General features: G+C 40.7%; 17 protein-coding genes across 40 annotated transcripts; 10 read left to right on the plus strand and 7 right to left on the minus strand.

The window, feature by feature from the left end:
• Positions 1-20,845: 20,845 nt before the first annotated feature.
• LOC146365953 (uncharacterized) lies at positions 20,846-23,668 on the plus strand. 2 transcript variants are annotated; one of them, XM_084915018.1, is made up of 3 exons: positions 20,846-21,892; positions 22,065-22,120; positions 22,491-23,668. In XM_084915018.1, exons 1-3 carry the CDS (start codon positions 21,383-21,385, stop codon positions 22,591-22,593), a joined length of 669 nt encoding a protein of 222 aa, XP_084771144.1. In that variant the 5' UTR covers positions 20,846-21,382; the 3' UTR covers positions 22,594-23,668. The 2 variants fall into 2 exon arrangements, with proteins under 2 accessions (XP_084771144.1, XP_084771143.1); XM_084915017.1 differs by having other exon boundaries at positions 20,857-21,892; positions 22,053-22,120.
• On the minus strand, positions 23,551-32,008 carry LOC146365954 (kelch domain-containing protein 1). 7 transcript variants are annotated; one of them, XM_084915013.1, is made up of 15 exons: positions 31,888-32,008; positions 31,457-31,573; positions 30,925-30,995; positions 30,570-30,687; positions 30,049-30,161; positions 29,305-29,392; positions 29,104-29,187; positions 27,366-27,446; positions 27,217-27,275; positions 26,992-27,101; positions 26,814-26,886; positions 26,628-26,712; positions 24,434-24,486; positions 24,152-24,344; positions 23,722-23,835 (listed from the first exon to the last, which is right to left on the minus strand). In XM_084915013.1, the coding sequence occupies exons 2-15, from the start codon at positions 31,562-31,564 to the stop codon at positions 23,827-23,829; spliced, it is 1,245 nt and encodes a 414-aa protein (XP_084771139.1). In that variant the 5' UTR covers positions 31,565-31,573; positions 31,888-32,008; the 3' UTR covers positions 23,722-23,826. The 7 variants fall into 7 exon arrangements, with proteins under 7 accessions (XP_084771140.1, XP_084771139.1, XP_084771138.1 ...); XM_084915014.1 differs by lacking the exon at positions 24,152-24,344 and having other exon boundaries at positions 23,551-23,835; XM_084915012.1 differs by having other exon boundaries at positions 23,789-24,344; positions 31,457-31,570.
• A 1,496-nt stretch (positions 32,009-33,504) lies between these two features.
• On the plus strand, positions 33,505-40,493 carry pole2 (polymerase (DNA directed), epsilon 2). Its single transcript, XM_084914710.1, has 19 exons — positions 33,505-33,622; positions 33,934-34,034; positions 34,124-34,199; positions 34,468-34,545; positions 34,700-34,793; positions 34,888-34,962; positions 35,088-35,171; positions 35,330-35,386; positions 35,472-35,520; positions 35,616-35,688; positions 36,237-36,409; positions 37,649-37,738; positions 39,064-39,118; positions 39,207-39,266; positions 39,357-39,434; positions 39,584-39,692; positions 39,869-40,045; positions 40,144-40,211; positions 40,332-40,493. Exons 1-19 carry the CDS (start codon positions 33,552-33,554, stop codon positions 40,348-40,350), a joined length of 1,587 nt encoding a protein of 528 aa, XP_084770836.1. The 5' UTR covers positions 33,505-33,551; the 3' UTR covers positions 40,351-40,493.
• Positions 40,494-42,462: 1,969 nt separating this feature from the next.
• On the plus strand, positions 42,463-49,730 carry klhdc2 (kelch domain containing 2). Its single transcript, XM_084914715.1, has 14 exons — positions 42,463-42,583; positions 43,196-43,477; positions 43,572-43,651; positions 43,751-43,868; positions 44,010-44,122; positions 45,268-45,352; positions 45,545-45,628; positions 45,831-45,911; positions 46,060-46,118; positions 47,976-48,085; positions 48,175-48,247; positions 48,341-48,428; positions 48,515-48,567; positions 48,646-49,730. The coding sequence occupies exons 2-14, from the start codon at positions 43,214-43,216 to the stop codon at positions 48,767-48,769; spliced, it is 1,332 nt and encodes a 443-aa protein (XP_084770841.1). The 5' UTR covers positions 42,463-42,583; positions 43,196-43,213; the 3' UTR covers positions 48,770-49,730.
• nemf (nuclear export mediator factor) lies at positions 49,554-59,418 on the minus strand. Its single transcript, XM_084914700.1, has 32 exons — positions 59,225-59,418; positions 59,045-59,113; positions 58,065-58,167; positions 57,633-57,758; positions 57,367-57,515; positions 57,181-57,248; positions 57,003-57,092; positions 56,839-56,912; positions 56,697-56,767; positions 56,528-56,603; positions 56,293-56,433; positions 55,969-56,177; positions 55,702-55,875; positions 55,560-55,623; positions 54,572-54,660; positions 54,383-54,486; positions 54,240-54,302; positions 54,015-54,127; positions 53,043-53,100; positions 52,898-52,956; positions 52,692-52,812; positions 52,357-52,609; positions 52,224-52,266; positions 52,086-52,135; positions 51,832-51,979; positions 51,578-51,655; positions 51,211-51,429; positions 50,941-50,976; positions 50,706-50,812; positions 50,586-50,629; positions 50,421-50,500; positions 49,554-50,004 (listed from the first exon to the last, which is right to left on the minus strand). Exons 1-32 carry the CDS (start codon positions 59,281-59,283, stop codon positions 49,927-49,929), a joined length of 3,216 nt encoding a protein of 1,071 aa, XP_084770826.1. The 5' UTR covers positions 59,284-59,418; the 3' UTR covers positions 49,554-49,926.
• Positions 59,419-59,456: 38 nt separating this feature from the next.
• mok (MOK protein kinase) lies at positions 59,457-65,061 on the plus strand. Of its 3 annotated transcripts, none has more exons than XM_084914711.1 (12): positions 59,457-59,799; positions 61,591-61,705; positions 62,041-62,130; positions 62,205-62,275; positions 62,364-62,442; positions 62,527-62,575; positions 62,673-62,851; positions 63,081-63,182; positions 63,587-63,760; positions 63,909-64,068; positions 64,141-64,338; positions 64,573-65,061. In XM_084914711.1, exons 1-12 carry the CDS (start codon positions 59,616-59,618, stop codon positions 64,648-64,650), a joined length of 1,479 nt encoding a protein of 492 aa, XP_084770837.1. In that variant the 5' UTR covers positions 59,457-59,615; the 3' UTR covers positions 64,651-65,061. The 3 variants fall into 3 exon arrangements, with proteins under 3 accessions (XP_084770837.1, XP_084770839.1, XP_084770838.1); XM_084914713.1 differs by lacking the exon at positions 59,457-59,799 and adding an exon at positions 59,994-60,082; XM_084914712.1 differs by lacking the exon at positions 59,457-59,799 and adding an exon at positions 60,111-60,210.
• A 1,232-nt stretch (positions 65,062-66,293) lies between these two features.
• Positions 66,294-73,202, minus strand: wdr20a (WD repeat domain 20a). Its single transcript, XM_084914709.1, has 4 exons — positions 72,894-73,202; positions 70,775-70,957; positions 68,994-70,337; positions 66,294-67,419 (listed from the first exon to the last, which is right to left on the minus strand). The coding sequence occupies exons 1-4, from the start codon at positions 73,155-73,157 to the stop codon at positions 67,366-67,368; spliced, it is 1,845 nt and encodes a 614-aa protein (XP_084770835.1). The 5' UTR covers positions 73,158-73,202; the 3' UTR covers positions 66,294-67,365.
• Positions 73,203-73,804: 602 nt separating this feature from the next.
• On the plus strand, positions 73,805-76,085 carry LOC146365960 (uncharacterized). Of its 4 annotated transcripts, none has more exons than XM_084914002.1 (5): positions 73,805-74,047; positions 74,237-74,306; positions 74,407-74,478; positions 74,687-74,779; positions 74,869-76,085. In XM_084914002.1, the coding sequence occupies exons 2-5, from the start codon at positions 74,280-74,282 to the stop codon at positions 75,508-75,510; spliced, it is 834 nt and encodes a 277-aa protein (XP_084770128.1). In that variant the 5' UTR covers positions 73,805-74,047; positions 74,237-74,279; the 3' UTR covers positions 75,511-76,085. The 4 variants fall into 4 exon arrangements, with proteins under 4 accessions (XP_084770128.1, XP_084770126.1, XP_084770127.1 ...); XM_084914000.1 differs by having other exon boundaries at positions 74,251-74,306; positions 74,869-76,084; XM_084914001.1 differs by having other exon boundaries at positions 73,806-74,047; positions 74,404-74,478; positions 74,869-76,083.
• A 582-nt stretch (positions 76,086-76,667) lies between these two features.
• On the minus strand, positions 76,668-103,041 carry dync1h1 (dynein, cytoplasmic 1, heavy chain 1). Of its 2 annotated transcripts, none has more exons than XM_084913996.1 (78): positions 102,666-103,041; positions 101,455-101,542; positions 101,180-101,353; positions 100,806-101,061; positions 100,470-100,656; positions 100,088-100,359; positions 99,740-99,967; positions 98,987-99,640; positions 98,435-98,857; positions 98,147-98,326; positions 97,857-98,006; positions 97,578-97,724; positions 97,276-97,416; positions 96,932-97,108; positions 96,655-96,765; positions 96,437-96,556; positions 96,107-96,346; positions 95,803-95,958; positions 95,530-95,643; positions 95,314-95,424; positions 95,010-95,219; positions 94,759-94,905; positions 94,314-94,480; positions 93,957-94,130; positions 93,453-93,807; positions 93,157-93,351; positions 92,768-93,050; positions 92,578-92,678; positions 92,302-92,461; positions 91,829-92,069; positions 91,566-91,749; positions 91,232-91,444; positions 90,884-91,122; positions 90,632-90,788; positions 90,314-90,538; positions 89,995-90,225; positions 89,738-89,878; positions 89,410-89,643; positions 89,060-89,266; positions 88,834-88,955; positions 88,564-88,729; positions 88,303-88,466; positions 88,062-88,191; positions 87,799-87,932; positions 87,573-87,687; positions 87,332-87,493; positions 86,956-87,170; positions 86,656-86,860; positions 86,356-86,529; positions 86,127-86,246; positions 85,883-86,003; positions 85,097-85,292; positions 84,643-84,760; positions 84,340-84,555; positions 84,019-84,231; positions 83,733-83,860; positions 83,491-83,644; positions 83,162-83,308; positions 82,883-83,033; positions 82,519-82,772; positions 82,250-82,384; positions 82,064-82,158; positions 81,795-81,969; positions 81,634-81,709; positions 81,358-81,518; positions 81,154-81,265; positions 80,985-81,045; positions 80,777-80,900; positions 80,563-80,676; positions 80,299-80,469; positions 79,932-80,149; positions 79,745-79,848; positions 78,553-78,761; positions 78,135-78,288; positions 77,901-78,043; positions 77,609-77,777; positions 77,205-77,329; positions 76,668-77,106 (listed from the first exon to the last, which is right to left on the minus strand). In XM_084913996.1, the coding sequence occupies exons 1-78, from the start codon at positions 102,913-102,915 to the stop codon at positions 76,978-76,980; spliced, it is 13,923 nt and encodes a 4,640-aa protein (XP_084770122.1). In that variant the 5' UTR covers positions 102,916-103,041; the 3' UTR covers positions 76,668-76,977. The 2 variants fall into 2 exon arrangements, with proteins under 2 accessions (XP_084770122.1, XP_084770121.1); XM_084913995.1 differs by lacking the exon at positions 85,097-85,292 and adding an exon at positions 85,469-85,664 and having other exon boundaries at positions 102,666-103,040.
• Positions 103,042-103,776: 735 nt separating this feature from the next.
• tmem30b (transmembrane protein 30B) lies at positions 103,777-109,610 on the minus strand. The gene is made up of 8 exons (XM_084913997.1): positions 109,518-109,610; positions 108,931-109,129; positions 107,986-108,093; positions 107,755-107,862; positions 107,506-107,596; positions 107,284-107,421; positions 106,962-107,171; positions 103,777-106,347 (listed from the first exon to the last, which is right to left on the minus strand). The coding sequence occupies exons 2-8, from the start codon at positions 109,117-109,119 to the stop codon at positions 106,169-106,171; spliced, it is 1,023 nt and encodes a 340-aa protein (XP_084770123.1). The 5' UTR covers positions 109,120-109,129; positions 109,518-109,610; the 3' UTR covers positions 103,777-106,168.
• A 689-nt stretch (positions 109,611-110,299) lies between these two features.
• Positions 110,300-123,933, plus strand: kdm1a (lysine (K)-specific demethylase 1a). 7 transcript variants are annotated; one of them, XM_084914701.1, is made up of 22 exons: positions 110,307-110,385; positions 111,057-111,108; positions 111,683-111,967; positions 112,295-112,463; positions 112,631-112,764; positions 112,842-112,920; positions 113,015-113,107; positions 113,227-113,333; positions 113,475-113,556; positions 113,870-113,964; positions 115,546-115,563; positions 116,405-116,547; positions 116,629-116,719; positions 116,811-116,945; positions 118,404-118,477; positions 119,417-119,528; positions 119,712-119,844; positions 119,948-120,135; positions 121,122-121,236; positions 121,414-121,541; positions 121,953-122,099; positions 122,420-123,933. In XM_084914701.1, exons 2-22 carry the CDS (start codon positions 111,064-111,066, stop codon positions 122,618-122,620), a joined length of 2,574 nt encoding a protein of 857 aa, XP_084770827.1. In that variant the 5' UTR covers positions 110,307-110,385; positions 111,057-111,063; the 3' UTR covers positions 122,621-123,933. The 7 variants fall into 7 exon arrangements, with proteins under 7 accessions (XP_084770834.1, XP_084770827.1, XP_084770829.1 ...); XM_084914703.1 differs by having other exon boundaries at positions 112,298-112,463; XM_084914705.1 differs by having other exon boundaries at positions 110,312-110,385; positions 111,057-111,093.
• Positions 123,934-126,902: 2,969 nt separating this feature from the next.
• Positions 126,903-178,291, minus strand: luzp1 (leucine zipper protein 1). Of its 4 annotated transcripts, XM_084914697.1 has the most exons (8): positions 177,906-178,291; positions 159,145-159,201; positions 142,351-142,705; positions 140,007-142,233; positions 138,667-139,253; positions 138,455-138,574; positions 133,217-133,488; positions 126,903-132,646 (listed from the first exon to the last, which is right to left on the minus strand). In XM_084914697.1, exons 3-7 carry the CDS (start codon positions 142,480-142,482, stop codon positions 133,252-133,254), a joined length of 3,303 nt encoding a protein of 1,100 aa, XP_084770823.1. In that variant the 5' UTR covers positions 142,483-142,705; positions 159,145-159,201; positions 177,906-178,291; the 3' UTR covers positions 126,903-132,646; positions 133,217-133,251. The 4 variants fall into 4 exon arrangements, with proteins under 4 accessions (XP_084770823.1, XP_084770822.1, XP_084770824.1 ...); XM_084914696.1 differs by lacking the exon at positions 159,145-159,201; XM_084914698.1 differs by lacking the exons at positions 159,145-159,201; positions 177,906-178,291 and adding an exon at positions 177,695-177,894.
• A 15,016-nt stretch (positions 178,292-193,307) lies between these two features.
• On the plus strand, positions 193,308-195,485 carry LOC146365965 (platelet-activating factor receptor-like). Its single transcript, XM_084915266.1, has one exon. The coding sequence runs from the start codon at positions 193,308-193,310 to the stop codon at positions 194,520-194,522; it is 1,215 nt and encodes a 404-aa protein (XP_084771392.1). The 3' UTR covers positions 194,523-195,485.
• An 8,003-nt stretch (positions 195,486-203,488) lies between these two features.
• LOC146365966 (platelet-activating factor receptor-like) lies at positions 203,489-204,811 on the plus strand. Its single transcript, XM_084913880.1, has one exon. It carries the CDS (start codon positions 203,497-203,499, stop codon positions 204,601-204,603), a length of 1,107 nt encoding a protein of 368 aa, XP_084770006.1. The 5' UTR covers positions 203,489-203,496; the 3' UTR covers positions 204,604-204,811.
• A 7,560-nt stretch (positions 204,812-212,371) lies between these two features.
• LOC146365967 (platelet-activating factor receptor-like) lies at positions 212,372-215,980 on the plus strand. Its single transcript, XM_084913909.1, has one exon. It carries the CDS (start codon positions 213,898-213,900, stop codon positions 215,122-215,124), a length of 1,227 nt encoding a protein of 408 aa, XP_084770035.1. The 5' UTR covers positions 212,372-213,897; the 3' UTR covers positions 215,125-215,980.
• Positions 215,981-221,866: 5,886 nt separating this feature from the next.
• LOC146365968 (platelet-activating factor receptor-like) lies at positions 221,867-226,304 on the plus strand. The gene is made up of 2 exons (XM_084915418.1): positions 221,867-222,009; positions 223,919-226,304. Exon 2 carries the CDS (start codon positions 223,925-223,927, stop codon positions 225,047-225,049), a length of 1,125 nt encoding a protein of 374 aa, XP_084771544.1. The 5' UTR covers positions 221,867-222,009; positions 223,919-223,924; the 3' UTR covers positions 225,050-226,304.
• LOC146365969 (uncharacterized) lies at positions 226,127-261,321 on the minus strand. 2 transcript variants are annotated; one of them, XM_084915420.1, is made up of 6 exons: positions 261,205-261,321; positions 228,283-228,330; positions 227,050-227,322; positions 226,471-226,611; positions 226,334-226,361; positions 226,127-226,241 (listed from the first exon to the last, which is right to left on the minus strand). In XM_084915420.1, exons 1-6 carry the CDS (start codon positions 261,209-261,211, stop codon positions 226,127-226,129), a joined length of 612 nt encoding a protein of 203 aa, XP_084771546.1. In that variant the 5' UTR covers positions 261,212-261,321. The 2 variants fall into 2 exon arrangements, with proteins under 2 accessions (XP_084771546.1, XP_084771545.1); XM_084915419.1 differs by lacking the exon at positions 261,205-261,321 and adding an exon at positions 228,435-230,663.
• Between the last annotated feature and the right edge of the window lie 23,813 nt (positions 261,322-285,134).

Here is a 285,134-nt window from a genome sequence, read left to right on the forward strand (position 1 = left end):
ACATAAAAAATGAGAGGTTTCTCTAAATGATGCAAGCTTTCCACCAAATGATGGAAAGAGACATGCAGTAGTTCCCTGGCAAATCCATTAATTGCATGTAGTATGAACTACATAGTAGTTTTTCATAACATAAGGTTAAATACAAATACAAAATCATCACATAGTTATGATTACTTATTGTCAAACTGAATATTAATGAAACACTTCTTCTACTAAATATTACATTGTGGAATAATAACTCTCTCAAACTGACCATGTTTATGCATTTTATCTCCATTATTGCATCATCTTCCCAATATTATTATAATACTGCATGGAGTATTTTATTCTGTATATTATACTGACTATGTTAGAACACGTTTTTTTGTTATAAAAGGGTGTGACTTACTTAATTGCAATCATTTATGAGAGATTTCACCTCCTATATTCCCAGTAATTGATAACTTTTATCCTCTGGTTACAGTGAATGTCGGTTTAAATTTGTATCCATCGAACAGTGAGGTATTTCAGTGAGGCCTAATGTGCTGGAACTAAAGATTTAATTAATTACAGCTTCTTTGATTTTATTTATGCACAGTGGCAGATGGCATCCCTAGTCAAAGAGCAAAGCGGGCTTTATTGAGACATGTTATAGGCAGACGTAGGAGCAGCGAAAAGGCAAAAGCCCATAATTTAGACCAAATGCTGGGTTTATGTAAGCCTTCAACTTTTTTGCTGGCTTCCTCACGACACTCTACTTTTTTTTTCCTTTGGTCAGTATCACAATGGCACCAAGGAAATATTTTATACATTCAGCTCATTATTCACTATGTCTAATTAATGCTACACTAGAAATAAGGAAAGTGCAATTTAGCATCTCTTGCTTGTCCCTGCAGGGGAATCCATTTAGGTGCAATGTAAAATCCTCTTTGATGTAGAAATCTATTTTCATTGGTATCCAGAACGGTTGATGCACAGCACAACAGCAAACTTTCTATTTTATATCCCGGAAGGAATTTATTTTGCCGCAACCCCTGTAGCTATTTATACTTTAATTTCAAGTTCATAATATTTTTCTGAGGTTTAATTGAGTGTATTCGCCTCCGTTCTGTCCTGCATTCACTGCCTCTTGTACTTGTCATCCATGTTGAAGGAATAAAGACTGGAGGAACGTTACAAGCATACTGAGCTATAAGTTGCTGAAAATCAAACTTTCAATATTAATCTGTTTTTTTAATTAATCTGTTTGATGAACAATGAAGCTATTATTACAAGTAGCTTCCTCTTCTTGTTCTTCCTTATTTTTTAACCTTCCTAGTCATTCAGTTAAATTTACCCAAATTCTTTTCCCCCAGTTTTAGACATTTTTTTTACCCTCCTTTTCCCGCTTTTTGGTTTAAAAAACACACTTTTTCATTCAGACGAAAAATTGTGCTAAACAGCTTTGGTACTACTCTGTAGTTTTTGCTATTTTAAATGGAATATACTTATTTATTATCGTTTTATAGGTTTCCACATAGGGTCCATAGATGTATACCAGTCACTTATTAAACAATTAGTAAACATTAATAAGCATTATTTATTTATTTTTTTCTTTCCATTGCTAGTACAGTTTTCATCAAACAACACATGAAGTGGTTTTTTAAAGTGCCCCCTGTCATTGTCTATGTCGTTGTAGATTAAGAGTTACAATAGTTGTCTTCTGGAAATAAAGCTGAATAAAGTGTAAAGTAAGTAAGAATGTCCAAATAATTAAGCACTTTTACCTCAAAGTAGCACTTGATTAAATGTATTCAGTTGCTCTGACACTTCATTGTTGCAAGCGTGAAGGACGACTGACAGACTTCAGTGTCCGCCTTTGTCTTGATGAGTTTGATCAAAAAATAATAGTAATAACAGAAAAAAATGAGGCTCCCCACTGAAAGATGAGGGTACGTAAAAAGGCTTCTTGTTACTGCATGAACTGAGTTTTGCCCTACAGCATGCTGCGGTGGTTTAATATTTAATTTTGTTCTCCAACTCCAACAGCAAACCTTGGCTAACTAAACCTGTAAATAACCCCCAAATATACCATATTTATCAATGTAACGTCAATTGAAGACAGACTTTTAAAACAGCGTCTCATACGAGAAGTACGTCTGGCAAGGTCGACAGCTGTTTCACTTTCAAATTACAAATAGTGGGTCTGTTTGAGTTTTCTTTTTTCTCTGTTTCTTGGCCCTCGGCCATTCGGTAAAAGGTCCAGATGACCTGGATCAGCTGAGCTGAGCAGAAAGCATAGAATCGCTGTGGATCTCATCTGGTCTTCGATGTGGACACATGAAGGACCTCAGCTGGATCTGAGTTTGCCACAGCATGCAATCACAGTAGAGCCAAATATGCTAATTAGTTACATAAAGAGTTGCTTTCCCAAAGTAGGTATCAACCATTATATAAAGCACTGTTAACCCTTTTTAAATGATTGCTGGATCACTGTGACGGCTAATAGCCCGCGCATTTTCTGTGGTTGTGTATGAAGCAGAAGACACAGGGAAATGTGTGTCTGTCTATATGCAAATTTGGTCGCATGTAAATGGTGTTTGTGTGTGTTAGTCTTTGAGACTGTGTATATACATCAGAGTGAATTAGCATGTCTTAGGCTTTACAGTCGCCTATAAAATAGAGCTGATTTATTGTCAGAATAAATATGTTACATCTGCATTTTCTTGTATAAACTGTCATTTTAAAAAGCTGAGAATCCTATTAAATCTCTCGCGCCGTTCTTTATGTTAATCTTTGCTCCATACTGCAGGTCCTGCCCTAAATTCCTGACAGGCACTATTCCCAGTAATTAGGCTGACGCCAGCTCCCGGTAATGCTCCAGCTTCGAGATTCCCTGTGACAGAACTGCGAGAAAGTGTCAGGTATAAATTATATTTACAATAAACTCAGCCAGTGGACCGTATTCCTAAAGCAAGCCAGACCTTCAAATGACATCATTTAGTCTTTTCTGTCACACAGGCTAGCATTAGCAAGGAAACGGATTTTTTATTAGGTGGTTTTTGGCCCACATATCTCGACTTGAGCTTGAGCTGGACATTTATCGAATTATACTGCCTGTACCTCTACCTCATTTTGCTTTATGTATTATACGGACACTTCCATTCTTGTCTTTTGATCGTGCATCTCTTTTTGTTTAAATTAATGCATCATTGGTACTTTGCAAAGTGAACAAAAGGAAAGTCCTTTTGTAGGAATCTATCATTATTTTTGGACTGATAAACACTATACAAGTGAAACAATAACCTTCCTGATTCGTGTTGCCTCTGGTTGAATTCAGCATTGTCACAAAAAGTAAAAAGAAATTGTGTTATGTGGACTGAGGCCAGAGAGAGCGGTTGTCTTTCAAAACATTTGTCATCCGAAGTAATCAAGTAGAGGCAGCTACATTCATTAACTCGCCTCAGTTCATGCCCATTTGTCTGCAGACTTCAAGCTCCATTATTGTTATGGGGTAGCTCTGTGACATTTTGCTACTGCTCTGAATATTCATAATGCTCAGAGTGCGCCGTGAATGATCAGCAGTCCTGACATGCCGAATGTACAAACACTATAGTGACTGTGCTCAGAATTTGTGAATGAATTCCAGTGAATGAATGAATCATATGGGATCTGCTCTTAGAAGCTGTTTACAGTGATGACTACTTCCCTTAAGTCATGTTTTGTTCTGTTTTTTTAGGGGACAGTTTACCCCCAAATTACATCTGCATACAGTACTGTCTAAGTCTTGAGCCATCCCTTGTTTCTTTATATTTTCCTTCCTGACTTTGTTCTTTAGAGTTGTCTTTAGCAATAGTTCTCCAGGTCTTTCAAAGTCTTGCTTTATTCTGCCTTTTCACTTACCATTTTCTCTGACCATTTTCAGAGGTTTGTATTGTGTTAGTTTGCTTGTTTTTTTGTTTTGTTTTTTTGTTTGCTTCAAAGTTACTTAACACTGAGCTATAAATTATTAAATTATTAAAATAGATGAACCAGTGTTGTGTCTACACATAAGAGACAACTTAGCAAAGGACCAACTTCAAATTGTATCTTCAGGCACCTCTGAAATAGACAACTGGAAGGAGATGGATGGATGGATGGATCTACAATGTTACTGGCCTTGCAGATCAGTTTATTGTTATTGTTTATGTTCCCATGGGTGGTCTAGTACCATCTCTGTGTTTTGTCTTCTGTGCATCTCGTCTGTCTACAAGTCTGTGTTTAGTAACTTCCTGTTTTATTTTCGTAGTCTTTGTCCTGTGTGCGCCATATTTAATTTTGCTTCCTTTGTCTTGTCTGCCTTGGTTATTATCAGCTGTGATCCCGCCTGTTTCCATCCTCTCTTTATTAAGAGAGTATTTACTCCCTGCATCACCCTGTTTATTGTCACGACAGGTGTTCTCTACTAGTGAGGGGTGGGGGGGTTTCAGGGGGGATTTGCTCTATTCCGCTTCACAGTCCTGGGTTCAGCATTTGTGTCTGCAACCTGCCTGTTACACAGCACTGCATAACACATATCTGGATAGAAAAACACACAGTGGAAGACGCAGTCATGAATTGGCCCCCAAAGCCTGGACCTCAATATTATTGAAGCACAGTGAGATCATCTTGACAGAGGATGAAACAAATGGCAGCCAAGATCTAAAGAAAAGGTTTTAATGTCCTTCAAGAAGCCTGAAGAACTATTCCTGAAGATTGTTTAAAGAACTACAAGAAAACTAAAAAGGGAGCTCAGGCTGTGTTGAAGAAAAAAGTGATCATAAGACTTTCAAGCTTGTTAGAAGTCTACAAATTCTGTTTTTGCCTTATTTACCATATGTCCATGTATGTTCGCACATGTTTCAACAAATCATCGCACCTATTTCCCGTTTTTTTGGTGTACTGGAAAAGAAATGGAGGGTGGTTTTAAGACTTTGGCACAGTACTGTATTTTTCTCTGACTCCTTCTGCTATTTATGCACCTATATGGTTTTGTTGTGAGTTTCCCAGTTTTTTGAGATATTGGCTGTAGAAATGTCGGCCTCCCTCTTGAATTTAATGGAACTAAATGGACTTGTGGTGCTCCAAGCACCGAAAACAAAAAAAAAAGAAAAACATTTTAAAAGCTTAGCAGCAATCACTCTCTCCAGAAATAATGACCCAGTTACTCAAAGAAAAGAATTCACAAACTTTGTTGTGAGTAGTTTCATTCAGGGGTTATATTTCTCCCAAACGACATCTGCCAACTGCAGAAGGAAACCTGCGTCTACCTGTGATGAGAACTTGTTACACTGCCACAGGATATAAACATTAATGGCATCCCCCTCAGCTGAAGTCTAATGTTAGCTAGCTAGCTGCACATTTCTTTGGGTTAGCCGGTGTAGCTCATTAGAAGGACCGATAACGCAATACTTTAGATAAGTGTGAAATTGTACTTTTAAGCGCTTGGAAAAATAATCATATTATCAAATTTTATTTTATTTTGCCTTCATTGATTTATTTGTCTTGAACAGCATCCCACTGCGTAGTTTAGGGATTTAACAGGAGATGTAAACTTAAAGCTAAAACCTGGCTTGTGAGCGTTTTTTGCCATGAGTAAAATGAAAAGATTACATCTTTACATCATAGAATCATGACCTTAATGTCAGCTTATTTAATTAAAAAAAAAAAAACATACTTTAATGCCAACGCTAATTTTATCCACACATGTTCAAATGCATGACTTTTTGGTGCAATCAGGGCATAAAGCTGTAGCTCCCATTTTCCAAAAACAAAAGTAGAGAGGAGGTGCTTGTCAGTCCAGACGTCTCTCAGCGGAGGACTTGCTAAACACAGCAGAAATTCAGAGGTGGGTGGGATGCTGGTAAACAACAAGTCTCCTTCTCCTCTTGTAGTGAAGATGAAAGTAAGTGTCTCTGTCAAAATAAGGGAAGACAGTCTTACGATTTTCTTAGTAATGATAACTGCAGGCAAGATGTAAAAGATTAATGAGTAGATCCTGTCAGGAGCGAATCAGTCAAGTAAAGCTCATCACAGGCACAATCAGTCTCTTGCCTTCTTTCTTTCCTGCTTTTTTAAAAAACATGCTAACTTGTCTTTCTTTCAGTCTGTCATTGATAGACTCAACACTGAAGGTGAACTGTGTGGCTAATATAAAGAAGCTACTTTTTGCTGCTCCTTTATTTACAAGGGGTCACCACAGCAGATAGCTTTGCATGTTTGATTTGGCGGATTTTTTTACACAGGATCCCCTTCCTGATGCAACCTCAAAGAGGTTTGGTGTCTCCTCCCGAGACCAAACCAGGGAACCTTTATTTGTGATGTAAATATGTAAACCACTACACCATGGATACCATGCAAAATATAGCCAAGGTTTCATTATGTAACCTTACATGCAATCGGAGTGATTGGTGTTATCCTGCAAAGTGACAGACAGTGAAAGGTCAAGCACAAAAAGTCCTAGACAGCATGTGGTAGTAAAAAGCTGCCATGACCTTCAGAATTCTGGGAAGAGGAGCGCAGCGTTATGATGTGGAGGTAATTGAAACATGGGGCCATGATTAGTGGAAGTATTTATTCCTGGCTTCATGGCAGTGAAAGGTCGCCAAAAAAGCCAGGGTTATTCATTTAGATCTTAGGCCTTGCAAGGCTACAATGTAACGTCTAATCTGTATCACAGGTGGAAAAGACTGCAAAAAGTGAAAGATTTTAAGATTTAGATTTTAGAAATTAAAGATATAGTTGAATTAAAGTGTTAAACATCCCTTAATTTGTCCGGGAAATTGTTTTTGACCTTATATGGAACTAAAGTTTATATGATCAATAGTTCACAGCTTGCTTCTTATCAAGAGATAGTCAAATGCCTGAATTGCCTGGGCTCCTAATGTTTTTTAATGTATTCACTTCTCCGGAGGCATAGCCTTAAGTCAGGGTTAAGTAATGTTATTCTACAGTGAGTCTATTTTTTTAGCTGGAATAAAAAACTTTTCTCACGTCTGAGAAGGGCAAACATAAAACCATGAAAAACTAAATTATTTAAACTTTTTGTAATTTTTTTTATTTTTTACATATTAATGTTGTGTTTTCTTATACATTTATTTATTTTAATTATGTTTAATGTTGGAGTTTTTTGTTTTGTTTGCTTTTTTCCCATGAAGAATAGAAATTTGTGCAAACAGCTAGCCCCTTTTTGCACATGCTAGCAAAGTACATATACAAAAAAAAGAAGAAATTGTGGAGGTATGTAATAACGACAGGAGAGGTCTCAGTGTCTCACTCCAACTTTATTCACTGACTCTCAGAACCTCACATAAAGTAAGCGCCAAAATCTCCACCCCAGCACTTCCCTTCAACTTGGGTGTGAGTGGAGCCACCTGGTGGTCCGCCACAAAATGTATATTTTTTTGGTATGATACTGAAAAAGCAGTAGATACAGCTAAATTATTCATTTTTTTAGCCTAAAAATACAACAAAAAATGATTTTCTTTTATGTCCAACAAGAGAAATCTATGTACAAATCAAAGATGAGCTGAACTACAACAGAAGGCTGTTGCTTGCTCTATTGCTGCTGACACCGGGGTAATTGCCCTGCTCCACTGCTGAAATGTCATGGCTGCTTTTATCCCAGGTGGGCTATTCCATCAACCAATAAATGCCAATGCCCCTCTCTCAGCACCAAAGCACCATAACATACTCTGACACAACAAATCAGTGAATGACACACACCTCAAAGGAGATGTAATTACTCATCAAGCACTTAGCACTTAAAAAAAGCTCTAATTTACTGACTGCTAATATGGGGACTAAGTTGAATGTGACTGGTCTTTCAGTGGGATTGACAGTTTACCAGCGTTAATGTTGTCATCTAATGGTTAATATTTTAGAATAGAAACATATTTATGGAAATATTCTAACAAGATGCTTTACGTAGTACTGTAGATTTCTACATGTTTCAACAAATAGCTGCAGAATAAAGAGCGGTAATCTAGGAGTCACGTTACTGTAAAGCATCACGATTTCCTCCCATGCAGACAAACTGTCTCCACAGCCGGTCATTTCGCTTTAATTTCAGCCAGCAATTACCACAGACCTTATCTCATTTATATGGTAATAACACCTTTTGATGTGAGCTCTGGCAGCACAGATCAGAGCTAAGCAGGGCTGGCCTTTTGCGGCTGGGGCTCGTTCACTTCATTCCCCGAGCTGGCTGCACTGACCGGCAAAGAGGGGTCAGTGTCTGAGGGGGCTCAAGCAGAAGCTCCGGCCTTCGTGGATCGGAAATTTAATTTAGTGTGACATATTGTTGGTTGCACTTAAAGAGGTAACATGTCGTCCTTTGTTTTGAGACGTGAGCACAAGGGGTAGTTTGACCTTCAGCTGTGTTTATTAGCAGCAGAGGTGTTGCTGTTCATTATGCCGTCATGTGAATGGCATTAGCAAAACATGCTAGTTGCAATGCCAGCCAACTAATTAGTCCTCTCCTAAAATGTTGTTCTTCTTTAATTCTCAATTTAAACTGTGTGTCAAGCCACACGTTTGTGCATTTACATTATAAATTTTGTCTACATATACTTTAATGGTTTTGTTTTGGAAAACACATTGGGTTGAGTCTTGTTGGTCTTATATAAATAAACATACATCTACAGTCTAAACCCAGGTCACTCACATTCCCTTTTAGTGGGTGAACAATCTAACTGTCATGGTCCCAGTGAGTGTTGGCTTTTTCCACAGCGCCAGTGATTTCCACCTCTGGGCGGAGTCACCGCATCATCACTGACAGGCTGCACCTGGAAGTAATTTGGCTGCCGGATTTTAAGACCAGCGCTCACAATCATTCTTCGCCAGATTGTCTGCTAACCTCAGTTAGTTTAGGCCATCATCGCTCATGTTTAAGAGTCCTTTGTGTAGTTTAAGTTACACTATTGCTCGTTCACTAATTGTAAATAAAGTGTTGCTTTCACCCATTCTCCATGCTTCCGTGTGCTGTCTGCATTTGAGTCCATATTCCTGGTGGCCATTGGGCCGTAACACTAATGCTTGGTGAATTCTGCTTCACAGCAAGAGGTGACATCAAAAACTGGGTTTGCTAGTCGATTATCCTTGTGATAACTTTTCTGACACCTCCTACTTAAAGCTAGGTTAGCCCTGAGAGGTCAAACATACTGCAACTTAAGAAAACACCAATGACTCAAAAATGCTGCAAAAGCACACAAAGGTTGAATAAAACACAAAGTAGAAAAAAAAAAATTTGGGGGGGAACAATAACGTAACAGAACAGCTGGGACACCCTTAAAAGAAACCGATGATTCATCGGTGTTGTGAGGGCGAAAAAGATGCAGGAACTGTGTGTTTCAATCACATCATTAATGTTAGCTTGTTACTGTTAACCTGTCACTTCTGCAGTTGTTCCATCACATTATTGTGTCACCAAAAACACTTCTGTTCTGTGAATTGTTGTGTTTTTGTTTGTTTTTAGTTTAGTTTTTTTTTTTTTTTTCCATTCTGTTTTATTGAACTTCTGTTGTGTTTTTCTATTTGCTAGCGTCTTCTTACATTACAGTAGGTTTGACCTCTCAGGGAAAAACCCCAAAAGTCAGAAGGCTCATGAGGCCCTGCTTTATAAAGCTGGTATAAAAGGTAACATTTGGTTATGTGAATCTAATCAACACCATCATCTTAACATTTGGTTGTCTGGTACCTTTGATGTAACCTAATACTGACTGTGAATACCACATTCCTAGCTCATTTTCATAAAACCTTTGACTAACACAAAATTAATATCCTTCAGTTTGGTTCTAAGAAGGCATTTTACAAAAGCATAATTCAGCAACATTATGTAGATATAATATCTAAATTAAAATCTCTAAAATAAATCAGGACACTATGTGTATGATTTAAATTTACATTTATAAAACTTTACTTGGTGAACATCCCTTATCTTTGAAAATTATCTTTCATATAAACTCTATGAAACAGTAACCCTGATGAGGATCACACTGTGCCATCCCCACAGTCCAAGGTCATAGTTTTCCTAGCTTCCTGCTATCCCTTTTATCACTATTTCTATTTTTATTTTCAATAATATTGTCATTTATCTTCATTTATTTATTTTCTGTTCTTTTGATTATTAAGAAGTAGTAATAGTAGCTGTGGTGGTGGTATTATTACTAATGATATTATTAGTAATAACAACAATAATAATATGTTGTTGAATAATGTATAATCTATAATATCTATATACTTACATAATAACGTTGTGTGTGTGTGTGTGTGTGTGTGTGTGTGTGTGTGTGTGTGTGTGTGTGTGTGTGTGTGTGTGTGTGTGTTTTGGCAAATAGTGGAAAAGACTTCGTTTTTGCCCAGAATAGATTAGCAGACACTTGGCAGGATAGACCACTTCACCACATTCAAGATGTGATTTGAATATTAACCTGAAGCGTGATATCCGTGTCACACTGTGAGAGCTGCTGGTAACGGGAGGTCAGCCAGAGGTTAAAAGAAAGTGTGAGCCATGCCATGAAATATGGGATGTGAGAGTAATGACGTTTCCAAATGTCTCCAAAAACTAAACATAGTTTGTGGAAAGTCTGAAGTTAAAGGAGCGCATTAAATGGAGAAAATCTAAATTATGTCCCCAACTGCTGTTTTTGTAACAACAGACCTTTTTTTTCCCCTTTCCTGGCCTGAAGTGGCTGCCAGGTGCTCTGGTACAAACTGGCTGCACTGGGTTTGAGCTTTTTCCTTCAGTGAATCTGACCCGCCTTGTACACAGCAGTATGAGGACAATAATGAGAAGCACAGTATTGATTTTCTATGAAAACACTACACTACTTTGTTGCATTTGCTTAACCTTGGCTTCCCTGAACTCAGAGCTGCCCAATTCAATTTTACTCTGTTGGATTCTCATGTCTTTCTCTCGCTCGCTCTCTCTAGGGAAAATTTCATTAACTCTTTTTTTTTTCCAGTGGTTGGCATCTGCGGTCCTGCCCGCAGTTTAGTTAGGGGCAAAAAAGAAAACACGGCTAAAGTCAACATCGTTTTTCCAAACGGCACTCTGTCAGTACTCAGAGGGATGTGAGAAGGTTAAATTTACATGTGCGGTTCTGACAACTTCCAAAATATGACTTTTTACGTGACAGATCTGCACTGTCACTTCTCAAACACTCATGAATCCAGAGCTCGCGGAGAGCAGCCTCCCGCTCGCAGATGAGCGTCGACAGCCTGTGTTTCACGCTGCGTTTTAAGCTCATTTGGGCTCAACAGTCTTGGCAGGTCAAAGCAGAGCTGTAAGCACCATCAGACTTGTCACTGAGCAGAGCTTTTGGGATGTTGGTGGTCTGTTTAACAGGCGTAACATTTATCCTCTGTCAGCCTGGCAGGTGGTTGAACCAACACTGTGCCTCTGGATGGAGCTCAAAGTTAAGTCCTGCAACCTATTTGCCTTTTGTCACCATGAGCGCTATTGTTATATCAACTATGATGGATACGTTTAGGAATCTTCAGTGTTCCACGGATATGACACGTTCAATAAAATTGAATTCTACATTCTAGCTGAAAAAAAAAAGGCTGTCAGAAGAGAGCGGTGAATGCAGGAGTTTCTTCCTTATAGTCCAGACTACAGAGCTGCAAGTGTTCAGCCCCCTGCCCAGTGTGTAAACTCCTGATGTAAACTAGGTCGGTGCAGAGAGAGAGCGCGAGCGAGAGAGATGCTGCTGGGAGCGTTGAATAATTCAGCCAAGTCCACTGAGCTCTGATAACACGAGCAGAACAACAGCAGTATATGGGCTCTGTGCAGCCGGAGAAGTGAATCGCTTCATATGGACAATGCAATGCACCCTGTGTGCAGTCAGTTAGCTTCACTTGTGTTTTCAAATCAAAAAAATGTGCATGCAAAGGCTCAAAGTGAGCAAAATAAAGACAATACTTGATTAGAGTGGTATTAAAATCCTTCCTCCTAATTTTTAAACGAGCAAAGGGCAAAAAAAAAAGCTTAAATGTCCTCCTCGTCTACACCCCAGCGTAAGGCTTTGATCAGCATAACCTGCCATATGTCAGAGTATGTTTACTGCACTCCTATTATATGCAGAGGTTGTTAACTTTTACAACCTCTTTTGAATGATGGGGGAAGTGCACACGTCTTCACAAAAAACTGTTGAGGAAATCTCCTTTTTTTTTCTTCATTGCTGACTTTCTGCCGTGTCTGCCAGATCCAAGTGAATTAGATGTGGATGCAGACGTGCTCATAAATCTTACAAACACTGAGGTAACGTGTTTCAGACTTGCTTACCAGGTGTAATTTGTCAAGAATGGGTAACTCTATTCTACACAGAGCGTGCGCCCTTCCACCTCAGTGGCATGCTACAGCCGATAGGGCTCAATGTTCAGTGTGGCATCTCTACATCAGGCCATGGTAGAGATGTCATCGAGACCAAGACAAGACAGTCCAGGCTTTTCTTCTGTATTTTCAGCTGTGATAAGTTGTTGTTGGTTTTTTTTGTTTGTTTGTTTGTTTGTTTGGGGTGGTTTTTTGTATTTTAACAATTCGGTTTTGCAGATAATATTTACTTGAGTAGCATTTTGCAGATTTCTGTATGTTAAAATGTGGTATTGCAACACGTGCAAGACAGTCTATGATAACTTCCTGCGCTGCTGCCCTCCAAAGGACTGCAAATACCAAGATTCAAATAAAAAGCTGATAATATGCGTAACTGTGTGTGAATTGTCACGTATTCTTTGCAGAATGAGCCAATCAGGGAGTCAGTTAGGAGGTAAATCATCCCTATTATCTTCACAAAACACTAACTGTAGGGAAAACATCTTCAGGGCTTAGGGATGCTGCAGTGACAGTAAGGTCTTATCACTGACTTTAACTGCATGCTAATTAAGGGAAACTTTCAGCCAACAATGCTGCTCTAATCTTAAGTAGATTCCCTTCAAGGAGTCTGATCTGTAAGCACAACACAGCTGAGGGAGCAGAGAAGACTGTCACTCTGATAAACAAGGAATTACCTCGACATATCTGCACGCTGCTACCTGATGGTGACGATTTACTGTATGTGTGATGATGTCAGAAAACAATGCAGAGAAATTACTTTCTCTTTTACTTTCTTTGCAGAGAAATGACCATAAGGTAAAATGATGAGGTTCTAGCTTGAATCACAGATCAGATTTGCCAAGTTTATCTTTCTTCTTCTCCTCCTCCTTCTTCTTCTTCTTCTTTTTTATTTTTGTATCTTACATCTCTGCTCCTGTGTTTTTTGTACTTTGAGAAAGGCTGAAATGGCAATACACATACACAATTCACCGTCCAGTTTGTGTTTTGGAAAGTTCAATGTCAGTATTACTAGCTGAAAAAATTACTAACTGTCTGGATTGCTTTGTTCAGATGTGATTAATGCCTGAAGTGGCCTAGGCACACAACACAGCTGCAGGACCATGGTTCAGCTGATGCTAAACTCTGACAGGTGGAGGAAGTTTCACAAGGTTTAGGCATAATAAAAAATGCTTTACTTGTTTAATCAAGAGGGGGGGGGGGACTTCTTCATTAGTTGTAGACGTAGATGAAACTAAGAGAAAAAGAAGCTGAATGAGAAAATTTGCTTTTTGGGGGCTTTAAAATCAAAGATTGTAATTTTTCATTTTCTTCTTCCTTTAATTTGTGAAACTTTTCTTAGATGTTCAAATTTAATTGAATTCCTCTCTCAATATCTGTGAGAGTAGTATTAGTTTTTAATACGCTTTATTGGAATAATACCTTTAAGGACTATAAAATTAAACAGCACAAGGCTGTTTATGCAGCGTAGTGTTGCAATAGATGAATCACAGTTTGAAGAAATTCGCTGCAGATGGGTGAAAGTTTCTTTGCAGGTGGCCCTTGCAGGGATATCTGAAGTGTGCATGATAATGGAGCTGAGTTACCTCCGCCGCCTCCACACCCCCACCGCTACTCTCTCTGTGGCTCTCTGCTCAACACACTCCCACACACTACCTCCCGCTCCCTTTATACTCAAGTCTGAATCTTTTCTCCTCGCTCGTCCTCTCTGTCACATCGGCTCTGGACTGTCACAGAAACGGCTTGTGATCCAAACCCTTCTCCTGTTCTCTTCACTTACATAAATGCCACATACTGTTGGAACCCTGAACCATATTTTTAGACTGGCATAGACAGGGCCGATAATGATGCCAGCCATCAACAGTCCTATTATGTAACATGGACAGGGAGAGGCGGTTGCACATGCGTGACACTTTTTTTTCCCCCAAAACCACACTATATTTTTTCTATATCTGGCAGGTTTGTTTGAGGACAGGTACAAGCCTTCACATGCACAGTAAACACTGAGCTGTGTGTTTGTGTACTGCGTCCACACTACAGTGCTAAAAGCGATCTTTCAGCAACCCACCGGATACTATGTTGTCTGGCAACTCTGCAGCAAAGCCCAACATGGATGTTACTTTAGTGTTCAGCCACCTGTGAATGTTTTTTTTATGCCAGATCCATTAAAAACCAAGAGTTTGTTTCATAAAAACTTTCAAAAGGCAAGACGATCTGTCAAATATACAATGCACATACATTTTAAAGGATTTAGGGATCCAGGAAGGTCTGTGAAGAAGGCCTGTGGGCTTTTCCTAAGGCATGAAAGATGTGACATACGTAGCTGTCTGGGTTTTATCAATTAAAGGGTACTTTCAGGACCATGGACAGCATCAAATTGGTGTTGCTTCCTCTACTGGGCATTCTGTACATTTTCTGTACCTTCAAAAAGTTCTTGGAAGTGAAATACCTGGGGATGGAATCAGATCAACTTTCACATTCTCTCTGTTGTTTTGTCAGAGAGTAAAAGAGAAAAGGCAGGAAATCACTGACAGAAACGTTTCAGGGTCCTGTTCAGCAGGGTGGAAACAGTATCACAGCAATAGAGGCGCTTTCTGTATTGAAAAGGTAGTTACATTTACCATTTAAAGAATTATTTAAAGCATTGATGAAGCAGGCAAATGCTGATGAAACACACAGGAGATAAGCAAAATATGAAGCAAAACTGAAATGTTTAAGAATCTGTATTATCCCGGCGTCATTATTCCACTGTTATCTGTAGTTCACTGAAAGCTGGATGAATTAAGTACCAGTTCAATGAATAGAACTATTTGGGAAAATAAAACTTAAATAAAAGTCTACATGATCAAGGACCTTCAAGACTTTATTTCTCCACAGCTATGTGGAGAAATGTGTAGTAACACATTTGGAGTAACCAAAGGCTGATTTGATTTTGTCAACCTATAAATAATAACTCCAGCATTTATAATTACATGTATAAATATTACATTAATATTACAAGACAGTATAAAACATGCCCATGGCTTTGCTCAGGACCAAGTACTCGATCTGTGCAACAAAACGCCGCACATAACTCTGTATGAAATAGAATCATAGCAAGAAAAGGTAAATGGACTGGCACTTGTGTACTTGTGCTTTTCTTTCAACTGGAGCCTTCCAGTTGGAGTGCTTTTAGCTAATATTCTGACACTTTTGCCCTAATGAATGCATCAGGGGCAACTTTAGGTGTCCAAGGATACTTCAACATGCAGACTGGAGGAGTTCGGGATCAAACCTCTGACTTTCCGATTAGTAGGGGTGGGTGTGGCTCAGTGGTTGCATCAGTGGTTCCCCATCTGCTCATACACATGCATACCTCAAATTGCTCCAAACTGCTCTTCAGCAAGTTATGAATGTGTGAGAATGTTAGTTGGTTTATACCATTTTTATCATTCATAGCTTAGCATATTAGCATAGCATATCACTAAAATGTCTTGATGCATGTTCAAAAATCCATTTAGGTCCAGATGAACAGAATCAACTTTTTGGGATTCCCTAAAATCACTGTAGTCTTTATGCCCATCTGGGAAGAAGCCCCAGGATATATCCAAAACCCACTTGAGAGATTATATTTCTTATCTGGTCTGGTCTGGGAACACCTCACCCAGCAAGAAGTAGAAAGTTTGGCTCACGAGAAATTTGTCTGGAATATCTTGATTAGTTTGCTGTCACTGCAACATGACCTTGGATAAGTGGAAGAGGATGGATGCTGTAGTCTTTCCATGAAAGATGTCTGCAGTTAAGTTATTAGCAGTCCATAAAAGATTGCAAAGATTTTTTTAAGGATTTACCTCCTAATTCCCACCATTATGGCCTTGATTTTTTACAGCATGCTAGAACATGACGACAGTGAGGCAGTGGTGAGGTGTGTGGTATGAGTTACAGGTGGGCATACGGTTACATTAGGGATCATCTCTGAGCTCAGGGATGAATTTCCATGGAAATTTCCACGCAGATGAAATTGCGAATCTGTAGTGAGAGTAATGAGCAGGTGGAAGAGAACCTGGAGAGGTGGAGGTATGCTCTGGAGAGAAGAAGAATGAAAGTCAGTAGGAGCAAGACAGAATACATGTGTGAATAATAGAAAGAAAGGTGTAACAGTGAAGCTGCAAGGAGTAGATGTAGTGAAGTTAGATGAGTTTAAATACCTGGGATCAACCATATAAAGCAACAGTCAGTGCACAAGAGAGGTGAGGAAAAGAGTGCAGGCAAAGTAGAGCAGGTGGAGACAAGTGTCAGGGGTGATTTGTGACAGAAGGATAGTAGCAAGAGTGAAAGGGAAGATTTATAAGATGCTGATAAGACCTGCTATGATGTATTCTTTGGAGATGGTGTCACTAACAAAACGACGGGAGGTCGAGTTGAAGATGCTAAGATCTTCACCGGGAGTGACCAGAATGGACAAGATTAGAAACGAGTACATCAGAGTGAAGTCTGGCTGAGATGAATAAATAGTGGATACAAAGGAAGTTGACACAGAGAATGTTCATGGATGTAGTGAAGGAGGACATAGAGAGGGTTGGTGTGACAGAAGAGGACGATAGGGTAAGATGAAGGCAGACGACCCACTGTGGGGAGTCCTAAAAGGAACAGTGGAAAGAAGAAGACTGTTTTCAGCATACATTCAAATGCACAAAGACGTGCAATGGGACCATTAAAAACAAGAGTGGGTGTTCAGGGTAACACATTCTTTCCACAAAATAGGCAATCTTTTGTAGAAAGTAGAAATTTGGAAAAGACAGGGAAAAAAGCATTAAACAAAGGATACACTTTTAAAACCCATACTCTAGGGGGAAAAGGTTAGCACTAGCCTGGGAGCAAAAGAGTGAGTAAAAGGAGGGAACCGTAATATAAACATGAACAAGAGGCACATTTAAAAGGGAATTAACAGCAATAAATACAAGATCCAATAAACAGAATGTAGGTCAAGCAGAAGTTAATCAAACAAAACTGAAATGAACAGAGGTTTCAGCGTGACACTTCAGGATGCTGACAAACAAACCAAGTTTAATGCAGGGATTGATTGCCGTGTGTTTCTCTCCAAATGAAGCTTCTTACCGAGCAGGTAATTAGGAAGTGAGCAGATGCTAGTATTGAGCGCTCCGAGCGCCTGAGAGAGAGGCTGTAATTGTTTTCTGTTGATTACATGGCCTTTTGACAGAAAAATGGGTCACTGCAGCAGTGACCACTGGCTTGCCTGAGAAGACCTTCCAGGACACAGTTATAACAGTTAATAGTGGGGAAGTGAGAGGATCTCCAAAGCTGATTTCACATCCACATGTAAAGCAGCATTTATGCAACTTATATACTTTTTCATATTTATTAAATTCATGCTTTTTGCTGTTATTTGCTCTCATATGACCAATAGTTTGGTATTTATAATAATCTGACAGGTTACTTGTGTCACGGTTACACTCACATACTTTCACTTTAAACTATAGAGTTCTTTTTTTGTCCTTTCCTTTCTTTTTTGTCTATTTCCTTGTGTCGGCTTCAGTATTTCAGTGGTAAAATTTTGCTTTTTTGTTTAAAATAGTGTTAAATGCATTGTTTTTCTTAAATAACTATACTATTACTAAAGGTATAATTTTGTGAAATCCCATAGAAGGAGCTCTAAGCTTTTCTTTTTGTTCTTTTTAAAAAGAAAAAATGCATTTAGCTCATGAAGAGTAACAACTTGTCCTGTGCATGGATCGGCATGGAAGACACCCTAATTTGCTTTTGTTGAATACTAGCTCCATCTGCTGGTTACAGTTTCATCACTTCTAGGTATCAGCAGGCAGTCCTCCCTTACAGCGACCTGCCAGACTCTTATGTTAAGGAGAATTCGTTAACTTTAAAGGTTTGCAGGCTTGTCTGTGACGTACTTTTACCGCCATCACAAAAGCAAACGCTTTAATTTATGCTTGGTAATGTAGCAGATTAAGAGCTCAAAGATAAACACAGATGCTCCTTGTTCTTTTACTGCACTTCAACTCCTCTTGGTTGCACTGACTGTTGCCCTGACAACCTTATGTCACCCTGTGAAAGTTACAATATCCCTCTGTCTCAGCTCCGCTCATCTGCTCAGCTGATTACGTCTACAGTATGTGACCCTGAACGCCCCTTTTATCTGACTGTTAAGGATCCAACTTGGCTTCCTTTCCCTGTAGAAAATCTGTAATCTATCCATGACTTCAGAGGCATTATATGGCCTTGGATTCATTTCCTGCAGACTTACTCTAATCTAGGGAACTACTACATCCCTAACCTTAACCTTAAGGCATGCCGTCACCTTTAAATTTAAGGATTTATGTTATAGCGACTTGTTTATGTTCATGAAAGGAAGCCATGTGCCCAGAATGTAACAATGTAAACAAAATGAGGTCCCCACAACATGAGTAAGACCTGCTCACCACACACATACACACACATTTTCTTGTCTATCTTTGTGAGAACATTCAGCGGTGTGATATATTTTCTAGCCCCTTAACCAAGTCTTAGGCATCCAACTAAGAAGTGTGTTTGGTTCACTTGTTTAGGCTATACTTTAAACCTATTAAATTTACTTCTAAAACAGTAAAAGCATAACAGTGCCTCTCAGTATTTTGCTTATGTTGGAAATGTTGGCATAAGATCACATATACACATGTGGATTTTTCTGTCACTGAAGGAAGTCTGGATCTGATTATTGTGAGGCAAAAAGAGGATTTTTTTTTTATATCATGATGATGAATCAATTTATATGACGTGGTCTTGCCAAAGACGGGTGTGGTCTTTTGTGAGGCTGTAGGGAAATATTTATATAGTCATATTTTTTCTATTAAAGAAAAGGGTCTGATTCAATGTGGTCCCCATTAAGAGATCATTTAGGCTATGAAAAAATAAGAAGGAATAAATTGCTTTACAATGTTGTGGTGTGTAGATCCTGTTGACCCTGTCCTATTAATGCTTGTCTACTGAGGAAAGAGGTCCAGGCAGTTTTACTGGAATGCCTATCAGCGGGCAGCTGGCTTGTTAAATACTCTCCAGAGATTTGGTTTTGGGTTTGTTTGTTTTTTTACAAACATATGGCAGTTTCTTTCCTTTTTTACTCAAACACAACAACAATGCTTTTATTTGTTGTCCTCCAAATGGAGCAGCTGAGTCATAATAATTAACATTTTTCACATATGCTGTTCTGTTGTTGGGAGGGAACAAAGGATGTTTGTATCCACAGCACTGCAAAAACAACTTACATGTCTGCTGATTCAGAGTTTGCATAGGATATGATGTACAAAGCTAAACCAAATCCAAGGTCAGCGTTTCATAAATGCTTTTCCCAGTCTTTCAAACTTCATCCATACTGGAGGAATATTCTTGAATCTGGAAGAAGTAAGAAAAACCACAGTTATGTAGCGAGCTGGGCCGTGGCTTCTATTTTGTGGCAGATCCTCCCCCTCGTCTGGAAGCTGTTGAATTTTTCTCCAGATGTGGCGGCCCGATCTCTTTAATGATACACCAGAGTGCAGTGCAGGCGGAGAGTTAACAGAAGTAGAGGTTGAAAATAACATAAACGAGACTGCTTGAGAAGCAGGGCTGGAAAGTAAGCTTGTTGTATAAGTTTTATGTTTGACTACTGTCGAAAAACAAGACTTATTTTCATTTAAGGAGATTTAATTTACATTTGGGAGAAGGAGGCAACATCTGCAGTATACATGCAATTTATTGCACAATCGGGAAGATGTCTCAGTTTTCCAGCTTAGCTCTGAATCTCCATTCTTTTCCCTAAAAGGCAATCTCTGAGATTATCCAATCTTTGGACAGCATCACTGAAATGGAGAGAGTCAGTAGTAGGAGGTTTTCATACTAAATGTGATCAGGATGCCACACAGGCTCTTCCGTCATGATGAGATGTAGCTAACTGCAGCTGAGAGTGTATGGAAGAAGAGCTATTTTTATATTTCAGTATCATTTTACTTTTAAAAGTTTGCAGGTTAAGTAAGATTTGCCGACATGCTGCGTGTGTTCTCTAATAATCAGTCACCAAGACAGGAATTTCCTCAATGAGACATTTGAGACCTGCAGGACGACTTGCTTTTTTTCTACTCTCACATTGCCAATTTCCTAAACGACAGGTGTCTTTGACTTGGTCAGCCTCCAGAGAGAACAGGTTGCACAGCTGTCTGGCACACACTTGCATGTGCACACACACACACACACAAGTAAGAAAAGAGAGAGAGAAAATGAGGCACTTAATGAAAGATGGCAAACAAGTTTTTTTTTTTTCTTTTACTTTGGTGCACTCTGGGTTTTTGTTGGACGGCTTTGGCACTGAGGTGCTCCTGTCATGTCTTTTGTATGCGCAAGTGGACCAAACAAAAGCTTATTGAGGAATCTCTGGGAAGCCTGAGCTGTTGGAAAGGAATGCCCTCTCTCATGGTCCAGCACTTTAATCTTAATCATTCACTGGAGGAGGGGGGCTCCTGCATCAGGGTGACAGGAATTCACTCACTGTTGGCCCCAATAAAATCTATTAGGTGAAGAAGGAAAATAGGCTGGTCATGTTTCTGATACAGACAAATTGGACTAATTGTTCCTGTTAGCCTTTCAAAATGACTCCCTATCATTAAAGGGCACACGTAAATATTTACGTATATTTCCCTTTTTTGGGGATTGGTTGCTTAAATCCATGAGAATACACAGGCAGATGTTATTTTTTTCAGCAGTAGACACAATGGAGGATGTGTGTTTCCCCCTATAAGAAGGCGGAGTTTTCTCCCTGGGGTCCTGAGCCAAACTTGGTTATGTAAGGGATACACAGTTTCTCATCTTGATTTGGAGTTACTCGAAAGTTTACTGCCGTTTATTTTAACAACCTGTCTGAAGAAACATTTTAAAGAAAAGCTTAGTTTTTTGCCAAAGAACTGCCTTCCTATCGTAAAACTAATTGAAGACTGACCTTAACCACTGCCAAGGACCACGCTTTTGTTGGTTAATATTCAACTGCAAAAGTGCTTGGCGTGCCTCAGGAGCAATTTGGAAATGAGACTACACTAGCAGCCCAGACACACGGACATGGGCTCGGGTACAAGCCGAGGAAAAAGAGTCGCACCTGCTTGTGTCAGCGAGGTAAACGTGACCAAAACGGGGACCGATGTCGCTTCACCTCAAAAGGACAGCCGTCCGTTCAAGCCTCTTAAAATTCACTCCGTTTTGCGCAATGTGCGTAACCGTGCGCAACCTGACTGCCACAGCGAAGGGCAGGATTCGGACTTTTCTGGGAATGAAGAGGATATTGATGGAGAACTGGACACAGTTATGGCAGATTACACAGAAAGAAAGAGCACTTCGGTAAAGAAGACCCCTCCGAAGAAGACGTTCATCAGATCCAAAACATACGGACTGTGTCATTTCAGCCAGGAGGACGCTGAAGACGACTTCAGCTCTGCTCCGAGGCTCCGAGCGTCAGGACGAGACCAAGAGCCACGTGTCGCACACAGTGTGTCAAGAGATGTAAACAAGAAGGGCAACTCTGCCTTCGCACACGTTAAAAAGCACACATCTGGGTGTCCCACCGAGCACAATGTAAGGACTTTTAAGTTTCTACTTTTAAGTACTTTTGCCAGACTGTAATCCAGTTTATTAGAGCAAGAGAACAAAAGTATGCTTTTAAAGTACCAGTAACCGCGAGTTATTATTGAATGAAACACATAATATCCATCCTTCCCTCTCTGATTTATGTCAGTCCTCCTCACAGGGCTGTTTGACAACAGAGGCTTTGTCGGAAGACGTTCCCACATCAGAACAACAACCGTAAGTAGGCAACTTAAATAAATTATTAATTCCTGAGCTCAGTGGAGGAAAAATGCGCAGAGCCAGATCAAATTCACCTTAAAGGGATCGAAATACCAAATCCATTATTGTCAGAGCGTATCAGATACGCCAGATGTTTGCAAGCCGGGGAGAAACAGACAAGTGTCTATTGTTGAAGAATGCCAAAAAGAAAAACATTCATATTTCCAACTTTATTCCAACTTTCTCACAGCGCCATTTTTGTTTTGTTAGTTTTGTTTTGTTTGGGCCTCTACACGCTGAGCGTTGGGTTAAACTGTTTAAATATGTGTCACATACATTTTCTGTTTGTAATCTTCACCTTGCTGATGTGGGTCTCTACATTTCCCAGGACATTTGGTAGCTGCCATGGCTCTTCTCTCACCACGCCAGTCATCCTGTACGATGGATCAGAAGAGGAGCTGATGGATACCATTGAAAGAGAGTTTAGTTGACCCTCCGAGCTAAGAAAGCTCTTTTAGCAAGCTCTCATGACAGGAAACCGTTTGTATTCAAAGAAAGGGAACCAGGGTTTATTCTGACAAATTTCCTGCTAGCAGGAAAGGCTGCACAATCTGTATTTATGCAGGGTTGCCAGGAAAAAAAATAATGAGCACAGTCTGTGTTGAACTTAAAACAGCATCACTCCCAGTCTGTGCATTTAGCCAAGTCTTATTTAACAAGATGAAGCAGTAATTGCAGAGTTAAAACACCAGCTTGAATATGTGCCAGGAAGCTCTCCTCACACTCACAAGGGTTGGGTTTCTGAAGCAGGTAGGGTGTTACTGTCCAGCTCGACTCCTACTGAGCACTCATTTGCTACCTATTACTAACATGATTTAACATGTCTGTTTAATGAGACAACACAGACCCTTTCTGCCAGTCAGCAGGAGAGGTACATGCTTGTGATCTTTTAGCAGTACTTGTTTCCACCAGTGGTTTTGTGTGAGCATAAAGTGTTCAGGGCTTTAGTTTCTCATGTAGCAAACCCTGCCAAGGTATGAGCAGAGAATGTTTACCTAACATTTCCTTCCTGACCACAGCTCCTGCACTTTCTCCGCCCTGCGAGAATGTGGCTACAGAGACTTTTAGTTGGGCAAAGTCTCTGTTTCTGCTGACACAATTCAGCCATTGAAACACTTCAAAATAAAAGCCTGCTGCCACTTAGTGGCAGAATGCAGAAGTTGTGTGCATGAATACAAACGTGAAATTTTATCAAACTTTTTAGAGGAAATTTCCAATATGAAAATTTGGAAGCAGAGTTTTACATTTTTTGTGTGTGATTGAAATAAAAAAGCAAAAAATGTCGAGTTGTTGGTCATGTGACTACTCTGGGAGAAAACGTGTCTGTAGCTGCTCTGTTCTGCTGACTGAGAGTTATCTGCGTATTGTAATAATCTGCATCAGGCAAATCAAAGTGTCAATCTGTCATTTATTCAGCGCAGTCATTGCAGGGACTGTAGGCAGACTGTACAAAAGAAAATATTAATTTGTAAAACAATAAAGGAGAAATATAGCACTTTAAACATAGCATGGCATTCAAGGTCTTTTTTTAGCTAGTCATTTGCTTCTTTGAAGGCCTGTAGAAAGAGATCCTTCTCTGCAAGAGCTTCAGTAGCTTGCGAGGCAGGAGAGGAAGTTGATTTCGGAGCACCTCGTTGTTTCTCACATTCTTTGCAATGTAATCCTCACAAATCCTGTCAGGAGGAGGAAAAAAAAGCCTGTCAATTCTCATTTCTATTTTGGGAGACGAATGCATATTTAAAGTAACGTGCCCTACAAAGCAGCAGATACTTAGGACAGCAGATATTTTTACTTGTCTCTAACAGAGCTGCTGCAGGACAAACTTGTTTGTAGCAATAAAGTGAGAATAACGGTAGGTCAGGCAAGGCTGATGGTGCCTGTGAAAACCCCACCTCCATCCCACTTTACATGCTATTCATTTTGCATCGGACTTAATAAGTGCTGCAATGCTCTGTGCCGTACAAGGGATCTTGCTTTTACTTTTCTTGCCTTAGTTTTTTCATGCAAGTTCCCAAAATTGGGCCATGCTCCCCCTTCTTCTTCAGTTGCTGCATGTCCCCCTTCACTACATCCATCAAACATATGGGTCAAACTCAAATTACTGCAGATGGAAACAAACATCTTTTGACCTCGGTGGTCCTTCCTGAAGTCATTTATTTCACTTTTCTTCAAGTCAGAATATCTGCAGTGCAAAATTGTTAGTATTTACTTTTTTTGTAAATAAAATGACATCTTGCTGGTAAAGGTATCACATAGAAAGTTTTTTTTTACCTAAACAGGGGATACGGTTGCGTCTGAAAGACAAGTGCATCATTGCAGTGACCCTGAAAAGAAATGCACAAGGTTTACATAGGTTCACATCCATAGACATATTTGTAGTCTTCATTTATTCGCAAAACTATGTTCATTAGATCAGTTCCTTTAGCAAACATTCTCCATAGGTTTTTTAATGCTTCATTGTCAGGTGTAGACTGCTCTGTAGAGAGAAAGAGACCTGATGCCTTACAAAGCAAGATTAAGGGCTTAGACAGTTAACTTCATGGTTAACGCTGAGTTTTCAGTGTTAGAAAGGCAGTTCGCTTCATGTTAGGGTACACTGCCATGGTAACTTGTACTTCAGACCTAAGGGGATTACTACAAATCAGGATTAATGGGTTAATTTGCTAAGTCTTGAAATGGGCTGACTTTTTTAGTAATCTATGTTGAAAACACCCAGACAGGAACATGTTCGGTTTGAAATCATCATAAAGTTCCAATTTTTTCCCTATTCTATTAATTCAGTTTGCTTCAGTTTTATTTATATAAAGTACTTAGTGTACTAGAAACAATCCCACAACACTCTATGAGCAAGTATGTGGCGACAGTCAGAAAGAAAAACTCCCTTTTAAGAAGAAGAAATCTCAGACAGAAACCAGGCGTACGGAGGGGTGACCCTTCCACCATGACCAGTAGAGGGAGAGGGGAAATTTAGAAGGGAGCCAATATAGGGCAGCTCATAAGGGAGAAATATGGTCTCTCTTTCAAGTCCCTGTCAGTACACTCTCTGCACCACTTTGGATCAATTGGCTTTTCAGGGAGCTTTTGGGGCGACCTGATAATAATGAATGAAAATACAGGAGCCTCAAAGTAATAAAGCATTAAATGAAATGTAAATTCTGGTGATTCTGAAATTTTACAAATATTTTATACTCGATTTTAATCAGTTGCTAACACTCATTTACACATCTGGAATTGCAGCTACTAGAACACAGATCAGAAACTGTTCAGGCTTTTTATAACCAGGAACACTTATTCAATCAATAAAACCTGCTTCACTTTGATCTGCAGACAAACTAACGTGATTTTCATTTGTCCTTTATTTGGCTATGGGACATTAACCCTTAATATGTCCAGTTTAAAGATTCCAAGCTCTAATGTGCAACTATCACCAAGAAAGCACTTCGAAATGTTTAATTCAGCATTAATTTCTTGTCTTACTTGCAGTGTTGTATTGTATTGTGCTGTTATGTATTTTTTAAGTTCTTTATAGTTTTTTATCACCATTATATCGTCATCATTTGTCTCTGATTGGAGTAGGTACACTCACAGGGATCATTTTGTGCAGAAGAAAGGTCATGTGATGCGTGAGACACCCCATTTTATGTGAAAGCACACGGTGCCTGAGGCAGAAACTGCTTCTCAACAGAGAAGGTGGATAACCACCTTGGTGATAACCATTACCTCTGATATAGCTGTGTTGAACTTGCTTCCTCATATAGCACTCTGACCTGCTCTGCAGGTTATGTTTCAGTTAAGAGATAAACAGTACAAAAATACCACCTGATCACAAATCAATTCTCTGGAAAACAGTGTCACCATTCCTGGAAGAGCCCATGTAAAGGCAGATCTATAGTTTAAAAAGACTGTTTAAAGTCTATGTTTTTTTGTTATAAGCATTAATAAAAAAACATAGATCGTCAAAAACAAGCTCTAATTTGCATTGGCTGCAGCCATTCAAACCCACTTACACAGTGCTGCTTCGGCTGCATTTGTGTCACCTTTAGCCGATATTATATGTTCAGATTTTTCATATTTTCCTAATATGAAGAAAAAGTTTGCCCTTTCTTTCTGAAATATGCAACTGTGCTACCAGCAGACTTGTCCATGTCTATGATTGTTGTCTTTCATGTCATAGCTTGGAAGCGCTGGGTTGACTTAGTTAATTACCACCTTTGTTTGTGTCAGTGGAAGTGAAGCCAGATAAGCAAACGATAACTGTGCACGTTGAACTTGCTTCGAAGTACAAGCCCCTGCAGTATAGAGTAAACCCTGTTTAAATTTTACATAACATACATGTAAACAAAAACATAGTTTTCATGTTGCACCTGTGTCATGATTTCCAAAGACGTGGAAAATTAAACTAACTTCACCTTTGTTTTTTCTTCACCTTCGACACCTTCTACATGCGTCTCCCTCTGATACTTACAGTGTCGACAAGCAAGATGTAGTCACAACTTCCACCAAACACAATCATATCAGCATCTTTGCCTGGATTAGCTGTGTGCCACAACCTTAAACAGGAGAAGGTACCACTTAAAATCTGATCACAGTTTACAGCAATGCTTTATAATGTTTGTTCAGAGTAATAAATATTACATTCATAAGTTGTTACCTTGGCTTATTCTTAAACGGATGCTCTAACTCTTTCCACTTCTTTGTTTCGACATCAAGCAACCACCCATCACCTAATCGAGCAAGGTTTGTTTTACTAAGAAGAAAACAACTAGAGGACATAAAAGGACCAAAGTAGCAAAGGAAATAAACTTGAACAAGAGGATACATTTTCTTACTCATTGGTTTGCAGTCAACACTGAGACCTCCAAACAGGAACAATGTGTTGTCTGATACTGCTGTGAGTGTGTGCCATGATCTCCCCACCGGAGTTGGGGACAACGGGATTCTGGAAAACCGATTTGGCATGATACACACAGTTAACTTAAAAACTCACTGTGAGCTCAGGTTCTGCATACACCACGTGACAAGGTACAGTATAGCAATGACACGTGGCTACATACATTTCTGACCATGTCCATGATTCAAGGTTTAAGCAATGGATGTCATTTGTCCTGGTTTCCTGCGTTTAAAAAACAGCACAAGTAACTTTCTCTGATCAACACAACATGCATCCATAAACACTACATTGAAAACCAACTGGGACTCTTACCATAACTCTACCTCCACAAATGTATCCTCTGCAACCGAGCGCAGCACTGCCATGGGCTGCCCTTGGAGCAGGAGCTCGGCCCTGCAAGCAAAAACAGTGTATAGTACTGTGCAAAAGTCTCAAGCTACCCCAACATTTCTTTATTTTTTTGCTTCCAGGGACCCAGATGTTCTTGGAATTGTTTTTAAAGTTCTTGATGAGGAGTTCTCCAGACTTTCTGAAAGTCAAAGTTATATTTTCTGTACAACATTGAGTGTCTAAGAGCATTTCAACCAATGGTGCTTTCAAAATAGATAGCATTATGAACACAGAAATGTACCACCAGATTTTGTTTCATTTACTTATTTTTTAGCCATTCAGTGATAGACTTTCTAATGTAATCATTGTCCCTGCTGCATAACCCAAGTATGCTTGAGCTTCGGTGCACAAAACTGATGATCTGACATTTTCTACTCAATCTGCGCTCCATTAATTTCGGTAAGTCATCCCAGTCCCCAGACCATCACACTACCACCACCATTTTTGACTGTTGGTATGTTCTTTATTGAAATGCTGTGGTACTTTTATGCCAGATGTAAAGGAATTCAAACCTTCCAAAAAGTTAAACTTTTGTCTCATCAGTCCACAGAATATTTTACCAAACATCTTTGAGCTCATCAAGTTTCTCCTTGGAGGTCTCCCATGAATGCTGTTTTTGCCCAGTTTCTTTCTTATTGCTGAATCATGAACTCCTAACTGAGGCTAGTGAGGCTGGCCTCTCTCTAGATCTCTAGATGTTTTTGTGGCTTCTGTTCTAACCTCCTGGATGAGTCATCAATGAGCTCCTAGAGTAACTTTGGTCAGCCGCCCACTTCTGGGAAGGTTCACCACTGTTCCAAGTTTTCTCAGTTTGTGTATAATGGCTCTCATCGTGGGTCACTGCATTCCCAAAGCCTTATAAATGGCTTTTCAACCCTTTCTAGACTGACATATGTCAATAATTTGATTTTTCAGTTGTTTCTGTAGCTTTTTGAGATCTTTTAGCCTACTTCACTTTGTTAGACAGACTCTATTTCAGTGATTTCTTGAGCCAACAGGTCTAAAGGTAATCAGTCTTGGGGTTGGATAGTGAAATTGAACTCAGATTGTGGTTTATCACAGTTAATTCCTTTTTAAAAAGGGGAAAATTCTGTTTTTCAGGTAGGTTTGGATAGCTTTTTTCCCTTAATAAATGAAATCATAATTTAAAAACTGCCGTTTGCGTTTACATTGGTTATCTTTGTCTGAAATTCCAATTTGTTTGATGATCTGTAATGACGATCATGTAATATGAAAGTAAATCAAATATGCAAAAAAAATCAGCAAAAGGGCAAACCCTTTTTCACACTGTACATGGTAGCATTTCTTACAGATTGCACTGGATAAGAACAACACACATAGGTGATGATGAAATATTGCATCAGCTATTTCTGTTCAGCTGTGTAAGCATGCCCTGCAGGAGCTGCAGTCAAAGATGTTCCACATTTCTTATACACTGTCTCATCAAAGTGTTGTATAAAGATTGCATGTGCTCGATTTTGGAACATTTTGAGAGCAACAGTCAAACAAGCCTAGCCTTAGGTCTTAATAATAATCTTTTATTTATATTTCCACTTGTGAAGTTACTAATTAAAGTTTTATAGCATCAGGGGAAAAATCCCACACATGAAATTCCTGACTTCAGTCAGTACCAGCATGAATTAATCTCAAACTGACTCACGTGGGTTCGCGGTTCACTCCAGCTGGACTGCATGGGGTCAAATATGTGAACTTCATTGTTCCATCCCCAAAAGACATCTCCCACCTGGCAATAACAAAAGAAGCTAAGCAGGTGTAAAGAAGCTAACTTTTCTAACAAAAACCTTTAAAAAAATCTCACAGAGACAGCTAAAAGACTTGTAGTGAGTAACAAAAAAACTACCCATGAAGTTTCATCCACAATAAAGCTTCCACTCCTCCGGTCGAGATCACTCAGTAGTTTGTGACCATAACCACCAAAGTAGGCAAGCCTGGAAAAATATCACACAAAAAGATAATTCCCAATTAACATAAAATTATACATCCAATCAAGAACAGACGTCACGCTGAATAGTTTTCAAAACTCAACACAGGTTGTGTTTTTGTTCGGATGATGACTTTAAGATAAAGAATGCTAAAAAGATGTTGAAAGCCTGACAAAACCTGGATTTAACGTCAAATCCAAAAACAGTAAAACCAAGATTACAAGATTAATTTATAAGCTTATAATTATCGAGGGATAAAAAGAGAGTAACCGCAAAACATTGGATATAAAGTTAAAGACAAAAAATGCTGATTGTGTGGACATCCAAATCTGCTCGGAAATTGGTGCAGGAAACCAAAGACACATGGATAGCCTCTTCACTTCATGTATCAAAGTAAGATCAAACACCCAGCATTCAATTAAAAAAATGAAAAAGACATGGAAACCTAATTTATCTATTTATCTGTCCATTTTCTTTCACTTTTCCAAACCAGCGTCATGAGGAGAAAATTCAGTATCTAGTCCTCAAAATTTCTTTAGTACCAGTTTTTGACAAGTAATCTTAAAAATAGATTTTAGTTTACAACTACTGATTGCCTGTAGTGATTTATGTGGTAACAAAATGCTGAAAATTAAACTTGATTAAAATTTCACTGTGCTCACCGTCCGTTATAAACCCAGCAGGACAATTTGTCTCGGGGAGAGGGGGCTGAGCCAAACTCATGCATTATCCTCTTCCATGTATATTTCCCATCTTCCAGGTTGACGCCGTACATCTGTAGAATGAGAAACACTGATCAAATTTTCATTCCTTTATCTCTTTGCTGCATTTATTTATCAACATTTAACATTTTCTTTCAGCGTCTTTCCGGTCTTTCCACCTTAAGTTCAGGCCCATAGATACTTCTGTTTCGCACAACATTAAAAGGTTTATGTGGAGTTTTTGACCACAAGAGGCACTACAGAGTAATCTTTAAATGATCAAGACTTCCAGCTACTGATCATGGACACAACAAACATAAAATGTACATTATTTTTAAAACACTATCTCTGCAAATGTTACATAAGGAAAGAAAGCATCGGGAGCGCTTGCTAAACCTTAAGCATTCACACAATGTAAACATAACTATGTTTACAAAAAAACACATGTCATTAACAGTCACTTCCTCAGATATCAGTCAAACCTGATTGGTCTGTCCATTGTCATCACAACCTCCAAATATGTACATGTGTCCATTCATGTAGCAGCTGCAGGTCCCAGACATGGGGGGAGGAACGTCCCCATCCATGTGAAACACCTTCCTTCAGAAAAATGGAAAAAGAAAAGAAAAATGCAGAAAAACTGCTTATATTCACTCACAACTCAGAAGTCAAACAGCCCCAGGAGAGTGCTTGTAAGTCCAAACATAGCTGAAATGTCATATGACTCCAACACAATTTCCACGAGTTGAAAAACAGAGTAAAAGTCAGGGCTTAACAGGCATTGGTATTTTTTGTTTTGCAAACAGAAGCAAGCAGGAATTTGTTCAGTCTTCTTACCAAATACCTGCGTCTAATTCATACACCCAGATTTCATCATTAGGTAAGAAGACTTCTTCCTCAGCAACAGACTGGAAAGAACAAAATAATTAAATAAATTAAGCACTTTAGCATAACGTCTCATTTCATTTTTATATTTTCATCTGTCTCCAGAGAAGTCTCAGGTGTTTGAGTCAGAAATGAAAAACAAAACGAAATTAAATGAAACTAAAAAAAAATATTTTATATTAATAGATGTTTCATCACTACTGATTTATTAACATATAAGAAGCATTATAATACAGGTGCAGGCGTTGGAGTTAGGTCATGTGGTTTGGGAAATAAAAGCAAAAAAAAAGAAGCAGGAACCTGTTACATATAATAATGCACAGCAGTCCTCATTTATTTATGAATGTATTTTTATTTTATTAGGTATAAATTGGCATATACAGTTAATGCCACCATTTAAATATCACGTGTTTAATACAGTACTGGAGAAATTTCCCTTCTCTTCCTTGTCATTTGTGTCTTTTATGTTTCAGTGTTTTCTCACCATATAGCCTCCCCACACATACAGGAGATTGTCATGCAACACAGCAGTATGTCCGCTTCGTTCCCGGGCGACCAGCTCCGAGCAGTGCCTCTCAAAGGCGGAATCCATAACTGACTGCTATTTAAACACAGAGACGTAAAGGCATGCACTTGAACCTAAAAATCACACAAAAAAGGAAAAAATTCGTCTAAATATCTCACCTATGCTCAACTATATGTATTTACGAGAACAAAGGCAACAGCTAACTGTGAGCAGAAAATCGAACCATCCTACTGTCTTCGGTTTATGCTAAATATTATTTGGGTATGCGAAAAGAAAAAAATGGTAGTCTACTAATTCAACCGACAAAAGCTCGGAACAGGTTAATACATAACCACAGTACAAAACACTGAAAACTAACGTTTAAATAACCATACTTAGTGCATACTCACGGGACGCAGCGCGCTGTTAGCTGTCGGATATTATTTCTTCATGTTTTTAAACCTACATATTTTGGACAAGAAAGCCTCGGTGCCAAATACTGTAAACACAGCTACAAAATAAAATACTACTTCCGGTGAACCTCTTCCAGCATAAAATTTCTATTTGTTTTTTTTTATCTCACAGTTTCAACGTTATAACACAATAATTAAGACTATCTCAAATGTTTGATGTACCACATTACCTAACTCGGAATTTTGACGTTATTGAGTCAAAATTTCGAGATATTAAGCCAAGAATTTTACTCTCGGACAGCATTTTGTCTTGTTATTTATTTATTTATTTATTTTTGTATAGATTTTTGTTTGGTTTTGTTTGTTTCAGAAAGCTTCCATAGGGTAAAGTTTGCTGTTGTATAATTATATTTAAATATTAAGCTCCCTTTTACATAATCTTATGCTGGATCTCCAAATGGGAGACTGGAATTGGTGAAAATCACTTGAGAAATAATCCCAAAAAATATAGATATATTATATATAGAAGTTATAATTGTTAAAGGGAAATTAGTGCATAATTACAGGGACCCTGAAAAAAAGCAAGCGAAAACGTGTGGAGGTTTTCAGGACTCTTGGACAAAGCCATAAATCTCCCACTATTCACAGGAAAGTGCAAAGTGTATGCCAGCTTTGATTTAAACACACATCTGTCAGTCAGGAACATCCCAAAAAAAGAAGACCCAGAAAGGCACAGTTGTTCAGCTTGTACAACATGGACAGTTTCTCTGTCCATCCATTCATAAGCACTAATAACCAGTACTTATGACTAATTACACTATATATTCAGTAATATATTCAAAATGATTTTTTTATAAACTTGAATTAAGGCCAAACAAACAAATATTTTCAAAAATCAATTTCGAAATCAAAAAATACCATGAGACAAATCTACAGTTTTGGAGCAGAATTGTTTGTGTCATCGATACAGTTAATTTGTGGCAATAAACAATTACTAACGTATGGTTTACTATGGTAGCTTACTGACAAATAATGAAACTACTATGTTTTATATAATTATCACAGTCTATAAATGGCAGTAAAATATAAGGTGACACGTGATAGAGTAATTGTATTCTGTTTTGTCAAATCACTATTAACATGCTAAGAAATATACAATATAAACAATGTAACACCTTTTGCGCTTCGTTTTGATAACTTCTGTTATTATTGCTATTATTTTTGTTCTTCTTAAATAATTTATCCTTAAAAAGCTAGGTGACGTTTTATGCATCTTTAGCCTGTATTAAAAAACACAATAATGGAAATTAGAATACACTTATAATATGGAAGCCCGTTTCCGCCACTAAATAAAAACAAAAAAGCTAGTATCCATAACTCGAAATTTCGAGAAAATAACTCGAAATTTTGAGTTATGGATCCTTTTTTTTTATTTAGTGGCGGAAACGGGCTTCCATAGGAAACGGGCTACCATACACTTAAAAGAGAAACTCACAGTCAAAAAAAACATAATTTTGTGAAAATGATTCGGCAGATTTGTTTTCAAGTTCGCTTTTTTTTAATGAAATAGAGGCGGCCCCTAAGACGGAAGTGACGACACTTGCGGAAGTTTGCGGAAGTTGACATTTAGCGCCAAAGCTTGAGTCGGAGCAGAAATAATCATGGATGTTGCACGCAGAATAAAGACGAAAGTGTCTTCTGGCTTCAAGATGAGAGGACTTATACTGCGCCCGTATGTATTCTTGTGTAGATAAAAATGTTTTTTTTCTGCTTTGAAAACTTTCGAAAAAACAACGACGTCTTTTGTTTCATCTTGAAGTTACGAACAGGCAGCTCGCTGTGCAAGCCTTCTGTATTTTGCCTTATTAAATACAGAAAAAATGTTTTTAAAAACGAACAAAGAAAGCTTTTTACACTTTTGTTAGACTTCATTTTTATTGGATGTGCACATATAATTAGATGTAGTTGGACCGTGTTTAGTCATGTAGTTGTTATCTTTGTTTATTTATTTGTTGATTGGCTTCTTCTTGTTCTGCGCTCCAGTGAGGCCAGCAGGTACCTTGTAGAGGTGCTGGAGTCCGTCAGTCATTCTGAACTTGATGATGTTATTGAAAGGGTCTTGGATGCAGTGGAAAAACAGCCATGTGAGTGCAGTACAGCTTGTTGTGTGCTCCTATGTTTGTGCTCCCATGTGAGTTTTTTCAGACTGTGACTGTACTGTTTTATCGCGCAGTGTCCTCCAGCATGATCGAGCTGTCCGTGGTGGAAAGTGCCGTGCAGGATTGCACTCAAACTTGTGACGAAACAATGTAAGTTTAAAAAAAAAAAATAGCATTGTTCTAATATTTTTGGAAGGACTCGGGGTGTCCTTTGTACATCGACTGAAATGAAATATCCACTGGACTCATTACTCATGTAGAAGCTGACACAGCATGCTTAATTAATTGATCATAAAGCATTTTAATATAATGAATGCCGGTAAAAACTAAATGCTGGGACAGAAGTCATTCAGTTGCAGGTTCTTTGTAGAGTAAGGTTGGGATTAACTTGTTTACTTATATGAGGCGTCCCTTCCAGAGATAATGTTTTCAACATAATTGGAGCCTTTGATGTGCCCAGATACATTTACAGTGTGGAGAGGAAGAAATTTGTACCGTGAGTAAAACAACTGTTTGGTTGTTTTTTTCTCTTTTGTTTTAAAGTTAATGTAAATTATTGTTTAAATTAAAATGTTTCTGCTGTTTTGCAGACCGCAGTGTGTTTGGCAAAGATTGTAAAGCTTTTATTTTGACTTTTGACTTCCATCCAGCATCAGTATGACCAGTCATCCAGCCCCCAGTCTGTGTGGCCTGGCCAGAGAAAAAGCTGAACTCTTCAGGGAGCGCTATACAATCCTTCAGCAAGTCAGTAAAATCTGTCTCGTGATTCCAGGCTGACCTGCTGTCTTTGCTGCCATTTTTAATATGTATAGTGTGCATGTTGTATTCATTTCTGCAGCGAACACATCGCCATGAACTCTTCACCCCGCCAGCGATAGGAGCTGCTGTTGAAGAGGGTCAAAACAAATTTCAGGTATCACATCTAAGCTACTGTAATGGACACTGTGTTAAACGTGTATTACCTCATGTCAGCTATTTTAAAAAATAAAATAAAATAAATTTTAACTAACCATTTTTAGCATTATTTGTGTTTCCTAGCTGAAGACGGTTGAAGCATTGCTTGGTAGCACAGCTAAACTGGGAGAGGTGATTGTACTTGGTATGATCACACAACTGAAAGAGGTTAGTGATCCAGATAAATATAAGAGATTATGTTTTGTTTTGGTTTCCATTTCACTGAATGCGATGAAAATTGTGACTTTCTGTTCAGTTTGAGGATTTTGTTGTTGTTGTTGTTGTTTAATCTGGTTCATTTAACATTTGAAAACCATTCTTTTCAGGGTAAATTTTACCTGGAGGACCCAAGTGGAACAATACAGCTGGACTTGTCCAAAGCAATATCCTTTGATGTTAATAAAAGTCCTTCATATTATGCAAAATCACATGGAATATAAAAGATAAATTCCTTAGCTCCGCTCTCACCAGTTTCATAATGGCCTCTACACAGAATCCTGCTTTGTACTGGCAGAAGGTAAGATAATTACTCTAGTAAAAATGGCAAAATGTGGATTTTATACACACATCCAAGCCTATTTGTGAATTTGCAACTCACGGTTTGTCTTCTAGGTTGGTACGAGGACTCTGTGTTCCACGTCAATGGTTTTGGTTTCCCACCAACAGAGCCTTCATCAGCCACAAGGTCAGAGGAAGAGTAGTTGTACTGCAAAATATACATTTTGACATTACATTCTAGTATAAAGTATGAGTTTCTGTGTGTGTGAGATCATGTTCAGACTAAAAGTTAAGGAGCTTCCAGTGAAGTGAAGTCAGTTTAACTTGTCTTCCTTGTTAATTAGTGAAAATGCCACTGAATTAATATGAAGGCAAATATTCTTTAGGTCAGAGATCATCGTCATTATAAGCTACACAGACATGCCAAGATCACACTTCTCAACAGCAGACTATAAAGACTGAATACAGTCACAGTATGTTACAGGAGTGCTTAGTTCCCCAGCCTTATTGTAGTCAGAATGCAGGACTTAAAAATGTTTTTTTAGGAAACTTTTAAAGTGTATAATTTTAATTCAGTTACCATTAGAGGATTATTAAGAAACAGCATCTTATGAGAACACGATGAGCAATTGTGGATTTGGGCTTGATAACTATCCTTGATAACTACGGCTCTATTATATGAGGTCCCCAGAAAATGATTCTGATTCCTTGGTGTAATTGTTATATTATTTCCAGAGCATACTACGGAAACATTAACTTTTTTGGAGGTCCATCTGCCACTTCAGTGAAAACGTCCGCAAAGTTGAAGCAGCTGGAAGAGGAGAATGAAGACGCCATGTTTGTTATCGTCTCCGATGTCTGGCTGGACAGTGTGGAAGTGATGGAAAAGCTCAACATCATGTTCTCAGGTCTAGAATTAGAATAGAATTCAACTTTATTGTCATTGCACATGCACAGGTACAGGGCAACGAAATGCAGTTTGCATCCATCCAGAAGTGCTTTAGTGATATAGATATATTACAATATATATTAGCAATAATATAGATATGTAAGTATATTACAGAAATGGGTCTATTATGGTATGTTATAATGTACACGGTATGAAGTATGTTGTGAATATTCTATAACTATAAGTATGTACAGGCTGTAGTGAGTATAAGCTATGTACAGGCTATGAACAGGATATAAATATGAAATAAAAAACTATACAGAAATCTGAGATATACAGTTATACAGAAATGTGAACTATGCAAGTTATAAACAGTTGTAGGGTTAAAAATTATCGTATGTACAGAATGATTATTTACACAGAACTATACAGTAGTGCAGTTAAGATAAGTGAGATATGTGGATAATTTCTACAGAGGCTATATAAAGTGCTAGTGGTTGTGAGTGGTGGTTCAGTCCGTGTTATTATTGTGTGTTTGAGGGTACAGTTGTCCATTGTGTGTGTGTGTAGGTGGTTGTGGGTGTGTGTATGTCCAGTCCATGAGTTTAGTGTGGGTCAGATGTCAGGAGGCAGAGTTCAGGAGTCTGACAGCTGTGGGGAAGAAGCTGTTCCGGTATCTGGTGGTCTTAGTCCGGAGGCTCCTGTAGCGCCTCCCAGAGGGCAGGAGGGTGAAGAGTCCATGTGATGGGTGACTGGGGTCTTTGATGATTTTCCCAGCCCTTTTCAGACACCGCTTCCTGTAGATGTCCTTTATGGCAGGAAGTGGTGCTCCGGCGATGCGCTGGGCAGTTTTCACGACCCTCTGCAACGCCTTCCGGTCCGAGGCAGAGCAGTTCCCGTACCATACTGTTATACAGTTGGTCAGGATGCTCTCGATGGTGCAGCGATAGAAGTTCACCAGGATGTCTGAGGACAGGTGGTTCTTCCTCAGAGTCCTCAAGAAGAAGAGGCGCTGGTGAGCCTTCTTGACCAGCTTGGAGCAGTTGGTCGTCCAGATGAGATCCTCGGAGATGTGGACTCCCAGGAACTTGAAGCTGCTCACACGCTCCACAGCCGTCCCCTTAATGTGGATGGGTGGATGTGGGTCAGCATTCCTCCTGTAGTCCACGATGAGCTGTCTTGACAGTGAACTTTACAAGTCAACAGTACACTTTTGCGTGACGCCAGTAACATTTTTGATGTCATTTCTAAATTGCAGGATATGCCGCCATGCCCCCCACCTGCTTCATTTTCTGTGGAAACTTCTCTTCTGCCCCGTATGGGAAGACACAGCTCAAATCACTCAAAGGTAAAGTCTCATAACACACTGAACATCTTGAAATCTCTGCTTGTGAGTTTTGACAGATGCTCTAAAATTTTATTGACATAGTTTTTTGTGTAAACACTGTACGGATCAATTGACTGACCATGATATGGAGCTCACGCTGAACGTAAGCACAGAGATTTCCTGTCACGTATGTCCTGTGACAATTCCAGGAATGTTTATTTAAACAAGACAGCTGTGAAACGACGTGTCCTCTGCTGTCCGCTATTATTTTGGTGGCTGAATCCTGGTGTGTGTCCTCAAAAAATTCCTCCGTGGAATGAAAACATTAGTGCCCCTGACATACTGCATACTCTGACCATCTCATACTTCAGTGCACGTTATTTATGGAGCAAATATGGCTGCTGTGCAAGTCATTAACTGTTATAGGAAACAGAGAGTGAATGAAGAGCCACAAGCCAGTGTTATTTGTTTAAAAAGATAAGAAGAATAACAAGCTGCTGGAAACACTCCTCAGAGATTCTGGTCCATATTGACATGATAATATCACACACTTGCTGTAGATTTGTTGGCTGGACATCTCCCATTCAACCACATCCCAAAGGTGCTCTATTGAATTGAGGCCTGGTGACTGTGGAGGTCATGTGACTACAGTAAACTCACTTTCATAGTCGTATCTTGTTGGAAGCAGTCATCAGAATATGGATACCCTGTGGACATGATCAGCAATGATATTCAGGTAGGCTGTGGCATTTAAAGTTGATGCCACAGCAGAAATCGAGACTCAACAGACCAGGCAACATTTTTCAAATCTTCTGTTATACAATTGTAATGAGCCGGTTCCATTGTAGCCTCAGTTCACCGTTTTTAGGTGACAGGAGTAGCAATTAGAGAGATCTTCTGCTGCTGTAGCCCGTCTGCTTTAAGGTTTGACATGTTGTGCATTCAGAGATGCTCTTAAGGATACAAGGTTGTAACAAGTGGTTATTTGAGTTACTGTTGACTGCCCATCAGGAAACAAGCCAGTTTTGTCCAGAGTTGGTTGAGTGGGATCAGCAGTTTCTGACCAGCTTTTTTGCCACCAACAATCACATCTGCTTAAATCACCTTTCTTCCTTATTCTGTTGTATGGTTTAAGTCTTAAATGCTTCCACATGCATAAACGCATTCAGTTGCTACCATGTGATTGGCTGATTAGATGGATATTTTGAATAGCTATACATATATAATCGGTCAATGCTAAAATCTGTAGAACATCTGAACAATTTAATAAAGGGACAAAGACAAAGGTTTTCAGAGGTTTTACTCATTTTTTTTTATTATTATTAATTTTGTTTATTGTTTTTTAGAGTCACTGAAAGCCCTTGCTGATGCTATATGCTCATACCCCAGCATTCATAGCAGGTAAGCTCTAATAGATTTTTCACTCTGTTCTGCTATTGTTTTGTTTTCTACTTACTCATGTTTCAGTGTGTTCATCTTAAACCCGCAGTAGTCGCTTTGTGTTTGTTCCCGGTCCTGAAGACCTTGGTCCAGGCACCATCCTGCCACGGTAAACCTTAATAGACACTTAGATTTAAACTTTATTCTGTGAGATTTTGATTCAAGTGGTTTGAACAAATGTGGGTAAACTATGTTTCAGACCTCCCCTGGCAGACCACATCACAGAGGAGTTCAGACAGAGAGTGCCATTTTCCGTGTTCACAACTAATCCATGCAGGTGAAACAAACATGTGGCTCTTATTTGACGCACAAGTATTTGCTAGTGTGTTTCATTAAGCTTGCAGTACAGGTTTTACATGTGATTTTGAATAGTTTTAGTTAAAACCATGCAGACACATAATGTAATGATGCATATTTCTCTGACAGGATTCAGTACTGCAGCCAGGAGATTATCATTATCAGAGAGGACCTGGTCAACAAGATGTGTAGGAATTGTGTCCGATTGCCCAATAACAATCTTGACATTCCAAACCATGTGAGTTTCAACTTTTCTTAACAAACCTGTTCATACAGGAAGAATCATCACTTCAGCATTCATCATGTTGTCAGAGGTTTATAAGCCTTTGTTAATCATTTTTTGCTAATATTCTTAAAGCAAAAAGTAGCTTTTAGTAGTGATAGTAGTATTTATCTTTTTCTTTCTCTTCTCAGTTTGTTAGGACAATCCTATCCCAGGGTCACTTGACTCCACTGCCTCTGTATGTCAGTCCTGTATTCTGGGCCTATGACTTTTCCCTGCGAGTCTACCCGGTACCTGACGTCATTGTCTTCGCAGACAAATACGACCCCTTCAGCATCACTAACACAGACTGCCTCTGTGTCAACCCGGTATGAATGAAAGACAGATTCTTTGTCAGAAAATCGTAGAGGATGCGTTCTTCTAATATAAGTAAGCAATATCTTTTTTAACCTGTTTACTTTGTCAGGGTTCCTTCCCAAAAAGTGGATTCAGTTTCAAGGTGTACTATCCATCCAACAGGACAGTTGAGGACAGGTGGGGTGTAGTCTTAAAGTTTTTCCCCTCTCTTTGTTTTTGGTGTTTTTAACAGTGACAATGGTGGTTTTAATGGTGATTGTGCTCAAACTAAACAGTTTTCTTATTTCTTCTTCACAGCAAACTTCAAGGGCTGTGAAGAAAATCCCAGATTTACAATTTGACTGTACATTACTTTTGTATGATATCAGATGTTGAAAATTGACTGGTAATCAAATAATTTTATGGTCTTTGAGTCTTTGTTCTATGAGGAATAATAAAGTTTTTATGCTTTGTACTGAACTTTCTGACCTTTTTGTGTCTATGCATTGAATTGCAACCTAAACCATCCTGAGTAGTCAGTAGCATTAAGTTAATAACATTATCAACTCCTATCTGTTTTACCCTCTATAGTCACTATATCGTAGCTTTGTGAAATATGTTTTTCTAAAATTGTTGCAAAAGGACTGACACATTTTTATATGTGCAACCAATTTTACTAACCCTAATACCAAAGAGTGGCTCTTGTGATAGATGCATCCTGTCCCTAATACAGGCCAGTGTTGCCAACTTAGCGACTTTGTCGCTATATTTAGCGAGTTTTCAGACCCCCTTAGCGACTTTTTTTCTAAAAAGCGACTAGCGACAAATCTGGCGACTTTTTCTGCTATTATTGGAGAATTATTTATGACGACTTTTTGACGTGAAAACGCGTATCGCTCTTACTCTCAACAAGCAGCGGTGCTGCGGTGGGCACCTCACACGTGCCAAAGCGCTCCCAGGCGGAGGCAGTGTTGCCAACTCCTCAGTAACGAAAATCGCTATTGGTTCTCCTAAAAGTCGCTAGAAGTCGCTAAATGACGTCATCGCCTAATTTGCATAATTGGTCATGCTAATCTAATTGTAACCTATGTTGTTGGAGAGAGAAATAACATCGTGGAAGAGGCATAAAGTGAGTAAACAACGTCCTAGATGCATTTAGAGTTTATTTAGAACTACAAATTAAATTTCTTTTAGCAATTATTGTTTTTTTAATGTCACAATTCCAACCCTGCTCCTTTATCCGGGCTTGGACCGGCAAAAGTGACCCGAAATAGGCACTCTGGTGGAGTTACTTTGTGTGTGTGTGTGTTTATAAGTAGTTTTAAACCTTGTGATCCACAAAACAGCATAAGAGTAAAAGAGTAAAAGAAGAACTGACTGCGTTACAGCACCCGCTGGTTGTTGAGAGTAAAAGTGATACGCGGTTTCACGTCTTTTTTTAGCGACTTTTTTTTTTTTAGAAAAAAAGTCGTTAAGCGGTCTGAAAACTGCTAAATATAGCGACAAAGTCGCTAAGTTGGCAACACTGGGCGGAGGATAGTCCTCCCCCAGCTGCTATCAGGGCAGGAGACGTTCACACCTGTGCGTCCAAAAGGCAAATGAATCGCGCATGAGCGAAGCCGCTGCTCCCGCACTGACTGTAATGCAGTCAATTCTTCTTTTACTGTTATGCTGTTTTGTGGATCACAAGGTTTAAAACTACTTATAAACACTCTCACACACAAAGTAACTCCACCAGAGTGCCAATTTCGGGTCACTTTTGCCGGTCCAGGCCCGGATAAAGGAGCGGGGTTGGAATTGTGACATTAAAAAACAATAATTGCTAAAAGAAATTTAATTTGTAGTTCTAAATAAATTCTAACTGCATTTAGGACGTTTTTTACTCACTTTATGTCTCTTCCACGATGTTATTTCTCTCTCCAACAACGTAGGTTACAATTATATTAGCATGACCAATTATGCAAATTAGGCGATGACGTCATTTGGCGACTTCTAGCTACTTTTAGGAGAACCAATAGCGATTTTCCTTACTGAGGAGTTGGCAACACTGATACAGGCATATATGTTGTTGGATTCAGCACAGTCAGAGCTTTGAGTTCTGCTGTAGCCTCTCCCATTCAGCTTGGCAATTTTGTTTTATAATTTTATCTTTATATGACATCCATTTCATATGAAACTTTAACGAAACGAAAAGCGTTGTTGCGCTTTGTTCTGCGTTTGGGAGTCTTAAATTTTGGGGGTACTTTTCCACCCTACTATTAATGAAAACAATTAAATGTGGAGCGTTTTATTTTGAAAAGAAAAACGTCTCTCCATTTACCTGTTTCTTATATGAGAGTTGTCCTGTAGCAGTAGTGACTTCTTCGTAGTAGTAGTAATTATAACAATAATAATATAAATAATAAAACCTTTATACAACGTGGGACGGCCTAGCCCGTTAATTCCGACCTTATAAAGATGGTGGATTTAAAAAGTGTCATTTCCGGTCGTGCCCCCCAGAAGATTGTGATGACCTTACATAAATGGCGCATTGCTACTGAAATTTGCAAGGAACCCTAGTATCTGATAAGGTAAAGCGATGACAGGACTGGCTAGATTTTGTGTAGGGCATTTGCATTCTGGTTAGTTTAGACATAAACGAGGTAGATATATCTGAGCGGTATTTAGCGCCCAGTTTTCGATGTGTTTTTCTTCTGCAGAGGGAAATAACTGTTTGGTGCTTGCTAGCACGAATTACAGCAAAGCAATTAAGAGAATTTTAGACAAATATATGAATTAACAGCATTACGTTAAGCTGTTATTCACTAGAAGTCTTCCATGTAATATTAGAGATATGCTTAAATGCCAGCGTTGGGCTAGTAGCCTAAATAGTTAAGGTAGAAAAGTAGGTCAGCATTTGTCGTGCTACTTGCTAACATGATACAATCCGCTGCCATGGTAAATGATGATGTGACTTTGGCCTAGAAACAAGCAAATCTCTACTTGACACAGAGAGAGCATGTTCTATTTTTATGGCTAATTTTACTCACCTCCACTGTTTTAAATGTGGGTCATTTCCTTGATTGTTTATGTTTTTGCTTGTTTTAAAGATTATTTTTGGCCCGGGATTAATGCGTTAATAGAATAATCCTATTGGCAATAACCTAGTCGATTTCTCAGTACCTTACTTCTTGCTTTGATAGGAAACAAAAGAGGCTGGCATGGCAGAGGGAAGGGCAGAGATGGAAGAAGACAGGGGAGATCTGCCCAACGGAGAGGATGACAACGACTCGGATAGAGATGAAGATAACAGATTAGTTGGTTGGATATTACATGAAGATATGGATGAAGACGAGGAAGATGAGGAAGTGGACGATGAGCAGTTATTAGACGCTGAAGCAGTTGAGCAGGACGCCCCAGCTGAGCGCAGTGGTCATATAGCAGTGGTTGACAGAAACATCATGTATGTGTGGGGTGGATACAAGGTATGCTCCTAAACTGCATTGCCATTATGTTTCTGTATCTTTCTGCCGTCTCCATAATTGTCTAAATTTCACTGTGTTCATCCTCCTGAACAAGAATGCTGAAAACCATGGATTCTTCGACTTGTATCTGCCACGAAACGAGATCTGGACCTACAACATGGAGTCAGGAGTCTGGTGAGGGCATCTGGCTTGCAAGCCAATCATACCTCTACTTTGTAATTGTGTACAAAAATAAATATAAACATATATATATTTATTTTTTCCTATTTACAGGACAAAGCATATAGCTGGAGGTAGCCTCCACACATCGATGTCAGGCAGCTGTGGGGTGTGTGTTGATGGAGTTCTCTACCTTTTCGGGGGGCATCACGCCCGGGGAAACACAAACAAGGTAGGGTGTGACTAGGGTTAGACTAAATTTCCTATCTGCTTCTGGTGTTTTCTAAATAGGTGCTTGCATCACATTACCTTAAAAACATATCAGCCAGCTGTGCGAGCGGACAGTCTTTACAAAACGTCTTTGCTCGTATAGATTTACCGCCTGCCCTTGAGAACTCCCAGCCTTGTGTGGGAGGAAATGAGGGATCTTAAAGGACTTCCGCCATCATCCAAGGACAAGCTGGGATGCTGGGTTCAGAAAAACCGGTAACAGGATAAGGGTTTTTGTTTGTATGTTTGTTTTGGAGGGTTTTTTTTGTTTTTTTGTTTTTATGTAGTTACTCATTGTGCTTGAGAAAATAAGGCTCAGTTTCACCAATCCTTCATTTCTTTTGACAAACATGTTTTTAGATCAACTGTGAAATGTTTTTTTTTTCCTATAAAAAGAGTAAAAACAATAGATTGATCTTGCGTTTACTTGAAAGTAAAATGGCATTAATTTTGACACAATGATGGTCGTTGTTTTAGAAGTTTTATTACTGTATAGTTTACATACTCTAATTGTAGAAATGAATGTTGTGGTAATTTTTGGCTTTTAATAATTTCTTTTTCCAGGATGGAATGATTGTACGGCAGACATCGTTAATGACTGAGTGCACAAGTTTGAATTTATTTTGGATTTCCTCTAATCCAAACAGGGTCAAATACATACATACACCCCCACTTAAAATTTGATAAACTCTCCCTTGACTAGATGCTGTTTCTAGTCATCAATACTTGCTTCATTGTGGACGGTGACACTAGCGCTCCAGCAGTTTCCAGTTCATGGCAGGCTTGAGCCTTGGCGGTTCCTGGGTTGTTCGTAAACATCCTAACCAATTTCCTCTTATCTGAAGGTGACAGTTTGGTTCTTCCTCTAGACACTGGACAAAGTGGTGACACATCTGAATGTGTGTGAATCTAAAATTTTCCTTCTTATATCTTCTTGATGTCCTTGAAGTTTCACATTGTTCTGAGTATTGGTCAATCCAATGACTGCTGTCAGGAAAATCCTTTTCAATGCTGCACATAGAAACTACCCGTTGTAGTCAATCACAATCACTAATGAGGCCTTTGCCTTCAGAGCCACTTATTAAAAGATTTAAGTGAGTTTATATAAATGTTTGAGCTTGTATGTATACTTTTGACACTGTGTGGATTAGAGATTTGTTTGTGTTTTAAGTCATTAAAGACACATGTACAATCCTTCCACGCTGGAAAAACAGTCCAAAGAAATCATTAAAAGTCCAGAGTTCATGCTCATGGTGAATCTGTGGTCATTTCTGATCACAACACAATGAGAAATTCATAAGAGAGATCATTTCTGTAAGATTTTAAATATGTATGTAAGTAATTTGTCTGAATGATTGCAGAATTATCTACTTTGGGGGCTATGGCTACGCTGCACAGGGCGCTCATCGAGGGACTTTTGAATATGATGAATCGTCTTCTCTTGTGGTCTGTAAAAACAAAAATCTTATGACAAATGATGCATTTAAACAAAACTATTATAAAATTATGTCTTGAAATCCATTAGATGCTGTTTTTGCTAATTAAATGTACTTTTAATAGCTGGAGCTTCTTGAATAATTATGGCTTAATATCTAAATGTATCCCTCTGCCTCGTCCTCTTTGTTTTCACCGTTACAGTGGGACAGCCCTGGGCGAGGCTGGAACAACCACATCCATATCCTGGATCTGGAGACGTCAACGTGGAGTCAGCCAATTACCACGGTAAAAACACTTCCTTACAACTTCAGCACATTCGATTTTATGCATACACACAAATGCGTGTATCACATTGCCCTGCAGTAAAACTTGGAAACATCCTCTGTAATCAAACAGCCTCTCCCTTTTTCTTCTAATTAAAAAAAACCCGAGATCTTAGTGATCTTTAAACCGTATTTTCAATTTGTCTTGGTTTGGCCTGATGCAGGGGGACACCCCTTCACCCAGAGCAGCTCATGCCTGCGCAACAGTTGGCAACAGAGGCTATGTGTTTGGTGGCCGATACAAGGTAAGCATGGGCAAAAAGTGAGATTTCAAATCAAAGCATCACTTTTCTTCTTTTTTTCCACTCCTCAATTATGCGCATAAGTGTGTGCGCTCATTTAAAGATAAAGATGTTTTCAAAATAAACAAATGTACTTCTGTTTTGTTCACAGAACTACAGATTAAATGACCTGTACTATCTTGACCTGGACACGTGGGAGTGGCATGAAATGTAAGTGCTTCTTAATGTGCTGTGGTATGTAATCCACACTATAAAGGTTTTTATTAATCAGATCATACATATTATACGGATTATAGCAAGGTTTTGAATAGAATTTATTTATTTATTTATTTTTTTAATATCACGTTTCTAGTTGCAAGACTATCTGATCGTGTGCACCGAGTTATTCAATTCAATTCAATTTTATTTATATAGCGCCAAATCACAACAAAAGTCGCCTCAAGGTGCTTCATAGATACAGAGAAAAACCCAACAATCATATGACCCCCTATGAGCAAGCACTTTGGCGACAGTGGGAAGGAAAAACTCCCTTTTAACAGGAAGAAACCTCCGGCAGAACCAGGCTCAGGGAGGGGCGGGGCCATCTGCTGCGACCGGTTGGGGTGAGAGAAGGAAGACAGGATAAAAGACATGCTGTGGAAGAGAGACAGAGGTTAATAACAGATATGATTCAATGCAGAGAGGTCTATTAATACATAGTGAGTGAGAAAGGTGACTGGAAAGGAAAAACTCAATGCATCATGGGAATCCCCCGGCAGCCTACGTCTATTGCAGCATAACTAAGGGAGGATTCAGGGTCACCTGGTCCAGCCCTAACTATATGCTTTAGCAAAAAGGAAAGTTTTAAGCCTAATCTTAAAAGTAGAGATAGTGTCTGTCTCCCGAATCCAAACTGGAAGCTGGTTCCACAGAAGAGGGGCCTGAAAACTGAAGGCTCTGCCTCCCATTCTACTTTTAAATACTCTAGGAACAACAAGTAGGCCTGCAGAGCGAGAGCGAAGTGCTCTAATAGGGTGATATGGTACTACAAGGTCATTAAGATAAGATGGGGCCTGATTATTTAAGACCTTGTATGTGAGGAGCAGGATTTTGAATTCAATTCTGGACTTAACAGGAAGCCAATGAAGGGAAGCCAAAACAGGAGAAATATGCTCTCTCTTTCTAGTCCCTGTCAGTACTCTTGCTGCAGCATTTTGGATTAGCTGAAGGCTTTTCAGTGAGTTTTTTGGACATCCTGATAATAATGAATTACAGTAGTCCAGCCTGGAAGTAATAAATGCATGAACTAGTTTTTCAGCGTCACTCTGAGACAGGATATTTCTAATTTTAGAGATGTTGCGCAAATGGAAGAAAGCAGTCTTACATATTTGTTTAATATGTGCGTTGAAGGACATGTCCTGGTCAAAAATGACTCCAAGGTTCCTCACAGCGTTACTGGAGGCCAAGGTAATGCCATCCAGAGTATGAATCTGGTTAGATACCATATTTCTAAGATTTTCAGGGCCGAGTACAATAACCTCAGTTTTATCTGAATTAAGAAGCAGAAAGTTAGCGGCCATCCAGGTCTTTATGTCTTTAAGACATTCCTGCAGTTTAACTAATTGGTGTGTGTTATCTGGCTTCATGGACAGATAGAGCTGGGTGTCATCTGCATAGCAGTGAAAATGTATGCTATGTCTTCTAATGATGCTGCCTAAGGGAAGCATGTATAATGTAAACAGAATTGGTCCTAGCACTGAACCCTGTGGAACTCCATAATTAACCTCAGTGTGTGAAGAGGACTCTCCATTTACATGCACAAATTGGAGTCTATTAGATAGATATGATACAAACCACTGCAGTGCAGTACCTGTAATACTTACAGCATGTTCTAATCGCTCTAATAGGATATTATGGTCAACAGTATCGAACGCTGCACTGAGGTCTAGCAGGACAAGCACAGAGATGAGTCCACTGTCAGAGGCCATAAGAAGATCATTTGTAACCTTCACTAAAGCTGTTTCTGTGCTGTTATCCACCTTTGCTCTGCACGGTTATTCCCCTGTGACCCACTCTGCCTTGCTCTAGGAGCGTTCCCCAGCAGGGTCCAGTGGGCCGTTCCTGGCACTCCTTCACTCCTGTGTCACCAGACCACATCTTCCTATTTGGAGGTTTCACCACAGACAGGGAGACGTTGAGTGAGTCAGACACTCGACCTCAAGGAGCAAATAATCAGAGGTCCTAAAATAATACCTGATCTCAAAGAGATTATTTTTCTGTCTTTTAGGTGATGCTTGGCTGTACAGCGTGAGCAAAAATGAATGGAAGCCTTTCAAACACAGTCACACAGAGAGCCCCAGGTGACCATCTCACGTTACTGTGAACAGCTGGCAGTGCGCTGGCAGTTTTTCCTGAGCTAAAATGTGGACAATGTTTGACTTTGTGATTTTTAGGCTGTGGCACACAGCGTGCGCTGGTCCAGATGGCGAAGTGTTTGCGTTCGGAGGGTGTGCCAACAACCTGCTGTCACACCACAGAGCTGTAAGATGGTCATCATATCTCAATTTAACCTGCAGTTAATGCAAATTTTCACTTGGTGAATTTGATTTTTTTCCTCCACTTCACAGGCACACAGCAATGACCTGCTGGTTTTCAACGTTCAGCCCAAATCATTAGTTCGGTGAGTGCATACAGATTTGAAATCTATTTCAATTTATTTTGCCATCACGTCATGTTCATCTAACTCTCCAATTTCCAGGTTCTGCATGGAGACCATCCTTCAGCACAGGGAGCGTTTGTCTAGCTACTGGGACTGTTTGCCTAAACACCTCCTGCACAGCCTCAAACAGAGAATGGCACGTGTCAACACACTGGGCTCTTAGTTTAAGAGGACAATATGTATGCGTGGAAGGGATACATGCTTTCTGAAAGCAGGTAGTCCTTTTCATGTCAGTGGATACTTTCATACATAAAAACCTCTCCAGGGAATGCTGAACGGCTTCGGATTTGTTAGAAATGCGTCCCGCCTGACGCACGATGGTTCACAGGCCATCCTCAAAACCGTTAATCACCTTATAGATGTTGCCGGAACAACCATCATTGTTGAGTGGTGGTGATGCGATAGCACAGAGGAGAAACCTCTCACTACTTTTGGGATTAGCTTTTTTTTTTTCTCTAAACGTTCTTTGCCCATCTTAATTTTGATGAGTCGTTTCGACAGTAGTGATGAAAAGCTTAAATGACGGCGTCGTTTTCTGTCCAGATTAGATGTGTCTTATGACGACAAACGTGAACTAAAAACAATACTTAAATTCATTAAGACAGTGATTCCGTATCAAACAACAAATTAAAAATAAGTTTGCTGTAATTATTACTATAATTTTTGAGAATATCTTGAATACAGTGTTTATTGATGTTGAATGATTTTCCTAAGTTCTCACAGACCTAAAACTTGTGCTTTATGCTACACATGACTATCTACTTTAAGGCACAGAAATGCTAACTTTAAGTTTTTATGTGTATATATGATTATTTATATAAGTGTGTGTGTGTGTGTGTGTGTGTGTGTGTGTGTGTGTGTGATTCTGTACTTTCAAAGAGGCTTTTAAAGCCTGAAATTGGAGAAAATAAATTGTTGAAAGTGGCTACTGTAGCATACGAACTTAATTTAATCAATAACTCACTGCAAGTTTATTGGGGCTGTGGCTTTGTTTGGAATTGCCTGGTTTGCACAAAATTCCCTTGATTGATTTAGTTTTTTTCTTTTTAAGTGTGGGATTAAAAAGGCATATTATTACTGCAATGCATAATTTGTACTCAGAAAATAAACACATGACATATTCAGCTTTGTTACATGTTGTGGTTCACCAAATACAATCTCAAGAATTCTGAAAAAATGGCACACCACTGACAAATAACCACCCATGTCTGAAATATAGGTGAAGTCAGCAGAGTCTCAGTGAACCGGACTGAGGTGCAGTTCTGTGCTGAAGAAATGCTGTAAATTTCAAAAGTCTCTCCGGCTCGTGTCTTCTATCCTTCATTTTTTCTTGGCAGCCAGCAGGTTTGGAGCAGACACCTTGACTTTTCCCGGCATGTTTCTGGATAGGTCAGAATCCTGCGGCAGAGCGTCGTGAGAAAAGGGACAGTTTGAATTGTAACACAAGGAAAAACCGTGCTTCCATGCCATAACAGTTTCAAACAGTTATCGATAAGATTATTCTATTTTTACAGTTTGTTGGGTGGAAAATGTGAAGTAAAAAAAAAAAACCCCTGAAACATCTGTTTGACCCTAAATGTAATCCAATAAAGATTCAGCAGCAGGTGAGATGACACTGTGCTGAAGTTCATTCATTTTAATCTCATGAAATGGCTACAAGTGAGGCGACTTTATTAAAATGCTTCTTATTTTGTGTAGCATTCCTTGATAAATGACTGGATTGTAGTTATTTTCTAATGGATACTAACTATATAAATTTAGCAACACAAATTAACAGAAAGCACTCTTTTTAAAGGCAAGAAGGTTTTTTGTACCTTGACGCTGCGGAACAGGTCTTTTTCTCTCGGTGACACCTCTTTGGCTTTCATGAAGCTGAACACTGCAGTGCGTGCAGCTGGTAGGAGCACGAACAAGAATTTACCATCAGCTTGAAAGAAACTATCTTTACAGTAATGTCAGTCAAAAGCTTTCTGAATTACCTTTGCCTTTTTTCTGAGAACCTGGTGTCAGTTTCACTTTGTGTCTGCAGAAGACAAACAAGCAGTTAGGCTTTGGTCTCTTCAATTTGACTAATACAAGGAAAAGCTGATAACACTCACTTGTAGTTGGAAAGAGCAGTGTACGGAGCGCAGACTGGCACTGCAAACAGCAACACATCCTCCGGATGCGGCTGGCCTGTTAGAGAGGTGAGCAGATTCTCTGCTTCCTAAAGTAACAGACAAAAAAAATCCTTTAAAATAAAGCTATTCTTTTTAGTAGTATTTTTAAAGGGCATACAGATTTCTTTTTTTAGGATTAATAATCCATATTTAAATATTTATACTGCAAACTTACCTCTGCTCCAGGATTGTCCTGGTCCACCTCATCTTCCTGAAAGAGAAGAAAGCATTGTTGAACCTTTCCAGCTACCAGTCTGTGGCCATGAGTCACCAATCAGCCACAGATAGGTTTGTTCTAAATACAGTATTGTGTAAAAGTCTTGAGCTACTCTTAATTTCTTTATATGTTTCTTCTAAGGAGGCAGACTTTGATTATTTTTTTATGCAGATAACTTTGTAAACATAATAAGATATTATACATACACATACTGAATCCTTTCATTACCTTATCCTCCTGTTCTGCAGCACCTCCCTCTTCTCCGGGCTGCCTCTTCTCTTCCTCCTCCTCCCCTCCACCCTGCTCTGCTTTCTTCCCAGCAGTCTCCACATTACGAGCTTTCTGATGTTGTTTCTGAGCGGCCGGTTTCCTGACGGGCTCCTCTTTCCCCTTCCCTTTCTTTCCTTTCTTCCCTTTATCTTTCTCCTCCTTCGTGGAACCAGCTGACTAAGGAAGCAAAGCAGCTGAAATGTTATTTACTGCAACACCATCGAGAACCACGTGCGCTGCAAGTACTAGTGCCAGCTGCATGTACTAGTGCCAGCTGCATGTACTAGTGCCAGCTGCATGTAAGGGTTTTTCTATTCATTCTCACCCCAAGCAGCTGCATCATCAGCTCTCTGTCCTCTTCATCCTGATCTTTATACTTTTCTTTGATCTTCTTCAGTTTGTTCTGTAATGACAAGAGTGTGGCTGGTACCTTTAGCCCATTTTTTAAACTAAATGTAATCTTATAATCTTCTCATTTAGTAAAACTTCAGCTCTCAATTAAAAAAAAATACTAAAAGGTTTTAAAACCTCTGATGCTTGCACAGCACAAAAAATGCTGACTTCATCCGTCCGTCTCACCTTTTGACCTCTCTTTAACGGCTGCTGAGAGGGTCCACTGCCACTTTTGGACCCCTGATCTCCCACCGGTCCACCGGATGACTTGTCAGGCTTCTCCTCAGTCTCACATCCCTCCTGTTTCTGCTGCTGCTTCTTCTTCTTCTCTTCTCTAAGGGAGGAGGCAAAAACACAGCGACTGGTCACCTTTCTCTGCTCATGCTGTCATCAACCGCTTGTAATATAAAACTGGATTTTCATTTGGATTATACGCTCACCTTCTCTGCTTGGCAGTCATGTGTTTTTTCCCCTGTAAATCTACGTCATCCTGAAAGTTAATGAGTAAAAAAATTGCTATTTATTGTACTTTAAATGAGATGGAAAAAACTTAAATGTAGAAAGATGGTAATACTTGCCTGAGCAGTTGTTTCTTTTTTGAAGCCGGCATTCTGGGAGCTCCTAGAAATAAGGAGAAATGTTATTGAAGTACTTTTAATTCTGCAAATATACATCTGTTTGGCTTTTCTTTTGCTTGGTTAGTGGTACTACCTGCTGGGTTGTAAATGAGAGAGGGTGATGGTCGTATCTGGAAAGCTGAATTCTTCACTCTCTTCATTCTCTTTTTCCATACCACTGTCACTCCGCTCTGACACCTTCTCTCCTGTATCTGCTGCAGAGTCTACTTCTCCACTCGCGCCATCATCCTCCTCCTCTGTGTCGTCCTCCTTTTTCACCTCCACCTCCTTGGTCTCTCCATCGTCTGCTCTTTCTTCACCCTGATCTTCATTACTGCTGTCATCCCCTAGAAAGGCAGCAGAAATGGCTCAACAAATGCATATAGATAGATATAGACAGAAATTACATCATTGATGGCTTCTTCCTACCTATGAGCTCCTCTCCCTCATCTAATAGCTCGGCAGTTCTGGATGTGGCCTCCTCCATGTCTTCCTCTACGGTTCTCACCTTCCTCTCCCCTTGGTGCCGAAACACACTCTGATCATCCACCTGTAAAAAGCAGAAGAGACATTAGTTAATTCTTTAAAAATGATAAAGGCTTGAAAATACACTCACAGCTAGTGATGGTACTCACCTTGAAGAGGAACCCAAAGCCCATAATTAAGTAAGAAGGTGGCAGAAAATTTTTCTTTCCTAAGGGAAAAAAAATTACAAAAATGAGTCCCATCTGATCTCTTTGTAGTCGGTCTTTCGTGCATTCGAATTCTGCTGTTTGATACCTCTGATCATGAAACTTCCAGTTGTCAAGTACTCGCCAGTGGGAGCGGTTTTAGACACCTGGGGGAGAAAAAACACATAATACCACTTATCAATAATAATAAACAATTATACTATAAAAAACACCACATGCCTGTAAGTTCAAAGGTCCCAGAGAGTGTTTAGACTTTAGTATGGAGCAATTTTGTGAGTGTATCCCTGATTTAATTACTGCAGTCTTTGGCTGCTAACAGGATGGCTGCTTTAAAATTAACATATCTGTGAGTAGCTTCTTATTTCTTAAACAGCCATGTCCAAAGACATATCAAAATATATCAAAAGACGTAATTATTGGCCTGCTTCAAGCAAAGGAAACAAGTAAGGAAACTACAGAAACTACAATAACCTGGAGAGATAGTGGTTAACCATCTCTTAGGAAGAGGGATTGTAATCAGTGATCGCATATCAAATCAGAAAAATACAACAGAAGAGCTCACAGCTTTGATTCATAGTGAAAGTAAGAACATTTCCATGCGGACAATGCAAAGACACCTCGAGACTAAAGAATTAAATTAGGAAAACCACTTATCAGTGTGGCTAATAGGGAAAGGAGTCTTCAGAGTGCTAGGGAACATAAAGATTGGACTCTGGAGCAATGAGGAAAAGGTCATGTGGTCTGATAAGGCCTGTCCTGAAGTGATGGGTGCGTCAGGGTAAGAAGCAAGTCGGATGAGGTGATGCACTCATCGTGCCCAGTGCCTACCACAGAAGCTTGTGGGAAAATGTTATGATCTGAGGCTGTTTCAGTTGGTCAGGTCTAGATTCACCAATGAGGCCAGCTGACTATCTAAATGCACTGAATCACCAGGTTTTTCCTTCTCTGATAGCGCCTGTATATTCCAAAATGATAACGTCATGATTCGTTGGGATGAATCGTATCACTCTCCTCAATGATAATACATACATAAAAAACATGAAGAGTTTTCTAGACTCACCTGATGATGATGAACCCACCAAGCACTGGTGACAATCTTGGCATCCCAAGCAGCACTGTAGCACACAGCCATGGTGCCAGCTTCTGTCAGAGTACGGGGAGGGATGGGATTCCCTGGGGCAAGACGATGAGCAAGTGGAGGGTGTAAGGAGAAACTAGTTTAACTCAGAGAAACCTAAACTAGTTTAGTGGGGGAAATGCATTGAAAGCTGCATTTTAAGTTTACCTGAGGGGTTTTTGATGACACAACTAGTTGCTCCATGGAGGTCAGCATGAACATAGATGTCACCTGAGAAAGTATAGAACAAGTGATAAACCAGATTTTGACGGTATTTATTTTCCAAGAGAAGTGTGTAGAAGCTTCCTTACCAGCCCGGAGGTACCGTTTAACGATCATCTCGTTCTGCTGCTGGTCCCTTCCTGCGATGACGAGATAGTTCTCGGAGCTGATGAACCACAAGAACTTTTCAAACCTGCCAAACGGGAACAGACAGTTAAAGCAGACTCAACAGATCAAGCACATTATAAAGTTTCCACACATACGCATCCATGTCTTACCAGTAGACTTTCCTGGCCTTCTGAATGGTGGTCACTGTCTGGACTTCTTTCAGGGTCTGCTGTGTTTTTTTCTCAGCTGATTTCATGGCCTTTGACATTAAGTTAGAAAAATTATCAGTAAAATCTAAATTTAAGTATAAGAGTATAAAGTACGTTACTCTGATATTTCTCATTAACAGATGTAGCCTCAAGGCATTTTATTGTAGCGTAAAGACCCAGCAGTAGTAGAAAGAAACTCATACAATCAGTTGACCCCTTGTGAGCAAGCACTGTTCACAGTGGGAAGGAAAAACTCCCTTTTAACAGGAAGAAACTGCCAACATAACCAGGTACAGGGAGGAGCAGCCATCTGTCGTGACTGGTTGGGGGTATGGGGGAAAAAGAAAAAGAGCAAACAGAAAAAGGACAAGAGAGAAACTGTGAGAGAGAGCCCCAGAGTTTAGTGATAACTTATGATTAAATACAGCAGTGGTGTACAAACACGTGGGAAGCAAAAAGAGATGAGTGAAGAAGAGCTGAAGGTGACAGCTAGTCGGCTTGAGTACATTCATTTCTCCACTGCAATTAGTTCCAGGTCATATGCCAGTCAATGGTAGCATTTTATTTAGTGGTGGTTGCTTCAGTCGCCCCATCTCAGAAGAGATAAAAATGTATCTCACGCCTACCTCCCATCACCAGTGGTATCATGCGCTTTGTACAGTCAGTGGTCGCTTCCAGTGTGGACAAAGCTTAGTTGATGGTTCAGGGTAACCTGATCCAGCCCTAACTATAAGCTTTACTAAAACAGGAAAGTTTTAAGTCTAATCTTAAAAATAGAGAAAGTGTCTCGGTTCCCCCGCATAAAAAAAACTGGGAGTTTGTTCCACAGGAGAGTTTTTTAATGCATAAGAAAACAACGTTCCTTAGAAGAACAGATCCGGATCTTGCTTCCTGCTGATCGTACAATCACATTATGGCATATGGAAAAATGAAAAGACAGTTTTCTTACTTTATCTGCTGCTTCAATGGTTTTCTGTTCCTTTTTTTCAGCGCTGCGTTTGGAGTCGTAGTACCTAAAAAAACACAATAATAAAGTCTATCAACTTTCCCCACATAATGCATTATTGTGTACACATCACACATCAACCTACTTTTTGGCATTGGCATAAGCAGACAGCCCAAGATCCACATCCACCAACATGGGTTTGTTCCTCTGCAGCTTCTTGTTCTGTCCTTTGTCTTTATTTTTGTTTTTCTTCCCTTTCGTTTCCACAATTTCTTTCTTTTCTTCCTCTTCCTGATCCTCCTCAGAAATATACGGATTCCTGGATGTGACACAACACAATGCCGCGTATATCAATCTGACTTCACATAAAAATTACGACATTTAAGTTCATTGCTTTTTGGGGTGATCTCACTTTAAAAGCATGGTGATGTGGTTGGTCTGCAGCTTGAGCTCTTTGATGGCACAGGCCACGGGGTCTCCAGCAGCTTGTGCTTCTTTGACAAGAACACCGATCTCAGTCCAGTCCACCTGATTGGCCAGTGCGCTGCGCACCACCTGCAGCGCCCTCTCCACCACAGGCAGGTTCATCTCCACTAGTTCACCCTTTATTCTGTCCACCTCCTACAGCACACAAAACGAGATTTCAGCAAAGTCACGATCAGCTGAGTGGTTATTGTCCTCAACATCTCCTTGTGCGTACAAGCAAGAATTATTATGTAAAGCCTTTGCTGCTAACCTGTGCTTGGTGCAGGGCCTCCAACCTCTGCTCATGGTCCTTCTTAACATTTTCCAGCTTTTTCAGAGCCTGTTTCTCCTGCTGCAAGGCCTTCAAGTCAATTTTTTGACTCTCCATCTTGGAAAAAAACTCATCTACCGCCTGTGTCAGATTATTGTGGTGGATTAGTCTTTATTTTTCTTGAAAAAATAACTTAATTATTATCCCCCAGGTATGTAGCTGCGCTAACATGTACCTTGTCAAAGGTATCAAACTCCAAATAGGGGCTTTTTGCATGCTGGGCAAAAAGGAATGGATGGAATTCATCGTATCTGCAAGTAGACATCATACACATGAGCTAAACAATCCCTCACTTCACAACCAGATGAAAAAAGGTACTCCTTGATGTAAAAACAGAGTCATACGTGAGCAGCTCTTCACTGGGTTTGCCAGGAGTTAAACTTGGTTTCTTCTCAGTCTTTTGAATGATGTAACCCTTGTTAAAATAAAGAAGAGTTAGTGAATTCAATCAGACTACTACAGAATCTTAATCTAAAAACTGCTTACTTTGCCACTGAAGTTCTCAGTTTTTTCCAGGTAAGTTTCTGCAATGTGAAGAGCCTCCAGGATTTTAGGAGCAACTGAAGAAAAAAGCAGGGAGACCAAATTTAGTTGGAGATTTATAGAAAAATATAAGAGAAATAAAATAGTTTCTAACTGCCCTACTATACCTTGGGCAGAATCAACCTGACTGTCAATTTTGATAGAGCCCGACAGTCCTGCTTCTATCAAACTGTGCTCTATCAGAGTGGCTCCGTATGCTGTGGATGCGTTAGGAAAGGAAAAAAAGATTCAGTCTTTCTACATGTTGAAACAAAAGATTAAACTCGTGTTTGCCTGGATACTTACGAAGGTGAGGATTCAGGACCCTTTTCACTTGCTCCCCATTTGGTGCTTTGCTAAGGATTTCAGTCAGCCTAAATAAAAAAAACAACAATAAATCACTGATATAAGGTTCTGAGTTTTGTTTTGTTTTTTTTAACTGAATTTTGAACCATGTTCAGTTTATCCAGAAACTAGTAAAGAGGTCCTTGCCGCTCCAAACTGATGAGAGGTTCAGGGGGTCTGGCGCTTTCCACAGGGTAGCGCTCTCTCACAGCAATCTTAACGTCTTCTGCCTCTGCTGTCCGAAACCTCAGCAAATTCAGGATGGTGTACTCATGATCTGCAAGGATGATGTTACCCTGAAAATGGACATGAACACCCCGACAAATAGGCATAAACAGATATGCAGTTGCACATAAGTAACATGTTTTGAATATGAACATGAAATGTAAAAAGCATCTGAAATGTTTTCTGACCCTGTCATATAGTTCGATAATCAAGTGGTAGGCAGCTTCATCTGAGCCAAACTGGATGTCGACAATACGGTCAATCCCAAGCTGCTTAATCTGGGTCAGTCGGCGTGTCTTCAGGTGTTTTCGACACTGAAAAAAACCTCTTTAACATCAGTTTCATCACAACAAGTGATCCAAAAACAAACAAACACAAATGTAGTATGTAAATAAATCACAACAACCACAAGTCATTGTAATGACATTTACATTTACTGTACAGATCCATCTATTAGGGACAGGCAAATCAATACAGTCACTGAATTTGTGCAAGTAAGGATACTAATTAAATTATTTATCCACAGTGAAGCCAAAGGGACAATAAATTCATTACATCACAATAAATATCCTAAAATATCAACACAATTATATTATTTTATGTTTTTTAAATAGTCTTACTTTCATCGCAAACCCTGAAGGCATCATGTTCTTGGGCCATTCAAAGTCTGTGGAATGAATACGAGTCCCAGACTCGATCAGGAGAACAGCTTTGCTGTCAGGCCTGTCGATGCAACACTCTGTTATTCTCACTGATTCAAAGTGCTGGAAACAATTCAGTAAATTTACTGTTTAATTTTAAAGTACTTTACTTGAGTACTTCCATTTCCTGCTCTGGTAGGAAGGAAAATATCAGTATTGTGCAAAAGTATTGAGCCATCCCTAATTTCTATATACTTTTCCAAGTATATCAGACTTTACTGACTGACCTAAGGCTCTTTCAAAGTTTTCCTTGGAGACTGGTTGCCTTGTTATTTATTTTCAGTTCAGTCCTTGTACCTGACCATTTTCACAAGAATGTTGGTTTTTGTTGTTGTTTTTTTAGGCACTTGACACTGACCTAACAGGCCAACACATAACTCAAAGGATAAATGAGTGATATGTCTAAAATCAATTTTAAATTGTATTTTTAACTCTGTTACTAGCAACCTGCCACAAAAGCACACATCTGTTCCCATTTCTGTAGCTGAAGCTATGCAAAATACAGACATCACAGTTTGACGGGCATAAAATTGTGTTTTTCCACTAACAAGGTGATTACTAAGGAACTATTAGTCAAAAGAACAAAAGAAGAATTGACAAGTCTAAAAAAAAAAAACTATCTACAGCAGATGAACAGCAACTGACTGGGACACACTTGAAACATATTTCCGAAGACGATGCACAGTCGTAGATTAGAATACTGAAGTTTACAAATATATCTTATGATTCACTGAAATGTGGCAACTTGTGTATGAATGCATCAATTGTCATTAGCATAAATGAAATGCAAAACCTAACAATGTCATTCTGCTGCATAACTAGTTTTGTGATATTTCTGTTGTATTTACTAGCTTTATTCATTATAAAAGAGAAAAACTTTCAGAGGACAGTTTTCTTACTTTTGCAAACGGATGAGATACGTCTTGTTGTCGATGTCATACACATTATAGACTCTCATGCCAATGTAGCTGCGGAAGAAAGAGGTAAAACTTCATGAATAACTAAAAGTGTGTGAATATGCAGTGGACAGCCAGTCAGACGAGAGTTAATTTTAGCTTAGCTTAACAACAAGCACCTACTTGGCATTGATCTCGGCAATAACGGCCCTGATATCCACAGTAGTAAATCGTGTTTTCATCGTGATTTTAATTCAGGGTACAGCAACAACAAAAAAGAACTGTTCAAAGTGATAGGGAAAATATTCACATTTCTACAGCAAAATCGGCAAAGAAAACATGCAGGTAATTCCTGAACATGCGCACATATGGCAGTTTTACGGAAACTGGTAAGGCACAAAAATGATCAGGTCCACGCCTTTTGCGCACAGTGGTCGTGAGTGAATAGGACTCTTATCTGGTAACGTTATTCTTGTTATATGAATGTAAGTGAAGCGGCTGCTTTGCTCCAACGGGACCTGTTTCTGTATGCTTTTAAGCTAATGGTCTAGATTTTACCAATAAATGTGCACCAATGATGCACTACTCAAACTGGCTCATTGACGTGAAAAACAGGGCAAGCCTTCGAAATGAGTACAAATCACCACCTAACACCGACTGGATTAAGAGGGGGAATATTGCGGACATGCAGAACAACAACCTGCATCTTACCGAAAAAGCATCCGAACTAGCAGCTGCCATTCATCTCTTGAAAAAAGGTAAGAAATCGATTTGCAGCTATATATCTGGGCCTGCTGCGAATAATTCAGCTCGAGTGGCACTTTTCATACGTGACAGGCCATATTTTGTTGTTTCTTTTAATTCAAACCATGTTCGGACTGATGTGAGAGAAGCAGCTAGAGTTTCCAGTTTCCTCCTTCAGGTCAAAGTGGAGGGCGAAGGCGTGCTCCGTTACCAGGGCGACGGTCAGCTAACAGGACTCACGCTAACGGCGCTAGGCTAGCACCCTCAATGCGACTTCAATGTCCTTTTGACGCAACAGTACGCTAAAAAAAAAATATATATATATATATATATTTTTTAAACTTATGAGCGAAATGAAGCATCCACATATGCATGTTGTGGATAGTCGACGCATAAGTGGTGTCTAAAACTCAAAGGAATGCATCGTAAGTAACTAGTTAGGAGCTGAGCGGAGTGATGACAGGTCTGTCTGGGTTACACATCGATTACGTTTCTTTACAAATGTCTTTTATGTGTTTGCTAACTATGAGCTGGTTTAACTGTAACTGACTAAGTAAATGTTATTGTTAGTTATATGTTTTTTCCCCATACATTAAATCAGCATTATACCGATAATTGGTAACGTTAGAGTGGTGCGAGCGTCCTACACGCCCGCCCGTATTTGCCATTTCTATTGCCAGACATATACAGCGAGACAGAGTGAGAGACTATAAACAGTAGTCAGTAATTAAAAGAAAAAAATAAAATAGACAGCCTATATATTAAAAAATACTTTTCTTATTAATTTAGGATAGTTAAGGCATTAAAAATCAGCTTTCTTAGCAAGAAAGGGCATTAAAAAATGATGTTATCTGGTTTGAATTTAGCTATATAGATTGTCAAAGCTGCAGTCACACAAAAGTAAATCTCCTTTATAGACGACACGAAGTGATTTTGCTCTTGTGGGTTCTTTCGTGTATTTATTATGTGTGTGAATTAGAAAAAGACAGATACAAAAGGCGAGACTTCTACTTTTGACATTTCCATACTACAGACGTTACAGCTTTTGTTATATAAAATGAGTTGGTACAAAAGATGAGGATGCAAGGAGTAGAGGTAGTGATGGTAGATGAGTTGGGGTCAAGCGTCCAAAGCAAGGAGCAGTGACCAAGAGGTGACCAAGAGAGTTCAGGCAGGGTGGAGTGGGTGGAGAGAAGTGATAGAAGGAGTAAAATAGTTATTACCAGTTAGTTAAAATCATTAACCCTGGAGAAACCATGGGGTCAAATTTGACCCCATGGTTTCCCTAGAAAACCAATGGGGTCGGCTCTGACCCCATTGGTTCTCCAGGGTTAAAATTAAAGCTACATTTGTAAGTAACAAATTCTGAAAGGCCCTAGTTTCTATATGGGTAATAGGTGACCTCTGCATTCTTTGACTGTACACTGACTATCTTTGGGTTTTTGACTGTTGGATGTATAAAAAAATGATTTTATGCCAACTTACATGTTTGATAAATTAATAGTCTTCATTGTTTTCTCACAGTTTGAAGACAAAATGTCTTCAATTGGATGTTGAGTGCTATAAATTAGAGAATGACAGCTCCCTGTCTCCCACCAAAATTATCATGGGCTTTATTGTCCAATGGGGCGTGTTCTAGTTTTTACTGTCTGTGGAGCACGGGATTCCCCTCTAGATTAGGCAGACTTGTTTTTTTCCTGTGCAATTACACACACAATTTAAATTATTCATAATATTAATATGAGAAATAATGTATTCTTGTTTTTTGAAAACCTTTTATATGTCTTTTTTATGAATTGTTGCAGGCTACAAAATAATAAAGAAAATTGGGGAAGGCACATTTTCAGAGGTCCTGAAAACTCAGAGCTTAAAAGATGGGAAGTTTTATGCATGTAAAGCCATGAAGCAGACAATAAACAGGTATGTACTCTGGAACTAGCTGTCAGTTAGTAATGTGCAGTTCCCCCATACTCTGCTTTGTAAGGGCAATTGATACATAAGTCAGCAGTTGAGTATTCTGTTCACAATAATGCACCAATTATGGCCATTAAATCTGGTAAGCCTGGTGTAGCTCACCGAATTAAGAAAGCAACCCATATATGTAGGGGTATCGCCCCAAGGCCATTTACTGAGTGTCTTCCTCTGCACTCCCTCCCAGAGTTCCTGTATTATCACAATAAAAGCTTAAAAAAAAAGGAAAAAAAAGTACATCCTCTGTCATATTAGATGTACTAATGGTTTACTCTGTTGTTAAGTCTGGAGCAGGCCAACAATCTGCGGGAAGTCCAGGCAATGAAGAGACTGAGCCCTCATGCAAATATTGTCCAGCTACATGAACTGATTTTGTAAGTGTTGCCTGTCACGTAGTTAAACCTCTGTATGATATGGTACGTCATGTTAATTTAACAAAATGTTTCAGTGACAAGGAAACTGGAAGGGTATCTTTGATATGTGAGCTGATGGAAATGAATATCTATGAGTATATACAAGGTAAGTTTAAATCGGGCAGGGAGTCACTTTAACTTTTAGGCTCACTTTGTAGCTGTTTAAGGATCAAAACTGTTTTTATTCCTTGCAGGAAGAAAAACACCTCTGCCCGAACATACAGTAAAGCACTACATGTACCAGCTCTGCAAGTCGCTTGAACACATGCACAGGTAAAAAGGAAACACTCAAGTTCACATGAAATGATTAAATAAAGGCATTATTTGGGTATCCTGAGGCTGTGTTCTCTTTTATAGCTGTGGGATCTTTCACAGAGATGTAAAACCAGAAAACATTCTTATAAAGGTGAGATGCATCATTGGAGTAATCAGGCTTACAAGAATGTAATAGTTGCACTTTTATTTTCAGTGTCATTTTTAACATTTATTTGTGCAACTCGCAGCAAAACATTTTGAAGCTTGGCGATTTTGGCTCGTGTCGGAGCGTGTACTCGAAGCCCCCACACACAGAGTACATCTCCACACGCTGGTACAGAGCCCCAGAGTGCCTGCTCACTGATGGGTATTACAGCCTCAAGATGGACATTTGGAGCGCCGGTTGTGTCTTCTTTGAAATCATGAGGTATCCTGTGCAGCACAGAATTTCACCTGTAATACTTGAAGTTTGGCTAGAGGGCATCGCATTTCAGTTAAACTTCATTCCTTGTACAACAGCATTGCCTTTGCCCTTCTTTGCATTCTCAGCTTTCTGTGTAATTCGACCTCCTGTCTTCCCACCCCCAGCATAAACAAATGTGAAATGAAACCTGTGTGAATGGCTTTGCTGTGTCAATAATACCTGTGCGTTTCAGCTTGAATCCTCTCTTCCCTGGAACCAACGAGTTGGACCAGATTGCCAAGATTCATGATATTTTGGGAACACCAGATCAAAGTCTGCTCCAAAAGTTCAAGCAGTAGGTGATCATTATGTTTATTACAGTTCATTATGGTAATTACATGTGACCGAAAGCGGCACAAATAAATTGTGAATACAGGTCCTTCCATTAATGCTTGAACTGTATAAATATTTTAGATTCAGCTTATTTTTTTTTTACAACTTTAAGAAATGTAATGAAGTACTCCAAGTACACTAGGGTGGGATCTAGGGCTGAAAATACATTTAAACTCTGTTACAAACTTCATCCAAATTACACACACAAATTTATACCCACTCCAATTATCAAAAAATTCTGCATGGCTTCATTAAATATGCTAAGGTTATTACACAAAACAAAATCAGCTAATCAGACTTTACTTTTTTGTACAGAAGTTTAATGTGCTCAGCTATGCTTGTCCCGGTGTTGTAATGTCTGTGCAGGTCTAGAGCGATGCATTTCAACTTCCCTCCAAAAAAAGGCACTGGCATCTCACGGTTAATCCCCAGATGCCCAGCTCCAGCTCTGTCTCTCCTCTATCAAATGCTTGCCTATGATCCCGATGAACGAATCACTGCTGAAACAGCCCTAAGGCACACATACTTTAGGGAAATAAGGTAAAGTGCTTAATTGTATTTATGTATCTTAACTGATAACTAATATTTTCCAGAAGTTAAATTATAGCCTTCCTTAGTGTCAAAGTCACAGTTTGAGTGTATTGCTTAAGGGCTTTAAATAAATATGCTCTTGTGTTTCTTTTCCTAGGATGGCAGATAAGAAGGCCGAGAGTCTTCACAGAGTTTCTGGGACTATGGATGTAATCGGAAGTTGTGTGACACAAAACTCAGTTGACCATATCTGTCGACCAGCTCGAGTTGGGAAACAACTGAGAGGGAGACACACAAGACAAACACCTTTAATGAGTGTAAGCTCAAGCTCTAAAAGTTGGCTCCAATAAAATCCACCAAATTACATCTGATACTTTCTCTATTTCCAGCACAACATGAAGCATGTAGCAGACACCCTCATCCGACGGAACATCCCTCATTATCCAGCAGAGCTGCCCAAGCTCAACGTGGTTGTACCGGGACCGCAGATCTCCTTCCCAGTCTCCACTATGCCCGCATTTACCGTCACTCACAGAGGCACACTGCCAACTATCACATCCAAAAAGTGCCAGTCACAGTTGGCCAAGGTAAACACCAGTATGACACAGACACCAGGATTTTCACATTTTTGAATTCTTCATTATACCTTCTGGGAATAACATCTACCAAGAGCATTACACAAATGCAGTAAAATAAAAAACAAAAGGCATTAATGGTCACTAGAAAAAAATGTGAAGAATCAAATTAATACCACTAACCAAGTGCCCCGATGATGCTTTTTGATATGGCCTTTCATTTGGCTGCATCTACTCTCTTCACAGCCCCGGGATGACTCACACCATGCAGCTTTCAAGACCTACTATATGCCACCTCTGGATAGAAAACATGGAGGCTGCTGAGAGCCAAAAAACAGGAAGTATTACATTAAGAAGAAAAAAAAAAAAAAAAAAAGCCTTTTAATACTGGCTAGACCTGTACTGAAATGGATAACTTGAGAAGACACGTCTGTAAAACATCACAACTGTGCTTGAGACGCGAGTCACAGAAGACCATAAAACCTGTTATCTCAACACTTATAACTGCTACCGCAAACTGACAACTGAAATTCATAAACGGCATATTCTTTAATGCCGCGGATTAAGAGCATGGAGGTTTAGTTTTACTCTTAAAAATTGAACACACTGTACAGTGGGAACTTCTTGTAAAGCAATACGACACCTGCAAAAAGCAGCCACACCACTTGGGCTTGAGTTTTATTATTGTACAACTTTGAATCAAATGATTAAGCCAATTTTAACATCCCCCCCCCCCCCCAAAAAAAAGGAAATGTACACACGTCTTCAATTTGCTACCCTGCTCTGACCTCCCAGCTATTTTTACAAAAAACACTTTTAGAAGTTTAAAACATTACTTGAATGAGACTGAGACTGCCTCTATATAATTATAGTTTGACTTCACTGTAACACTCTGGAAGTTTCAACAGCTGGGTTTTTTTTTTTTTTAAAGACAAAGGGACATTTCAAACAAATCTCCACTAACTTTGTTGACTCATTTTCCCAGAAGCTGACATAAATATTTTTGAGGAAAACCTGAGATCAGGGAATCCCCCTCCAGTAAGATAGGAGAGGTCCAGTTGGAGAGTACACTACCTTACCTGGAAATCTTCACATTCCACACAGTAGCTTTGATTAATCTGCTGGGATTCAAAGTTGTAAAAAGTAATAAATGTGAAAACATTCAGAGGTGGCGTTAATTTTTTTTTTTTAGATTTCTAGAGATGTGATGGAAGTCCTTGAAATAAACAATTTTTTTTTTAAAAAGCCCACTCTTCCTGTACAAATGTCAAGAACAAGAACTTGAAACAGTCCTCAGCATCAGTGTGGTGGTTGGAAACAGATTTTGCACAGTTATGCTTAAAAACTGACTGCAGATTAGGTTTAAAAAGGATATTTGAATGTTTGTTGGATGCAAAAATGTAGCTTGGCCAGTACCTCCATACCCCTTCGCTCGAGGGACTGTTGCTTTTCATTTCTCTCAGAGCTGTGAGCTCTTTAAATCAGACTGTGACTCAGTCTGCACATCATTGTGAAACATTACTGGAGTAAAAAGAAAAACTCATCAAGCACCATTTGTATAATGTTGTATTAACCTCTGCTCAAAGCTGGCATATTATCGACAAACTCCTGATGTGCTGACAGAATAAACTGATTAGAAAGTGGGTAATTTAAGCTCCATCAGCTTTCCATCTAATGCAGGGGTCACTTATGGCATTATTATCAGTGCATTAAAAATGCATAACTGTCAAACGGAAAAGCCTCCTCCTTTGTTGTGTTTGTCTGTTTTTCGTCTTTCATTAGTTAAAATTTCAATCTGGAGAAAAATAATAAAATAAATTAAAAACAGCAGTTCTGAAGTTGAGCAGCATTAAGATTCAAGTATCTGCCAGACTTTCACTGGAAATTCCACACAACAGACATTACAGCTTTTTGTTATACCAAATGAATTAGGCGTGAGTGCAGGAATGAATGAAAACGGCAAACAGTGTATTCAAGATTATTTTAATATTATTAATATGTATACTTTAGGCTTTAGAAATATAACTATCAATGACAAAACTTCCACTGGAGTAATGGTAGTTTGCTTAGGCCCCCATCAAATCAATTAATTACAATATACACATTATGATACAGAGCAGATTTAAATCTGAAATAATATTAAAATAAATGCTCAATAGATAAAGGTTTTAATTGTATTTTTTTTTATCATTTTCTTGACCTACTGTTAGCCATCTGTGAGTTCTGAGCACACCCAAAAAATGTAAAGCCATATTCTTCTATAAACTAATTTAAGTGCAAACCTTTTTTTTTTCTTTAAAAAGACTATGATTGCAGCATCCAGCTATATAGATTCAGAATTCAAGACTGAGGATGGTAAAGCCAAGTGGAACCAGGCAATCCTCAACTCTCTTTTTTTGTTCCATTAGAGAAGTTATAAAAAAAAAAAAAAAACAACGACAAAGTAGCTAACAAAAATCAGTGCAAAGTCATCAACGGGGAGATTCTATTCAAGAAAAGAGAAGTGGTGGGTGAATGTGGATGGATGTGAAAATTTCAGATGCTTACGCACTTGGTCATAAAAGGATAGTTCTTCTAAAGTTCATATTTTAGTCAGTAACCCTGAGTTGGGTTAAATGACAACATTAAAATAAAAAAAAGAGATGATTATGAAAATTAAATGAACCATCCCTTTAGTCTCAAGCCACAGTTATCTGGTTTGCATCGAACAAAGCCAAGCATTAATTCCAGAAAAGCCTAATGAGATTTGACACGCGCGCACACGCACAAACAAACAAAAAAAGATTTAAAAAAAGAATTCTAAAATGTATTAAAACTCGAGAACAAAAAGCACAATAGTCCACAATTGCACCACACCTTTTCCTGTTCCATTCCTTCTCTAGGTCGAGTGAGTGATAAAACAAAAAACAACAGAAAAGCCATTAACAAAACTGGGAGAGGGAGGGGTAGAAAAGAAAAGGAAAACTTGCAATGCTTGCAGGGTGAAGAGCAGCATCAGACTCTGGGTTGCAGGGTTCTTTAGCAGCAGAAATATTGTGGCTATACTACTGTTCCACTGGGAGAGCTGGCTTGGTTTTGGGATGACAATAAACCCTGAAAAAAGGAAAACAAGGAGATTTGCATTGGGAAAGTCCACATACTGAAGCAAAGAAAGGGAAAAAAAAAAATCAAACAACAAACAGCTCATTAGAAAATGCGTCCCATCTTTCCATATTCCAACCGATGCAAGAAATGAAGAGCCTGTGCACAGCGGTTTAAATAAATGCTTGGTGTAATAACATCCGCGATCAAGGCACTTCACTTTATAACTAGCCTTATGACCCTCCTGATGGGACCTTTATGAACATTTGACATTTTATTACATTTCTAATGCACCTGGATCCTTAACACAGCACACTTCTCTGTAGCCATGGGTTTTGTATTAAAAAAATAACTTTTCCACAGCCTCAGGATTAAAGCATTTTTTAACCATACGTCTTTTCAATACAAAGTAGACTTTTAGTTATGCTGCATATTCCAGACTATATGTGCAATTCTGGATATGCAAGTGTGCACATATTTTGCTTTAAGCGTGTGAGGAAGTGCAGAGAGCCTGGGCAAATACAGAGCCATTAGCATAAAGGGTGAAATATGAGCAGGGTTGGGATTCAATAGCAGTTTATCAAATCCACACAGTTTCAGTTTAGGTCTGCGATCAGCTGGCCTAAACTGGTCACAGCTTTAATGAAGACTAACAATAATTAAGCCAACCTGTTCACAACCTGCATCTCAAACCTGAAAATAAGATCTAATGTTGATAACTGATATCACAGCTCAAACATACCGACACCACAAAATTCACTTGCTCAAAATGTTAATTTGATAGATAATTGTCTTCGGGGCAACAAAAATCAACATAAATAGTGGTTGTAGAGTGATGTCTTCATCACAAAAAAGTCAGTGGACTGAAGAAAGCACATTAACCAAGAGACAGCTTAAATGGAGCCTTTACAGAATTAACAATGTAAGTGTCACTAATGGCAGAAAATTAAGTCATTTTAACTGGAGAAATCAACAGTCAGCACTAGCTATAACTGAGAAGCTGCTTATATCACCTGCATGATTTGATCATTGCTTTGCTAATGGGAAATAAAAACTCTAAGAGATAAAAACAAAAAAAACAAAAACAAGTGTGCACGAGATTTGAGAGTGTCTGAGCTTGATGAAATTTGACCATCTTGTTGAACGGGAAATGCATCTGACGACAAGAACCCAACCATAACCCTCTGAATGTGACCACATATGCAAATGACTTGTTGGCTATGCATTGCGAGATCATTATGGTGAACCAATGAATACATCTTATGTCTTCCTTCATCTGACAGGTCCACAGAAAATTCTATCTTATTGGATTATATAACCACAAACTGTATTGTCATAGCATAGGATGTTTTTTTTTCTCCCTCTGAAACTTGGGCATTGGAAAGCAGGTGTACATTAAACCAAGTCTTATAACTTATGTTTATTACTTCAGTGGCAATTTGACTATAAAAGCTATAAATCGTATTCCAAATATCCACAGTTTAACGTATGTGTTCAAAATAAGTTTAGTTTCTTAACTGCTTTATCGACTCATAAGCGCCATCATTTCAAATTTCCTCCCATTTCCTACATTAAAAAGAACTTACCACTTTGCCTGGCCTCGCCCATGTGCAAATAAATCCCTCCTGACAAGCAGTCACTAAACAGTCCTCTAAAAATATGAGTACAGTCAGTCTCTCGTGTGCTATTTTTTTACAGATGAGGGGCTCGAGGAGGGGCACGTCCTCCATGCGCGGGCACAGCAGAGTGCCCAGAGTCTTGGCAGGGTCTGTTTTGGTTTTTGTCAGCAGGTTGAGCTTGTCGCTACTCTTGCTGCTGATGTGACCCATGCTGTGGTTGCGTTTGTGGTCCTTCTCGTGGTGGCGCTCCTTCCGATCATGGAGTGACAGTGTAGCAAACTTACTCACACCTGTAGCGATGGCGCTGTCCATAATACCACTACTGATTCCACCGCCACTGCTGGCTTTGTTGGTATTGTTTGCCGTCGTTGTTGTGGTGCCAGCAGAATGGGGAAGGCTGTTGGAACGTGGTAAAGTAGTAGCGATGGAGTTAATGCCAGGAGTATTGGCACCACTGTTGTTTCCATTAGTAGTGTTACTAGAGGTGTTAGTGATTATTGTAGCAACTGCAGGAGGGCTGGTAGCATTCATCACATTAGTATGCGTCCGTGTCCGTGAGAGGGGAAGATGCGGGAAAAGGATGTCCTCAGTGAGGTCCCATAGGCACAGCTGAGTGTCCTGCCCCACTGAGCCAAACCGGTATGTAACACTAACAGGCCGGCTGTCTGTGGAGTTACGCTTAGAAAGTCGAGACTGTGTACTGTTGGCCCGGTCTCGTCCAAAGTGGATCATCTGATCCTGGAAGTCCTCATCGCTGCCACTGAACTCCATCGGGTCGCTCTCCTCCACACTTGTGGTGTAATGGTCAAAAGCCACCACACTCACCCACGACTTGTGGCCGTGACCTCGAGCAATGACCCTGCAGTCCAAGAACGACCACACAGTCACTAGATCGTCCTCTCCACCCGCAACTATATATTTTCCATCAGGGCTCCAGCACACGCACAACAAACCACCAAAATAGCTCTTCATGGTGCCGTGAAGCTCAACAGCATCAAAGTTGAACACCCGTAGGAAGCCGTCTTGGCTTACACAGGCGAGGAACTTCCCATCTGGAGAGAAGGCAAACTCATTCAGAGCTCCCTCTCCTACAGTCCATTTAAGGAGAGGGTTCCTCGTGGATTTACTCTTGCAAGTGTGCACAGAGTAATTCTCTCCCTGTTTGAGTAGCTGGTAGTGTGGCGCTGTGGTGCCGCAGGTATGCTCCACATTGTACAGGTACATATTCCCACTGGCATGAGACACTAGAAACAGACTCTCTGAGCCTGGCACCCATTTCACACATGTTACTCTGGACTTGTCTATTAATCTCTGTCAGGAGAAAAATTAGGTTGAGGTTTGAGAGGCAGGAGAGAGCAGAAGAGAAGGGGAAGACAAAAAATAATAATTTTAATACAGTAAAATTGACGTTGGTATGCTCAACAAGCTTTAAGTTTTTAATACAACAAGCTTTGGGCCATTTGGTAATGTCAAGTAAAAATTACTAATAATTTTTTTTTTTCATTAAGATGCATTAAATACATAAGAATATCAATGCATTCAACACACAAAAATCTTATCAGTTGTAAATTAATTGTGGAGTAGAAGATAATCAATTTCTGTGGGATTGGATGACATGCAAGCACCATATTGTCACTTCCTGGTTCCTAAATAAAAAAAATATGTACGGTGACGGTAAGGTGCAAACTTAAACAGTACTACAAAAATAGTACATAGATGTTATTCCAACCTGTGTCCTTTAGACTTACCTCCTCATTGAAGAGCTTGCTTGTCTCCTTCTTGATAGGGTCAATGAGCTGTACCTGTCCTGCTGAGAAACCCACCAGCAAGGACACGCTCTCTGCTGTAGCTGTGAGGTGGTTGAAGTCATGACACGTGGGCTGCGTTCCCTTGTAAATGCGCTTGTCTATGGGCTTGCTCAAGTCAGCGGCCTGAAAACAGAGACCGAGATTGCAAGGGGGGAATGAATGCATACAGATTGCAGCAACCTTCAAATATCTAAAATGCCCAACTACTCTACTGCATGGCAAAGTCTATACTTAGTCACACTACCAGTAATAAACCATAGCAGCTGAGAGTGCCGTGTTTTATATCAAACTGAAAAAAGCCAATCAGCTCTGCCTTTAAGACTGAGCCAGTGTGTTTTAAATCAAGCATCTTGAACCAAGCGTATAAGACAAGTGACTGGAAGCAAAATACTAAACATTGAAAAACACACAGAAGAGCATAAAGAGCATGAAGAGCAAGGGCATGCCTTTTCTCTATAGAGAAACTGATCAAAAAGCAGTTGTTTTAGCCATTTTAAGGAAACAGCATTATACTACTGTGAAGAAGCTGCAGTACATACATTGTAGACAGTTAATATAACACAACAGTTAAATTTGTTAATGATTAACAGTTTGAACAACTGGTAGAACGGAAAATTCTTTTTCAGGGTAAGGTGATGACTCAGGGGTTCCTCCATTTCCATGACATGCGCCTTTGACTGTTTTTGTCTTGCCTCAAAGAGCAAACGTGTCAATGGAGGTCTTGATCAAGAGTCCACTACAAAGTACAAAATCACAAGACAAAGGCTGAAAGAAAACTTTATCATGTTACAATACAACTAAACATACCTGCTGTATTACACATTGGCTTGAGGGCTGACATGCAGATTTTTTCCAAAAACCAGTACGTGCCAACCGTGATGGCTACTGTACAACTCTAGCTACTGTACATTTCTAGTTTGTTTGTGTTTTTTGTTTTCAAAAAGTATGTCTGCTACAATATATCAGAATACATTTCTTACTTACCAATCCTTCCAAAATATATGATTTGAAGTAATTGTAATTGCCTGTGTAGTAACCTGGCATTTAACATTTTCTAACTATGTTAACTTGCACATATTAAAAACCCTGAGGTCACACGAGTTTTTTTCCTTTTCCCAATTGCTTCAAACAGCTCAAATACATGGCAGACCTTCAACCAGGATACAACTATTTCCCTCTGAAAAAAATGGCTACACATGACATGTTTGTGTGTAAATATGGAAAATGCTTTTATACGCAGGTTCAATTGAACAAAGAGCTCATTCAATCTGTGATGTCAAATCGGGTATCCGTTAATAACCACATTAAGGTGCGACAACATATTTTTTATCAACAGTAACGTGGACAGTTAATTTTGATACTGAATGACAGCGGAGACCTGTATTCATATTAATTGCTATGTGGTTTCCACATTATGCTCAACTATGGGGTAGCAGATCACAATAACAGTATGTGCCCATTGATTGTTATTAAATACCAAAAATATACCAAATCAGCTCAGTTTGATTAGCTCAGCCTCTCAAGAAGAATTCTTAAGCCAAAATCAGAGTGCCATTACGGCAGCAGTTAGCCACATGAATCCGCATCACCGTGATTGTCGATATCTGTCAGTCAAAAGGTCTTCTACAGGTGTCAAGGGTGGCAACGTAAATCTGTCAATGCTGACACTGACAGTTTTATTACAAACCAAGCCCGTTATAAACGCCATTTAAGCTCTGTCAACTTGAACCGTTACAGTAGGTCAACTTCACCAACATGATATTTGCAAAACTACAAAAACCCGCCATCAAGTGTAAAGAGAGTGACGGATAGGAGACGGGAGTTTTAGCCCCTGGCCTCGGGGTAGCTACTGGCTTGCTAACGTTAGCCAGTTACGCTGGCTAGCTAACTAATAGGCTAGCTTTGAGCTAAGTAGCTAGCTGCCAGCTAATTTCAAAGTCAAGCACCTGTCAGAGTGACTTGACACGCCTAAACTCCTGCAACACCTCACACAGCAGTGTGGCATTTTAACTTGCAGCATAGCGAATTTCCTCAGGCATAAGCCACATTAGCATGCTACCTTTCTAACGCCTTTGTAGATGTAGAAGTAGAGCTCACGGCCCACATTGAAACAGATCCTGTCGCCGTTGCCTGACTGGTCGTTGACGTTCACGAAAGAGACCTTGACGGGGTTGGAGCCTTGTGAATTGAAAGGCACCCTATTAGGACGGCTGTATTCGGAGTGAGTGAGAAGTTTGTAGACGCCTTCCCGAGTGGTGAACTGAGTTTTAATTTCGTTCATCTCCTTCCCTCCTCCCTCCGCCGCCATCTTTGAAATTAACATTCATCCCTTTCCCCCAGGCCGGATCTTACGCACGGATGTGAGCGGCCGTTCCGACTCTCCCGTTCCCCCCAACGGCTCACGGTGGAACTGGTGGAAGGGATGCGACTGGTTTCAACAAGTTGTGACAGCTTTATCTAAGACCTTGCATTATCAACTTAACACAGAAGTTTGATTCAGCCACAGATTTTAATTTTGATTTTAATTTTCGCCCGTCAGTGAACATTTACATATCTCGAAATTTCAAATACTCAGGAATAAGTTTATTTATTTATGTTATTTATTTATTTTTGTTGTTTTTAGTTTTTTTCAGAGACGGAAACAAGCTCCCATAAATTAGGCTTGATTGTATTTAAAAAAATATATAAATAAATAAATAAATACATTTTGAAAAATAAAAAATACAAGTTTTAGATATTTGCACTGCTTATATATAAATATATAGTAAGTTACTACTCGATCAACCACACGTTTAAGCTTACGATCAAGTTGCTGTTTTTGTTTTCTTAAAGTACAGTTTACAATATATATTTCATACAAAAAATATATATGTTTACATTTTAGTTAGAATAAGCTTTAAAACTTAAAAAAACGCAGGACCGGTACACGTTTTATTTTGAAAAAGCAACTACCGGACGTATTATTTTGTCACAATCTTGAAATTAGCCAAGTCTGTGGTGTTTAAAACTTGTGACAGTGCAGTTGTGTAGACTGCTCACCTGACTGTGGCCACACTTGGCTGTTTCTTATTCAAGGCACCTGCTCTTTAATTAAGGTGCCAGCATTCCTGACCATCTTATCTCGATATATTTGCGTTGTTTCCAAAGAAAATTTCTTTCAGGCGACAAATGTCATGGCACACAGAAGAAGAAGAAGACAACGTCCACTTCCAGGTATTAGTGATTACTATTTAATTTTTTTTCCTCCTTGGACGTGGTATTTTCCTGGTTAATTCATTTTCATTTGTGGTGTCAACGTAACATGTGCACAATCTTTTCCAAAAAATAAAATAAATAAATCACCCGTATATGTTATTGGCTGTCTTTTGATTTAATCATTATTGCAATGTAACCTACATATAGTTTTCTACATTCAGACAGCACTGATAGACAAGCACCCAGCAGTATGGACCAGCTTACTTTAAATTACATGGTAAGAATACTTACCCAGTGCCCATCTGCAGGTGCTCTGCATTGTTCTTAGACCACTTGCATACTGTTGGACTAGTATGACCTTTGTTTTTTGTTAGGAGATGTGCAACATGGAGTCCAGCACAGATTCTGACTCTGAAATCAGTCCAAGATGGTCCGACACCAGTACCATGGTACTGCTTGAATTCATCAATTGGGCAATACATGCACACAGACACTGACATAATAAGCAAATTTGGAAGTATATAGTATAAGCATTTTTCAAATAGTATGGGAAAAACAGTTTCAGTGATCATTTAACATATAAAGCCAGACATGCACCGATCTTTGTAAAAATAACTGCCAACTTATTGATGTTGAACCTCTGGTGGTTGTGTTTAGGGATGTGTGAGCAGTGCACCAGAGAGTGGTGCCTCAAGGAGGGCGTTGCCATTAATGCTTAAGCCTGCAGAAAGGCATGGCTGTTATTCTTTGGTATGCACTCTCCTCTCATTCATCCTTTTGTGTTGAAAATGCACATTGCTGATCATGAATTAAAATGTGTGCGCTTGTTATGATTGTAGGATTTGGACCCGTACGATGGGAGCTCTGAGGATTCTGACGAGTCAAATGTCAATGTCTCCAGCAGGCAATCGAGGCAGCAGGCAAAAGGTGGTGGAAAAGGAGGATGTCGAGTCTCGGGCCGAAGCAGGCGATATATCTGTAATCACTCTGCTTCTGTTGCCCTCAGAGAAGGGACGAAAAATGACAAGAGAGACTGTCTGAGAGAACAGCCGAATCTTCTGGATGTCCAGATGAAATGTGGAAGTGACTCTGACCGGTTGGTCTGCGAACTGGACACTCTTCCCTCTAACAGTGACAGGGATGCTTGTAAAAATCTTCCAGAAGAAAGGGTAACTGATTCAATAACACACAGACAAACCTCTGATATGGAATTGCAGCTTGATGATTCAGGCTTGCGTATTACAAGATCCTCCACACTTCACCCACCTAAACCTCAAAGCTCAGTGGAGGGGAGTTCATCTCACATGCTGGGTTGCTCCTCTGAGAGATCTCCCTGCTTGTGTAACCTTGGATCTCTGTACAAGAGAAAGCTGAGTCTCCCAGGAACAGACATGATTGAGTTGGGACACAGGAAGAAGCAGTGTGTCTTCAACATGGACGATGAACAAGAAGGAAACGATTCTGGATCTGAACCATGTTAGAGTTCTTTAACAGTTGAGATTTAAGGTGGACTGAAATACTGTAAATAGTTATTTGGAAATGTACTCTGTTTATTCATGAATAGTTAACTTTGAGCACCTCCTGATCGTTAAGATGGCATTTGGTTACCACTTGCTTAAAATTTAGTCACAGGTGACTCATCAAAACCTAATTTTTGTTCAAATGAGCTGCTCAAATCCAAATGAATGAATAAAAATATTTAAGTCTCCAGTGGTTCATGGAGGTTCATGTGTTAATTTTCCCCATATGTCTGCAGACTGCAGGTTTATTTTGTGCAGCCTATTCAGAAACTGGAAAGTCCTTTTGGAAATGAGTGTCTGCAGTTAGGTCAGTAAGCATTTGAACAATGTAATGTGACCTCAAACAGTTAATATGTGATTTTAAGTGCAAACCTTTAGCTTTACTTAAAGGGTTTTAGCAAAACATGGCCTTTTGGTGTTGTGCTGGTCTGTGCATTCCTTCCTTTTAACCAGATGGTTCTGTTGATTTGGCCACTCCTTAGGTTTTTGAGTAACAGGGAAACTAGGCTCACCTGGCCTTGTCAGTCTATTGTCTTCTACTTTTGACCTTCTAAAAGTGAGTGAGTGTATAAAAATGGTTTTGCCAAACAGATTTTATGCATATTGTCATGAAACTCTATGGCTCATTCGCTGCTGTGAGTATATTTGGGAATATACTTACCCCTCCAACCAGCAGGTGGCAGTAATGGACAATTATATAGTTTTGCCTGGCAGCTCAGTGAAGGTTTCATTACATTACATTAACATTTTGGATCATTAAAAAAAAAAGTAGCTAAAAGGAGAACTGTTACAGAGGGCAAAAAATAAGTTTACATTTGTTATTTCTTGGTGAACTTTGCTTTTGTGTCATGTTCACAGTCCAGATGTCTTTATATAATTTGGAAAAAATCATTCAGGAAAAGACTGTCTAAAGTTACAATGCTGATATTGCATTTGGGACAATCCATATCAGCTTCACAAGAAAGAACATTATGTCACTGATGTTTCCTTTGGCATGTGTGTGATTCACTTAAACATTTCCTTTAGAATACTTCCCAGTCTGAACAGGCTCCTAAGAAGAAAAGAGCTCCATAGCAACAACCATGTACGACATTAATTAAAACACAAAGACCAAGCAGTTCATTCCAATGAGCTTTATTCCATCTAAATACAACAACGTGCTGGTTCTTCCATTAAAACATCTTTTTTTCCAACTTTTCTTTCCACATTTCATTTTCTTTTCATTAACCATCAGACAACGTCTCCTCAACCTTCCAAAACACTTTCTAAGAACTGTTACACGTTCACTGCAGTTCCACAAACATCTCTAACCAGGTTTCATATTGGAATGCAACAGACTACAACTACTATTATGGGGTAATGAATGTAAGTGATTAAATGTGGTTTGATTATAATCAAGACTTGGAGTGAGGAAACATCTCGTTTCAATTACTCTGTGCACAGGATGGCAACTCCACGCTCGTAGAAGCTGTGAGGATCTTCCTTGGTGGCGATGTCGAAGTCGACGGTGAAGATTAGGTCAGACCGGGTGAAGTTCAGGTACACGGGTAGAGTGACCTGCAGCGAAAGGAAAACACAAAAGGTGAAAAGGACAACTCCATAGCTATATTTCAAAATCTAGCTTTTTAGATCCCAATGTTTTGGGTTTTTTTTACCATGTGTCTCTTCTCAGCATTACTCTGCTTGATCCAGCGGAGCTGAGTGAGAGGCAGCTCAGTGGAGATGGAGGTGGACAGAGACAGCTTGTTGTTGGCACAAGTAGCTCCTTGAAGCTTAAGACCTGAGGGTGCAGCAAGCAAGATTGGAATGAGAAAAAGAAATTAATGTCTTTACAACTCACTACATTAGACCACAAATACAGTTAGTAGCATGTTTTAGAGTCCTGCGAACACTTTTTTAGGTTAATTTCAGTCCATATTAAACAAACAAACAAAAAAACATGTTAAATTCATATGGATATGATTTAATTACAACGCTGTCTGTTCTGTCTAACATTGTTATCTGATTTGTGCAGTGCTTTTGCCGCCAACTAGATCAGATGATATGTGTTAAGTCTAACCTTTGATGCCGAAGCTGCAGGCATCCAGTGAGGCGCCCTGAGCAGTGGTGACGTTAACCTCGAGACAGAGCTCTTCCAGGGACCAGCTGTTTGCCTGTGCCACATACTGGCGGGTGGCGGTAATGTAAGCCTCTGGCACAAACAGGCTGCCCAAGCACACATGGATGTTCTGGAAATGATGAGAGGAAGAGACGAAGTAGAAATAAAAAGAAAATGAAAACACATTTTGTTTTCATTTTTAACCAAACTATTTAAGAACCAAAGCTTGTTTGAATGTGTGCACAAACAGTACCTTCAGTTCCTTTGCACCCCCGCTGGCAGCTGCCTGGGAGATCTGCTGCAGCTGTTTGATACGCTCACTGAAGTCTGACACCCACTGGATTACGGTCATGGAGACGGGGACTGTGTACCGACACCAGCTGCGAGGGAGGATTCCTGGACAGACAGGTGTATACCACAGGTATATAAAGTAGTCAAACAAATAAACAAATTCATTAAAGTACATCAAAAAGTCTGAGTGAAGAACCTTTTACAAGGTCACTGATGAGTGTTCGCAGGTAGTTGGTCTGCTTCTTCTTGCCCTCGCACACTTGCACCACGTCGGACAGATCCTGACGGACCTCCTGAAGCATCTTACCTCCCATTTTCACTTCACGCTCAAAGAACCTGAACAGGGGGTCCTGGTATTTGGACAGAGATAATATTAATGCCAAAACAAAACCATAAAATAGAAGCCAGACAGATGTGTTTTGGTGAAACTGAAAAAAGAAAAATGTTCATTTACTGAAAATCAAACTTTTTAAAATCAGTTATACCCGATTACCTCACATTTCAGGCACAAAGATTTAAAATCACCCAATGGTGAAACAATTCCTTGGTTATAAATGAAAGAAGGATATTGTCAGCACAAGCCTGCTTGCCAGCCCTCTATTCTCTGTCATTACCTTGATGTTCTCCACTGTGCGTTTGAGAGGATTAACCGTTTGCGGCATGAGCTGCAGCCAGTTGCAGGCGGTGGTGTGGAGGGTCCTCATCCAAGCTGGCTGGGTGTCAGATGTGGATGAAGTGCGCTCCTTCTTCTCAGTCTCGTAGGCAAGGTCATCCTCATCCTCCAACATCTGCATTTTCAGCATCTTACCCATCATGTCAGTGCCTGCGCAGCCCGGCAGAGGGAGTGATTGGGCAAGGGGAGAGGTGGAAGACAAGGCCATGGTGGGATGTAGGAAGGGGAGAAGAAATTAATCACAGAAAAGAAACAAACACCTTACCTCAAGGATAGGTTAATAAAGGGTTTGTTTTATCAAAAATAAAAAAATAAAAATAGGACTACACTGGGTCAGACAAAATACACAAGGCTTCAGGCAATAATTCCAACACATGTAACTTTAAACAAAATTGCCAAGTGGATAATGATCCACATTTCTGAATGACTGGATCTGTAAAAGAAATAAGCACAACCCCAAAAAATAAATAAAAAATAAAAGGGGGCGGGTTTTAAGGGAGAAAATTTGGGGTGGAATGGGGATGAAGGAAGGGGAGACTGGACCATGTGCTCAAGGGATGGATGCTTTGGCAGCCATGACTGTGGAGGTCAGAGAGGAGGAGTGAAAGGATGGGAAGCAGGCATGGTAGGATGTTTGAAGTCCTAATCAGCAGGTGGGACAAGATAACATCTAAGCAAAGCAACATGATGGCTGTGAAATACAGCTGCTGAAGGGTGAGGAGACCCACACCCATCCTTTGGGAAGAAAACCTTTTAAAGTAAAATGGCTATGACTACAGCTACGCTGCACATTATAGCTATGCTACAGAAGGCTGCTTCTGAAAACTAACTGGTAAAGAGTGGAGAGAACTGATGGAAGGATGAGAGATGAGGAAAAGGAATGTTTTTAACATGTTTTTTGACACCCGGCACACAGTGTTCTGTCCAAAGAAGACGCAAAAAACAACAAAATCTAAAATTTCGACCTCTCACTGCACGGCGACAGCCTGCCAAAGTACGAGTTATGACACTAGAACAGAGAGAGAGTTGGTTAATGAGCTACCCAGTGAGAATATTCAATCTCAACTTGTTAAGTATAAATGGAACACAGATGAAAAACAAGCTGTCGTTCAGTAACAGCAACAGCAGCATACCCTGAGTGGTAAGCAGGACCTTCTCTGCATTGCTCGGTAATCCGAGCCAAGATGGCGTCTGAGTGTCAGGAAGCATCTCCACCCAGTGCATGAACTCCTCACGTCTGTAACAAATCAAAATGATCAGACGCTTAACAGAGAATGTTTATCAGAGAACAACAAAAGCTAAAACTTATCAGATACTGACCGAATGCCATCAGGCATCTTGATGTCCTTGTGTCCGTCAACTTTGAGAGCCAGTTTGAACTCGCTGTCAAAGCTTCCCTTGGTGAAGATGCGGTCCAGGAAGGTGTTGAGCAGCCGCTGGTCAAACTCATTGTCGATCCGACCTCCATAGATTGACTGGGCCATCAAGGTTTTCAGAGCTGCCCAGGGGATCTTGTCTGGAGCGATGTTCTGACGACCCTGTGTGTGCATGAGTGTAACGATTGGAGTGGAGCAAGGTCATATTATTTAAAACTGACCATTATCTAATAGATTTAGGCAACAGCTACAAGGAGGAAAGGATTAGTCATACAAAAACTAGAAAACATTTAAAGTGTTAATTCTCCAACCTTAGCAGTGTCATCCAGCCAGGTGTCAACCGTGTCACAAGCAGAACGGAGGTCAGACTCTCCAAACTCGTATTTCTTGGACCAGCCCAGTGGTGCGTAACGCAGGCGCTCCTGGATGACCGCATGGAACCAAGCAAGCAGGAAGTAGAGACGCGCACGTTCGTTGGGGGCCTGTGTGGATATGGGAAAACATGATTTACATGGAGAATGTTTGGACAGCACTGATCGTTTATTCTTCACATTTGTGTGTGTCCATTATGTTACTTTGCACATGCGAGCCACTGGGATGCTGCTGAAAGTTCTCAGCATGTTAGCCTTGACGCCGGGAGGAGGCTCAAACACAAAGATACGGCCAGCACGAAGCAGATTCACTGGCACCTGGTGGTAAAACACAGCGGCATGAAAAACAGGAACTAGTGAAATTGACAATGAATTAATCCAAGTCTAAATGACAAATCTAATGAATGATGTGATATACCTTGGGGTTGATCTCCATTGTGAGGAACAGCCTGAAGCTGGCATGAGGCTGCATAGAGTGAAGCTTTTTCTCCAGCTGCATCAGCCACCCAGGGGCCAGATGGACGTTCTCCAGCATCACCCACCTGCAGGACAAGGAACAGTCAGGATATCAGTACAAGAAAACAAACTGTACAGTCTCACAAACACAAAGAAACCACATTAGTCACCTGCCAGACTTGACAGCAGTATTGATGTCTCTGTCAGCCTTATTGAAACCTTCAGCAGAACCTGTGGAAAACATCGGTAAGCAGTTATTTACAATATCCTCAAAATTTCTCATTAAGCACTTGATCTACATTACTGGTAAATCAAAAGTTACGTTTATTTCCTTCTTACCGATAGAAATTGAGGTGATTTGTTTGTTCTGCTCAGCAGCCAGATCTCTGACAAGCCCACTGGCATCATAACCTGGCACAGAACACATCAGTACTGGAGTGCTGGGCTTCACCTACAGACACAAAAAAAATAAGAATTATCAGCAAAATGTGCAAGAGTGACAATAGGAAGGTCGTTGATCTGAAATAAATAAGTGATCATTACCTCACTGTCGATGATATTAGCTAGATCAAGAGGCTGCTCAATGATGCTCATGAATGTGTCTCCCAACACCTTTGATACAAAAATGTGTGACATGGCCAGGAGACGGTCGGGACGGAAGGCCTGAATCAGCAGGAGCTGGTGCAGAGCTTGGCCAATGGTAGCTGAACATATAATGGACAGTTCAGGCAGATATGATTTATACAAATATATACACTGGAGTTTGTTTTTTGTTTTTTTTGCTTGGCCTTAATGTTTGTACACAATGTATATACTCACTGGACTGCTTCTCCTCTGACCACAGGTATGGAACAGCCAGCTCTGGAGTGTTGCTCTCAATCCACATGAAGAATTGCTGAAGTAACAAGCAAAACAAATGATTACTAATAGAGTTTCTAAGAGTCAAACTACAAACTACCCATCGGCCTACCATTACTCACCTCGTCAGCCTCGACTTTTTCAACCAAGTCTTTGAAAGCTGGCAGGCGGCTGAGTCGAACCATGGCCTCACTCTGCTCAGCGGTCAGACCCTTCACCTTGGGAAGTGGTGTGCCTGTCAGTACGATCTCCTTACCACGTAAGAAGTGCTGGAACTCTGGATCATATGGCAGCTCACTGGAAAAAAGGAGAAAATAAATAAGTAACGGTGCTTCATGCAGTATGCCATGACTGCTTGTGCTCCATTAGTATAACTCAGGTGTTCGCTTACCTGGTCATGCCCTTTATGCTGATCTTAGCCAGCAGCATGGCAAATGTAATGTGGTCCTGGTGCAGCATACCTCTGGCAACCCTGTTGAACGCCACCTAATGCCACACAAATCACATATAAAGCTCATGACTGTTACATTCACCCCCCCCAAAAACAACCCTTATTCATAGGAGTTATGTTATAAACCTGGAAAAGATCCTTGGTGATGACAGCAAGCCTCTGTGAATGATCACTAATGTTCTTGAGGTTGGCGTTCTCATACAGCACTGTGTGATACGTGTCCAAGAAGAAGTGAAGAGAGTACTGGTAGAGGAAGTGCATCTGAAGGGAGAACATTTGCTTAGTTTAATTCTGAGTTCCTATCTCTGTGTGCATTGATGTTACAGCAATTTTGAGAAAAGAAGACAATACTACCAACAGTACTAGTTTAAAGAGCAAATGAGATGTGCCCAGACCTGGTTCAGAGCCTCCATAGTGAAGTAGATGCTGCTGCAGGCAGAGGACAGAGACAGGTACTGCTGTGACACGGCCTCCACCTCAGCCATGATGATATCAGTCTCCTCCACCTTCCTAGTCACCTCAGCTGCCTCCTTCTTCAGATTCTCCAGTGTGGTGATGATGGTGTCATCGTCAAGGATGCGACCCTTAACCTCATTGAGGGCCTGCAGCAGAGATTTCTCCAGCTGGCGAAGACGCAGCTGGAACTCGCCTGAAAGACAGTCATAATATAAGAGTTGAGTCATTAAAATTTCACCAATCCCTTTTCCCACCACCTGTGTCTTATCATTTTATCAAAGAATCTCAATGTTTCTGTCTCACCCTGCAGTTTAAGGAGGTCTGAGCGTTTCTCATCCACGTCAGGTCTCTCAGCCTTTAGGACCTCGTTGAGACACTGGCTCTGAAGGCTGCTGCGTGTCACAGTGAAGTTGACAAAGGTAACACGAGAGCACAAGTCTGGTGGGAACTCAACCTGCAGACACAAGAGACCATAACAATGTAGATAAACTCTTTTGTACAACTGTTTTGTTTTGTATTTTTTAAACAAAGCAAATAACAATGTTAGTTGATCAATACTGATACAATAAACAGTGCCCTTACCGTTGGGTCTCGGGTGGAGAGGAAGATGACAAACGAAGGTGAAAGATCAATGTCCTGGTCTCCAAGGGTGATGAGAACACGCCCTCCAGTCCTGCGGACCTCTCTGTTCAGCACTGGGTTTAGGATGGGGTCGTAGCTTTCTACGTCCTTTGGAAATAAATATTTCAAATTTAATCTCCCTTGAGATTAAAATCTATTTTCCAAGTTGTTTTTTTTATTTCCCCCCCAACTCTAAACAAACTAGTCCTTTGATTATGGCAGCTTTAAGAAAATTATCAAGCAGCAAGCACACAGGGAAAACACTGGCAGTTGGAGAAGGTAGCTCTTACCTGAACCAGCAGTGGGTTTCCAAAACGCAGAGCACTCTCCAAGTTCTTCCTAAAGGCATCATCCAGGAAGCTGGTTCTTGTGATCTTGCGATCTTTGTACTCATTCATGATGAACTCTGTGGCTTGGCCTGATGGATCGATTATTAGTGGGTACCTAATAAGAGATAAAGAAAGATCAAAGATGTTTAGAAGTAAGTTCAACTAAACACACAGCCTAAAGGAGATAGGTGAGGTTTGCGGACCTGTTGAACCGTTTGAGCATGATGGCATTTTCAGTACAGAGGTCATCAGCTGGGAGAGAGTTTGCTTGCCAGCGGAGCCTCTCATCTGCATTGGACAGGTACTCAGTTCTAGCAATATCTGTGCGGAACTGCGGGAGAAAATCAAGTCAGTGAGCACCTTGAAATTTGATCTATTGACAGCACTTTTGCTGGTGACTATGGTTTATATTAGTAATCACAATGAGGCTGACATTTGGAGACGTGTTGATCAAAAATGACTGGACATGTGGACTGGAGTAGGAAATACCTGAATGTTGGCCTGCTGCAGGTGATGAGACCATGTAGTGAACAGGTTCTGCCTCATCTGTTGTTCAAAGTAGCCGGCATATGTGATGAATGCTGCAGAAAGCAGACAGTCGCCTGCGATGGTGGACATCTGGTTCTTGAACGTCTCACTGGTCTTCTCCCAGCGGTCTCTCTCTGCTGACAGACTCTTCAGCAGGGCTGTGCTGCGGTTCACCTGGGAGTAAAGAACATAATAAATTAGATTTTTTTTCCTCCAAAAAACTTCAGTTTAGTCCTGAACAGATGATCTGAACAGAACCAGGCATGTTTTATGGACAATTACCTTTGCCTCGACTGCTGCCAGATCAGCCTTGATGGCCTGGGCCTCAGAGATGAGGACAGCGTATTCCTCCTTGTACCGAGCAATGCTGGCCTCCAAGTCTCTGATCATCTGCTCCACCTCTTCTGCCTTCGTCTTATTGTCCGTGGCATCATCCTCAAGCTTCTGCAGCTCATTACGCAGAGGCTCCACTCGCTTCAGCATGTCAGCATAATTAAGCTAGAGGAGTGGTAGAAGTGTACATTAGACGAAAACCCTCATTACCCAGTTATAGTCCTTATTTTCATATTGTTCAGGCTTCTCTACCTGAGCAATCGCCCATTTCACCATGGGTCCACAGGCCAATGATGCCCTATTCACTTGGTCATAGTTGTAGCTTGGGTTGGAGAGATAGTTCTTCTTCATCTTCTCACGGATGGAGTCGCTGGAAATAGTTGAAATAGTCCAAGGAGTTACAATACAGCAGCACTCTGTGCAGTCAATAATCAATGAGAAAATCAAACTTGTGGAACAGTGTGGAGGATTATTTTGAATTGTGTTTGGAGTTGGGGATGGGAACAATTTCTACCAATTTCTGGCTGCAAGAAATCACAAGCACAGTAGTTTTTACCATCAGCTTATTCTTAGATTTAAAAACAGCCGATTACACTTTGTTCCAGTAAATTAACACTGATTGCTAATCACAGGTGCCACTTGTACTGATTAAATGGCATTTGTGCTTCCATTAGAAAACAAAAACAAAACACACTGACACATATACCTCATTTCCTCAGAGGAAAAGTTGACTATGCTGCTGATGAAATTATCCCTGATAATAACTTGTCTGATTTTTTTCCAGTCATTGGTCTCCTCGCCCAGCATAAGGCAGATAGACTCCAGGGCCAGTTTGACTGCAGCTGGGGGGTTGGTCATAGCCCGTACTTCTACTAGGTGCTGCCGCTTAATAGAACTCACGGCTAGTTAAGTGAAAGGAGGAATGTGTTTGCAAGATACAAATAGTAGTGTTTGGGAGGAAGAATTTGGAAAGAGGTTCAGGGGGGCAAAGACAGAAAAACATGAAGGAGGGGGAGAGAGGGAGACAGAAGGGGAAATTTTTAGTAAACAATTATAAACAAAGATTCTCTCATGTCACCTGATCTCTTCAGCAGAGAAGTTAACAATGGTGGGGATGAAGTTCTCCCTCATGATGATGGAACGGATCTGCTTCCAGTCCGTTGTGCTCTCTCCCAGGAGCAAACAAATAGACTCCAGAGCAAGCTTCACTGCTGCGGGTGGATTGGCCATGGAACGCACCTCCACCAGGTGCTGCTTCTTAATGGACTTAACAGCTATCAACATCAGGTGAGCAAGGATGAGGTTTTATGATGAGGGAAGGGGGCATGATGATGGGAGGATGTAAGCAGAAGATGTTAACAAAGTCTACATAACAATCCAAGTGCTGCTGTACTGGCTCTGCTGGTTTTATGACATCAAATGACTGAAAGAATAATCTTAAATTAATTTTTTTTAAAGACACTGATGAATAAATGAACAAGAATCACTGTACCATTCTGAGCCTCAATAACAGCTGGCTCCACTTGGTCCAAATCCTGTTTGACACTCAGCTGTTTGTCCTTAATCACCTCCTGCTGCTTGTACACAGCTTCCTGAATCTCCTGGCTCATCACCTTGAATCACAATGACAGAGTAAATAAATTAAAATCTTAAACACTTAAACACGTAATTGCAGGCCTAAGCAACAATGTCTAAAGCCTTTAAAAACTAGTCATTTCAAAGTTCAGCCTTCCTACCTTTTTCTTCTCGGCCTCCTGCTGGTCTTTCACCATCTTCTTCAGCTTGTCATTGGCAGCAGCATTCTTTGCCTCCAACTCCTGGCTCTTAATTCTCAGGTCACGACGAAGTTCCTCCACCTGTGAAAGGAGACAAACACAAGCACTTCTAACAAGCTGACAAAATTTTCATTGGGGAAACTAATCTGATGGCTTTTTAAGATTTCATGAAACGAAAAGGCTACTTCACCTGATCGACAGTCTCCTTGATCTTGCGGAGACCAACGTTGAGGTGCATCTGCTGCTCCTCCAACTCGCTGCGTTTCTCATTGAACAGGTTGGCATACTGATTGATGAAGTCAAGGTAGTGACGAGGAGTAATGGCCATTGTGTGACCGCCACGCTTGGCCAGACGGTTGTTTGCCTGAAACAAGTTAAAAGTATTATTTATGTACGTCTCAGAAAATTTTACAATCATTTGTATCTAAGAACATTTGCAACTGCTGTTGAAATAACAATAAAGTAGCTCATTTGCTGGAAACAGCTCTACCTGATGAAGAGTCTGATGTACAAACACACAGCCATTGACGATAGCTTCTCGGTGAGATGGTGGCTGGGGCAGTTTGTCGTAGACGATGGGCATGTAGTCTGGCACTTTGTAGTTGGGCTTCTCCAGATCCATCTTGCTGGTGAACTCCTTACCCACCTGATATAGGGCCTCTGTGGACCAGTCTCCAAACCAGTTCAACACACACCTGACGCAGAGGAATGTTTTCAGTGAACACGGAAACTCAGTGCAGTTTTCTTTTTCCTCACATTTATTACAATCATCCACTCTAAGTGTCTGTACCTGTTGAACAGGGCAGGAGATGTGGCAGCTCTGTCCTTCAGGCCCTCTGATGACGGGTTCATGGTGAAAACCACGTGAAGGTTTCTGATAACCTGGCTGGTGAACCACTTGTACAGCTCCTCATGTGTGTCAAGCATCAGACCCTCTTTCTGGGCTCCTTCCTTACACTGAGTCATCAAGGTGGCATACTCATCTCCCTCAAACAGCCCAGGAACCTATTAAAAAAGAAGAAGAAGAAAAAAAGAAGGGTAACATTAACACAATAAAAGCCAGAAAACAATGGACATACATTAACCTCAGAAAACTAGGGGCGGTGTTGTCTTTTTTACACTCAAATGACGAAAGCACCACAAATAGGAAACTAGCTGCAAGTTACCTCTCCATTGGCCAGAAGTGTGTTCATTCTCTCAAGGAAACCAGAATCCAGCACATTGGACTCATCCATGATGAAGGCGATCTTCTCGTTCTTACAACCTGAGCGACGCAGCACAGTACGCAGGTCTTCATCAAAGTCCTCCCCGGTGTATTTCCTGTGTACCTGAAAACACAAAAACACGCTCAACAATCCATGTAAAAGGCAGGGAAATGTTCTATGACTACAAATCACTTGTATCTACCTTAATCTGGTAGACGCTCAATCCGTTCATCCAGGCTACAAAGCGGGACAGCGTGGTCTTTCCTGCTCCACTCACACCAATTAACAGTAGATGTCCCTGAGGCTGACGGAAGATTCTAACAAAGGATAAAGATTTTAAAAATGTAATCCAAAATTAATATTTATTTTTGTCATTTTTTATAATTAAAGTAACACTGAGATGACAACGCTCAGAAGCCTTTACTTACCGGTCAATTCTGAGGACGTGGTCCAGAACCTCATTAAAGAGCACCAGAGGAACATCCAGCTCCTCCTCATAGAAGACCTTCAGACGGGCCTTCACGTAGTCTCTCAGTTCCTCCTGTTCCACTGGGATGTAATCCTACATACACAAAAACACAAACTCAGTAAAATTCTTACTAGAGCCATAAATGATGAAGTCAATTCTTACAACTCTTTAGTAATTTAACAGCAGCAGGATCAGAGTTTGGCCATCATGTCTCTAATGTACCTTGGAGAGCCAGTTACTGTAGAGGATAGGCCTGTTGAGAGCCTTCTCCTTATCAATGTTGGGGAAGTGTTTGAGAGCGACCGTGTCAATGTTTTCATCTGTCCACCTTCTCTCTTCATCACCTACAAGCCTGAATGACACAATCAGATATGATCACATTTTAAACGTTACTATCAAAAATGTTACACTTTATAGCTGATGCGGAGCAAGCACAATTAGCCTCACATCAGGGAGCACCCACCTATCCTGGAAGAGACGAAGGGCTTCGTGGGCCCAGATGCGGATGAGCCCTTCTACAGGAAGAGTCTCAAGTGGCCGCAGGGCCTCGAAGATACCCCTTACCCAGCGGGTCATCTCTCTGGGAGAGTAGATGTAGTGGGGTTGTGTGTCCTGGGTGAAGCGCTCCTGAAGTGGAAAAAAGAACAATATTCAATATTTTTATTTATATGAAAAAAAGTCTCCAATAAAACATGCATATTAAGAGAAATGTAATCATCTTTACCTGAGACATGGTGTAGAACTCAACCATAGCGGCTGTAAGAGGTTCAGCGTAGGTTCGTAGAGAGGGGATAAGGCGCAGCATGGCACGGTTAAAGGTTCCATAAATCTGGGTAAGGGAGGCTGGGCCTGGATAGTCCACATACACCACAGGGACGTGACGCAGGAACCTAGAAAGATTATGTGGTAATATGACCACTGTTAGAGCCTGCCTTTTGCATTAAACATTAATTATACTACAGTTCTAATCAGATGTTCAGTCTAAGTGCTGTACCTGTGTGTGAGAGGCTTTCTGCCAGGGTCAGTGGGAGGATTACAGGCTCCAACAAATTGAATCCTCTCCAGTTTGACCCAAGTCTGGTCTGAGGTGCGGTAGAAGCCTCCATGTTCCACCATCTGCACAGACATAGGATCCCAATTTGATGCAGCAATGACTTAAATAAAGTGCTTAGACATACTTAAAAATACTAAGGGCTTAACACAGAATCATTTTGTCATACCTGTCTGATGAAAGAGATAACTCTCTGTGTGCCGTACTTGTCCATGTCTGGCAGATTGATCTCGTCGCAGAACAACACCAGCCACTTCCCCAGCTGGACAGGGGCGAGGACCACACCATTTGGAGTCCGCCGGTACTCGCAGTAGTGGTCAAACGTCTTCAGCAGCAGTTCTGGGGTGGTGGCACTGGAGAAGTTCAAACCAACAACCTGGTAGAAAGCAGCAGTAGACATTTTGGCTATTAGAGGGGAACAGCTTAGTAACAACAATAATGCCAATATTTGATTAGAACTGATTGTGAATATTTCAAAGATCAGGCAATTAATGTGAAAATGATTTCATAGCCCAGTACCTCCATATCAGGCAAAGCCCTGAGGGCACTGAACAGGGTCATGGTCTTTCCAGAGCCAGGTGGTCCACACAGCACCAGTGGTTTGTGCTCGGCCAGCCATGTGTAAAGCAAAGCTTCATGGCGAACAGTGTCCAGGGTAGGAACAACAACATCTGGGGATGCCACCTTGTGGGTTTCCACTTCAATCTGGGGCACTTTGCCCTGCCAGGATTGCCACTCCCCTGAGATGCACACCTAAACACAAATAAAAACATAATGATTCATCTTTAAAAAAGTGGATATAGGGAATTAATAGCAGCAGCAACTCTTTGACAAAGAAAGGATGTACCTCATAATCAATGATGGGAACATTGGGTGCAGTAGGAAGTGGCACAGTGGTGATGCGACGGATATACTCCCCAAGCTCTGCCCTCATCTTCAACCTTCCATCACCAGAGAAGGACCAGAGCACAGCGTAGATCAAATACCTCTGCAAAGAAATTCCATGAAAACAATTAGTTTTAGGAAAGCACAGTAATCATGTTGATGCAACACCTCAGCATTTATACTTCTTTCATTACAGAGCAAGAAAAAGGAGAACATTACCTGCATGTACTTCTCCAGCTGATCAATGGGCATGGGGAAGTCAGGGTGGTTGTTGTTGTACAGAGCCACATTACGGCAGGCCTGGTGCAACATTGAGAACAATGAGCCCAAACATCGCATGCGGGTGAAATCCATGATGTGTTCCATCTTCGAGGCATGCTCCAAGGCCTTGATCACGAGGCCAGTGGAGGTAAAGTACGACTGAAGGACCGATGCAGCATCTCGCTGGATCTAGTTTAAAGCAGAAAGTGGGGACAGCATTAGAGTGTTTTTTATTTGTTTGTTTTTAAATACAGCATGTGTTCTTCTCTAGATTTACCTGCAGCATTGGTGAAGCAGCCTCGTCCTCATCCTCTGTGCCTTTCCTCTTCCGCTGAGCTTCATCCTCTCCCTCGTCCAATGGGATGCTGCGAATGCGAGCCAGGAAGTTGTTGAAGATCATGTCAGTGCTGAGAACATCCTCACTGAACCAGACCATACCACACCGGGACACAGTGGCTAGGGTGGCATACTTCAGATCCTGCACTTCAAACATCACACGCACCTGGACAGAAAAAGAATAATTTGGGTTGAATACTTAATGAAGTCTCCAGGAAAAGAGAAAAAGAAATTTGTGTATAAACTGCCATGCTCTTACATTTGGTGGCAAGCTGAGACGCTCTCCATTGGGCAGGGTGAGCAGCTTGTTGTCATCCAGAACAGAGTTCAGATTTTCAACCCACTCTGGGTCAACGTCGCCATCAAAGATGATCCACTGACGCTTCTGTAGTTCACCTCGGACATTGTCAATGATCCTGAAATTGAAAGAAATCGTTCATTTAAAGATTAAAAAGAAATTAATTACAACAATGTGGAAGATGTGTAATTACTAAATTATTACAGAACTCACTTCCTGAGGATGTGTGTGAACAAGCCATCAGTCCATTCACGAGTGTTGGGGTCCAGGGTTCCGTACAGGTGGTCTTTGCTGATGGCCTTGGGATCGATAATGTGGGCCACGCCCTCCACACCCTCCAACCTTTCCAAGGCCTTGAGCAGCACCCTCCATGCCATGGTCTTCCCACTTCCTGAAGGTCCCACCATCATCAAACCGTGGTTGATCTGTGTGATCTGGTACAGCTGGAGCACCTGGAAAAGGTTGAACGACAAGTTAAATGTCAGTATATGTGAATCTTATAACAGGAAAATGTTTAAAGCCCATTGAACTAAAGTATATCAGTTCCATTCAGCTTCATACCTTCTCTACCCACATGCTGCCTACATCGTCCCCATCTCCATAAGTGAGGTACATCTCTCTGCAGACCTTCTTCAGCTCCTCCCTCAGAGCAGTCATCTCTCCCCTATGGTACTGAACTCCAGGGAAGACGTCCGACAGCAGGCTGAACAGCAGAGGGATGTCTTCTGCCACCAGCTTGGGAACCATGGTCTCACACACACTCTGGATCAGGATCTAAAAAAATTACAGACAGACTGAGTAAAACAACTCATTTTCTAAAATAAGTTTGTTATACTTGCAAAAACTCTGCCCTGAATAAACATGACCTCCATGTCCAAGAGTCTACTTTACATACCTCCTGTTCTGGAAGGTTCTCTGCAATGTCATTCTCATCAACATCCTCTCCACGCTCAAGCTTCTCTCTCTTGATTTTCTGGATTCGCTCCCGCTTGACATTGCCAGCACTGATCAGCACACTCTTGAGTGCTCGGAGACCGAAGTCGTAATGGCTCTGGGAGGAGAGCTGCTCGTCACACAGTCTTTAAAGAAGCAAAAGATTAAGTTGTCATACCTCTGACTTAAAGTCCTGTCAAAGTTACTAACTAAAACAATACATACTTGAAGAAGGGCACAATCTTTTTGGCAAGGGTCTCAGCTGTTCGGAAACCTTGAGAGTAGAGCATGACCTGTGCAATGAGCTGGCGGTCAGGCTTGGTCATGGCCAAGCTACGGAAAAGCTTCTTCAGATTGTCAGGCAGGTTGGAACGGCCAGCATAGCCAGGGTTCATGGTGATGAAGATGGCCATGTCTGGGCTCACCTTGACCTGCTTGTTCAGGAGCTCTGTAGTGACAGGTACGCCTAGGAAAGTGACCAAAAGGAAAAAGAAGGAAAAAAGACTTACTTATAATACACTCCCCTGGAAAAACCTAATCACTGGTGATGAATATAGTGGCATATTCTGGTGATATTTTTCCTCAGCAGCATGAAGTGTTGAAGAATATTTGTTTTGCTGCGTTTTATTCTCACAAATGTCTAAGTCTGGATATTTCTCATTAAAAGGACAGCCATCTTTCACAAATATTATGCATACTTCTGTCTCTGTTGGGGTTGCTGTGCTCCCTCAAGGCGACCTGGATGTACTGGACCTGCTGGGAGACGGCCGACAGCATTCTCTCTTCCAGACGGTTGAACTCATCGAAGCAGCCCCAGGCTCCTACCTGGCACAGACCCACAAAGATACGGCCCATTGCCTGAAGGAGAAAACGAAAAATGATCACTGAATTAATAAGCAATAACAGAGCACAGTGTTTAATCTCTGATGGTATGTTGGTGTCCTGTCATAAAATTGCTAAAATGATAAATTTACCTGGAAGTCAAAAGTCTCGTCACAGTTGAAGACCAGGACAAAGCGTCCAAGCTGGTGACCGAGGGCTTTCACTGATTCAGTCTTCCCAGTGCCAGCAGGACCTAGATAAAGGACAAATTCAGTCAAGGTTGGGGGGTTGTTTCCCTCTTTGCCATGTTGTAAAACAAAAAGTTAAATAGTAGTTCCATACCAAATGGAGATCCACCAAGGCGAGCCTCCAGGGCCTGGGTCATGGTGAGATAGCAACGGTCAGTCAGTGGGGTCTGAACAAGCTTGTCCTGGACACCCAGGTACTCAAAGCCATAGTTGAACTTGGCATTAGCCATCTGAATGGACAGCTGCTGCAGGACATCTGTCTGCTTGGGATCAAAGTAGAAGCGCATCTGGCTGAGCCACTCAAAGGACTTGGGGTTGTCGATCTTGTTCTTGATCAGAGTCCTGGTCACATCACGCTGGTGCACCAGCTCTGTGATCTAAGAATGGAGAGTGAAATGGATTTTAGACTATTTTTATCCAACAACAATTTTTCACAAATATCTAAAAAAAAAAAAAAAAAAAAAAAAAAATGTCCAAACTCACCAGGTGCTCCAGTTTCCTCCTGCGGATTGGAGGCTGCTCCATCAGCACAGTGTCAGCCAACACGTTGAGTGTGGCTTCCACATTCGACAGAACTCCCTGCAGTGGCGTCATGTCCCCACCACCAGAGATGGTGGTCAAGGCAGACTCTATGTTCTCAGACCAGGCAATCTGGGCGGACAGGACCACCAGCTGGGCCTATGAAACGAGAATAAAGATAAGGCGACATTAACACAGTTCCAGATTTCAAGAGTGTTTCGAAATTAAAACAGTATGGAATTAATTATTTAAATCCCAACCTGGTAGCGATCAATCCAGTTGATGTATTGGCTCAGGTCAATGGCTGTGCCCTTGTTAAAAGTAGTGACCTCTGTGACAGACTCTGCCAGCAGTTTGGCCAAGGTCACCCTCATCTCCTTCTCCACCAGTGTCAGCCACTCATTTATCTTCGGGTGCTCTGTGATGGAGACTGGTGTCTTGTAGATAATCTCTTCACCCTCACGTGATGAGATTCCCAGCACCTCAGTGTTGTCCTCATTGAGGAGGATGCTGGAGACACCAGCAAACATCTTTTTGAAGTGCTTCTGGAGTTTGGCCACGTTCTTGCTGTTGCCAATTATCTCAAGCAGGTCCTCGTCTCCCACAAAGTAGAACCTGCCAACAACAAGAAAGTAATTGATCAAATCATTGTATTAATAAATGCATTCAAAATATCCGATACACTCTTTCACTTTTAAAATGCATTTGAAGAGAAGTTACACATTCCTCCTTCTGTTTGCTCAGCTTTAGTATGCCCTTCATACCTGGGGAATGAGGATCTTTCTCTCTCCAGGTATTCGCCAAGGGCTTTCTGGATTTTTCCAAGAAGATCAGCCAGTCGCTCCAGGGACCTCTGCACTCCCTGTATGTTCAGGACATCCATCACCAGAGGAGACTTTGTCACCTTCTTCATCAGTGCCAAGAACTCAGTGCTGATACTGGAAAAAGAGAGAGACAGATTACACAAGAAGTTAGTATAAAATATTTTTATGGAAGGAAATGGAGACTAAACATGAGTGTGCCAAATAAATCAGGTTATGATTCTTAAAGCTTACTTATATATTTTTTTTTTAATATTTTTAAAATGCTGACACGATTTGGCAGCATTTAGAAAGACTTACCTCTGGAATCTCTGAGTTTCTACAGGCAGAAGATGTTTGATGTCAGCACTGCCTGTAAAGATACCTTCCAGATAGACCCAGCGACGCTGCACATCAATCCAGACATCAAACAGAGCCATGATTCGATTCAGCTTGTCTTCCCAGCTCAGGGCATCTTCTTCAAACACCTGGGAGAAAACAGAAAGAAAAACATGGTACTGATGTATGCCATCCTGACTGGCTGAAATATAAAGGTGTGGAGGTATGTAATAACGACAGGAGAGGTCTCAGTGTCTCACTCCAACTTAACTGACTCTCAGAACCTCACATATAGTAAGCGCCAAAATCTCCACCCCAGCACTTCCCTTCAACTTGGGTGTGAGTGGAGCCACCTGGTGGTCCGCCACAAAGGAAAAAAAAAAGCTCAACTGCCACCTTAATAAACTAAACGTATAGTTCTGTTTACCTTGTAGTAAGGAGACAACTTCATGGCGGACACACTGTTGATATGTTCTTTGACCTTGTTGAAGAGGTCATCCCAACCTCTAATCAGACGGCACTTGTTCTGGTAGTTCACCAGGTCGAGCTCGTACGAGTTCCACACTTCACGGATCTGAAAACCAAAAGAAGCATAAGTACAATTATAGCATAACAAACCACAGAGCTATTTCTAATGATGTAGGCTATAACTGCCCATCTCTTGCAAATCTTCTTTACCTGTTTCAGGAACTCCTCCAAAGCCATTTCTCCCTGGGCTACCAGAAGAACATCCTTCACCACCATCTCATTCTTCTGCAAATCCACATCCCAAATCTGTCCAAGAGTCAGCTCTGACAGGACCCAGTTCACATGTAAGCGCTTCATCAGCTGCTTCCAGTGACGGTCCTTCAGAGCCTCTGATTTAAGCTCAATCACCAACATGTTGACCTGGAGGGAAAAGGAAACCACAGGAAATGTAAAATGCAAATTTGTCGTGTAAGTTAGAACTTTTGATTAGTTTGAGTGAAACTAGTTTACTGACCTTCAAGTAACCTTTAAGCATCCTCTGTACGTACTCGTATGAAGCATACTGCCTCAGCCTTGCTTGGAAGTTCTTCAGCTGGTTCAGAAGTGCATCAAGACTCTGACGGAGCTACATGTACAAATAAATCAACTAATGTTATATTCTGTGAAGAATTTAAGGAGCATACAGAATGGCACAGGGATTTAATCTAAATGTTTGCGCTGCTTTTGGTACCTTGCGTGGTTGTACAGAAACCCATGGCTGCTCTTTCATTTGGTCAATCTGCTCCCAGATCTTCGACAGTTCAGACCACACCTCTTTCAGGTCATGCAGCTCCTCCAGCGCCACCTACAGGTCACCACAAAGACAGAAATGGTTCAAAATGTTCAGTTAATGGTTTAATTTTTAGTTTATGGATAATGAAATACAGCCAGAAAACAGAATGAATGAATTTTACATTTATCATTTTGTAATTTAACCATTTATGTAAATGTGCACTGGCATTACCTGCACTCTCTCCTCACTGCCACTGAGCAGACCAGTATCAGTAAGCTCCAGGGCCTCTTTGGCACGGGCACACTTCTCCCTTTCAACCTTCAGACGACCAAAGTTGCCTTCATAGATGGTCAGAGACTGAAGGGCCTCTTCAGGACGCAGGTTACCCTAAGGGAACAGATCAGACATTAAAAAATATATATATTTCTTTCTAACTAAGGTATTATTAAGTTATGCATCTAAAAATATTAACCACATCTAGCATTAAATGTGCTATAAATAGAAAACTAAATTTATTAAGATAAATATTTCTTACAGCAACTGGTTTGGTCTTCTCCCAGTCATTAAGCAAGTCAGTGGTGCGGTTTTCCACAGCTTTGTCCTCTTGGACAATCTTCATCTGCAGGTTGGCCACCTGCTGCTGGATAGCGGTGTCCTTGCGCTTCATTATGTCACTGAACGCACCCCATTCGCCTTCAATGTTGTCAATGTAGAGCCAAGAAGGAGGGAACTGAAATCTCTGCTTCTCCAGCAAACGCTGTCCGTTACGGAATAACTACGGGTAAAAAGGAGGGAGATTGTGATTAGAAAATGATTTTAATTTAACCGATTTTAAAAACAAAAAAACATAGTTTGGAGTACTTACATCCACATTTTTCTCAAACTGTTTGATCTTTCGCTTCAGAGTCTGGACATATGTTATGAAGTTGACAGCATCTGAAGTACTAGCCGTGTCCACAGAATGTTGTTCGAGATCTTGACGGGACTGATGAGGAACAGCAAAGCATGAGTCATCTGTCCTGAATAACTATTACCCTGTGTGTAAGTCATCCATCCAACTATGTTGGTAAAACCACACGTTACCTTGGAGATCTGAGCATGGAAGTCCTGCATGTTCTGTCCCAGCATCTGACCAAATTTGCTGAGAACCTCCTTGTGCCAGGAGTCATACTTCAAGTTCACCTTAGACTGGACCTGTTATCAGATAGAAATATGAAAATTGAATGTATAGCCAACACATGGGGGTTCTGGATTGTCAAAAATACAACTGCACAAAACAAATAAGGGAAGTTTTAATGTGGAAATGTATTTCTCCTCCTCCTACTTGAACACAACACCACGACCCATCAGTCATTACTACCTTGCCATAGTCGATGACCACTGGTCCAAACTCTTTTCGAGTCTCAGCATTGTCAAAGGTTCCCCTAGCTTTGCGGATCTGGACCAGCAGGGCTTGCCACTTTGTGAGGTCTTCACCAAGGCGGTTGTAAATGTTTTCAGCTTGCATGTCCCACAAGCACTGGTACTGCAGCCAAACCTGAACAGCAGTAACAAAAATAAAGCATATAAACAGTGAAATAACCACAAATGTATATCCTGTATGTCCGAAGAGTCATAAAAGCTAAAGACAAACAATAAAAAATAAATAATCAATAGCTATCAATTTGTAAGGTAATGTTTTATTTTAAAATAGGTGCCCCTTACCTTAACATACTGCTCCACCTCATTGACAATGTCTTCCACAGCATTGTAGGCCTCCTCTAAGGCCGCAGGTCCATCAGGCATCCGTGTGAGGGCATTACGGTAGAACTTTTCCTCCTCTGAAAGCTCGTAGTGAACACCCACCTAACAAGGAGGGACAGAGTGGCTTAAATAAAAACAGTACAAAGTACAATAGGCCAAACCATCAAATATCATTCCTGCCTAGTAGTGAGTGGTTTTACACTACATGATCACCTACACCAGATATTCACCAGTGCAAACAACAACTGTTTTAAGATGGCTACCTGGTATCTCTGACTCTGGATCCTGGGCAGAGAAAGTATAACCATCTTCCAAGCAAACATCTCCTGGTAGAGCTTGTAGCGACAGTCTTCAATTGGTGGGTTCAAGTAGATCACCTGGTTAGTGATCCTCAGCTCATGGACCACATTCTAAGAATAAAGAAATAATAATAAAACAGCAAGCTGTGCTTAGATTTTCATGGTTTTCCAAGATGTTAAAAGAAGTGTATCAACATTTGAAAAGCGTGACAAAGCAACACAGTACCACTTCACAACTCTCACCTTGATTTTGGGCTCCCCTCCTGGTTTGTGGCTGACTTGTGGAGCCTCTGTGTCCATGTCCACATCAGCTTTGTCTTCTACCTGGCCACGGAGGACCTGAGTCCAAGCCTTAAGCCCAGCCTGAAGACGCACTCCCAGGATACGCTCAATCTAAAAGAACATCCATTTTAATAACATAGCAACAAGCACCCTATAAAACAAAACAAAGGTTCAACTATACACCAAAACATTCCAAGTATTTCTATTACTTTATATTAGTTACAGAACAATATGTAACTTTCATTACAGACCTCAATGTCAAGCTTGTTGACCCAGATGGGCAAATTGGAATAAGAATGGAGGTTAAGGTCATCCACGGCTTTCTGCACACGGTTCAGGATGTCGGAGAAGGTCTTGTGGTCAAACATGCAGGTCTCCAGAGAACGAACCTCCAAGTCAATCTTCTCTTCAATCAGTAAGAGGTCGTCCACCTGAAAAACAATAGGACAAAATTGTTTGATACAACTTGTCATTTAAAAGTTAAATGACATTTTGGAGTCTGTGTTCATGCATATCTGTAACATCTACTTCACACAGACCTTCTCCTGGAAGTTGAAGACCGTCTCAGCTAGTCTCTGAACATAGGGATCCAGCTTGTAAGACTCCCAGACGAGAGTAATGCCCTCAGTTATGAGAACCTGAACCTCTTTCTTAAGCCCAGCAACCAGCAGGGAGATGGAGGACCGCTCCTCTACTTTCTCACAAGTACGCTCGTAGGTGCGAACGCTCTCGATCAAAGAGATGGCAAATGGGTACAGCTGATTAGCTTGGTGGGCCTTGTTGACAATGGCCAAAGGAACACGGAAACTCAGCCACTTGAGGTTGCGGACCTCTTTGGAGAGGGTGATGATCTCAGGAAGAAAGTTGACTTTAAGCTTAAGCATGTTTCCTCCCCTTCCACGGGCCCGGGTACTTTCAATGGTGAAGATCCGACCAGACACACCAAGGTTACGCTGCTGAACCTGATTTAGAAAAGAAAGGGATAACAAATATTTTGAATTTGCAATTAGCCCAAAACAAAGGAAGCAATATGTAAGAATTACAATCTATAATATTCTTCCAAATGTCTGAACCGGTGTTGAATAAAATACCTTCCGGGCCCAGTCATCAAATATCTCTTGAGTGTTGAGTTTAGCCCGGAAACTATCTCCATCCTGCTTCAGCTTCAGCCCTTCCACATGGTTCTCCCAACCTTTTCCCAGAACATCCTCAACCCTCTTCATGTACGCAGTCAGCTGACGGTCTATCTGCTTGGCCCAAATGATAGAGCCAGACACCGGAGGCAGGTCCCGGACATGACTCATCTTACAGGCTTGGCTCTGAGGATACTGCACTTTGAACTTGTCGTGCAGCGATTCGATGTCATCTTTCACACGCTGGATGAGCTGTGTCTGATACTCCCGGATGGCACCACGGATGTGGGGGCGCACGAAGAGAGCATTGAAGCGGGAGAAGATGCGGAACATCTCATTGGCATTCTTGGCAGTACCCAGCTGATCACGCAGGCGGGCCGTGATACGGGTCTCCACGCGGTCAATGCGCTCATCATAACGTTTCATGGCGGCTTCCCAGGCCTCCGTGCCCTCCTTGGACACATCCAGGCCATCAACCTCTTTCACATTCTCATATGCCAGGTTGACCTCCTCAATAGCATTGGCATCAGCAGCATCAAAGAGAACTCCAGCCACCTTCATATCTTGAGGCTCAACTGTCTCTCCAGGGGCATGCTGAGGCACTGCAGATACCTTAAAAAAAAACAAAAAAACAACAACAGAAGAATAACATTAAATCTCTTAGTCAAGATGTGTGTTAAAACAAAAACAAAACACCATTTAAAGGTTTACCTGAGGCCTCAGCACACGGACGATGACAGCCCTCAGCTGCTCATGCTGCCTTCTGAAACGCCTCATGTGGTCCAGTCGGGACTGAAGTTTCCTATGAGCAGGGCTCAAACGCCACACCATCTTCAGGTTCTCCTCTCTCTTCCTCTTCACAATGTCCCTCAGAAGAACCTGCAGTTTCTCATACTCATCCTCCCAAGTCTGGAACACCTCGAAGCAAGCCACCATCACCTGCACAGAGAAGCGTAAGGGCATTCAAGAAAATGTATAATACTGTGAGTGGCTAAGGTGTGTGTGTTTGTGTGTAATTGTGGGTGTTATTTTATGCTGGAGACAAAAAACCACACCAACCTTTTCAAATTCCTCATAGGCTACATGCATGAGCTTCCTGGTACCCAACACCTTGAGGAGCTGGGAGCTCAGGTCCCTGGAGATGGCCTCTACTAGGCGTAGTGCTCTCTGGATGGGATACTTTGTGTTCCTGATCTTTTTCAGGTGAGTAAATATGGCCATTAGAGCCTGGCGGATCTTATCAAGCTCTGAGGCAGAAAGCAGGTCATTAAGAGGGAAGTCTTTCATCAGAGGATTGTAGTCATTGACGGTTTCCACTGCCTGTTTCAAACCTGCAGGAAGAAGTAGAGGAGAAGTGAACATTTACTCGCGCTTCTCTAAATGCAAACATGTGTTGAGCCAGCCAAGTAAAAACAGCAAAGTTATAACTTGTGTCACTTACCGGTATCTGTATCAAAACTGACAGTAGCATGGAAACGTTTCCCGTGTTTCAGGATGTCCAGAGTGAGAAGAACCTCTGGGCTCTCTCTCTTCTCTTGGATCCTGTTAAGGGCTCTCTCCAGATTCAGCCAGAAACTAATTTCCTGCAAGGCTGTGCCCGAGGCCGGGTCACGATCGAGCTTAGTCACCTAGAAGGGCGCGAGCAATGATGATAGCAACCATAAATCAAGTGTTTTTTATTAGAGAGGGTTTTTTTTTCCAAAGACTGGTTTTGCTTTGTTATATACTTCCATCGTGGACTTTTAAATTGGGACAAATATATAGAAATTCCTCTTACCTTTTGGATCTCCCTGATCCAGCGGTTAACTCCAGATTGCAGCTGGTTCAGGAAAGTAGGATCTTCCACCTTGTCGCCAAAGTCAGTGACTTTGGGCTTCTCCCCACGCTCATAGCACTGCTTGGCGATATTTGTGATGATGGGGTGGATGAGCAGGCTGATTTCAGGAATCTCAATATTTTGCTGCAGGTGGAGAAGGCCCATCTCCAGCTCAGCAATCTTCTTCTCAACAGAGGGGGCCATTTTATCCCCATCTCTAGAAAGTTGTAACAGATAACAGTGTTACAATGTTTTTTTCCTTCCATTACATTTGCAATTCAATGCCAAGTTCAGGATTTAGTTTATTTAAGGAAGGCTTTGCAAAGTAACATTACCTGTCGGCTTTCCCAGACTCACGAATGTAGGACTTGAAGAAAGGCGCGACAGCATTGCTGATGAAAGAGTGAAGCGTCTCGTAGGGAGAATCCTCGCTCAAGGTCAGCACTCGCACCTGGGTTGATATCGGTTTGTCTGCATCAATGACGCCCGTCCTCTTGATCAAAGCCAAGCTACAGGGTAAAGAAAAGGTGAATGTATTCATCCAGAATAGCCAGAATTTAAATAACTGAAGGATCGTATGCAGTATTACTTTTTCCAGTGCATTATTTACCTGTTGGACTTGATCCCATAGTGGATGTCAATGCTAACATTATAAGTGATGCACTCTTTCTCCTCCTCACTTTCATCTCCGACCTCCTCTGTGAGGAAACAAATACATATATTAATTTAATAACTAAACAGATGACCCATAATTGAATGTGTGAATCAGGTTCTTCATACATATTAGGTGTTAAACAAGGTCAAAGTAGCACATTAATACCTTGTCAATGTAAATATGAGGACACCACAGTGCAAATAGTCTTGCTTTATTACATTTCCATTTGCCTCATGTACAATAAGGTAGGGCATGTGACTGCTTTTATTTTTACATTATTTCAAACTATTTAAAGACATGCATGATTGACCCCTTAAGGCCAGTGAAGTTGCAATGCAGCTAAAAAAGAATTAAACTATTTGGACTCTAGATAGAAACCTAAAACCTTCACAGACTCTAGATAGATGTGCACAATGAGAAATGCTGCAGCAGATGATGGTGCAGCTATTCATGTCCACACCCTCCCTTACAAGTGATGAGTGGGCTGCATTGCAGTATCAGTATTATTAATGCAAAACCGTGAATAGGCCGGGGAAGTGACTCTTTGGGCTGGGAATCCAAAACCTCCAGGCTAAGACTGGTCATGTGTGGTATCAAAGGATCAAGATTCAGCACAGATATAGTAGGAAAGCAGCTCAGAAGATGAGGATTAATTTGCCTGGGGAAACTGAAAATAATGTGTTTATTGACAGAAGCTGGTTCACATGATAAAATGACTTGCAGCTATGACAAAGGAGCCATTCTCTTTGAATTCCTATAATTGTGCTTCATGTTTTTATTATGACTGTGTATCTGTCTCGTTATTTGTGCACCAGGCCTCAACGTGATATGCATATATAATAGCTTTATATAAATGCAGAAGGAACACAAAAATAACGGAGTTACGTCAACATACTGCTCCATTTTTTTATTGTTGTAATAGATTGTTTTATCGTCCCCACCCAGTGTGGCGCAGTTATCTTAGTAAGTAGATGGACAGCTTTAGCGGCATCTGTTAATATCGTTGTAAAAGCAGCAGTTAACGATGAGTTTCCAAACGATTTGGCAGGTGGTTAACAAGAAAAGCTAATTTGCAAAGACGCCGACTTTATTCTAAAGTAACTGGGTGAACAAACAGTGTTGCTATTAAAATCATATTTATGAGCTAGTCGAGTTCTCTGACGTACCTTTCAGAGCGCTTCTCTCGACCAGGATGGTGTGAATCTGGGGATCGGCCAGGAATTTTCTCATCTGCTCCACGGAGCTTTTCTCTTCTAGGGCGGTTTCCAGCGAGGCCGGGGCCTCTCCGCCATCTTCCAAGAGCAGCGGTACCAGCTTCCGAATGTGCTTCTGCAGCACCGAGGTATCAGCCACCGTCTGAACGGCCGACACCTCCATAGTGCCGGAGTTTTCCTCCGTCCCCCCGCCGTCGGACATCCTTCTAAGAGCGTCAACGACGATTAGGTGTTGTGTGAAAGTGAACAAAGAAAAAAGGATGACGGTAACAAGCTGACTGCAGCTTCTACCAGCGGGTCATAGGTTGACTGACTGCCGCTGTCAAAACGTCGCAACCGACGCAATCTGTTTTATATGCGCAAGGATTCTGGTATTTGTCGTTCCTTAAATGGGGAGTTCACCGAGCTGTGGTCGTCAAAGACTACAATACCCATAATGCAGTTGCATTAATCAGTTTTTTTCTGTCCTTTTGTTAGTACCATGTGCGACAAATAGGGGGAGAAAGGGAGTTGTCTCGAATGATGCAGCTGAAATAGCTTTTAAAATACAAACTTTGATTTGTGCTATTGTTAATTCAATAATAATGTAATTTTAATGTAATAATTAATGTAATAATGAAAACAAAGGCATGTTGTGGCCCATGTTCTATTGGGGACTACGAGTACCAAAATAAATTTGATAAATAGATAATTAATGAATTAAATGTACCATTAATAAATTATAATTGGAAAAAAAAAATGAATAAATGAATTTATGGAATGTTTTAAAGAAATTAATTGACATCAATTCATTATTTACTCATTTAGTTGATTAACTATTTCCTATTTTAATTATTAAATTACACACTTTAATATTTATTTAATTATGCATTTATTTAATTCCCTTTGGCACTCTGGGCCCTCCATAATGTGCAACCCTGTGACCTACTACATATTTATTATCAGTACGTGAAACGTGGAGAATTGTTTTGTGTTGAATTACTTGTGTTAAAGTCTTTACTCAAGAAAAAGTTATGATCCTTGTTAGGTAATACTTAAAAAAATTGGTTGCTTATATTTAATAATCTATATTACACCTATATAAAAGGTAAATACTCCCTTCTTTTTTTCAGGTTATTGTCGCTAGGGGTCGCCACAACTGGTCATCCTATTCTCCCTCTCACCCTATCCCTAATATCCTCCTTTGTTACACCAACTGTCTGCATGTTGTCCTTCACTACATCCATGATTTGTCTCTGTGGTCTTCCTCTTTTCCTCCTGCACGGCAGCTCCATGTTTAACATTCTTTGCCCACTATCTAAAATATACAATTAACTGAATTAATTGAAGGTTTTCAAAATAAAGTCATAGGACAACACAGGAAGGCCAAAGCAAATTTGCTCCTTGAGATCATAACACAGACGAAAGAAAATATTAAACAGATCTATAAAAGGACTGATTAACTCTTAGGAAAAGAGAACTGAAAAGTGTACCCATAAATGGGACAATACAAAATGTTATAAATGTAAAAAAGTATATATAACCTCATATTAATTTGTTTTTAGAGTTTAGTGCTAGTCCTCCAGAAATGCAGTCCCAGATTGGTTTTAACTAGCACAAATATTTTGACTTTTAACCACACAGATGATGTGAAAATGAATCAGATTCTCTCAACACTATCAAACTCAAAAGCGAGAAAAGTATATTCCCTGGCACATGAAAGTTGTTGTGGTAATTCCATAAATAAGGTGACAGACAGGAAATCTGAATGCAATGAATCTTTCTTACTCTCATTTCTGCATGTCATGCTGCTCACAGGTGAATAAGACTGACTTAAAGTTCATCAGATCACTTTACAAACACATTCTAACTACTATTGAATTCAGATATGCATTTAGTACATCTGAATACAATACAAGATTTATCCAGCCTGTTCTGGGCAAATGAGTATAGCAACAAGGTCCGCCATGTAGGTGTGCCTAAGCAATGCATCGTTTTTGCGCAGTCAGCTCTCTCCTAATGAGCAATTAATTACTGGAATATATTTCCCCAAAATTTGAAAACTTGTATAGATTTCTATCTTTATTCATGATATATATTTTAAAAAATGATTTTGAGGACTTCATCTTGTGAGCATTCATTTCATTATGACTGCTTATTTTTTATGTAATTCTGTATATATGTGATTAAAATTGTGTGTGTGTGTGTGTGTGTGTGTGTGCCCCTGTTGATAGATTTTAACTTTATATACTTTTTTAACTGCAGATACAAGTTAACTAAACTTTCTTTCCTTTTGTGTGTAGATTTGTATCTAAAGTTCTGTAAAATAATAACTAAAGCTTTAAAATAAATGTTATGGAGTACAAGGTACAGCATGTGCATTCAAAATGGAGCAGAAAAAGAAAGTAGCCTAGCATATTTTTAACTATATGAAAAGTGTGTTTGAGTAAAGTACCCTTTCCATCCCATTGTTAGACAGTAATAGTGGCATGGTGGGAATGGGGCCTCTGGACATGTGCTCTATCGGCACTCCATGGGATCACATTTAAATCAAGTGTCATGAGTGGGCCCCACCCCGGCAGAACAATGTGAGAAGTATCGCCCCAAAAAGTTTTCAGAAACTGCTGGAAGAACAGGACAAAGAGCCGGAACAAGTCCCTTCTACAGAGACCCCACCCACAAACCCACAGGACAAAAAAAAAGATCACATCTCAATCTCCCTTTGCCTTTTCATCAAGAAGGCAGACCCACCAGCACTTGATATTACACATTTGATAATAAAATAAAATGTCATGTACTAAATTGAGCTTTTTGAGTATGATTATATATGCAGAATAAGAAGTAGGACACAATCGTCCTGGTCATGTTTATTTAAATAAATACCAACATAAAGTAAAGCATCAGTTTCAAAGAGTAAACAGTTCAAACTGGAACAAGTTAAGAGAAAATATAATTAGGGGCTTAGCCTATACACCGCATCCCTGAGTAACAGCAACATTTGCAACTTCTATTACACACCCCACAGATAGCTTTTCAATGATTTATGGCTTTAATATTGTTACTGAGTTAAAGTGAGAATGCAGCTCAGTTTTTGATGACAAAAGCATGTTTTTAAGAGGTCTGCTCGCAATGACTATTTGTTGGCTAGACAAGTAAAGGATTCGTTTACGGATGTGCCGGTGGACAACTATATATACCAACATTTAAAAAAACTAAAACAAATTATGCTAGCTCACTAGTTGCATGGAATCAATACAGTAACATCAGCATCAAGTCCTTTGAAAGTTAAAAACAGACTTTGTCTGCACCTCCGGAGATAAATCTTCATACCCAGGATAAAATACGTAATTTGAGCATTTCACATGAGGACTAAACCGCACCTTGATCACCTCATCGAATGAAGGCCAAAAAGACGGAAAAGATCATTGAAAACGTCGATCGAGTCGATACATCCGCTGAAGTCCGTGACAGGATGCTCATTCCTCATCGGGGAACTTGAATTTAGCATAGACGATGAGCATAACTACGGACATCACGACACACAGGGAACCAATCACGAGGTAGGCAATGCCGAGGAATTCATTACTTCCACCCATCCAGGACACATTGCTGAACACAATCTTCTTCGCCCCATTAAAAGCCCGAACAGGATAGTCTGGGGCACAAGTGTTAAGGATATACACTGAGAATAGATACAAATGAATACCAGTTGTGGAAAACAATAACACTAAAGCAGAAAAGACATAAGTTATATCAAAAAGTACATTTTTCATTCCATAAAAATCTGTCTTGCTTGCATTGCAAACAAACAAATATATTTAAATGTTGTATTGAAAGTATTCAAACTTACAGCCCTGTTTTCTAAAGTGGGCGATATGGAGAGCTTTACATAAGTCCTGCCTTGGCACACACAATCAAAAGCTATTTGCCTAGCTTGTTTACCCATGTCAGAAGATTTGCCTGTTTTTTTGGTCACCTTAAAGAACTCCTGAGTCATTGTGCTCGAGCCAGTGCTCTGGTGAACAGAGACACACCCAACCTGTTGAACAGGTTACGAATACACTGCTGTGGCTGTAACACAACACTGGAGCCTCGTAAATCTTTAAATCGGTGGAATTTTTTATTTATTTTTTTAAACAGCAGGCTATTTTGTAAGTGTTAAATATCATTGGTTTCATATCATCATTTATACATGTGTATAAATACATATATTATAAATATGCATAATCCTTTAAATCATCGTATATTCCGTAATGAGTACAAGGATACTGTAGGTGATGTCAATCGTGTAGTTTCCAGCTGGGAGACCCTTTTGATAATCCCCGCTTGCATCGATTCGTCGATACAGCTTTCTGAAATTTGGCAGTGCTGCCCTCCTCATCCACACCAGGAAATCTTGATTCACAAACCCGTTGTTACTGGGGTCTGATGCGTCCAAATCATAAGCAGGCTTGGCCCAATTTATGGGTTTCACAGTACCTGCAAGTCAAAGTAGGCCAACATTTACCAAAGTATGTTAAGTTCCTGGAATGTGCACTTTATTACCCTCTATTAAACACAACTTAAGATAAAATTAAACTAAAGGTACTACCATTGAAGGCATTCTTCAGAGGTGTAACGCTTGGATTTCTGTATTTGATGTTGTAGTCTGTCCACCACGCTATTCCTTTTCCATCCAAGGGCACGTTATTTGTTGTCCCATTGACGGTCCAAGTCAGCGTGAAAGTGTCTTTAAAAGAAAAAAAAAAAAATTAACACTTCCTTTTATAGAAGATACTTTAATCTCCACAATTACTAGAGATCCCATACAAACCATTGAACATGCTGTTTGCTATTGATCCGCATGGCACAATTGGTTTTTTGCTGCTGTCGTAGTCATAGGGGGAACAGGAACTACTGGGGCTCTTCAAGAGATACAGACATTTTTTTTAAATTCATGGTCTGTAAGATTTACATGAATTACAGAACTGTAAAAGTAAATTCAGCACAGCTTTAGAAACTGCACGTTTTTACACATCCAAGTCTGTGCGTGTCTGTGAAATACAGTGTGTTCTTAACTCACTGTAAAGTAACTCAGGTCTCCATATAGCTGGTTATCGTCTTTGGATGCCCCATATCTTCTGTAGTTTTGGAAGTAGTTTGACAATCCGTAATAAAAGAACACAGGGCCCTGGATTAAGGAAAACAAAACCCACATAAAAAAAAAGGCAATAACCAAAAAACCCCACTGGATTGAGAGCCAGGAGTACAGTTATGCTGGCATAAATTATATAAAACAAGGATCCATCCCAACCTGAAACAGAGTAGTGAGGGTGAAGTTCAGTGAGCACTTGCAGTTTGCTACAACTGACTGGGAGCAGCTAGAACATGGTGATCCGTTGCTATCCCCAGTGTAGTCCAGCTGTGTGGGAAAGAACATCAAAGTATAAATTCTTACTTCTCAAAAACATGTATTTTCATTCTTGTATTCAAGTCTGTAAGCAGACAGCATGGTCAGTAACTGTTTATAAGAATGATCCCATATATAAATTTTAATGTTTAAAGACTGTTTAATAACAGGGGCGGATCTAAAAATTTTTTCTTAGGGTGGCATGAGGGTGGCAGAGAAATCAAATGGGGTGGCAAAATCAAAGCCTTTTTTTTCAAACACATATGCAGGTGATGACATATGGTTAAAATGATTCAAATGCAGTAAATATACGTGCTTTTCATATAAATATTGTCTATAACTTAATTATTTTCTGTAGCCCATATAATTAAACATGTTAGTTTCACATAAAATCCACATAAAACTCATGAATTTTGATTCTATGTACTCTATAGCCAGTTTAATAAATAAATATATAGCACAATATGTATAAAATTCAGAAAACTACACAACATGGAGGGGTGTTGTTCAAAATGTGCTCTGGCACAATCATAGGCATGGCTTGCTGCTGAAAACAAGAAAAAAGCTGGTCCTGCTATGGACTGGACCATTTGTTAATGGTGTAGGGGGCTAACACTATTCAATAAATTCAAAGTTAATGGTATCTTATTTTAATAAACAACACTGTCATATGCAAAACTAGGGTGACACTTGGGGTGGCAAGAGATCATTTTAGGGTGGCACATGCCACCATTCTAGATCCGCCCCTGTTTAATAATTATAATTATTTAAAAAAAAAAAATACTGGCTGCATGCAGTTGTCATTTGATTGTTCATCCTAGGCATATGCTTTCAGTGTGGAGGTCATACCTCTAACACCTGGATGCTCCTGGAAGTGACAAAGAGAGCGACTCCAATGCCGATGAAGGCTAGCCCAATGAGGACAAATCCTGGGATTACAATTCCAGCAGAAAGTATAGGCTGCCATGCCGGAAGTCTTTGCTGGGTGAAAGCGGTGTTGTCTGGCCGGTTGGCTGACTCTGACTCTTGTTTCACCATTTTCTCGCTTCTGTTGGATTGAATCATTATAGGTTTACAAGTATGATCCAGTTTATAGCATTGCAAATGTGTCTATCACATCCACGGCAATGTATGAACCCCCTACTAAAAGTATACTAGCTCATTTGTTCACCAAAGATTTATACATGTGTGTTGACAACTGACGTCACATAACACTGTAGCACAGCTCGACACAAAACACAGCGAAAACCTTTGTAATACTGTACACACGAAATGTAAAACCCCGACCCCAGCGGTATACAGATTATTAAAAGTACACCACTGAGTTTTCGCTCACTTTTAAATGGGTTTGTTCAGATACATAGTTTACCCCAAACAAAATGCTTTATCATTATATTCACGCCTAACACTTGGGTATTATATGTTTAGCCACTTACGTGCAATCAGCTCTAAAACGAAGACACAAAAGCCTCAAAAACAGAACATCGATATGCTTCCCTGAGTCGTGAGCCCGACGGAGCGGAACACCTTTACCTGCTTACCCCGCCTACTCTGCCACACCTGCTCTTTTCTTTTCTAGGGATAACGTCAGTTGTTTGCAGGGTCGGGGTTTTGCGGACAGAAAGTAGGAGGGAAACGCGGAACATGCAGGCTTGTTTTGGCCACTAAAAAATAAATAAAAAGCCGTGATACTGGGTTGAACTATGTCAGCTAGGCCTATGCAAATTTGAAACTCCAAGGGTATCATATTTGAGATTTGTGATTCCCCCCCCGCTGAATAAACTCCACAAAAAATGCCGGAAGTAGCAACAATTATGCAAATTAAAACCGAAATGGGCAAACTGATATTAATTTACTTTTATTCAACAAATATTTTTTGAATCAGGCTTTACAAGGCTAACTTAATTAAAAAAAAAAGATAAACTGACTTGTAATTTTGACTCAGTATAACATATGCTGTAATTTAGTAATAAATGATTTTTTTTCTTTAAAACGCTCTTTCGTGCTGGATTCAGAAGCTGTTCCAGAGCACCAACATAGTGTTCATATCTAAAGGTAAACAATATTTCATCCATTGCAGTAGTTATGAGCCATTTAACCACGAAAAGCGCCCTCGAGTAATGGCAGTAACAGTAGGAGCTATTCAAAGGCTCGGCATTGTTTTAGATTGGCAGTTATCTCAACCATTAACTACACAGGGCGGCAATTGCGTAATGTTTTCCATTCACCAATCACAGAGAAGTTCGTTGTGCAAGGTCTAATAGTGTGGAGTCTTTGTGTTGACATCTTCTGGGGGATTGAGAGGTATTATTAATATTTTCAGTATTTTATAATTTCCGGTTGCCAGTAGCAGTGTAGTGCAGAGTAGTGTGAGAACGTTTGCATACGATTTCGCGTACAGTGTATCAATACGCATTAATTTCCAAACAAACCGGCGTACGTGCTCTTATGCTACCATTGGTGCTAGCCGGAGCTTATTGTTAGCATTGGCTCACCTAGCATGGTCGCCAATGAGAAATTAGAAAGGAATATATTAAATTCAGTGAAATCTATATGGCTGCAGTACATTGCGTGTTTAGCAGTAGCGTTAAATGGTTACGATATGAAATTCATATGGTGCATTTAAGGCTCTGAACAGAAGAAAACCTGCTGTTAGCAAATGATTGCTAAGCTAGTTTTGTCGTTAGCTTGCTAGCTGAAACAAGTCAGAGAAAGACGGTTCCTGACTAACGGGATTGGGCATATTTAATCAGAAAGTAGGATACAGACGGGCAAACGGCAAGCCATTTCCTGTTTTCTTCAGGAGATATCTCGACTTGATCGACAGACATTGTGAAAGACCTTCGTCCCACGCAGGGTCTCAGTATTTTACGAAGTAATTTAGCTAAGTTAAAATCCATTCAAAATGACATAAAAGGCCGATATCAAACAGTCCTGTTCGTAACCATATTTCTGGTTCTGTCTTTATTTCTTAGTGTTTGAATGGATATTACCAGGTGCACGGAGAAATGGGTAAAACAAGACAAGGTTACTGTACCTTGGTGCCCTCATTTCATAAAGTCATGACATCCATGCACACGCAACATTGTTTAAATCATCCAGTTATAGAGATTTAAAAAAACAAACAAAAACGAATTAATGTCTTTATTTTGGGATGATGTATTTTCAAACACCAGGCAGTATTTTGCAGTTCTTGCTTCAAATGGCAGGAGGATGTTCAAATGTTTATGATGAAAAGTAATTGTTAACCAAACCTTCAATTACTGAGAATTACACTTACAAGGGCTTTTGGACTGACAGTGCAAAGACTTGCAGGCCCTTCTGCATTGTTTCTTATCCCTATGGATTTTGTACTTTTTATATGTTGCTGTAAAGTAAATCTTTAATTTTCATATATTTTGTACCTTAAAGTGCAGTATATGTGCACACAGTTATTTACCCAGTGCTCAAAACCACATCATCATGTTCATCCAAAATTTTTTTTTATTATTATTATTGGTTACACAGTTGTGAACATCTAAATTTCAACCATTTCACTTTTTGTTGTTGTAAGCATCATCATTAAGGAGTACATTTCATTCCTGTTCCCTTTTTTGTTTAGGAGAGGCCTCCAACATCCTCCATAATGCTGTCTAGCAAGAAATCAGATGCGGGTTCCTCCTCCTCTTCTTCGTCTTCTGCAGCGGGAGGTGATAGGGCCCCGGGTTCTGACATCCAGACGGGATCTGCAGCCTCAGTGGCTGGAGCTATGGATTCAAAGAAAAAGGACAGGTCTTCCCCTAGTGGGGAACATGGAGGAGCCTCTTTGTCACACCAGTCAGGCCCCGGAGGGGCAGATCAGGACTCTGCTGAAGTCCGTAGGACGAGTCGACGCAAGCGAGCAAAAGTAAATATTTTAGGTTTATAGATGCTCACGAGGGAAGGAAAGGAAATAAGTTTATTGTGGCATCATGAGAATTGATTATATTCTGTGCTTCAGGAGCGTTCATTATCCGAGGAGTGTTCATTATCCCAAGACACAGGTATTCTTCTGCGTCTGCACCTCCGTGAAAAGTTAGAAGTGGCAGTTGTTTCCCAGTGTTTACAGTGTGATATTTCTGGCAGTTGTTGGTTATGCCTGAGAAATGTTTCAGCACTTCTAAGAGAAGTGGGAGTAAATGAATGATTTACGTGAACGCCGGTTTTAATGATGCTTTTATTGTGCCTACTGTTGCAGGTGGAGTACCGCGAGATGGACGAAAGCCTGGCTAATCTTTCGGAGGATGAATACTACTCAGAGGAGGAGAGGAATGCCAAGGCAGAGAAAGAAAGGAAGCAGGTCATCCCTCCTCCACCCCCACCAGTGGAGGAAGAGAATGACAGTGAACCAGATGAACCGTCTGGTGTGTGAAACACTTGCATGTTAGAGCAGTAAAAGAAGACATGTTCTTATTGAACATTGTGTATAATCATTTACCTGCTAATTGGTTGCAATTCTTAACTCAGTGGCGTGTTAAACTGATCTTAGACTTCATTTCAACAGAAAAGAAATATGCGTGTTTATTTTTAGGTTTGGAAGGTGCTGCTTTCCAGAGCCGTCTTCCTCATGACCGTATGACATCCCAGGAAGCAGCCTGCTTCCCTGACATCATCAGCGGTCCCCAACAGACTCAGAAGGTCTTTCTGTACATTCGCAACCGCACGGTATGTATTCATATAAATGGATTAATTTGAGTTTCTAGATAAAGGGCAGTACTGTAATTCATGTTATTCTCATCCAGCTCCAACTGTGGCTAGACAACCCTAAAATACAGCTGACCTTTGAGGCCACAGCGCAGCAGCTTGAAGCTCCATATAACAGTGAGGAATTAAATAAAACATTTTTTTCCCCATTATTTTTATTTTTGTCCTCATACAGAAAGAGAAATTTGATGTCCATTTGTTCTCTTTGTAGGTGATGCTGTGTTGGTCCACAGGATACACAGTTACTTGGAAAGGCATGGTCTCATTAACTTTGGTATTTACAAGAGGGTCAAGCCTTTACCCAGTAAGTTCATCCAGTTATTCTACTGCTGAAATAACACTAGCAATTAACCTAATTTTGGTACGTTTTATGTTTTCTACATGACTTTGAGTTGAAAAACAAAATACTGCCTTGTCCTGCAGCAAAGAAGACTGGGAAGGTTATAGTCATTGGTGGAGGTGTGTCTGGCCTGGCCGCAGCCCGGCAGCTGCAGAGCTTTGGGATGGATGTTACTGTGCTGGAAGCCAGGGTACATTACTAACAGTATTTCTGTTAATCAGATGTTGGTATAAGTCATTTGAGATTGTAAAATGCTCACTATAATAAGCCTCTAAATTCTATTCATGTATACTTTTAAATTGCTTTTTGAAATGTTAATCTTTCCATGCAGGACCGTGTTGGAGGCAGAGTGGCCACATTCAGGAAGGGCAACTATGTTGCAGATCTTGGAGCCATGGTAGTGACGGGGCTGGGTAAGAATCAGATTCTTTTTGTTGAGATGCTGAAGTTAATCATTTTTAGCATTTAGTAAGTTTTTAGCATCTGTGTGCTGTAGAGGTGCATATATTTTAGTATACAATTCCTAATACTCCAAAACTCAGAAGCGTCATGTGTTCAAGATGCAAATAATTTTTAGTGTCACATGATCTGAGATCACAGTCTTAAGAGAGCTATTTTTTAATTATAGTTTTATATTGGTTTAGTTTTACTTTGATTAACCTGTAGAGGGTGATAACAGCCTGTGTAATGTCATTGTATTTTGGGTCTGTGTGTGCACTTGTTCAGGAGGAAATCCTATGGCAGTTGTCAGTAAGCAGGTTAACATGGAGCTGGCCAAGATCAAACAGAAGTGTCCACTATATGAAGCCAATGGACAGGCTGTAAGTACAATGAATGATCTTAATAATACTGAGGTGCCTCTTGTCTATTATCCTGTTGCAGCAAAATTCAATGGGGCTCCTAAGATATTTGTAAATATATATTTGATTTAATTTTAATAACAAACTTTTTGTGTGTGTGTGTTTTTTTTTTTTTGGTTTTTTTTTTGTAAAAATACAAATTTTGTTACAAAACCACGATGTGGCAATAGGCTAACAGCAATAGAGGCATGCATGCTGATGTGTGAAAAATGTCTGCTTGCTTCAACCATGCTGCTGTTCATACTAACACACCTATTAAACATTCCCGGTGATGGTAACAGAACTATGTGAACCATTTGATTTAATAACGCAGATAACCTCCATGCACAACTTATGTTTGCCCTAGCTCCAGACCAGACCCACACAATGTTCAGTAGACATGTTAAAGTCTGTGTTTTCTGCTTCAGCTCAGCTGTCTTGTGAAGATGTTTCCAATGAATGCCTTTCTTGGGGTCATTTCACATGATTTCTGTTGGGTTACCTAACTCTAAGAGATGATTTTGTAATCGTTTGCAGCTTTAATCATTTAGTAATTGATGTGGAAATGTGGTTAAAGTTGGCAAATGTGTCTCGTGAAAACAAACACGTGGGAAGCCATAATCTTTATCAGTTACTAACAAAAGGGTTCAAATCACAAAGTAGCTTCACCGTACATCACAGGGTCAATTTATTATGTTTTTTTTCTCACCTGGCTGTTCCCCATCATCCCCCACAGTTTGATAACCACTGCTCAAAACCCACCTCCATGCTGGTTTATTTATTTGATTTCTGTTCCTGATTGTGGGTCTGGTGGTTCACATGGTTTCTCTGTCACTCTGAATGTTTGAATGAGTCTTTTTATTATGTCCAACAACAAGTCAGTGGTTTCTGAGTTTGTTGAAATTGATTGTGTGTTTGCACTTGTAACTTAAACGAGGGTATGGCCATGCTTTTAGACACATTCATGCATAAATGTCGTTAGAGCCACAGAGTCTGCTTTTAACATGTACAGATGTGTAAACCAGAACATTCTGTTAGGATTTTCTTTTCTTTTCTTTTTTTTGATGCTTGCAGAAAAGGTGAACTGTTGGCATTAAAGTGCTGTGTTTGCGTTCCTAGCTGGTACTTGTCCTTTTTATGGCTTTCAAAGATTCACCGAAACATGGTGGTAGAGTTCTTAACTACATACTGTTGCGTCTGATCAACAACAGCTCTAGTTCCTCTAGGAACTGAACAGCCTAGAAACGGATATAGCCTAATGTCATTAAATTGTTTTTTCCCCCTTTAGTTTGTGTTCTGCCCATTAAACTGCAGCAACATTAGTAGGATGTTTAGGATCCTTTTCAAGGCTCTATTTTGAAATCTTTTGAAGCAGCCACATCACGTGTAACTAATTCCCCCCCCCCCCTTGCAGGAAAAGGCAAATTAAATGTACATGATTTACTTTTGTGCAAAACTGTTTGACTTTGAAAGTGTTTACTTAATATGTTGTCTCTCTCTTCCCCTCTCCCCTTTTGTCTTTTCAACCCCTGCCATGTTCATCTTTTTGGTGAACTACTAAAGGGTGAACGGTGCACAAGTGTATGTATCTGTTTATTTGCATACTATTTCTCTTACTTCCTTTTTAACCAGTTTTAGAACTAAATATTGCTGCTCATCCATTTGAACTTCACATCATGTAACCTTTTTTAAATCCCTGTAGTAGTTAAAGAGAACAGCAAATAAGCAAAGTGTCATTAACTTTTGTGTTTGGATAAAAAATGACAAAACTTTAGCTTTTTAGCTTTTTTTTTAAGTAGTGAGTTGATAAGAAATCAGTTTAAATGTTTCTGGTTTCAATTTGTGAAAAAGTAACTTTGGTTAAAGCAAAAAACGCATTACAAACACAATATTTTAGCTCATTTTAATAGCAATGCTATGCAGAAAATCTAGTTATATAATTGGCTATATTTCTACTAAATTGCAGTAGACGAGGCTGGCTGTGAAAAATATTCAATGCATTAATCAAATCAAATAAAGAAAGCTCCATTCTTTGATAAATGTACAGCATCCTCATGTGTTTCACCCCAATCATAATGCGTAATGTGTTCTACTAATGCTTAGCCATAGATCTAACTCTTTTCTTGCATTGTCTGTGTTCTGTGATTTTGAAACATGTCATAAATCTCTTTCTGCATGTTTATCAAGGCATCAAATACTGTAATATTTCTAAGTATTTTTTAAGGAGACATGAATAACTTTTATTAGTGAATCAAAGTTTTTTTTGTCAGTATTGATTCCATTATCCCTAAACATCAAAAGAGTTAAGTCTAGTTTTGTTTATTTGACTAGTGCCATGTCTCGTGTGCCTGTAGTTTTATTATGCTGTCTTTTAAATGCCACCAATGAGAAATTCTCCTCATGCGATTGCTTGGGTGTCCAGGTACCAAAAGAAAAAGATGAGATGGTGGAGCAAGAGTTCAACCGACTGCTGGAGGCCACCTCTTACCTCAGCCACCAGCTGGACTTTAACTTCCTCAATAACAAACCAGTGTCTCTGGGTCAGGCTTTGGAGGTGGTCATACAGTGAGTAAAAGAATCTGGTATCAGTATCAAAGATGCTTATGGGTACTTGAATACACCTCTAATGTGTCTGTATGTGTGTAGGCTGCAGGAGAAGCATGTAAAAGATGAGCAGATAGAACACTGGAAGAAGATTGTGAAGACTCAGGAAGAGCTCAGGGATCTTCTTAATAAGGTGAGCATAAATTACTTTATGAATTTCCTTAGCTGCCACTTTCTTCCCCTCGCTCTGCTTACCTACCTCAACTCTTTTCTCCACCTTTCAGATGGTATCCACTAAGGAACGTGTTAAGGAGCTCCATCAGCAGTATAAAGAAGCAAGTGAAGTAAAACCCCCCAGAGATATCACAGCTGAATTCCTGGTGAAGAGCAAGCACAGAGACCTCACCGCACTCTGCAAAGTAAGTTCAATGTTTTTTTTGAGAAATGGAAAATAGATACTGGACATATCGCCAGTCTAACACTATTTCAGATCAAAAGCAAATGTATTTCACATGGGATAAGGGGAAGAGGATGGATGGTTGGATATGATCCAAAAATCACTAATCAGTGTCATAGAAGAGCATCATAGCTACAACTCCTTACACTATCTTACACTTTTGTTAGTGTCACATAGTGTCTGTGTTTTGTTTTTATTTGCTGTAGGTTGAGCTACTATGAGGCAGTATTAGACATTCTAGGTTTATTATAAGGTTCATTCATTGGTCGGGAAGTTGACCCACCACAGTGTGTAGGAAAGAACTTTCAATATTTAACAAGTGATTTTAAGAGTATTATAGTGCTAAAGTAGTACTATCATCTGAAGGGGATATTTTATGGACCACTAGTTCAGGGTGGATGCCTCGCAGAATTTTAATGCTGTGCTGTCTAAGTAAACCAGACAGGCTGTGTTTAAGTGGTTTAATGCCTCAGTTGGACGTAATATTAGAGTGAGTGCTGCTGTTTTATTTTTGGTGAGGATAAATCACCTTCACTACTGCTGTGTGTGTATTTAAAGGGGAAGATTTAGTTTAAACACAGCTGGTATCTGAACTGGATTTGTCTGCGACCCATCCGCTGTCTGAGAGACCACTTCAAGGGTTTGAATCACTGTCTTACAGTCTTTCTGTCTGCACATGTGTATACATACACTTTTAGCAAGACAGACTTGGCTTTTAAGAGAGTGTGTGTGTGTGTGTGTGTGTGTGTGTGTGTGTGTGTGTGTGTGTGTGTGTGTGTGTGTGTGTGTTTATGTTTATGCACATTATATTCTTTTATGACTGTACTGTAGAACAAGATTTTAAAGCCAGTGAAATTCTTTTTGTTGAGAGATTCTGTGGTAGTCTTGCCACTTTTTGTGTTTCCTCAGGTCAGCTAGTTTAGAGGCGAGGGATCCTTAAGACTTAATGTAGCTTTGCCTGGAGCTTCGACTGCTACGTGGTAATACCAGACTTTGCACTGTCCTAGTTTTTTCTCTTGTGGTGAACTGAACAGGTTAAGTCAGCTCTTTCTGTCAAAGCTGCGTGTCCTTTCTGCATGACCTGAAACCCTCAGGGTGTGTACCGTGTACACACATGTACATGCATGTGAAACTCAATCTCAAAGTCTGTTGTTTGACATAAGTACTGATGTATTGCTAATTTTGGGTCCTGAAGTGCATACTAAACGCAAGCTGAAGTAAAAAATTATTAAGATAGTGATCGCGGCCAGACTATAAAAACACTTTTAAAAATCATGTATTTGTGATAATATTCCCAGTATCTGGAAGCATAAGAAGTTTCTTACACTGTGATTGTGATCCCTTGTGACACTGCTAAACGTCTAGGCTGTATGTACACTGAATGAAATCTACATTACATGACTGTGCTGTTTGTTTGTAGGAGTATGATGAGTTGGTGGAGATGCAGGTCAAACTTGAAGAGAAACTCCAAGAGCTGGAAGCAAATCCACCCAGGTAAGACCCCACCCTCCATCCCAAAGAACCCCAACAGGATTTGGGTTTTTTGGGGGGGTTATAAAAACGATTCTAAAGAAATCTTACTTTTTCACTGAGATGTTGTTTTTACATTTGAGTTCTGAGCTAGAACAAATACCCAGAGTTGGCTGTACTTTGTACCACTTTGGTGTTTAGTGGCAAAGTAAATCCTGTTTCCAGGTTTACAGTGGTGATTTATTATTAAGCAATTGTTTTTTTTGTCCTTTAATGAAAGTCACAGTTGGGTTTGCAACACTTACCTGCGATGTCATTACTGATGTAAATCTTCAGTGGCTTTAACAGGTAAAAATACTGGACTGATTATGTTGAAGCATCATTTGCTAAATATGGATTGAGCGAAATTTGTTGGTTAAATAAACAACACTGACTGTGTGTTTAACGAAATATTTTTTAAAATACAAACCCAGTCACGAAAAATTATGGGATGCTTTCCAAGACATAAATAAAAAGTGATTACACTGATTTGCATTTTATGAAGCAGTATTTATAAGAGAAAGGGCAACAAAAGGCGGGAAAAGTAAGTGTTACTAAAAAGAAAATGAATTGGGTTACCTGGCGACGCGTCAGTAACATGACTGGGTATAAAAAGAGCTTTTTAAAGAGGCAGAGTTAGAAAAGTAAAAATGAGCACCACAAGGTTCAGCAGTTTCCAAAACTTCTCTGCACGCATGAGACAAGACCAAAAATCAATGGACACGGTGGTAGAAAGAGCTCTATCTGTTATCAGTTTATCAGATAACGGGTTTGTGTTTTTTAGTTATATTTTTGTGTGTTTAGTTGTATTTTACACAGCATCCCAACTCTTTCAGAATTTCATTTGAAAGAGCAGCCTGAGTTGAGTTAGCATGAGCTGTCAGTGTACCTCACTTCTCATTGCCTTCCCCTTCTTTCCCACAGTGATGTTTACCTGTCATCCAGGGATCGGCAGATCCTAGACTGGCACTTTGCCAACTTGGAGTTTGCCAACGCTACACCCCTCTCCACCCTTTCTCTCAAGCACTGGGATCAGGTATGTACACGAACACATTTTGAAAAGACTTAACTGTGCAATGCAAGACTGCGGTTGGTTTTAATGAAGACAGTCGAGGTTCTTGGCTTTTTCATATGCTCAATAAGCTATTGTTGCTTTGAAGTACTTTTGGGGAAGTTTATTATTGTGCTGAGATAAAATGTTAAATTAATGTTTCCACAGGATGATGATTTTGAGTTCACTGGCAGCCACTTAACAGTAAGAAATGGTTACTCGTGTGTTCCTGTGGCCTTGGCTGAGGGCCTGGACATCAAACTAAACACAGCGGTGCGGCAGGTCCGATATACAGCATCTGGTATGTGTCTTATGTCATTTGGCAAAAGTGGAACTGAAGAAACTCAGTATTGCAGTTCATATAAATGCAGAATGTTTAAGGAGCACTCTTGTTGATTCTGCAGGCTGTGAGGTTATAGCTGTGAACACTCGCTCCACGACTCAGACATTCATCTACAAGTGTGACGCTGTGCTGTGCACGCTACCCCTCGGGGTGCTGAAGCAGCAGCCCCCTGCAGTCCAATTTGTTCCCCCACTGCCAGAGTGGAAGACATCAGCTATACAGAGGATGGGTTTCGGCAACCTCAACAAGGTTGGATTTAAATATATGGATAAGCATTTGTTAAAGTGAAAAGGATAAACTCTGCATTGTTTAGGTTCTACTCATAAAAACGGAGTCGCATTTTTATGCTGGAGTCCAAAGATTTTAATTTTAAACTCATTCACAGTGGGGTAACACATGTGATGTGCCCAACTTTTGCCTGACTCCTAACACATGTTGTCATGTTCAGCTTCGGCGCTCAAGCTATTTTAAATCATGTAGCGTGTTTTCAGCAGGACTGAGGAGCTGGTTTCTCAGGGAGATGACCCTCTGTTTTTGCTGCAGCATAATTATGCTGAGAACCTGACCTTCAGCTGCTGGAGGGATATTGCATTTAAAGCAAAATCATTATTCAGGATTTATTGATTGTAGTCCCGAGGGGTTTGCTATTCTGCGCTTAAATTGCTAAGCTTGCACTTCTGCTGTAGTGAGCTGATTTCTTTTGTGTATTTTTTTTAATTTATTTTTTTATTTCATAAATCAGTCTAGGATTCCGATTTTCTCTATGTATGTCTATGCTATTGTTGTTCTATTCCTCGTGTTAGTTTGGAAGATGATGAGTGGTGACTAGAGGAGAGCCATGTATGTGTAGGTGGAACAAAGCTGGATGGCGTGCACACCAAAGATGCTTTTTGCCCCGTGTTAGTAATCCGATCAGAGTGCTCATTCTGCGTCACTCCTGACCCCCACCAGCTCCTCTACTCCCTCTGTTGTCGTGCATCATCCGCAGCAGAGTACTTTATTTTCTAATTCTGCTGCATCACAGAGGAGAGTACTGCATTATTATGCAATCTAAGCTGCTACTAGCGCAGTTACTCCAGCAGGAGGAGCTCTACCATTCACATGGCCCTACCTATTCTGAGCTGTCAATGTGCTGAGCTTTATATGTACTTCACAAATTATTGAGTTTTGTCTTAAATAAGCTGCCTGATTGTTAGGTGACTGTTCTTAATTTATCACCCTCCCTGTTTCTGAAGGTGGTGCTGTGTTTTGACCGCGTGTTCTGGGATCCAAGCGTTAACCTGTTCGGTCACGTCGGCTCCACCACTGCAAGTCGGGGCGAACTATTCCTTTTCTGGAACCTCTACAAAGGTGGTGTACACATCACATATTTCTAGCCGTTGATGCTATTACTGCTTCAGTACTTTCTTAAGGGCTTTTACTTTTACTTAAGAGCTGTTCATATGAGTAATTTGTTTCTTTAAAAACAAACCAAAAAACCCCAACCATATTTTGGTCTAAATAACGAATTGTGACTCTTTCTTTTAGCCCCGATCCTGCTCGCTCTGATGGCTGGCGAGGCTGCTGGCATTATGGAGAACATCAGTGATGACGTTATAGTCGGACGTTGCCTGGCCATCCTTAAAGGAATATTTGGAAGTAGCGCTGTGCCACAGGTAGAGCCTTTTGTGTGTCGTCTTGTGTTCTGTCCCCTAGTTTTGATCAGACACATCTTAATATTATGTTTGAAGCCTCCAGTGAAGTAGTGGTTGGGGCTATTTTCAAGCTCAAACAGTTGGGTTTTCTCAGTTTTCCAATACTTTAAGTGGAATGTCAAATTCATTCCTGATTTGACCCCCATAACCAGCAAAACTTAACAGAGCGAGCATATGTGAAAGCGCCTGCAATGGGGGGGAGTCGGATCCAAACCACCCTTCATTATAAATCATTTGCTTATGGTTTCAAATGGGATAAAATCACATGCATGCATGCCAGCGTTGGAGCCAGCTGTTTACAGGTCCCTCTAATATCATCATGGAAAATTCTTACAAAGCGTGTGCTGTTTTTGTTGTGTGTTGTCATGGCAGCCGAAGGAAACTGTGGTCACCCGCTGGCGTGCCGACCCCTGGGCGAGAGGATCCTACTCGTATGTAGCAGCAGGTTCTTCAGGCAATGACTATGACCTGATGGCGCAGCCCATCACGCCTGGCCCAGCGATACCAGGAGCCTCCCAGGTAAGTGCTCAGCAGACGGCTGCTTATTATTCAGGAGTGTGTGTGTGTGTGTGAGTGAGAGCGAGAAAGTAATGAGGAAAAGTTGCCCACAATATTCAACCAAACCAAAGCGGAGCGGTTTATTCCCAGCACAGATGTTTTTGGGCTGTTTTGATGTTGGCGTGCTGATTTGATGTGAACAAGTCGCATGTATGTGTTGACTGATGAGCCACAACAATTTACTACCACCCCCACCCTCCCAATCCCGTCTACTTTTAACCGACTCTAACGGTGGAACATTTTAAAGCTTATCTCAAAGCGTTTTTTTTCTCCTTTTGCAGCCTGTCCCTCGTCTCTTCTTCGCTGGTGAGCACACCATCAGAAACTATCCTGCTACAGTTCACGGGGCACTCCTCAGTGGTCTTCGAGAGGCCGGCCGCATCGCAGATCAGTTCCTCGGTGCCATGTACACACTTCCCAGACAAGCCACTCCCACTGGCACCAGCAACCCTCAGCAAACTCCGCCCACCGCCACCGTTTGAAAAGCTTCTCTTGAGTTCCTCCCTACTCAGGACTGGATTTACTAAGACAATTTGTGATTAAAATGTAAAAACAAAACAAGGTTTAACCCATAAACTGGTGACATTTCTGGATTGGTCTTTTTACACACAAACTCTGGACAGCATCTAGTCACACACAGCAGGGACGGATGCATTCTCACTACAGGAAATGTTGGTTTTGGTGAGGGGTGGTGTCTGGGTAGAGCATCCAGCAGGCAGGACAGGTGACACCCACCTGCTGTGAATTCTCCCTTCACATTCTAGATAAATCTCTTGGTCAAAGCTCTGTAAGGTCTAAAGTCCCTTTTCGACATGGATAGATGAATAACGATGGCATTCAAACTTAGGGCAAACCTTAATGTTCCTCACAGCTTCATTGAGGCAAAACCTACCAGAGTGATGGTGATTTGTGTCTGTGCCTGTCCACACAGACAGAAATTTCTCTTCTGTATTTGGAAATTGTGAAATTCATTCAATTGCATTAGAAACAGTGTTAGGTACAGGGTCATTATGTACATGCTATTTCTTTGTGGGACAGTCTCCACTGAGCTGATAAAATCACAAAGATGCAGGAGACACTTTCCCAGTAAGGATCTATCATAATAATCTTTCAGACCTAGTGAGATAGATGACTATGACAGAGTTTTACAGAAAAGTGACCAGACATGTGCAGATGCCATCAGATTGATAGAAAGTAGTGGATAAAATAAAAAGGGGGCTCATGAAAAAAATGTTTTAAATCCCCCAATAATTTTTGCTATTAGAATAAAATGAGACTTCTAGAGTTTTCTGGACATGCGTTTAATTAAGATTTTTTTGCCTTAGAGCATTTCTTCAGACATAGTTTGGCTCTTAAGAGGTCCCAGAAAAATGTGAAAATATGCAGATAGTACAACTACAAACTACTACCAGAATAGGATATGACCTACTACATAGACTGGAAACCGTGAGGGAAAAATCTTTTTTGTTGTTGTTGTTTTAGATTTGCCGGCATGGAATTACTTTCGGTACTTGGAGTGATTCGATGTGGAGCTATCCAAGCCGAATGTCTTATTTATGTGTTCTTTTGTTCCTCCAGAAGACTTTTGTTTTTGTCTTGTTGTCTTAAAGCTTAACATGTTACTATATACTGTAACTGTGTGCCTGTTAAATTTCATTTGTTTAGGCTGGAAAGTGTATTGAAAAAGACTTGTATTACAAGTTAAAGAGAGCTATTCAAAGAATTAACTTTGTTTATTGTGATCAACACTTTTTTTGTATTGTCGGTTTCTTTTATTAAAAGAAGAAAAGACGTATATTAAAGTCTCTTTTTTGGGAAAATCTGAGATTTAAATGTGTAGATTGTCAGATTTCAGGATTCATCCCCCCCTTTTCTTGAGCTGCTACTACCTGCAACTGTGTCGTGATTGCGCTTTTACATTCATTTGCATGTAACATGTCTGCATCTGCTTTGACCCTTCGGTGACCCTCCTTCATTGCAGGTCTGGCCGCCTCCCAGGATCTGTGGTACTGTTTGTGTTTTTGAGAGAGAGATGAGGGTCCCTGGCAGCAGCTCCACATAGTGGGGGATCTGATGAATGAAGGGGGAGATTAAAATGGTCAGCCTTGAGCTATGAGGTTTTTTTCTGAAGTTTCAGGGCTCGGTGCCCCTCTGTTTCCATGCACTCTTGAGCGTCATGGGCCTTTTTTTTCCCCCCTCCTCAGAGCTGTGGTTATTATTATTGTGACCAAAGGAGATGTTTGATGTAACAACAGTAATTTGAGCTGGGGTTTTGGACTGCTGCACTCAGATATTTTCACCTCCCTGGTAAACCATAGACTCAGAGCAGTGTGTAACTGTTGACTGGTGAGGTTATTTTTTATAATAGCCTGTAGCCCACATCAACTGATTGGTTTATAGAGAGGCAGAAAGTATTATAAAAGTCTGCAAGTAACTGCAGCTCCATAGCCGCCGGGTGGAATGTGTGCTAATGCAGGTACAAAACCTCCCACGTGCTGTTCCTCACATCTCTCCTTTAGTATACTTTTATGACTAAATACCAGTACAACGAATTATCTTCCCATCACTCATGGTTGTCTAAATTAAGTACAAAAGATAAATAAATAAAAATCACTCTAGTGCCACTTCTAAAACTTATATAATTCTGCACAATTGACCTCTGACCCTTTGCATGTTCACTCAGTAAACATCCCACTCTGTTTTCTTTTCACACCTGCTGTAATGTGTGATCTCTATCCTGCTTCACTCCTCCGCTCACCTGGAGTGCCACTGAGTCATTTCTACGGCTGACTTCACAGCACTAATTCAGGTCAGCCATCAGAGCTGAGGCTCAGAAGTACCAGGGTCCAAACAGGCACCACCTCCCATCCATCTGAATGTGGGGCAGATTAAAACCACAACAGCAGGTTAACCCATGACTTTCAACGAGTTTGATTCCTGCGGGTTTGCTAGATGTGACTATTTGTCTCTTTATTCACATTGCAGAAGCAAAACCACAGGTGTGACTGACAATAGCAGTGACTCTTTAACACTAGGACTATGAAACTGAATGGAAATAAGCAACTGTTACTATTTTTTTCAACTGTGACATGTCAAACATTTTAAAATATCTTCACAATTAACACCTACTCATTGGACACGTAAGGTACATCTCACCAGTACTTAACTGGACCCCTTTTTGATTTACTGGATGCACAGTCACCACATCCCAAAGGTGCATCTGAGTACAGTGAAATCATCAACACCTTCATGGTACATTATCCTGTTGGAAGCAGTCATCAGAAGATGTGTGCACTCTGGTCAGAGCTGGTAGGGCCGATTCCGATCCTATCATCGGTTCTTCCATGTAAACTGTAACCTCGGTTTTTTATTGTTAGCTGACAGGAATAGTAACCAGTGTGGTCCTCTGCATGCCCTTGTTGTAACGAGTGTCTGTAGAGTTACTGTTGCTTTCCCATCAGCTCAAAGATGTTTAACAACCCTCCTGTGTCATGTGATGCTGCCATGTCAGCTGATGTTTGCATTAATAAGCAACTAAACCCAATGATGTGGCTGACGGAACGATTGAACCTTAAAGCAATATTACAAAATCACCATTTATACAAATTTATGGGGTGTCAAACATAAGGCCAGGGGCCCAGAAATGGCCCCGCACACTCGATGGCTTTGGAAAACGTGAAGGAGGGCATAAATTTGGAACTTAACTGCACTTTCATAAACTTTCACAGCTTTTCCTCCCAATTAAAGGGATGCCCCATACACATTCATACTACACTAATGAGCATAATGAATAAATAAGCAATTATAAGAGAGAAAATGTCCAGATTTCACTATCTGCTATAAAAGTGTATTTTTTTATTGAATTAACTAAAAACCTTCTGCTTTATAATTATATTAATTCTTTAATACAGCAGCATATCATTGTCAGGTAGAAAAACTGAGATAATTGTTGAAATCACACTTTTTCTTTTGCTAACATATATTCTTATGCAGGGATTAAATGTGTAGTCACACTTCTTTATATTGACAGAAATGGGAATTTCATTTGTCTGAAGTGGGCTGTATTTATCCTGTGACGTAAAAGGAGTTTGATATCCCTGGTCTATGGTACATTATATGAGACATCTTTAGTTCAGTCCTGCACCTGAAAGCCTGGCAGCTCGACTGAACGTGTTGAGGCTTGTACTCTGGAGGTGCACAAAACTGGCACCATGCAGCTCAAGCTGGAAAAGGAATAGGAATTACAACTCCTCTGGGATTCAGCCAGTGTTACCCATGATTTCCAAAATAACTGAGACTCGGTCTCAGTTATTTTACCACAATGGTAATCATCATAAAAAGAGTGACTTACTGAGTAAGACGGGGCTATTTCAAAGTAACCTACAGTTGCAGGAAAAGAAATGCTGGCTTTCACAAAGCAAGGCATAGCTGTTTAAGAGAAAGATGTGTGTGCTGACTTTGCATTCCACAGCAGCCTGCGGTTTTCCCCCCTTTGTACCTGACCAATTTTGCCTCATTTGTCTCCCTGCTTATTTTGCATACCATCAGCTGCTGTTCTCTCCACTCCAAACCAGGATTCTCTCTTGCGCACACACACACACACACACACACACACACACACACACACACACACACACACACACACACACAAAAAATGGGTGTACCGCTATGAAATCAAAACTTGCTGAGCTTGTTGGACAAAGAACATAAAATGAGATTAACATACACGTTTGCATTTTTACACAGGTTCCAACACGGAGACGCTTTACAAACAGGTCGGTTTTTATTTTTATTGGAATACATATGGTCTGCTGTACAGCTTCAAGAGACCTACATGCAGAGTGCGCCAGCCACAGAAAGGTTAAAACATGCACAATGTATTAAGTTTAAATCGAAAAAAAAAAAAAAAAAGCCTCCCCACACAGTACGCCTGGCATTGCTGACACAGAGAAGCAGTAATCAATCATAAAACTATTTTGATCTGATTTTAATTACATATACGTCTGTGTTTGACACCTCTGTCTGTCAGTCTCCTTGTTCTGCACACACATTTATATACACTCATCTATTAATAAAACCCAAATAAACGCCTCATTTGTACAGTTCAGAAATTCTTAGATGTGGATGAATCAGCGTTAAGAGAGAGAGAGAACATCCAGTTAAACAAAAATGTATTCTTTTAATTCGTTATCCGATTGTTCCTGTTAAGATTGTGTGTTTTCAATATATACACATGTCTGGGGACCTGCACCCTTCTTTCTTTGGCAGCACTTTCAAACATACAGCACAGAAGATGTACAAACCCTGAATTTATGAGCGAGAGGCTGGAGCAGTGAATGGTCCCCGATTTAAAAAGAAAACACGAAACAAAAAAAGAGAAAAGGGGTCGACACGTGTTGAACCACTCAACACCGGAGACCTGCTCAGCTCTGATAAAACGCACGTGACTCTCACTCTTCAAAGACCATCGCTCGACGCTGGCTTCTCTCTTTCTCTTTTTCCTCATCCACGGTGCGTCATCATGTCTCCAAGTTGTGAGAAACGTCTTGCATTAAAACTACCAAGCACAAAATACATGAAGAAGAACTCTCCAGGAGTGTGACAAAGAAAAAGGAGATACATTACCTCGAAAAACAAAAAAGTCTTTAAATCAAGATGGACAAATACTTTATATATTTCAGTAATAAGGCCCACTTTACAAAATTAGTTTTTCCTTAAATAAAATCTATCCAATATAGATTCCAAAATAAGACATCTTTTGTTTAACAAAGAGAAAAAAAATACATAAGAAGAGAGATGACAGAGAAAAGACAAACCTCACTTATATTTCCCCTTTATTTCAGAACCTTAAGAGACACCGTGTCCTCTTGGGGAAACTCTTGCACCATCTCTGTAAACTGTAAATACTGTGGAATGATTTTGGCACATTGTTAAAAGGCTGAGACGCAAACATGATTTTTCACTGAGTGCATGCCAATTTCCTTTACCTGTTGAGATGATTCTTGAAAAGAAACAAATAATAAACCCTACATAACCAGCTGTGGTACATTCAGCAAACAGCTATGGACAATTTTGAGGGCACAGAAGAGGAAACGTTTTAACAATGGGGGACTTGAAGGGGGCATTAGTTGTTTAAGTGCTGGTTAAGTGCAGATTACAGCCTGTGACACCCCAATGACACCATAACCCTGGCTTCACAATGGAGGCATTTGAGGACAAGGGCCTGCTAACATTCCTCCGATCTCCACTAAGTACATTCTAGTCTACTTTTATAAAAGGAAAAACAAAATAACGGATGTTTATAGATATACCAACACATCTTCAGAGGATTTCTCTTAACTCTTTAGCTGGAATCCTAGCAGGAAAGCAGAAGCAGCCTCTTTTTGTTTTTAAACAGCAGCTATTACACCATTGCTGTAATTCAGTCCACATTCAACCATCAATCACAAATCAGAGACATCAGGAAAAGAAAACAGCCCCGGAATCCTTAAAAACCTGTGAAATTATCACTGCAGCTCCCCCAAAGACCAATTAGTACATTCCACCATATTAACACTGCACCAACTTTCACCGAAGCATTGAATAAGACCTGTCGCCTGTGAGCAGTTGCATTTTGCACAATCACATAAGCGCACACAGATGCCACAGGTGGTCTTCATGCTGGCACAGAGTCTCACTGGATGGAGTGGATGTTCGATCGGGTTTAGCAGTAGCGTTTGGGAACATTGGGGCCTTAGAAGGAAGAAAGGTGGATCGCATAGTTTCAACTTTGGCCTTTACCCAGCCCGGCTTGCTTTGAACCCGACCTTGAGGAGGGGAAACCTGCCACGCATCGTAAAACCTACAGTTTCTGATAGCTGGGACACCCCCACCCCAAACTCAAACACTCTTTAGGGAAAAGAAGGGAGAGAAAGACTCAAAAGAAACAACTCACAGGTGGAGAAATGCTTCACAGTGGTGCTGCTTAGGGATCGGTGGTGGAGTATCACGTTGGATTGGAGGAAAACAGTAACAAGAACTTTATGGGTCATGAGGCAGGATAATGGGCAGTGGCTCAGGTGCTTGCACCTGACCCACAAACGCCCTCCAGCCAACTCAGGGCTCTGCAGACGCCACTTGAGCTTTAAATGAGAACCCTCGCTGACATATCAACAACAGCAACAAACACACTAAGAGAAGAGCACGTGTATATCTGGGAGAAACGGACACTCGATACCCCCCCCCTGGATGTTTTAATTATCATCAAGTGCACGTCACTGCCAAGCTGGCCATTTTTGACGCTCCTGTATTTAGAAGCCCTGAATCAAGATGTAGAGACAGGATTAGACCCAGACCTGACCTTTCACCTTTCAGCTACTCAGGGAACTGCCCATCATTTTCTGGTGACAGGCCTCTGGCCTTCAATAAAACGAGCCTCTGCACCAGTAGCACACATCACTGCTGTTTAGGGCAAAGGTTTTCCTTTTAGGAAGTGAGAATCTAAGGGAAATACAGAGAAACAGAGGGAGGAGGAAGGGACACTTGATTTTTAGCAAAATCCTAAAAGGAAAGTTAAAATTGGTCGAAAAGATGAGAGACTGGGGATGAGAGGGCATTCTCTCTTGGTAAATGAGAAGTAGACCAATAACAAAGGGAGCACAGGAGGACTACATGATCATCATGTCTTGGCTTGTGCACTGAGAGCTCTAAACAGTGCGTCTGGTCCGTTTTTGCGCCATCATAAAGCCGGCGGAGGCGGCTAGCCACAAAGCAAGCCTTTCAGGGGCAGAACTGCACCCTGTGACTCTGACAGTCAAATCCACACAGCGGCGTGGCTCGTGTCCTTTAACAGGATGCTTTGGAGGTGGGTTAGAAAAGAAGTTTTGGCGTTTTGTGCGGGAATCTTATTTCATCTTCGTTCAGGGAGGATTTCCCCTAAAAATAATTTTACAATGTCAACCAAAACTATTCTCAAATAAAAGAAAAATGCAATTAAATGCAAACGGAACAAATCAAAACCTTACATGTTTGTATTGCATGTTATTTATGTTTACTGCAAGTGTAAGGAAATGGTGCGTAGATGTGATTGCTGTAGATATTACTGCAAGAAGGTAAACATAATGGAAAGACAGACTGGTGAAAATGTGCATTCCTAAAGGTAAACTTTTAGTTTTAACCTAGCAAACTTCTCACTTACACAGTCATCACCTCTTTTTGTACACGATGACGGCTGAAATGGTTACAGATATTGCAGTGGGGGTGGGGGGACAGTTTAATTGCATATAATCTCCTGCTTGCATAAACTGTAAAGTGACAAAGTGGCAATAGACAGAGGTCCTGCCATTAGGCAGATCTTTTCACAATAAAAGAACCTGCACATATGTGGAGACTAATAAATATTACAGCTTGATGGCGGCTGGTAGAATACAGGAGACCAAAAAACAAACAAACAAAAAAAATAAGTGAACCAGATCATCCCCAGCAGGGTCCGACAACACAGCATTAAAATCCACAACAGCAGAGGAGCCAGATGGAGAGCAGGCTTTTAAAAAGTCCCAAGTTCTTTCACAGATCCAGAACTTGGTCCAGAGTTGTCACAGTTATGGTTCTGTTTTTCTCTCTTTTCCCCCCTCGTCTACAGTTTAACAGATGCAAGAGACAAAGAATGCAGTCGTGTTGGATCGGAGCATTAAGCCATCGAGCAATTGGTCATTCTCAGCTGCATTCCTCCTGAGCAACATTCATAAATTTTGTTCTAGGATTAAAAGTTTACATAGCCTGTCATTCTGCAGTCACTCTTCTGCAACAGTCTCAAGATCCTGCCGCTGCCTGTTGATAGACTTTATGGAGAAACTTGAATACGCCAGCAGGGTTTCTGATGACCTCAGCAAAAAACCAAACAAAAAAACACCTCATTTTATTACTGGCCGGTGGCTAAATTGAATTCTACTGCACAGTCTCCGCCGTAGTGGCCCCTGCCAATGAGTGATTGCTTCAACATACCAACCCACCAGGTGTTGTTTATCGTCGTAACAAAATAATACACCTCTATAGAAATAAGAAAGAGAGACACTAGCACGGTTCGCACGGCGAACCAAGTCATGTACAAGCAGGACTGTCACTTCCTGGTTAGAAGTCCAACGCCCTTGGGTCGTTCCTATGACTGGTGTGTACACAGTACTTATGGCAGCACTAAAAAAAAAAAAAAATGTCCACCCTGCCAGGCCACGGTTGCTGGTAATCAAAAGTCCAAAGTTCAGTTCAAACAGAAACTCCTTTTTTGCTATGGCTCTTTCAAAACACATGGATGAGGACAGAACCATGGAAACTGTGTCATGGTTTGAGGTTATAAACAATGCCACCCCCCATCCTCTTGTTTTTTATTTATTTATTTTTTCTTCTTGCATGTGCATTCCATTTCATTGCGTGCAGTCCACTTTCTTTTTTCAAATGACACGGTTGAGAAGAAAGCGAAGGATGGTGCAGAACAGGAAGCGAATTACAAAAGAATCAAAATAACAGAAAAACATAAACAAGGTCCTGGCCTGTGAAGACAAAAGAAAAAAGAAAAATGTGTCTGTGTGTATGTCTGTATTTGTATTTGTGTGTGTGTGTGTGTGTGTGTGTGCGCGTGCACCTAAAATCCAGCCAACCGGCAACCCTTTAAGCATGCTGAGTCACAATCTTTCAAGTGTTCTTCATTTATTACTTAGAAACATGCAAATCTTCATTCAGCATCTAAGACCTCAAATTAAATCCAGTTTGAGGTAACCGCGTGCTGGAAAGTCGGGCTGAAATTAAACCGAAAGTTAAAAATGTGGATGTGTTTGCGTCTTGTTTTGTGGATACGCTTGCATGGCTTGTGTTTGGTGAAGGGAGGAAGGGATGGGATTGGATGAAGGTTTTCAGAAGGAAAACCGAGTCTGAAACAAAACCGAGGGTAATTCGCTTCCTGTTTTTGGTCACATTTAAAGTAGCGATCGTTTGGTTTTATAGAGAATCCTACGGGAAAATCCAGCCCTGTGAGAGAGAAAGATGCACTGCTGTTGACTGAGGATTGGGTTTGTCTTTTCAGTGATGAAGAAAAGTTGAAATTCTGAAGCACAAGTGACATTTCCAGCTACTCTGAGGTTACTGTAACAAACTCTCTTGAGTCTATTTTCCTCCAACTCTGGCGCACAGGAAAATCTCCAGCCCTGCGCAGCGTGCCAGCCTCTCCCTTGTCAAGTTTCAGGATTACACTATAATACATCCAACACAAGAAGCAGAAGATAATACACTGGCCGGTGAGGAAACCTCCAAAAACACTGTACAGGCGCTGACCTTCCATGCACGGCTTTTTCTGGAACAGTTTTGAATAGGAAGAAGCGTCCATGTCTCAGCGTACACTCATCATCAGGTCGGTGGTTTGTTGTTCAGTGTGGCTGCAAAACTGTTGTCTGCTGGAGGTGGTGGTGATCTATGTAGCCGTCATTTGATGGGAAACTAGCGCTTGGCCCTTATTTTGCAGTTGAGAGCTTAATGGAGTGCTGTTATGGGAGGGGGAAAAATGAATAGAAAAGAGACACATTTAATACTTCATTTTTAACAAATGTTATCGTAACTAGATAAAAGATAATTTGCAAGCAATTATGGGGGGAAAAATTGAGACCGAGCTCATTGGTACACTTCCACTTTAAATCACAATTATTAATTTCCAGTCTTTTACGGCAAATCAGCTGTACATGTAAAATGTGAATATCATTAGTATGATGGAGGAATGAGGTCTCCAATCCTAAATGAAGTTACTGTATGCTTATCCGGGTTCAAAGTGAGCTTTTCTCTCATTTTCCATAATTTATCCCTAATTATGCTAGTCTTTCCAGAGGAAGTCGCCAAAAAAGCATATTTAAACTTCACTGCTTGAGAATTTTGCTGCAGCACAGTTCGTAAACTACCTTGTGCAAAGATTTCATCACTGTCGCTATGACAATAATATATAAATAGGAGGAGAAAGCCCCTTTAGAGATGAGACGCTGTTCCAAAAGGGGTAATTAATAATTGTATATTTTAATTAACTATCAGGAGTTAAAAGAAAAGAAAATCCAGCCACCTCCTACCTGCCCACTTGCTTCAATCCTCCTCCTCACTTGGTCTAATGTTGCTCTGACTGACGCTGGCTCCACGGTCTGCCTCCCGCTCCGCTCCTCCCCTCAGCTCTGGCCCCTAAGCCTTGCCCCCGACTGGACCAGGGCTCCCCTCCTCTAGAGGAGGCTCCGGGTGTCCTGCTTATCCGATCGTAAGAGGTCCCCAGATCACTACTGGGTATCTGTCGTCTCCAAGAGGCTGGGCTGTGACTCGGGTTTGGACTGGGGTCCAAGTTATCAGAAGCCTGGAAGAAAGAAATTACATTTAAAAACTGGCTGTTGTATTAACTGGCATCTGAAATAAGCGCTTTTCCAAGTTTAAGAGGAATAATTTGGATTTCTTTGCTGAAATTTAATGCCAAACTCTGGAGTTTGTCTATAGGAGCTCTGGGCATTTTGTGGGGCCTTGTTCGGACCTTTGTCTTATGCGGGCACTGACTACATGTCGTTAATGTTAACTGGTGTGCAACTAGTAAAGTCTGCCATGTGGATTTCTGCCAGGGGAAAAATCCCCAACCAAAAACCCCAAACATACCCCAAGCTGAGAGATTTATAATTTGGCGGGCTCACTAGAAAACAAACCCCAAGTTTCTAGTTTGTGGTGGATACAATGGCACGTCCCCTCTCATAACCTCAGTAACCCTTCTCTAAGAAAGCGAGAGTTGGATGACGATGCAGTTCTTAAAGCACACAGAAACAGCACCCCACTCCTGTAATTTCAGTTTTTAAAAAAGCACCATAATTAGTGACATTTGGTGGGCTGGAGTTGGCTTCTGGTGCAGTTTTAGAAAGCATTCTTGCTAATTGGCTTTAATGGAGCCCTGCTGGTCTGCCTTTCACAGTCTCCTGGGGGAGACAGGAAATCAGTCACCAGTGAAGGCTGCCAAAGTGGGTGTGCTCAGTGTGGTCACTTCCTGCTACAGTCACTGTGGGAGGAAACCGTCAAGTGGCATATTCTCCTTCTATGGTAAGTTAATGCTCCAAGACTGGGAGTTTTCACGAACTTTCCTCGAAATGGATGTAGAGTTCCTCCTACACCCAACGGGAGGTTTGTACTGTACAACACATGGCAGTGGAATTAAAATAATGCTTGGTTAAATAAAACCCGCAACAAAACCCCCCAAATACACACACATTGCACAAAAGTGCTGCTCTTTAACCAGCTTTTATATGTCAAATGAACAAGCCACATACTCTAAGATATTAAGAAAATTAGTTTGACTTTTGGAAAATAGTCTAATGTTTCACATATCTATGAAAAATATGAAGCCAGACTAAAAAAAAAAAAAAATGTCGAAACAGGTTTTTCTGGAGTCTTTGTCCACATCAAATTACACTTTTTGTACAGACTAAACCAGGAAATGTTGCAGTATTTTTGTGAGTTTTACGTTTTCAGGATTATTTATTTATTTCACCTTTTTCCACCCAATAAATCCCTCGAGATTTAATCAAATTTCCAAGGGAGAACTGGCCAGGAATGTCCTTTTAATCCTTTTAACAAAGCCAGCATAGCTGTTTAACCTGCTTCAGCTTTTATCTGGGGCACTGACATGAGAATGGCTTCTCTCCCCGCTTCCAATTGAAGGAGCATCTTGGCCAAAATACTGAAATATGACTAAGTGTGTCTGACTTAATAAATGCCTATGCAACTCATCCATGTTGGAATTTCAAGAGAAAACAAGGAGGATGAATTTTGCTCTTTGATGAACTTATGGCCAACAGATTTGTGAAATAAACACAATGGATAAAAACAATCAGCTTTTTCTGTTTGTGGTTGCTTGTTTGCTGATGACTTGTTTCACAAGAGGTGGAACTTCCGACAATCTCACTGGTAATGATTTTAAAAATCAGGAGGACAGTTAACAGTGGATCAACTCTTGACTCCACACTTTACTGCCAGTATAATATGTTCTGGTGCCTCGCTCCTTGGCCAAACGTAAATTCACAGCTCATTCGAGTGCAGGCTGAAGTTTCCTACTGCTACAATGGGGTGGAAGTACTACAAAGACATTCTGTTCTTGCAGTCTAAGGTGTGGAGTGACTGCCACAGAAAACAAGCAACCCCTATTTAAATGCCGGCCTGTTAGGCAATTCAAATCAAGTGTGCTTGGAATGCAATGCAAGCGGCTGTGTATGTGTGAACGTGTGTGGTGGAGCTGTGGCACACACACAGCTTTCCCTGCTAGCATGCTTATTGTTAGCAGCAATGCTAACCATCAAGCCATCTGCTCATACTTGTAGAACAAAGGGTAACTGATGCCACTGCACAAATTTGAACATCATAGAAGCTCTAAAAGGATAAAAGATTGAATGAGTCTCGATAAATGCCATCACTACAAGCCAAAGCAGTTGATAGTTTAGCCACGCTGCTAAAGTGTTGGTTCAGATAAACTAGATATGACCATGACCTTTCACTGGAGGAAAAGATGTCCGTCTGTCTCTATTATAAATAACCTCTAGATAATTTATACATGAGGTTCAAAAGTGAAAGCTAATCAATAAGCTATCAGTCTGCCCAGGGTGCTGAGGGTACTTATAGGAATTGGGAGTGTTTTCTCCTCCTTAATGCCTATCGACCAATATGTCCTCACTGGTCCACAGAAAGCTGATTTTCAGTCTGCTCTCCTTCCATCACCAGGGCATGAAAGATAGTCACAAAAATCTGATGTTTAAATCTCTAGAAGAAAAACAAGATTTTTTAAAATGTTCTTCATTCATCATTTTAAGGTTCAAAGACAATTTTACAAGGAGCAAACATGTCAAACAAAAACAACCTTTGATGAATCAAGAGGAACACAGATGCCCACCCAGCTGAATAACAACTGATGGGGTGTCAGTTAATGATGTTGAGAGCGGCTCCGTCTGCAACCCTGTAATAACACAACCCTCTTTTATCAACCTCTGACACTGCAAACACAGACTAATCCCAACCTTCCACTGTCCTAAGTACAGCTGTATTTATCCAAGCCTCTTGGGAACGGACGCAGTTCAGACCGCTGAAATATTCTACAAATCCAAACCAAAGATGATCGGCTTTGCTCCAAGACACGCTTCAAAGCCCAGTTTTGTTTTTGAAGAAACTTATTTTTTTATTGCACTGGGGTAATTTCTGCACATAATTGCTATCCAAATCGAGTGACCAGTTCATGCAGGAAATGTCATGATGAACAAGGTTCTACCGCAGAGTCGAATGAGTGGATTTGGGAAATTCCCACAATAAAATTAAAAAGTGCACGAGTGACAAAAAAAATGAACAGGGGGACGGTGGTTTAACAGTTCACAGCCGATCTTAAACAACGAAGACGGGACTTGTTCGATGGTTCCGGGTTCCCGGACCACAAAGCATCAGTGATGTGGGACAGGAGGCTTATCTTTCAGGTTGTGAAATTGCAGAGCTAAGGTCGAGGCCGAGTGGCACTGAGTGGGCACTGCCTGATGGGAGCATTAAAAAATATAAAACTCAAGGTTATTTTGTTAATGCCAGGGTTTTATGATAAAGAAAAAGAGCAAGGCCCTTCACACTTTTTCTACCGGTCTGCTAAATATCAGTGATGAAAGGGGGCGTTTGAGGGTTGGGGCTCAGTGTTGGGTAGATTTCATTAAGCCCATTGATGATAATGACTGGGGAGGAGTCCTGCAGGCAATTATAGCTCCAAGGCCATGCTAGCTGTATTGTTTTTATACCACGCTTGATTCAGAGGAGAGACTCCAGCTTAATGTTCCAGTGTCTGAGCCTGCTTTCCCTGCTTTGATAAAGTAAACTTATATACTATAGTATGTGTATGTAGTAGTGCGGATATGTAAGTAAAGACTAAGATTCGAGCCACTGCAGGCTCATTTTCCTACAAAAGAAATTAAGACATGTTGATAAACAATCAGCTGTTTGAGGTCTAAAACTGCAAAAATGCTTGGATAAGACAGGGAATCAAATGTCCCAGAGAATGTTACCCATGCTACACTCTGAGAAGACAAGGCTGTCAGGTCAGACTCTATCAAACAAGCACCAAAATCAAGGGATTTGTGGAGACGTGCTGAAGCTGTGCCTAGCGACCTAGTTGTGACGCAATTACAGCGGTCTGTCTCTCTACTGAGCACTGACGAGGATAGGAGTGAATTGAATGACAAAGGAGGGAGAAATACGCTGTATCCACAGAAAAAGCCACTAGAAGAGGAGTAGAAGTGGGGAGATCCTTGGCTTGCTCCAGGGATTCATGCTGATCAACCCCAGTTAGATGGTTATGATGCTGAAAGACCCAAAACCCCAGATTTCCCCTGACACGTTACTGAAAATGCATGACAGCGATCCATGACGATGTATTTATAAATCGCAGCATCACTACATACAAAATACACATGTTAACACTGTGATAGGTTTTTACGTCATCCTTCGATGTGTGAAATATTCACACTCCATTTTTTATGATCTCAAATACATGATATCACAATATAATCACAATGGCCCACATATCACAATGTAATATGTGAGGCTAACAGTGGAAAAGTTTGCCACACCTAAATTGAAAAAAATTTAAATTAAGCTCTTATAAACAGTGACAACATACTATGTACAAAATAAAGTCATAAAATAAAGTCGCAGACCTTAACAGACACCTTTGCTTATTACATGGTGTCTTCCAGAATAGCAAACTGAGTCTCTCACTGATGTGGTAGCACATTCACATAGGAGAAAGCTATTTTCTTCTCCTTGAGGTTTTTCTAACCTACTTTTCCCCCTGTTGAGGTCTTTTTCATTTCAATCCTCACTACTTTCTGTCCCACCCTTTTCTCTTTGTGCTTACTGGGGCAGCAGGAGTGGGGCCTGCAGAACTGCTGTGCTAAGCTTGAAGTCACGGAGCCTGGCGTCAGGGAAAAATACCAGCTGAGCTCTAATGCAAAGACACACCAGGAGCTAAGGCCTGCAGCTGCACTTTGAGTCTTTATCTTCATGCTAAAACTATTTGCAGAGAACAATACTCTAAGCGCAATACCAACTTTATTAATCGAGTATCACCAATTCATTTTTTTAAATTTACAAATGCTTGAGAAATGTACCAAGAAAACAGACTCAAGGAACATTAAGCATATTTCAAAGCAGAACAAAAATGATCCAATAGCCACGTGTGTTTTATATCATATCTGATAAAAACAAAAGCCTATAAAACTGAATCTACTACAGGAAAGTGTTAACAACCTGAAGTCAGTTTCCCTTACCGGTGGCTGCTGTGAATATGATCGGCTCCAGGACTGAGAGGTAACGGGTGCATGGGGTATGGCCCTTCCCAACCCTCCTGTTTCCATAGGGGGAGACTGAGAGATCTTACGCATGTACACCTGGGACAAAGAGAAAATTCCCTCTATTATTTTTTTCCTTTTCTGTTTTGTGTGTGAAATTACTTTGATATACACTTATTAACTTTCCCCACCTCAGCAGGGGACGGCTTGGCTCCCTTCTGTGCTGCAGCATTTCCGCTGCCTCCGTTTCCACTGTTTACAGAGTCCTCTGTGTCAAAGGTGGTTGCCCTGTAAGCCCTCCACGTTGTTGCAGTTTCGGTTTCATCTTCAGACCCGCCATCTGTCATTGCTCTCGTACTCCTTCCTCGACTTCCCTCGTCCACAGACATGGCGCTTTTGTTCTTCCAGGGGCTTCTCACGGTCACATTCTTCATATCTGGCAAACTGTCTTCGTGTGACGGTTGGCTTTGCCGTTGGCTTCTCCAGCTGGTGACGGTGGTCGTGCTGCTGCTGCTGCTCTCAAATCCTGATTCTGTGTCGTTGAAGTCTGAGGAAGTGACGTCCGGGGACTGGAGGCTAAAGTTGCTGCGCTGGCAGCACAGGTGGCTGGTGGTGGTCTCCACCCTGGAAGAGTTGTGGAGTTTAGACCTTGATGATGAATCACTGTGGCTGTGTGGCCCACAGTCCTGGTCCTGGCATGGCCGCAAAGTGATCTCACTCTTGGGTATGGAGATCTCATATGGGACGGAAATACTGCCATGATGGTCAGTGTTTGGGCCTGGCAATATAAATAAAATGATACATTTATACAGATGCAACAAGTTGACAGTAATGCAATGTGCTTTAAAATATCAGTTTTTGGGGGGTGCAAAATTAATCTTGGTCCAACAGTTTGGCTCAGGACAAAAACAAATGACATCCTATCAGCTTAAGTTTGTGTTTAATGCTTGTTAGCAAATATTACCATGTCACTAGGCTCTCTTTTCTTTCCCCTCATCTGTAACCAGTCAAGGCAGGTGGCTGCCTATTCCTGAGCCTTGTGGCTCAGGGGGTGGGGGAGATTGTTGGGATTTTCTGAGTTGAACTGAATAAAGATGATCATCTCAGGGAACACAATTTCATTCTGCAGAGAGACAGATGGTTCTGCCGCCAACATGACTAGGGGTTATTACATTAAAACACCCAACCTTACAGAAGACAAAAGCACATTTACAGACTGCTACAAAAAAAACCTTTACTGAGGTTTAATGTTGGGGAAGCAGATGCTGATGACTGATAGGTGTTCACCATGCACCACTTTCTGGACATATAATAATGGGGCTTGTAGCATGTTTAATTACCCTAACAGCCTGTCCAAAAAGTGTGCTACAGTTTTGTGAGTGCTGCAAGTTGTGAGCACTAATTAGAAGGTTTCTAGTGACAACAAATAAAAATGTTGTCTTTACTGTACTATTTAGAATTAGTATCTAGATCCTGTCCTGAAAAATGCAGTATAAGTTTAACTAGATCGTTCTAAATTATTGACACGTACCTATAACGATGTTACTGGTAGATGTGTGGCGCTCTTTAATAGGCGCAGGTTCACTGGACACACTGCTGCTGCGACTGCTGGTTCTGGAAGAGCTTGGATCATTTGGGTAGATGGTTATACTACTGGTGATTTTATTGGTAGTAGTCACTATTGGTTTGGTCGAGATCTTGGGTTTCCCATTTGTAGGCAAGGGTTCTGAAATCATTACTTCCTTTCTGTCAATTTCCACAATAGCAGGCTTGATCACAGCTCTTGACCTCAGTGCCTCTCTAGGACTGCATACTCGTTGGATTTCAATCCCTGCTGGAGTATGCATGGATCCCTGGTGACCTCCCTCAGCTCCCTGTGACCGGCTGTGCAGCTCCTCATCAAAAGAGCTCCTGGAGGAGGAACCTTCTGAATGCGAGTCCTGGACTTGAGGGTATCTAGAATACCTGGAGGTTACAGTCCTACTGCTTACAGCTGTGCTAGTTGCCTCAGCTGCTTCAGCTGTAGGGTCCAGCTCAGATGGCCTTGATCCAGTAGATTCTGTTTCTGAGGCAGAAGAATGACCCTCTGACCCCTGGTCATTGGGCAGCAAGGGATTGATGTGAGATCTGTAGGCTGTGTATGAGCCATTGGCTTTGGATATAGTAGAAATAGAAGAAGATACAGATTCCTGAATCTGGTCTGTTGATTCCTGATCGGAGACAGGCACCGTTTCCTTCTCTAGAGCAGAGATGCTGTTCATGGTACTGGAGGTACTGTCATGCACGACATCAGAGCTGTTAGATTCACTGTCACTACCTACATACAGTTTTGAGAACTTTTCTCTGCTCTTCTTGATGTCATCTGTATGCTTGTGAGCTGTCCTTAGTGGCTTCTGGTCATTAGCTGCTGGAGGGTATCGACTAAGGACGGACACCTTCTTGGTATCACTAGAAGTTGTATTCACAGAGCTGTTTGTGGCTCCTCTTGGCTTTTCCTCAGCTCCTCGCACTGTATCTCGTATACCATTATCAGATGAATTTGTGGTAGTTGTAGTTCTGGGTGTCCTTCTCTTTTGGGCAGGACTCAGGGCTCTTCTCACTGACTTGGGAGAACCCTTCTCAGAGTTACTGAAATCTTTGTTCCAAGATTTATGCTGAGGAGATAAATCTCTGTTCCTATGTTTTGGGGAACTTGGCTCTGGGACAGTTGCTGCACTTCTATATTTAGGCTTTTCTTGTCTAAACCCTCCCTTCAGGATAGTCTCTTCATTTTCAACTTTGCCATTTTCAATGACCTTAGCAGTGCTGCTTCCATTGCCGTGTTTATCCAAGTTACCAATTCCATTTCCTCCAATTCCGCCTTTTCCACACAGTTGCATCCTGAGGTGTTCCACCTGCTCATTTAACTTTCGAACTCGGTCCCTTTCTATCTGGAACTTTTCGTGAAGCTCACCATTTTTGGACTCAGAGTTCTTCAAATCCTCTTCCACAATCTCCAACTGCTTAAGGCGGTTCTTCAGTCGTTCTACCTCCTGTGTCAACTCCTTTACTTTGTTGTCCTCCTGCAAGCCTTCAAGACCGCTGTTTTTCTCATTCTCAGACAGCTTTGAGTAGTCAAGGCTCTTCTTCCGTCCAGCCAGCTTACTTGTTAAGAGCGCTGTGGATGTTAGCTCATCTTCAATTCTTGAGCTCATGAAATCTGCTCTGCCAGAATCCGTTGACATGCCAAAGCGATTCTTCTGGTGCGCCAGCTTTTCTTCCAACTTCAGAATGGTCTTCTCATCCTCTCTTTGTTTCTCTAGCAGCCTCTTACGCTCATTCACAAAGGTTTGGGTGAATCCCTTGAGCTTTTCAAGCTCCATAGCCAAGGCCTGCTCCGTTCTCTCCAGCTTTGTCTCAGACCCCTCCACCTCTTTCAAACGGGCTTTTAGTGTCTCCAACTCAGATGAGAGCTTCTTGGTTAAGTTCTTCTCCTCATTGAGGCTAAGGCAGAGCTGGCTGCAGTCAGACTTGCTTTTCCCAAAAGCTTCTTCCAGTTTCTCGAGTTCAGCCATCCGTCGCTGAAGACGTTCTATTTCTGCCTTTAGCTCTTTCGTAAGGTTTTCCTCCTCTTCCAGTTTCTCTCTGACTGTGCGGCAAAGATCCTCAGCTTTACGTACCTCCTCATCTTTCCCCTGGATCTTCAAGAGACGTTTTCTCAGGGCTTCCACATCACCAAGCAGGGACGAGTTACTTCCCTCTGCCTGGATAATCTTGTCCTGCAGAGGAGAGAGTACAACGGTTCTTTTCATGTACTGCGTTTCTTTTTCACTTCAGTCATTCTTTTGAGATGCACAAACACACACAACCCTCCACACACTGTCACAACAACTTACCTGTAGGTCAAGAAGCTCATCCTCAGACTTCTGTAGCTTGTTTGTTGCTTCTTCCAGTTCATCAAGTCTTCGGCCAAGACTCTGCAGCTTGTGCTTCAGGTGGCGATGGGTCATGTCTTTATGATCCGACATGGTTCCAGATTTCTTTCTATTGTATCAACCAAGTTTCTATGTTGTCCAGATTATCTGATGAAAATCTGTTGGGGAGTCCACATCTGTGCCGTTGTGCTACCAAGTTCTTTAGGCTGTCAAGGAAAAGCTCCTTTTTCTTGTTAGGCTGTTCTGATTCGTTTTGTCACCGTCTCTTTAAGACTTCAAAATTCCCTCAGTGGTTTTCAGCAGACAAATCTGTCATCTGTAGGAGGCACAGAGAGAACACTTAGTCATCTCTAATTTCACAATGACAACCATTTGTATTCTCAAAAGTAACACAGTAAGTACAGGAAGTAAGTCAGAGAACATAGAAATTAGATCACTGAACCTTGTGCCACACGCACATGGAGACCATATAAGGACAGGCCACACACACACACACACACACACACAGACTATTTAAACCTAATTCACACTTACAGGTCGATATAACAACTGTGCAACATAATGAGAAATTGTTTTTTTCTGAATAACCATAAAGTCAGCTGATCTTTTCATATTTGAAAAATTGTGTCAAAAATACACTTCCTTACTTTGATAATCAAACATAATCCATAACTATGCCTCCCTTCCCTTTTGCCATTAAACTGCCATACAGTTCATCTTGCCCATAATTTAAAGGATGCGAGTGGATGACAAGGTTTTTAGTACATCTCCACATGCTCCCACACCCACACAAACAATGCTGAGTCCCTGCTCTTGATCCTATATCGATTCTTGCCTGCTTGCTTTTGCTGACAGTGGCATATCTCAATAACACCAGCGTCCTCCACTACATTACCGGTCTGTCTCAACACTACACCATTCATAGTCCATTCAAACACTAACGATTAAAAAGAGAACACTGTGACAAGGAGGTTTTGATTATCTCCAACATAAGTGCAGATTAGACAATTAAGAATTAATGTAATTCTTGCCAATAGGGATATTTACGTCACTGTGTCTTTCTGTTGTTAGTACAAAGATGTAAAAATAGAGTGGGAGGCCTAACTGCAAGCTCAGCATGGCTCAGTGCGATGAGAACACAGAATATTAGCACATTACAGTCTGACTGTAGGCAGAGTCTTGGTTAATCTAACTGTCAACACACTTAAGTCAATCATGACTCAAGCAGTGAGTTCTCCTGCTCGTGCTTTAGACCCCATTACGTCCCTTCCCCCCTATGATTCTGACCAGGGCAAAAAGAAAAAAAGAAAATCGACCTAAGGGCAGGGCACAACATCATCATTTATTAATCCCCTGACAATCAGCAGTCTCTCTTCCTTACCCCGGATTCAGCTCAGGCAGCCTGTCTGAAGCTACACACCACTACATAAAAAGACTACTGCAGTTTGCTTTTGAAGCAGATAACTTTTACTGCTGCAAAACATCAACCGGTGCAGTAAATTCACCAAACATATTTCACCTCTTTGAACCACGTATGTGGATGGTATACAGTACGGTAAAACATGTCGTAGTGGTTTGCGCCAAGACAGAATAATATATTTTCTATAGTTTCAGATGGTGTAAAAAACCCAAACCGCTCAGCCCGCAGTTCATAAAATGTCTTGTTGAACATAAACTAAAGCAGTAAGCTTTGAAAGTCAGTATAGCAAAAATTACTTAATGACAAAGCACAATGTGGACTCAAAGGCTTTGGCTGTAGGGTTTTAATTATTTTTCACTTTCATGAGGTCTAGTGGTTTGGTAATCTTCTCTCTGGAGTGTAAGACACTGAGGAAATAAAGAACATGGGCTTAGTATGAAGGAAGACAAATGGAAGAATTTGGAGTGAAAACTGCTTGCCTAGCTGTCTATTTGAATGCCAAAACACCTTACTCTATAAGTCCCTTTTGATGCACTGACATTGCTCAGCTGTGGCTTGTTAAGTGAGCTGTAGACCAATTTATCTCTCTTGTCTAGAGCTAGTCGCTCTATTCCAAAGCTGTCCCGACTGATCCCCTTCCAGCAGAGTAAAATTACAGAGAACTTCCCATCGATCTATTAAAAACAGAGAGCAGACACTCTGACAAAAATATTTAGGTTCAAGACAACTCTGTAGACTTCAGCACAAAGCAGGAAAGATAAACCTAGCTAAAAACAAAAAGTCCAGTAAATGACACTCTGTGCCTCAGGCTCTAGACAGCAAAACTAGGTAGAAATATGACCAGTTTGGTGATCCTATGATCTTGACCAACAATCCAACACATTTATTATTTTTTTAAAATAATTTTATCTTTAACTTTATCTTTAACATAATTCCAAATCCTGACTTAGTGTCCAAATCTGGTCCCGAAAAGCAGCTCCAGTTAAGCCCTGTCCTGCTTAATAAATGTGTTTTGCTAGATCCAGACACTCCTGTCTTGGCAGGCTGCCTAGCTCTCCTCTCATTCACTCTTTATTTCGTTGCCAGTTCTCTACCTCCCTCTCTCCCTCATGTCTCCCCTTCATCTCTCTCTAACACGCACACCAGCATGGCCAACAGAACGCTTTCAAGGGGTGGCAGTGCGTGCAAAGTGACTCTGGCAAGGGCCTGCTTCTGCCAAACCAATCAACATACATGATTCACTTATGGCAGGCCTGGGGCCTCATTATCCATGTTCAGGACAAGACAAGAGGGAAAGGAAAGGCTAGTGGGTGAAAGGCGGAGAGCAGAAACAAGATGAGGAAGAGAGGGGAAGCCAAAAATGAGCACTAAAGAAATTACTGTATGAATGAATGAAAAAGAAGAATCCAAGCAGTATTTAGTTAAAGACCATGCATTCCTTCTTTTGCAATCCAAGATCCAGATCAGATAAGCACTTTTAAAACTCCATTTATGTCTCTATATTCCTTTGTTTTTCCACAACTGGCTACTCATAAGTCAGTAGGATATTCTGTACAGCCAAGAACATGAAAACATGCTAAAGGGAGGATAAAGAGGGAAGGAAGTAGGGCAGGAGTGGGGCTGCTGAGGTATTCTGAACTCAGCTCCAAGTTTCATTCCCCTGTTCTGTGCTTTGTTTGACAATTATGGAAAACCTAGATGGGGGCAGGAGCTTTGAGGCAGGGAAACTGACCCGTTTTATGTAGACACATTCCTAATGATGGACTAACCAGGGCACTGGCAGTCCCTCATGCTACCTTGTCTGCTCCTATCCGGGACACTGACAAGCTGTCCTTGGCCAGTTCTCTCTTTTCGCAGAAGTGTATTCCTAACTTGAACACGGTTTATAAATTACGGCCCAGCCACAGAGAGTATATTTAAAAGCCCGTCTGCTCAGATGATCAGGTCGATCGGAACAATTGGTAACCAGATATTTCAGTCATTAGTTTCTGAACACATTCCTCCCATTCATTTTCTTCCGCAATGGTTGCATTGTTCTGACTACGTGACAAACCTGGGTAACTCCTGCAACTATCTGACCCAATTCTGATATAGGACTGTATGAGGAGAGTGCTCAACCCGTCGCTATATGATGCCGGCCTCTTCCACTTCCCTGAAACGTGGACAGGATGTCCACTACTTGACCTTCATGCTCTATTTTGCTGTTGTTACAAAAATGAGGGCACAGAAACTGTTGATTGCAACACGAGTTCAGCGAGTACCGTAAACGCCATCTGAATAAGTCACTGAGGTTCTTTAGAAATAAAGGGAAGTCAGAGAGTTAGTGTTAAAACGGACAAGAATGAATGGTAGGTGGTTCCAGTGAAATGGGGATAGCTGTTGGAAAGCAAGGAATAATAAACCAGGAACATGTGAAGGTAAAAACCCAAGGTCACAGTGTTACTGATACCAAGGCATGACTCAATTACCAATCAATTCAAGCAGGCAGTTACCTTCAGCCCTCAGGGTATATGGGATTCAAGTGAAACACCGTACTCCAGTTAGTTTTGTAATTAAAATAAAAATGATAAAGAGAATTTAAACATTTTAAGGATTTTAATGAATTTATTATGCCCTGTGATTTTAGCACGTAACATTCAGTAAACAAGAACAAATTCCACTTAAAACCTAGTTAAAACTGTCCAATGCACTGCAAACATAGGCCTACAAGCTGATCAATTCCCTTTCTTAATGCCAGCATGTTTTCTGACAGCTCTGAAGCTACACAGGACATTTTTTTTTTCCATTCTGAAAACTGGTCAGGTTTTAACAAAGTAAACCGACAAAGAATTTGACCAGGAAGTGAAATGGTCAAGGCATTGTTATCAATACACATGAATTAACAACACACAAAGCACGCACAACTGTAGCAGAGACCATTCTTTTTTAAAGCCATTGCAGGCTTTAAACCTGTGCCTTCAATGGGCAAGAAAGGTCATAACTGTAAGTTGCAGAATTAAATGTGCCAATTTCTGCAATCAAATGGCAAGAAGATGAACAGCTTCTTTTATCTTAACAATTCAGCCACCTGCAGGGAATACAGCTTTAAAAAAAAAAAAAAAAAAAAAAAAAAAAAGCATAATTTTTATATTACACAAGGGGAACAAAGAGAAAAATTGGTCAATTATAAAAATTATAGTAACTATTTATTTCCTCGCCTAGGTTCGCACCAGCGTATTAGTAACCCAGCAGCCCAGCAGGCCTAAGCTGCATCTGATGATGATCAATTTCTGAGCAACAAGGAAGAGAATATAAGAATCAGTCCAGTTCAACAGACGAATAAAGATGCAATGGAAGGGCCGAACAGTGACGTACGAGAGAAGAGGCTGAGAAAAAGAAGAGGTGAAAGCAGAGGGGCCTCCCAGGACTACTGTTGTTCTGAGGAGTCACAGAACAGCAGAAGGATACAGAAGTAAAGCTTTGTAGAGGACACACACACACACACACACACACACACACACACACACACACACACACACACACACACACACACACCAAGGTTACAATCATACACCATATCATTAAGGCTTTAGCCACTCTCTTCCTGCCTGCCTGCTGCCTTCAGTACATTCTGTTCTCTCCATGAAAAAGAGAAGGAAGGAAAGAAAAAAAAAAAAAAAAAAATCACCTCTCTGTTGCACTTGACATTGGGTTGGAACTTATGGGCCTGAAGCTTCTCTGCCTCATACACGGTAGTTAAAGAAGGGCTCCAGTCCAATCAAAATGCCTCAACCACATCTTCATGTAGGGGGGTTGTTGCCAGTTTGAATATTTAAATGTGTGACATGTATCGTGTATTTTGTGTGTCCAGTGAGTGAGTGAAAGGACAACTGCAGTGGAAGGATGCTGGCGCAGGAGTGGAAGCCACAAGATGGTGGAGAGACCTGATGCTTGGCCTGCATTTTTCCGTTTTTCCAAGAAAGAGAAAACCGGCATCCCATAATGTTTGGTTTCCTGTGCTGTCATGTTGCTTTTTCTCCATTTCTTTCACCCTTTCAGTGTTGCACCACTTCTGGAAAAATGGTAAAGAAGTGAAAGGCAGTGTTGCTCTTCAGCAGAAAAACGGATAAGGAGCTAAGGTCGGTGTAGCTTGTTCAATAGAAAAAGCTTAAGTGGGATGGGAATAGCAAGTTGGACTTTTCCTTAAGCGCCAGAGTGAAATGGCAATTTACAGTATAAGTACTGAAATGTGGTGAAATAGTGGGTAAAGAGAACGTCGTCTCTAGTAGAAAAATAGATATGTTTATGTAAGGGGACATGGCAGTTAACCACAACCATAAAGACAAAGAAGATGCTGTCTGTGTGTCAGGAGAACATCACTCAATGTTAAAACACATCTTAGTGATGATTTTGTGTCCCCTTAAAACAAGGTAAGGTGATACGTCAGGTTTTTTTTTTTTTTTAATTCTTCCAAAGATTGGTAGGTGATGGAATTACTCAGCAACTGTAGAAATGTATTTTTTCTTAAGATGTAAAATTAACTTCAACTTCAAGTTGCACAGACTTTGGATAGTGTGAAAAACCAACATTTGTTAGTTAGATGGAGAGCAACAAAAAAGGAAAGGACAGAAGAAGTCTAAAAATGCATAATCTGCCATCTGTCACACTATAAAAAGGTTATAGCGATATTGCCAGAACAGATACTTATGTTACCTTTTGATACCAAAATTCATAAAATGGGATGGTATTACTTTTGTCCCCCAGTAGTGCAGGTACGATAGACTGCATGTGTACAGAGTAGGATAATTAGAAAAATTAATAGTCTGATACTAATTAATAATAATAAAAAATGCTATCAGACTAGAAGCATCTTTAAGACTCACACCCTGGCATTTATAAGGCCTTTCGAGAGGTCAGTAAAGCTCCCATTTCAACAAGACTGAAATATTAAACCGTTGTCATAACTGTTAATGTGGCCAGCAAACAGATTAATGCTAGCCATGTAACGATTAGCAGTTACCCACAATATATCTATTAGGTCATCATCAGTGGCTTTGGCTAGTAATAAAACAATAATGTTAATATTGAAGCTAAACAGAAAATGCTATCAGTCACAACAGACTGTTATTTTAACAGAATAACACAATCATTTGTTTGTAAAAAGTGTTATGTTTCAGTTAAAGCGCCAGATAGAAGCTGAGAAAAGTTTACTGGCAACTAGACAGAAACAGGAAATAAACAACACTGTAGCAGCTGTAACATTTGTATGGACAATTGTTGTTCAAATCTTTGTTTAATCAACCCCCATTACTTAATTTTATCCCCCTTGGTATCAAAAATTGCATCGAGAATTTTTCTGAGTATCAGTATCAGGTCGGTCCAGCTGAAAGGTGGTCAAAAGTTATGCTTAAGGTAAGTAAAAGTTCTGCTTGTGGCCAGTTTATGGTTGTGACCCACATTTCTCAGTCCGTCAGTTTTAGCTTGAAAGCTTTGGTGAAAAGTAACCATCCTCTTCCCTGTGAGCCTAGTAACTCATACCCATTTCTAGGTCTCTTATCCCCTCCCCTGTCTGTCTACATCAAGGGCCTTGTTGCTGGGGCTTAAACCACCACTACACTTGTGAGGATGGGCATGATAAGTAGATGAGAGGGAGGGGAAAGAGGGAGGATGTGGATGAGAAAGCCCACAAGAGGTAGAAGAGAGGGTAAGACAGATGTGGCAGGGTGAGTGAAAAAAAGCAAGAGGAGTTGTCAGGCTCGTTGGAAGAGTATTGCTGTTCCAAACATGTACTACATTTTTGGCTTCTCTGGTTATGACCTGATTGAAGATGTGCCTTTGAATTCAACTCAAAGCTCCCAGAGCTTTTTTCTTTCGGCTCTGCTCCTAATCTTTATGGCCAAACAGTTAATTGTAGCATGTTTTCCAACAGAAATAAGGATTACATCCACAAGTCACTGTTGCTGCAACACAGAAGGAGAGAAGCAGGAGAAGCAGGGGAAGTATATTTGATGCGCTATTTAAAACTCAGCACCCGAAAATACTAGCCAGTCAGTAGCTAACTTGTCCTCGGGCAGATCTGCAGCCAAGGAGATCTGGAGCAACTTAAATCTAGTCAGTTCAACAGAAACACAAAATATCTCAAAAATGCATGGATTCTTTGATCCCCAAGAGCACACGGATATTAAAAACACAGAGCTGTCTCTTTACTTGCTATAAATCAGTGTCAGTGCTGACAAATTAGAAGATTCAGGCCTACTCTGATCAGGCAGCTTCTAATAAAAAAAGGCCACAATGATACATCTGCCAACTGGCTGACTGGCTTCTCCAAAACTACTGGTCAGTTTATACTTCAATTCTGGGATGTGGTTTCAGTTCATACCTCGGTTTTTCTTTAGAGGGGAAGAATAAAAACAGGGAAAAAAATCTCTTTACCGCAGACCTGATAAATTGATCATAATCAGATCAAAACAAAAAATATATTTTCCGTTCACTCATTACGTGAATGATCTTCAGGAGGCACTTTTTGTAAATTATTGTGTTTATAAAAAAAAAATCTGTAACCTTCTTAACTCAAGCTAACAGCAGAAGAAACCACTCGTATGACTTTATGTCCACTGTGTAATGTGCTGTAGGGATATCAACTGAAGCTGAACTAGAACCGGGCGGTACTTTCATTTCAATACCACACTATGCTACAAGACAATCAATGTAACCTTTATTTAACCGGAGAAGCCATTATTTTCGATGGTGACCTGCTAAAAAGGCAGAGGTCGGTGGGGAAATTGAGGTACAGTTATAAAAAGTAGTATCAAAAGTTACATTTCAAAACGCCCATTGGCAAAACGCTACCCCCAACTGATGAATGTTGTCATTATAATCTAAAGAAGGTAACTGCGATAGATAGCTTTGAACATTACAGCTTTTACCATGCTAGCCTGCTTTAGCCAGGCACATGCAGGTCCACATGGGTGATCCATGATCCATGATCCAGAAAAGCTAAACTGAGGATGTTTCGATCCCATTTCTGTCTCAGCTTCAGAACAGATTCAGTATGTTGAAGAATTGCTCAAAGTATTTAGTCCTTCACAAAAAGCATTCAGAAAATGAGCATTAAAGTTAACTGCTTTGTGTGCATCAACTCATATCCATAGCCTGCCTATTCGTCAATGAGCTTAATATCCTTAAGATCCTTATCAACTCTATAAACTTTGCTCATGTGGTACATTCTTATCATGAAGAAAAAATAAAGTGTGGCATACTTGTTCCCAGTCCAACTTTTTGATTTGTAAAGTCCTTTGATACTAAAGACCTTTGATACTAAAGACTAACTTTCAGACACTCTGATAGACATCTGTATAACCCAACATATTTCTTTGTCTTGCTCGATCATCCAGGTAAGTAAATCCCAAAAAGTTCATCTGGACGTAGCATTTTCAGTGGGAGATACGTTAGCTGAAACTAGCCCACTGAACGAACAATGGGCTGTGAGGTCAGTTCCTTGATCATTAATATGCAAATTGCCATGACCATTGATCAACAACCACTGATCAAGACCATTGATCAATACCCATGAGCACTATTAAACACACACCCAGCTGAAGAGAACATATACTTTATTTTTTCCAAAGTTAGAAAGTGCCTTAAATCACTGACATATGTAAATAGCTGTGTGTATGGACACTTGTATTTCAGACAAAGGCGAGCTTAGAAAAACCTTCATTTTGATGTTCTGGTTAAAATTTATGTCCAATTTGAGTTGCCACATATTTCCAGAGAAATATTTTCCTACTTCTAATGAGTCATGCCCTTAGCATGTTATCCTCCATGCTTGGGTTCAGAGGTCACCAACCCTTCCAAATAGCACTCCTATGTGATCCAGTGTCTTTTATAGAGTAGGTATTGTTATGAAGAGAGTCAGTGGCGGTCCTAGCCTGTTTGGCGCCCTGGGTGAACACTCCCTCTGCTGCCCCCTGATGTCGGGGCAGCATGAGTACGAGCTTTTTTTTTTTTTTTTGCCGATGCCCGTGATGCCGCCCCCCACCACAATGCCGCCCCGGGCAACCGCCCGTGTCCCCCGTATCTAAAACCGCTACTGAAGAGAGTGGATTCTGCTGCTGCTGATTTGTCTGTGATATTAGCCATTAAACACGACATAAATAAAAATAAGTAAAGAAGAGATGGCAGAAACACCCTTCAGCCATGTTATGAGCATTGACGTTACATAGTTTGTCCACCAGAGGGCATTTGACAATGTCACTGTTGGAAACACAAACATCTAGAACACCACAAACACAACTACTAGTTGATGTGAGCAGTGTTGGGGAGAATGTAAATAAATAACAACACATAACAAATCTTAAGAAATGCATTTACATCTCGTGTGTCTTAAAGAAACAAATCAGCCGATAAATCTGTTTTCAAAATAATGATAATAATAAAAATAAAATAAATGGTGACAGTATCTGTCCCACAAATCCTATATAGGTCGGACTCCAAACTAAACTGGCGACGACGTAGAAACATGGAAACGGAGCTGTGCACACCTGAGTCATAAACTGTGTTTAAATCCAGTTATAATACACCTTTCAGTTAATTCAGTGCTATTAAACCACTATAATGTAGTTTAAATGGTGAATATCAAATACTCGCCAAACTGCTGCACTGAAAACAACATATCCATTCTCTCTCACACAAAGGCCACCAGTCTGAAACGTTAGCATGCTGTCGACTTTTTCCTGAAGTTTTGTGTAACACATTTAACAGCTTTTAATTAAGATAATAACAGCATGTTTTAATTCTGAAATCCATTATAGGAATCCACATGCTCAGAAATGAATTGAGGAATAGCACCGATGACTGCTTTATATCAGTAAAATCGATTAATAGCCATCCCCAAGCAACATGAGTAATGATTAAGAGTCAAGTGCCCATAAAAGGCAAGTTCAAATCTTAGTAAAGCATTCACTATGTGGAATACAAAATATTTGTCATGCTCATGAACTTTGACCTGAAGCATTTTTAGATTTTATGGGTCAGTCTGTATTGGTGTGTGGGTGTGCCGCTCGTAGGAAAATGAAACCTCAGAAAGTCCCACTTGTAAAGTGACGGGAAGACTTTGGCCACTGTGAAACCATACTATGAAATTAGTATAAGCTGTGATTAGATGATTACAGAACAGAAAGAGACAGAGAAAGAAAGAGGAGCTTTCTCAATAAGCTTGCATAGCATGAATAGACATCTAATAGGCAAACCTATTCACGTGCTTTTTTCAATCTCTTTTTTGAAACCAGTTCCGGTTCTCAAGTCACTTTAGTTTCACAACTTTCTCTCGGTGTTTGTTCAGTCTTTAAATTGCAACGGGTCATCCACACAGTTGGTTGATAGCATACATGCCCTGAGAGCAAGGGGGCTAAAGGTCATAGCAGCATTAAAGCATCAGCCTCGAGTATAATGAGCTGAACTGCAGTTTTGTGGTAGAATAACAGCTGTTCAAACAATTTCAGCACGCACAGGTAAAATCCTCATGCTGCAATGAGCGTGTGTGAATACGCAAAGATGTGTGTGACGATGAACTGCTGCTAAAGGAATGCGTTTGTGTCAGCGTTTAACACTGATAAGAGAACGTGAAAACATCACAACATGATGACACTTGTTAAGAGACAACACTATGTGAACAAGTGTGAGCAATGCAGAAAAGGAATGAGGTGAGGCAGACAGAAGTTAGGCGAGAGCTAGAGTCATGAATACCATTTCTTCTTTCCATATTTAGACTTTTTTGAGTTTTAAGTATTTTCTCCCTCGTCTGCTGATACAGAACTGAATCCATCTGCTTACTGAACATTTGGAGAATCGAGCAGTGTTATTTGGTGTATGCTCTGTATTACTCTGTTTTTGTCTGCCTCATATATGAGTCATTATATATGCAGACCAGCAATGAGCATATATATCGATCAGGCTCTATTTCACATAGAGAAGAAGAAGAAGGATACAATCTCAACTAACTGCATGACTTAAAAGATCAACATCAAGATTGGAATTAAGGTTGAGTAACTTTAACTGAACATGTTACAAAATCTAAAATACTATCCTTGTGTGGTGTTATTCTGAAATACACATTACCACTGTGTTTGGAGACAGCTGGGCTGACTTCTTGAGTATCAGCTGACAGGTTTCCCTAACCTTAAAAACAGAACAATTGCATAATGACTGAAACTAGCACCATTTCCTAACAATGACCCACAAGCTCAGTTTCAACATCATTGAGATGCAAATTGTCATCAGTATTTACCAATGGGCATCAGTACTTTTCACAGAAAAATGGGGAATGACTGGAATCACAGCATTGTAAGTAGGTAAAGATGTACTCTTAGGCTTCGCTCCTGGGTTCAAGTGGTCGTTCCATTTCTCACATAAATTGGCTATGAACTGCAAACCTGCAATCCTTCATGCCCAGCATGTACAAATCCTCATCAGTTGAAAGAATGGCCACTGGCCTGTAGGTGTAAATAGACTGAGGAGTCCAGTCTGACAATGTAGCTCATCCGTTTAGCCAGTGATTGTTTAATTTCCCAGATGTATAATTCCCTGCAATCCTATTGGCACTTAAATTCATTTACTGTATTGCTCTGTTTGTACCAAGGGACCCATTCCTTGGGGTTGGTAAGCCACTGAGATGCATGTCTTGGTTGTTCTGACCCTCCGGACACAAAGGATCAGCACACTTTTCACTATCGGACCATCGCGTGATTGCAGCCTCTCCCCAATTCTCTGAAAACAGCACTCTTGGCCACTGATTAAGGGTCAAAACAATTTGCATATCAATGATTATGAAACTGATCTCGTGGCTCAGTGTTATACAGTGCTGCTGGTTTTGATTGTTATGCAGCTGTACTGTTCATAAGGCTGAGGAAACCTGAAGTCTGCTGTGACTGAAGGAATCAGAATGGTGATGAAACGTTTCTCCCACTGAAAACGTTGCGTCCAGATGAACAGAAATCAACCTTACTAATTCATTTCTGAGGATGTCTCAACACAGTCTGTGTCCTATCAGCAAAACATATTGTTAACATTTTAAATGCCAGTAATTGATGTTTATGCTGAAGTACAAGAGATAATTATTCAACCATATTAACTCTTACTGGTTTCGGCACAGACTGGTCTCGTGCCCTCCCTAGCTCACACACTTAACTATTTACATAGCACTTAATGCTCTGCAGTGTCACTGGGAGGAAAGTGTCTTTAGACAAACTGAGCAACGTGTAACTCTGCACCACGTGTTACAGGGAGGGCCACAAAAATGCATTTCCATTTAAGATTTGTGGTGTAAACACTCACATAAAGGAATAACACAATAAAGAAATCATGAATTGATCTCAAAGTGATTGACAATTACTAATGAAACTAATGAAGAAATTATATGAATAGAACTAATCTACAGAGGCAGCAATTGTCCTTTCTCCAAAAAGGCCAAGGACATCAATAATAATTGATTACTATACATTATTTTCTTTCATCACCACGGCTATTGTTCTCCTTTGTCATCAGTCTCTGCCACCATCATCTGCTTTCATGTGACCTCTAAATGTCCCACCCCAGCCGCCCATTTCAGTCGCTGCTTTCCTTCAATTTCCTTCCCTTCACCTTCACTGTATTACCCCCGCTTTCCTGCTGCACTTCTGTGTCCTTCCCCTTGCACGGATAAGAGGAGGAAATGACAGCTGATCCTCAAAGTCTCCTGCGATTATGAATTGGAAATTTTCTGAGCGTAAGCCTCGCGGTAGCTAATAGACAACCACGGTCAATTCATTCAGACACATCAATAGCTCTTAACATACAGCCGTTCCACCTTCTGCCTGGCTGCTCCGCATCCTGTTCATTCACTGTTTTCCCATCCTAACACAGGGCGCGCACACACAGTTTGCTTGGCAGAGCTTGGCAGTGCTTCATCAGCCTGAGCCTTGGCATTAGAAGCCCGCTGCGGCTGAATGGAGACCTCAGTGGCTCTGTGATGAGAAAGGGGAGAAAGAAGAAAAAGAAAGACACAGGGAGAAGAGACACAGCAGAGGAGCTCAGACGAAATAAATGTGCAGAGTGAAACGTGTGCAATAATGGAAGAGAAGCAATGACAGAGAGCGACAGAGAAAAAGCAGATTAAGATGAGAGAGAGGGAGAGAGAGAAACAAGGGGAGTGACTGTATAGAATGCAGAGCAGGTAGATGACAGAGTGGATTACTGCAGCAGGAATGCAGCAGTGGCTGCAGGAAGAGGGGAGAGAAAGAGGGAGAAGAGGAGATGTAGCAGAAGGTAAAATGATGACGTGAGGAGATGTGCGTCCCCGTGGGATGATGCGGTACTTACAGATCGTCTCGTTCTAACTAAGAGCAGCGTGTGACTGCAGATTGCAAAAGTACATCAAGGAAAAAAACAAAAACAAATGATAAACTAAACTGAGTGTAAAAGCATAAATCATTCATAAAATAAAAGAATCATGCTCCTGTAAGTGAGAGATGTAAATAGGGTCGGGAAGTGCCTTCAGAGTTTCCTGTTTTAATGTTGGTTTTAATGGTCTCTGTCAGTTTTAGGATTACCATCCAGAATAATAAACATGTTTAATGGAAGCTCGGTTTAGACACAGAACACGCCCTGGCCACATATTGACCTTATACACTTGTGGGATGTGATAAGACAGTGATACACACTGTCTGCTGACTAATCTGACGTAAGAACGCAGACACCCACACACACCCACTGAGCACTGAATGAAGTTTGAAGATAAAGTTTGCGAATCCCTTTGGCTGTCTGCTATGACTCATAATAAAATGTGACCTGATCTTCATTGAAGTTATCATTTCTTGGATTGAGTTACTCACACAGCCTCCTTTATATATTTTCTGCAGCTTCTTATGAGAATTGCACAACAGCGAGGAGGAACTCTGGAACATCCTTCCTTACGAGGCCGTTTCAGTTCAGCAGGATTTCTGGGATGCCTTGAGGTCACAACATCTCAGTTGGGTTAATATCAGTAATCTGATTTTGCCATTGCAAAACGTACATTTCCAACTAAACCGTGGACAGACCTCTCAACCACTTCAGGAAAAGGGACTGCTGCCTTGAAGTTGTCCTCTAAAAAATATTTAAAACAAATTTGAGTTTAGGTCCAGGCTCTGAGTCAGCAGAGCAGCCCCAAACTTTGATGTCCCCTTCAGCATTCTTCATCTTTTTTTCTTCATGTTTTGGTGCTCATACAGGTCCCGCTTCCTGCGAGCATTGCATTGTGCACTGTGTTTGATCTTTTTAATTTCAAACCTGACTCACAGTAGCTTTTGAAGATTTAGAGGTTCACTTACGTTGAGTGATCCCTCTGTGTGCTTGTGTGTTATTAGTCACACCATTTGTCCTTTCCGCTGCCCTCAGTGAATATCAAACCGTATTTTACTGGAAATTGCATTTTTTTTTTGCAACTGTACATGTATGTACCACTCCTGTGTTACTTTAGGCTATAGGGAAGGAAATGCGGCGCCGGCATTTGTGCCCAACAGGAAACAGACTCACAAAAGAGTAGAGGAGGGGTTGAGGAGGCGAGGAGGCAAGGAGGAGGGGGAAAGGAAGGGAAGAAAAGTAGGCAAGACTGGAGGATGAGGAGAAGAAGTGAAGGGAAAGATGTGAGAGTTTAACCAGACTAGCCTGAAACTGAGAAGCTATCTAACACGGTTAGTGACCTAATGCATTTAAATACCAACTGCAATACTCTGGTAGGTTTTGACTCAACTTCAAACGTAACTAATAAACTAAACTTCACTACTTCTGTCCCCGGAGCTGCTGAGAACGCGAGAAAACAGCAAGCCTGACAATCTCAGAAGAGGTTGATTTGGCACAACTCAATGTTGCACTCAACTAATGGTGCTATCCATCCACTATAATGTCAGTTGGTAATTATGTGTCAAAGAAGAAGTGCTGCCGTATGAGCTGTAAACTGGAAAGGGCTGAAGAGAAATACCAAATAGTTTATTTTCCACTTTAGACAAGAAGAGGAATGAACTAGAGGACGAGAAGGAGAGCACTAAATCACAGTTGACTTTATTCACACAAGTGGAGATGTATCAGCCTTATAGATAAAACTGTATGGGGTCATAACATCTGCCTGGTCACTTAATGCTTATTAGTGTAAAATAGGTAACAAGAACAGTGGGTTAAGAGTAGGGATGGGTATTGTTTAGGTTTTATCCGATACCGGTGCCAAACCGGTGCTTAAAGAATGGAGAACACAAAATTGGTCCAAAAACCTCTCATGTTCAGCTGTTTTTTTGTAAAATGATAACAATGTTAGCCTTTTCTGCAGCTATGGGGCATATATGGTATCACTCTTGGCTGGAAGCAGTGCTTAAACAATGGAAAAAAAACACAAACTTTGTCCAAAAACCTCTCATGTTTAACTGTTTTCCACTTTTTCTTTGGTCATTTTAGCCTTTTTGGCCAGGGTGAAGGGAGTATCTGCCATCAAACAAGAAGACAGCCGCATGTAGCTATGATGATGTTTGCTAGTTTACCTTACATGCATTAATGTAATAACGTGGTGAGCCTACTCAACGTAAATTACACACGAACAACATTAAGCTACTCACGCAGAGAAGAACGGCTGCTGCTGCCATCATCATCATCATCATTTCTGCTACACTGGCAGGGCTAGGGGCCAGGACTCTCCTCTTCGTGTTTTTGGGGGATGTCGCTAACTCCGGGTCCGATAACAGGCACCACACCCGCAGTAGATGTGCTCGGTGTGAGGTCTCGCAGCAAGCTATCAAATACAGCGCATTTTTCGGCTTTTAAAAAAAACGCTATGCGTCGCCAGGTGTTTCATCGGATTTGAGGTGTTACCTCTTTTGACAGTATCACAGTATCAGCTTAAAGCACTTGTTGCAGGCTGCTGACTTTGCATATTTTGCTGTGAAGTACAGCCAGACTTTTTACTGCTTCGCCTTGGGCATTTTTAATCTGTAGCTCTGCCCTAAAAGAACGTACGTACCTGGACTCGCCTACTATCCTCGGAAACGTAAAATGATTGGCTAGAATTCAAAGTGTATGACATCTCAGGAAAAAAAAGCACCGAAATAAAGCACCGAAATGTGCGCTGCTTTTCGGTCTGGTTACTACCGTTTATGTCAGAACCGGTGCCATCATGGCACCGGACACCGGTACCCATCCCTAGTTAAGAGGCTATATTAGACAACTTCCTGATTACAGATTATGTCTTTAAAAAAAAAATCTGCTTAGATTGGCAGGAGTGTAAGTGCAGGCCTGCTGGGCTTGTACACACTGGCAGAAATCCTAAAAATCACAAAGAACTTCCCACAACTTACTTAATTTAAGATGCATCCTTTCCTCTAAAGCAAATCAAGCTCCACAAACTCTCCATCCTGTGGTTAAAACACACAGAGAGGGCGTGAGGTTAGTAAAAATGGAAGCACTGGTCATCATTATATCAACACACACACTCATGCCATCTTTCGCCATTGTTATCTTTGGCACTTGACAAAGCCCGGGGCCGGCGGCCGGGCTGACAAAGCAGTCACTGTAAGGGAGATCGTTCACAGTCAAGCTAAGAGGCTAAGAATGAGCTAACTGCTCAGATATGGGGCACATTCTGAGGCTTTGCAATAGACTCATGCATGAGCAGACAAGCAATGTTTGGCCACGACAACAGAAGGCCCTATTCAGTTCTCTGGGGAGGCACTGGTAAACACACACACACACACACGCACCATTATCATAATCATCATCATCCTAGAAGCTCTCATCTGCTTCAAAACATGTGTGCACACACACACACACACACACACACACACACACACACACACACACACACACACACACACACACACACACACACACACACACACACACACACACACACACACACACACACACAAACAACCCAGACTTGAAGCATTCCACTACAGTAGCATTCCATATGTTTGGTTAAGCGCAGAGAATCCAGATTTAAGACCCGAGTCTGGACTGAATTTAAAGGATGAGAAGGAAAGGCTGAGAAATGAAGTAGAGGACTGGGCCGAAAGACAAAGGGAACACTGCTGGAAACTGTAAGCAGCAGCAGGACGCTCACTTTTGTAACTGTACATCAGAGAGGGAACATTATTTACGACATAACAAGCTTGAGTTTCGAGACATGGAAAATGAAGAACAATGTAAAGTCTGAGAATCTAATTCACAAATGCCATCCTGATGAAGACAGAGCAGGCTCATAAACAAGAAAGCAAGCTCTGATTTGTAACCGTTTTGCCCACAAAAAGGGAAATGGAAAATACTTGTGTAGTTGACACTAGTTTTTATGAATGATTAAAAAGAACAACACGAATCCTCTAAAATCTGTGGTTCTCAGACTTTTTAAGCATCCACCCCAGAAGCACAAAAATAAGTTTACACCCGCTCAATATTTCTTTTCATTTCCTGGATGCCTGTTCTAGCAAGCAAATGATTCCACGCTTCAAAAAAACCTATTGTGTTTACCCTCTGTTGTCTAATGGATCAAAGAAAATGAGCTACAACATGCTGATGTGGGAGCTTCAAGGCCATGGCTGAGCGAGTTTCATTTTTTTTAATATATATATTTTAGCAACTGGTGTATCTGCGATATCATCAGTATCCTTACATGACAAAGGTTTTCAAAAGCATCACAATATCAATGATACAGACACAATACTTTAATGCTTGTTAGCATGTACAACAACAACAACAACAACAACAACAAGACAAGGCCAGGCATGTCTGAGACCGAGAGCCACGTGTCAGCTTCTGCTGATGCTGATGAGCACCTAAAAAAGAGCTACTTCAACAACCAGCAGAGTAGTTGGCAAAATATGCAAAAAAAACTGTTTCTGGAATGGTGGAAACAAACTTGTTTCACCACTTTAAGGGGAAACACGCCAATGTGTGCAACAGGGGTAAGAAGGTATGTAAAGAGGAGATACGAGCAGCTGCCGACACGCGACCCAAATGTAAACAAGTGACTCAGAGCACTCCGTATGACAGGAAGAGCAAACGGTGGATGGAAATTACTGATGCAGGTACATGGCGGAAAGGCAGCTGGTTAAGATAAAGTAAGATAAACTATCCAAGGTAGGAAAAAGTTTTCGGTTTTGATTTAACTATCAAAGTGCGACAGGTGCCATCACTGGAAAAAAACAAAAACAAAAAAGACTACTTCTCCTACCACTTTATATAAGAGACTGTAAAGCAGTTTCCCTTTATTTAACCTAGGCTGAACTAAGGAAGGGTGGCAAGTGATGTACTCAAATACTGTTTGATCATGTAAGTACCTTCTGACAGACACAGAGCACTTGCCTTTTACTTGATCCTGCCACTCTCAACCCCTTTCCATGAGTCTATTTGTTCTTTCACATCTTTACTCCGGAGGAAGGAGATAACCCAGCAGCTCTGCGCTCAGCCATGTCATGTTCGACTGATGAAAGCAGCCGTATAACACAGGTTTTGCTGAATCATCTGACATTCTCACGATTCATGACATTACAGCACTGCCGTAAACCAAATGTGTAATTCTGCTGAGCATAACAAAACGAGAGTGTGTGATTAATGAAATTGATTATAATTGAAACGTATGACTTCACTGATCAGATTTGACACATTTTTTTATGGTCCCAAAGAAATTATAAACCCATGTTTGTCTGCTTTTGTGTGTGCTGTTGAGTTGCGTATTTCTGTGCGTGTGTGTGAAGGAAGTTCAGATGGTTAGCCAGCCCATAACCAAGGAAAATTAAAAACAGCTGTCTCCTGCTCATCCCTCACACCCACTCGCTTCCCTTTATACACGCAGGTTGTGGAGAATTCATCATTCTACTCAGCAGAATTAAGTGAAACAGTGTGAGGTGGAGCTTCCTTCAGAATGCGTGTTGGTGACTTACCTATCAGACACCTGAGGGCTCTACTACAAAGAAGTTTTAGGGGGTTAGCAAGGTAACGCCGGGGTTTTTAGTGTCAGTTCACCCTAAAATAGTGAATTCATTCCTTTCGATGGCCCATGGACCTCACTGTGCATGTAGTAATAGGGTCTAGATGTCTTTTTTGGCTTTCGCTGAGGAGCATTAATCAAGAAATACATTTTTAGGAGCCATCTCTGTGATTTTTCTTCCCTCCATTTGGAGCAAGTAATCGTAAAACAGGTGCCTATATTATTCTATAAGCAGTAATATAGTGTTATCATCTGTAAACAGTTATCCAGATAAGTGAAGCCAGATAAGGAAAAGACATCCTTGGTATACTAAACTTGGTTCCTAATACCCCAGTTCAGTTGTTTTTCTTTCCCTTACATCAAGTTTAATTTGCATGAAAAGAAACAAATTTTTAGGAGCATCTTTACTCCTTGATTTTTGAATTGTTTGCGGCAAATAATGTTAAAACAACTTCTTATATTGTTCTTTAAGCTGTAATATGATCTTATGATCTTAAACAGTGGGATTATCAATGTTACCTGGAGTAAAGCCAGATAGGGAAAAGATATTCTTTGTGTACTGAACTTGCTTCCTAATACAGTTTTCCCCCTTCCTTACATCATGTGTCATTTACACAAGTTTAAACTGACTTTTTACTTTTTATGTATCAGGAAAATGTCTTATAAATGTCTGACTTGTATTAAAAAAAAAAAAAAAAAAAGCTACACCTAGCTCTACTGCAATGCAGTAAATGCAGTCTACTGCAAAAATCCCTGCAATAAACTCAGCTTTCGTGCAGCCACTGAAATTTATGGCATTATGGAAACTTGCTTTTATGGGATGGACAAAATATTAGAAAAATCTCTCAGTTAATCAAGACACAATTCAGCGGCACCGTAAGCACGAGCCTCTAAAATGACTAATGTTGAGCACACAGAAACACCACCTAACAAGAAAGAATGCCTCTAAAGACTAAAGTGGAAAGTGAGGATACATTTGTATTAAATTAGTTTTAATGTTACCTTATCTGCTTTTTCAGACCAAGTTTATTTATTTTCCCCCATACTATAATAGTAAAAGTATTTAGTTTTCATTACATGCACAGTGTGTTAACACAGCATTAACTATGTGAAACAGGGCAGAAATCCCTGTTAAGGGGTTTTCCTCCAATAAATTCCTCATAAACACACAATGTGTCATTTACTGTGCCTTTATCATCCTTTTATGATTTATGCAGTATCTCTTGATATTTTTTTACAGAACTTTGGCTTTCACTTTCACATGCAGTATGCCAAAGTTCGAGGTGTGAGTTTATTTTTCAACACCCGAACTTACGACACGTTGTTGTTGTTTCACTCCACAGATAAACTGAATAAAATAAATGAAACAAGGCAGAACCAAAGCAGGACAAAGAGAACTCAGGTTCTGTTTCTTCCACGAGAGAACATTTCAAGTCCTCAAACGCCGTCCTGGGTTCCAGCGGCCAGGCGCTCCTTGTTTGCACGGGAGCCCATTTCCTGTGTGTGATTAGAAAAAGTGTGTGTGTGTGTGTGTGTGTGTGTGTGTGTGTGTGTGTGTGTGTGTGTGTGTGTGTAGACGTCTATGTATATGTGTGTGCACACTGGGGCTTGCAGTTCAGTTAGGTCCGAGGTTGTTTTGTCTGCTAAGGGGGAAAGGAATGCCCAAATCAAACATGGTGAATAAGATGCCTAGAAAGAAACACAAAGAGAAAAGAACCAGGAGTGAGGAGAAAGATGGAGAACGGTAGGGAAACAGCAAAGCAGCAGACAGAAGGAGCGAGCAAGAGAAAGGAGGAGGGAACAGCAGTGAAGAGCAGAAAAAGAGGCTGTTTTTCCATTTGCTGCCAACTGCGTTCCTGCTGCTATTATAATGGAGCAGGAAGGTGGAGCAAGAATTTTGTTAACAGGCTGATGAGCTGTCATATGGAAAATCATCCACCTCTTTAACTTCGCCGTGAACCTGCAGAACCTGCCCTAATATCTAATGACTTACAGCCTTGCAGCCCTCCCTGCTCCGCAAATAACAGCTGAGGCATTCACAGCTACTTCTCACTAGAAGGGCAGATTATTTTGTACCATTAATCATTATCCAACAACAGTAATATGACAGCTAGCAATGTCACAGAACGACTTTACTGGCTTCACGCCACCACTCAAGAGGACAGGAACTTCCTGACATGATAACTTGGCAAAATATGACGGGGTCATTAAAGGTCAAAATGACTGGTTAGAATAAGTTCCTGCAATAGGAATCAGAAAAATTATACTGCAGGGAATTAATTTTATGAACCGATTCAGTGTACTCATCCTTTTAATTACTTTAAACCATCACACTTTTAAACAACAGCCATTTAAACCTCAAAATGTATTTACCAAATGTTAGTCGGAACAAAGGAATCCCTGACATCCTTGTTTTTACGGTTACTTTCATTCTCAGCTCAGTAATACATGACAAATTATAGCTTGTATCAATGCAAAATATTAATAATAAAATAAATTATTAAACTTAACAATTTCTCTCAAACTGTAGTGAAAATAAAGTGTAATGCTGATAAAAAGGACTAATAATTAGGTGTACATACATTCTTATATATATTAAAATATATCAATATAATAATATTATATTATAGGTATTAAAAAACAAATTTAATGAACTTATATCATTTACTGTACTGTTTATAATCATCTAACAGGACATCAAACCTTTTCTCTTTTTCACTTGTCTCAAGAATTTTCCATGTAGCTGCTTGGATCCTTTGATTGCTCATACCGAGGCTCTTAACGAAATAAAATATCTATGTTCGGGTAGGTGAAGGTGATTTTTGGCACAGATTTTAATATGAAGATGCAAACTGAAATTTTATCTAAACATTATCTGTTCTGGCACACAAGCACTGTCACTTTCATTTAAAATCTAAATTTTGCTTTTTAAAAGAGCAAACTCATTTTGGACCAACTCAAAATCCTGGTATTAGAAGTTTCCCATTTGCAGTCTGGGTAATGCCGAGCGGTTGTTTTTGAGCAGGTTTTGATTGCATGCAGGTAAACAGTGTGCATGAAGAGTAAAAGAGAAATGTGCTTGCTGAAATGCGATTGTCTGGTAATGACGTATTTTATCTGCATTCATGGGCTGTAAGCAATGAACAGAACAGGAAGCCTGCATCAGGATATGTGCTGGAAGCCCCGAAACACTGACTGCTGCCACGAGAGATTACAACACAAACAACAAAGCAAACAAACTAAAAAAAAATAAAATAAAAAAAAATAAAAAAAATTGTGACATGATGTGAGTAAGCATTTTGGATTCACCATAACAGGTTGTGGACAAAGGTAAGCCTGCTACAAAAACATTACTAGCTACGTGGGTGGAGTTAGTCATAGTAAACAAATTCTGTAGTCCTAGTCAAACGTTATATTTTCAACAAGCACACACTGAGAACGCTAAACAAGAAAGACTTATACACTCACTTTATAAACTAAAAGGAAAACTCTTTGCTGAGTGCACTGTGACTCTCCTACTTCCCAGTTCCAAAGTTCAGTTTCCAAACACTTCCTTGTGTTGCGCACACGAGGTGGACTCTGCCTTTGCACGAATGAGCCACTGCTTGACTGGCAGAGCAGAATTGATAGGCTGCTATTGTTTCCTTTTAAGGTCAATTGTGTCTCAAATGCTTGGCATGTCTGAGAGTACAGCTGGCTGGCAGGAGAGATAAAACACTAATTTTACTACATTCTTCTGCGCAGTCCACACCTAGGGAGAAAGGGGGAGACAGAGACAGAGAGAGTATTTAAAACAAGTAGGGATATGAAAGATTTGAGCTGGTTTGGAAAGAGAAAAGAAGAAGAAAAAAAGTATAGTTATGGTTAAAGAATGAAAACAAGGTGAAGACTACAGGTTTGGCCAAGTGGGTGAGCACTTTGACAGGGGCATCAAGCTTTGCTGTGCCCTTATTTGACTGGGCAGTCAAAACACGTCACCACAGTGGGTAAACACGCACATATATACATGGATGCCTACCCACACAGAGAACTAAACATCTCCCAGGATGACAGACCAAATCGCATTTCATTGTCTCAAATTCGCATGTTTGACTCCTTAGCTTAAGATGCAGCGTTTAAATATTCTGCTCCAGAGTGATGGAGACTGTGAGGTGGGGTGGGGGTGGGGACAGCCAAACCAGCTTAGTATTGCAAATAAACCAGACGCTGTGAGAAAGCGTGGCAGCCGGCTGAAGGTTGGATCATAAATTATGCCTGGTATTCCACAATGTTCCACAGTGCACAAATGATCCACTCAGGGACTCGGGAATGATATTATGGGATTCCTGTGTGGCTTCAGTGTCTGAATGTGTCCACATGTACACACACATGGCACACACAAAAACCTCAGCCAAGGACGAGCCACATGCTCAAGTCTAAAAGTGTATCGTGCAACAATGAGCGTATGCTGACAAATAAAACAACCAAAATTAAATCAGAACAAACAGTTTACTTGTGTTTTTTGATAGTTCTGATAGTAATCCAAATGTTGACTTAGAGGGAAGGGACCACCGGAGAAGAGCTGATGACTCGGGCATGGCCAGACTGGCTGTGCGTGTCTGCTTTAGTTAAGCAGATGGGCGAGTATGTGTGTAATGACCGTATTATCTGAAACATGTTGAACTGGTCTGAGAATGTCCCACTGAACTCGACACAGCCGTAGTCCTTAAGTGATTTGTACATTAAGGCCTCAGTCACACAGACCAGTCAGCGACCCACTGGAAACCTCTGTTCATTAGGGAAAAACGCATATTCCCTGAATGCTTGGCAAGTGGTTGCTGGCTGTTGCTAAGTGACAATGGTCAATGAATGCTTGGATTGCTAACAGAATCCCACAGTCACCCGTAATGTGCATGGAGGACACCAACGTGTCTGCAAATACTTGCCATTTATTCGAGCTCTAAATTGAAAAAGCGTGACTGTAAATGAAGAATGTAAAAGTTGTTCCTCTTAAAATGTACTTGTTACAGTGAAAAGGCACATCTTTTACTTTGATGCAACTTTACTTTTCACAGTTTCACTGCCACTTGGCGAGTAGTTTTTGAGTCTCTGCAGACAAGTCAGCATCTTCGACGTAAACTGCTTATGACTGCGGCAACCTGGTAAGGAGGTTTTTGGTGCATCCTTCTTTGCAACTGCCGGGAAACTCCCATAATCACTTGCAAACAAGTCAGGGGAAACACTGGTGGTTACCAGGGAGTCACTGAATGGTCTCTAGGCCCGTGTGAATCGATTGCACCAACTACTCATGACCACTTAGGGAATACACATTTTTGCACCAGTGGTTGCTAGAAGGTCACTGACTGGCGCCCAATTAAATTATCAGAGAATTTCTTGACTGGTTTGTTGATTTGATGGCATCATCATCAGCTTTTATGTTGGCATTTTTCAACTAATCATCCATTTAATCATGTAAAATAACCTTTAAATGGGACCTATTATGCTTTCATTTCAAGTCTATGAATTTGTTAGAGTAGCTCTGCACAATTTACAGTTCAAATCCTTAATCTTACACTGGAGCCATGGTGCAACTCATAATTTCATCCATCGTCTGCAATACTGACAATGCCGATATACAATTCAAACAGCGGGTCGTTGGGGCTGTTGTGTGCCTGAGACAACCATGTTAGCAAATCTGCTCTCACTAACATCATAGAGAGCCAAATGCAGAAGCGCTATCACGTTACATAATTTTACAAGTATAATTCAATTAGATATAGCTAAAAGCAAGCAGATAAAGTCTCTTCTGGTTCTGGTTAAGAGACCATAAGGGTATATTGCTGCTTACTGTTTTGATTTTGTACAAACCCTCAGACATGAAAGGAAATGGAGACAGTCATACATTACTGGTGTAACTCCAGAACACAAGCTGGTGTTTAAGTGACAGTGGTGCAAGCACTAACCTTGGAAATGTTCACATCCTTCAAAACAAATATCCAAATTACTTCCAACAGTCTCCCAGCCCGACTTGGTTGCATGTCACACACTCCTCTTGTTTCCTGTCTAGATCGACTGTTCTACTGGGGGAATAAACACCCCAAAATAAGTTTTAGTTGTAGCTCTGCTTGGCCAAAATTCTTCTTTTTCCTACTCCCACTTACTACATAAAACTGACATAAAAGCATTTCATGGCTCTTGAAGTAAAAGCTGCACTTTAGCAAGTCTATTTTTATGGCTTCACCATAGCAGCATTGTGCTGCTTCACTTCCCCTGGTCAGGGCAGCTAGCATGAGAAGGAGCTCCAAAAGCAACGTTGGCATGGAGGAGAAAACCAGCAAACCCGGCCCTCAGCGGCCCTTAACAAAAGGCAGCAGTGTAGAGATCCCCTCAAAAGTAAAAGCCAACCAGAGAAGAAGAGGGGAAAGGGCAGAAAGGAGGGGGAAAAGGCTGAAAATAGTCCAGCAGTCTGAGTCTGCATGCATCAATGCCACAATGATGAAAGCTCCAAAAAGAAGCAGACTTGTTAATAGATGGATGGCTGGATGAATATGAGGAGGGATGCCTTGAGGGGAAGAAACGCATCTTAGCAGTTTTAAATATTGTGGGTGAAAGCAAAAGAACAAACTCAGGAGGAACGTCATGTGACACCAAGAAAGGGAAGCAAAGGTCATACACATCAAATTGTGACAACTTAATTAACTTTTTCCATTCAGCAACTTATTTCAGAACTTTCTAAAGGCACAAAAAAGTATCGAAACATCTAAAAACAAGACAAAATAGCAAAGGACAGGAGAGGGTAGGAGACACAGAAGGGGGATAAGTATGTAACAACCCGCCTGTCTGTCTGAACATTCCTCTCTCGGAGAACATGTATATTTTCTGATCACAAGAAAAATAATCCGCAAGAGGAATTTTATTTTGAGAGCCGCCCCGTAGATCCAAGGCCTACAGCAGGCCAGGGAGTAGTGTGTGAAAGCGAGTGTGATGGCGAGACTGTACATGTTCCCCTCACATGCTCAGTCACGATTTAAGTGTTAAATAGTGAAAACACCACATGTATCACCGGGCAGATCGCTTGCAAAGGAAGAACATTTGAAGATCCACACTGCTCAAGTCACACATGATCAAATGAACAAAACTTCACAACCTCCCCCGACACACATACACACAAGATATATGAGGTTACACTTCAGCCAAAATTGATTTCTGAGTTTTTCTTTTGAAGACGTTGATACCGCTATCACTCATCCAAAGTCCATTTGACTTAACCGCAGTCATCTCATGTGCGATTGTAAGGAATCTGACACTAAAATATAGCTGGCAAGCAAAAGCAGGCAGCTACATATTTTAAACTAGACTGCGAAGCATTTAAGTAGTTTTACATTTTAATAAGTAAGCAATTTTGCACTTTAGCTAAAATAAGAAGATCGATACCAATCTAATGTATCTTTAAGCCTACAGCTGCTAGCCAATCAGAGCTGGGGTAGCACAAAGGCTGGAAACAGCTGACCTGGCTCTGCCCAAATGTGACAAAATTACTAATTAACAAGTGATATCTTGTTTGTTCAATCTGTAGTGAAACAAAAAGGTAGACAGCGAGACACAGGGAGTGGTTCCATTTCAAACTGTTAGGTCCAAATTAGAGAAAAAGGGATATCGTAAGCAGCAAAGTGCAGTATTATAGGCAATCATCTGTGAATACCCCAGAGTAAAGTAAAAGTAAAAGCATAACTGATGAAGTCTGATTATGATGCAGAGCAACCAATGAACCTTGGTACAGATTCTTCAGCTTGCTGGGACTCTAAAGCTGGAAGGATGTTAACACCTTTCCTCTGAAGAACATTTTCCCCACATTTGTCTGGGTTCATATCTAACAATAAAAACAACAAATTTCGCATTTTTCACACTGAAAACGAACACTTTGTTCTGAACGTTTACTCGTGTTTTTCCTTCATCACATTTCTGCCGTGGAGGTTCCCAATTCCAGATTTAACGACTGAGATCAAAACAAAAGACACCCGGCACATCAAAGAAAAACGACAAGACAGCACACGCATTCGTTAGTGTCTCTCGGGGCCTCGCCCTAATGTGGCGGCACCTGTATGAGGACAAATAATTACTGGATATTACAAGTTATTCACTTTCTTGTGAGTTTAATCCACAGTCCTTAGCTTGTGTGAAGAGGAGTTATTATGAACTGAGAAAAAGATTTAATCACCTAAAAGTATTACCAAGTGGACACTTTTGGCAACCGCAAATTCAATTCAATAAAAGCTGCAGGTTAAGAATAAAGCTGTACACTCTTGACCTCACCGTGAACTGGACCGGTATCGCCATAGCAAAAGCCTACCAACCACCGTCACGTCAGTCAGTGGCCATTGACTGCAAATAACAGACTAAAGTATTATGATTTCTGTAACTATAAGGCCACAGACAAGAGGTTGAAAGAGACATGTTGCAGCTTTAAGCACATAAACACTTATTAAATTTTAGAGATGGTACCCAAAGCATACAAACCATACTGCTGGGTGAAGGACTTTGGTTCAACATTTAGCCTTTTATGGACATTGAGGTTACAGCGATGCTGGTTACTTAGACATCTGTGTTTGGTGTGTAGGTGGCATGAGGTGGTGTTTGCCCATCTTTTTTTACCACCTGCGTTGGTGGCTTTTAACCTTAAACTTGATCATTGCGAGGCAGTGTGCACCATCTTCCACCAGAAGCATCACGAGACTGAAACAGAGCATGATGTTCACCTTTCTTCTGTCCAGAGCTCTAGGAAGAAGAACATGTCTCGAATCCAGACTGCAATGGCTCCTGAAATATGGCAAATATGCCCCTGAACACCCCCCCCCCCCCTTTTCCTGAGGACGTAAGCCTGTTTCATAGTCCACCCTCCTTCCCTGCTCGGCCCCCAACCCACAGCATTCCTGCGTTTTACAGAGCTCCGAACGCACACATTCTTATAATCACACATGACCCACTCGCATAAAAAATGTTAAGGACATTAATAACACAAGTTTCCACCCAGCTGACCCAGACATGCCTTTTAAGGGTAAGCGGTTCAGATTTCTCTTTTCATTAACTTCCAAAAATACTCCTGGACCAGGCAGGGCAAGAAGGGGTGGGGGTGGGGGGTGGCTGTGAGAGGGGAAAAAAAAAAAAAAAATAGGTAAGTAGGGGGTTCTCTCCCCTCTTCAGGAAAAGGAGAGAGTGAGACAAGATAACAATCGGAAGGAAAGTCAAAATATTGGCCAGTTAACGAGGAGAACTGAAAAAAATAAAAGTGCGTCTGAGGAATTTACTAGTTATGTCTTAACTTTAGCTCTACTCTGTTAAAACGCCTCAGTCCCTTCCTCCAACTCCCTCCCACCCTCCCTCCCTCCGCCTTGCTGTGCTTCCTACACGCTTTTGAAGTCTGTTTCCTTTGCACTTCTTCCCTCTTTTCTTCCAGCATCGACAGGATAGCCATTTTTTTGAGGAGCCTGTACAGTGCAGGAACAGAACAGGCTCACAGGGGACTTTCTGTAAAAGAGCTTGTTGGAGGCTGAAACTGGAACGTAATCCCACGCAGGAACCAGTAGGAAAAAGTAAAAATTACCCAGAGGCAAACCATTTCCCTGTCAGGTCAACCTGAAAGCATGTAAAAGGCAAAAACAGCAGCAGCACCACCACAGTGACCCACATTATCAGTGAATGTGGTCCAAACTCCAAGCCATGTGGGGCAGCCGGCCGATTAAACATTAGAGGACTTATCAAAAGGCAGATATCAAGATACATGAAATGCCACCGCTCCTCTTCATGAACTAAAATGCCATCATCCATGCATCTGCTAAACATTTTCTGTCCTTTGGATGGTTGCAGGGGTGGAGTCTACTCCTAATATGCAGATATAGAACCACCCTTGCTCGCACACACCTACACCCATTTACCTAAAGATGCCTTCGGATGCTGGAGTAAGCCGGAGTATGCAGAGATAACTCGTGCAGACACAGCACAGAGTGAAAACATGCCCGATCCATAGCTGGAGCAACACGCCAGGTCCCAAAATCTTCTTGCTGTGAGGCAACTGTGCTCACCAATACGTCAAAAAAATAAAAAATAGCCATTACGACACAACTTATCTTCAGTGTACCTGTGATAAGCAGCAACAAGATTTATTGGTATTGTTTGCAAAAGATAGACAAGGAGCGAGATAGGAGACTTTAAAAAGCTGGCTTGCATCAGAAACCCGGCTCTGTTAAATCTGAAGACTAAACAAACTGCAGATTACCAAACGACTGTGGCCCTGGGAACAAAGGCCAAATGTAAAAATTTGTGAATCAGCATGAAGTTAACCACAAATAGATTACATTCCAGTTTGCAGTTATGGACTGGATGCTACATGCATCTTCTCATTTGGCAGACGGTTGAGAATCTTAAATGAGGACCAGATGAGGATTTGTGTTTCCCCTCCGTGGTTGCATGTGAAGGACGCTCACATGGTCAACATCAGGGCCGCTACTTGGTTTTGGGGATGCGCGTGAATGAATTAGGACACGTGAAATGTGGCAGTGCGATTTAAAACTTGCGGATAATTCATAAGAAAAAGTCTTTGAGTCTGTGAGAATAATGCATTTGTTATTGAGATTATACTGATCACAACCACGCCTTTTTGGTTGGTTAATATCCCAGTTAGCATAGCATGTTTTACTAAGGTGACTCTAGAAACTAGGTCAAAAAGGACTTACAAGCATTATGGTGCAGCTCTCCAATAAGAGTGGAAAACAAGGAAATAGAAACGTGCCCTGCAAACTCAGACTTCGGGTTCAGCAAATGTTTGAAAAACTCACCTTTTCCCCTCAAACTCGACAAATCACAGTTCTCTGGCAGCACTCACTGATGCATACATTTTATCTGGTTTAGCATTAAACCTGCTCAATCTGGCACATTTTCCCTTTCTTAACCCCCTGTTGTTGGAAAAACTTTCATAACGACCCAGTAACGCAACACAATCTTTTACAGGTCACTAAATACTTGATACGCTCCTTTGACCAATGGGTTAAATGAGTGGCAGAGCTAGATAATATTTGCTACTATGGATGGGAATCCCATAGCAGCTCCAAATTTTCCAGCTCTTTGGAACTGTATGTCTCGAAGCTCATCACTTTTATCTATAAATGCTTGCATGCTTCTTTGACATTTGCACGACCATACAGCTTCTGCACACCCGATTCACATCCAAGCCTTTGTCTACTGTTTCTACACTGTGGTCCGACGCGGTGATAAAAAAAATGTTTGTGCTGAGTCTGAATACCTGTACGGGCCTACTACTCATAATTCTGTTAAATAAAACGAGTTATGAGTAAAGAAATGGCCAAAAGTTGTTATTTTCAGTTGTGATCAGACAAAGGATGGATAAATCCAACGCATGAAAATAAAAGTAAAGCAGTTTTATTTTGAAATTAAAAAATTCCGAACCAATTTCGACATTCCACAAACAAATTCGTGCAGGATTGGTGGAGATTTTAATGTAAATCGTGACAAAATACAATCAAGATTTTAACCTTTAAATCGTGCATTAGCATGAAATTGTACTGCAGATGCTCCACAGTCACGTACACCTACAGATGCAAACAAATGAGATAAGTGCAATATTGAAACCTCCGTAAGTGGCCATTCAACTACACGATAAAAAAGCCCTCGAGAGGAGTTGCGAGGCTGTTTGGCACACTATGAAAGACTAACAATGGAGATTCGTTTACACTTACACACACACTAGAAGGGGTATCAACAGAATCCATTCTTGTCTTGACATTCTTACAGAGTGAGAGCATGTATTAGTGTGTCAGCATATGAGTTATTATCAAGTTGTGTGAACACTCAGGGCTAAAATGTACCTCTGGCTACTGCTCGCTGAGTGACTGACACTCTCAGCCTCTAGGATCTGATGACAGCACTAAGCAAAAGTACCTTCAAATGCAGAAATACTTGCGTAGGCTCACATAAAATGAGCCCATGAATAAACAGAGAGTTCAAAAAGTTTGAACTCCAGCTGGAATCACAGAGCTCTGCCCTGTTTCAGGCCCATCACTGCTGATCAAAATCAACTGAAAATCAAAAAAAGCAAACCAAGATCAAAATAATTCAGCACCTGGAAAAAGACAAGTTATGTTTGGTTTATAACTTCTGCTTTTAGTTCATTGTTTTCATTTTTCCCCCTATTCATTCACTGTTCAAACAGTTAAAGACAGAACTGCACACAGAAACGTGTCTAAAGAGCAGCTTATTTTTTTTATTTTTATAAGTAAATAATAATTTAAGACTGAAATATTTCAGTTAATGAATTCTTAATGTGCACTCTGATGTTTATGATCATGAAAGGGGAATAAACAACACAAGTTTTTCACAAAGGAAATCCTGGAAGCTGAGCGTGTTTTATCATTTATGCTTTAAAAATAAATGACACCGTCAACTGTCAGATTAGCTGCATGTTGATCTTCTCAGATGACTAACTAACTGATTGATTCACTACTCCTTTCAGCTCTTTCTACTTTAAACACATACACACACAGACACGCAACATGTACAATACATCCAGTCAAAGCCTCACGCTGCCGTCATCGTGGCACTAAGCCATCTTCCTACAAGTCTGCTTATACACAGACAGCAGCTCCAGCTGGCCTGCATATTATCAGCAGCAGCCCTTGTCCCGGATCCGGAGTCATTTATTGCATTATCACAAAACACACACATTCATAAAATGTTATGCGCTCACAGGATGAGTGTGGGCTTCAACAGAAGGCGCTCAGAGATCATGATTCATTTCCACTACTTCAAGTAGGCCCCTGGTAGGTTCGTAACAACATCACTTTGCATCCTGCGCTGCTCTATTCCTGGGTGAGAGGGTTACTGAGGGTGAAAGAGAGAGTCTACCTCTAAGAATAACCAACACCATCCGGTCCCAATTCTAGACGAGCTATCTATTACAGCATATTAGGATGTATAGGTTATGCTGCTCGTGTGGGTGCTGACTCTCCCATTTATACCTTTGAGGACTCCTAGAAATGCACCGCTTTCCATTAATCTGATCATATCAGGCTCACACAACTTTGCAAAGCTTCAGACCGCAATCTGACCAGGTCAGACTAACGTAGCTGCACGTGTCCGACCTGCAAGTAATCTGTGGCTCCCTCTGTGTCTGAATGAAGCCACGAGGAACATTAATGTTAAAAGCGACCTACTCAATTAATGCAGTGCTATAATCTGCTATAATGCTAATTGTGACACACAGAGATGGGCGAGAGTCTGGGTGATGAGAGAGAGACCACAGAGCAGAGAATGATCTAACCTACGATAATATGCAGTTACTGAATAGAAGTCATGATTCTATAGGTTTTAGAGCTGTTTCTTATGTGTATAACAGGGAATAGCAACAAGAGGTGTTTTTGTCCCCTCCATTTTTTGATATCATAGGAAAAGGACTGACAGCTATAGTACGGTAGTCCCTTCAATCAATCACAGCAATGACAATATGTGTTCTTATTTCTTTGCACTTGCAACGCATGACGTCAGTGCCAATGTCGTGTAATTCCACACTGATGTGTGATCGCGCAACACTCACAGGAGGGAGTGTGTATAAACCCTGATGTCCGGAGTGGCAGTAATATTACCGTCGACAGGCTTGGGTTTGACATTCCCGGTGGTTTGATTTTCCCAGGCAGAAAACCTCAATATTTAAATTTAATCCCCAGAGCATTTATTTAGCCACTCCGTAATCCACAGGTCCAGTGCTTAGTCTGATAATTACCCTTATTGGACACCCATAATGATTAGTTTTTGGTTTCACCCAAAGCAGTGCAGGCAGTTTCATAGGGCGGTCGCAGCACTTTGCGGAGTGGAAAACCAATCATGCGTGCTATAGCTCAGGTCATAAAAGAGGAGAAAGAGGTATGATTATTACTGCGAATGGCAGGCGACAATCCCCGGAGGGGAAAAAAAAAAAAAAGTGCTGCAAACTCTTTGTGCAACTTTCACTTCTTGGCATTCATTGTAAAGATTGCAGAACAGGTGCTAGTAGTGCTGACACTTCTGCTGTGTCAACATTAACAACTATCATTGTGCTGAGCAGTGGTGTCAAGGAGAGAAGGTCAAAGAGGGCATCTGCTGTGAAATATCCCCCCCCCCCCTGCAAGAGCCAACTGAACCAAACCAAACTTTGAGCGCATTTTCCAGGGAATGGACGCGCCAGAGATCAGACATTAATCAGGGGAAATTTAGACATCTTACTCCTCACTTCGCTGTTACTCTCATTTGATTTTCCCCTTTACATTTCCACCCCAACATTTCCAAACTGACAGCATAAACTGCCAACATTCCCTCCACATGCGGTTTAATAATCCCACCCAGAAATACCAAAATAAGCCCTTTTTGCGCATCTACCACTGTGACAAGCTTCCCTGCAAGTGCCTGTCCGAGCTGGTAGCTCAGCTGGTATGTTCTAGAGCTGGCTGGGAGGACGAGCCTTACTGGAAATTCATCAGGGATTTTTATTTGTCTCCTTCATGTCTCAAACAGGTCAAGGCAGGTCCCCTCCATCTCCTCCCTTCCCCTCGGTGCTCTTTATGAGCCCCACCTGGCAGATTAGTAATCCACCACCACAAGTACCTTTTCTGCTGTTTACACATGCGCACACATTCATCTGTCACCGTTCTGGGGAAGGAATACAGGACACACACTGTTCAGACTACGCCCCTACCACCACCAGCACCACATTGTTTTCACACGTGTAGGCCGATACTCAAACAGAATAAGGATGTATTGTCATGTTAGTACCTTTAACAAAACATCCGAGGGCAGCAGGACATTGCAGTTGTTTTAGTTGTCCTTTAACGTGGCAATTTCAGTTATATTAGTTGACTGAAATGCCTGATTTTGTATTTGCATTCCAGTCTAAGAAAGACCCAGACAATTGGATAAAAACTGTTATCAGTCAGTATTGGTCTTGTTGAGTAATACTAGCTAGCTTTGCCAAAAAACAGTCATGTATATATTCATATTTTTATGTTTCCCCGAGACAAAATGAGAAAAGACACTCAGATTGGACCAGAATTTCAAGCAAATGTCTATAATTTAAATAGGTTATATGTTTCTTAGAGGCTAGATTGTCCACTGTTTAAACAGCTGTGAAATGGATCAATTAACTCTATTCTAACAAGGGAGTTCAAACTTTCCTTACCAACTTGAAAATAAGCTCATTCAGTAGGTGGTCTGTGTGCACCATAGGCTGGTCTGTATGTGGCCCAAGGATGGCTTTGAGCCCAGTTTGTGGTTTTTTAGTATGTAGCTTACAACTGAGCGTAGGCAATATATATATATTGTTTGCATGGCACTCTACAATCACATATCATCATATTGTTCAGTATAAAAACCTTCCGATATGGCAGCAGAGTCCAGAGTACAGACCATGGTATATTCACAGCACTGTGCAGCAGAGTACTCACAGCTGAGCAGACTGCCATGCAAAGTTAAGACATGTTTTCGGCTATGTATTTCACAACTAGTTTGTGTAATGCATTGCTTCAAAGATAATAAACAATGACCACATCACATCCCCTTGTCAACACAACTCCAACACGGGGCAGTGTTTATATCACAATTATTTACTCCCTACACTCTGAAAAGTCTGAGTACATGCAACACACACACACACACACACACACACACACACACACACACACACACACACACACACACAACAAATGTCAAGAACATGTCCAAGCAGCCTCCACACTTCTACTCCATGTTCCGGGCAGTCAGTCTGAAAGGACTGACGTTACTATGTGCATAAAGCAGTAAAAAAACGTATCGAGTGCAGAAGCAGATAAATGCAACCTCATAACAAAAATGCCAAGTGTTACCAAAAGAAGATATGAACGGTTTATGTGCGGCAACATTTTAACCACCTGAGGTTTCCCTGCAGAGCTGGATGCTTCAATTTGGCTTAAGAACGACGACGAGAAGGAGGAGGAGGAGGTGGAGGGCTGAAAAACTTGCCGCAGTTCAGACTTCTGCAGTCCGGACTCCTCGAGTCTCAACAAGCCGCTGTGTGAATCCCCAAATATACACTCCGCTTCTTCCTCCAACCCCAAACACAGAATAAAGACTCAAATTTACCTCAGCAGTTCCACCGCTGGGTCCGGAAAACGCAACGGTAAATCCACAACTTCACGCGGGTTGAGCTCGTGCGGACGGTAGGGCTCGCTGCAGCCGACACGGCCGGGACAAGTTCATCCACATATTCTCATTCAAGACCAGAGAGTTGGAGGCGATAGGGGGGGAACCGCTTTCTGCTTTCCCCCTTTCCCTCAGTCGCTTTCTCTGGTCCTTTCCTCTCGGATATTCCCCTCCCTGATCCTTTTGAGATCAAACCATCACATTCCACCGCGTCCTTAACAATGAAAAAAGGTGGGTTTTCCTTTTCTGTTGCCGGAGGACCCACCCCTCGGGATGACTCTGCCCGGTCTGACCGCAAAGAGAACGCCCTTCCCGGCGTCAAGGTCCCGCCTCTCTCTCTCTCTCTCTCCCACAGAACATACACAAGCCAGGCCGGTGAGGAGGAACGAATCCGAGCTGGATCCTGCATAGATGCAGGCTACTGCTTGTCTCTGAGCAAACGTATCATAAAAACCAGTTGTCTGTGAACGCTGCGTGAACTATTGTTTTATGGCATTTATACCATTTGCAATAGAAGTGACAGAAAAGTCACGGGCTCAGCAGTACCTGTAGCATCCCACAACACTTTCAAAGATCATATCCATATTATTAGGATCCCCCCAAGAAAGTACTGATTACCACAAAAAATATTGGGGCTATAATATAGATGAAATGTCCAAACACTATAAGCTTGTTGGGTTCTATCAAATGTCTCTAAATATGTATGGACTAACCATTATACAAAACCAGTCAAACCACAGTCTTCCCTTACGGGAATAATTAGTATGAGTTCACCTCTCTATTCCCTCTCTTTCAGCTCTCAAAATGTGGTTGTTTAATACGCTGGTGCCACTTGAATGAATACTATAGCATTGTTGTTTGTTGTGCTTTCTTTTTTCCCCATGTGTAACTGTTTGCCAATAGTAATGACTTGTCACAGCCGTCTAGACAAATACACACAAACTAGTCCTGGTTTTCCCCAGAAAGTTTTGGAACAGAGGTGTATTGTTCGCTCTGTTTCTGCAGCACGGCCATGAATTCTCCACTGGGTGTTTATTATCTTTTAGTTGCATGACACTGGAAGTCTGCAAGATGATAAAATATGAATAAAATGTGATAGGCAGCCAGCCAATTAGGTGACGTCATGCCCACACAAACACTCACTCACATTAAGGAGATTGTTTTTGTGTTCCTTAAACAGTTTTACATAATTCCCAAGAACCGTAGCTTTATTTGACAGCACGTGATAACACTATTAAAACAAAACCCACGCTTCTTTTGTTGGTTGTGCTGTTTCCCACTCGTTTAACATACCTCTGTCTCAGAAGTCATTCTAGTCATGTAACTTGACACAATGGGCTAAGAGAGATGTAAATAATGTTTTCACTCTCGGCTGGTGGGGAAAGATACCAGAGATACCAAGGAATCAAAGAGAAATTAAATCCTTTCAGATGATGCTGAAATCCAGAGGCATAGCTGGGCATGCCTGAATGCATGAGAAGCCAACCACAGGTGTACCTGAATATGCATGAGCGCCTATGCATTTTTTATACACTTGATAGGTGTTTGCATATATATATATATCAATATACTTGTCTTCTTCAAAGACAAATAACACAGTATGATAAAAACCTGTAGGATATGGTTTTAATTCTGACTTTCAAGAGCTACTGCTCTGCTGTGCACATTAAAATAACTATTGATCTTTAAAAAAAATCCATCAAGGCAATAGAAACTGAGATGACATGTAAATAAATGGAAAACGGCTTGTTTTATAAGCATGAGTATCGGTCATGTTTCATCCATCTTGAGAGGGTTGGCTCATGCACAGACAAGCTTCTGTCATTTTGGGAATTTGCCTTAATATATCAAGTGATATAAATGTGAATGCATTGCACAGACTGCGATCTAATGCATAAGGACAGGGTTACAGGGGAATGTAATCTCCTACACCGCATGACTCTAGCACGCAGACACAAGCTGATTCAGGAAGAGCAGGTTTCTAGCCAAGATCCTTCCTAAACACAAACACCCTTCAACAGCCAGAAACTTTTTTGTTTCAGTAAGAAGTTATGGGTGAACAGCAAAATTTGAAATCGAGTCAAGTAAAGAAAACCAAAAACAAAAGAAAAAGGTTCCCAAGCAGACGCCGGCATTGTTTTGCTGTTTGTGATTCCCATGTTAGGCATTTTATCTTAACTAGAGTAGCTTGCAGCAGTTGCAACAGCAGATAATCTCCGATAATCCCATGTAGCACACTAAAAATTACAAGCAACCAGTAGCAAGGAGTGTGAGGGTTAGGCCAATAGTCAACCCATGATATGCATTTGACTACAAAACAAGCATGAAAGAAATTAAATGAGAGCAAAGTGGAATCTCCTGCCTAAGCAAATATGGCTTATGGTGGAGCTTTCCTGCTTTATATCCTTTTTATAGTGAGGATAAGGATTAATGTGCTTAATTCACTGTCCTCTCAGGGTGGGTTATAGCCAGTATAAACAGATGTAACCCTGATGGATCAAAATGTGGGGCAGCTTGTCATGTAGAAAAACACTTATCGACTGCCATCAAGCAACCGTTGTGTGTGAAGGCGCCATATTCAAGACAGCATTCCCTCATTGTAATAATAATAATAATAATAATAATAATAATAATAATAATAATAATGTGTGGCTTGCAGTTGCTTAAACAGTCTTTTCCACTTAAAGCAATAAGAGTTAACATCTAACGGCTCTTATTAAGTTCTGATATTTGAAGTCTTAATTTGGAAATACTCAGAATGTCTCATGGGAGAGGAGCGAGAGGGCGAGCGCTCCAAATCCTTTGATACTTAAAAAAAGTCATGTCCTACTGTCAGGTCTTATATCATCTGGAAGTACAGATGCCTCAGTCTGTCTTGTTCACCCTCCCATGGCCCTCTCTTTCTCACTGCAGGGGGACATTCCTCAATCCTCAGCCTCTGGCATGCAGTAAATCTGCCTGAGAGAGACCTACTCTCTCAAGCCTGCCAAAAACAATCTGCTAGGAAAGACGTGCGGCTATTTATCAAAACCCAACCTCATGTTTGCCTTTTGTTCTCCTGACAAGCACACAGAGCCATCAGGAATAAAATATCTTGTGTAAAATAGAAGTCTTTCTTGTCTGCCAGAGGAGAACTACCTCAAGGTCGAGCTGTGGTGACGGAGCCACTGTGAAAAAGGTGTTAATGGGACAAGAGGAGCCTCACACAGGCTGCGCCCTCCTTTATTTAAAACCGACTTTTGAGTGCATAGATCTTACAGGTGGAAAGTAGCCGTAGCTGGCAGCGTTCCTAAAATTTGTCTTTGCACACCTGGATCTTGGGATGAAGGATTCCTTAGACTGACCTGTGCAGTAGTGCAGAACATCAGGGGTCACCTGCATGAATCTGTGTTGGACTCTTTTTGATTTTTCCTGGCTGTTTAAAGGCCGTGCAGAGAACGCTATATGAGAAAAGGAATCAGGGCCTGCAGGTAACGGACAGTGTAATAAAATCAAATCAAATCAAAATTTATTTATATAGCACATATTAAAACAACAGTGTTGACCATAGTGCTTCACAGTCAGTAAAAGCATGATACAATTAAAACAAACAATAAAAGAGGACAACAAACAATAGGTAACAACACAACAAGCTAGACCAGCCAACTAGACAGAATCAAAAGCCAAAGTAAAAAAATAAGTTTTAAGACGTGATTTAAAAGACTGGATAGACTCGGCAGCACGAATATGAACAGGGAGGTTATTCCAGAGTCTGGGTGCCACGGATGCAAAGGCCCGGTCACCTCTCGACTTCATTCGAGACCTAGGTTGTGCTAGGAGCCTGTGGTTGGACGATCTAAGTGCTCTGTTGGGATTGTATAAGTGGAGTAGTTCAGAGAGATAGGTGGGCGCTAAATTATTCAGAATATTAAAAGTGAACAAAATAATTTTAAAATCTATGCGATATTTAACAGGGAGCCAATGTAATTTGGCTAAAATTGGAGTTATGTGCTCATGGATTCTCGTACCTGTTAAAAGACGCGCAGTTGCATTTTGAATTAACTGAAGCCAGCAAAGAGAAGAGTGTTGGAGGCCCGAGTAGAGGGAGTTACAGTAGTCCAATCTGGATGTAATAAATGCGTGGATAAGCTTTTCGAGGTCCTTTAAAGGAAGGAACGGCTTTGCTTTGGAAATCTGACGCAACTGGTAAAAGCTGTTTTTTACCACAGTGGACACTCCGAGGTTTCTTACAGTGGGCGAGAGATGGCTAGCGAGAGGGCCTAGGGCATCAGCTAACTGGTCTAGCGGAGTGTGACTACCAAAGACTATGATTTCGGTCTTATTCTCGTCAATGTAAGAAAATTATGTGATAACCAAATTTTAACTTCATGCAAACAGTTGAACAGAGGTTGCAAAGAAGCAGTCACATCAGATTTCAAAGGTGAATAAATCTGGATGTCATCGGCATAACAGTGAAAGGAGATGTTGTATTTTCTAAAAATTAATCCCAACGGCAACATGTACAAAGAGAAGAGAGCAGGACCAAGCACGGACCCTTGAGGCACACCACAGTAAATAGGGGCAGAAGCCGAGGAGTGTTGCCCCATAGCAACAGAGAACGACCTCTCTGAGAGGTAGGATTTAAACCAAGATAAAACCGTACCTTTGAGACCAACAACATGTTCCAATCTTGATAGAAGAATGTTGTGGTTAACCGTGTCAAAAGCAGCAGACAAGTCAAGTAAAACTAAAACCACAGAATATCCAGAGTCAACAGTTAAAAGAAGATCATTAAAAACTCTAAGTAAGGCCGTCTCTGTGCTGTGGCGAGGTTTAAAACCAGACTGAAACTTTTCATTAATACCATTTGCATCTAAAAAGGCCTGAAGTTGTTTTAGAACTACCTTTTCCAAAATTTTGGAAATAAAAGGGAGTTTGGAGATCGGCCTGTAGTTAGTGAGACCATTAGGGTCAAGATTTTTCTTTTTCATAATAGGTTGCACAACAGCATGCTTAAAGACAGACGGTACACAACCTGATGACAATGATGCATTCAGCAGAGATAAGATACAAGGACCAATAACATGTAAAGCTTCCTTAAAGAAACGAGAAGGAAGAATATCATGCGGGGAACCAGAGATTTTGAGATGATCAATTATATCTTTTAAAGCAGAATAAGACACTGGCTCAAACTGTTGAAAGACAGTCAAGCATTCAGAGGCTGGAACTGGGTCTAAAACTGATGATGAATGAGATGGATGAGAAGCCCTTAAAGCTGAGATCTTTCCAGAAAAATACTTTAAGAATTTATCACAAAGAGCAGGGGAAGCATCCCTATAAGTGGTAGTGCAAGGGTTTATCACAGTAAAGTCTGTGAAATAATTTGTGAACTTTTGTAGGACATGGGCATGAACCATGCCACACCCAGCATTTACCTCCTAAGCTAGTGTGCACATGCAATGTGTACAGTATATTCATGAATTAGGAAACACAAAAGCCAAATACAGTAAAAACAAAGAAAGGCAACACAGAACAGTGCACGCACTACTGTGTACTGAAGTGCCATAAAACAAGAGACAGCAGATTATTCATGACAGTTTGAGTTTAAAATGATCCAAAACGGGGTTCCGGGTTCATTTGTGTAAGTAAGGAATTCCACATGTCGACGCTCCGAACAGAAATTACGATTTCCACAATGGCACCCATAGATGCTGCACATGTTACTGAAATTTATACAAAAAGCTTTAAGAGGAAGCTCACTGCACACCCGGGAAGCCAAATTGTGCAAACATTTATATTATATTTTTATGCTACTGAATATAATAAAATGACCAAAACTAAACACTGTCGTTGTGTGACCTTACTGACTTATTGTCCATAATTCTAATTGCCCATCTTTATAAGGGGCCCAATTTTTGCGGATGCTGCTTCCGACCAAGAAATAAAACAATAACTGCAAGAAGCTTGGGGGCTAGTTCAAAGACATCCACATTTCAGCAATATTTGGCTCTAAATTGGCAACAGGTGTGAACGCTAGCGTGGATGGCTGCCTCTCTGTGTTAGCTCTGTGAAAGCCTGGCGACCTGTCCAGGGTGTACTCCGCCTCTCACCCTATAACAGCTGGGATCCAACTTAACCACAACCCTAAATTGGATGGATGGATGGATGGATAAATCATATTATCATCTAGTTCGCCTTTGCAACCTTACTCACCTTTTCGACTTGTTTCTCAAATCTTAAGATGGGAATCTAAAAGAATAAATGGATATTAAACCTCTGAATTTTGTTCCATCCGCTGTCCATTAATCTTTAGATCTGACTTACTGGCTTAGTTTGAGAACTGAGCTCTGGAAGAAAAACAAACTGACACCATCTTCTTATTGTTGAGCATGTTTTCAAACCATGCGCTGCCATGGACTGTAAATGATGGAGACATCTTTTATGTATTTTACTGGACTCCATTGTCCCAGTGCACTGTTACTGACAATAGTGCACTGTGACTGTGGAGTCGATCTCTGCAGGACAAAGCCTTCAATATCACATTCACATAAATGCAACTCAGAGCTGCCACTTAACCCAGCCTGCATCATGTGTTTGGACTCTGGGAAGAAATCAGAGGACTCATAGCAAACCAACACAGGCAAGGGGACAAGATGAAATTCAACACACTGAAAGGACCTCACTGGCTATTGTTTAAAATATATTCAAGAACATCACTTATGCAGGACCACACTTTGAACCAAACCACATCTCATATGAGCTGCTCTCCGTTTCATGACCGAGACAAATCTCAGTGACTTACTGTGGAATCTTTTTGAATCCACACCCAAACCATGAGCAACAAGTTGCATGTGAAAAGATTTTTACAGTTTATACCCTGCAATGGCACAGCATGTCTGGCAGTCATGAAGGGCACAACCACCAAAAAGCTCTGCTGTCTTGCTCCACTGCCAAGCCATAATTACAGCAATAAGGTTGGAGAGGCTCGTTAACCTTAATCTAGGAATTATACTGTGGCACCAGGGAAAGGAGGACGTGTTGTGTTGTGTGCTTGTACATAGGACCTGGAATTAGACATTTACCACAGAGGGGGGCTGGTGCTGCTTTGAACTACGCCGAGTGAGAGTTGTGGTTCATGCAGTTCACAGAGCGCCGTATAGATCCTGCTTGAAACTCTTACCTACTGTGCACTGTTTGAAATGGAGGGAAAGTCCTTTTGTTAGTCTCCACCTCCATCGTGTGGTTTAAATGTAGCATTGCTCACTTATCTTATATACAATGTTTTGTTCATTAAGCCCCACTTGACCTATGAATATCTCAAGGATAAAAATGGCAACTAGCTGAAGGGAAGAACAAGTGTTGTTTCTACACATAATAGACAACTTAGCAAAAAACAATTTTAGCAGCCAGTCGCAAAGACATGAATTGTTACCATTTCTTTTGTTGAATATATGCACCAACAAAGTGATTCCCACAGAGATGTTAGCTGAAAACTTTCAGCGGGCAGTCCTTGGAATATTGGAGAAAACTAGAGAAGTGGAGAACAAAGAAGAAGAAGAAGAAGGAGCATATCTAAAACAAAGCAATTTACAGCAGCTGAATTAGAGCGTGGGCCTGAACATTATCGAAGCAGTGTGGGATCATTATCTCATCTTAAAAGAGAAAAGAACAAAAGGCCTCATTTCTCCAGGTCCAAGAGTTCCTTTCTATGAGGCCTCAATACCAGATGATGTGATGGAGAAATTAGGTTGTGTCCCTTTTCACTCAAACTTAACTTTTTGTTTTCACTTTCTCTAACTGATTTGTTTATGCACTAAAACTACTGTAGTAGTTTTAGAAAAAAGATGTTTTTTTAGGGTTCAATTTTGACAATAATTATAATAAATAGTTCAGGAAGCATATTTTATGGCACAAACTTCAATAACAGACATAAACATTACATCATTAGTACTATTCTAAGTGTTGTTAACCACACTTTAGTTGATCATCATCAAAAAAATTAGCTATTTTGCAAAGGTTAACTGACTATCATTTGACCATTTATTACTTGTAGTTGTTCTAAAGCTAAGGATTAAAGGCATGGATGGAGAGGTTGGTGTTGAAAATTGAGAAGTTTATCTTTTGAGCTTTCCAGCTTTTAACATGATTCTGACATGATTCAGCACAATTATCAGTTTGCATGACAATTTGAATATTCTAAAGAAATACACACAAGGAAAACTGACTTTGGCTTCTCCCTTCTTCACAACAAATAGGCATTTTTGAGTTGGCACCAAAACGTAATAACTTTGATTTTGCTCATACACAATAAAATATGTGACATATCATTTCATGTGTCATATCAGCATATCTCAGTCAAATGTTTACATACAGAAGAAGATTAAATAACAGAAGCAGTTCCCTCTCATATTACATGACATCGAGAGGCTATTACGACAGGCCAATTTACTGCTAATTCTATGAATCGCCAAAAAGTTAGTAAAATGTTGCAGCAAAGCAGACGTTTCTCTTCATGTTATTCTCAGGTGCATGAAATTGTGTAGGCGAATGTTCCGTATCATACAGGTCTTTCCTAAGAAGACCAAAATTAGCTTCCTTAGAACTGTTTGTGGTACAATTGCTGATCTAATCAAAGCCATTCATTGCCTGCTCAAGACTGCAAATATGTTGCAAACCTCTTGCAAACTGCAGAAGGCTATTTGGTCATCGCTTGTTCAGAAGAGACCATTAAACAGGTTCAAACGTGTCTTAGCTGTCACAGTCAGGTCAGCACTGAAATATATAAACAGATCTGTGTAAGACAGACACATGTTTCTACAAACCTTGAAGGACATGAAAGAAAAATATATGGCACATACCTAGAAAAAAATGTCATTAGTTAAATCTTTTCACACAGGTTGATTTCACAAACTGGGATTGTTTAGCAGCACTAATGCGTCAGTTAAATAAACAACTTCTCAAAACTCATTTACTATAAGACTTAGATTTCTTTATTGTAAGTGGAAGGTATGTTTGTTTACCATAGTGTAGTAGTTAATACATTCGCCCAAACAAGGAGAAGACTGTGTAACTGCACAGGCAGATTCTGCTTAAGTGTCTGTAGGTGTTTAGAGTTTGCACCAACATTCGGCAGCAGGTTGTTTAAAGCAGGTTATAGTCTAAGAACCGCATGTCGCTTAAACCACTTGCATACTTTTTAGTTCAATTGTTTTAATGAATTCAGGTCAAGTGATAAAGATCAGTATCCGTACCTACACAACTTTGGTTTCAACTTTTCAACTTATCTTTCGCAACCATTTTATCTTCAGTAGCAACCTTAACAGTCACAAAGCCCACCCCAGTCAGTCTCTCTTGGTCTGTAACTGACTGTGACATCTTTTTTGTATTTGCTTCTGAGAATTAGATTAGAAAATTGGTAATAGGAAGGCTATGGCAGACACCAGAGTCCTAGTGCGCCTTTTATACAGAAAAACACTAAACACTAAAAAATACTACAAAAATACAACGAGATCGAAAGATCAGTGACGGACATTTTAGATCAACTGTTAAATTGACATGTAGTTGTTCGCACTAAAGGAAAACACCACCATCATCTCATGCGGCTACCACATCGCCGCAAGCTGCAAGGCTGGAGCTGAACAACAACAAATTCTCTCCCTGATAACAGGACTGTGTTTATCTCCCATCTCCAACACCTGGTCTGCTATCTTCCAAGGCCGATGTTTAGACGGCGGGTCCAGCTCAGCGCCCTCCGATGGCAGCAGATGCGGATAGCTGTGTCTACATAGGCCTACTTCTCGCCCCTTACCCACCCCTGTTGCTTGTCATGTGCTTCATGGTGTTGTAATGTGATAATTTCTGTGCTCTCCTCAGAGTCCAGCAGGAGTAGAGGTCTCTTTTTTCCCTCCTCCACTTGCCCATTGTACTGTACTTTCTGTGTTTTTCCATAATACTACCGGTATTTCACCGGAGGGTAACCTTTGTGTGACAAATAAAGGTTTTCTGAACATACTAAGAACTAAAACTAAACTGAAACAACAAAATCCACTCTGGATACTAACAGAAACTAAACTGAATTAAAAACAAAAAGTCAAAATGAAATAAAAATGAAAAATAATTAGAAAATACAAAATTAAACAGTGGTGAGCTATGATAGTTTGAATTACCAAAAAAAAGTTAGTGCTGGTTCTAGCAGAAAAGTGTCAGATTGTTGTGTATCAGCTGATTGCTCATGCATCAGAGCTGGACCACAAAGCAATGGAAGAAGGTGGCCTGGTCTGAGGAGCCCATGTGGATGTTACTTTGACATGCACCACCTACCAAACATTGTTGCAGACCATGTACACCTTTCACAGAAACAGTATTCCCTGATGGCCATGGCCTCTTTCAGCAGCAAAAATGGTTCAGGAATGGTTTGAGAGGCACAATAAGAAGTTTAAAGTATTGGCTTGGCTTCAAAATTAACCAGATCTCAATCCAGTCAAGCATCTTGTGAGTTCTCCACGACAAACAAGTCAGATCCATGGAGGCCCCACCTTACAACTTACAGGACTTCAAAGATCTGTTACTGTCTTGGTGCCAGATACACACCTCCAGAAGTCTAGTGGAGTCCATGCCTGGATGGTTCAGGGCTGTTTTAAAAGCAAAAAGGGGAGGAACACAACATTAGGCAGGTGGCATAATGTTATGCATAATCGGTGTTTACATTAATACATCTGAAATTAATTAAATGGCTCAAAAGGTGTTAAAAGTGACACAATATTTGGCTGGTAAAGACAGTCGTACAAACAAAAATTGATAGACAACTAAGTCCTTGGAATAGGAACGATTTTATTAAACCTATTGTAGTCATTTACTGTTGTTTTATTTATTACTTTTATTTATTTTACCTACCTTCAATGGAAGGACAACAAAAAGTTATTCTCAAAGGCTTTTCCCTCCATTGTACGCTGTACCTTTGTCATCTGCATCAAAACTCTGCTCATCTGTCATAGGACACTGTATTGATGATAATGTATTTTGTTTCCCACAGACAAAGATGACACAATCAGTTACTATGACAACAATGAGTAGTGTGGAGCCCACAAGCATTAATTCCACTGAGAGCCTAGGGAGAATTCTAGGCCCAATTCTTGCCATTGCAATAGACGTCACGACTGCAATAAGAAAACCAAGTAACTGTTGCACTCCTTCTGTAGGTTTATGCTTATGCATATGATGCAGAAAGGATGGCACAGCGACACATGGCCTGCACCTACTCTGGTTCCCGTTTTATTTTAGGGTGATTAAAATCATCGGTAGCACATTTTGCTGCATTTTTAGAAAATTAAATTCAACTTAAATCTGTGAATAGTGGCAGTGACTTTTCATACACAGACTAACATTTATAACTCCCCAATTTTATGTCTCATATTAGCATGTGCCAGTCTGTCTCCTTTTCAGGACTAGTTTTCCTGGGTAAGCAGCTAATTTCTTTACTTGGTAACATCATTTTTCGTGGTGGTGTTTTGAAAACAATTCTATGAATCGCCAAAAAGTTAGTAAAATGTTGCAGCAAAGTAGACGTTTCTCTTCATGTTATTCTCAGGTGCATGAAATTGTGTAGGCGAATCTTCCGTGTCTTGGACCTTTAAGGTTTTTCCTATGAAGACTGAAGCGACACCTCCTCTGTCTAGACCTTAGACCTGAGAGAGCACTCCCACTCACACAGTCAGACACATAAAGAAGAAGAAGAGAAGAAAGAGAAGTCGTGCTGCTGCTGAACTGAAGCTGTGAATTCATTCAAAGTGTTATTACATACAGAAGACGATTAAACAACAGAAGGAGCAGTCGGGTAAGTGTACGGTGTACAGTAACTCTGTCATTTGTTTTTTTTTATATGACAAATAGAGGTTATTAAGGGATGCAGATAAGACTAAGTCTAATGTAAAGTGTGAAGCAGTATGTAGTGGCTGCAGTGTCTTACACTCACTAATAATAATTAGAATAATTACTTAGTGTCAGGACTGATATTAGACGAGGACATCTCCCCCCTCCCCCTTCAAAAATATTTTTAAAATAAATAAATAAAATCAACAAATCCTTTATTTCAAATTAACAACACTAAATAAAATTACCAGAGCAAGTAACAAAACATGTTACTCAGTAGGTTAGTAGAGTGAAATGTGATGTGGTGAGTGAAATGTTGACAATTTATGGTTTAAGAGCTTCCTTTATCAATTTCTTAGTATGATATTTGTATAAAATTAATATTTTGGGGAAGGTAATGTTTTAACTCCAAATTATTATTATTAATTATAGCATAACAGGATTAGTACATTTTGACTAACTTGTAATAAAGCGATTAGATTTGATATTATCAGTAGTTGAAATCAAAATTGTAAAATCTCTAACTTGGTTTCTTAGAACTGTTTGTGGTGTAGCTGCTGATCTAATTAAAACCATTCATTGCATGCTCAAAACTGGAAACATGTTGCAAACCTCTTGCAAACTGCAGCAGGCTGTTTGGTCATTGCTCGTTCAAAAAAGTCCATTTGCACCAACATTTGGTAGCAGGTTGTTCATAGCAGGTTATAGTCTAAGAACCACATGCTGGTTAAACCACTTGCATACTTTTGTAGTTCAATCTTTTTGATGAATTCAGGTCATGTGCTAAAGATCACTATCAGTACTTAACCAACTTTAGTTTCAATAACGTCTCTTATGTAACCATTTTGTCTTCAGTGGCAACCTTTACAGTCACAAAGGCCACCCCAGTCAGTCTCTTTTGGTCTGTAACTGACTGTGACTTCTTTTTAATACTCTTATGTTGTATAGTGCTACAGTAAGATGCAGACTCACGTGTCCTCTTATTAGAAGCATTTTCCTCTGAGAATTAGATTAGAAAATAGGTAATAGGAAGGCTTGTATTGCTTGCTTTTACTAAGACCTTTGTAACACCCCTTTCAATCCTTGGAATAGAGATTTGAATGTTTACCTGTGTGCTGGGCCAATAGCTAAGGTTCGACTGCCAGAGCAAAGTGGATGACTAATGAAACGCTCAGAGAACTTGGTTTGATAAACTTGTATTCACAAATGAATAATCACATATATATACAATGAAAAAATAGCATTGTAGAGCGGAAGTTGTATTTACCTCTCCAGCACTTATTGAGCACTTTTAAGGGCATTTCTTATCACTGCTATGCAGATGATATTCAGTTATATATCTCCTTTAAGCCTCAAGATGTTTCCAAGCTACAGATTTTGCATAGATGCATAGACTCCATTGGAGGTTGGATGGTTCTAAACTTTCTTCTACTAAATGAGTTGAAGACTGAACTCCTCGTTTGTGCTCCTAAAAAAGTTGTTTGGGTTATGGAAAACTTGGGTCCACTTGCTACTTTTACCAAAACTTCTATCAGGAACCTTGGTGTAACTTTTGACTCAGCTCTGACTTTGGTCATGTTAAATATCTGGTCCGCTCCTGTTTTTATCACTTGAGAAACATTGCTAAGCTGAGTCCCACTGTATCGCGCTCCGAATTAGAAATTGTCATTCATGCATTTGTTTCATCTTTCATTCATTGTTTATTGTTATTCTTTGTTTACTTGTTTATATAATGCCTCTTTGGAGCATCTGCAAGTTGTTCAGAACGCTGCTGCAAAGCTTCTGACCAAGTCCTCCAAGTACTCCCATGTCACAGCCCTGCTGCACTGAGGGTGTGTTTTTGGACAGCTCTTTTAAATTCGACAAACAAGTGTCTTCTGTTGTCAAATCTTGCTTCTATTGCGTCTTATTTGCAAGGCCAGACACTATGAAAAGCTTCTCCACGCCTTCGTGACATCTAGGTTGGATTACTGCAACTCCCTTTATTTTGGTCTTAACTCTACTTTTCTCCATAGACTGCAAATTGTTCAGAATGTGGCGGCTCGTTTCCTTACTGGTACCGGGCGGCGTGTCTCTATTACCCCTGTCCTTGCCGACCTGCATTGGCTTCCCGTTAAGTACCGTATTCAATTCAAAATCCTGCTGCTCACCTTTAGAACTATTAACAATTAAGCGCCAAGTTACCTCATTGAACTACTTAGATTATGCACCCCTGCTAGAGTACTAAGATCATCTTCCCAGTCACTTTTGGTACAGCCGAGATCCCGGCTGAAGACTAGAGGTGACCGTGTGTTTGCCTTGGCTGCACCCGATCTGTGGAATAACCTCCCCATTGCTATCCGTGAGTCTGATTCCATTCAAACCTTCAAATCGCAGTTGAAAACCTGTTTATTTAGCCTCGCCTTTTCTACCAGTTAATGCTTGTTTGTTAAGTTAGTTTAATGCTTGTTGCAATTATCGTTCTATTCTTAACTATTTTAAAATTTTTCTTGACTCCTTTATCTTTTACACATATTGTTCTATTATGCTTTTATATGTATTTCTTTTGTTTCTGTGTTTTTAATTCCATTAACCTGCTAGCATGTTTGGTACTTTGCCATGGCTTTCATCTTTCTCTATTACTTACTTCTGACACTTTTGTATGTTAAGCACTATTATACCACTGGTTTTTACAAGGACAAGCACCAACATATATCAGTGAATTTTTACATCCATACATTCCCAGCAGGTCCCTGAGGTCATCTGATCAGGGCTTGCTAGTTGTCCAACACACGAGGCTGAAAACAAAAGGTGACAGAGCTTTGTAACTGTGGCCCCTAGACTGTGGAACTCTCTCCCTTTGAGCCTGAGATCTGTGGACTCAGTGGTCACTTTTAAAAAACAGCTAAAAACTGATCTTTTTAAACTTGCTTTTGGTTGATTTTTTATCTTTGTTTCAGCTTCTGTGAAGTACTTTGTGATTTTTATCTTAAAAGGTGCTATATAAATAAAATTTTACTTTACTTTTACTTACATGAAAGAAAAATGGGGCTCAAATCATGAAAAATAATAAACAAAACACGCCCTGTGGGAATTTGACTCAGTCTGTCTCGTGTCAGCCCACACCCTTAAGTGGGAGTCCAATAAGGGTTCTCTTTGCAGGATGTGCAAAGGAGCAATGATGTGCGATTCTGTTCTACCACTTAAGTAGAATTTGAACAGTTCAAGGCTCGTCCAAAGAATTTAACTTTCTTCTCAGAACAATCATATCAAGGACTCCTGGACGGGTAGCTTGCCTTCTTTGGACTGGATCATCAATGAACCGTACACCCTGACCTGTATAATACAGTCAGTGTAACATTCAAAAATATACATTTAGTCATTCATACATATATTCTTTCCCTTTCTTTCTTTTCCCTCCATTGTACACTACCTTTGCCATCTGCATCAAAACGGAGTAAAACTGTCATAGGACATTGTACTGATCATAATATATTTTGTCTCCCACAGACAAAGATGACTCAATCAGTTACTATGACAACAATGAGTAGTATGGTGTCCACAACCATTAATCCGTTCCTGGACTCTCAGTTTCGTTATTTGCTCATCCCGGTTTTCTACATCATCTTCTTCATCCTGGGCTTCATCTCTAATCTCTACGTGCTGTTTGTCCTGCGCTGCCTCCATCAAGCCAAGGCCATGGGAGAAATTCACATCTACATGACCAACTTGACCATCGCTGATCTTCTGTTTGTGTGTGCTCTTCCCTTTTGGATTGACTACTACATGCGTGAGGGAGACTGGGTTTATGGAGACGTCATGTGCCGGGTGACAGGCACCTTCTTTTTCATCAACACTTACGGCACCATCCTCTTCCTTTCAGCCATCAGCATCAACAGATACTGGGCGGTGACTTGGCCTCTAGACGCAGCTTTGTCAAACCGCAGAATTCGTGGAATCATTGTTTGTATTTGTATCTGGGTGTTTGTTGTGGCGATGTCTGTTCCTTTTCTGGTGAGTCCAGGGATCAACGTGCACTCTAAAAACAACACTGACATACGTCGCTGTTTTGAGGGATACCAGGGTGGAACTAATGACAAGAAGAAAAAAGTGGCTGTCGCTCATTTTCTAATAATTGGATTGTTTTTTGTTGTCTTTTTACTCATTGTGATATGCAATGTCCTTATTGCTCAAAGTTTAATTTCTAAAAATTCTCCTCAGTCAGAAAGTCAGTCTTCAGGAACACAGTCTAAAAAGCCCACTGTGACATCCATATTTAAACGGCCCACAGGGGTAAAACGGAGGGCTCTCCAGATGTTGCTGGCAGTGGTGGGAGTGTTTGTCCTGTGTTTCCTGCCACACCACATAGTTCAAGGCCCCTGGGTTCTGGCAGTGCTGGAGATCGAAGACGGCTTCAGCCACGTGAAGTACAGCAAGACCACTCGTCAGTTGCTAAACGACGCTCATCAGATCACCCTGGTTCTTATGGGCCTCAACTGCATTTTGGACCCTGTAGTTTATTATTTTGCCACAGGGAAGTTTAGAAGGTTCATCAAGGCCCACATTAAAAAATTAATCCCATGCACCCAAACTCGGAGCTACCACTTAAACCAGCCTGCATCACCTGTTTGGACTCTGGGAGGAAATCAGAGGCCTCATAGGAAACCCACAAAGGCTGGGGGGCAGGATCAAATTTATTACACTGAAAGGAACTCAGTGGTTATTTTATAAAGTATTTTCAAAAATCTAACTTATCCAACATTTTTAACCAAACCACATCTCAGATAAGATTCTCTCCATTTTATGACTGTGGAATAATTCTGAATCCTCAATTACATTATTAAAGAGGACAAGAAACACTACACATTTGAAGGCTAATTAGCTCAGTGGAGCCCTGTTGTAAAAAAAACTGTAATTGAGGTAATATGGATTTAGGAAATAATTGTTTTAGGTTAAAGCTTTTAGAGCAAGTCTATGGTTTGGTTGGTTTCTGCTGATAGACTTACATTAGGTTATGTTTGTTAACTAGTGACAGAACCAACAACTCAGAGGAAAACAAAGAGACTAAAATTAAAAAGCAGTCTAAGGGAATCACATTTGTACTGCCTCTGGCTCCAGCAGTGAGTCTGATGATAATAAACCAAGGAGGTACTGTCTACTTTCACTCTATCAATTTAGCAGTAAGTAATCTTTTTCTTCAAAATATAAGGAAATGGGGGGTAGCTCAAGACTTCCACAGTGTTGTACCTTTGACCTATACCTCTAACTGACCTGTACCTATAACTGGTTTTAATATAAATACAAGAGATTTGTGATTTATGACACATCATCTTGTGGAAGTTAATCTGTTTTTGTTATCTTGTGACATTATTACAACATTCTCTTAGACATGATGGATTGTTTAATGGAAGTTAATTCATGGAAGATAAATTGTTAAACAATATGCAAAACCCAATTTTTATGTACTGAAAACTCTTTCTCTGTCATTCTTCTTTACCATTTTTCCCCTCTCACCTACCTCACATGTTTTTATTCTTATTTCCTCATCAGTGAGGATCTCATTGTTATGGTAACCCACTGGTCAAACCTTTTTTTTAATGAAAGGACTTCTTTTTTCTCACCTTTTCACATTTGCAGGGTTCCCTCTGAAATGTATATGCGTTTTTGTAAATAAAAACATGAAATCAAATTTGATCAGAGGATCTCTGCCTTTATTAATTCCTTGCATTCTGATTGAATGCCTACAATGATAGCACATGATGATAACTGAGGGCCAGTTAAGTAAGTATAGCAATTTTAAATATGATGATGTCAGCTGTGGTGGCAGTAGCAATACAAAGATACTCTTCTAAAAATCAGGTGCAGGAGTGTTACAGATGTGCCACTCTGCCACACATGCCTGTGTAGATCTTTGATCTGTTTTATTAGGAGCAATGAAAGGGTTAACCCAATAATGTTACATCAGAGGACACCAAAATCATTTTAGCTTATATCTCAGAAGTGTATAACATAACAGCTAGCCTTACCAGCATGAACCAACCACATAGTGAACAGATTAATAAACATTGCTCTTCTACATAAGTGGATTCTCTAAATGTATTTCTTTCACATTTTATTCGACAGTGCTCAGTTACATTTATAAAAATGGGTCATCATTTCAGATGAAACATTATAAACTCTCATTCTCGTGAAAAACTACAGATGTTAAGCTCTAGACTATCTAAAATATACCCCAGCATACCTGACCTGTGCAACAGATGCAACACCTCCCCCTGTGATTTAACTCATATGTTTTTTGCCTGCCCGTCACTTCAATTATACTGGACTTTTTACTCTGAAGTGCTCTCTCATGTTTTGAGCGTTACTCTCAAACCATGTCCACTAGTTGCCATTTTTGGTGTTTCTGAGGACGCCACCCTGAACCTTAGTCGTAAGCAACTGGATATTATCGCTTTCACTTCACTGCTGGCACAGCGTCGAATTTTGCTGTCTTGGAAAGCTCCTCACCCTCCAGCCCGATCACGTTGGCTGGAAGATGTTATGTTCTTTTTAAAAATGGAGAAAATAAAATTTAGACTCAGAGGAAATGTTAACAAGTTCTCACAGATGTGGCAGCCTTTTATCATTTACTTTAACTCATTGAAAACACTTACAACAGACTAAACTTTTTTCTGTTTTATTGTTATCATCCGAATTTTAATGGCCTAATTTGTTTTGATATATGTCTTTATATCGGTTGGTACTTGCTGTATTGGGCCTGATATGTCAAATTACATGTGCAAAACTTTATAAATAAAGAGGGGAAAAAAAACAAAAACAAAAAACTACAGATGTTGTTGGACGGAGAGAAGCTCAATGTTTGGCAGACACACCTGTTCACGGTAAAGTTTTTTACACCATTTCTGATAAATATACTGCAACAAGAAAGCCAAGTGGCTGTTGCACTCCTTTCGGTTTGTGCTACGTATATGATGCAGAGAGGATGGCACAGTGACACAGGAAATCGTGGAGGTCAACATTATGTATTTTGGACCATTCGGGGCTTTCCTAAGAAAACTGAAGCAACACCTCCTCCGTCTAGACCTGGGAGAACACTCCCACTCACACAGTAACATGTAAATTCCCTCTCTGTCAGAGAAGTCACTCTGTTGCTGAACTGAAGCTGTGAGCTGAGCTCACTAGAACTGAAGAAGCTTCTCGGATGAGAGGTGAAACGTCTTCAAGCAACTTGAAGAAGTCCAGACACTTTTCTTTCCAAGCTCCTTAGACTACAGAGGGGTGGTGGTACAGGGTGAATTTGTGTATTTTGCTATATAATTTTTATGTTTTGTCAACATTAAATGAAAGAAAAGAAACAAAAACTGTCGCACAAAATGCCTGTGGACATCATTGACGTGTTATATTAGGAGTGATGAAAATATGCTAATGAACTGATTAACTGTCATCATTCTGACCAATACCTCCAATTATGACTCACTGATGAGACAGAAACTTGTTAAATTAGATAGCTGGCAGCTTGTAAAATAATCACAGACATTAATGAAATGCATGCGACAGAAGATTAAAAAAAAACAAAAACAGAAAAAAAAACCCAACTTCTCAGAAACTTCAAGCGACTCTGGTTTTAATTTGGGGCAAATTAAAAATGTTCTTGTGACCTGCTTTATCCTAGAAGAAAGTAAGAGACTTAGTAAGAGACAGTATATCTGGTTTCTCAACATAAAAGTCAGAGCCAGTACAGACTGCTTGTTAGTTTTAGTCCCCTTTCCACTGAGTTATCGGTTCTGTTACTAGTTAGCAAACATTAAATTCTCATTAAAAAGTCCATTAATCTCAACCAAACCAACTAAACCAGTGACATCACCTTCACTTGGTGATGTGAAGTTCTGTACTAGTCCAAGATGGCGCTAAACATGTTCTAAAAACGTTAATTTTAAGCTCTTATTTCTTAAATCCGGCCTCAGAGACAGTGTTGCATCTATATTTATGTAAAATGTGGCAACTCTAAGATTGGTTGCAGTGGCTCAGCATGGGGGAAAGAATCACAATATGTTTGTTATATTCTATAAGCATATAACGAAAACACTTGAGACCATTTGTTCCAGAATAGAGATTTATATAAACGAGAGCATTTTTTTTCATTTTCCCACTATTACATCATAACAACGTGATTGGTCAGTTGCAGTGTTGATCATGGAGCAACAGTATTTTGATGATGCAACTAAAACATCAACACGGAGATATCTGATAAATCACCTCTGACCATGGATGTGTAACGGCCACACAGAACAGCAAACTAACCTGTTTATCTTTCACAACACTGCCTTGTATTTTCATGCAACCAATGAATAACACAAATTTAGCGTACCTCCATTTGTTTTACAGGACCTTTCACAATACAAAATATAGTATAGAAAAACACAGCTTTAAAGCTTTAAATTTCCAGTTTATCATAATAATCTAAAATGATTGCCAGATATTGAAAGCTGAGGTTATTCTGAAAAAAGGGCAAGGGCATTCACTTACCAAAATGAGTACCAAACTACCAAATGAGTTATGATGCTTGGCAAATAAAGGGACACTTTCCTGTGATTATTTTCATGTTGGCTTGAAACAAAATATCAAAACTTTGCCTCTCTAAAACTTGAAATAGACACGGTGAACTGGCTTGATTTCACAATTTGACGTGATATTGGGTTGGATAAACCCCAGTGATTGAGGCTACATCAGTAACATTGCCATTTATGCATTCTTATTCCCTCAATTTAGGCCCAAATCAATTTGATGTTTGAAGGCACACAGTGCTGGGAAATAAAAACTTCCCTCAAATGTGTTAAACTTAAAGTAATGAGTCTATTTTGAAGATGTAAGGAGTAGAAAATACAGATATTTGTGGTTAAATGTAACAAGTAAATATAAAAAATCGTCAGAAAAATAAATACTCAGGTACAATATAGATATCTGAAACTTCTACTTAAACACTGTAACAAAGTATTTGGACCTTGATACTTCCAACTCTGAGCACAATAAAGGGTGTCCGTGGAGAGCTGTACACAGTGCATCTTGAGTGTGCATCACAATACAAAACAGTCGCAATCAATAGTGTGTAACATTCTTTGCTCTTATACAGCAAAGTAAAGCTGTGAATGTGAGAACTATTACATTCTCTTTTCTAAAGAAATTCATGAAAGAAACAATGCCAAATAAAGAAGAGGGCTGCATATTTGTCAAACACTACCAAATAAAGTCATGCAGAACTGCAGATTCGCAGGGTTTGCAGTGGAATAACTACAGTTAGTAAACATTTGGAGCACTCAGGCTGTGTCTTCTTCCTCCACTCAATATTTCATTGTTTCACTAGCATCAACTAGACAGTTCTGTTTGTGCTGTGGTATTCACACACAACAATGCTGAAGGACATCTCGTGTCCATTTTTGGGGAAGCCAGTGGTTTTGAGATAGATAAAAGCAACTGCAAGACACAAGACGCACAAGCTCCCTCTCTCTCAGAGATGTTGCACTGTTGCTGAACCGAAGCTGCAAATCCATTCAAAGTGTTTACGCGCATCAGGAGATTGAAAACAGAAGAAGCAGTTGTGTAAGTGTACAGTTCTCCTCGTTATTTCTTGTTTTTCGTATTAAGACAGGCAGTCTTAATATCCTCACTCACTAATAATCATCAGTCTAATAATGTGTTTTAGTCAAGAAGAGAAGACAGTAAAGTTAAAAGCATCCTTATTTTCACAAATATTTCAGTTATTTTGCTGTAAACTGTCAGTTTATTATTTAATCAAATTAATCACATTTTTCTGTTTCTGCTGTGCCTCCTTTATTCATTTCTTAGCTTCATATCTGTGTAAAATTAAGATTTTACAGGAGGCAGTGTTTTGCTCAAAATGTTTAACTTAACTATTAATTACAGCACATCATCCGATATTAACTGGATCAGTAAATATTGACTAGCCATTATAGTGCAATTAACTCTGTTTGATGACGTTGGTAATTGAAAAAAAATAATAATTGTAATCTCTGAAACAGAGTACCTTACAGCTGTTTGTAATTTAACTGCTGCTCTACTCAAATCTATTAATGGATTATTTTTTTTGTCCACAGTCTTTACAATGCTGTGATTAATTTAATCAATATTTAACAGATCTGCATAAGACAGATCCAAACAGGTTATAAAATAAACACCTGTGGCAATTATTCAGAAAAAAGGGCGGAAAAAATGGTACTCAGTTAAACTTGTTCACAAACTGATATTATTTAGCAGCGTCAGCTATTTCCCAGTAACAGGGGTGTGTCAGTTTATCAAACAGCTTCACAGCTCATTTACTGTTGGACTACTGTTCTTTATTGTAAGTGGGTGTCAAGCTTGTTGTCTGTAATTTGTAATTTCACCTCCGAGAGCCTGCATTTGGGTCCTATCCTGCCTGCTCCACACACAGTTCATGACACATTGTTCACTGACAGATTCTCCTCGAACATCTTTAGGTGTTTAGAGTTTTCACCGTTTCAGTGTCAGCTCCTTTACAGCAGTTTATAGTCAGAGAACAACAGCTTGGTTAAACCTTTGACTTTTTTGCACTACTTTCTGTTTTAATTCTGATGCTAGTTTACTTCTAGAAAGGAGATGCGTCCTGCAAGACACGTTGCTGCGGATCTCATAATGGTGGTGTGCCCCTAACAGTTTTATTACAGGAGGTCTCTCATTCTAGTCTAAACAACAGTGTCTCAGTAACTTTGCACTAGAGATGGTCCCCTCTTATCTACATTTTCCCCAGGCAAGCGTGAGTGAGAGTCTGCAGCTTTCTACTCCCGAAGGACACATGGTCTCATGCCTTTATTTTTCAGGACTGTGTCCACTTAATACTACACTATATAACTTTATAACACTTATTAATAAAAAGCATAGCATTATTGAGCCACTGCAAATTATTCAATCCCAACAGTAGCTTCAAGTTCTATAACCATTTTAGTCTTAGTGGCAAAACCAAAGATAAAATGAACATAAAACAGTCACAAATCCAACCTCAGTCTGTCCACTCACTCTGCAACTGAGTTTTCAAAGGCTTCATGATGTATAGTGTTACTGCAAGATGCTAATTAATGACTCTACCTATAAAGACTTTGACTGAGAGTTAGATCTTAGATGAGTAATAAGAAGTCTATGGCAGATAAAGTCTTAACAGGCCCTTTTATACAGAGTGTTGAGATATTTGTTTGGAGACAGATTATATTACTATGATAAAACTACAGCTGTGCAAAACACGGCCACAAAACTTCACATGAAGCGTATGTTCAAATATGGGTGCGGTCCAGCAACTCAGTGATTTCATGCTTCTGTTGTTCCACTTGCAAGATGGTCTCCAGTTTAAAACTTATCATACTTCTGTGCCATTACATCAATTTGGAACATATGATTCATAGTACAAAGAAATGTTAAGACTTCTCAGACTGTTTAGAATTACCTGACAATTTCAGAAGATGTGCTCAGATAACAACAAGAAATTAATTAATTCAATAAATTCAATTCAATTCAATTCAATTTTATTTATATAGCGCCAAATCACAACAAAAGTCGCCTCAAGGCGCTTCATAGATACAGAGAAAAACCCAACAGTCATATGACCCCCTATGAGCAAGCACTTTGGCGACAGTGGGAAGGAAAAATTCCCTTTTAACAGGAAGAAACCTCCGGCAGAACCAGGCTCAGGGAGGGGCGGCCATCTGCTGCGACCGGTTGGGGTGAGAGAAGGAAGACAGGATAAAAGACATGCTGTGGAAGAGAGACAGAGGTTAATAACAGATATGATTCAATGCAGAGAGGTCTATTAATACATAGTGAGTGAGAAAGGTGACTGGAAAGGAAAAACTCAATGCATCATGGGAATCCCCCGGCAGCCTACGTCTATTGCAGCATAACTAAGGGAGGATTCAGGGTCACCTGGTCCAGCCCTAACTATATGCTTTAGCAAAAAGGAAAGTTTTAAGCCTAATCTTAAAAGTAGAGATAGTTTCTGTCTCCCGAATCCAAACTGGAAGCTGGTTCCACAGAAGAGGGGCCTGAAAACTGAAGGCTCTGCCTCCCATTCTACTTTTAAATACTCTAGGAACAACAAGTAGGCCTGCAGAGCGAGAGCGAAGTGCTCTAATAGGGTGATATGGTACTACAAGGTCATTAAGATAAGATGGGGCCTGATTATTTAAGACCTTGTATGTGAGGAGCAGGATTTTGAATTCAATTCTGGATTTAACAGGAAGCCAATGAAGGGAAGCCAAAACAGGAGAAATATGCTCTCTCCTTCTAGTCCCTGTCAGTACTCTTGCTGCAGCATTTTGGATTAGCTGAAGGCTTTTCAGTGAGTTTTTTGGACATCCTGATAATAATGAATTACAGTAGTCCAGCCTGGAAGTAATAAATGCATGAACTAGAATCTGCTTTTGAAGCATGGACGAAGAGTTTGGGGAAAGATATTTGATTTTGCTAGTGAGCTATAATGTTGGGCAGGACTGTAAGACTGTTTGGCCAAATGACCTTATGGTTTTGAGAATGTCATCTCGGTTTCAAGAAATGAGCCAAACCAATCGAGAAAAACTGTAATAGAGGAGGGGTGGGGAACTTGTGCAGACGCCTGGTAATGAACTAATCATTTGATTCAGGTGTGTTGACCCAGGGTGATATCTAAAACCTGCAGGACATCGGACCTTGAGGCCTGGAGTTCCCAACCTGTGTAAAAGAGTTACTTGATGGAACTGAATGCATGTGGTAACTTGTGGAAACACTTCTTGTTAGAAGGATAAAGCATTACCCTCACAGTGTGAAGGGTTGACTAAGACACAGGAGTGTGAAGTGTTGAAAGTGAAACTGTTAAACGCTTACAAGCCGTGTGTGGGTGTATGATAACATCCTGTTCCAGTAGTGATGATAGTTGTTGGTAAAGCTGACATCTGCATGGAAATGAAACTACAGTAACAATAACAACTGTAGAGTAGGGAGGAGTCACACAGGACAGGATCCCTGACTGGAGGTCAAAGACCATTGCCATGAGGAAGGACTACGAGGAGAACAAATCAGGGAGCGCTAAGTCTAAACCAGGGCCTCTCCCCACCTCCCCTCCCAGTTTTTTGGACATCCTGATAATAATGAATTACAGTAGTGCAGCCTGGAAGTAATAAATGCATGAACTAGTTTTTCAGCGTCACTCTGAGACAGGATATTTCTAATTTTAGAGATGTTGCGCAAATGGAAGAAAGCAGTCTTACATATTTGTTTAATATGTGCGTTGAAGGACATGTCCTGGTCAAAAATGACTCCAAGGTTCCTCACAGCGTTACTGGAGGCCAAGGTAATGCCATCCAGAGTATGAATCTGGTTAGATACCATATTTCTGTATGGAATGGCTAATAATTTATCTGGTAAATACATTTGTGCCAATAAAAGGTGATAGATAACTTAGTCCTTGCAGGAGAAAAATGTCCTCTTTCTTTATTTTAAATCTTTCTCATTTACTGGTTTTGTTTTTTCTCTATTTATTTTAACTGAAATTGAAATATCACAAAAAGTAGTTGTTCTCAAAGATTCTACTTTCTAATATACCCTACCTTTGTCATCTGCATCAAAAGTCTGAGTAAACCATTGTACTGATGATAATATATGTTGTCTCCCACAGACAAACATAACGGAAATCACTCAATCAGTTACTATGACAACAATGAGTAGTGTGGAGTCCAGAACCATTTATCCGTTCCTGGACTCTCAGTTTCGTTATGTGCTCATCCCGGTTTTCTACATCATCTTCTTCATCCTGGGCTTCATCGCTAATCTCTACGTGCTGTTTGTCCTGCGCTGCCTCCATCAAGCCAAGGCCATGGGAGAAATTCACATCTACATGACCAACTTGACCATCGCTGATCTTCTGTTTGTGTGTGCTCTTCCCTTTTGGATTGACTACTATATGCGTGAGGGAGACTGGGTTTATGGAGACTTCATGTGCCAGGTGACAGGCACCTTCTTTTTCATCAACACTTACAGCACCATCCTCTTCCTTTCAGCCATCAGCATCAACAGATGCTGGGTGGTGACTCGGCCTCTGGACGCAGCCTCGTCCGACAGCAGACTTCGTGGAATTATTGTTTGTTTTTTTAACTGGGTGTTTGTTCTGGCGATGTCTGTTCCTGTTTTGGTGGGTGAAGGGATCAACGTGCACCAGAAAAATGAAAATGGACCAAAAAATATCACACGCTGTTTTGAGGGATACCAGAATCGAATTAACGAGAAAAAGAAAATATTGGCTGTCGCTCATTTTTTAATAATCGGATTGTTTTTTGTTGTCTTCTCACTCATTGTGATATGCAATATCCTTATTGCTCGAGTCTTAATTTATAAAAACTCTCCTCAGTCAAAAATTCAGTCTTCAGAAACAGAGTCTAAAACGCCCAATGTAATGTCCACATTTAAACAGCTGACAGGGGTAAAACGGAGGGCTCTCCAGATGTTGCCGGCAGTGGTGGGAGTATTTGTTCTGTGTTTCCTGCCACACCACATAGTTCAAGGCCCCTGGGTTCTGGCAGTGCTGGAGATCGAAGACGGCTTTGGCCACGTGAAGTACAGCAAGACCACTCGTGAGTTGCTGAGCGACACTCATCAGATCACCCTGGTTCTTATGGGCCTCAACTGCATTTTGGACCCTGTAGTTTATTATTTTGCCACAGGGACGTTTAGAGGACTCATCAAGGCCCACATTAAAAAATTAATCACATTCACCCAACCTCGGAGCTACCACTTAAACCAGCCTGCATCACCTGTTTGAACTCGAGGAGGAAATCAGAGGCCTCATAGGAAAGGCCGGGGGTCAGGATGAAACTCAACACATCGAAAGGAGCTCAGTGGTTATTGTATAAAGTATTTTCAGAAATCTCACTTATCCAGCATTTTGAACCAAACCCCATCTCAGATAAGATTCTCTCCATTTTATGACTTAGATGAATCTCAGTGACTAACCGTGGAATAATTTTGAATCCTCAGTTACATTATTAAGGTGGCCATGAAACACCACATGTATTACAGTTTTTCACAATTGCTTAAACACTATAAACAATCTTTTGAACTAAAATTTCAAAACCATAATACTATTTTTCAAAAAGCACACCCATTTCCCTGAACTATAAACACTATTCCCCTGCGTTAACACATGAGTGAGATTTGGCGAACTGTTACTACAAAACTCTGCACACAAGTCCCTACATTTTTCACTGCTTACTCCATGTGGTAAAGCACTAGCATTCAATAATGTTAACTTAAGTCAGCACAGCTTTAGCTCAGTTAGCACACAATTAACCAAGTGGAAACACTAGGAGTCAAAATGTATCACACACCAATCAGAAACTTTAATGGATAGATAAAAGGGCAAAAGTCAGCTCATTCAGGTTTGAAACAATGGATCCAAAGACGTGCAAAGGAAGAGGTTGAGGAGGAGGAGGAACATAATTGGCCATCGGGCAATTGTAAATGTCCTTGGCCAGCGTGGAAGGAATGTCACTATGTGCACAGCCATCAGCCAACGAGTGGTACTCCACCACCATGCCATTCTAGGACCCTATAACACTATGGTTCTCCTTGCTTTTCTTGATGGTCAAAGACAACATATGTTCCAGGTGGACTACAGGGAACCAGCACAGCCAGAGCAGCCTCACTATGTTGTTGTTTGGGACAACATCAGCTTCCATCGCGCTGCTCTGGTTCATGACTGGTTTACCAATAACCCAAGGTTTTCTAACCTTGGGTTTCTGCCTGCATAGTATCCCTTTCTAAACCTGATAAAGAGGTTATTTTCAGCGTGGTGGTGGAAAGTGTACAACAGGGAACCTTATGTCCGTGTTCACCTCCTCCAGGCCACTGAAGAAGCCTTCCTGGACATATCAGTAGATGCATGCCAGGGTTGGATCAGGCATGCAAGAGGATTTTACCCCCTGCTGCCTGGCTAGGGCCAATATAGCCTCTGATGTAGATGAGATTTCCTGGCCTGACCCAGACCAAAGACAGGATGCTGAGGTGGAATAATGTTTTTGGCGTGTGTTGTACTGCATGGTACGTGAATAAAAATTGTGCCACTGTATGTACATTGATCGCATCTTGTGTTCATCATGTGAAAAGGTATTTGAGGGGAAGAACCACAAGCAACATAACTTGCCAGTTTTGGAAATATTGTTTTTAATTTATTGCACCAATGTGTAACACTATCTTGTAGTGTCTGTATTTTTGAGGCCTTGAGTGTGCTGTCTGTGGGCAAAGTTTGATTTTTCAAGAAGAGTGAATGGTTTTGGGTGTAGAACTTTATTTTGACCTGAAAATACGATGTTTGGGAAAGTGGGTGAGATGTTATGGAATTTGTTGTTTACTGTGTTTGAGAATACGAGGCATAGTTTCAAGAAATGTGTTTAAGCAATTTGAAAAACTGTAATGCAGTGGAGCCCTATTCTAAAAAAACAACAACAATGAGGTAGCACGTCTGTGAAGCTGGATTTAGGAAATAATAGTTTAAAGTTAAATTTTGTAGAGCATGTTTACAGGTAGGTTGGTTGCCGCTAACAGACTTATATTAGGTTATGTTAGCTAACTAGTGACAGAACCAATAACTCAGAGGAAAACAAAGAGACTAAAATCAAAAAGCAGTCTAAGGGAATCACATTTGTACTGCCCCTGGCTGCAGCAGTGAGTCTGATGATAATAAACGAAGGAAGTACTTTCTACTTTCACTCTGTCAATTTAGCAGTAGTTGTTTTCATTGGTAGCTAGCTGTTAGCTGTTAGGCTAGAGTTTGTAGACCACTTTATAAATGAGGACTGTGTGAAGGAGAGCCCGTTATAGTCGGGTGCACTGGTGGTTCATTGAACCAACAAGCTAGAGTCAGACACTGATTTTCTTTTGTCGGGTTGGGTGTACCGAACGGTGCAATCAGATAGAAGCGCAGATGTGCGCTAGATGCAATAAGCACTATTTTATGCAATAAAATGATCTTTTTCTCAATTACATCCAAACAGTTTACAACATAACAGGTTAGTATATTTGTGTCATTCCACAAACATAACTAAGTTTCTTATCGATGCATGATCGGGAATCCTAAGATTCATCAGCATGTCCATAGGGGGAATTGATTGATGTCAGTGTTGGACAAAAGCAATGAAGAACAACTTACCGCTAAAGAGACAGAGAAAATAGACAGTACATCCCTGGTTTTTCCAAGCCTGGTGAAAAGCTGGTGTGTTGGATTCCAGCTTTCCTGTCTGGTGACTCAGACAGGCTGTCCTCTACACTGTTCACATCTGCAACCAACCAACCCAGTGATGTCATGTTCTTTACTGGTACAAGGTGGCACTAAGCATGCTTTAAAACCTTCAACCTTTAAGAAATATCCAGCTCCATAGACAGAGTTAAATATATGACAGTTGTTTAGAGTAGTGCTCCATGGTGTAAATTTGCCTTTATACATGTAGTGTTTCATATCCACATTAAAGGTTGGAGAAGCTTAATCTAGGAATTATACTTTGCAAACAGGGAGAGACGAAAGGAGCATTCATTGTGTTGTGTGCTTGTACATGCAGATGGAATTAAACATTTACCACAGAGGGACGCTGGTGAAGCTTAAAACGACAGTGAGTGAGAGCGGTGGTTCACACAGTTCACAGTGCGCTGTATAGAGCTTGCTTGAAAGACTCCCCCACTGTGCTTTTATTTTTTATTAGTCTCTGCCTCCATCACGTGGTTTAAATGCAGTATTGCTCACTTATCTCAGTGGCTGTAAAGAAAGCAGTGTGATCTTCAGACTGCACTAACATCCTGTAAAGATGTGGGATCATTCTGAGAGTCAACATCCAAAGAAGTTTTGAATGGCCTACAAGAAACCTGGATAACTATTCCTGAAGATTACTTAGAGTATTCAAGGTGTATTGAAGAATAAATGTGGTATTGTAAAATATTAACTTTTACTGTTGTTAGAATTATGGCACTCTATTTTTGCCTTTTATAATGTATTTTCACGCATATTTGCACATGCTTTTTTTGTCATTCTTCTTTGCCATTTCTTCCCTTTCACCTGCCTCACATGTTTTTTTTTTTAATATTTCCTCATCACTGAGGATCTTATTGTCATGGTCACCCACTGGTGAAACCTTTTTTTTAATGAAAGGACTTCTTTTTTCTCACCTTTTAACATTTGCAGGGTTCCCTCTGAAATGTATATGAGTTTTTGTAAATAAAAACATGAAATCAAATTTGATCAGAGGATCTCTGCCTTTATTAATTCCTTGCATTCTGATTGAATGCCTACAGTGATAGCACATGATGATAACTGAGGGCCAGTTGAGTAAGTATAGTAATATTCTGAAAGATAAAATGAATGGAGGAATGTGTTTGGTGTTGACAAATGAGAAGATGTGCTGTATCCTTTGTGCTTTCCCACTTTTAACATTTTTTTATGCTGACATGATTCATATTCTAGTATTATCAGATTCCTTCTCATTTTTAATATTCTAAGACGCACACATGGAGAACTTCTTTTCACTGCTCGCTTAGTCACAAGTACAGATGTCTTCTACATAAGCTGATTTCCTAAATGACATAAAAGGCTCAAGACTGTCCTTTCCAGGCAGGAATCAATCTTACAGTTCTTTAGCGACGCACACAACTCACACCATGCATAGATGTCCACTGTTGAGTCAGTTTGAAAGGTGGCTCTTGCTACGAGTTAGCTTAACCTCAGTGCTCTGGAGTCCAGAGCACATGGGCACATGGTCCAGAGTCTGGACCATGTGCCCAAAAGCGCAACTGCGCTCTCTTGCCAGAAGGGGGCTCTCACACACAGTCGACAGCCTTTCCAACAGAGAGATGAAGAAAGAGACGAAGAGATGAACCTGACCTCGCAACCCATTGCTTGCCACTGGTACTAGTCTCAGTCATTATGCAAATGTACTGTTTAAAAGGTTGGGGAAACCTGCAAGATGAGTGACAAAACATTGCTCCTACGTGTAGATCAACAGAATTAACTTTTTTTTCGGTTTACTAAATAAACTATCTATAGACTTTGGGTTCAGCTTAGGGAGATTTCCCAGTTCTTGACATTGCGATTTTTGCATTGTTTGAACTGATAGACATCCAATGGTCAATGGTAACTTTACTGTCTCCAATTGGAAATTGATTTACAGTATGTCCACACATCAAGCAACGCATACATTAAAAAAAAAATATATATATGAACAGCCCAGGTTTTTCAGTAGAATCAACAAAGTCCAATGTGTAGTAGTGATGGCAACAACGCTAATGGTTTAGCAGGTATAAAAGACGCTCTATGTCTCTTGGTCTTCACTGGTGGCGCTTTATACTGACGACCTGAGGGAAGCAGCTGGAAATCTCTAAAGAGAGGATTGTCTGAACATAACATGACAGAGGTTGCCTTCCAAGTCTGGTCTAAAGACAAATATTGGTACCAAGCAATGATACAAAACATTAAATCAATAAAACTTTCATAAAAAAGGGTCATCATTGCAGATGAAACATTAAAAACTCTCAATCTCCTTAAGAAAATACAGTGGTTGTTGGACTTTTTTTTCCAATGTAGCAGCAAAATGTGACTCAAAGGACGGAGCAATAACAAGAATAACCCACAAATACTTATAGCTATCCACCAGTTCAATGGCTGCACCATTTACTACTGTCATTGCAGGATGAGGGGATAGCTTCCTGAATTCAATTCCTTAGTTTTCAAGGTGTTGAAATTTAAAAATGACTGATAACACCAAGAAACAAACTCATATCTCCTTTGTAATTTTTTTTTTTTTTTTTACCTTAGAGATATTCCCTTCAATAAAAGTCTTCTTTTCATGAATCAGCCTCGAAGACCATGGTTTGTTATTTGGGAAAACAATGCACAACTTTTAAAGGAATAATCATATCTCTACAAAAGCTGCAGATAACGTTGATCAGTTCATTAATGTTTTCGGATGACTGTAAACACCGACCAGTCAGTGCAGGCAAAGCAGCCCTGCAGGTTTATAGAGACCTCGTTATCATACCTTTGTGGGGTGTTTCCTCGCCTTCTCTCTCCGTAGCACAGTCTTATAAACAGGCAGGAGATGCACCGTGTTTTGGTCAAAGGATCTGAGGGCGGGGCCTGCCACAGATGTATACGCACCTTTAATGGAACCATAACAAACATATATCACCTATCACATATTTATAGAAAGTGCCCAGTGTTTTCTTCAAATTACAGTAATTAAAGTCCAACAGAATAATATTAGGGGCCTCAGGACAGAGAGATTGGAGCGAGTACACGGGGTGTCAGTCGCAATCTTCAGATTTGCTTTCGGATGGATGTAATGAACGGTGACGTTGATCTGCGGGAATTCCCTCGGCAGGTGACGGCCTGATAGACAAGAGAAGCTCAGTGTTTGGCAGATACACCTGTTCACGGTAAAGTTTTTACACTATATCTAAATAATATATTCCTCCTTCTTTCTGTAAGTTTATGCTTATGTATATGATGGAAGAAGGTTGGCACAGCGACACAGGGCCTGCTCCTACTCTGGTTCCTGTTTTATTTTAGGGTGATTTAAAATAATCGGTAACACATTTTGCAGCATTTTTTTTTTTTTTAAAGAAAATTACATGTAACCAAGATCTGCGAATAGTGGCAGTGACTTTTCATACACAGACTAACAACTATAACCCCCACATTTTTATGTCTCGTATCAGCATGTGCCAGACATTCTCCTTTTAAGGGCCAGTTTTCCTGTGTAAGCAGCTCATTTCTTTACTTGGTAACATCATTTCTTAGTTGTTGTTCTTCTTGGTGCTTGTTATTGTCAGGTGTATGAAATTGTGGAGGTGAACTTTACGTATTTTGGACCATTTGGGGCTTTCCTAAGAAGACTGAAGCGACACCTCCTCCGTCTTGCCCCGAGAGAACACTCCCACTCACACAGTCTGATGCATAAATTCCCTCTCTGCTGAACTGAAGCTGTAAAAATCATTAAACAACAGAAGAAGCAGACGGTAAGTGTACGGTTCTTTCTGTATTTTTTTTTTTTAAATGACACAGAGGATATATTATCACAGCAGGTCATGCAGCATCAACTAACCATTGATAAAGCAATTTACGCTTGATAATTTCAGTGTGGCACATATTCAGAAAAAAATACAGTAAAACTAACAACAAACAGAGATTATTATCTACTTATTTACTGTTGGACTGTTGTTCTTTATCGTAAGTGGGTTTCAAGCTTGTTCAGTGACAGATTCTCCTTGTATGTATTTAGGTTGTTAGAGTTTGCACCGTGATTCAGTGTCAGCTGTTTTACAGCAGTTCATAGTCTGAGAACCATGTCCTGGTTCAACCTTTGACCCTTTTTGCACTACTTTCTGTTTTAATTCTGACGCTTATCTTTGACTGAATTCAGGCCATGTGAGAGAGATCTCTAGTTCTGTAATCACTTTAGCGTAAGTAATAAAATGAACATAAACAAGTCAGAAATCCAACCCCAGTCTTTCCCTCATGGTCTACAACTGAGGCTTCATGATGTATAGTGTTATTATAAGATGCAGATTAATGAGTCTGTGTGTCTACCTATAAAGTGTTTGACTGAGAGTTAATTGATTCAGTAATAAAAAGGCTATGGCAGATACCTAGTCCTAACAGTCTTGACAGTCTCTTTTATAAAGAGTGTTGAGATGTTTGTTTGGAGACAGATTACATAAACATGATAAAACACGGTCGCAACACTTCACAAAGCCTTTGTTCGAATATGGGTGTGGCCCGAGAATCCAATTGCAGGATAGTCTCCAGAAAATTTGCTCAAATAGCATTTTATTACATTATTTAAGATAATGGAAGAAGGGACAACAGAATTTTTTTTAAAAAGGAAATAAAAGTAGTGAAAACAGATGAGAAGGAGAGAATAAAGTGGAAATATACACAGATCAGACATTATTGTCATGATTATCTGTTCCTCATGGTACAAAGTAGTGGGTGTGATACATGAAGGAGCGAATGATCATTTTGTCCTCAAAGTTGATGTGTTAGAAGCAGGAAAAAGGGGCAAATATAAGGATTTAAACAAGTGATGACCTTTTATGGTTATTCAACTGAGTTAGAACTGCAGCTCTTATGGGGTGTACAGCTGTCAGTATTATAATTATCTGTGAAAAAAAAACACTTTTGAAAACTTTTGAAAAAAAAAAAAGTAAACCTACTGAAATATTTTGTTGAACTTGGAAAAGTAACTAAAATAAAATACAAATATAGAGGAAACACTTGGATACTTGTACTACTTTTCCTAAGACCTTCCTCTGACATATGCCCTTCATACAATAATAACTAAAAACAGTAAAAACCAAAATCCACTATAGAAACTAACGGAAAATAGAGTGAATTTAAAGCAAAAAGTCAAAATGAATTAAAAATAAAAACTAATTAGAAACTAGAAGACTAAACAGTGGTGAGCTACTGTAGTTTAAATTACGTTAGTGCTGGTTCTAATAGAAAAGTGTCAATTTGTTGTGTATCCTCTGAATGCACAGGTGTCAGAGCTGGACCACTGAGCAATGGAAGAAGGTGCCCTGGACTGGTTAGTCACATTTTCTTTTACATCCCATGAATGGCTGGATAAGTTTATATCTTTACCTGAGGAATCCCAGGATGAACTGGAAGAAGCTGGCAGTAGCAGTGTAATGGTTAGATATGCAATGTTCTGCTGGGCACTGCTATTCATGTGGATGTTACTTTGACATGCACCACCTACCTAAACATTGTTGCAGACCATGTAGACCTTTCACAGAAACAGAAAAATCGGCAAAATCTCAAAGTGCCTGACCGTTTCTCACATTCTTATAGCTAAGCATTCACATTCTTTCGCTCTCTCAGTGAGCCTAAGTTACAACCTTGGCTTCCTGTGCAGTATGTATTGTTCTTCCTAATCAGAGAAATAAGGTCATGATTCTTTACAAACAGCATTTCTTATAAATCAGTAGTATAATGCATCATAAAACAGTGTAATATCCCATTCCTGTTTTTCTCAAAATAAACAATCAATTAATTTTATTACATGTACCTGGGGATTTTCATAGCTCAGCCTCCAACCTCAAAATATCCTGGGGCAGTCCCAGCAGCACATTGACACACATAAATCAACAACCTTTGTTTTCTCAAAAGGTGCCTGCTGGTCCCTCTCTAGTCTGAACAACAGTGTCTCAGTAACTTTCCACTAGAAGATGGTCCCCATTATGTACTCTCTCCCAGCCAAGCGTGAGCAAGAGTCTACAGCATTCTACCCCCCGTGTCCACTTAATACCACACTATATGGTTATATGGCATTTTAGTTAATATAAAGCATAGAACTGAGGCACTTCAAATAATTCCATCCCAACACAGGATAAAGCGCCCTGCCACAAAACAAAAATGGTTCAGCAGTGGTTTGAGAGGCACAACAACAAGTTTGAAGTATTGGCTTGGCTTCAAAATTAACCAGATCTCAATCCAGTCATGCATCTTGTGAGTTCTCCAGGACAAACAAGTCAGATCCATGACTTCATCCAGGACTTCAAAGATCTGTTACTGTCTTGGTGCCAGATACACACCTCTGGGGGTCCAGTGGACTCCATGCCTGGATGGTTCATGGCTGTTTCAGAAGCAAAAGGGGGAGGAACACAACATTAGGCAGGTGGCATAATGTTATGCCTGATTGGCGTATACATTAATACATCTGAAATTAATTAAATGGCTAAAAAGGTGATGAAAGGGACACAACATTTGACTGGTAAATACATTTTTACAAATAAATACTGATACACAACTTAGTCCTTGAAGCAGGAAAAATGTTGTTACTTGTTACTTTCTTTATTTGAAAACCTATTGTAGTCATTTACTGTTGTTTTTATTTATTTGTTGCTTTTATTTATTATACCTGCCTTCAATGGAAGGACAACAAAAATAAGTTATTCTCAAAGGCTTTTCCCTCTATTGTACGCTGTACCTTTGTCATCTGCAATAAAACTCTGCTCATCTGTCACAGGACACTGTATTGATGGTAATGTATTTTGTTTCCCACAGACAAAGATGACTCAATCAGTTACTATGACAACGATGAGTAGTGTGGGGTCCACAACCATTAATTCCACTGAGAGTCTGTTCCTGGACTCCCCGTTTCGTTATGTGTTCATCCCGGTTTTCTACATCGTCTTCTTCATCCTGGGCTTCATCTCTAACCTCTACGTGCTGTTTGTCCTGCGCTGTCTTCGTCAAGCCAAGGCCATGGGAGAAATCCGCATCTACATGACCAACTTGACCATGGCTGATCTTCTGTTTGTGTGTGCTCTTCCCTTTTGGATTGACTATTATATCCGTGAGGGAGACTGGGTTTATGGAGACGTCATGTGCCGGGTGACAGGCACCTTCTTTTTCATCAACACCTACGGCACCATCCTCTTCCTTTCAGCCATCAGCATCAACAGATGCTGGGCGGTGACTCGGCCTCTAGACGCAGCCTCGTCAAACCGCAGAATTCGTGGAATCATTGTTTGTATTTGTATCTGGGTGTTTGTTGTGGCGATGTCTGTTCCTTTTCTGGTGAGTCCAGGGATCAACGTGCACTCTAAAAACAACACCGACATACGTCGCTGTTTTGAGGGATACCAGGGTGGAACTAATGACAAGAAGAAAAAAGTGGCTGTCACTCATTTTCTAATAATTGGATTGTTTTTTGTTGTCTTCTTACTCATTGTGATGTGCAATTTCCTTATTGCTCGAATTTTAGTTTGTAAAAATTCTCCTCAGTCAGAAAGTCAGTCTTCAGGAACACAGTCTAAAAAGCCCACTGTGACATCCATATTCAAATGGCCCACAGGGGTAAAACGGAGGGCTCTCCAGATGTTGCTGGCAGTGGTGGGAGTGTTTGTCCTGTGTTTCCTGCCACACCACATAGTTCAAGGCCCCTGGGTTCTGGCAGTGCTGGAGATCAAAGACGGCTTCGGCCACGTGAAGTACAGCGAGACCACTCGTCAGTTGCTGAACGACGCTCATCAGATCACCCTGGTTCTTATGGGCCTCAACTGCATTTTGGACCCTGTAGTTTATTATTTTGTCACAGGGAAGTTTAGAGGACTCATCAAGGCCCACATTAAAAAATTTATCACATTCACCCAACTTTGGAGCTACCACTTAAACCAGCCTGCATCACCTGTTTGGACTCCGGTAGCAAATCAGAGGCCTCATAGGAAACCCACAAAGGCTGGGGTGGAGGACCAAAGTCAACATGGTGGGAGGAACTCAGTGGTTATTTTATAAAGTATTTTCAAAAATCTCACTGATCCAGGATTTTGAACCAAACCACATCTCAGATAAGATTCTCTCCATTTCATGACAGAGATGAAATGGAGAGCATGTCCACATTAAAGGTTGGAGAGGCTTGTTAGCCTTATTCTAGGAATTATACTCTGGAATCAGGGAGAGGAGGATATATGGTGTTGTGTGCTTGTACACGTGGAATTAACCATTCACCACAGACGGAGGCTGGTGCTGCTTAAATCTACAGTGAGTCAGAGCGGTGGTTCACGCAGTTCACAATCCACTGTATAGAGCCTTCTTGAAAGACTCCCCTACTGTGCTTTTATTAGTCTCTACCTCCATCAGGTGGTTTAAATGCAGTATTGCTCACTTATCTCAGTGGCTGTAAAGAAAGCAGTGTGATCTTCAGACTGCACTAACATCCTGTAAAGATGTGGGATCATTCTGAGAGTCAACATCCAAAGAAGTTTTGAAGAAACATGGAAACTATTCCTGAAGATTACTTAAAGAGTATTCAAGGTGTATTAAAGAATAACTGTGGTATTGTAAAATATTAACTTTTGCTGTTGTTAGAATTATGGACACTCGTGTTTTGCCTTTTATGCTGTATTTTCATGCATATTTGCACATACTTCCATTAACCTCTGCCCTTGTCCATCTTCTTTTTCAAAATAAATGGAAACAAGGGGTAGCTCAAGACTTTTCCACAGTGTTGTACCTATTGACCTATAGCTCTAACTGACCTGTACCAATAACTGGTTTTAATATAAATACAAGAAATTTGTCATTTATGACACATCATCTTGTGAAAGTTGTTCTCTCTGAAAGTTTTTGTAAATAAAAAAATGAAATCTGATTTGATCAGATGACCTCGGCCTTTATTAATTTCTTCCATTCTGATTGAATGCCTACAATGAGGGTTAACCTTTTCTTCACTTAATAGAGGAGGGGTGGGGAACTTGTGCAGACGCCTGGTAATGAACTAATCATTTGATTCAGGTGTGTTGACCCAGGGTGATATCTAAAACCTGCAGGACATCGGACCTTGAGGCCTGGAGTTCCCAACCCGTGTAAAAGAGTTACTTGATGGAACTGAATGCATATGGTAACTTGTGGAAACACTTCTTGTTAGAAGGATAAAGCATTACCCTCACAGTGTGAAGGGTTGACTAAGACACAGGAGTGTGAAGTGTTGAAAGTGAAACTGTTAAACGCTTACAAGCCGTGTGTGGGTGTATGATAACATCCTGTTCCAGTAGTGATGATAGTTGTTGGTAAAGCTGACATCTGCATGGAAATGAAACTACAGTAACAATAACAACTGTAGAGTAGGGAGGAGTCACACAGGACAGGATCCCTGACTGGAGGTCAAAGACCATTGCCATGAGGAAGGACTACGAGGAGAACAAATCAGGGAGCGCTAAGTCTAAACCAGGGCCTCTCCCCACAAATATTTTCTGTTTCAATGTGTCTAATATGTGCTTTGAATTACGAATTGTTCTCCACTTCTCTGTGTCCTGACACTGAGAGCTCCACAGTTGTGCATCCTGAATCTCTAAATTGTTATCTAAAATAATGTGAACTGATAAATTGCCTCCTGAACTTCTCTCAGTAAAAAAGATGTACAGGTACAGGGTGAATTTGTATATTTTGCTATATCATTTTTATGTTTTGTCAACATTAAATGAAGGCAAAGAAACAAAAACTGTCCCACAAAATGCCTGTGGACATCTTTGATGTGTTATATTTGGAGTGATGAAAATATGCTAATGAAATCAAACAAAACATCAATCGGGTCTTTATTTAAACTAGCTGATTAACTGTCACCATTCTGACTAATAGCTTCAATTATGACTCACTGATGAGACAGAAACGTGTGAAATTAGATGCCTGGCAGCTTGTAAATTAATCACAGACATTAATGAAATGTATGATGCAGAAGATTAAAAAAAAAAACAGCCAAAAAAAAAAAAACATCCCAGAAACTTCAAGCGACTCTGGTTTTAATTTGGGCAAATTAAAGACCTGCTTTATCTTGAAAGAAAGTAAGAGACTTAGTAAGAGACAGTATATCCTCAGTTTCTTAACGTAAAACTAATGGAGTCAGGGCCAGTACAGAGTGCTTGTTAGTTTTAGTCCCCTTGTTTTCCACTGAGTTATCGGTTCTATCACTAGTTAGCAAAGTTTATGTAAGTTCATTAACCTCAACCAACCTTCACTCGGTGATGTGATGTTCTGTACTAGCACAAGATGGCGCTAAACATGTTCTAAAAATGTTAATTTTAAGCTCTTATTTCTTAAATCCGGCCTCACAGACAGTGTTACATCTATATCTATGCAAAGATTGGTTGCAGTGGCTCAGCATGAGGGAAATAATCACAATATGTTTGTTATATTGCACAAGTATATAAAGAAAACACTTGAGATGCTTACCATTTGTATCAGAAAGAGAGTTTTATGTAAACAAGAGCATTTTTTTCTTTTCCCCACTATTACATCACAACAACTTGATTGGTCAGTTGCAGTGTTGATCCTGGAGCAACATTATTTTGATGATACAAGTACAACATCAACACGGAGATATCTGTTAATCAACTCTGACCATGGCTGTGCAACAGTCACAAAACACAATGCATCATTGCATATTCACCACAGAACAGCAAATTAACCTGTTTATCCTTCACAACGCTGCCTTGTATTTTCATGCAACTGTTGAACAACACAAATTTAGTGTACCTCAGTTTGTTTTACAGGACCTTTTCACAATACAAAAATATTCATCAAAACACAGCTTTAAATTTCCAGTTTATCAAATGCTACTGAGCAGTCCTTACTTTTAAATATAACCTCTCTTCTTCCTCTCCTGACTTTCTTACATCTCTCTCCATCTCTGAGTGAGGTTATCGCTCACTCTTTTCTCACTTTGAATTACAGCAGCTCTACTTTTAGCTATCAGACAAACTAGGAGATTAACTGCATAGAACCAGTTTGTGTGTTTGCTGTTATTTCTTAATCTCACGGAAACATTGCATCTAAAATGGGCTCCTACTTAAAAAGCTGTACTCCCTTTATTCCTGCTCCTCTTCTGTAGAGCTAGCTAGCTATAGAAGTAGCACGATCAAACTTACGGATAAATTTATGAAGTACATTCCAGGGTCCTTAATAGCCAGAAACGATTAAGCTAGGTGGCTAATATGTATATACATGCAGATGTGTTTTAATTGTCCGTTTAACTCTTTATTTACCATGGACTCGCCGGCAGGCCCATTTTACAAGCGCTGTTTAAATGACTGTAACTCCATCATGTGGCACAGCATCCAGGCCGTCACCAACTACAGGAAGACGACAACTGCCTATGAGGGTGACGCCTCCCTACCAGATGCGCTGAACAACTTCTATGAACGGTTTGACACTCAGAATGGCGTGTTGGTGTGTCAGGTTCTGTGTCTCTTTGCAGAGTTAACTCTCAGAAAGCTGCTGGTCCAGATAACATCCCTGGGTGAGCGCTTCATTGAGCACTGCTGTTGTCCCAATGTGCTTCAAGGCCACCACGCTCTTTCCTATGCCAAAGAAGTCCCCAGTGTCCTGCCTCAATGACTGCCGTCTTATTTTACTGATTCCCATCATGATGTAGTGCTTTGAGAGGCTCGTCATGACTCACATTAAGACCAGGTTGCCACCCATGCTGGACCCACAGCAGTTTGCATATCGCCCAAACCAGTCAACAGATGATGCCATCGCCACCACCCTACAGCTTGCTGTCACCCACCTGGACATTAAAGACACATATATACGAATGCTATTCATAGACTTCAGCACAATCATTCCTCAGCACCTGATTGGAAAACTGAGCTTGCTGGGCTTGAACACCTCCCTGTGAAACTGCATCCTGGACTTTCTGACAGAGAAACCTCAGAGAGCCCATATCGGTAACAGCATCTCCAACACCACCACACTGAGCACTGGAGCCCCTCAGGGCTGTGTGCTCAGCCTACTGCTGTTCACTCTGCTGACTCACGACTGCGCAGCAATGCACAGTTCAAACCACATTATCAAGTTCGCCGATGACACGACTGTGGTGGGTCTCATCAGTAAGAACGATGAGTCAGCATACAGAGAGGAGGTGCAACAGTTAACGGACCTGTGTAGAATCAACAACCTGTCTCTGAACATGGACAAAACAAAATAGATGGTTGTTGGCTTCAGGAGAGAATGGAGAGATCACTGTCAACTTAACATCAATGGATCCTCTGTGGAAGTCGTCAAGAGCACCAAATTCCTTGATGTTCACTTGGCGGAGAACCTCTCCCGGTCCCTCAGCACCAGCTGCATAATTAAGAAGGCCCAACAGCGTCTCTACTTCCTGCGGAAAAGCCCATCTCCCACCACCCATTCTCACCCCCTTCTACAGAGCGACTCTCGAGAGCATTCTAAGCAGTTGCATCACTGTCTGATATGGTAACTGCAGTGTATCAAACCACAATACCCCACAACAAATGGTGAGATCAGCGGAGAAGATTATTGAAGCCATCACAGACACCTATCACACTCGCTGCATCCGCAAAGCCACCAGCATTGTGGAGGATCCCACACACCCCTCTCACACACTCTTCACCCTGCTGGCTTCTGGCAAGAGGTACCGGAGTATTCGGGCCCTCACTGCCAGACTGTGAAACAGCTTCTTCCCCCAGGCCGTCAGACTGCTGAACACTCAGTGACGGGAATGACAAAAACACACGCATACCTTCATACACGTCACTACCAAGCACTTATCTGCAGAATCTTATACACACACACACACACACACACACACACACACACACACACACACACACACACACACACCTTCATACAACTATTTACTTTTTGCACAATACTCAGTCTTTTGCACATTATATTGCACTGTTGTGTCTGTATCATTCTGTTCTGTTTGGTGTTGCACTGCCTTACATTTTGTTCATGTTGAATATCAGTTTCCACTTAACTATAAATCTGAAAAAACAGTCAGTTTTTTGCCACTTTAAACTGTTGGTCCATTGTCATAATATTACATTAATGTAAAATGACTGCCGGATATTGAAAGCTGAGGTTATTCTGAAAAAAGGGCAAAATCATTCACTTATAGTATCGGTATGATTTCTGACCCTTTGACAGCCAAAAATAACCAAATAAGTTCAGACGGCCTGTATGATACTTGGTAAATAAAGGGACACTTTCCCGTGATTGTTTTCATGTTGACTTGAAACAAAATAGCCTATGCCTCTCTAAAACATGAAATTGACACAGTGGACTCCACGATTTTTACGTGATATTGGATTGGATAAAAAGCAGTGATTGAGGCTACATCAGTAACATTGCCATTTATGCATTCTTATTCCCTCAATTTAGGCCCAAATCGATTTGATGTTTGAAGGCACACAGTGCTGGGAAATAAAAACTTCCCTCAAACGTGTTAAACTTAAAGTAATGAGCCTATTTTGAAGATGTAAGGAGTAGAAAATACAGATATTTGTGGTAAAATGTAGGGAATAAATATAAAAAACTCAGAAAAATAAATACTCAAGTACAATATTGATACCTTAAAATTCTACTAAAATTCTACTAACAGTATTTGAACTTTGATATTTCCAACTCTGAGCACTCTGAGTACGAAACAATCACAATCACCAGTGTGTAACATTTTTTGCCCTTGTACAGCAGAGTGAGGCTTGTGGCTGTGAATGTGAGAACTATTAGATTCTCTTTTCTAAAGAAATTCGTAAAAGAAACAATGCCAAATAGAGGAGAAGGCTTCAAATTTCTCAAACACCACCAAATAAAGACATTTACAGGATTTGCAGGGGAATAACTATTCTTAGTAAAGTGATGCTAAACATGGAGAAATCAGGCTTCCACTCTGGACAGGTCTAGTCTTGCTGTGGTTTTCACACTGAACACTGCTGAAGGACATCTCATGTCCACGTTTGGGGATGCCAGTGATTTTGATAAATGAAAGCAAATGCAAAACCTTTTTAACAAAATAAATAATGTTTCAACCACATTTTGCGACCCAAACTAATTGAAAAACGGTAGTAGCTATGTACAAAATGTTCAAGATAAAATGGATGGATGTTGATGGAGGAATCTAGTGTGTGTTGAAAATGTGGAACAAGATTCTAGTATTATCAGTTCACTTTGCATTTTTAATATTCTAAATAAATACACAAAAAGGCAACTTCTTTTGTCTGCTCACTTGTTCACATCAGATTGGTGTGAAGGGAGAGGGGGCATTTTAAAGCATTTAAAAACCACAACAAGATAAACTATCCATTGAATGCAGCATCAGCCTACGGTGACTTCCCAGTTCGTGATTCTTGAAATTGGAATTGTTGCATTGTTTGAACGGATACATGAGTAAAATGTAAGTTTTCATACGCAGACTTATAATAACATAATAACTGTATATCACTTCATGTCTCATCAGCGTGTCGCAGTCATGACGAAATTCCTCTGCAGTTCATTTCTATAACTCTATAACTGATTTTAATTAGCCCCTAGGACATAGCTTCCCGATTCCTTTACTCATATCGCACACGTGATGTTTCTATGGAAAAAAAATGTTAAAACTCCAGCGTTGCATGAAAGCGGGGGTTCCTATTCCTTTTCACGGGATTCGTGAAATCGTATAGCTTAATGTTCCTTGTATTGCGCCACTCGGGTCTTTCCTAAGAAGACTGAAACGACACCTCCTCCGCTCTGCCCAGAGAGAACACTCCCACTCACACGCTCACAAGACGCACAAACTCCCTCTCTCTCAGAGATGTCGCACTGTTGCTGAACTGAAGCTGAAAATTCATTCAAAGTGTTTACGCGCATCAGGAGATTGAAAACAGAAGAAGCAGTTGTGTAAGTGCACAGTTCTCCTCGTTATTTCTCGTTTTACGTGACAAAGTGAGTGAGGATATTAATCATCGGTCTAATAATATGTTTTAGTCAAGAAGAGATGACAGTAAAGCTAAAAGCATCCTTATTTTTACAAATCGTTCAGTTTTTATTTTGCTTGAAAAAATCGTCGTTTGTCATTTAATCAAATTAATCGCATTTTTCTGTTTCTGCTGTGCCTCCTTTCTTCATTTCTTGGCTTCATATCTGTTTAAAATTAAGATTTTAGAGGAGGCAGTGTTTTGCTCAAAATTTTTAACGTAACTATTAATTACAGCACATCATCCGATATTAACCGGATCAGTAAATATGGACTAGCCATTATAGTGCAATTAACTCCGTTTGATGACGTCGGTATTTTTTTGGGGGGGGGGTCCACAGTCTTTACAATGCTGTGATTAATTAAATCAATATTTAATTGATGATTAATAGTTGACAAAAGGAAATGTTTGTATTGTATTTTCACACTCCTGGACTGGTTATGAGGTTGGTTGTTCAGAGGAAACCATTAAACAGGTTTCAACATGTCTCTGAACAGATCTGCATAAGACAGATCCAAACAGGTTATAAAATAAACACCTGTGGCACTTATTCAGAAAAAAGTGCTGTAAAAATGGTACTCAGTTAAATTTGTTCACAAGCTGATAGTATTTAGCAGTGTCAGTTATTTCCCAGTAACAGGAGTGTGTCAGTTTATCAAACAGCTTCACAGCTCATTTACTGTTGGACTACTGTTCTTTATTGTAAGTGGGTGTCAAGCTTGTTGTCTGTAATTTGTTGTTCACACATTCGCCCCACCGAGTGAAATCCCATTGTTCAGTGACAGGTTCTCCTTGAACATCTTTAGGTGTTTAGAGTTTGCACCTCCAATCAGTGTCAGCTCCTTTACAGCAGATTAAAGTCTGAGAACCACATCTTTTTTCAACCTTTGACCTTTTTGCACTACTTTCAGTTTTAATTCTGATGCTTGTCTTTGAATGAATTCAAGTCATGCCAGAGTGATCACTATCAGCAGCTTCAAGTTCTATAACCATTTTAGTCTTAGTGGCAAAACCAAAGATAAAATGAACATAAAACAGTCACAAATCCAACCTCAGTCTGTCCACTCACTCTGCAACTGAGTTTTCAAAGGCTTCATGATGTATAGTGTTACTGCAAGATGCCGATTAATGACTCTACCTATAAAGACTTTGACTGAGAGTTAGATCTTAGATGAGTAATAAGAAGTCTATGGCAGATAAAGTCCTAACAGGCCCTTTTATACAGAGTGTTGAGATATTTGTTTGGAGACAGATTATATTACTATGATAAAACTACAGCTGTGCAAAACACGGCCACAAAACTTCACATGAAGCGTATGTTCAAATATGGGTGCGGTCCAGCAACTCAGTGATTTCATGCTTCTGTTGTTCCCCTTGCAAGATGGTCTCCAGTTTAAAACTTATCATACTTCTGTGCCATTACATCAATTTGGAACATATGATTCATAGTACAAAGAAATGGTAAGACTTCTCAGACTGTTTAGAATTACCTGACAATTTCAGAAGATGTGCTCAGATAACAACAAGAAATTAATTAATACAATAAATGTATGGAATGGCTAATAATTTATCTGGTAAATACATTTGTGCCAATAAAAGGTGATAGATAACTTAGTCCTTGCAGCAAGGAAAGTGTCCTCTTTCTTTATTTTAAATCTTTCTTACTCATTTACTTTTTTGTTTTTTCTCTATTTATTTTAACTGAAATTGAAATATCACAAAAAGTAGTTGTTCTCAAACATTCTACTTTCTAATATACCCTACCTTTGTCATCTGCATCAAAAGTCTGAGTAAACCATTGTACTGATGATAATATATTTTGTCTCCCACAGGCAAAGATGAATGAAATTATAGGGAATACTGATGAATCCACTTTCCTGGATTCTCAGTTTCGTTATGTGTTCATCCCGGTTTTCTACATCGTCTTCTTCATCCTGGGCTTCATCTCTAACCTCTACGTGCTGTTTGTCCTGCGCTGTCTTCGTCAAGCCAAGGCCATGGCAGAAATCCGCATCTACATGACCAACTTGACCATCGCTGATCTTCTGTTTGTGTGTGCTCTTCCCTTTTGGATTGACTACTATATCCGTGAGGGAGACTGGGTTTATGGAGACGTCATGTGCCGGGTGACTGGCACCTTCTTTTTCATCAACACTTACGGCACCATCCTCTTCCTTTCAGCCATCAGCATCAACAGATACTGGGCGGTGACTCGGCCTCTGGACGCAGCCTCTTCGGACCACAGAATTCGTGGAATCATCGTCTGTGTTTTTATCTGGGCATTTGTTCTGGCGATGTCTGTCCCTTATCTGGTGAATCCAGGGACCAACGAGCACTTTAAAAACAACACGAAGATCCTTCGCTGCTTTGAGGGATACCAGAATAAAACTAATTATGAGAAGAAAAAAGTGGCTGTCACTCATTTTTTAATAATTGGATTGTTCTTTGGTATCTTTTTGCTCGTTGTGATATGCAATATCCTTATTGCTCGAGTCTTAATTTCTCAAAGGCCTCCAGAATCAGAAATTTGGTCCTCAGCAGCTCTTTCTAAAAAGTCCACTGCATCCTCGACTTTAAAAAGGCCCAGAGGGGTGAAACGGAGGGCTCTCCAGATGTTGTGGGCAGTGGTGGGAGTGTTTGTCCTGTGTTTCCTGCCACACCACATAGTTCAAGGCCCCTGGGCTCTGGCAGTGCTGGAGATCGAAGATGGCTTTGGCCATGTGAAGTACAGCGAGACCACTCGTCGGTTGCTGAACGACGCTCATCAGATCACCCTGGTTCTTATGGGCCTCAACTGCATTTTGGATCCTGTAGTTTATTATTTTGCTACAGGGAAGTTTAGAAGGTTCATCACAGCCCACATTAAAAAATTAGCAAAGGGAGAGGGATGCTCTCAACTGGCCACCACACAGATTTCCATGGATAGCAGGATTCCAAGTCAGAGACTCCCAAGCGAGCACTAGCGGACCTTAGACGAGTGATTCATACAAGTTCAACACATGTCTAAAATCTGACTATGAAACTCGTGTGACTCTCTCATGCTGATGGCGAAGATTACATACAATAAGGCGTTGAGGCATGCACATCTGGGACAATAAACTGTTTAACTTCATGTGATCTCGAACACGTCGCCTTCTGAGTTGCCCCAGAATTTCTGCACTTCCTGTGTGAAGAACAAACCGAAAAGCAGAAGTTTTGCAAGCAGCCAAAACTTTATGTATCTTTAAAGAACAATAGCATCACTCGATGATGACACAAGACATCTTCTCACACAAATCCTGTGGCGATGTTTGACACAAGATTAGGACACAAAAGCAGGAGAAAATGACAGAATAACATACATGTGTGGGTACACCTTATCTCTACACGTCTGATGTTATGTCAGCAACATATGTTGTAATCGCACTGTCTGTCCTCTCTGAGAACAACTTAAATTTTTTTTCATCAGGCAAGTTAAATCAGGTATTGTGACACCAAGGAACAAAAGCAGTAATGCCTGGGGTACGTTTCCTCTCTGGTGTTCAGTGTTGGGACATTTCATTTATGTCTTGTGTTGAAATCTGATAATTCACTGAAACAGACAGAAGTAGCGTACGTATGTGTATTTAATGTGTATCTGTGGAAATGAATTGTTTCTAATGTGAGATTTTTGTTGTCGCAAATTTTGTATTTTCTATTAACTTGAACCTTTTTGTTATTATATATTGTAAAAAACAACAAACAAACAAAAATACTCCCTAAAATTTGAAAATCTTTTGTATGTTTTTCAGTTTTGCAATGTCACGATTAAAAGGAGAAGAAAAACAAGAAGCTTCCAGTTAATATATAAACGTACAAACGCTATTGCCTGCGTAGATGCACTCAGCTTCTCTGGGTTTTAACCACATTTATGGTGTGATAGCTTCTGCGCAACAGATAAAATCTGATAAGTCAGGAAGTAAACTCACTGGCAATTTTCGTATAACTAACCCAGAGATAGAGTTAAAAAAAACAGGCTTGTTTTAATCAGTCCACTTTCCACTGCATGTCTCGATCTCCTTTCACGAGAGACTTGAGTACACACCCTCCCAGGTCACATTGGCGGGTTCCACATCGGCGTAGCCTTGGCTAGTGTAGTTTATGTACACGTCTGTGTCAGGCTGTGGAAGATCTCCCCTAGTGTAAACAGAAATATTATCTGTGAATAGCTTGTAGCAAGAATTAAAGTGCATGACTTAAGTGTGCCTGATTCTTCTCTCAAGACTTACGTTGGTGTGATTTCAGGTCCAGGAACATCTTAAAGAAAAAAGAAAAAAAAGAGACAAAACATTTTAATTCGTACTGATTATGGCACTCATTGCCCTCCATACTTGTAGCCCTCTATACAAGAAGAGCTCAGTGATACCTTTAACTGCTGGAGTGCTGGAGGTGGTCACTGTTCCACTGGTCCTTTGGAAGCCCAGCCAGAAAAAAATAACAGCAGCGATGATGATGATCAAGATCAGAAGAGAAAAGACGAAGGCTGTTATTCCTAAATTCTCTCCCACTGTTCGGAGTTGAGGAAAGAGAAAAGAGACATTAAGACTTGTAACTTCACAGCCAGATGATGCACACAGCATAAATAAAAGATTAATGAATCCAGTCAGTCATTATTGCTATCAATTGTATGATAATCATTTTACAGTTCGCTATTTCAATTTAAAAGTGAAAGCCTTAAAGATTTTTTCCAGGTTTTTATGGAATAAATATAAATTACTCAAAACACAAGTAAATACACCTAAAATTTATTAACATTAATAAATTGTCGAGTATTTAATTAAATGTACCATTCAAATTATTATTTTTTATTCATTTATTTATCTACATAAATATATATTTATGTCCTATTTATGCAATTCTAATATTTATTATTTATTTTTTAAATAAGCAGATTCGATCATCTCTATTTTAGTAAGTTTAGGTTGTGAACAAACACATAACCAACCTGTGGTTTGTGTTGAAATGATGTAAACTGTGTGGGCTTGGTTTGCGCAGTTGACAACTGAAGAACAGCAGCGGTACTCCCCACTTTGCTCTGGCTTGGTCAGGATCAGTTCCCTACTGTTTCCCTCTTTTTCCCAGGTCTCATTTCGCAGGCGTTCCCATGACCAAGTCCAAGTCCCTGATATTATGGAACTGCTGCAGTATAGTCTTACTTTTTGTCCTGCTGCAACCGGGTAGTCCGGCGTGGCCACCACCCATAGAGGAGGAAATTTTTCTGTGAAGGAGAGTGCAGAAATAACAGGAAGTTGAGGTAAAACTGTAACCAATCACATTTTTAAGCAGGACATAGATGTTGCATGCTGAATGCGTACATATAAACTATTTGCTGACCACAAAAGTGATGTAGTTCTAGAAATAGCAGTGTTGGTCTGTTGGTCACTCGATTTACTCATTCAGAGAATGAAGTTAGTGAACTTTGATGTTTTTTTGTCCTTTTTGTGCCACTGTACAGTTTTTTCCCCCCCCAGTGAAATATTCAAAAACTCTTATTGATTCATAAGAGGTAAAGCAAGCCATGGTGATGAAGACGAAGTCCTAACTGCTTTAGTGATCTTCTAGCTTTTAATGTGGTGCCATTTGTAAAGCATTGCTGTTGACCAAACTCAGTAAAATATGTCAGTAATATCTGGTAAAATGAATGGCAAGTCAACTGCACACGATCACATAGGATTTATTCCAGTAACTTAGGTGATCCTCCTGGGTTTTCCCTTTGTTGTTTATAGTTCAGATCCTCTGTTCAACTTAATGTTTAGTTTTAATTATCAAATGTTAAATCATAAGAAGGGTGTAACATGTTATTGAACAGCTCAAAATACTGCAGTACACAGCAATGTTTGGGCTCACAGAGCCACCAGCTCAGTTGAGGAAAGATGAGGCCCCACTCTAACTCTCTTGAAGAAGAGCTTGTTCATGAAGTCTGAAGAAAATATATTACAAGAAAGCTTGCCTAAGAGACCTCAGACGAAATGAAGAATAATATATAATATGAAGAAAGAGAATACAGAAATGAAGAGCAAAGGCGGTCATACCAAATGCTGTTTTTGCCTCATATACTGTATTTATTTGTATGCTTGCACCTGTTTCAATAAATCACACCTAGTTCCTTGCAAAATACAACAAGAGATGACCAAATTTGATTTGATCTATCCTTCTAAAAGTTCAGAGTCTGTATTACCTTTGTGAGTCACTGGAGCTGTCGGGGAAGTCGGAGTCTGGTTTTGGGCTATAAGTGCAGACAAAATAAGAGGCAAAAATTATTCATGACAAAGCATTAGAAGTCCACTTTCTAGATTCTGTTTTAAAATTAAATGGAAGAAATGTGCTTACCTGTACCCTCAAACGAAATAAAAAGGAGAAAAAGGACAGGCAGCATGTTGTTTGTGATAAACAAGAAGCACATACTGCAGTTACCTCTGGCTAACAGGTAGAAAAATGAATCACTGTGGCACTTTAAAATATAGGTGAAAGTGGGGGGAAGTAAAAGACTGGCAAACTGAGAGAAGGGAAGTATAAAGTTCCTTTATACAAATAATCAACAAAAAGAGAGAAATAATAATTGGACTCTTCAATCTTCCATACAGGGGAAACTGTGTGCAGTGTTTCCACTGCCTGGCAATACGAGCAAAAAGCAAACAAAAATATATATACATAAACACAAATGAGAAGAGTGATAAACAAAATGGACTGAAGCTTAGATAATGCCTTTTTACCCAAATCGAGCATCCAATCAGAAATGTGGACTGGAGAATTCAGGGACTGATCCACTGCCTTTCTGACTGCCAGATGACCCACTCTACCACCTGAGCCGCAGCCACTGATTAAAAAACCCCAGGTCTCACCCACGACAGCCTTAAATCCATATAAAGAGCAGCTGCAGCCCCCTGCCCGAGACTGCAACATCAATCTTTTCCTGACTGAATGTGAAGTTACATCTCAACTCAAGTTACATTAATCCAGCTTTTTGAGTACTTGTGATTTTTAAGACATTGCACTTCATGGTAAACCTGGTAAACCTGGAGACTGGAATATTGGAGGACAAAAGAAAAAGTTTCAGACCTAAAAACCTATTTACAGAAGATGAACACTTTCTAGAAGTCATGTTCTTAAGAAACAACAAAAACTCCAGCAAAGAGTTGATACAGGAACTGAAAGAAAAATGTTTTCAGTGGAAGGGTCGCTGATGATCTTAAGGAAGGGAAACAGTGAGAAAAGTCTGAGGTCTAATGGAGTGATCAATCCAAATTTTTTAATTTCTGGTCCGAATTGTCGGAGAAGATCAGGAAAGAGAGTTTGAACAGTGAATGTCTACAGCCATCTGTGAAACACAGTGTAGGTCGTGTCAGTGGTGTTTGCGATATTTTCAAAATATCTGTAAATAAGATTTGAAACCAGCACGCAATAAGATCTGGAAAATGCGTGATTCACAACATCTTCACTTTCAGCATGAAAACTATCCCGAACACACTGACAATGTGACAGTGTGTCAGAAAAATCACACGGTGGAAAGAAGATAAGATAAGATAACTCTTTATTGTCATTGCACAGTCATACATAGTACAATAGTACAATGAAATTGGAAAACTGTCCTACGTCAGCACTACATGTAACACAACACGACACGATGCGACACATCACAACGCAACACAAACAGCACAACACAGTATAATAACTTAGTAATAAAAAAAGAAGAATAAGTGTATGTGTATTGCACACTGTTATTATTGCACCTTGTTATAAATATAAATATTATTGTTATTGTTTTAAACATTGTTACCTTCCCCCTAAAAAAGTCCAGGGAGGTATCCAGTCAGGTCAGCTATTTGCATTGATCAGGGCTATTGCCCTGTTGTAAAAGCTGTCCTTGAGTCTATTTGTTCGGGACCTCAGCAGCCTGAACCTCCTGCCAGATGGCAGCAGCTTAAACACCCGGTGTCCTGGGTGTGTGCAGTCCCGTAGGATGCTGCATGCCCTCTTGAGACAGTGAGTGCTGTACAGGTCCTTCAGGGAGGGAAGAGGATGTCCAATGATTTTTTGGGCCATATTAATGACCGTCTGGAGTGCCTTTCTCTGTGCTGTGGTGCAGCTGGAGAACCACACACCGATGCAATATGTCAGCACACTTTCAATGGAGCAGCGGTAGAAGACGGTCAGCAGCTCCTTCTTCAGGTCCATTTTTCTGAGGATTCTCAGAAAGTGGAGACGCTGTTGGGCCTTCTTTAAAACCACAGAGGTGTTAGAGCTCCATTGGAGGTTTGTGTCTATGTGCACACCCAGAAACTTGAAACTGGAGACCCTTTCCACACACTCCCCGTTGATGCTGACCAGCTGCAGCTCAGACTTCCTCCTTCTGAAATCAACTACCAGTTCTTTTGTCTTGGTGGTATTGAGGTCCAGGTTGTTATCTACACACCAATCTGACAGCCTCTGAACTTCAGCTCTGTACGCCGTCTCATCTCCCCCAGGGATGAGCCCCACCACGGTGGTATCATCTGAAAACTTGATGACTGTGTTGTCTGGGTGGGAACTAACACAGTCATGTGTGTACAGAGTGTACAGTAGGGGACTCAGTACACAGCCTTGTGGAGAGCCGGTGTTAAGGCTGAGGGCTGAGGAAAGATGAGGCCCCACTCTAACTCTCTTGAAGAAGAGCTTGTTCATGAAGTCTGAAGAAAATATATTACAAGAAAGCTTGCCTAAGAGACCTCAGACGAAATGAAGAATAATATATAATATGAAGAAAGAGAATACAGAAATGAAGAGCAAAGGCGGTCATACCAAATGCTGTTTTTGCCTCATATACTGTATTTATTTGTATGCTTGCACCTGTTTCAATAAATCACACCTAGTTCCTTGCAAAATACAACAAGAGATGACCAAAGACATCAATAGCACTTACTTATGACTTACACCTTCAAAAATGCTGCTTTTATTTTAATCCATGACTTATAATACCATAATAATGAGTCACATGAGCTATTTTCTAAATGTATTTTGAAGCGTTTCAATCTGGGTACTGCTGTTTTTGTACCTTCAATGGCCCACATCCATTATCTCATCACTGGTTGTTGATCTTTGTCCCTACTGGTAGTGTAGTTCTACACACAAAGTGCTGTAGAAATTAGCTGACTGTCAGGTTCATGTATATGCATTGTTTTTGCAAAGTGAAGCTTCTGAAATAGGAAGTGGTTACTCTTGCATAACTCATCTGTTGCTAAAACAAAGCAAGAGCTTCAGGTCATTTCTGCACAACAAAAACATTGAAAGAGCCAGATGGAGTATTTTTAAAATCCACATTAGTGGAAAGAATGACTTAATAATTCTAAATTCATAAAGCTACCCCAGCTTTCTTTGGGTGAGAGCCTGGGTACACCATGGACAGGTTGCCAGTCTGTCGCAGGGCTAATACATAAGCTGTGTCCCAATTCAGGGCCTGCATTTGAAGCCAGGCACAGCCAGGTGATGAAGGCTGTTCCAATTCGGCTGCACCAAATGCGGCCAACAAATTAATTTCCTTGAATTTAAAGCATGGGTTGGGTGTATTCTTCGTGCCTCAACCTATCCCAGAATTCATAGCCAATTCCAGTTTCCAACAAGTGGCGGCAGCTACTTAGTTGTAATATTACTCTTATTACTCTTTTCAATACTTTATTAATTAAATTATTATTTAGAATTTGTCCCAGTGTCCTGTTATATTTTAGATAGCAAGGGAGACAGCTGGTGACGCAAATCTGAAGGTTAGACCGTCCCATTTCACAGCCTTGCACTTCGGGCCTTCTCGGTCTTCGGATGCCCTGGCCCACGTACAGGATGCAGACCTTTACCTGAATTGGGACACAGCTAAAGACAACCATTCGCACTCACATTCACACCTATGGGCAATTTAGTGTTTCCAATTAACCTAACCCCACTAACTGCATGTCTTTGGACTTTGGGAGGATGCAAAAGCATGCAAAAGACCTGGCCTGATGGTGGAATTGAACTCGGGACTGCCTTGCTGGGAGGCAACAGTGCTAACCACCGTGCCACCCGGAAAATGAATGAAAAAGTTTAAATGAAAATAAATACATGAATAGGACATATCGGGAGGTATGTGGTAAATAAAGAGAGAGGAAATGTGCCTGAAACGTTACTTTATTCAAAATAGACAACTTTTACTTAAAACTTTTTTTGTGTGCGTAATCGTTGGCATTGTTTTGGTTAGCTCTGGTGTCATCTAGAGGTCTTCCTGCAGTTTTAAGTGGGAGGAAGTGGCTACAGTTGCAAATTAAAAGTGTTGCTAAAACAAAACAAAAAAAACCAGCTGTAGTTTGTTCAAGTCATCTCATGCTGTCTCAGCTGGGTTCTGACTAGGGATGCTAGTTAATCTGATGGGTGATCTGATGAGCTGACCACAACCATGTGATCATCTGGAGATGCGTTTAGGGTGCCTAATCTGCTGTAAGACAAATAATGGCCCCACTAAGCACAAAACAGCTTGGGTGGTGTGTAACTGCTAAATGTTGTGAATGTTGATGGATCAAGTGCGTTTTGTTCTCTGAGTAAAGCTTCGCATTGTTGCAAGAACGTGGAGGGGGGCGTCAGTTCTCGGCTGGGGTTCATCATTATTACAATGTGGAAATCATTTGCGGTTAAATTGTGAATTTTATCAGAGGCGTATTTCTCAGAAGTTCATAGTGAGCTTTGCAATAAAAACAGAGCACTTTTGAAAGCAGCTGACTCAATTCTCACTAATCAAGTATACTGACATGGGTTGTGCAAGCGCAGTGATAAAGACTGAAACCTGTCCTCTAGGAAATTACATTACATTACAGTAGAAACGCAGATATTTTCCTTGATACTGATTTTTTGTTTTTATAAAAGTGTAAGTGTAAGTTTTCATTTCTGGTAACTAAAATATTTTCTCACCTCACGCCACCCCACCGCCTCCTACTAACGTCAGAGGGGAAACCACATGTAGATTATCAGTTCTTCTCTGCACCTCAGACAGACACAGGAAAGAAAAAAAAGTCCACTCCTTTGATGTTTCTTGCCAAAGTAGTTGCTGCTTTTAAACTCTTCTTCATATTAGTCTCTGTCAATAGAGATTACTTTGAAGGTCGATTTAGCCTGAACTGTTAATGCTAACATGTGTCTTCTTATTAAACTCTCCCAAGCATTGATGCCTTTAAGTACCTTTAATATGCCAGTTACTGGTAACTTTAATAAATGTATGCTCTGTGGTAAAAGTGACTTATTAAAGTTTTATAATGGAATTCAAATATTTTGCACACGAAGAAACTTTTCAAGTTGTTGAAATTTTGAAATTTCCCACAGTTACATTTTTAAAAGAAACACCTATAAACTTAGGAGGTGTGTCCAAAAGTTTGACTGATGCATATACAAACTACATTAGTGTATCTGTCACGCTCCTGGGTCATTTTGACCCAGCATTTTCAGTTCTTATATTCCTTTGTATTATGGTTTGTATTCTGATCCTTTTGTCATGCTTTGTTTATTAGTATTATTCTATGTTTCAGTTATTCTTTGTGAGGGATTAGTTCTTAGGTTGTGTCTCTCGTTTAGTATAAGTTCAGTTCAGTGTCAAGTCTGTGTCTGTTTCTTGTTTCCCGTTTTATTGTGAAAGGTTGTGCCTCATCTCAGTGTGTCTAGCTTTGCTCCCCGTGTCTCGTTAGCCCAAACCCTCCCAGCTGTGTCTCCCTCCTGTTTTCCATTCCCTGATTACTCCCCTGTGTATATAAGCCCTGTGTTTTCCTGTGTTCCTTGTTGCGTCGTACCCTCAACTAGCTGTGTGTTCTGCCTCCATGTTTCTAGTGTTTAGTGTGCTTTAAGTTTCACTTCTGTGTCTGAGTCCTGCATTTTGGGTCCACCACTCCTGCTTGCTTGCCTGCCACACAGCCTATCATGGTTTAAATGTGGAGAATGGAACAATTTCAAAGTAGGAGATTAGGACAGACAGAGACAGGGTAGAAACCAAACTCAAACATTGACAAAGCAGCAGTTTGGGTTAATAGCCTCAAGGGGGGGGCATGGAGTGGTTTGGACAACCACTCCATGTTTCCTTAAAGAGTCAGGAGCTCACAAGTCTCAGCCAAACACTCTCTGTGGATTCACAGACGTACCTGCTCCTCACCTGCCTGCCAACTCCCCATCAGCGTTCTTCCGCTTGTCATGGTTCCACCAAGAGTCTGGACTTGAGCAGGACACTAGTTATTTACAAAAACACTTAACTTGGAGGGAAGCTGGGAGTGAGGAGTGGTCAGCTGTCAGGGCAGGCAGAGCAAGGGTAGATAGAGGGCACAAATGAGAACCACGCGGAAAGCAGGTAAACAAGAACACATAGGAAAAAAAGAGAGCAAGAGCAGAGGAGGACTGGGGCAATGACACTGTTCACCTTAAATCGCCACCTCTTAAACCACACCCCCTCCCAAGCTCTGCTCCAATGCACAGAATACTTGAGTTGTGACTGAAACCCGCCCCTTGTCCTAACTGTCTGTCACTGAGCTTTCTGTAAACAAACCTTTTAAGGCTATTAATTATGGATGGAATCTACTACTTGGATCAGAAAAATGTGAAAAAAGTAACATCCAAAATCAAATCTTTAATACTGGCAGGGGCCTGGGCACAGAAAGGCATTCAGTAAAGTGAAACAATTTAGGAACTGAAACTTCCAAGAACAGGCAAAGAGTCTACAAACTGAATAGGAGAAAATGCAAAAATACACAAATCTTAAGCAATATGAGGAACACTGGATAGACAGAGTGAATGTAATGCAAGTACAGTATTTATGAGAAGAATAGCACAAAAATTGAGAAAATTGGGGTACAAAGTGAAAAAAGAACAAGAAGTAAAACTAGAAAGAGGAAAACAATCCATTAGTGAAACAGGAAGTAACCATAATATAAATAATATTAAGACACAGAGACCACACTAAACATGGAGGGAACACGAGGGGACTGGAGCATTAAAGGGTAGACAGAACAGAGGGAGGCTAAATGGGAACATAAAGAGGGAACTAAAAGCACAAGAAAAAAAAAACAAACCTCAAACAGGAACAGGAGCCAAACTTAATAAACTCACTTTGTGGTGCGTTAGTATTCCTTTCTATAAGGTTCAAGAAAAGCGGATTACTAGAAATAATTGATAGATGTTGGGTAACAGATAAAAAAAAGCAGTCTTTGATAAGCTGCAAGTTGTCACATAAATTATCCGGTGCACAATACTTCCCCCTGAATTCTACTGAAGAAGTACAGACTCAAAGAAAATAGAAGTCGATGCTGATTAGATGTGCTTTCTAATTTATTGTCATGCCACTCGTTTGAGTCAAGCTTCATGTTTCAAGAGAAGACTCATAGCTTAAAATGTTATAACTGCATTCACTTAATTCTGAGTGATTTTTAAACTGTGCATTACTTAACAGCCCCCATGCTCGAATGCCATGCCAATGGAGGAGTCCAATGCAGTGCTATTTTTAATAGAGGTTAAACCAAGTTCTTGCTGACTTAAACACCATTTTTCTGTTTCTAATGTAACAAAAGACCGGATGTGTGATTGCGATCCACTTGTGCTCTTTGGCCAGCTATAACTTCCTCTTAATGAAGCTGAGCTGCTGTCTCTCTCTGAAAAAAGGCAAATGGTGATACTGAAATGATCTGTCCTCATGTGTGCGCCTATTAGTTTGTGTTTGTTTTTTCCCTCAAAGCCATTATCTTCATTATTCTTCTATTATTCATCACACATTCATTATTCTGGCTGCAGTCATTACCTTTTGGTTCTCACTTCATCCATAATTGTAGTCTTCTTGTCACAGGATAGCGATAAAATATTGTAGTGAAGCATGTGTGATTTGCGCTAATGCAAACCATAGTTTGTTTTCTTTTATCTTCGTGGACATAAAAAAACTAAGATTTAAACACTTCATTATGCTGCTTTCACTGATCTGCAGAGGGCAGCATCTGCCCAGTGGTTGACGAAGCTGGTTACTGAATCTCTGGAAGATTGAATGAGTCATCTTCTCTGAATAGGAAAATCATTTACATCTCTCTACTTTGGGTGTACAGAAAACAAAAATTGAGAGATCCATTAAGAAAAGCAGAATTTTAAAGCCAGTCCATGTACACTATGGCCACTTTGTTAGGTACACTGATTCACCTGCTTGCAAATATCTGTACAGTTAGTCACATGGCAGCAAGTAATTTAGGCATGTTGACAAGATTAAGACAACCTGCTCAAGTTCAACCTAGGTCAACCTTGAATAGATGAACTAAAGCAACAGAAGAACGCGAAACTGAAGCTACAATTTACACAAGCTCATCAAAACTAAAACTGGAATAATAGAAGACCCTGAGACTCTTCTTTAAAGAAGGTGGCAAGCTTTCCGATAATGTTTTAGCCCTGCTAATCATTCTACAAACACAAAACAGTTTGACACCGCTGTGCCATGGCCAGAACCAGACCAGTCCCAGGGATCGGGACATGAAGCACTTTGGAAGTCAAACCAAAGTCTCCAGTGAGCTCTATTTATCCCATCTCAGATTGTAGGTGAAAAGCTAGTTCACCCATTCACTACCTCTCGGCAGAACTATTGTAATTATTTATTCAGGTTGTTCCAAATTGTTCCTAAAAAGTCTCCAGGTAGTCTACAACGCTGCAGCGACAATGCCAAAGGGAAGAGAAAAAGAGAACATATTTCTCCCACATTGGCTTCTTTTGATTGTCTCCCCGTTAACTCCAGAATTTAATTTAAAATTCTTCTCCACACATTCAAAATCTTGAATAACAAGACCCCATCTTATCTTAAAGACCTCATAGTACCACATCACCTCAAAGGAGCACTTACTTGTGCTTTTAGAGTATCTAAGAGTAAAATGGGAGGCAGAGCCTTCAGCTTTCAGGCCGCTCTACTGTGGAACCAACTCCCATTTTGGACTTGGGAGGCAACGCCCTCTCTACTTTTTTGAAATTGGGTTAAAATGTTCCCTGTTGCTAAAGCTTACATTTAGGGCTGGATCAGCTACCCCGAACCCTTATACTGCTATAGGCTCAAACTGCTGTGAGATTTATTGTAATACACTGTGATGCACGGAGCACTTTCTGTTCATATATCACTCTAGCATGTCATTAAATCTTGTCTTTCTTGCTGTGCTCTTGTTTCTTTTCTCTTTCCCTTCACCCACCAACCGCTCACAGCAGATGGCTGCTGCTCCCTGAACCTGTTGAAGATATCTTTTTATTAAAAGGGAGTTTTTTTCCCCCCAACAAACCATTGCAAAGTGCTTACTCACAGCATGATTAAATATTTCCTAGAATATTACTGTGGAGTTTTTACCATACAGTATAAATCACCTTGAGGAGACTGTTGTTGTGATTTGGCGCTATATAAGTAAACTGAATTTCACTTTTTCATATTCAGATTAATGGCAGACGTCACACAGTCTGAACTTAAACCTGTAACATGTGGGTATAATAATCTTTGGCCACTTGGCGGCGGCAGAGTCGAGTAGTAACAAAATTAAAGTGATGAATTTTTCACCTATTATTATTTCACCTTATTTATGTTTATGTTACAGGTTTTAATTGGCAAGATGCAAAAATCTGTCTTTATTTCTGGTCTTCTAATTAGTTTAAATTATCCATCCATCCATCCATCCATCCATTTTCTTCCGCTTATCCGGGGCTGGGTCGCGGGGGCAGCAGCCCAAGCAGAGAAGCCCAGATCTCCCTTTCCCCAGCCACCTCCTCCAGCTTATCCGGGGGAACACCAAGGCGTTCCCAGGCCAGCCGAGAGATATAAAATTATAATTTTCTTAATTTTTATTTGTAAAAGATTTTGTTGGTTATAACCTCCTAATACCCGAACTCTTCCACTGCATGCATTTTTAATTTCTCTTTGATATTTGGTCATATTGGGGCCCGATGAATGTAAAAACAAAGAATTACCAGATTTTTTTAACCTTATTTTTGTTTTTAAGAAAAATAAGAGCCAAATATGAGGATATTCGTTTAAACTTTTGATAGAACAGTAGCAGGATAATGTCTCGTAAGTGGATATCAGGCCCTTGTAGAGCAAAATTCAGTATTTTGGTCTAAATAAGCCAAAATGTGATGTCCACATATGTGGACGCTAGGTCCTAGGAGGTTAATGAGTCTTATTTAATTCGCACTTCTTTTATGGGTTAAACTTGTATTGGATGGATTAAAAATTGTGTTATTTCTTTATTTTGTTTTTTTGTTTGCTTTTTATGAGAGATTACTGTTTCTTAATTGTTCTGTTAATTCACCGACTTGTCTTTTAGTGGATTTAGCCGTGCATTATATGTTATGCTGCACTCTGTGGAATGAAATGTGCTATGTAAATACAGTTTTGCGTGCTACAAAATAATGGATTAGAGCAGCTTTAAGAGTAAAGCAGAGTGTACGGCTACAAAACACTAAACCCTTGAGACCCTTTTATAATTAAGTGCCTTCATGCATTAGGTTTTCCAGTTTCCTTGTGCAGCTCAAGTCTCTCAGTGAGTGCTAAACACACATGCTTCCACTGGATGGTGCTCAATGCTCAGGGTTTATACACCTTGTTTGTACATGTATTAAAGCCTCAGCAAAAACCTCCTCATGTGATTTTTATTTTTATTTTTTACATACTGGCAGGCAGGTTTTCCAACTATGAAGAAGACTGCAACAACACAAGAATCTTTTTGCATGGCAGTGTGGCAGTAATCAAATTGTAACCATGCAGTTTTATCAGTAAAAAAAATCCAAATGTATAAAACAGCTGTTTTTAAGCTTCTAGGTTAATTTCCTTCAAATGAATTCATGCGCTTGCCTTCAAATTGTCTCTGGCTTTGGGTGTTTTTAGCTTGCACTTGAATTAATGCTTCCCCCCGCTTGTCTTTGTGTTCTGAACATTTGCCCGATGGGGGGTTACAGTCACTTTATTAGGAGGGAAATACATTACTGTATTGTTGAGTGGAGAAAGCACGAGATTCAGTCAGAGATTTCCTCTCGGAGACAGTTGCTCTTGATGACCCAAATGAAATATGAAAGCATTATGTGTGTGTTCATGTGTGCGTGTACGCGCAGAAAGCTCGATCAGTGCATTCATCCCTGCATCATTCTTTGATGGATAAGTTTCCTCCCTCCTCTCGTCACGCGTTGGTTGTCACAGTGATGACGAGTTGCTTCCTTCTGCTTTTCTGGCGGGTGGTGGGTGGGATGTGACAGTCATATGGGGCAGCTGCCAGCCAGCATCTCACTGCTCTTCAGCCCCCCGGTACACATGATAAACACCCTACCTTTTGTCCATTTCTCCATCTAATCTTTGGCAGAGCATCTTAAATCATGAGAACGATATCCTCTCACGTGTCTTTGTAAGCTGGCCTGCATGTTGCTTCAGTAATAATAATAATAAACAGTATTAAAAACACCAGCAGAAGTGAGAAGAGCCATTACAGCAACATGCAACACAACAACAGAGTACATCTAGCGCTCAACTCCAGATGGGCTCTTCCTGTGCCAGGCAGGAAATGCAACTAGGCACCCTCGCTGTCATATTTCATCTCAGCAGAGAACATCACTTCATCTCCGAAACATCCGACGGCTGAGCTGTAAATTTATTCCAGTTTTTTTGTTCTCCTTCTCTGCATGGATTCTGCTCAAGTTGTTGTCAACATTAGCGAGGAGTGGCGGACTTTCAAACGTGAATATTTAGCCTCGGAACCTTTCCCCTGCCTGCTGCGGCTTCTCTCTGAACGGAATGGGAACGAGTTTACCGTCAGAGCACACACAGATGTGCACAGTGGCAGGGCTATCATGCAAACACACTCATCTGCATACACATGGATGCAACATGAATGATCTGCAAACATTCTTGCAAATATGATAATATTTAAAAAAGGAAAAAGAAAAAGATTTCAAGTAAACATGTAATTTAACGAGCAGTTCACTATTTTTATGCCTAAAGAAATGTTTTCAGCAGGTGCGGAGGAGCTCTTTATGTTAGCAAGTACTGTCAGCTCGAGCTTTAACAGGAAAATAAAAGATGTAAAACAGGTGAAGTCACTCTCTCGTCTCCCCCTGCTTCAGAGAGGCTTCTTGCTGGTTTTAGCAGACAACATTACATCACCTCAGTCTGGCCACTTTCCATGGCTTCCTGATTGTTTAAGAATTGATTTGAATAATTTACTGATCATTTTTTGGCTTTGTCCAAGGTTTACCCCGCCTCTTACCCTGTGACAGGTGAAATAGGCTCCAGCTCACCTGTGATCCTGAATTAGATAAGCATCAGGATGGATGATTACTTTTAAATTACTCCTGGGGGGGTTAAATATGAAAAATGAAATGATGAACTTTGATCTTCAGACAAGGCCCTTCTGGCTGTTTTAAAGGGCCCCCATCAGGGCAGAAGTCCAAAAAGTGATTTCTTTTAAAAATCACTTCTTCAAACGGTTTTTCTTTCAGCTTTATTTAGAAAATCTGAATCATTTTTAAAAACAATTTTTGCATGTTTGTCCTCACCGTTTTAACTCCTGACTATCCTGCCTTTGCTTATCTTTTTGCAATCTCTGCCTTTCAATGCAGATATGAAGCTACTGTATTATAATTTACCAAATAGGTAGGGGCTAAAAATGGTGCAGAGGTATAATATCTTGTTTAGGCATGGAGTTTTAAAGATTATGGACTTTAATTGTTGCCAAACAAGTGAAAGATCCCCGGTTTGATTCCGGGAGGAGATATAGATCCCTTTGGGGGTTGAGTCAGAAAGATACCTGCAGCCGAAAGTAGCTTCATGCAGGCAGAAAGGTTATGATGAAGGTTAGCTGTATTTTGGGAAATATAAGATTCAGTAGGTTTAAAAAAATAAAAGTGTATAAAAGTCTGGCCTCTGCTGATTTTATTTTGAGCCTTTTACTGAAATATCCTTTGCACATCAACATTCTCTTTTGAATCTCTTCTAGTCTGTAGACATCTGTAAGTGTAATAGTAAATTAAATGTTGCTGCACAGCAAGAAGGTCCTGAGTTCAATTCCACCATTAAGCCGGGGGCTTTCTGTGTGGTTTTCATGTTCTCCCTGTGTTCGCGTGGATTCCCTCCATTGCCCCCCGCGACCCTGAGAAGGATAAGCGGATGGATGACTAAATATATGCTCAAATCTAATCTGTGTAATGTCATTTGACCTTCATTTAGCCAGCAGGGTCTTGAGTTTTAAAAACCCCCAAAAACTAACCAACCAACAAAAAATATATATATGTATATATATTTTTTAAAGAGGAGAGCAAATGGCAGCCTAATTATCTTTCCATAACCAAATCACATTTATTCAGTTTTCTTCTTGATGTTTCCTAGAATCACAAGTATCCCTTTTTATCTATTTTGGCTTTTCTTTTTCATCCTTAATTGGAATAAGGAAGAAAAGAGAGGACAGATCAAGTTCCAGTAAATATCCTAGTAGACACTAATTCACACAAGGAGAATCGAGCAAAGCAAAGAGGGGGAAAAACATTAAAAAGGTCATGCAACACCTGTGAAACACTCCAGTTTTTGTTGAGTTCATGTGCTTCTGCACATGTTGGGTAGGTGTGTGTGTGTGTGTGTGTGAGACTGCATTATCCATGTGCTGCACAGTGTAGATGATATGCTCAGTTCTGCTGTGTAGGCCCTGTGTTGAACAGATGTCACGGACGCTGATACTGTCCCCATGCTGAGCAGGAACAAATTACAGGCCGACACACACACACACACACACACACACACACACACACACACACACACACACACACACACACACACACACACACACACGCAGCAAATACAACCTTCAGATTACAGATGGCCCCTATCAGAGGCTGCTGGCTGGATTTGGAAGATGTAAATACTGAGAGGGTAATCCAGCACAGGACAGAGGGGGGTCTGAACATGGGGCAGGACTGGCACCAGATGGTGGATGTGTGTGCATGATGTGTGTGCGTGTGTGTGCATTTTAGAGGGAATGTTAAGCAAGCTGCGGTTCTGACATTGGGATTATGGTTTTCTGTGTTTGATGTGCCACAGTTGGACCTCTACTTTATTGTCCTCAGCACAAAACGCAGGTGGATAGTAGTGCTCAAATGAAACACCCAGATTCTCTTTCATTGTCTCCCTGTCCGTGCTGAACCAAGGCAAAGGGTTGTGAACTTCTCTTATTGGTAAACGAAGGCCTTCAATTAGCTCGACCTTGAGTAGCAGGCACAAGCAGAGTAAGTGAATGTGAGCATGAGCACAGCTCCACAGTAGTGAGGCAGGGAAGAAGATGGACCGAGACTAACACAAAGAGAAAGCTTGTTGTCATACAAGTGAAGCCTTGTTTCATTGTTTGACTCGCAGAGGTCACAAGCCAATCGAGCTGGCGCATTACGATATGGTGTACCATCCTCAGGAACATTTTCTACCCCGCGCTCCTCCTCATTTCACCTCCTCTCCTCCTTCCTCCTCCAGCCCCCATACACCCTTTTTGTCCTTGCCATAATTTCATCCCTTTGCACGTCATTAGCAAGCTGGCGCCTAATGAATTTCTTATCTCTCTGAATTCAGTGGCTGTTGTGATAACGTTTATTGTTTTCGGTTTTGCCATTCCCCACGCTGGCAGCGCTGCTGTGTATGCAAACGAGAGGGTGAGAGGGAAAGAAACAGGGAGAGAGACAGATGTTCAGACGCGAAGACAGAGGCAGAAGTGAGGGGAGCGCTCACAAGTGGCGGCGTTTTATAATCCGATATGGAAGTTTAAAATGTGCGAGGAAATGAAAGCGCCAGCAGTGTGTGCATGAGAGAGGCAAAAGTGGATGGCAGTAGCCTACAAAGGGACAACTCAACAAGAACAGGTGATGCGAGTGACAGAATGAGGAGAGCAGGAAATGTAAAAAGGGGACATAAAAAAGAAACAAAAAGCATGACTGGACCTTTTTCAAAAGTCAGAAAAGAAACCTTGAAAGCGAAATGAAAACAAGAGGCGCTGACTGGAAAGCGATACAAGAAGGAGAAGCTGAGATGATTAAACAAGGGGAGAAGAAAGGATGGGAGGCAGATCCGAGGACTGCGCAGTGGCAGATGGGAGTGTTTTGGTCTGTTACTAATGTTCCTCGGAAGAATGGAAGTCCAGGAAGAGGTTAGGACAATCACACTAGCTCATAAACGCACAATCGCGCTGTCAGCTGAGTAGGTGTTACCGAGGGCCCCTGTAAACATCAGCAACCACCTACCGACTTTCCCTCGGCAGTATTTAGTGACTTAGTGACCCATGTAACCCCTCACACACCGGCGTCGGTCCCAGTAGTAACGCACGGTCGATCCAAAGTGTCACCTCGCTAAATATGGGCACGCACATATATACACACCGCTCGGTGGAAGTGTTAAGCGCATTCCTCTGACACCTTTCCTGATAACAGAATGCATGCAGGGTGTGATGTGAGAGATTGGAGCTAACAGCAACTGTGCCTCGCCGTCAGAATTAGAGTAAAGTAGTGCCAGCACAAGGCCTCAGCTGAGCATTTGAGCTGTGTTTTAACGTGTACCATAAATTGGCATTCTTGTGGCTTTGGAACTCCATTTCCACTGCAATAATATAGATTTTCTGTGACTAAATACTTTATGAAACTCACAACTGTTTTTAAGCCTCTTCTAGTAAGCACGGCATCAAAGTTGTACATTAGATTTGAATATTTAGTGAAACGTCCAGCCTGAGAGTCTTCCTTCTGTTCACTGCTCAGTTCTGGGCTTAAATCCCAAAGTGTGTTTGACTGAAGATGTTTGACAAATATAGTTCAGAATCAAAGTTTGTATGAGATAAAGATAATTGTTAAAGAAGAAAGAAAGAAGATGGAGACAGCGGATGAATTTCTAAGATGTTTTTAATGTCATAACTAAACATCAGAACTCAACTAAATAGAGCCCACTTTGTCTCCTGTGGTGCTCACAGCAAAAATAACTTACTTAGAGGGACCCAATCATAAAGAGAAACCATGCCTGACACACCTGTGACCTCCCAACCTTTGTTCTATGTGGATGTGCCCTATCGCATACAAATTCCCACAGACTGCAGTGAACGCTGAGACACCCTAGCACACCTCATGGATCTGAACAACATGATTTCAAATGTGCAATATATGTGCAATATATATGAAGATATTGAACTGACAGAATAAACTGCATGGATCCCAGATGGAACCAGGGGCAGTTTCTTTCTTTGCCTTGTTGGCAACCCAGTAATAATTGCACAAATTACCAGGACTGCTACTAATACTATTAATGTGACTACATTCAAAAGTAAAAGCCTTGAACTGACAGTAAAGTCATGTCTGCAGCACCATGTGAATAAAACTAAATAGATTACACATGCAACCTGAATTCCCAAAAAATGTTCAGAAAGGAACGCTTTTCAAATCTCAGAATCCCATCGTTTATTTCCAGTGCACAATTTTAAGAAAAATATTTGCTCATTTTGAATATGACGGCAGCAATATGTCTGACAGTTGGGACAGGGCCATGTGTAGCAGCCCTCTTCTTTAACAATAGTCTGCAAACATCTGGGAACTGAGGAGACCAGCTGTTCAACTTTTGGGAGAAGAATATTATCCCATTCTGGCCTGATATAAAATTCTAGCTGGGTCTTCTTTGTCATATGTTTTATTTAATAATGTGCCAAATGTTTTCATCTGGTGAAAGGTCTGACCTGCGGGCAAGCCAGTTCAGCACCTTCCACTGTGGAGCCGTGCTTTTCTACTGGATGCAGTATGCACGATATCATTATCTTGCTGAAATATGCAAGGCCTTCGATGAAAAAGACGCTGCCTGGATGGGAGCATATGTTATCCTATACCTTTCAGCACTGATGTAGCGATTCCAAATGTGGAAGCTGCCAGTCCATAGGCACTAATGTGCCCCACACCATCAGTCTATTTTAAAACTTTGGATAGCAGTGTTTCTGGATCATGTTCACATATGACTCCTTCTTTGCACGATGGGACTTTAATGTGGATTTGTGGATTGCATGGTGAACTGTGTTCCCACTGATTCCTGAACCGATGCAGTGATTTCATGAGATATTAATACCGGTTTTTAATGCAGTGCCATCTGAGGGCCTGAAGATCTCAGGCATCCACTACTGATTTTCTACCTTCTCCCTTGAGCGCGAAGATTTCTCCAGATTCTCTAAACATTTTGATGATATTATTTATTATGTGTGAAGTCTTCATAATTTTACGTTAACCAACATTATTCTGAGAATGTTCCACAATTTGTATATACAGTCATATCACATACCTCTGGCCAGTTAATGAATGAATCCAATTAATCTGCTGCTCCAGTGGTTTCTTTATAGAAAAATATTGTTTGTATGTGTTGCCACTAGGGCACAGTCTACTAAAACAGTCTGCTCTGTGAAAACAGAAATCTAAAATGCAAGCAATGTCATGTGACACCCTTAATAAGTCTCTAATACCTAATCTAAAGTCCTCCTAATCTAATACCAGTGCTCTCTTTAGACCGTCGAGTAAGTTAGCCCTTGTGCTCTGACCCCTCACAAAGAAAAAAAAGAAAGAAAATGTAACTCCTAGATCGATAAGTTGAAGGACAACAGGGAATGAGTGTGAAAAGAAGTGACACGTACGCACACGTGTGTAAAGATCTCCTGAAGGAGAGGTCAGAAAGAGGTGAGCCCTGTGTTTAAATGATTTTAACCCAAGCTAAGGCTTTGAGGAAAGGAGAAGTCTCAGGAGCGGCTAACACTGGCTTTGATGCTTCCAACTGATGCTGATATACTACTTTGAGGCCATCGGACATATAGGGTATTAAAAAATATTTGAGGCTACTGAGGGCTAAGTTAGAGCTACCTTTGGGCCGCTTAAAAGCACAATGTTATTACTACATATTGTGCATGTAATAATCAGTCGGGAGTCAGGCCATTTTAATTTGGCCTTCATAAAAACTCTCTGACAATTAGAATTTCAAATTATCCTAGTCTCTTGCAAGTGAAACCGTACAAACTTTCCATCCTGTTCTGCACCAGCAGCTCAGACAGCCATTGTACATGGGGTAGCGAGTCTACACAAGGACCCAGCAGCTTCATTATACTCCCAGTCTCATCACAGTACACCCAGCCAGAAAGCAGCCACCGTGCCGCTCGGCGCTGCTGAGCCTGCCAACCGTCCACATGTCCTGAGCACGGCTGAAGTGGGCGCGGCCTGCAGAGAGACGCTTTACTGCCTCCACAGGAACATCAGGAGTGCAGTTCTGCTTGCTGTCCCCACACATATGGCCTTGTTTTTCATTTTTTTGGGTGTACACAGCGGAGAGGAGATGGTGAAGCTAGTAAAGAGGAGAAAGCAACAGAAAGGAAGAAGGAGATAGAGATGACTAGACAAAGACAGACTGGAAGAAAAAGAGAAAGAGAGAGGAAGAAAGGCAGAGCGGCAAGAAATGAGTAATTGAGGGAGATAGAGAGAAAAGGGTTGAGAGGGTGTGAAATGCGAGAAGAGAGTTTGATTTGTTTTTCGGCAGTGTCGTGCTGTCACAGAAATGTGTTTACCAGCCCCTACTTTGCCATTAGTGACACTTGGGCGCTCCTGTAGAAGAAACCAAATAGGTTGATAACTGCCTCATGTATCCTCCAAATATCCCCATAGCTCTCCATCTGTTGGACTGTGTCTGTCCGTATGTCTCCTCTCCTCTCGTCATCAGTTCCCCCTCTCTCTGTCTCCCTTTTCTCGCCTTTTGTTTTTTTCCCCCTCTTGTTCCTGTCTGTTACCTACTCGTGCTCAACCTTCCTCCAGGTTTGAGTCACTGCTGAAGCCGAATCAAGGTTAGAGCAGTGAAGAGCATGCAAATTAGAGAGAGCAGGACGGACGCAGATGCTGTGTCCAATTTTAGGGATCACCTCCTTTGAGAGATGTGGCCTACTGAGGTCTAGCGTCCTAAAATAAGTCTGGCTGTAGAAGATTTAAAATAGAATCATTGTGAGTTTCTGCTGCAAAGAGTTTTGCAGGTTTTGTTGCAGTTATTAAAAATACTCTTGCTGGTAGCCTACCTGACCAAAAATACCTATTTAGGATGACAGTCCATCCTACATTTCCTGTTACAGACACGCCACTAGGATAGCTAACAGCTGGGGTTGAGGCTGATTCAATGAGCACATGATAAAGAAAAAGGTCAACTCTGTACAAAGATAATTTGCACTACTGACGTTTCACAGACGAGTGACCACTTACCACCTAACAGCACTGACTGGTCCGCTATTTGGAACGAGTGATAATCATGGTGATGATGAAGGATCAAATGAATAAGGCCTCAGTGACACAGGCCTAGAGAGCAGTCTCCAACAATTTAGACAACTACCAGGCATGAGGGAAAAATCAGTACTCCAAACTCGTTGCGAGTGGTTGCTAGAGGTTTATGGCAATTGCTGGGTAAATGATCTCTAAAGCATCAATCAGAGGCCCAGACTGGCCAGTGACCCCCTTGGCAACTACTTGTCGCTAGGGAAAACTGGTTGGGAAAAATGTCCTTTTGACTTCTATGGTTGACCACTGAAGCGACTGTGTTTTATACTGGAAAAGTGCATCTCTTTCAGAGACTGACCTTGATTTTGACTCTCTCAGAGCAAAATGTAAATACTACTATAAGCATCCAGCGCACACTATAGGCTGAAACAGGATTACAAGAACGCAAAAGACCACAACAAGGGGTGATCTTGCATTAACAGCTGCTGGCTGGCTATTACATAACTCCTGAGTCCCTATTAGCAATGCAAATGGAAATGGAAAAGAAAGAGAAAATAAAGACGGTATATTGTTCCCAGAGGAACCCTCGCTAGTGGGTACTTACTCTGAGACAGTCCCCTGGAACTATTTTGTCCAAGCGCTGCTGTTTAGAGGTGCAAAACAACAAGAAAACTGGTGATTATCTAAAAGGATATCGGCAGACCGTTGACTAAGAATGGGTTAGCTGTGTCCTTGAGATCTTTGCACTTTACCTATTGACATCTTTTCAATATGAAATACAATGCATGCCTGTCAAACTTTTTCCATTTTACAAAACAGGTGCATGAAGCCATTTAATGCTCACTTTCTCATCTCCTCTGCCCTCTTTGTTCCTAATCTTTTTTTAATCTTTTTGAATCCCAAACCCCATACTCATAAAAATACCATTTCACACTGAACAAATAGCCCTTTCTTTTCTTTTCTTTTTTTTGGCTATTCACACGTCTTATGTCTTTTTTTGTCTATAACCTGCCAGTCACCTTCATACAGTTGTACCTCTGACTTCATAGCACTTTTGTCTTTCAACCTGGCTGCTTTTATCTCCATTGCCTGCATAATAGCCCGTGTATCCATCTTGCTGCCAATCTCTGCAGCCCCCTCTATTTTGCCCTTTAGCAGCCTGCAAGGTCTCTCTGTGTCTCCACCAGGCTGTCAGACTCACTTTCTCAGACTCAGCTCTTGCAGACTGCGTTGACTAACAGAAACTCCTCAATGCTGGAAGTGACATTATGTGAAGACCTTAGAATAAGTCCCAAATAAGACATATTTATAACTGTCATGGTCATGGGTCATTTGACCCAGCGTTTTGTGTTTATTTTTTATTATTATTTTGTTGTTGTTATTATGATCCTTTGTTCTAGTTTATGTTGATTTGTTTATGTGTTTGGGTTTACACCCTTTGGTTCTTAAGAGGTTTGGTTTTGCGCTCCCTCTGTTTTGTGTCTGCCCATGTGTTCCCTCTGTTCTGTCTGTACCGCATCTCAGAGTCCAGTCTGTGCATTTCCTGTTTTATTTTGAAGGTCTGTGTCTTTTGTCAGTGTGTTCTGTTTGTGCTCTCCCTGTCTCGTCAGTGTAATCAGTGTCAGCCGTGTCTCCCAGCTGTTTCCTCTTAGCTCTGTTCACCTCTTGTATTTGCGTCTCCCCCTGCTCGTTGTCGCGTCGTACAATCAACCTTCATCGTGTGATCCGTTAACCTGTTTGCCTGCCCGTTAGTTTATGTTTTCCCAGTATAGTTGTCTCCTGTTTAATCTGCAACTGGTAATAAAGCTGTTTGTTTTCAGTTTCACCCTTGCCTCCACGAGTCCGCATTTTGGGTCCTTTTCCCTGCCTGCCTGCACACAGACAAGACAATAACGAATCTGAGTGACGCCAACAACCCAAGCAAAGTGACAACATTTAAAAAATGAACCTTGCTCTTATTTGACAATAGAAATCTGACCTTAATTGACAAAAAGATGCCAGTTTTGCTTTTATAGATAGATTATAAAATGCCACTCAGTCTTCCCTTCTCCTCCACTGCATTGAATAATCCTGCCAAAAGCAGGCTGGAGGTGAAAGGTGCGACTACACTGGGTCTCGCTGCGGCTGCTGCCAAATTCTTTAAAGGCGTAAGCCTCTTCTCATATTCTAGTGTCAGACCTGTCACAGAGCGGTGCTCAAAGAGCAAGATGGAAAATACCCTTTGTTAATATTTTAACGGCCCTAATGGTTAGAGATCAGACAGAGTGACAGGAACAGGTAAAGCAGATTGAATCCAATGGTCAATACATAGAAGAGAGCTGAGCCAAAGTAGTCTACTCTGAGGATTTCTTTCTTTTCTTTTTTTTGAGTCAACATTCGACATTGCAGTGTTGACTTAAAGCTGTTGACTTAAGGGATGGAAAAGTAATGGAGGAGAACAGAAAAAGATGATGGGAAAAAAGAGTATTAAATATAATGGAAAACTATCAAAGACAAAATCTGTTCTGTGGGTGTATGTCGCCATCTGCGTCTCTATGTGTATGAGTTAGTGAAAGTCCGCCGAGCCTTGTGGCCGTGTGCGTGCGCATGTTTGTGTGCCATCTTGGGAGCAGCTTGTGAATGGGAGGATTTAAAGGGGAGAAGTTTGAGCAGAAAGCTGCTGGAGGTAATCTTGTGGCCTACAGCTGATAACAGCTTTCCACCTGGAGCCTCTTAACAAACGCCTGGACCATCAATCAACCAAATGTCCTTCAGAGAGAGAGAGTGTGAGAGAGAGAGAGAGACTGAAAGTGTTTGAAGTTTAGAGATTAAGAATGACGTGATGCAGTGCAGGACTATAAATTTAACCTTTTAAAGCCTAAACCATGAAATAAATGCCACAAAATTCTATTAAAAAAAAAACAAGTGTTTTTTTTAACATTCTGAAAATGTTTTAACAATAAATTAGATCATAATATATATAATTTGCATTTATATTTGCTATATCTGGCAATTTTTGCAGTTTATTGCCTACAAATGTATTAAACTATTTGATTTTTTTTTTTCAAGGGAAAAAAAAAATCACAGTGGCGATTTAGAAATCGCAAAAACTCATGTATCAAATGGCATTACTGTGTCAAACATTTGAGGATGGAAATACATGCAACTTTTTGGGGGTTTTGCTCATATTTACAATAATTTTCAAAGGGCTCTCCATCAATCTGCTCTTTAAGTCTGACAGCTGTTATCAGATCTAAACTCCTCTTCTGTTCCCAACGTCAAACAAACAGTGTGGCATCACTGAGAGTTAAAAAATGTCTAAATTCTTTCATCTTTAATAAAATGATCTGGCTGCTCTTCCAGGCGTAACAATAATATTTAACATCCAGGCATCCATGAAAACAGGACTTGTGAAGATGAACAGAGAGAAGCCAACAGTGATCACTGAGTATTTTGTAGGGGCTTGTTCAGCTTTAATATATCAAGATATAAAGCATTAAAACACATTAAAAAGACAACAGAGTTAATGAATGCAGAGTAGTTTGGACCCATAAGCAGGGTTCATATGCTATCACTTAGCAACCGGTGACATAAAATTACTAGTTGCAGACATCCTATCAAAAAGGTCTTTTGTGATCCTGAATTGTGCTTTTTCAGGTCTAAGAAAATTATTTAAGGGTCAACCCATGGGTGGCCTAGATTGGTCCTCAATAAAAGTCTTCATTTTAGCACAAACCATGTTACAAATCTGAAGTGTGGAGTAAAAGTAGCCCACCTCACAGTGTCAGTGCCAGTGAGGTCACTGTTTGGTGAGATTACAGGTTCACATTATCTGTTTTACTGGGTGAAAAACAACTGCAGCTTGAGATCATAATGAGAAATATAGTCTGATATGAAGTTACTTTTCAAGTACCCAACCTGAACTCAAGCTGTTACAATAAATTGGTGTGGCAGTCTTTAAACTTCAGAAGTCTGCAACACGAGAAATGCATGGTGGAAAATCTTAAACTGTATCCCAGACGTGATTGGGATGCATGCGGTGGCACATCAAATGTGTGCGAGCGTGTGTGCGCACATCTGTCCGTCTGTCTGGTCCTGGCCTAATAGGGGCTCAGCCCACGCGTTGCTGACAGAAAATCAATGACCCACTCTGTAGGCCCAATACTTCTACCTCTATGTAGTGAGAGAGAGAGGAGGAGAGAGCGAGGTTGACCCACTGTAAACACTATGGATTCATGTCCAGGGCTTATGACAGAGTTGTCACACATCTCCTGTCACTGAATCTTGATTTCCATTGTGGACTCTAATCTTCCTGGGCTTTCATGCTTGCACACAACCTTGACAGCACACAGATTAGTACACCAGATGCACAATACCATTTGCACTACTAAAAAAGCATTAAGCTAGAGACTTGCAGTCTAACGTTCCACCACTGAGGTCAGGTTAATCAGATTACCCACAACTTTAGTCATTAAAGACGCTTCTTGGGCAACAGAACAGATGAGAAACAATAAAAGAAAATGGAAAGAAGAGTTCCACGGAGTTAAACAGTAAAAGTGCAGATTGTGTACTGTCTTGTCTGCATTCTGGCAGTCAACTGTGGTTCTTGCTGAGTCTGAGACAAGGCACGTGGGAGCTGTGTGAAAATCTGCAGTGAAGGTGTGAGGACTCAAAGTTAAATTAGAATTTTAAGATAAGATAAAATGAAATTTTAATGATCCCTATGGGGGAATTAGTTGGGTACAGCAGCAAAAGTAATATGATTCGACAGCAAAATTGGCTATACAGAACAGAGGAAAAAGGAAAAAAAAAACACACAATAGGGGATATCTTAACCGAGTGGGGAGAGCCTCTGTACATGTATTGACTCACAATCATTGGACACTTTATTAAATATCTAATCAGTCAATCACAGCAGCAACACAATGCATTTAGGTATGGAGACAAAACAAGCTCGAACAGAGCCTCAGCATGGGGAAGAAAGGTGAGTTATGTGACTTTGAATGTGGCATGGTTGTTGCTGCTGGTGTGAGTACTTCAGAACCTGCTGAACTACTGTGGCTTTCTCACACAACCATCTTCTACACTTTTAGGGGACGGACTGAAAAAGAGAAAATATCCAGATCCAAACGACAGTTCTCTGAGTGAGAAAGCCGTGTTGATGACAGTTTCTGAGGAGAATAGCCAAACTGCTTTGAGCTCAAGAAGGCAACGGTAACCCAGCTGACCAATCATTACAAATAAAGTATGCAGAAGTGCATCTCTTAATACAAGTACTCTGAAGCAGATGGGTTATAGCAGCAGAAGACCACAGCAGGTGGCACTCTCCCCAGCTGAAGCAGTTCTGAAAGCAAAAGGAAGTCCAGCCAGGTACCGGTAATGAAGTGGCTAGTGAGTGTACATTGCATTGCTAATATGTGCTGAATACAGTATGCATGTGTGAGATGAAATGTCTCTGAATCTCAGCTGTAATAAGAATTCCCTGCTGTGTTTGAAACTGGTTGAAACATCGTTACTTGTTTTAAGAAAGGCCTCTTAAAATTATCACATTTTTACATGCAGTTCACAAAGCCTGAAATGATAAGGCTTATCTGCAGTAAGGACAGGCAGAGTAGTGGCTTTGTTGCAGAGCCAAGACAGTTCACAGAGAAACACTTCATGGTGGCCGGACGGGTGAACAAATGTCGCACTGACATTGGAGATTGTGATGCTTGTTGGATTTTTCCTCCCTGAAGTTTTTCCTGTAACTATGATGCTCTCACTAAACCTCAAAGGACATGTCCGAGATATTTAAAAAAAACAAAAAAAAAGCATGGATTTTGGCATTCTTGTAAGGCGTCACATGAGAAACTCTTTATACGCTTTAATATCTGAGCATAAAGGTCTGGACAGCTGTTTGCCATCTTTGCAGGGCTTACTTGCCACTTTCCAGTCTTTGTGCTAAGTTAAGTGAGCGGGAGGGTATCATTCTTATCAAATAACTCACTGCCACAAAGCAAATAAATGCATTTCCCTCTTTTTCTGCAGCGCTGATTTGTAATCATTTTGAAGGCTTTAAAGGCAATGACTTTCCGAACCAACTGGATCAGGCTGAATTGCGTTTGGTTTTCTGATTAATGGAATGAAAATGTAATATAACAGAAGAGAAGTGACCAGAACTGAACTAAACTGAGCATAATGAAATGGAACAGACTGGAGTGGATAGAGGCAGGAGAGCAGAATCAAAAGGGAAGGACCAAAACAGTATGTTGTCGAGCAGAACAGATCGCCATGCAGCGAATTAAAATGGAGCAAAGCGAAATGGACTGAAATATACAAGCAGGGATGCCACAGAAGAAAACAGAAAGCCAAGGACAGAATAAATAAATGTTAAGAATAAGTAAACACTAAACAAAGCCAGAGCCCGGCAGGGCAGGGCAGAAGAAATGGAATCAGGCGGCCTAGAGGAGGTCAGCCGACTCCCGCCGCAAGCTCTGTCTCCTGCTGTTGTGTGGATTTCCCTGTGAAATACTGGATCACATGGTAATCTCAGTCTAATACACAAATCCCCAACCCCAATCCAATCAAACCTAATACTCCCACTGGGCCAAGCAAGAGCCACCCACCCGCCATCCTCCCCATCAGCTTCATCAAACACCAACATCGCTCGGCACTTCTGAGAGGTCGAATCTCCTCGTCAAAGCGGTGTAAGTGTATGAAAGGATTTACGTATTTGGCACTGGAGGGTGTAGCGCCCATGTCAAAAAGCTTTTGAGGAAATGTTTCGCTCTGTAAAATAACAACTTTTTATTTGAGGTGTTTGGATGAAATGGGAGTGAAGGTTCAATACTACAAGACTCAGATCAAACGGCATATGTAGAGTCACAATATGTTTCATTTTAATTCATATAAATGCAGGAGAGAAATAGTGTGGACTTAAAACACACACAGGGATATAGCATGTGTGTGTAACTGTGTGTCTGTGTGCATGTAATGCCCAGCCGGCAGTGTTTAATGCTGTCCCAGAGGGTTTTAATCCAGATTATCAGGAGTATAAAGTCACCGAGTCTCCCTCTCAGCTCAGCCTAGTCTAACGCTTAGCGTCCACACACAGACACACAAATCTCCTCACTCTTGCTTTCCCTTTTTTCAATCTGTCTCACACACGCTTGCACACACAAAAGGGGGGTTGGAGGATTGGGAAGGGGTGGGGGGTGGGTCTTGGTTGGATTATCCTCTAGGGGGTGCTGTGTATCCAGAATCAAAGCCTCATCCTGGTTGGTGTGTCTGAAGCAGACGATGTCTCCTCATGGCTGCGATTCAACACGCTGCGTGAAGACCTCAGATCAGCCGCATTCAGCTTGACCCATTTCAGCATATTCACAATGTTACTGTTGACTCGTTTTACATTTCTATGATGCCTTCACCCTGCAAATCCTCTTTGTCTTACAAGAAATAAACATCTGATCCCGTGACATAACAACCGAGGCATATATATCCAAACGGTACCAGTTATCGATAGCCGTTTACGTCATAAGCAAATGCCAGATTTCCCATCCACCTTTGAGGCAGCCACTCCATCATTTACATACAGCAGTGTGATCTGCATATCGACCAGTTGGTCTGGATTCATTTCAGTGTGTTTAATCTGATAGTGGAGATTGATGCTTGCAGCAGGGTAGGCTGGTCCGTGTATGTTTCCTCATATTCCCTCGCTCACTCAGACGTTGCAGTGACAGGCAGTCTGATTGGATCACAACCAATCATTTTCCACTCAAATAGAGAGCAAATGAAATGTCTCTGCTACATGCAGTGCTGTGCATGGTTAGGATCCAGTAGGCACAGAGGCCCTTCCCTTATTTTCCTCTGTAAATACAGCGAATATCTGTATAGTTTCTTGCTATTCGTTGTGCTCTTCGTCTTCTCTTTTGCTGTATTGTTGCTTTCCCCTCTGAGATCGCACTACCTCTAGGTTTTTCTCCCCCTCTTTCGCATTCTCGCTGCATGCATGTTTCCCGGTGCTCTGTAAATTAGGCTGAAAATGGAAGATTAACCTCTGGAGATGAGAAGCTTTCTTAATGCGCTCTGTTCCTCTCGCTCCTGGTCTCTTTTCAGTAAACCACTGCATTACAATATTATTTAATGGGAGAATCTAATTGGAATCAGCTGGAAAGCAGAGAAACTGGGTGGCCAAACCTTTTACTAGGCTGTTAGATTCAAACATGGAGGATTATGCTCATTAAAACACTCTAGTGCTCAATTTATTTTGTGTGCAAGTGTGTGTGTGTGTGTGTTTGTCAAGACAGATGAGGCGAGTGGGGAGTTTTCTGGGAATTTGCATGTGCATCATTCATGGTTGCACAAGTTACTTGACCTCATTATTTCACCTAATAATTGAAAATTGTTCCAAAAACTACATTTTTCCAGCACTAAACATTTGAATTATCAGCGGATTGTCATTCTATGGGCCTTTGTTGCATTTTGTACCTCTAAAAATGTTCCAGCTAACTTCCTGTATAGTTTGCTGGCTTCAGCGTGGGTCCCTCTGCAATCAAAATGAGTAAATACACCGAATCCTTGTTTGCTGCTCCTTTAAACAATTACAAAGGAAGCTTTTTTAGCAGATGTGGGCGGCCTTTTCTGGTTCTGTTCAGTGTGAACATTGCATTGCAATCCTACAGTAGGTGTTGCAATGCCTCACAGCGTAAAACCTCTTTTTTCCCTTCTATTGTATTTGTGTTAAAAAAGAGCACTGATTCATAAAACATGTAGAGAAAGCATGTAAGTTGTTTCGTTACTACACACAGCAGCAACGACTAAATATAAATAAAATAATGAATAAAAATGGGCCAAGTCACAGATGATTGTCAGCTGGTTTTGTTTTTACAGAGTCGTGCACCTTTTATTATTCAGTCTTTTCACCATTGCTTTGTGCAAAATGCTATTAGCTTCAATTTTAATGTCAATATAATAGAACAATAAATGAAACAACTGATTATACTGTGTGTGTCTGTGTGTGTCTCCTCCCCAGCATGAACTATTTTGGTTAAGTCAGACAACTACAGCTTATTCAGAGCTCTGCTGCTCGAGTCCTCACTAAGACCAAAAAAGTGCACCACATCAGTCCAGCTCTGAGGTCTTTACACTGGCTGCGTGTCCGTCAGAGGATAGACTTTAAAGTTCTGATGCTGGTCTATAAAGCTCTGAATGGTTTAGGACCAAAATACATCAGTGACCTCCTGACCCAGTATGAACCTTCCGGATCCCTCAGGTCATCTGGATCCGGTTTTTTATTAGTTCCCAGAGTCAGAACCAGACACGGAGAAGCTGCATTCAGCTTTTATGCTCCATATATCTGGAACAAACTCCCAGAAAGCCTCAGATCAGCTGAAACACTCAGTTTATTTAAATCCAGGTTGAAGACTCACCTGTTCTCAGCTGCATTTGAATAAAACACCAAATCCACACTATTAAGCTTAAATTTCCAAACTTACATTTTAACTACTGATTTTATCTACTGTTCTGATTGTATCTACTGTTTTTTTTAATCAATTTTAAATCGTGCTTTTTATTTGTTTTTGTTTTTTAATGTCTCTGTAAAGCACTTTGAATCACCTTGTTGTTGAATTGTGCTATATAAATAAACTTGCCTTGCCTTGCCTTGCCTTAAACTACTCCACGTACCAGTGCCAGTAGATGAGCTGCTTGGGAACATCTTATCTCTTCAATTTAATGTTGTGTTTAGCAGAGTGGCTCCACTGAGAGGTAATATTGGCTGGTTGGTCCATTATTTTGGTCCAGGTCATAAAATCTGAATACAACTATTGGGTGAATTGCCATGACATTTTGTACACATTCATTGTCCCTGGACAATAAATTAGATTTGTGCTATCACAGGATTTTCCTTCGCTGACATTTTTTTGGTTTATAGAGAAATGTCTCCACAAATTTTGGACATATAGGCATAACATTTACTGCTGCTATTCCTTGCAGGATGAATTCTAATGTCTTTGGTGGTTTGTTAACTCTCTACAAGAAGCCTACTTTTAATTTGCTCAGCGGACTTATGACCAATCATCTTGTCCTCAGCTTTGTAGTGCCAATCAACATGCAAATATGCTAAAACTAAGAGTGAAAATATAAGACTTACAATCCTGTAAAAGACTGTAAACTGTATATAAAGAGTTAATATTCACTTTGCAGTCTCAAATCAACCAAGCGTTCTCCTCGACCGCAAAAAATGTAAACATCCAAAATGATTACTTTTGCTTCACATATCAAATACTTTTCAAGATATGTTTTTGAAAAATGGTCCATTGACCCACTTTCAGGTCTTTTTTTTTTTTTTTTTTTAAATCTGGCAATATTTCAATACTGTATCTCAGAAACTATCAAAGACAAAAGTTTGAAAGTTAAACCAATCTTTCTTACCATCAAAATGATTCCTACCTACCTACCATTTGAAGCCAGGAAGAGTCTGATAATTTATGTAAAAATAAACTAAGAGGCAAAACATGCATTTATTTAATAAATTATCTTCTCAGGTATGACTAGAATAGTTAAAATAACACTCGGTAGCTTCGGCAATCTCACAAGAATTCCAAGAATTCCCTGACATTTGTGAGTCTTTATACTGAGACTAAGATTATTATTTCTAAATTTGTTGTAATGGTTACTATGGTTACTATTCTCTTACTGATAAATGAAAAAACAGCGAAAAAGAAGCTTAAAATACGCAGGAGAAATCGACCGCACTGAACAGGTCGATCACAACAGTCGATGCTATGTGCAGTTACAGCTGCAGGGACGCACGTATCAGGTTATGATGTAGGTGTTTGCGTACCTACACCATAGTTTTAATCACCTATTACATTTCGAGAGGAAGCTTGTAGATGAGCTGCCATTTTTTCCTCCCCTGGTTTTCCGTGGTTTGTTAGTGAGTTGATGTGTAAAATTACAACTTTTCTTTTGAGTAAGTTAGTCAGCTGAAGGTTTTTTTTAAGTTTTAAGTCGCAGCTGTTTTGTTTGTAATGTTGGCCTTAGCTCTCCCTGAAGCTAATTTATTCTTCCTTTTTCAATATCCTGGCAATAAACTATTTCAAACTGACCCAAACAGTCTCCTTGTTTTCTCCATCTAGTACTGTGTTATTCTCTTTACCCCTACACCAACCTGCAGACGTAACAAACATATTGACCCTACAAGAATAGCTTCTGGATCCAAGCCTTGGCTGAGGTTTTTGAACACGCTGCAGTGCCTTGTCCCTGTTGTGGATGGTATTATCTCAAACACTCGTTTGGTTGCGCTTGTATTTGTTGCTTCTTTTCTTTTTTTTTTTTAAAGAAAACATAAAATCAAACTGCAAATGTTTCACAAAGGTATTGTAGTTTCTGCCAGGCTTGTAAAACTGCCAGAAATTCAAATTCTACTTCACTACCCATCATTTCCTGGAAGTTTTCTATGAATATTACTTAACCTGAATTTCTGCAGAAATCTACAGTCCTTTGTACAGTTGAAAATCCCTGCTTAAATGCAAGGCATAAAGAGTTGTTGATTTTTTAATTGGCCATATGCCAACTGGGACCTTTATTGAAAATAATTTCACCTCCACGCTAAAGCTTCTAAGAACCATTGCCAGATCTGTGCGTTTATTAACTCTCCAAACCCCCCCAAATATTTGCTGCATCATTTAAATTATAGCATTTTCATCTCCCCCTATATAGCTTTACTGCTAACATCTAACTCTGTTGAACCTTGTAATCCTCTTGGTCACAGATGCCTTGATGCTGCGCTTGAGTGCAACACCTGGCAAAACAGCTACACTGATCACTCTGTTGGAATTGAAATCACGTGCACCAATTTTTACTCTTGGTATCTGCCTGCTTTTGGGATCTGAGTGTTAGAACCCAGAAACAGCAATTAGCTTAGACTTAACCAGTAAATTGTCATTATGAGTTGTGTTAGGGAGCCTAAAGCACTGCTGTGCATAAGTGAAACCTCACAGATCTTCAGCGAAACATCAGCAATGTTTATCCTGTTCAGATTATTTCACTGCTTATCATTAGAGACCAGGTCCTGTGACATACTTGTTTATGGTGAACCCTGCCTTTTGCCCAATGCGAGCGTGAATGAGTTTCAGCGGCCCATTGTGGGTTTCTATAGAATAAAGTTAATTAATTCAATGTACTAGGCATGTCAAACTCATTTTAGTTTGTGGTCCACGTTGGGCCCATTTTGAGCTCATGTGGGCCAGACCAGTGAAACTGCTCTTTCTGCCAGTGTAGAGAAATTAAATACATATTTAATCCCCGAGGCTATAACATTTATTAAAACACAATAAAAAGTCATAAATTTCTACTCTTTTTCACATTTTTTTCCCATTTAATTTCATTTGGAGTCTTTGTAGGGCCAATTCTGCCCCCCGAGCCTCATGTTTGACACCCCTGGATTGGACAGATGACAGCAGAGATTGACAGGCAACCACAAAAATATCACGTTGGTGCAGCTGTTTTCTATGCTTACGTACTGATAGTATGCTTTCATTACAGATCATAATTTTGGCTTTAGTTATTAATAGCAGTTAAACACTTAAAAGACAAGGTGAAGTGTTGCTCAAACAAACACACAAACCTCGACCCACACCCACCCACCCACACACACACAAACTGCTCTCAGGTTATTACAGGGTGTCATTATTTAATTCTTGCTCATTAAATGCTCCAGACAATGACAAAGCGCCTCAGTCTCTGACAGCCTCTTTGTTAACCCTCTCCCTCTTATCTCTTTCCGCCTCCTATTCTCGCCCCTCTCTGCTCCGCTTTGTGTCTATTGTATGACACTCAAGGACGATTTGACGGCATCCCCAGCCACCACTTAAACATCCCTATTCATCTCCAAGTAAAACCTGCGCGGGAGAGAGAAATACCAACTCAAACTGTCGAGAGAACAATTTGCGAAAGCCTTGGAATGTCAGATACCTCTCGCCACTTACTGGTAATATAAAACTCACGCTGATGGAGACAACGCTGATGGCATTGGCGGCGGAGACAGTGGTGATATAAGATGTCATAACCCTGTGTCCTTGCGCCGAGTGTTTCAGAAGCATCAATCTGTTTGACCTTTATCCGGGACTCAAGCCTGTCTACACTCAAATTTTTCCTCTCTATTTCTTTCACTCTCTCCTGGCCTGCCCTGACAATGATTGTTACAAAGAGTGCTGGGAGTCTACATGTGTGCCCATGCGAGCGAGGGCGAGAAAGACCGAGGAAGATGGAGAGACAGAGAGAGGCTGCCCCTGAGTGCATTCGCGTAAGAACTGGGGGCCACCTGAGAGCAACCGAGCACAGAATAGCGAAGATGAGAGAAAATGAAGAGACAAAAGCACTTCCCTGGTGTAATTATGCTTTCATTTCATGGCCAAGTATCCACATGATGTGCCCTGCATGCAGAGACACTCATTAGGGTTATGGCACATCAGGAATATAACTGGCATCTGCCTGTTGAGAGCAAGCAAAAGTAGATGCACTGTCAGGGTGCGACTGCGAAAGCAGCGCCAGTAAAAGATGCAGGGGTTACAACTGTGCAGTGCGGCACAACAGCGAGCACATAAAGAGCACGCTCTCACATTTGCATGCATACAAACATGTTTTTTCTTTTTTTTGAGCAAACATAGCTGGTATTATGTTGCTAATAATGACGGTTCTAGTGGTTGTTTTGATGACTTTTAGGGCAAGGTTTTTTCCCCTCGTTTTTCATTTCGGGGAGTAAATATCTAATTTTTGGATGAGCACAGTCTCTCCTGTGATGCTCATGAAAGGAAAACACCAGAGCAAACAACAAACCCTCTCAAAGCATTACTACAAATACAAACAAAGCTCAGAGCGAATCCACAGAACTTACCCTGCATCAGAGTAGAATTCCCCCTGCGTCCCCTCTGCTAGTAAAGCAGTCAGTTCCTGATGCTTGGATCAATGTTGCAACAAATAACTCTAATATGTCTGACTGTGAGCGCTGTCATGCCCCACCTTATGCACCGCTGAAAAAGAATGGGATGTTAATGTGGTTAAATATGCGCTCTCATTACTGCTGGCAGGTACTCACTTCATTAACAGCCCCCTGCTAATGTGCCACTTTACTTTTTTTGTACTTTTTTTGTGTGCGTTCGCCAGTCTGTGTGTGTCACTGGCTTGTGATACGTGAAGAGAGAGATGGAAAAGTTGTGTGATGGAAAAGTGCACGTCTGCGCTCCAAACACACTGTACAGGTGTTTGAATGCAGGCATGACGGAGGATGAAACAGACATCTGTGTGCCTGCGGTTCTGCAGTATTAACTAAATAAGCAAACTCCAAAGCTGTCAGATATTGATCAGTCTGCAATTTGTTCTGTCTTATGTAGTCCTCATCCACATATCCTCCTTTGTGAGTCTTTGGGATTTAATAAGGGAAATCAATGAAAAAAATAATGGCTTCCATGTAGATTCACCTCAACAGAATAAGGAGTACTGATATTTAGTATTTTCTTATAGCAGTTTAGCACCAAAAGCATTACAATTCACCCAAGCACATTTATTGTCAAAGTTCTATCTATCTAACATTCATGCATCCCAGAGCATCTCTGGGTTAAGACTGGAATAAACCGCCAAACCTTCCACTGAAGCAATGAGGTCCTGAAACACATAAAAACCCTCTTCTTGTCATATTTTAACACACGGTGTATATCATCTTTGGGTCATTTTCAGAGACACAGTGATACCCCTTTAGGGTCGTTTTACTTCTCGATAAACAACCAAGAACAAAGGAGTTCAAGTCCTGTACAAGGCCATGTTTTCTGCCCTTATTTTCCTTTTGTCTTTGACTTTAAATTTGAAAGTTAATGATGTAGCTATGGTTAGAGGACAGATAACGGGTTAAAATAGATTTGTTTGCAAAGTTAATGGTATGTTAAAAGGCAACCAAGAGCATCAAGGTTATCTTGCATTTCCTTTGTTGCCATGCTTGGGCGTCCATGGTTACCACAATTACATGTCACAATGAAAACATCTCACAACTCCTGATTGAGAGTTTTTGTGTGACTGCTAAGTTTACCTAACAAGCAGAAGATCCTTGGTTCAGTCCTGTGAGGAGACACGAGGTCGGGGGGGGGGGAGGGGGGGGGGGGGTTGCTTCAGGAAGAGAGGATGACCATGATGAAATGAGACTAGGTTTGATTTTACAGAACAGTCATGGCCAAAGGTTTTTATACACTTTGCTGCTTCAATTTTTATTCAGATTGCTTTTTTTTGATGTTTTTTCTGCCTCTATGATACAATGAAAAGAAATTGTAAGCGTTTCATTAGTTTCAAAAACTTTTATTGGCAAATAAATCAAATTTACTCAAAGAGTCAGCCTTTACAGTGTTGACCCTTCTTCTTCATAACTCCGGCAGTTCTCTGTGACATGCTGGATATCGGTTTCTGGGCCAAATTCTGATTGATGGTGATCCATTTCTGCCTTATCAGTACTCAAAGCTGATCATAGTTTGTGGGCGCCCCTCTTTTTAAAGATTGACCTCTGATTCTTGATTGGATTAAGATCTGGGGAGTTTGACGATCTCCAAGAAAGCTAGTTATCAGTTTTGCCTTGTGACACGGTGCTCCATCACCCTGGAAAATGCACGGATTGTCACTGCTATTGGCCCTGAATGGCTGTTTTTTATACCAGTCTTTGTACACGGTAGGGTTCTGGGGCAGAACTGTGAGTAAGGCATGGGTGTGTAGCAGCCCTACATACGAATAGTTTCAGAATGCTTTGCTGTTGGCACAACAGAGGATTCTTGTGATGCTCGGCACTTTTGGCCACATGAGTGCATTCATTTTTGTTTCCCTTACTTTGCCTTCATTCCACTGACCTACACATTGATTTCAGTTAATGCAGACTAACCCTTAAATACAACTCATGATTACAAAGATATTATCTTAGCCTCAACCTTATTCCAAGCATCAAACCAAACTTTACTGATAAATGTGAGAATTTAGTCCTTTTAGTCTCCAAAGGATAGCTGGGTTCCCACATTTTGACTATTTAAAGAGATTTATGTCCCCACAACATACAACGACTAATACGAGCTCACACTCACACTCTCAGGCACACACTCAGAAACACATGCACACATACCTCTCTCACCAGTGTCTGGGATTCTGGCAATTAATGGGGCGGCAAATGAGATTGTTACTGATGTGTGGTAGCGAGTTGAGCGAAGGTGTGGAGGTGATGGAGGGAGACAGGAGGAAGACAAAGAAGAGCCGAGGGGAGGCAAATGGCGTGAAGATGTTGTGATGCAAATTAGAAACTTTTGCATGTTTCAAATGTAGGTTGGGGTCCAGAAAATAGACTTCTGGGTAACTTTCATATTCCTGTAAAACAGGTGTGAAGCTAAAATAACACAGAGAGCAGCGACTTTAACTTAGAGACTCAAGTTTGCAGGTAAACTCGGATTATATTTTTTAATGATTCTGTGATATAATGATAAACAATTGTAAGCATTTTAAAGTTTCAAAGGCTTTTGTTGGAAAATAAGTACATGCAGAGAGGCAGTATTTACAGTGTTGACCCTTCATAACTTCTGCAGCCAAATCCTGATTGATTGATTGCAATCCATTTCTGTCTTATTGGTGCTCAAAGCTGATCACTGAGCTCAGCTTCAGCTTGGAGTTTTGCTCGTCCACTCGCTCAGTTGATCATAAATTCTTGATTGGATAAAGATCTGGGGAGTTTCCTGGCTCCATCAAGCTGGAAAATGCATAGATTATCATCACTGCGCCTGAATCTCTGAAAGAAGTCTTTGAAAACATTTTTTAAAACCATTTTACACATAAACGACAATTTTTAAGGACTTTAAAGGGAAAATGAGCTCTAGCAGACTGTGTTTCTCCTGCTGTAGCGCTGCAGTCAGTCACTGTATGTCTGTGACTGCACAGATACCTCTTGCATGCATAAATAAATACAGGATGCATTGTTTCTCCACTTGAAATGAAACCCGAAAAAAGGCTGATTTAGTTTCATGACGATTCTGTATTCCCTCCCTGCGTTTTCCCATCACTCAGATGTATATTGTGACCCACGTCTTCTGCCAGGGTGACTCATCTTAATTGCTGATTGCCTCTTCTCCTCCATTTGTCTCTTCCCTCTTGTTGCTGATCCTCGGTTACTGTAACAGTGGCCACCGGAATAATGTTCTCCCCGAGAGGCTGGGTTAGGGGTTACAAGAGAGACTTGGCTGTGTGCAAAAACGTCTCCCTTGGGGGCCTCTATTTTCCTGCAGGTGGTGAATGAAGGGGAAGAGCTATCCATTTATATCACTTAATCCACAGGACACACTATTAGAGTGCTAGACAGGAGGGAAACTCACACGTCGTTGCCTACCACCCACACCCACACTGTGCTTAAGTGTACTATTTCACGTGTATGTGCATTAATGCCTTCTAAATATGCATTTTTGTGTTATTAGTGAAGTCATAGATTTGAATATCAATCACACCGATTTTTTATTTTGGAATTGTATTGACACATTAACTGTGTCCAAATTCACGATGCAGTTGTCAGAATCCATTAATCTTAGTCTTTCTTGTGTCAACGTTTGTCTTTTCATTGCTTTTTGTATGCACGGTTTAATGTTCACACTCATGTTAGTGAGTGTAATAGCATACATTACTGTGCAGCTGATTGTGTACTTTCTATTGACTGTGTAATATGACGTGACACACGGGCATTTCGTTTTTCTTTGTCATGACAGCAGCAACGCCTCCCACTCAGTCCTGAATGTATGGCTGACTGTGCTGGTTGTGTTTTTTTTGTCATCGCTTCTCTCAGTAATCTGCGGGTCTGCACATAACAAATGTCTTCAATCTGTTGTCTAATCATGGCTCAAACCAGGGGAACAATAACACGCCGACATCATACAGCAGATTACGGTGAATCTGCTCTCGCAGGGCTTTGCCGAGCTGTTCCACCACACTTGGGGGAGGAAAGGAGTCGAAATTTAATAGAATATTCTCAGGTATCACTAATCTGGTTAGTTTCTCCAACAATTCCTCTTCCCTCCAAGTTAAGGAAATGCAAATTGCGCCACTCTAACTTTGAGAAACTAAAGCTTCATATTTTACAAATAGCAATCATAATAAGATGCGATTCAAGCAATGCAATTTAGGATGAAAAACAGCTATAAAGACGAGTCTCTGAATAATTTCTCCCACTGCTTTTGTCATTATTCCCAGAAAGATGACAGTGTTCGTTTGACGTTCCATTTACAACGGGCTCCTACTGTGGCTGAAAATACAGTTCATTTACATTTAGTTATCAAACTCAAACATGCACAAAATGAATGAGATCCATTCACGCGTAATACATTTAATATTAAAAACGACCGGCACCATATTTTATCTGTATGACCACGCCTTTGGCTTATAACAACCTTTCCAATCTCAGCCCTGCAGAGTCCAGATGTCACTCAGCTGCAGCACTATTACAAAAAATATCAAACAGGGAGTTGAATCAATTGGATGTGGTGTAATGATGTAATCAATATGCATCATGTTCTGTGTTTCTCATATGGCATTTAATCATACTAATGGCTGTTCTTTAAAGTGGTAAGTGAAGCATGATGACACATCTCAAATGCTACACTTGTCCTCTCGCTCTGGTTTAGCTTCAGCTGAACAAATTGACTGTATGCAGTGAGCGAGGCAGCGCTGTGACCTTTTCCCCAAACAGTTCTACAGTACAGCCCGGCTAGAGTTTGATATCTACTGTGTACAACTGAAAAAGATACTGGTTGAACTGACAGCCCACTCCTCTGTTTCTCCTGCAAATAAATCTGTACGTCCCCCGTCATGCCTCCCCCCCCCCCCAACCGTACCTTTCTGAATCCACTTGTAGTAGACCTCCAACCAATAAAACGTGATCTTCATAAGTCTTGAGAGGAGAGGTGGGCTAAGTTTGGGGAACTTGCTGCATGGAAAAGGCAATATATGGAATTAGAGATAAGAGAGAGCCGAGGGAACTAGCTGAGGATATTGCCTGCTTAGGGCTCTGATTTACACTCTGGATATGGGGACCGGAGAGGAAAGGGAAGCCCTGAGCCAACTGTTGGCTACAGACATTAGTATATATGGTTAGTAATTAAAATTTCCCACACTGTAATGATGTATTGGTAAGATTAAATTTAGCTGGCTGGCAGATTGTGTTAGAAATATTACTGAAAAATGAAATGACAGCTCATTCAAGCGCGAGATTGCCACCAACCAGACACACCTTAGAGGTATAATTTCTTCATCTGCCAACTTTTACTGTTCCTCCAACACTTACATCCTCCTGCGCATCTCACTGTTCAGCCATCCTGTCCCCCAGAATCCACAAATATTTGATCTGACATCCTACAAACATGCAGTGACGACCAAATGAGGGACAAAATGGGTTTTGTACTCCGTGGCGAGATTCGGCGCCACCTGATTTTAAGACAGGGTTGGTGAGGTGTCATGTTCACTTCTTCAGCGCTAAACCTGTTTCTCTCAATTTATCTCTCAGCAGTATATTGGATAATAAATGGCATGACATTCAATCAGCATATTTCTGCATCCCCGCGGTGTGTGCTTTTGTGTGTGTGTGTGTGTGTGTGTGTGTGTGCGCGTGCGCTCTCTGTGTGCATACATTGTAAACTTGATTGATGGATGGATGACGACGGCGGTGTCACGCAAGGACTGCTGTGCATTTTTTTATTTGTCTGCCTGGAAAATGATGCATGCCTCAGATTCGTCCCTACTTAACCCACACACAGATCTATACTCGCACATGATGTGTATACCCACCAAGGAACACGAACACAGTTTTAGCGCAGTCGCATCGTGCATATTGTGTGTTTTTACCCAGTAGCAGACAGGATAGGCCCATGATGAGGGAAACTGGGCTCTAGTCAGGATTCACTGGAAACCAGAGCGAGGGAGAGAGAATTGGGCAGAAACAAGAAGAGAAAGGGGAAGTGGGAGATGTATCGATCACCGAGCAACAGGCAATGTCACTGAAACATACCTAATAGATACTACAAATAAAACACCCATTCCAAAGTTGGAACGCTGTGTAAAATGTAAATATAAACAGAATGCAACGATTTAGTAGCTCCGCAGTGTTTCCACATTTGCCTAACAAGTGAAAAATTGCTGGTTTGATCCCGGGAAATAACACACATCCCTTTGGGGTTGCATCAGAAAGGACATCCAGCGTACAAACTGCCAAATCTAACATGCAGAGCTACCCGTTGCGGCAACACCTTGTGAGTAAGGAAGCAGCCGAAAGCAGCTTCTTTTAAATGATTTGCAAATCTCATAAAACCATATTTTATTTATAGTAGAACACGGAAGACAGAGAAAATGTTCAAACTGAGACATTTTAAAATTTTATGTGGCAACTCAAAAATGTTGGGGCATTGGCAACAAACAGATTAAAAAGTATGCGGTAATAAAAAGGAAACAGCTGGAAGAATATTGTGCAACTAATTAGATTAAATGGCAACAGGTTGACATCTTAAAGGGGCAGAATTTCTCAGGAATAAATAAGGACAGAGGTTCACCAGTCTGCAACAAACTGCATCTACAATTTGTGGCACAATTTCAGAATAATGGTCATTAACATAAAATTATGAAGACTTGAATAGTTCAGCTACAGGACATAATATGGAACAAGGCTGAAAATCAGTATTTGACCCCTGTGAACTTTAATCCCTCAGGCAGCACTGCATTAAAAACAGGCTTGATTCTGTCATGGAAATCCCTGCAGGGGCTCAGGAAGACATATGTGAACGTGATCCTGAAACACTGCTGTCTTCTCCAGACCAAAGCTCATTTAAAATGTCCTGATGCAAAGTGGGAAGCTGTTCTGTGGTCAGACAAATTCAAATTTGAAATATGTTTTCAGAACATGGACATCGAGAGGAAAAGAACCATCTGCCTTGTTATCAGTGTGTACCTAAAAAGCCTGCATCTCTGATAGTACAAGGGTACATTAACGCCTATTGAGTTGGCACCTTGTGCACTTAAAAAAGTTCCATCAGTGATGAAAGGGTTATACAGGTTTGGGAGCAACATATGCTCCCAAACAGATGAGATCATTTTCAGGGAAGTCCTTGCATATTTCAGCAAGACAATGCTAAACCACATACTGCGTCTATTACAACAGCATGGCTTCATAGTAGAAATACAGGTGCTGAACTGGCCTGCCTGCAGCGCAGACCTTTCCATCACTGAAAGCATTTGGTGCATTATCACACAAAAAATATGACAAAGAAGTCCATGCATCCAGGATCCTACATCAAGCAAGAACAGGACAACATTCCTCTCCCAAAAGTCCAGCAGCCTGTCTATTAAGTTCCCAGATTTATATTAGATAAAATAAAAAAAATGATATGGTTTATTGTGATTATATATGGGTTTATGAGGTTTGCAAATCATTGCATTCTTTTTTTATTTGCATTTTCAACCCATTTTGAAATTTGGGAGATGGAATTAACTTGACATTTTTAAGGATGTCAGGCTCTTAAATCATTGCAAATGACTTTAGGGTCTTATAGTTGGCAGTTTAATGTTCTTTGAGATGCATTGTTTGTGAAATTTTTATAGCCAGAGTCAAGCTCCTCTTACTCAGATGGGAAATGAACAGTATCCAATTAAAGTGCAAGGGACAATTAGCAGTAAGAGAAAACCAAGAGAAAGTAGTCATATGTATGTATAAAATATCATCCTATGGGATTTTTGTTGAATGTTACCGGGCAGTTTCTGCAGTAATTTTGCAATTTGTACAAATCATCTACGATCCATTGTACCATCTACATCAGAAGCCTCAGCAATTTCTAAGAAAACTGCTCTTTGTGTGTAAAAAGAAAGAAGGATGGAGAGAAACAAAGAGCCTTTCTGTTTTCAAGCCCTAACTGGCAAGTAAACACAGGAGCCAATCACACTCCTGCTCGCTGCAGTCACATCACTGAGAAGCAATCTGGATCATCTCCACTCAGTCAGGGTGCGTGTGTGTTAAAGCACCCTGCTCAGAGAACTGTTTAGCTGTACGCATTGTGGATCTCTGAAAACACATCAGCATCCCAGACACCTAATTTCAGCGATCTCCCTCTGCCCCCTCTCTTTTTTTCCCTTGTTCTCTACCTCACTCTGCCAGTCGCCATCTCTCTCCGTCTTTCCCCTGGTCTCCCTTGAGCACACACGCACAACACCCATACTCATTACAGTCATTCTCATTGTCCAGGAAGTGGAAGCGATAGCTTTTTCCTAGTTATTTCCATCACCCCTCGGCTTTGCCAGCTCTTAGCCTCCCCTAAGATAATACCCATTTATCCCACAGGGTGTTTACGCAAGCGATTCAGGTTAAGTGACTTTCTGAGAGGAATGACAGACAGCAGCTTTCCTTTATTCAAGGAAAATTGGATTCATCAGCCACTGCTTAATGGTTGCATTCAAGCTTTTGACTACACTCCATCTGACACATTAGTAGGTGTCTGTGGCGTATTTATCCGTGTTTTTGCTCACATGTATGCCTGTATAAATGTCCAAGCCTCATGATCTCAATAAGGGATAGAAAAATATGCTGTTGGTTTTTGCTATCAGCGGTTCAACAACCATAAAGCCCAAAGCTTTTACATCCCTGAGCCTTATAAAAATCGCTCTCCAGCTTCCCCGCCATAAACTACAGCAATAAACAGCCTCACATTCACTATGCTAATTTGCAGGCTTTTTGCATGTTTCTGCCTATTTGCATGAAGTGTGTTTCTAATGTGTTTTACTGGGAAATACGGGGAACAGTAGCTGATCCCAAGGTCATTTCGAAATGTTATTTCAATTCAGCAGCTCTACAGTAGCATGAGCACACACACACAAAAAACAAAACAACAAAAAAACACCTTTCACTGATTTTCTCCTTGATTCATTGTTTTTTTTATTCCCTTTGTTTTATATCTTCCTTTTTCTCTCTCTCCCTGTTTCCTTTGCGTTCAGGACAAATCTACTATATTTGCCTTGGCACTTGTTCAATTACATGTGAAATGCCCCATTACTTCTTTAGAATGACCTGTGGTCACCACAGAAGAGTAGGTTAAGTGCACTTTTAACACAGACCAACATTTGTCTGTTGCACATAAGGCTATAATAGAACAGAATAAGAGAAGGTTAAAAGCAATTCCGAATTCCTTTTTGTGCCATTTGAACCCTTTGTTTTAGTTTATTACACCCATTTCAGCTACTTATTCTAGCACAAAATGACTGTTTATCATGGAGGATGTTTTCCACTTGTACAACAATGATCTACTCCCTATTCAAACAAGCAGGATGCACATGTTTACACTTTGTGCTGAAAGGATTATTTTGCAAAATGGTTTACTTGTACCAACAAGGACTGCCACACTCTGAGGAACATGTTTTTATAATGGATAAAAACACGAAAAAATATATTTTTTAAAATCAGCAAACGTAGATCATTTAGGCCTAGCAAGCAGAAACTGGGCCCTTTAACTGATTGTAGAAGAAGAAGATGGATGAATGGATTATAATTTATAAGATTTAAATGCTAAATTCATCACTTTAAATTACATGACAAAATAAGATGGTTTTAAAATGAGATAAATGCAACTTCAGATGAACAACACATGACATATTACACTGTGTCATTATTTATTCAACAAAAACTCATTCAAATTTCAGAAGCACCGTATGGAAAAACTGAGTACACCTTTATTGCTTCCACGGGAATTAGGAGTGTAAGTAGCAGCTGGGTGTTGCTCTTGATTGTCCTTGATTAATTAATCATCAGCAATCGTGAGTGTCTCTGTAAAAGCAGAAGTTTTGTCTGTTTGCTGGTCTGGAGTATTCAGCTATGTGTTAACGAAATGCAACAAGAGCAAAGATATCTGCAATGATTTTAAAGAAGCAACTGTTGTTGTCCATCAACGGTTATACAGCCATTTCTAAGCAATTTGAGGTCCATCATTCTAAAATGAGAAACATTATTCACAAGTGGAAAATAGCCAAGATAGTTTGCGATCTTCCCAGGAGTGGATGTCCCAGCGAATTCACCCCAAAGTCAGACTGTGCAACGCTCTGAGAAACTGCAGAAAACCCAAGAGCCACATCTCTGATCTCAAAAGGTTGCCAAAGGTTAAAGTTCATCACAGTATAATTAGATAAACCACTGCAGGGGTCTTTTGGAAGGATTACTAGCATGGCTCAGGTTTGCAAAGTTGCATCTGAACAAACCACACGACTTCTGAAACAATGTGTTTTGGACAGATGAGACCAAAGTGGGCGTCTCTGACCATAATGCAAAGTGGCACCAGACACAACATATCAGGATAAAAGCCTCTAGTAAACACCTATACTAACTTTGAAGTACACTGGTGAAGGGGTGATGATTAGGGCTTATGTTGACCCATACAACAGGACAATGATCACAAACACAGCAGCAAATCTACAACAGATTCGCTGAAAAAGAAAAGAATGAAGGTGTTGCAGTGACCTAGTCAAAGTTCAGACCTCAACCTGATTGAAATGTTGTGGCAGGACCTTCAGAGAGCTGCGCACGAATGAAGGCCCGGAAAACTCAACAAACTGAAGCAATGCTGTAAAGAGAAAAAGGCCAAAATTCTTCCACAATGAAGTAAGAGAGAGAATCTGTATCTGTATTGAAGTACAAATGCAGACACAGTGACATTCAGTTCAAGCAAACAAAAGTAACTTTAATAAAATTTTCTGTGAATAAAAGCTGGCAAACAAAAGGTGTTTGGGAGTTTTCTTTGTTCCCGACAAAGAACCATCCAAAGAAAAGAAAAGGGGGAAGGATGAAAAACACGTGGACACACAAGAAAGGTAAACAGCAAGTTTGATAAAGGACAGAGGAAGAAACACAACACTTTCAAAGAACAGGTGGAAGGATGTTGGACAGAGCAGACAAAGGCACAACTCTTTTTCAAATGTGAATAAGGTGTTTAGTAATAATTGAGCTCCATGTTCCATGTATCTACTTTAGTTAATATTTTTCTTAGTGTGAAATGTTTACAGATATACTTGTACACTAACTTGACGAAAAACAGAAAATTTAAGTGAAAATAAGAGAAAAATGTATCTGTATAAGAAAAAAATCATATTACATCTTGAGTCATGCCTTTGTTTTACTGGCCCACCTTTCTAATGGATAGCAAGCTATTTCATTCCAGTTTGTTTCACTGGTGTAAGGGCTCTCTCATTGTAATTAATATCTGTGGAACAACAAACCATCACGAGTGCGTGCCTTGTCTCTGATTTATGAAGCATTTAAAAGGTTGCAGGGGGGAAAAAAGACAAAAGGTTCCCAACTAAATGAAGCAGGCCTGAGCCAAGCTCTCACATCCAATGTCAGAGAGAGAAAGGAGAGGAGAGGGACTGAGAGAGAATTCATGATTAACTTTCATTTCCTATGCCTTATTATTCCTTGCCCAAATGAAATTTCAGAGGAGGAGATAAATCTTCCGGCAGTGCCCGCTTTTTGTGCACCTAATGTCCAGGAATAGCTTCTGCTCGCCATTCCTCAGCTTATCGCTTTAAATTCACAGCAAACTAGCTGTCTAGTTTGGCTATGAAACTATGAAAGTCTGCATCACGCTAGTTTGTGTGTGTGAGTGTGTGTTACTGTGAGGAAGACGAAACGATATCAGTCTGACCACCTCTGTTCTGATATTTATAGACATCTATATAAAAGGGTAAATTAGAAAATATCAAAGGATGATGCTAAACAATAACCAAAGGTAATGCTAACACATAGTAACTGCAAAAGCTGTTATATTGCAACAATTTTGTTACGCTTTACGGGCATCATTGTGTGTCTGTCATGCACATGCAAATTCCAATAATTTTTATGCAGGAGCGTCAATAAAAATGAACCCATGAAGCACACGAGCTTAATCACACTTTTCTTGGCTGATTTCTGAACGGATGCATGAATAAGTAAGTATCAATGTCATGACTCAACTGTCCCTCCTGCTCATTATTCTATTTTAGTGGAAAAGCCAACTGCCTATTGATGCCTCGAAGTGCCGTCTCGCCTGCTTTTTAGAGCAAAATGGGTAACAAGCTCTTTCCTGTTTCTCACTTATTCCAACCAGAGAGTTAGATGGCTGAAGAGAAGATTTGCAAGGTAAACAGACTCAAAATATGATATGTGAGACTGCAAAGTTTTTACTATCTAAGTTTAACTTTAATTCACTGAAAGCTGGAAAATGTGTTGTTTGACCTCCTGGACAAACAACAGAAGCACACTTGCATCTTTTGAGGACTGACTGTGTCTCGCTCATGTCTCGCTTCCTTCTGTCTGTTTGGTCCTCTGCACATGCTCATTATAATCTCTCTTCCTGGCATTGACTTCTACTGTGAGACGACATCGAGCACACATCAACAGCTCTTTTGGAACCTTTTTGATGTGTTAATAATTTAACAAGTATTACTTAGAATATTGGTGAGAGTTTACAGAGCTCTTTTACAACAGTGCTCTGTGGTTACAGCTTCTTTTTTAATAGCAGATGTCTTTCCTTTTGTCACTGGGTTTTCCTAGCAGCACAGCAGCCATGCAGAGATGTTTTCTTGCCTCTAAATCCATCCACAGCCTTAACAAGAAGCATTTGTCCTGAGTTACACCAGGATTCAGGGACAGTTGAGCTTGTACGGGTGCATTGTGGGTCATTAGCTTGTGTTTGGCACACCTTGTAGAGGTCGGTTCAAGCTGGAATTAACCGACCACTCGGGTATCCTCAGGGTATCTTCGGGGCAAAATTAAGCTTATGATAATCAATAGTTAAATTGTGTAGTTACCTTGAGGTAAATTGGAAAAAAATCACAACACACATTATCAGGTCCCAGCAAGTCCTTCAGCGAAAATATATTAGTTGTTTTGTTTCTACTTTATGATATTAACCCTTTTTTTTTTTTTTTTTTTTTTTGTGTCCCGTTTGGATCTTTAGCCATCAGAATTGTTGTCTTAAGGCCAAGAAAGATGCCAAGCGGATTTATTTTACCAAGTGGATCATCATGGCCTTGCCATATTGGTCCATTTGATTGACCTTTATTATAATTATGTATTTATTTTATTTTCGGTTGCTACAAACGGGACAGATGTGACTGGGGGATAGGACAGGGAGAAAGAATGAAAGAAAGAGAGGGAGAGAAAGAAAACCAAAGGGGAGAAGAGACGGTGAGAAGGGGGGGAAGAAAGGAAAAAACAAACAAACAAACAAACAAAACGCCTGGATCACCTGTATGGAGAAAAAAAACAGAAGAGAAAGCAAACAACAAAGAGCAACATAATAAAAACAGCACCATCACAATAAACTAGCTAGCAGTAGATAACAGTAGATACTAAATAATAAACGATATTGTGCAGCATGCAAGATAGACAGCGCACAATGTGCTTTGAGGCAGCAGCCAAGAAAGGTGTAGTCCGCGTCTGTGAACACCCGTGTGTACACCTGTGTGCATACCTGTGTGGATCAGCATGCTTGTATTCCAAAGGTTTCTCCATGTAACGATCTGCTAGGGAGTGTGGGGAGCCATAGCCCCGTCCACCAGGGTATGAAGCAGGTATGGAGGAGATCCAGGCCCCAGATATCCAGAGGCCCCAGAGTACAAGGACCCGAGGAGGACCACCAAAGGGGGGGGGAACCGTGCCACCCTCCTGGGAAGAGCTGAGTAGAGCCCCAAACGAGAGGTCACCCCGCAGCTACGGAGCAGAGGCCAGAGGGGGTTGCAGTGGCGTGCCCGCGGGCTCCGCCGGCAGCCAGCTGTGCCAGAGAGGACCGAGCTTCAGGCCCAGAGGCCAGAGGCCTGAGGGCATCCCACCCCCCGGAAGGAGCCCAGCCGGGCCACAGGCGCCCGGCCCCGCCAATCGGCCACCAGGAGTGAGCCGGTACATGCATGAGCGCCCAGCCCCAGATGACAAGGACCACCAACACACCAACGTCTAAGGGCATCAGCCACCGGCAGGGAGTGTGGTGAGGGGAGATAGGCTTCCGTACTTTAGAGGGCCTGAGATGTACCCAGAGAGGTTGAGTCTAAGACCCAACCTGACATATAGACACAGACAAACAGGCACACGCGGACACAGACGTGCATTCCCACCCCCATATGCACAACCAAATACTCGGCACTCACCCAACGTGTAGACAGACACAAATAGACACTGCACAGACAGTCGCACTCCCCAAACATACTCTATATCCCAGGTCCAGGTACCCCCGCCCCCAGAGGGGCAAGCCGCACCTAGACCCAGGAGATGTAACCCTTCTCTCTGGGGTGGAGGCAAGCGGACCACCTCCTTATCTGCAGTAGCAGGGAGGCCCCGCATCCCAGACCCCAGTCTGACGGCCAGCACCTCCTCCCAGGCCCCCAGCCCTGACGGCTAACAGAACCGGGGTGAGTGAAGACCTCAAACCTCCCTACGCCCGCTCATATGTAATGTTGTTGTGTGCTGTTCTAAAGTGCATTTAAAACTCAGGAGAGCATGGTACTAGCTTCCTCTCAGAGAGCAGCACGGCTCCTCCTGAAAACCCTCAGTGTCTAAATGCATTTAAAATTGAGGGTAGGGCACCAGCGCCAGAGGTGGGTTGGAGTACAACGACCATCCTCTGGATGCTGTAAAACGTGCCCACCCCCAAGGCCCTATATGTATGTGTTATGTGAGAGTGTGAGTAATGTGGATGTCTAGGTTGCAGAATAAAATTGAGGCACAGGCGGCCAGAAGGGGACAGAGGGGGAGTGCCTCCCCTGCACCCTGGTGACATACCTGCATCCCAAGCCCTGCGTGTGTGGGTGGGTGTGGTAGAGCGGGAATAGGGAGGCAGCTGAGGATGGGGAGGGAAGAAAGGGAGGGGCAAGCGGCCCCTCCCTGGGGCCAGCTCCCCCGCTGACCCCAGTAGGCACCCCCACGCTCTGGAACCCACCAGGGCAAGGAGGCCCAGGCCCATCCGGACCGGGGCCCGCAGCAGCAGCACTGCCCAGCCCCACAGAGTCCGGGGCAGCCCACCCGACTCCACCCCAGAGAAAACTGCACCCACCCCATCATCCAATCATCTCCCAAACTACACAAGACAATAGACACCCAGGTTGAGTTCATTCTCCCCCTCTCCTATATCTCTCCCCCCACCTGCAGAGTGAGCTCCTGTAGTGAGGAGACCACCTGCAAAGATGTAACAACCTCCCCACCAGTTAGAGAGCCCCCTAGTTGGGCCGATGCACCAGAGGTCCCCTGCACTGGGGCTGAGCCCCCCTGCACCCACCCGCCCACTGCTCCGGCAACACAACAGCCAGGACCCAAGCCCCCAAGGCCCGGCCAGCACCCCAGACCGGGGGACGGAGCACCCCCAGACCCCCAAGCCTCCACGCCCGTCCCGGACCCTCCCAGGGGCAGCCAGGCTACCAGGCCAGTAACCAACGTCCGCCAGCACAGACCCTCCCCCATCTCCGCTGTACGCAGCCACAAGGAAAACACCATCCAAGAGCCCCAGAGCTTCTAACCAGGTCATGGCCACAGCCCCCAGGTTAGGCCCTCCAGGGAAACGTCCCTAGGGACTCCCCAGACGCCCTAAGGCCGTCCCTACCCCCACATCAACCACAATAGCGAAGGCAGGACCAAACCATGACCCCCCACCCCCACTAGGTGATGAAGCCGATCAAAGGAGCCCAAAGGGATTGATCAAATGTGATGGCAGAGGTTGTATCAAGACTAATGTGATCTATTAGATGGTTTTTATATTGGTTAGAATTAAGATTATTTTTATTTTTCCAGTTAATGAGGACCATTTTCTTGGCAATGCATAGGGCCGTAAAAACAACGTGGGCTGTGTTTATTTCTGCAGTGACCTCATCCAAGTTGCCCAGCAAGCATACTAAAGGGGAGGCTGGAATGTTACATTTCAGACACTTTGATAAGTCTTCACATATCTCAGGCCAAAATTTCTGAACTGGTGGACAGAACCAAAGAGCGTGGATGTAATTGTCCGGTGTATTTGCTGTGCAGTGTGAGCAGTTGTTGGAAGGCGTATAGCCCATCTTGAACATCCTATGACCAGTATAGTGCACTCTGTGTAATATTTTGTATTGTATTAATTGCAAACTGGGATTTCTGATCCATTGAAAGGTTTTTAAGCATATCTGAGACCAAAGGTTTGGGTCTAAGTTGATTGATAAATCTGCTTCCCATTTTGCAATAGGAAGGGATATTGATTCATCTATTTTAGAAAGTGTTCTGTATATTTTAGACAATAATTTGGGGGGTTTTAGACTAAGAAATTGTACCACACTTGGTGGTGTTTGTAATTCAGCTTCACTGGGATTAAATTTCTTTTTTACTATGGATTTAATTTGTTGATATTCCAAAAATCGTTTCTTGTTGATCCCATATTGTATAACTAGTCTGTCAAACGAAATAAAGTCTGTTCCTTCCAATATATGTTCCAAGTATTTAATTCCTTTGCAACTCCAATCTGAAAAGTTTATCATATTATTGTTTTGTAACATGTCCGGGTTGTTCCAGATAGGTGTACGTTTGCATGGGATTAATGAAGACTCTGTCATTTTTAGAAACTCCCACCATGCTGTCAGAGAAGAGCTAATATTGATGCTTTTAAAGCATTCATGTCGTTTGATGTTTGAGCTGATAAATGGTAGGTCTGAAATTTCTAGGTTATTACATAGTGCCTGTTCTACATCTATCCAAGGTTCATCTAAGAAAGTGTGTTTAAACCATCTAGAGATGAACTGAAGCCTGTTGGCTAAAAAATAGTGATTAAAGTTAGGCAGATCTAATCCTCCTTTATCCTTGGTCCTTTGTAGTGTTTTTAAGCTGATACGTGGGGGTTTATCTTTCCAAAGGAATTTAGAAATGTACGAGTCTAGAGATCTGAACCAATCTTGTGATGGCTTATTTGGGATCATTGAAAATAAATAGTTTATTTTTGGCAAGATCATCATTTTTATAGCGGCGACCCTTCCCATGAGTGATATGGGTAAAGATTTCCATCTAGCCAGGTCGCCTTCTACTGTCTTTAAAAGTGGGATGTGGTTTAATTTAGTTAATTCTGAAAGTTTAGGAGAGACATTGATACCTAAATATTTTATATTTCCACATTGCAGTGGGGAAGGAGAAGAATTATGGAAGGAGCAATTAATCGGAAGAACTGTTGATTTCGACCAGTTAATTGAATAATCTGAGACACTTGAGAAGGAATTTATCAATGCAATTACCCCAGAAATATTGGTTTGTGAGTTTTGGAGAAAAAGTAACACATCATCTGCATAAAGGCTGATTTTATGTTCTATATTCTTACATTTTATGCCCTTAATTGTTGTAGCCTGTCTATTAACCCTTTAAGTATAACTGAAACGAAGTGTAATATAGTGCAACAATGTCCAGCTGCCCTAAAGAAGGACAGATTTTCAGCCAGATGTAAAAACATGTATGGGAGGAAGTTTTGCTCACTATTTGCTTGTCTTTGAGTCTGTTTTTTGCAGCCTTGCATTTAAGGTAAGTTTGATCGCGGGGCGATCGTGGCTCAAGAATTGGCAGTTCAGCTTGTAATCGGAAGGTTGCCGATTCGAGCCCCGGTTCCGACAGTCTCGGTTGGGAAGACACTTCACCTGTTGCCTACTGGTGGTGGTCAGAGGGCCCGGTGGCGCCAGTGTCCGGCAGCCTCGCCTCTGTCAGTGCGCCCCAGGGCAGCTGTGGCTACAATGTAGCTTGCCATCACCTATATAGATAGATAGATAGATAGATAGATAGATAGATAGATAGATAGATAGATATACGTTTTAAATAGTGAAGTATGATAAGGTAATATTTGATATTACCTTATCATAACTTATGTTTTGTGCTGTTCATCATCAACATTAACTCATATAAATTTATATTATATACTGGAAAATAATATGATTTTACACAGGTAAAGCCAGTTTTGGTTGTGGCTCCTTACTCCTAGTCTACTAGACTGGTAAGTTTCATCCTGTGTTAAGATCACTGCACATTAAATATTGAAATATTCTCACATTTGACATTGCTTAACTTTAGAATTCAACAGTAGGTTTCAGTGACAGGTTTTCCATTGTGCATAGAGGATAAACATGAAAGAAGCTGATCTTTTTTTTTCTTTTTCCATATCAGCCTTTAACTTCCTACATCTGCCGGTGGGATAACCTCTCAGAGAGTTTGCTCTCGCCTTGAAGAAAGAACAGCAACCACTTTTCCACATTGCTTTAAAATAAATTTGCAGATTTTCAGCAAAAACCTTAACAAAAGTTCCCGATCACATTGTCAATCTTCTAAGCAATGACTGAGACTACTAAAGCTAAATTATTTGTTTTGTCTTCTGAAGGAGGATATACTACAATCAGGCTGCAGTCAAGTGATTTAACATTTCAACATTTAAATCAATATAATATAACACAATTCAATTTTACTGAATCTCAGCAGGATGCTGATTACTTCTCTATATCTAGGCTTACCATAAACTCACATTTGATTAGGGCTATGTTGTAAAGACTGTGAAAAATATAATTAAGACACACTGCACAATGAAACGGGAAAAGTCATCATGAGCCTTGGGAAATTTTGTGATCCAGTTTATGGTTTGGAAGTGCCCAAGATTTGCTTGCCCAGCGCCTGCTTTGTCAGGACAGTCATATTTCCCATCGTTCATTGATATTCATGATGCCTGAGACTGAGCCATTTGTTCACTTTCTGTGCCAACTACGGTCCACCCACCAGTTATGAAAATTTATGGGCATGTTTGGAGACCGTGGAGACTCATTACAATATCAAGGAGAAACAGCGGACCAAGTATATGTCGTCTCCGAGCACCTTTGAATTATCTATCTTGCCTCATCCTCCAGCCTCGCCTGCACATACGGTGCACTATTTGTGTGCTTGCTCATACTGTACCGCTGCAGTGGGAGGATGGCTCACACCAACAGACACTTCTGTCAAATATGTGGAAATACATTCAGCTTGGCATTATCTCTCCGTAATTATAGGTATGGAGGAGATCTGTACACAATCGGTGCTGCAAGTGGTAATTAATCTCCTCATACATAAATGGACGTGATTGACAGACAACAATGGACATGTGAGATAAATATAGTAGCTCTACCTCAATTAGTCTTACTTTCTATCAGGTGGCTACGTCTAATGAGTGAGCATAATGATTGACTGCTTGTGTTTGTTAATTACCTCCTATTTTCAGTGTACTATAAATAATATATGCATTTTACAATAACAAAATACATCAGTACATCAGATTTTGGTTTTCAGATGAACCTGATTTACCAGATTAGGATTGGTGGTTTAGGCTCTCAGTCCATAGGGGCTGGACCCTGGCGTGCTGCAGCACATAACTGGAGGGATGTTTTATTTCTTTCCCTGTGTGCATATATAATTTGCGTGTGGGTGTATGTGTTTTGCATATGGCCCCCTGTCATACTGTGGGCAGCAGAAACAGGGTCCCTGTGGCTCGCTGTATGTACTGTGTTTGCGTGAGTGTATGTTTGTGTCCCTATGCCATGACTGCTAATTCTGCCTGCAGTTATGTCTTTGCAAATCCCCCCATATTCACAGACATTTGCAGCTCTCTTCTGTTTGACTTTCTTTGTCTTGGCTGCCAGTTCAGTCAAACAGGTATACACGAGCAGCGTATGCGTTGACACAAAAACAAGCGAACAAAAACAGAAAATGTCTCTGTGCACGCAGCGTCGGCAGATGCTTTTATGAGTGTGTTGACAGTATCTGTGTGGGTGTGTAATTGCCATCAGACTTGGATCAAACAAATTCATAGATTTTGGGAAGACTGAACTTGTTGATGGTGTGTGCTGCCTGCAGCAGGCTCATATGAGCAAGGATTTGAAACGCTGCTTAAATCTGGGAGAGAGGATGGGCAGGGCGCAGAGAAGGCCTTTAAGGGATGTATCACGTTCTCAGGCCATTAGCCTTCTGGGGTTTTCGTCTGCTGCTTCTTGGTTTCTGTTGGTGGCACGGTCAATAGTTAATTAAAGGCTGACACAAGAGAGGAGCCTTCATACTCCTGGAGTGTGGAACGGTTCTTTTCTGATTTACTTCACTTTCTCTTTTTTTACTTTTAATTTTATGGTAATTTCTGGTTTCATACAACTTATTAAAACTAGTTTCTGCTCACCGATAATAATAATAATAATAACACTGCAGGGACTTAGCTACTCAGTTTACATCCAAAGCTGATGATTCATGTTTTACATCATTTGTAAAATTTCATTGACTTTGCCCTAATAGTTTAGTCTTCATGTCTGAAGGCAAATGGTAAGTCATGATGGAGAATGGGTGTGCATTCTGCATGTTTGACTGTTATTCGGGAGACTGGAATTAATACCACAAACTTATAATTAAAGAAAAAAAATGATTAAAAATACCAGGAAAAAACGTCGTACTGTCAGTGTTTGCAAAGAGAGCTGACTCTTTGTAACCACCTGACCTTGTAGCTTATGTATTTCTGAGAGTTACTTTCTCATGTTTTGCACACATTTGCTGATCAAGACGCACACTCTTCTACATAAATTTAGACTTTAGAGTTAATTTAACTAAAGAAAAATAAAATCCACATCCTTTTCCCGTTACTACTGGAGTCCCCCAGGGATCTGTACTGAGCCCTCTTTTATTTCTCATCTATGTACTTCCTCTTGGTCATATCTTCCATAAATGCAATATCAGTTTTCATTATTATGCTGATGGCACCCATCTCTACCTGTGTATCAAGCCTACCTGTGCTCTACCACCCACTGCCCTCTTTGTTTGCCTCCAAGAAATCAAATTGTGGTTCTCATGTAACCTTCTCAAATTAAACAGTGATCAAACCAAGGTCGTCCTCATTGGCACCTTGTATTAATGTAACAGTTGACAACTGTTCAATTTCTCCTTCCCCTCAGGTCAAGAGTCTAGGTGTCATCTTTGACAGGATGCACTCTTTTCAAGAGCATATCAGTAACATCACTGGGTCCTCATACTTCCATCTTCATAACATTAATCGCCTCTGTCCATCTTACGTTGATTACACATTGATTGATTACTTTAACTCTCTTCTTTTTGGTCTTGCTCTCAAGTCTGTACATAAACTTCAACTGGTCCAGAACTTTGGTGCTTGTGTGACCTCTGTGTAGTGTCTTCTCTGGTCTGCATTCACAACAAAAAGGCAACGGTTAGAATGCTCTCTTTTTAATGTCGTGGGCAATCGGCACAAAATCTCGCAGGAATCCTCCATTATTCTGAGGATTACATTTCCACTTGCAGTGTGATCGTATAGTGGTAAATTTATACAACCAAAATAGAAAAACTTCAACACCATTAACATTGCATGTTAAATTTCCCAAATGAAAGGAATATAGAAATATATTTTAAAGCTGTACATGAAACAATGTAAATTCTCTAAACAGTGTGGCACAGTCACATACCTGCATTCACAACAAAAAGGCAATGGTTAGAATGCTCTCTTTTTAATGTCGTGGGCAATCGGCACAAAATCTAAACGGGAAAGCAACAACAGAGTTAGTCAAAGGAGCTTGCAAAGAAAAGCGTCTGGACTTCTTTAAGTTTACTTGAAGACGTTTCACCTCTCATCCGAGAAGCTTCTTCAGTTCTAAGGTCAAATGGTGGAGAGTCCCAGATATAAACCTAGTGGGAGTATCCCCCCACAGAGGGACAAAAGGACCCCCTGATGATCTTCTAATCGCCTGAGCCAAGGTGTGAAACTGGGTGTGGGTCCCAATCAGCCAGAGTTTCGGGTGTGTTCATTGTGAAACCTGGCCCCACCTTATCATGCGAATTCCTGAGGTCAGATGGCCCAGGATGTGAGTGGGCGTTAAGGCGTCTGGGAAGGGATCTCAAAACTGGATTATAGATGGCAGAGAGTTGGTGTCGTAAACCCCCGCCTCTGTTCAAAGATGGTCGCTCACAGTGGACATAGATGGCTTCTTTCACTCCTCTTTCAAACCATCTGTCCTCTCTGTCCAAAATGTGAACATTGGCATCCTCGAAAGAGTGTCCTTTATCCTTGAGATGCAGATGGACTGCTGAGTCTTGTCCTGTGGAGGTGGCTCTTCTGTGTTGTGCCATGCGCTTGGGAAGTGGCTGTTTGGTCTCTCCAATGTAGAGGTCTGGGCATTCCTCGCTGCACTGTACAGCATACACCACATTGTTAAGTCTGTGTTTTGGCGTTTTGTCTTTTGGGTGAACCAGTTTTTGTCTGAGCGTGTTGCTGGGTCTGAAATGCACCGGGATGTCATGCTTGGAGAAAACTCTCCTAAGTTTTTCTGATACACCGGCTACATAGGGGATGACAATGTTGTTGCGTCTGTCCTTCTTATCCTCCCTCGTTGGTGTCTGGTCTTCTTTTCTGTGCCTCTTTGCTGACTTTAAGAACGCCCATTTAGGATAGCCGCACGTTTTGAGTGCTTCCTTTACATGTGTGTGTTCCTTCTTTTTTCCTTCAGGCTTAGAGGGAACATGTTCTGCCCGGTGGTGTAGGGTCCTAATTACTCCAAGTTTGTGTTCCAAAGGGTGATGGGAGTCAAAGAGGAGGTACTGGTCCGTGTGTGTGGGCTTCCGGTAAACTTCGATGTTGAGTTTGCCGTTCTCTTCAATGTGCACAGCGCAGTCCAGGAAAGGCAAACAGTTGTCCTTTGTGTCTTCCCTGGTGAACTTGATGTTTTTATCCACAGCGTTAATGTGCGCAGTGAAGGATTCCACTTCTTGTGTCTTGATTTTGACCCAGGTGTCGTCCACATATCTGTACCAGTGGCTGGGTACTCTTCCTTTGAAAGAGCCAAGAGCCTTCCTTTCCACTTCCTCCATGTAAAGGTTGGCTACAATAGGTGACACGGGGGAGCCCATGGCACAGCCATGTTTTTGTCTGTAAAAGCCTAACATTGCTAAACACCTTGCTACCATCCTTGCTCCTCTTGTGGGGAACACCCCACACCACATCAAGAACTCCACCGACTTCACCGACAAGGTCCAGAAACTTACCCTGGATCCAGATGAAACCATGGTGTCCTTTGATGTAGTCTCTCTCTTCACTTGCATACCCACCACGGAGGCCGTGGAGACTGTCAGAAAACGACTACAAGAAGACAGCTCCTTGGAGGACAGGACCAACTTCACACCCGATCAGATTTGCACACTGTTAGACCTCTGCCTCACCACTACATATTTCAAATACAACGAAGGCTTTTACAGACAAAAACATGGCTGTGCCATGGGCTCCCCCGTGTCACCTATTGTAGCCAACCTTTACATGGAGGAAGTGGAAAGGAAGGCTCTTGGCTCTTTCAAAGGAAGAGTACCCAGCCACTGGTACAGATATGTGGACGACACCTGGGTCAAAATCAAGACACAAGAAGTGGAATCCTTCACTGCGCACATTAACGCTGTGGATAAAAACATCAAGTTCACCAGGGAAGACACAAAGGACAACTGTTTGCCTTTCCTGGACTGCGCTGTGCACATTGAAGAGAACGGCAAACTCAACATTGAAGTTTACCGGAAGCCCACACACACGAACCAGTACCTCCTCTTTGACTCCCATCACCCTTTGGAACACAAACTTGGAGTAATTAGGACCCTACACCACCGGGCAGAACATGTTCCCTCTAAGCCTGAAGGAAAAAAGAAGGAACACACACATGTAAAGGAAGCACTCAAAACGTGCGGCTATCCTAAATGGGCGTTCTTAAAGTCAGCAAAGAGGCACAGAAAAGAAGACCAGACACCAA

Source organism: Perissodus microlepis, chromosome 19 (genome assembly GCF_051167445.1).
Source record: "Perissodus microlepis isolate ML-2025 ecotype Zambia chromosome 19, ASM5116744v1, whole genome shotgun sequence".
NCBI lineage: Eukaryota > Metazoa > Chordata > Actinopteri > Cichliformes > Cichlidae > Perissodus > Perissodus microlepis.

What these genes read in the sequence shown, in the direction of transcription:
- LOC146365953 (XM_084915017.1), top strand. Translation starts at nt 21,383, where the DNA reads ATGGGCTCGGGTACAAGCCGAGGAAAAAGAGTCGCACCTGCTTGTGTC. An exon ending in GGTGTCCCACCGAGCACAAT is followed by an intron (nt 21,893 to 22,052) that starts GTAAGGACTTTT and finishes GATTTATGTCAG; the next exon opens with TCCTCCTCACAGGGCTGTTT. An exon ending in CCCACATCAGAACAACAACC is followed by an intron (nt 22,121 to 22,490) that starts GTAAGTAGGCAA and finishes TACATTTCCCAG; the next exon opens with GACATTTGGTAGCTGCCATG.
- LOC146365954 (XM_084915012.1), bottom strand. Translation starts at nt 31,564, where the DNA reads ATGGATTCCGCCTTTGAGAGGCACTGCTCGGAGCTGGTCGCCCGGGAA. An exon ending in TTGTGGATGAAACTTCATGG is followed by an intron (nt 29,188 to 29,304) that starts GTAGTTTTTTTG and finishes TGTTATTGCCAG; the next exon opens with GTGGGAGATGTCTTTTGGGG. An exon ending in ACATCTTGCTTGTCGACACT is followed by an intron (nt 24,487 to 26,627) that starts GTAAGTATCAGA and finishes ATTTCTTTTCAG; the next exon opens with GGTCACTGCAATGATGCACT.
- pole2 (XM_084914710.1), top strand. Translation starts at nt 33,552, where the DNA reads ATGGATGTTGCACGCAGAATAAAGACGAAAGTGTCTTCTGGCTTCAAG. An exon ending in AGAGGACTTATACTGCGCCC is followed by an intron (nt 33,623 to 33,933) that starts GTATGTATTCTT and finishes TCTGCGCTCCAG; the next exon opens with TGAGGCCAGCAGGTACCTTG. An exon ending in TGCAGTGGAAAAACAGCCAT is followed by an intron (nt 34,035 to 34,123) that starts GTGAGTGCAGTA and finishes TTTATCGCGCAG; the next exon opens with TGTCCTCCAGCATGATCGAG.
- klhdc2 (XM_084914715.1), top strand. Translation starts at nt 43,214, where the DNA reads ATGGCAGAGGGAAGGGCAGAGATGGAAGAAGACAGGGGAGATCTGCCC. An exon ending in ATGAATCGTCTTCTCTTGTG is followed by an intron (nt 45,353 to 45,544) that starts GTCTGTAAAAAC and finishes TCACCGTTACAG; the next exon opens with TGGGACAGCCCTGGGCGAGG. An exon ending in CAGCCCAAATCATTAGTTCG is followed by an intron (nt 48,568 to 48,645) that starts GTGAGTGCATAC and finishes TCCAATTTCCAG; the next exon opens with GTTCTGCATGGAGACCATCC.
- nemf (XM_084914700.1), bottom strand. Translation starts at nt 59,283, where the DNA reads ATGAAAACACGATTTACTACTGTGGATATCAGGGCCGTTATTGCCGAG. An exon ending in ATTGCCGAGATCAATGCCAA is followed by an intron (nt 59,114 to 59,224) that starts GTAGGTGCTTGT and finishes TTTCTTCCGCAG; the next exon opens with CTACATTGGCATGAGAGTCT. An exon ending in TCAGGTTGATTCTGCCCAAG is followed by an intron (nt 56,913 to 57,002) that starts GTATAGTAGGGC and finishes TTTTTTCTTCAG; the next exon opens with TTGCTCCTAAAATCCTGGAG.
- mok (XM_084914711.1), top strand. Translation starts at nt 59,616, where the DNA reads ATGATGCACTACTCAAACTGGCTCATTGACGTGAAAAACAGGGCAAGC. An exon ending in CTGCTCCAAAAGTTCAAGCA is followed by an intron (nt 63,183 to 63,586) that starts GTAGGTGATCAT and finishes ATGTCTGTGCAG; the next exon opens with GTCTAGAGCGATGCATTTCA. An exon ending in GACAAACACCTTTAATGAGT is followed by an intron (nt 64,069 to 64,140) that starts GTAAGCTCAAGC and finishes CTCTATTTCCAG; the next exon opens with CACAACATGAAGCATGTAGC.
- wdr20a (XM_084914709.1), bottom strand. Translation starts at nt 73,157, where the DNA reads ATGTTAATTTCAAAGATGGCGGCGGAGGGAGGAGGGAAGGAGATGAAC. An exon ending in TCTACAAAGGCGTTAGAAAG is followed by an intron (nt 70,958 to 72,893) that starts GTAGCATGCTAA and finishes CTCTGTTTTCAG; the next exon opens with GCCGCTGACTTGAGCAAGCC. An exon ending in GCAAGCTCTTCAATGAGGAG is followed by an intron (nt 70,338 to 70,774) that starts GTAAGTCTAAAG and finishes TTCTCCTGACAG; the next exon opens with AGATTAATAGACAAGTCCAG.
- LOC146365960 (XM_084913998.1), top strand. Translation starts at nt 74,008, where the DNA reads ATGGCACACAGAAGAAGAAGAAGACAACGTCCACTTCCAG. An exon ending in AAGACAACGTCCACTTCCAG is followed by an intron (nt 74,048 to 74,250) that starts GTATTAGTGATT and finishes TTCTACATTCAG; the next exon opens with ACAGCACTGATAGACAAGCA. An exon ending in GGTCCGACACCAGTACCATG is followed by an intron (nt 74,479 to 74,686) that starts GTACTGCTTGAA and finishes GGTTGTGTTTAG; the next exon opens with GGATGTGTGAGCAGTGCACC.
- dync1h1 (XM_084913996.1), bottom strand. Translation starts at nt 102,915, where the DNA reads ATGTCCGACGGCGGGGGGACGGAGGAAAACTCCGGCACTATGGAGGTG. An exon ending in AGAAAGCCTCTCACACACAG is followed by an intron (nt 88,730 to 88,833) that starts GTACAGCACTTA and finishes TAATCTTTCTAG; the next exon opens with GTTCCTGCGTCACGTCCCTG. An exon ending in CAATGGAGATCAACCCCAAG is followed by an intron (nt 80,677 to 80,776) that starts GTATATCACATC and finishes TTTTACCACCAG; the next exon opens with GTGCCAGTGAATCTGCTTCG.
- tmem30b (XM_084913997.1), bottom strand. Translation starts at nt 109,119, where the DNA reads ATGGTGAAACAAGAGTCAGAGTCAGCCAACCGGCCAGACAACACCGCT. An exon ending in AGCAAACAGCATGTTCAATG is followed by an intron (nt 107,422 to 107,505) that starts GTTTGTATGGGA and finishes TTTCTTTTAAAG; the next exon opens with ACACTTTCACGCTGACTTGG. An exon ending in TCTGAAGAATGCCTTCAATG is followed by an intron (nt 107,172 to 107,283) that starts GTAGTACCTTTA and finishes TTTGACTTGCAG; the next exon opens with GTACTGTGAAACCCATAAAT.
- kdm1a (XM_084914701.1), top strand. Translation starts at nt 111,064, where the DNA reads ATGGATATTACCAGGTGCACGGAGAAATGGGTAAAACAAGACAAG. An exon ending in AATGGGTAAAACAAGACAAG is followed by an intron (nt 111,109 to 111,682) that starts GTTACTGTACCT and finishes TTTTTTGTTTAG; the next exon opens with GAGAGGCCTCCAACATCCTC. An exon ending in GAAGTAGCGCTGTGCCACAG is followed by an intron (nt 121,542 to 121,952) that starts GTAGAGCCTTTT and finishes TTGTCATGGCAG; the next exon opens with CCGAAGGAAACTGTGGTCAC.
- luzp1 (XM_084914696.1), bottom strand. Translation starts at nt 142,482, where the DNA reads ATGTCGGATCATAAAGACATGACCCATCGCCACCTGAAGCACAAGCTG. An exon ending in TACCAGTAACATCGTTATAG is followed by an intron (nt 139,254 to 140,006) that starts GTACGTGTCAAT and finishes TTATATTGCCAG; the next exon opens with GCCCAAACACTGACCATCAT. An exon ending in CATATTCACAGCAGCCACCG is followed by an intron (nt 133,489 to 138,454) that starts GTAAGGGAAACT and finishes TCTTTCTTCCAG; the next exon opens with GCTTCTGATAACTTGGACCC.
- LOC146365965 (XM_084915266.1), top strand. Translation starts at nt 193,308, where the DNA reads ATGACTCAATCAGTTACTATGACAACAATGAGTAGTATGGTGTCCACA.
- LOC146365966 (XM_084913880.1), top strand. Translation starts at nt 203,497, where the DNA reads ATGACAACAATGAGTAGTGTGGAGTCCAGAACCATTTATCCGTTCCTG.
- LOC146365967 (XM_084913909.1), top strand. Translation starts at nt 213,898, where the DNA reads ATGACTCAATCAGTTACTATGACAACGATGAGTAGTGTGGGGTCCACA.
- LOC146365968 (XM_084915418.1), top strand. Translation starts at nt 223,925, where the DNA reads ATGAATGAAATTATAGGGAATACTGATGAATCCACTTTCCTGGATTCT.
- LOC146365969 (XM_084915419.1), bottom strand. Translation starts at nt 228,507, where the DNA reads ATGTGCTTCTTGTTTATCACAAACAACATGCTGCCTGTCCTTTTTCTC. An exon ending in AGCTCCAGTGACTCACAAAG is followed by an intron (nt 227,323 to 228,282) that starts GTAATACAGACT and finishes TCTCCTTCACAG; the next exon opens with AAAAATTTCCTCCTCTATGG. An exon ending in GGACCTGAAATCACACCAAC is followed by an intron (nt 226,242 to 226,333) that starts GTAAGTCTTGAG and finishes TGTTTACACTAG; the next exon opens with GGGAGATCTTCCACAGCCTG.